Source organism: Labeo rohita, chromosome 17, assembly GCF_022985175.1.
Source record: "Labeo rohita strain BAU-BD-2019 chromosome 17, IGBB_LRoh.1.0, whole genome shotgun sequence".
Taxonomy (NCBI): Eukaryota; Metazoa; Chordata; class Actinopteri; order Cypriniformes; family Cyprinidae; genus Labeo; species Labeo rohita.
In genome coordinates, this window is record NC_066885.1 from 15,140,347 (window position 1) to 15,428,704 (window position 288,358).

At 36.9% G+C, this 288,358-nt stretch overlaps 4 protein-coding genes across 14 annotated transcripts; 3 read left to right on the top strand and 1 right to left on the bottom strand.

Moving 5' to 3' along the window:
* The first annotated feature begins 2,430 nt into the window (after positions 1-2,430).
* b3gnt2b (UDP-GlcNAc:betaGal beta-1,3-N-acetylglucosaminyltransferase 2b) lies at positions 2,431-21,666 on the top strand. Of its 3 annotated transcripts, none has more exons than XM_051133618.1 (3): positions 2,431-2,802; positions 12,846-12,976; positions 17,120-21,666. In XM_051133618.1, exon 3 carries the CDS (start codon positions 17,141-17,143, stop codon positions 18,332-18,334), a length of 1,194 nt encoding a protein of 397 aa, XP_050989575.1. In that variant the 5' UTR covers positions 2,431-2,802; positions 12,846-12,976; positions 17,120-17,140; the 3' UTR covers positions 18,335-21,666. The 3 variants fall into 3 exon arrangements, with proteins under 3 accessions (XP_050989575.1, XP_050989572.1, XP_050989574.1); XM_051133615.1 differs by lacking the exon at positions 2,431-2,802 and adding an exon at positions 2,810-4,029; XM_051133617.1 differs by lacking the exon at positions 2,431-2,802 and adding an exon at positions 4,036-4,189.
* A 17,583-nt stretch (positions 21,667-39,249) lies between these two features.
* On the top strand, positions 39,250-194,389 carry ehbp1 (EH domain binding protein 1). Of its 7 annotated transcripts, none has more exons than XM_051133123.1 (26): positions 39,250-39,606; positions 41,174-41,638; positions 58,257-58,314; positions 59,909-60,004; positions 61,349-61,402; positions 80,532-80,713; positions 84,135-84,274; positions 86,816-86,908; positions 87,625-87,750; positions 88,167-88,437; positions 90,779-91,025; positions 112,945-113,123; positions 115,612-115,660; positions 123,285-124,166; positions 126,288-126,329; positions 126,421-126,561; positions 141,501-141,669; positions 146,337-146,510; positions 151,858-152,009; positions 158,387-158,525; positions 158,896-158,996; positions 163,984-164,110; positions 184,507-184,606; positions 185,571-185,644; positions 193,246-193,360; positions 193,656-194,389. In XM_051133123.1, the coding sequence occupies exons 2-26, from the start codon at positions 41,535-41,537 to the stop codon at positions 193,744-193,746; spliced, it is 3,906 nt and encodes a 1,301-aa protein (XP_050989080.1). In that variant the 5' UTR covers positions 39,250-39,606; positions 41,174-41,534; the 3' UTR covers positions 193,747-194,389. The 7 variants fall into 7 exon arrangements, with proteins under 7 accessions (XP_050989080.1, XP_050989081.1, XP_050989083.1 ...); XM_051133124.1 differs by having other exon boundaries at positions 163,987-164,110; XM_051133126.1 differs by lacking the exon at positions 146,337-146,510.
* A 3,913-nt stretch (positions 194,390-198,302) lies between these two features.
* otx1 (orthodenticle homeobox 1) lies at positions 198,303-203,084 on the top strand. The gene is made up of 4 exons (XM_051132534.1): positions 198,303-198,641; positions 200,419-200,608; positions 201,084-201,235; positions 202,305-203,084. The coding sequence occupies exons 2-4, from the start codon at positions 200,512-200,514 to the stop codon at positions 203,025-203,027; spliced, it is 972 nt and encodes a 323-aa protein (XP_050988491.1). The 5' UTR covers positions 198,303-198,641; positions 200,419-200,511; the 3' UTR covers positions 203,028-203,084.
* Positions 203,085-210,257: 7,173 nt separating this feature from the next.
* wdpcp (WD repeat containing planar cell polarity effector) lies at positions 210,258-288,284 on the bottom strand. 3 transcript variants are annotated; one of them, XM_051134088.1, is made up of 19 exons: positions 287,986-288,284; positions 265,615-265,698; positions 259,323-259,405; positions 258,215-258,259; positions 254,422-254,472; positions 252,332-252,402; positions 251,899-251,958; positions 249,561-249,675; positions 247,043-247,179; positions 242,064-242,255; positions 235,567-236,212; positions 228,891-229,079; positions 228,417-228,540; positions 228,209-228,272; positions 219,399-219,501; positions 215,269-215,371; positions 212,259-212,344; positions 211,532-211,560; positions 210,258-210,436 (listed from the first exon to the last, which is right to left on the bottom strand). In XM_051134088.1, exons 3-19 carry the CDS (start codon positions 259,381-259,383, stop codon positions 210,389-210,391), a joined length of 2,124 nt encoding a protein of 707 aa, XP_050990045.1. In that variant the 5' UTR covers positions 259,384-259,405; positions 265,615-265,698; positions 287,986-288,284; the 3' UTR covers positions 210,258-210,388. The 3 variants fall into 3 exon arrangements, with proteins under 3 accessions (XP_050990045.1, XP_050990044.1, XP_050990046.1); XM_051134087.1 differs by lacking the exon at positions 265,615-265,698; XM_051134089.1 differs by lacking the exons at positions 265,615-265,698; positions 287,986-288,284 and adding an exon at positions 280,350-280,413.
* Positions 288,285-288,358: the final 74 nt, after the last annotated feature.

Here is a 288,358-nt window from a genome sequence, read left to right on the forward strand (position 1 = left end):
AATCACAATTGCAATATAAACTCGCTAATAAAAAAAGTTTATATTACACTATTCTGAGAAAAAAGTCAAAATTGTGAGCTTTCATCGTGCAGTTTTGACATTATAACTCTGATTCTGATAAAAAAGTTAGAACTGTGAGTTTATATCTCGCACTTCTGACTTTATAACTCATAATTGTGAGCTTATATCATGCAATTCTGAAAAAAAGTCAGAAATATGTTTATATCTTGCAATTCTGACTTTGTAACTTGCAATTTTAAGTTTGTATCATGTAATTCTGAGGACAAAAGTCAGAATTGTGAGTTTATATCTGTTACGGAGCAAATGAGTCGTGAAGCAGGCGGATCCAAATGCAAGCTTTTATTGTACTGAGACAGAGACATGGTCATAAACAGGCAGGGTCAACACCAGCAAACGGATATAAACAGGGCAAGACACAAGAGTAATCCAGGGACAGGCGACAGCGAACGTAATCCAAGGGGCGAGGCACACGGGTATTCCAAACAGACAGTCTAAAGTTCAATCGAGGGGTGAACAGAGTCCGAAAGAGTAAGGCAAAGGGTTAATTTACGACGAAAATTTTCACAATTGCGAGTTTATATCCAAATTCAAATTTTTAGAAAGTCAGAATTGCAAGTCTATATCACTCAATTCTGAGAAAAAAGTCAGAAATGTCAGTTTATATCACACAATTCTGACTTTATAACTCGCAATCATAAGTTTATATCACAGTTCTGAGAAAAAGCCGTAATAACCTTTGTACAGTGGCAGAAACAAGCTTTCATATGCCACTGTCACTCAAGATCTGTTTTTATGACTCCACTGATTAAGAAATCCTCTTTTTTTATTGTATATTTCTCTAAAACCAACAGCTTCTGCAGCTAGACATACATTAAAAAAATACAGAAATACATTGCCCTGGTCTGAGAAGCTTCTTCTATGATTTCATATACTTTTCTATCATTTGTAAATCTGCTATACTCATTTTTCACATTCCTTTTTTTTTTTTTTTTTTTGCTGTTTTTGAAATCTCTTTTTACCTGAATTTTGTTGAGCGTTATTCATCTCAGAGTGGGTGGACAAAGAAAACTGAACATTTACTAAGCATAGGCTGTTTATTAATCACACTATCATGTGGTTTGAGGTGGCAGACTTACTGTAAAAAAATTCCCAGCTAACACACAGACTGCACAAGTTACTGTGATAAACTTTTATATACATTGCTCTGGGAAACAATTTCTTTGTTTAATATATTGTAGGATATACTTGATATTCAGAAGGTCTATTAAATGTCAACATCTGTGTTATGACTAAGAGAGCAGTAGAGGCTTGACATTGTACTTAGGCCTATTTAACATACACAGTGTTATCTACGTTTTATTTCTTCAATATGTTGCCATAACATTTGAGTTCCCAAACAACAGGATGTTTGTATACACACACACTAAATATCTGAGCATATCCTTTCACATGACCTCACATACTTGAATATCTGCCTGGATCATATTCCCAAACTGTAAATAAAAGTTATTATTTGTTCGAATAGCCGAACACTATCTTAAAAGCTGTGGGCATTGTGAGGGTCTGTTTATAACCCGCTCTAACTAATCTAATCACCTTAACAGAGCGCTCTTGAGTGCTCATTCTTTTATCACCTGTTAATGAGACATTCAGTTCCTCTCATCTGCCCTTTTAACTATGTCCCAGCAAAGCAGTGCAGTATTGTCTGTGTTTCAATCCTATCTCTATTTTCTCGCAGAGACGGGGTGATCTGTGTGAGTGAGTGATTTGAGCAAAATGTAAACTGGGTCTTTTTATAGATCACTGGCGTGGATGTTTTTAAGTCTGTGATCCCTGTCTGACCTGTGCGCATACCAAATGCTATAATTTCTTCAGTCTTTACATAACTATGGATCTAGAGTTGCTGCTACCATGGCTGGCATGCAAACCAGCCTGAAATGATGCAGCAGACATGACTGAAAGATGTGAGGAGGCTCCCCTAGATTCCATGTCATTCTGTGGTCTAGTGTCTGTATATGGGTGTCTATTTTTAAATCAGAGGGTCTTAAATAGAGGTCTTCGTTTCATGTTCATATAAAGTAGCATCCAAATCAAAATCTAGTTTTGTTTTAGAATAGAAAGTTCAAAAGAAAAGCATTTGAAAAATAAATCTTTACTGTCACTTTTTGTCCATGCATCATTGCTGAATGTTTTTTTTTTTCATTTTCAGTGCAGTATTAGATGTGAAACAAATGTAGCACTCAGTGCTGAGAAAAGTTAGGGTGGAGCAGGAATGCCACAGGATTTAACGAAAGGAATGAGGTAAGAGCTGTTTATACTTCCTCTGCATTGTGATTGGTGGATTCATATGAACATGCTCCTCCTGAAATCTCTGTAAGGAGGGTTAGATCCACAGTTGTGTGTGAAGTCACAGACAAAGCCTCACCTGTCCATTTAGATGAAAACAAAGCATAACCAACAAGGACATACGATCTCACATTTCAAATACACCTATTGTTCCTGATGAGCCGACTGACAGGACAAACTTACTTAATGTTTATATGAACCAACAGACAAAGAAAAATAAAAATGGAGGGAGACTTTTTGTGTGAAGGCAGCGGGATGCAGCAGGAAGAGCTTTGTCTGTACTGAGCAAACAATGGAAACTGAAATTCGTTAACATGACTTATTTCCCCAGTGACGGACCACTGAGAGTCATGCGTAAGTCACGCATCTGACCACACTTCAGTTAAACTGCCAAAGGGAATCCAGCAGAAACCTGTGAATCTCACCACTTCCCTGGTAAAAAGCTAGTTTACTGTTCTTATCTGGTCTTCCAGTCTGGTCAGGCTGGTTTTAGGTCGGTTTATTACTTGTTTAACTCCCTGCTTTAAAATCCAGCTTGTTTTGCTGGACCAAGTCATTTGTTGTTTTTTAAACCAACTGGTAAGCAGTGTTGGGGAAAGTTACTTTTAAAAGTAATACATTACAATATTGCGTTACTCCCTAAAAAAAGTAACTAATTATGTTACTTAATTACTTTTTTGAAAAGTAATATGTTACATTACTTTTGCGTTACTTCTTAAATCTGTATTAAAATTTGTTTTTATTATAAAAAGTTAAATTTTTGGCGAACATAAAAGCCCTTTCACACTTCAGGCTGAATTAACGTCTGTAAAGTAGAACACGAAAAGAAGAAAGTTCACTCTTTAGAAATTAAAAAAGAAGAACAAATGTTAGTTCATCTTGAGTAATTTTTCTTATTAGTATGGATGAATTAGATCGAGGGTCAGTAGTTAATAAAATGGGATTAAATACATAAAGTTAACATTTAATTATGACAGGTTTGCGTCATATTCTGAATAGAATTTCAGTGTTTTTATTTATTTTAAGGAATACTGAATCTGTTTTTTGTAAGTGAGATTAACGCATGTTCACATTTATTCTAGAACCAAAGTAACATTTTTCTCCTGATTTCTCTCACAATCATAGGGACAGGAGAGTAACTGGCGTTATTTATTTAAAAAAAGTAACTCAGCTATTTTCTTGTAAATTAAAAAGTAACGTGTTACTTTACTAGTCAAAAAGTGAGAAAAGTAATCTGATTACGTAACGTGCAATGCGTTACCCCCAACACTGCTGGTAAGTGGTTTATTGCCGGTTTGGACTAGCTAGAAACCTGCTAACATGTTCTAAACACAACTATTATTTTACAGCAGATGCTATTATACCCATTCCTCCTCACATGAATGTTTAGAATGAACTAAAGTATATTTTCTACCTTTCATTAGGGATACATTAGAATTCATCTAAGTACAAAGCACTCTTTTATAAGTCTTTCCAGGTAAAGCAAACACTTTAGTCCGCTGACGAAAGCGGTACAATGTAAACAAAGTGAATGTATGGTAAACTAGTGCGGTACATAGTATTGGAGGATTTATACCCCGCCCAGGGAGGAGTGGATGCATCATGAGCAGATCTGGAGACAGACAGGATGTTAACACGACTTCTCACAGCTGGAGCTGAAAGGTAATAATGAATTTTGCAAAGATAAAAACAGAAGTTTCACTTTAGATCAATTCGGTTCCAGTCGGTGTCCGTTAAGGTTAAAACTAAGAAGTCCGTATGTTTCGACTTTAACTTTCATGTCTTGTGGCGAGGAGAGCGACACGGAGTCGTTCGCGTGTGGGTGAGTTTTGACGTTAGCAGGTCCGCTAAAACAATCCGCAAACACTTCTTTTTTATTTCCTTTACAGCTTTGTTTAAATTAAGGTGTTAACGAGTTCCTTTTACATAGTGTTTCAGCGAAAGTTAATTTGTCTGTGGGTGTCTTTTTGGCATTTTACCGCTTAAAAGTGAAGTTTGTTTGGTTCTCAGTAGCTATTTGGCGTCACCTGGGTGAGAGGTAACTTACAGGCGCAGATTGCCTTAGTTAAAATAGTAAACCGCTTCGGGAAATTCAAGGAACTGCTAAGCTGATTCAGAGAAATAACTAACTTACTCCAAAACAGTCTAAATTTAGTCGCTAACAGGCTTCGTCATTGAAAGCTGTTTATGTTAACGCTTGAGTGTGTATCTAGTGTATACACAATGTCTGTGTTAGGTTTCGTTAGATGAAATAAGTCAAGGATATCACCTGTTCCTCATTTTCACACTCTGTAATTTGAATAAGCCCTTATTAGGTTGTACTTGTGGTCTTCGTCATCAGGTTGTGACCTGCTTGATCATGTCTGTACATGTGATGAATTTACTTTGACAGTTGGTATATGGTGTAAGTAAGCATTAATCATCATTCTTCTTTCCATTTATAAAAGGGAGAATTTACTCTCATAACAAACTCAGTTGTTTTAAAGTTTCATGGTATGTGCTTTGTTGTTTGCATGTAGTTTGCATTATGACTCCTACACAATCAGGTGCAAAGGGAATTTAAAAAGTCAGTTAAATTGATATCACAGTTTTAGGGAATCGAATGACAGCTGTTTAATTAAAATACATTAACTTTAAACGCTTCCAGTTTTGTTCTTCCTCCCTATAAATCCAGCCTGAAAAATAAAATCGTAACAGATTTTTACTCTATGCTACAAGTTCCTTTTTCCCCTAAGTTTTATTTGTTGTTACAGTTGTCAGTTAGAAATTAAATTAAGTGTTTGCTTTCATCAGTGATGCTTTGTAACCTAAATGTATTCAGACTGTTCCCGAAGGGGCTGAAAAGGCAGACGAAGATTAGATCAGTGGCCACTTCCAGGAAAGTTTCTTAAGACCTGTTTGATTCAGAATGCCCTTTCTCAGAGAAGGAGAAAGAGAGCCAGGAAAAAAAGAGAAAGTCATCCTTATGGATTAGCATGAGTACCTGAGTACTTGGAAGTAACAGTAATGCCCCATCATGAAAATGGTGGTTTATGTGTTTTATGTACTTTCCATTTTTTTTATGACTGGTTATGGTGGCATTTTTTTTGCTAATGTTGGGTGAGCATGCCATACTAATGGAAACTGTGTACAGTCATATCTTTAGACTGAGACCATCTGCCAATCTGTTCTATACATTATGAGAGTGCCATTTTTTTTTTTTTTTTTTTCTTCAGATGTTCAGATTCGCCCCAGTACGTTGTTACAGGAAGAGCGCATATATAATGTGGATTTTTTTTTTTTTTTTTTTTTTTTGACAAGAATTGGGTTCATTTAGTCACTAAATGAAAATGTCTTTACGACCACATCAAATAGGAGACTTTTCAGACACGCACTCCAACTTCACTTCAGCGACAGGCGCTAGTCAAACGAGAGGTACAGGTGATGAGAAAGCTTCAGTAGAACAATAGTGAATTGCGTTTAGATGAGATGTTGTTAGGCCAAATGTCAGTAAAAACCTGTCTGTCAGCCATTACACTGTGCTTGTATAACTTCATATTAAAGCACAAGTTAAAAAGCTTAATTAGTTATAAAAAAATAACATGAATAAAATATTTTTAACGCATTTAACGTACTTATATTTCATATGGTTGACTGTTGACAAATATGATGCAGGGCAACGACTCCACAAATGCAGTTATGCCCTAAAATTCAAGATATTGGGGCAAAAAAGGCTCCTGTGTATGTTTTGTCTCATATTTATATACATTACATATCACATGATATCACACGGGCAGCAAGAGCAATATGACACGAGTGCTGATTTTGTCCTGATCAAACACAAGCTTAAATTTGATTTTATACAGCAGTAATTATTTTTATTTTTTTTTTATTTTTTTTTTAATTCTGTCATTTACTCACCCTCATGTCGTTTCGAACCTTTCATTTGTGGAACATTGTTGTTGGTAACAAAACTATTTTGGTTACCAGTTACTTTCATTGTATGAACAAAAAATACTGAGATGTTTCTCAAATTATCTTCAGATTATGTTCCATAGTTTACGTTAGGCCATTACAGCCTGAAAGTTTGTGTAATAAATTCTATGTTGGATCAAATAAAATATTTATTTCTAAAGCTTCGATTTATAATGTCTACTTGACACTTTCTCATTTAACACAAAAATAGCTTTACTTTTTTTTTTTTTTTTTTTTTTTTTTTTTTTTTTTTTGGTTATTTTCAAAATCAAATTTATTTTGTGATTAATTTGATTAATGTAAAAAAAAAGTGGGATTATTATTATTATTATTATTATTATTATTTATTTATTTATTTTTTTTTTGACAGCACTAGTTTTTTTGACAGCACTAGTTTATTCAAATTATTACACCTTTTATCTGTATTATCTAATAGTTTCACACTCATAATATGTGACCCTGGACCACGAAACCAGTCATAAGTAGCACGGGTATATTTGTAGCAATTGCCAACAATACAATAACTACGAGTTGAAATTATAAGTTTTTCCTTTATGCCAAAAATCATTAGGATATTAAGTAAAGATCATGTTCCATTAAGATATTTGGTAAATTTCCTACAGTAAATGTATAAAAACGTAATTTTTGATTAGTAATATGCATTGCTAATAGGGCTGGGCGATTTGCTACAATTTTTACAGATGTTACTAAAAAAAAGTGATACTATTATTATTATTATTATTATTATTATTATTATTATTATTATCATCATTATTATCTTTATCAGACAACCCAAACCTGTTTCTTGATTTGAAACAATATAACTCATTAGAACATGCAGAAATTAATTTTTCTATTTAGATATTTTATTTTAGGTCTGGTTTCTACAACTTTCACTTTAGAGCAGAAATGTGACTTTAAACTTGAAAAAAATAAAGATTTGACATTTATCTTGAAAATTATCGATATCGACTGATATGAGAAAAATTATCGTGATAATTTTTTTGCCCATATCGCCCAGCCCTAACTGCTGAGAACTTCATTTGGCAATTTTTCCTCAATATTTTGATTCCCTCAGATTTAACATTTTCACATAGTTGTATCTTGGCCAAATATTGTCCTAACAAACCATAAATCAATGAAAAGCTTATTTACTCAGCTTTCAGATGATAAATCTGAATATGAAAAAATTGACCCTTATGACTGGTTTTGTAGTCCAGGGTCACGTATGTCCTTTTGTTTGGTGATCACGGAAGCTCTGAGCAAAAGCCTCTTAACTGGAGTTTAAGCAAACATAATTTTAGTTTTTTGGGTGAACTCCATCTATTGAATTGCATGACCCTTCAACATTGGGAGAGACAGCAAACGTTGCTTTAACTTCATTACTGGTAACCATTAACAGCCTGTCCTTCCTTATTAACAAGTGTTTTTCACTAGCGTGTAGAATGTTACCCTGATTACAAAGAGGAATGTACAGTCTTCAAGTATGTGCTTGAGCTTAGCACAACCATCATGCTAGGTTTTTTAGGTTGTGACGGTGCACTGGAAAATGTGAAGTACAGTTTCTTGCATCAGTGATTTTTCTTTGTATATTTAATTTTAAGTCATGAGGAGCACATGTTTTTTTTTTTTTTTTTCTTTCTTCTTGTGCTTCTGAAGTTATTGTGCATGAAAAGCAGGGGTAGGAAGGCCAGGTAGTGCTCGGTGTGCGTCAGTGGGGTTTTTGACTAACTAGGGTAAATCCCTTGGAGGTAGACTCATTGTACATTTCCATGTCTCAAGGAATCCCCTTCAACGTATGCTTGTGCCCCCAAGTTGTTAGTCTTGTTTTACCCATTTAAACGTAAGCATTTTTAAAGTAACCTACAGGATGTTAAAGGTGTACAGGCTTGTCTTTTGAGAAAAACCTGTAAACAACAGCAAGCAGTCAGGCATAGAAGCAGTTTCTTAAGAAGGGTGGGGGCTTCCTGGCTTCCTGGCATGCAGCAGGCATTCTTCTGAAGCGTCCTTTAAGATCTCTCGCATTCTTTCATGTTGCTTTGTTTTGGTCACTTGTGTTCCATTTAGCCGCCACATGGGAAAAACTCCACCTAACTCCACCCAGGCAATTAGTTTCAGTGATAGAGAATTCATCCTCTTCCAGGAAATCTACTCAGTGCCAGAAGAGACTTGAGATGTATTGTACTGTTAAACAGGAAGTGATAAGCTGGTAATGGCCTTGTTTTCGTTTCACGCTGCCAAGCTGTGCATGTGAAAGATGCACTAAAATCATTTTATTCACATTTCTACACTACCACTCAAAAGTTAAATGCATTAAATTGATTAAAAGTGTGTTTGTAAAGCTTTCTGTTCATCAAAAAACTTTTTGCAGTTTCCACAAAATGCTATGTAACATTAATACTACAACTGTTTTCAACACTGATAAGAAGAAATGTTTCCTCCGCATCAAATTAGAATGATTAAATGTTTTAAAATACAGAACAGCTATTTGAAATTGCTAAAATATTTAAAAATATGACTATTTTTGGTCATATAAATGCAGTCTTTAGCAGCATATTAGTCATCTTTTAAAAACATAAAAAAATCTTACTGAACCCAAACTTTTGAGTGGTATCTTTGAATTGGCACATTCTTTGTGTTGAGTAATGCTTTGTCATTTTTCATTTGAGTGAGTGTGTTGGTGATGATTTGAGGGTGTTTGACCTATACAGAGATGAGTTTGTGACCTTCTGAGAGATGCTCTCTTAAAAATGATTTAAATGTCTGAGTTTACTTTCACCATGCACCTGAGCCCAGGTTGTTCACCACAGTGGCCGGCTTGCTTTTTGTTTAACCTCAAACATTATTATTCATACGTGACGCTCATCTCTTACAACAGCAGTGGGCTGGAAATCACACAAAGATTAGCATCAGTGAGTGGGTGAATAGACAGTGCTTTCAATCTTAACTGCTAAATATAGTGTGTCTCATTCATACATGCAGGCAGGCACACATTACATATTGGTTCTGCTTTGTTTTTTGTTCGAATGTAGTGATTCATTAACTAGGACAGTGGTTTTCAACTGGTTGGTCACTGGTCTATTCTAAGGGTTGTGGGCAGTGCATGATTAGTCGCATTTTATCTTTTGTATTATTTACTGTAGCGTAGTTTGAATGGCAAAATAAATGGACATTTTAGGTGTTAAAAGGGTTGATAAGGACATCAGAGGATGTGCATACATACAAACTCTGAGAGTTTTCTATTTCTATCTGAAATTTGACAAATCGGTCAGATGCCAACATGGACAGGCTGCATGACACCTGTTCATGCTTAAAAGCCATTACAGTATTAGTTAACTTCCAGAAGAAAAATTTCTGATAATTTACTCACCCCCATGTCATCTAAGATGTTTATGTCTTTCTTCAGTCGAAAAGAAATTAAGGTTTTTGAGGAAAGATTTTTCTCCGTATGGTGGACTTCAATGGGGATCAATGGGTTGAAGGTCCAAATTGCAGTTTTAATGCAGCTTCAAAGGTCTCTAAGTGATCCCAGCCAAGAAACAAGAGTCTTAGACCCTGTTTACATTAGTGTGTTTTTGTTTTAAAATGAAAACGATCCTCTACACTGGTGTTTTCACTGCGTTTCAGAAATGATCTCCGTCCACACTACACAACCGAAAACGCATGTCACATGACCATTCATGCAGGTACAACCACAGATATGTATAGGTAGATGCCCTAATATTTAGATGGTGGACACGTCTATGTGCATGAAGTGGTCAAATTGGGAATCTACTTAAACATATCTATGGGTACAACAATGAGCGCGATGTTATAGTTTACATCAGACCCGGGCAAACTCGGTCCTGGAGGGCCGGTGTCCCTGCAGAGTTTAGCTCCAACCCTGATAAACCTCACCTGTTTGTAGCTTTCTAGTAAACCTGAAGACACTGATTAGCTTGTTCAGGTGTATTTAATCAGGGTTGGAGCTAAACTCTGCAAGGACACCGGCCCTCCAGGACCGAATTTGCCCAGGCCTGCTTTACATGGTCATCAAGGATGTGCAAAGCGAATGTGGACAGCCACACCATCGTTTTCAAAAGTCTCCGTTTTGGTTCGTTTACACTTAAATGCAACCTTGGAGTTTTTAAACTAAAACAGGGTCTGCAGCGTTTTTAAAATTCTCAGTTTTCGACAGTCAAAAACGCTGGAGTAGTGTAAACGATAGGCTTAACCGTAGCAAAAGTTATGCATTTAGTGTAAACATAGCCTTATCTAGTGAACGTTTTCTAAAGGAAAATTCTTAATTTATACACTTTTTAACCACAAATGCTCGTCTTGCACTAGCTCGACTATTAAGTAGTCACGCTGGAAAGCTCACATGTGACGTAGGCAGAATTATCGACCCAGTGTTTGCGAAGCGAATGTGCAAAGAAAGTCAAGCGCCCTTTACAAAAAAGGTAAAACAACGTTGGGCGATTTTTGAAGTTGGAGGAGAAAATTAGTTTTTCACCCTACCCTACCTTTTTGAATCAAAGTACGTACATGAAGAACTACCTGCGTGTGACCTTTCCAACATGATTATGTAATGCGTGAAGTCTCAGACGTGCATCACAGAGCTAGCAGATGACCATTTGAGGTTAAAAAGTATATCTTTTTTTTTTTTTTTTTTTTTTATATATATATATATATAATTTATATTAGATAGGGGTTTGTCTGCAAACACGGTTTTATATATATAAATCATTGGCCACTGAGAACAAGAAAATAATGCAACTTGAGACATTTACAAAACAAAATTGTTAATTTTCCTATTCATCTTTACATTTTTGCATATTGTTGGACTTATGATTGGAAGGACTTTCTGTTTACTTTTGTTAAGGGCACACCTTTTGTGTGTGTGTGTTTTGGGTCATAAATTGTTCAACCACATATCATAGTAGGTTTACTTTTATCAGTTAAGTGTTTTAATGCCAGTTTTTCATGAGTGAATTAATTGCTTAAATTTAGATTTTCAATTTTTATTTAGAACTTGCCAAAGCAAGTACAGAAATGGCTTCATATCTCATAAAAATATAGTTTTGCATAGTTTAATCTCTGACATTGAGAAAACATAACCATGTGCGCACACCTGTAACCGCATGTCGGTTGAAATTCTGTATTAATGTATTAAGTTGCGATGCTGCTTGGCAACTATAGTCAACTCGGCTGTGCTTTGCATTGCGACTAAAGATAGAACAACAGCTTTTTCCATGTTCTGACTTGTTCTGGACATGAGTCATTACGTTTTCACACACGTGAAAAAATCTTAATCCATCCTGCCTGTTGATATCTGTGTAAAAATACAAATAAATACTCTACACACAAATGTATCTACAGCAGTACAGCAGTAGTGCAAACATCTACCAGCCCATGGTGTATAATCCTATTTAGTTGGTATTGTCTAGTTGCTATGGTTTCTACTTTGGATTTTGCACACAGTTGCTTAAGTTCCTTTCCTAACCAACAGCAAGATGATTAGCCAACAAGATGGTTTGTTTTACAAACCAGGAACATTTCTTTCACAACCATAGATGAGCTGGATCGTGAAAGTGAACAGAGAGTTCAAGTCAGACCTTTTGTATAGGGCTAGTGAAAAGATCACAGTGTGAGTCTTTAGTCTTTTGATGTGAGGTGGAGAGAGATGCAGTCCATTGTTTACACAGCAAATGTAGTGTTAATTATTAATAAGAGACTTCACCTCCTGGGGACCCTTCAGCTACTTAGTGCACTTACAGTTGGAGAGAAGAGGAGCAAATGCACTAAATGTCTATATAGTAGATCTTACATTAGTCATCAGTGCCCTCAAAAGTACTTCATGCCCTAGACACGGCCTTTAACAAAGATGAGTCTTCCATCCATTGAGATCAGTAGCCCTACTTAAAGCCTTATTTCAGTAGTTTGTAATAGTTCGGATTTGTCACAGACTCATTATATTGCACCACAATAGTGTTTACTGTATCTTTACTACACCCCCTGCTCCCCTCGGAAGAATGAGCGAGTGAGATTTTCTTTAAACGTTTTTAACATTTAGATGAGCTAAGTATTGTTTGTTCTTCATGTAGTTTACAGCAATTGCAGCATTTTTTTTTTATTTTTTTTTTTTTACTAAAATGTTGAGTAACATTGAGAGTTTCACTTTGTCAGTTTGTTGGTAATTTGTGTGGTGGATGTGAAGACCTTTGGGTGGAGTCGCCATTAATGTGGGTGGGAAGACAAAAGTGTTTTTTGCTAATCTCAGAATTAGTTCATCTTTAGAGCTTGTTCTGTGTTTGTGAAAAGAAGTACTTGCACCAGATTTTCAGTCATGATAAAAGTGGTGTTTTTCTGCTAGTCATTTCAAGCAAGGCCAACAAATAAGTGCGCTTAGACCACCTGGATTAATTCTCAAGTGTGAACAGACTGTTTACTTTTGCTGTTTCAGGCTCTAATGTTCCCTCAAATCTTCCATGTATCCATTACTGCAGCAGCAGCAAAAAAACATGTTTGTTTTTCTTTCTCCCCAGATCTGGATTTCCTCTCCACATCATCCCTGTTTCTGTGATTCACTCTGTTAGTGTGTCAGAATGGGCTAAAAACAATTGCTAGCACCTGCGCACCATACACCTGGACCCTCCACAGTCTCACCTGTGCACAGGTAAACAGCTGCACACTTTGGCCCTGAGTAATTATTTCAGCTGAGAAAAAACAATTCTGATTAATGACTGATAAAGATTTCATAATGTTTTATTTCTTGTCCACTGCCACTTTTTTTTTTTTTTTTTTTTTTTTTTTGTTTTGTTGTTTTTTTTTTTTTTTTTGAGAGCAAGGTGGGTGGCACATACTGTTAATTATTTTACCAAAATAAGAGGGATCATACAAAATGCATGTTGTTGTTTATTTAGTACTGACCTGAATAAGACGTTTTACATTAAAGATGTTTACATATAGTCTACAAGAGAAAAAAATAGTTGAATTTATAAAAATGACCCTGTTCAAAAGTTTACATCCCTTTGATTCTTAATACTGTGTTCTTACCTGAAAGATCCACAGCTGTGTTGTTGTTGTTGTGTAGTGATAGTTGTTCATAAATCCCTTGTTTGTCCTAAACCGTTAAACTGCCCACTGTTCTTCAGAAAAGTCCTTCAGGTCCCACAAATTCTTTGGATTTTCAGCATTTTTGTGTAATTGAAACCTTTTTAACAATGAGTGAGATCTGTCTTTTGACACTGAGGACAACTGAAGGACTCATATGCAACTATTACAGAAGGTTCAAACGCTCACTGATGCTCCAGAAGGAAAAACCCTGTATGAAGAGCAGGGGGGTGAAAACTTTTTGAAGTTGAAGATCAGGGTAAATTTACCTGGTTTTGTCTTCTGGGAAACGTGTAACTATTTTCTGTAACTGTGCTTCTGAAAGGCAGTACTAAATGGAAAAAAAAAAATGATATTTAGGCAAAATAAGAAAAATCTACACACCTCCATTCTTTTCAAAAGTTTTCACCCCCTAGAAAAAGTTTTCACCAAAGAATTTGTGGGACCTGAAGAATTTTCTGAAGAGTAGCGGGCAGTTTATCTGTTCAGGACAAACAAGGGACTCATGAACAACTATCACTAAAAAAAAAAAAAAAAAAAAAAAAAATCACAGCTGTGGATCATTCAGGTAACAACATAGTATTAAGAATCAAGGGGATGTAAACTTTTGAACGGGGTCATTTTTATAAATTCAACTATTATTTTCTCTTGTGGACTATATATAAACATGTTTTATGTGAAATATCTTATTCGTGTCAGTACTAAATAAACAATAACATGCATTTTGTATGATCCCTCTTATATTGGTAAAGTAATTATTGTTTTTAATGATTCTGAAAGGGGGTGCAAATTTTTGACATCAACCGTATAATGCTGATCATTATTTATAATGTAATTCAGAAATATAAGGCTTTATGCATTTCAAAACAAGTCAAAACAAAATAATGCTGTTTCTTGTTGGAAATCAATGTAGTCTTTAAATCACCACTGGTCCCAGAGGTGAGTTGGCCCATGAGACCACTCTAAATTTAGTCCTTTATTTTGCACCTGTAACACTAGACTACCTCTAAACTCACATACAGCTCTGTTCCATAGGAAATACTAGGCCTTACGCTGGTATCCCTTGGAGAGTTACAGGGAAGGGTGTGGGTTATACAAAGCCTGGAGTGAGCGGAAAGTGAGCTAGGGTAGAGCAGAAAGAGAGAAAGTGAATGGAAAAGTAAGCTAAACTCAAGAATGTGGAGTTGAATAAATAAGAGAAACCATGTGCAACAGAGCAGAGGGGTTGCTGGGAAACAAAAGCAATGAAACGAGAGAAAGAGGGAGGAGTTGCTGAAAGAGAAGCAACAGGTGGATGAGAAAATTACATGTTCAGATAAAAAAAAAAGTAAGTAAGATGGATCGTGAGTAGATGTGAAATGAACGTAATGAAACGCTACTTGTATTATTAGAATTTTGAATGTCAAAAAAGAAATTCCAAGTTCTCCAAAGTGTTCTTTATGAAATTGTGGGTTAACTCTCACATAGGGTTAAACACAAAGATGTTCAAGTAGTTTAATTTTAGCATGCAAGTCTAAAACTGAAACAGCCAAGCTTGAAACGGGGCCATGTCCTTTAAGTAACTGATGTCTTTGTGTCTACTGACAGTTTGGCTTCTCGACTTACAATGTCTTAAGTTGTTATCTATAATTGATATTTTCACTTTTATTAGCATGCAGTATCAAAACATTTCAGTTGCCAAAACAACCCCAAACAAACACACATTGCGTTATTTCTCATCAAACAGGATTTGCTTTGTGGTTTTCTGTGTGACATTTTTTTGGGGCATGTGGTTAAGTAGAAACGTTCAGTGGAACTGTCAGCTAAACTGTTCTGGTGAGAGATGCTTGAAGAATCTATCCTAGGAAATAGAAACTGTGCTGATGAATTACATTTGAAATTGTTTGGACAAATGTAGAGGTGTGTATATGATGGAACAGTTCCTTTTCCTTCAATATTAACAAAAGTGTTAAACCTGCAAGAGGCAAGGCAAGTGAAAACCGAACTGAAACATTGCATCTTTAAAGGCAATCACGTATTTAAAGGGAACCCTGGGTAATAAGACTTGTATGGCTTAATAGAACATAAGTGATGTTTCTTACTGAAACGTAGTAGAAAACCCATGAAAGATTTACATTATTTTAAAAAATCCACATGGTTTTATACATATACATTATTCTGATGATGGCACTCTGTGAGCTACCTGTTACTATTTTTACCGCAACACAACTCTGAATACAAAACTTGGAAAATAAAATACTGATAAGATGCCACGTGTGGCTTTTGGTTGTAATTTTTTTAGTCGAAGGTCAACGAGAAGCGATCCAAGTCTTTATTGCTTTCCTAGCGATAAGAAGAGGAAAAAAGAATGGGAAGATGCCTGTGGATAAATAAACTTCTTTGTTCTCTTTACTTTAGAACTGATGCTTTTGAGGCTTTTAGTAGACCACAGCTACTGAACGAGCTTACAAAGAGACAAGAAATGCTAGATGCCATCCTGGCAGGATGTAAACGTGGAAAAAAATGAATGGTATGGCATTTGGTTTAAACCTACGCTCATGTCCATCGCCACCTGTAAGCTCCTTCCATAGCTGTAGTCATTGTGTAAGTGTTTTTTCTGAGTTGTGTATTCCCAGTTAGCAACAGGTAGTGCCAGTAGCTCACCAAGTGCTACCATTTAATGTCAATGAAATAATAGTGCCCCCCGTAGTCCAAAAGTATGTATAAAACAATGAGGATTTTTTTTAAAATAACGCAAATCTTTCATGGGTTTTCTACTACATGCAGTTAAACTACCTGCTGTTCTCCAGAAAAATCCTTCAGGTTCCACAAATTCTTTGGTTTTGCAGCATTTTTGTGTAGGCAGGTGAAAACTTCTTGAATTCTAATATCCGGGTAATTTTAACTTACTTTGTTTTCTGGGAACATACAAGTATCTTCTATAGCTTCTGAAGGGCAGTACTAAATGAAGAAAAGTATGATATTTAGGCAAAATAAGAAAAATGTACACATCCTCACTCAGTTCAAAAGTTTACACCCCCCGACTCTTAATACGTCGTTTTTCCATCTGAAGCATCAGTAAGCGTTTGAACCTTCTGTAATAGTTGCAGTTGTACTCAGTGTGAAAAGATGGATCTTAAAAGCATACAGTCATTGTTGGAAAGGATTCAAATACACAAAAATGCTGAAAAACCAAAGAGTCTTTGGGACTTGAAGGACTTTTCTGAAGAACAGCGGGCAGTTTAATTGTTCAGGACAAACAAGGGAGTCATGAACAACTATCACTAAACAAAAAAAAAAAACAGCTGTGGATCATTCAGGGTCATTTTTATTAATTCAACTATTATTTTCTCTTGTGGGCTATATGTAAACATTTTAAATATCTTATTCAGGTCAGTACTAAAAAAAAACACATGCATTTTGTATGATCCCTCTTATTTAAGTAAAATTAACATTTTGCAGATTCTGCAAGGTGTATGTAAACTTTTGACTATTTTAGTAAGAGACATCATTTGTTATATTAAGACAGTAATGTCTTTTACTGTCACTTCTGATCAGTTATTCTCAGAATTAATGTATGCTTGCTGAATAAGGTATTACTTTGCATATGCAACAAACACAGTCTTTATTCAGCTCTGTAATTTGTGAACTTAACAGGTCACTTAATGGCTCATAAAGGTTTCATTTTCATGTCCGTATCTCTTTTATCTTTATGTCTGCTGTTTAGGTGGCGAGTCGCGACACCACCATGCCGGCTCCTCGGAGGAAGGTGAAGGTCATGGTGATGATGACGATGGTGTTCATCTTCATAGTGGTGGAGGTTTCTCGCAATGCTGGGAAGGGCGACAGCAACAAAAATAAGCAGCTGGTTCCAACGAACCGTTTCTGGGCAAAAGATGTTCCCAGTAAAGCCTACTGGAATCGCCAGCAGCAGCAGTTGAACTACATCAACAACCGCAACCTTGGAAATCTCAACTTCACGATCGATAAGCTTCCAGACTGGCTAAACGACACAGTCAGTCTGGATTCCTGTGAGCCAGACTTCAGGGTGACCACCCAAGTCAAGGATTATAACTCGCTACCGGATCGCTTCAAGGACTTCCTGCTTTATATGCGATGCAGATCCTATCCCATCGTGATGGACCAGCCAAACATATGCAAAGACCCACCGTTTCTCCTCCTAGCTATTAAATCTTTAGTCCCGCATTTCGATCGACGTCAGGCCATCCGCGAGTCATGGGGCAAAGCTGGTCGCCTTGCAAACAGAACAGTCGTTACGGTGTTTCTTCTTGGAAACGCAGCCACGGAGGATTACTTCCCTGATCTCTCAAAGATGCTCCACCATGAGAGCTCCATACATGGAGATATTCTTCAATGGGACTATAGGGACACCTTTTTCAACCTCACCATCAAGGAAGTGCTTTTCTTGGAATGGCTGAGCACACGTTGTCCTGGAGTAAATTACGTCTTTAAGGGCGATGATGATGTTTTTGTTAACACCATCCGCATTATAGACTTCCTAAGCAATCTGTCTAGCGCCAAAGCCAAGGAACTGTTTGTAGGAGATGTGATTACCAACGCCGGTCCACATCGGGACAAAAAGGTCAAGTATTTTATCCCAGAAAGCATGTTTGTTGGAAGCTACCCTGCTTATGCAGGAGGGGGCGGTTATTTGTTCTCAGGACAGCTGGTCCAGAAACTTCATAATGTCTCGAGGCTGGTGCCCCTCTACCCCATTGATGATGTCTACACAGGTATGTGCCTTAAGAAACTGGGCCTTGCGCCTGAGAAGCACAAAGGCTTCAGGACCTTCGATATCGAGGAGAAATATCGCAATAATGCCTGTGCCTATAAGAGCCTGATGCTGGTCCATCCCAGAAGTCCTCAGCATATGATTAAAATCTGGGCTTGGCTGAATGACCCAGCCTTGAACTGTCAGTGAACTGCTGAATTCAGGATTATGGCTGCTTTAAAGGGATAGTTCACGCAGAAATGCTAATTCTGTCATCATTTACTCACCCTCATGACATCCCAAACCTGTAAGACTGACTTCCTTTGTTTTCTTTCATTAATTTGACCACAAAAACACTGCTTTTTTTTGTTTTGTTTTTTGTTTTGTTTGGGATCCTTTTTTTTTTTTTTTTTTTTTTTTTTTTTTTTTTTTTTTTTTCCTCCTTTTTTTTGGACCCCATTGACTTTCATTAAATGGACATTCTTTTGTATTAAGTTTGGAACAACATAAGAATAAGCAAATTATGACAATATTGTCATTTTGGGGTGAACTAGCTCTTTAACATTTTACGATTGTTCTAATGTGATTTTTATTTAGCGTCTTATTTACTTGATTTCATGTCAAAATAGGGCTGCAAAATGGTTAGTTGCGATTAATCGATTCAAAATAAAAGTTTATGCTTGCATACTATATGTATGTACACGGTGTATATTTATTATGTGTATATATAAATTAGGACTGCATGATAAATCGCATGCTATTATCATGCGCGTTTAATTAAATAATCGCGATTAATCACATCCAAAATAAGTTTTTGTTTATACAATGTGTGCATGCTGTGTATTTATTATGTATATAAATGCACACGCATACAGTATATATTTTGAAAGTATTTACATGTATACATTTATATATAAGTGATATGATATACAAATATTTTTGAGATATAAATTTTTTTCTTAAATATACAAATGCATGTTTGTTTGTTTATATATACATAATAAATGCATTTTGGATGTCATTAATTAATTGCTTGACCGCACTAATACAAATACATTTTAATTATTTAGTACACACACATAGTATGCAAGCATAAACTTTTATTTTGAATCTACTAATCGTGACTAATTGTTTTGCAGTCCTGTGTCAAAGGTCAGGAGCAACAGTGAGGTTTTCAGATGTATATATTTTATACATGGCTCTAAACTGCTACCCACATAGTATTGCCATGGCTTGACTTTTTGTGTCAACAAATTCTGCTGATGATAAGTATTTATACAGTGCCCTCTGGTTGTGAGATTAGCTATGCTGAGGATTGTGGGAAATGTAGTTCAGCTGGTCTGGACATGGCACAGACAATACAAAGCATAATTGTTTATCATTTGGATAAAATATTTTTTTTTCCTATAGGAGAATTATGTTGCATTATGCTGAAGTGAACAGATGTGTTTAAACACTCATACTTGTGTGTTTTTTTTTTTTTTGTTTTTTTTTTTTAAGGATCTATGCAGCCATCACAAGCCTAATCCATATTTGCTGCTTTAATTCTCTGTAATGTGTATAGGAATATATTGCCTTCCTGTTTTGCACACAAGCAGCCTGTGCGCGTCTAGATTAATGAGGAGTTGGCTCTTTTTAGAGCCCTATTTGTGGGGACAGCGGTTTTGGATACAAACTAAATATAGGCTGGCTACTCAAACTTCTATATAAGTACTTTTGACTTCATGCATCACTATCTCTCCTCCTTCTACTGTAGATTATTTATTTTTCCGCAGACGCAAACAATCAGTTGCAAGGCATAATCTTAGTTTTGCATTAACAGATTAGCCAAGACCGGGTCATTGCGTCAAAGAAATGTACAAAATCATTAACTCCTTTGTTAAAGAAAGAAAGAAAAAAAAAAAAAAACCCTCTCAGATCTGATTTAGGATGTGTTTTTTTTTTTTTTTTTAAGTTCTGGTCAAAATCAAGCTTGCAAATCAGTTATGTGGTGTAAAGACGGAGATAAGAAAGTTAAGAGCAAATGAAAGGCTATAGGTTTCAAATCCGGGGATTCCACTATTTAACATCTTGACTAAGTGAATGAAACTACAGCCAATTTTCCAGACCCAAATTAAGCGTGTCGCAATCATGCTGTCGTTGCTTTTTTTTTTCCCTTCCTATGAAGAGGCAAGAAAACAGGGTCTGGCCTGGATGACTTAATGACTTAATTACTTAATTTGACACAAGGGTTTTTAACTATGTTACAGTGACCCCTGCTGGTCTGCCTATGTGTTTTTTGTTTCCTTTTTAAAATAAACACTGGAGCTTTTTATAATCTGCCTTCAGCTTGATATTTAAATAATATCTATGCCAGTCAACTAGTAATTCAAATCTATTTTTCTGTTTATCATTATTGAATCATTATTACTATGTCTCTTATTGAAAAATGAAGACACTTAGGCCTAGTAATTATCATAGGCTGTGCTGACTATGTCCACTCTATAAATATAATGTTAGCCTTCAGTCTGCCTCATTGGTTGCTTGCTGAAGAGTTAAATCAAGCTTGTGTCATGTAGTGTTTATGTAGTGTCACAATTTGTAGTGTTTAATATTAAGTTGTCCACCCAGCTATGAGGAATGAGAGTTGTAAGAATATTTTATGTTGTCTTTCTGCTAATAATAAGACAGGCATACCGTTTAACAGACTGATGTAGTGTTTGGTGGGAGAAACAAAGTGTTTACATGAGTTCATGAACAGTACAAAAAGCTTGTATTTATAAACTACAATTTTATTCATGACAAAGGTAGATTATGCAAGTTTTTATACACTGGTATTTACTGTGCTCCTGTGAGTTGTCTAACTCTTCAGGCCGTTGTTGTTGTTGTTGTTGTTGTTGTTGTTGTTTTTTATCTGTGCATATTGTAGAAAATGAACTCCTGTTCTAGCCTTATGTTGTTCACAAATGTGCTGTTTATGTATTAGAAATTCTTTTAAAAGTAATTTAGTTATTTTTGGTACTGCCTTTAATTCTTTATGTCCATCATGAGATATCCAAATGTTAATATGATGCCTTAATGTGGCTTTAGGTGTGTGTGTGTGTGTGTGTGTGTGTGTGTGTGTGTGTGTGTGTGTGTAGAGGCTGCAGAGTATGATTGTGAAAATCCAGTTTTAAAAAATCAAATTGCTGTCTTTTTAAATGATGCCGTTTGTGTTTTTGAATTATTTCTCAGTCATGTCTATATGGAATTTCTGAAACTATAATTGCTTTCTGGTCTTTTATTCTTGTTCCCCACATTTTTTATTATTTTTTTTTTTTTTAAGAGCAGATTATTTTTTTTGCCACATTTATATGCTGATTATTTTCTGACAAACCTCTTACCAAAAACACATTGTGAACTACATAAACTTGGCGACCAAAATGTGCCTGTTAATATTTCTGATTATGAATTGTCTGTCTTTTGTAATTGAATATGCACAATTATGTTTGTTTTGTCACACTTGTCTCCCTTTCAGATTGAATTCTTATAATAAATAGAATAAACTGTTTTGTACCTCTGTCTTTCCTGTCTGAGCTTGTTGTAGAGTATTATTAATTTTCTATAATTTAATTAATTAATGACATACATCTACACTACCAGTCAAAAATATGTCAACAGTAAGATTTTTAATGTTGTGGGGTTTTTTTTTTTTTTTAAGTCTCTTCTGCTTACCAAGCCTGCATTTATTTGATTCAAAGTAAAATTTTGAAATATTTTTTACTACTTTTACTAAAATGACTGTTTTTTTTTTTAATGTAATTTATTCCTGTGATTTTTTTTTTTTTTTTTTTTTTTTTTTTTTTTTTTTTTTTTTTTTAAAAGCTGAATTTTTAGCATCATTACTCCAGTCACATGATCCTTCAGAAATCATTATAATATTCAGATTTATTCTGATCTCATTTTAAAGGATCTTTGCTAAATAAAAGTATTAAGTTCTATAATTCCTTCTAAAAAAAATGTTTCTTGAACAGCAAATCAGCATATTAGAATGATTTCTGAGGGATCATGTGACACTGAAGACTGGAGTAATGGTGAAAATGTAGCTTTGATGGCAGAAATTACATTTTAAAATGTATTAAAATTGAAAACAGGTATGTAAATAGTAAAAGTAATTTTAAAAATACTGTTTTTGCTGTACTTGGGATCAAATAAATGCAGGTTTGGCGAGCAGAAGAGATTGTAAAAAATGTAATATCTTACTGTTCTGCCCTACTTTTGTAATAACAGTATGGTGTGTGTATAGGTGCATTTTATTTTAGCCAGCAGAGGGCATCTTGGTTCTTTCTGTGTCTTACAGTATCAGTGTGCCTGAGCTCTCCTCCAGTGGATAACTTTTGTCACTCCATTCTGTCCGACACATACATTATCAGTAATTTCTTAAAGCTGGATGTCACCCTCTCTTTGATTTACTAAGGTATTTTATCATGATCAGTTCTGCAAAACTGTGTTGTTCCAACATGCAGTGTAATTTTTGTTCACAAATCATCAGCGGCTGTGTAAGAGCTCTAGAGGTCAGCTAAACACTGAATTTTCATACCTAACTACACTTAGCATGTTCCCTATACTGCAAAAAGCACTAAATCTTATGAACACTTTTTACTTTTCTCTCAGTACATGAGTTGTCATTTCCTACCTGCTGAGATGACATTACCAGTACATGCACTTTCTTGTTGATTGCCTAAAATAAAGGTGATAAACAAAGCTTTAATATTCTGGCCATATTCTAGATCTCTTAAATGGTTAGTTTACTCAAAAATGAAAATTCTGACATTAATTACTCACCCTAATGTCGTTCCAAACCCATAAAACCTTTCTTCATTGAACGCAAATTAAGATATTCTTGATGAAATCCAAGGGTTTTCTGACCCTGCATAGAGTGTTTTCACAACGCGTTGTCAATCGGCCATATTGGTGGCATTGAACGTAAACAATTCCACTGATCCGAACAGAACTTGCAATTTTAGCTGATTATTGCTGCTGAAAATGGTTAATTACTATCATGTTTGGGCTGTACTAATCAGTCTGACCGAAAAAAAACAAACATTTGGAGTATTATAGACTGCCAAAAGTTATAACAAATCCAGGAGAAGAGAACTGAGGAACAAAAGGCATTTGTGATTGGCCAAACTGAACCAGGATTTCCAGGGCAAGAATCTCGACAACATTCATGTTTGTTCTTATCATTTCCGGTCAGGTAGGTCAAATATTAGGCTAATATATTAATTAACACTGCTTATACATTTCTTTCCCACCTATTAACTTTAGTCTGTCAAAATGTTGTGCCCTTTCCTGCTTACCAAGTCATTTTCTATATGATTTAGCAGCTTCCACACCAGGGTTGGGGCCATTCATGAATTGAATTGAGAATGAATGGTAAATTCCAATTCACTTCCTGGAATGGAATTGGAATTGGAATTGCATGCAGCTGACAGGAAATGGAATTGGAATTGAATTGGAATGTCAGGAAACAGAATTGAAATCAAATAAATTCCACTAAATTCCACTTGAGATATTTAGGCCTGAGAGATGCAATCTTAGCGATGCCAAATTTCAGGAAATGATGATAATTCGATGCAATAAAAAGTGAATGAAATACATGAACGTACATGACTCATGTGGTAATCATATATTGAATGTATAGTACATCCAGAAACTTATCACTACTGTCATTCAATTATTAATTCATAATGTACAGTTCTCATTTTTATTTACTTGCATTTGATCAACTCTATTTCATACATTACTTGGTATTTGTAAAGCATCATAAATAAAGTTCAAATGTCTCTAAATGCATTCACAAATAAATGCTTAGAAACAGCAATAAACGGAATTCAGTGGAATTTCCCTGAATTGCATTCCACTTCCTGTAATTCCAATTCAATTCCAACTCTGTTTCCTGTAATTGTTGTTGAATTCCAATTCCAATTCCATTTCCTTCTTTGAATTGGAATTGTTGAGTTCATTCCTGAATGGACCCCAACCCTGTTCCACACGTTTTTGTTTTTTTTTTATCTGTGGTTTAGACAGCATAAATTACCAGAACAACGTACTCAGTTGTACATTAACCATGTACTCAGTGCTGTTGTTAACATCCAAGTATCTCCAATATGGCCGCGTGTCCGGGTAATTGACCAAACCGTGACTTCAGGCCATGTTCAAGTCCCAAAAAGGTATGGAAAAAAAGGTCCTTGTGACATCAGAAGTTCAACCTTAATTTTGAAGCTACGAGAATACTTTTTGTGTCCCAAGAAAATAGTCTTTGACGCGGGTTCAGGAGAGTAAATTAGAACTAAAAAACGCGTTCGGACAGAATGCAGCGAGAGGCGCCTTTTTGAATTGTTTTCTATTGGCAGTGAGCGTTGCGTTTTTTTTATGTTGCTAGGCAACCATCAAATCAGCCGTCCTGTCAATCTAATCAAAGGATTATAGTGCGAGCGCTCTAAAATCTGGTTTTTAGCTGTTAAGTAAACTGTCATATCAGCAAAAAACTTAAAACATACAGCTCCGGGTAACCCGCGATAGACACCAAAAGTTTCTCCTCCATCACTGCAATCTCCGGACTTTTTAAGCGTCGGACTCGGTAAAACTTTCGTCACCACAACAGAAGGCCCGCCTCTCCATTCATTCGATTGGATAATGGAAAAAACCGCGATGACGTCGGGCGCTTTTCTGCTCAGAGTTGTAACGCTCACTGCCTATAGAAAACAATTCAAAAAGGCGCCTCTCGCTGTTTTAAATGTTAAATGACGTTTTTCCTCAAATATGGCTATTTTGAGCGCAAGAGAGAAAGAGAGAGAGACGATGAAGCTGTGAGACAATACATTGTCTTAAAATTAGTCTGGGACGCATGTAGTAATGCATATCGTTATAGTGGGATGTTTTAAGCCAGACATGTCAAAGTGTGTGTTTTGTAAATGAAAAATTGCACTGCCACACCCTTTCCTGACATCTTGTCCCTGAAGGCATAGAGTGAGAGGATGGGTGAGGAGTTGCTATAGAGACTTTCTCTCTAGAGATGGAGTAGTGCTCTTTAAGTAGGGTTAGAATCAGGAGAGGATGAGTGTGAATGTGTGAGCGAGGTATTTTGAATGGTTTCTCAGAGACCAAATGATGGTCCAATCAGGCATGTGTGTTTGTCTGACAAGCTGTTGTATTTCAGCTTTGCTTTACTGTGGTGATCAGGGTAGTGGAGTAACACTGTGTTTTACAATCATATTTCTCATAGCCTCAGGGAACGAGTGAAACTAGTGTGTGTGCAATAGGATACATGCGTTTGTCTAACTAAAAACAATAGCAGATAAAGAACGATGAGGTGTCTGAGCATGTAGGGAGTATAACATCATTACCTTTTACTTTCCCTCTCCTCCGCAGATGCAGAACATGCATTCGCGGCCATGTATGGATATGAGAAAGCAGAAATGAGACATAAAAAAACCCTAGATGATAGAGAAGCATGTGCTGAATTCTATTCAGCTTGGCTGTGGTGAATCCATCCCTGCCAAGTCATTCTCTTATAAGTAGCCAGCGTCATCTTCTCATGTTTTCCTTTTGCTCCTTCATTCCAAATGGTTTCATTTTGAAGGATGTCTCTATATGGAGATTCACACTGTAGTGGACTGTAAAAGAAAAGACAGGTCTGTATTTGATCTTTCTGGCTCTGTGGTGTGATGATCTGACAGGATTCGATGGAAATTTCAGAACAGACAAAGTCTTTTTTATGCACATTTGTTTCTTTGCTTTAGAGTGTTCTTCAGAAGTGCCCACCACCCCCATCCATTTTTCTTGGCATGTAACATGACAGCTAATTTCTTTGGCACTCATTGGACACGTCGGAATTTAGGAGCTGTTTTTTTCACTCTTTCTTCTGCTCATGTCTGGATAGATCGCAAATACATAGAAATATACACCTACTGTATTCACTGGATGTAGATCAAGTCTTAGTGGCCAGTTACACAGAACATGTTTGTTTATGCGTTTTAAAATGCAAGAATCTAATCTCAGTGAATGCCAAAACATACTAAAATCCCTTGGAATTAAAGGGATAGTCCATTTGCGTTGTGTCTGTCTGCTTTTTAGTGTTTAGAAAAAGCATCTTAAAGGGATAGTTTAACCAAAAATAAAAATTACCTCATGATTTCCTCACCCTCAAGCCATCCTATGTTTATATGTGTCACGCTGTTGTGTGCGGGGAATGAGCCGGAGGAGCGAGGAGGTGCAAAACACTGAGTTTATTAGAATAATCCACATAGAAGCAGGAACGGACAGGAAACAGCAGGGAACCAGCAACACAACGTAAACTCACAGAGAAACTAGACATAAAGACAATATAATCACCAACAAACTAACGTGAACACAACCAACCTTAAATACACAGAAGTACCAATCAGGGGGAGACAGGCGAACAATGAAACAGTGACGACATAATTACAAACGGAACAGGAAGTCCAAATAAGGGCAACACAGGGGAAAAACACACAAAAACAGTCCAAACAGTCTGACATTACCCCCCCTCCCATAAGGCGCGACTCGCGCCGTAACAACTACACTGGGAAGGGAGGGTGGGTGCCCTGGAGGCTCGTGTGGGGCTAACACAAGAGGGACAGGAGATACGCCTCCAGGGTGGGTCAGGGAGCTCAGGGAGCCACAGCGGAGTACAGAGTCCATGTGGCCATGGCGGGTCAGGGAGTTCGGGGAGCCATGGCCGAGCACACAGTCTATCAGGCCAAGGCGGGTCGGGGGAGTAGCCCCCCCCCAAAATTTTCTTGGGGAAACTTAGGGCATAGTCGGCCCAGGAGAGCACAGGATGGCCGAGCTTAGGAGACGCAGGCACAGGAGGGCGCTCGGGAGGCGCCGGAGGAGGCACAGGCTCTGGAGGGCGCTCGGGAGGCACCGGAGGAGGCACAGGCTCTGGAGGGTGCGCTGGACGCAGCTCCGGCTCTGGACTTAACTCTGAGTGGTCTGTCGTGATTTGACTTGACTCAGGGAGGTCTGCCGTGGCGTGACTTGACTCGTGAAGAATAACTGTGACTTGGCTTGGCTCAGGGTCAACAGCAGCAACTTGACTTGGCTCATGAAGATCTGCTGTAACTTGGCTTGGCTCATGGAAATCAGCTGTAATGTGACTCGACTCAGGAACAACCGCTGTATCGTGGCTTGACTCAAGGGAAACAGCTGTGACTTGGTTAAACTCAGGAAGCACAGCTGCACCTTGACCTGAGACAGGAACGACAGCGGTAACTGGGCTTGACTCAGGAAACACAGCTGCAACTTGACTCGGCTCCGTAAACGCAGCTGCAACTTGACTTGACTCAGTAAACGCAGCTGCAACTTGACTCCGTAAACGCAGCTGCAACTTGACTTGACTCAGTAAACGCAGCTGCAGCTGCAACTTGACTCTGTAAACGCAGCTGCAACTTGACTCGGCTCCATAAACGCAGCTGCAACTTGACTCAGCTCGGGAAACCTAGCTGCAACTTGACTTGACTCAGTAAACGCAGCTGCAACTTGACTCTGTAAACGCAGCTGCAACTTGATTTGACTCCGGAAACGCAGCTGCAACTGGACTTAACTCAGTTATTGCAGCAGTGTTTTGACGGAGCTTTGTCTTTCCTGCCTTTTTACGAGCCGCAGATGGAGTCCGAGAGCTGGCTGCGGGCGGAGTCCGACGGTCGATCGTGGGCTCTGGGCTGAGGATGAGGGAGGAGCTATGGAGAACGGGGTAGAGCGAGGGAGGACCGGAGGGAGCGAGCTCGTTGGAGCAGCACGTGGAGGACGCTGGCTGGTGGTGAGCTGGAGCGGCCGCGTGTTTGCAGATGGGGGGAAGAGTGGAATCTACCACATCGACAGAGTAATTGGAATTACAAAGGGCAAGGACATAATTGAGGAATTCCACTACAGGTTTGCGGCAATCATCAGGAGTTATGGAACGGAATAATCTGTCATCATTTAGCCCCATCTGAAAACACGCGTTAATGGTAGCGTCGCTCCAACTCACCAAATGAACAACGCTCAGAAATTCCTCCACGTATTGTTCCAACGATCTCTCCGCCTGTTGGATGTTGAAGAGAAATTCCTCAGCCCAGAGCATTTTGTTTGGTCGGTGATTCTGTCACGCTGTTGTGTGCGGGGAATGAGCCGGAGGAGCGAGGAGGTGCAAAACACTGAGTTTATTAGAATAATCCACATAGAAGCAGGAACGGACAGGAAACAGCAGGGAACCAGCAACACAACCTAAACTCACGGAGAAACTAGACATAAAGACAATATAATCACCGACAACCTAATGTGAACACAACCAACCTTAAATACACAGACGTACCAATCAGGGGGAGACAGGTGAACAATGAAACAGTGACGACATAATTACAAACGGAACAGGAAGGGCAACACAGGGGAAAAACACACAAAAACAGTCCAAACAGTCTGACAATATGACTTTCTTCTTTTAGACAAATACAATTGGAGTTATATTTAAAAATGTCCTGGATTGTGAAAGCTTTATAATGACAGTGAATGGCTGTTGAGATTTTGAAGCCCAAAAAGTGCATCTATCCATCATAAAAACTACTCGGCATGGCTCCAGCAGGTTGATAAAGGCCTTCTGAAGCGAATCAATGCGTTTGTGTAAGTAAAGTATCTTTACAAACTTTATAAACTGTAATCTCTAATTTATGCTAACTGTCGTATGCATGTTCACAAAAGAATGACGTTCCAGTGGGTGACGTAGGACGTAGGCGTAGCGTAAGCTCTGGAGAGAATATGCTAGTCTCACAAGTATTGTTTAATACTTAAGCAAAGGAAAACCAATCTCCTCTTGGCTTATATTGAAATCCTCCAACATTTTTCTTTACAAATCCTCATTTTGTACTTCTGATTTTAAGACTAGTGTTATGCTCTCTTTCCAAATTTGTTACTGCGTTCACCTATGCCCTACATCATCCGCTTGAACGCCACTGTCTCTTGAATGCGTGTATGACAGTTAGCTGAAGCTAGATATTGCAGTTCATAAAGTTATAAATATGAATGTTTACAAACACGTCGATTCACTTCAGAAGGCCTTTGGAGGCCCTGGAGCCATGTGGAGTACTTTTTTATGATGAATGAATGCACTTTACTAAACTATTGAATCTCAACAGCCATTCACTGCCATTATAAAGCTTGGAAGAGCCATGACATTTTTAATATTAGTCTGATTGTTTTTGTCTGAAAGAAGAAATTCGTATACACCTAGGATGGCTTGAAGGTGAGGAAATCATAGGGTAATTTTCATTTTTGGGTGAACTATGCCTTTAAAATTTAAACTTTTAAAATGTGTCTCACGACCTTTTGTTCTTTTTGGCACTGTCACACATTTTTAAAACGGCCCCACCTTAGCTACTGCATAGCAAAAGCATGATATTGTGACCTTTTTATAAGTTTGTTATAGAGTGATCAAGATGGTATTGTCACAAATCTGGTCCTGATTGTCAGTCCGCTCACCACCAGAGGTTGCCTTGCTATTTCACATTACACAGACTGTTGCACCACACCATGGACTACATTTCCCATGCTCCACCTCACTGATACACACACAGGTGTATCCAGTCAGGCTTACTATAAATACAAGGCCCTTCCCACTATTCAGGGCGGAGTATTGTATTGCGTTTAGCACTCACCTAGTGTTAGCAACTATACGGAACTACTTCGTTTATCCTGAGTCTAGTTCAGTTGTGTTTCAAGTCTGTTTAATCTAGTCTTGTATTCTAGTCTGGTTATATCGTCTTGTCTGTTTCGCTGCCTGCCCTGGAACTCTGCATGTTTATCGGATTACCCTTTTGCCTAGCCCCCTGGATTACATTCGCCATTGATCGACCCTCGCCAGTTTGTGGATTACTCTTGTGTCTTGCCCTCTGTATACCTGTCTGCCGGTGGTCGACCCTGCCTGTATATGACCATGTCTGTCTCAGTACAATAAGGCTTAGCATATGGATCTGCCCGGTTCTTGCCTCGTTCTCTCCGTAACAGGTAGTACTTATCTAGACTAACTGCTGCAGAGGGACATTTCAACATTTTTTAAAAAATGGGATGATCTATGAATTCTGATTTTCATCACAAGCCCTCAAACTCTTAAAGAATGTGTGTGTTTGAGAGAATTGAATCTCTGGCAAACAGAGACCACCACAGGGAGATATTACACTCTGATCCTTCATCTTTCTGTAAACACACACCTTTGTTTTTTCTGTCATGGTGGGGACTTTCCACTGACTTCTATATTGTTTTTATAGTAAGCTAATGATATTTTTATGCATAGCCCTCTTTTGACACCAACAAACACCCCCCCATCTGCTGTGCTGAACATAGTGGTCCTCCTAGGCAGGAGAAAGAAATCTGTAGTTGCGTTAATGGTCAAACGTGAAGGAAGACATAATCATGCACAGTATACTCATATTTATATGTGACAGATCTAGTCTTTCAACTTTCTTTGAACAGATCTGATGCTTCTCTGCACTTCTCTGTGTTTAGACAGCAGCTGGAGATCTGAGGAGCAGACACGGCTAGAAAAGGTGGAAAAGAGGACAATGTGTCAGCCTCAGGACCTGGATTAACATGAGCTTGAAAAAGCCATTCATCCTCATGTGCTGACATTTCTGGTTAAAATAGAGTAAATGCACACCAAAACATGGTGAAATGTCTATCTGACAACATTTATAGTACCTGACATGATGTATCTGACATGTTTAATGAAGCGTGTGACGTTTAATAAATATCTGAAGTGTCCTGCGTGATTGTGATCTGATTTCTTTTGAGTGATTGAGGTGCCCGTATCAAATCAGCTCTACAGATATTATAGATGGATATTACACATGTTAAAAGAGAAGCCCACTTCCAAAACAAAGATTCACATATAATGTACTCAACCCCTTGTCATCCCAAGATGTTCATGTCTTTCTTTCTTCAGTCATAAAGCCAAATTATGTTTTTTGAGGAAAACATTTTAGCATTTTTCTCCATATAATGAACTGACATGGTGCCCCAATTTTGAACTTCCAAAATGCAGTTTAAATGTGGCTTCAAACGATCCCAAATGCGGTTGTAAATGACATCAGCCAAGAAAGAAGGGTCTTATCTAGCGAAACGATCGGTTGTTTTCATTAAAAAAATACAATTTAAATACTTTTTAATCTCAAATGCTCGTCTTGTCTTGCTCACCCTGAACTCTGTGTATTCTGCTTCAAGACAGTTAGGGTATGTCAAAACATGCAAAGAAGATCAAACACCCTTATCAAAAAAGGTAAAACAGCGATATAGGGCGATTTTGAGGTTGAGTGAGAAAATGAGGTTTTCGACATACCCTAACTGTCATGAACCGGAAAAATTGTTTCGCTAGATAAGACCCTTCTTTCTCGGCTAGGATTGTTTACAACCGCATTTGGGATCGTTTGAAGCTGCATTTAAACTGCATTTTGTAAGTTCGAAATTGGGGCACCATATCAGTCCATTATACGGAGAAAAATGCTGAAATGTTGTCTTCAAAAAATATAATTTCTTTAAGACTGAAGAAAGAAAGACATGAACATCTTGGATGACAATGGGGTGAGTACATTATATGTGTATCTTTGTTTTGGAAGTGGACTTCTCTTTTAAACTCTTATGATGTCTACCCCGTTCCTCTTGATAGATTCTCCAAGAGCTTTATTTCCTAGAGATACAGATGTGATTGTCTGTGCGAATGGAGACGGGACAGAGATTAAAGTGTTAGCAATAAATGGAAAGAGCATGAGAGAGAACATTCATTAGCTTTATTAAATCTTCCAGAGCGACTTTTGTTTGTTCAGAGTAATAAAATAATCAGCCCAAGCTTCCTCTGACGCAGCAGTCCAGTGGAAAAAGAAGCTACAGAATAACACAAATTGTTTCATAACGGATGTTCACATAGCCTAGTAAACACAGTCGGCTCAAACCTAAGCCAATGCAAAGTGGCAAAAGCATGAGCGGACTCAGTTTCGTTCAGGGCCTCTAATGGAAAAGCATTTACTATTTACTCTGTATGATTATTTTGTCTAGAAGATTAAGGTTTTGTAACAGCTTCTATGACCTGCATTTCCACACACATGCTCTCTGTCTGCAGTAATGGCAGTATTCACTCTGAAAGCAGGATTCACTCAGTATTTCCATGTTGCCCGACTGGAAATTGTACAGGACTGGAAAAGTCTCCGTCGTTGGCATTCCCTTGACGAATTGTTTTTCAGAGTATTAATGTTCAGCCAGCACTCCTTTAAAAAATACAACCACTTTCGTACTAAATGCTTTTCTAGCTTTATGCTTTATGTGTAGTCGGTCAGACAAAGACAAAGGGACACTTATAGCAGCTGAGCTTGTGCAAGATGTCGACTGCATTTATTTGATCCAAACTACAGCAAAAACAGTAACATTTTGAAATATTTTTTACTATTTAAAATGTTTTCTATTAGATTTGTTTCGATTTTCTATCAGCTCAGGGTGCATCATTACATCACTAGTACATAGCTAGTCAGCTAGTTTTTTACTATCGATTGATTGAAAATTTATTTTTGCTTTCTGTTAAAATTCAAAAACAAAACATTTTTGATCAAAAAGTACAAATTTATTGTAAGATTGGGCAGCTGTTGGGCAAGGAATTTGTGTTTTGGCTTAATGAATTTACCATATCGCATAAATACATTTGGTGTTTGGTATTTTTTCTGCACCCAAAACACAAAACATTCTGCTATTTTAGATCTATAAAAATGATCATTCTATATGATTGTTTTCCTTATGGAGACCAAAAAAGTCTGGGACAAGGATTTTGGATATTGCCATCTTTGTTGGGACATTTTGTCCCCGTAACGTAGTGTATAGACTACATGAACCGCATACACACACACACACACATCTGATGTGATGAATCCTTTTACTTATGTTTGTGGTTCAATTTTAATGCAGCCAATGTATTTATGAATTGATTTAGCATTTGGTACTTGGATTTAGCACTGAAACCCAAACTGCATAGCAGGAAGTGTGCAAGAAAAAGAGGCTGATTGATGGGAAGCTTTTCAGTTTCTGTGGATTTGCTTCAGGCAGTGAACTTTCTTCACAAGAAAGAATGAGTGTGTGGGTGGACATGTAGCTGCTTTCTCCCCACTTACATGTTCTTCATACTTTAGTGCTGAGTTCCTTTCTCTCTCATACACACACACATACATATTTTTTCACAAGCGCATAAACACCCTTCAGGATCTATGTCAGACGCTTGTCCCAGTTCACGTTTGATACCGATATGGCTAAATAAGCTGACACTGCGTTTCCTCTGCTGTAAGGAGTTCATTTTATCCCCTTAAACTAACCAACTCCAAAGTTCTGACCTAGGCCCTCCGGCAGCTCCAAAGACGCCTTTATTATTTCACCTGCAAGCAATGAGAGTCTAACTACACACAGTATCAGCAGGAAGATCATTTTGCCATCCCCCCCTTTGGTTTTCCTCTCATATCACATGCTATCTTAAAGTCAGCTGCCTAGAAATGAGTAAAAAAATCCTTGTTTTCTTTTTTATTAATCTCCTTCTAACTCTTTTCATTTATGAATCTTAATCTTTTTTAAGTTTTTCAGTGGAGTGTCTGTTTAAAAGACTCTACTGAGGTACACATTTTGCTCTTGCAAAAAAGAGAGAAAAACTTTTTATCTTCACTAATAATTTTAATTTAGCCTATAAGCCTATCCAGTACAAGAGCCAAATCCTGCCTACATCCCTGCACTCCAGAGTAAAAACTCTCTTTATAAATGCTACATGACACTCTCTGTTCACTCCTCTTCAAATTTTCGTCCCAGAATTCCATTCTTCTGCACTTTTGCATGGTGGGCAGAGAAAATCGCCAAAGCTCATTGTATGGCTGTCAGCAAGTATTGGAGCGTATGTGCATGTGTGTGTGTGAGTTGCTCATGGCAGATAACAGCTTGCTCTCCCATCCTGATATACTGGCCACAGATTGAACGCACTACTGCGGAAGATCAAATCAGACAGGCAGTGTAACTATTATAAGGTACCCTGTAGATGAAAGTTGTTTTATATGGGTCACGCATTGACTCCATTCATGTTTTATAAGGCATGAATGAAGCCATACGACCCATAATGATGTTTAATTGCAGACAGTCATTTCTGCACATATTTTATTGGTTAGTGTATGTTGCACATTCCAGAAATTATGCAAACTCATAATGTGATGTTTATGATTTCAGCCACAGAGCAGAGTCTGACTCAGCACACACTATGTGTGTGATGGACTGTTATTTTTTTGTGTACACAATGCAATACACAAGTATTGCTTAGTATAATTTTTATTTTTTTGTTATTGTTCAGGTCAGTTCATGGTCATTTTAAGGAGATAGATCACTTAAAAGATCCCTTATGCCCCCTATGCTGCAGCTCTCATATCCCATTTGCATTTCTACATAATCAGACTTGTGTTGTGAATGTGATTTGTCACATAATATTATTGTCAAACTTGACATTTTGCATAAATTCATTGTATTTGAATAGATGTGTGCAGTGGAATATGAGATTTTAAATGATTAAGATTGAGATGATTATGATTTTATGAAATGATTAAGATTTTATAAAATATATTATTGGTACAAATGGTACAAACCAATCCTCATTTGCTACTATTATATGGAAAAGGCTGGTCAGTGCATTTTTTCAAAATATCTCCTATTGTGTTCCACAGAAGAAAAAAAGATGGAACTCTTGATTTATAAAACTTCACTGCGTTTTGGTTTATAAAACGAAATTAATCTAAAATTAAATGCCAGATCTTCACTTGTTTTCCAGAAACCTTCATTGTCTCTATTGCTAACACTGGTAGACACAACAGATCTGGAATGATGACATTAAATTTGCAGTAATCTAGATTTTGTTAAGTCATGCACTCATGCATCTTAGTATTTTGGGTTGCTTTCTCATCAGAAAGCACAAAAAAGATAAAGCTGCCATGTCTGCTTTGAATTAACAGTCCCATCTGTTGTCCATTATCCAGTGCTAGAGCACAAGAGAGAAAATGTACCACTGAATCAGATCTACAAGGAATCCCAAACGTACTCAACTGTAATCTGCAGCAGGAACTAATACGCATTTTTGTGTGTCCCCCTCCAGAGGTGACCCAGCAGTGTGAAATCTCAGAGGTGCGGTGATGGATTGACCCTTTCAGGCCTTGCCAGCCCCTGTGAGCCACTGGAAACCCTTTGTCGGTGTCAAGAGGCCACTGTGTGATCTGAGGTGCCAAACAGCATGAGGTGGTGTCATACTCTCACCTACTTACACACAGCAAAACATTATGAACGAAATTAATCTGTAGCCAGTGTTAAGGCCAGTTCAGATTCATGGCTAAGATAAAATATTCTATTTTAATTGATAATAATAAAGTACTATTACTATTACTATAAATTCAGTAGAATACAAATATGTCATTATTTGCTTGTGGTGGCATAGCCTTGCATGCATGATCACTATTAATAGAGACGTATTATGCTCCTTTTTACAATATGTAATATAAGTCTCAGGTGTCTGTGTTTCAGCTCAAAATACACCACAGATCATATATCATTTTGAAAATGCCTATTTTGAGTGGAGGCAGAAACATGCTGTTTTCACAAATGTCTCTTTAAATGCAAATGAGCTGCTGCTCCGCCCCTTTTTCCAGAATAAGGTTGTGCATTTACAGCTTCTTACTCAGATATTCTGCCAAAAACGTCTGTTTGGTTTTGATTATCATGTCTATTATGCTGAAATCATGCATTTTGAAGCCACATTGGTTTAAACTGATATACGGTTTTCTGAGCACACATCTAAAGCACGTGCACACGCGCATGTGAGTACTAAACTGATGTTCTCTTTCATGTCTTATTGCGCTTAAACTGTCAAATACACACAAGTTTATGTTAAAAACACACATAAGTTAAAAAAAAAACAGTCGGTTATGTCTGTGAAGGTAAACAACTGGAAAATAAATCACATGTTTACATTAGATCTGTGTGGCAGCAGTGAAATATACAGTAAATAAGTAATAAATCCACTTCTCTTTTGTCTTCTCTGAGGTTAGGATTCTAAATAGTGTTCTGTGCAGCCAACGACAGAACAGTTAACATGCTTTGCTAGAAATTTTGTCATGGTGTTAGAACTTGTACACCGTTGCTTGTGAAAACAAAATGGTGGCGCCGTGGGTAGAAACGTACAGTTTAAGAGTGATAGTATTATAATAAGATCCTCTTCCTATGTCACGTTAGGAGCGAAATCTGAACGGCTGTTTCTTTTCCATAAGGTTGCAGAGAAAGGCTTACCAAAACAAAGTTACTGGGTTGTTCTTTTTCACATTTCTGAGTCAGATTTTCATGATATGTCGCCTTTAAGTGATCCTCCATGAAGTCAAATATCACAAAATTGAGCATTAATTTTATACTTCTAGAGTTCACATATTTTTGCATGTTTATGATTTTTTTCTTGTTTGTTTATGCTCTTCTGTAAATATTGTTGAATAAGCTATAATTTGTTTGTTGAGGTTGCACTCTGTGCTTCCTTGTGTTTATTTCAAAAGGACATTCAGCTGGAGTTATTTACAAAATCTTCAATCCAACAACTTTTCTGTCTTCAACACACACACACACACGCACACAAATGAACACAGTTATATAGTTGAAGTCAAAAGTTTATGTACAACTTGCAGAATCTGCTAAATGTTCATTATTTTACCAAAATAGGAGGGACCGTACAAAATGCATGTTATTTTATATTTAGTACTAACCTGAATAAGATCATGAGTCCCTTGTTTGTCCTGAACTCATATGCAACTATTACAGAAGGTTCAAATGCTCACTGATGCTCCAGATGGAATGCATTAAGACGATGCATTAAGAGCCTTGGTAACAACACAGTATTAAGAATCAAGGGTATGTAAACTTTTGAACAGGGTCATTTTTATAAATTCAGCTATTATTTTCTTCTGTGGACCATATATTTAAACGTCTTTATGTGAAATATCGTATTCAGGTCAGTACTAAAAAAAAAATAACACTCATTTTGTATGATCCCTCTTATTTTGGTAAAATAATTAACATTATATGTAAACAGTGTATGTAAATTTTTTATTTCAATTGTATGTAATACCGACCTGATCAACAGATGTTAACCGTACTGTCAAACTGTCTCATTAAGGACACTGAATCTCATTGTTGAGCATTGATTTCCTCATAATGATGCACACAGGGTTCAGAAGAAACTGCATAGAGCATTAATTAGCCATAATGAGGCGCATTAACATTCTATAGTTTCTTTTGTGATGTCATTGTCTCTTTTAACAGTCTGAGGCTCCAAAGCTTCCATTGTGTGACATCACCGTTCTCTTCTTTCTTTGTCTTCACCCACGGATGTGCCCATGTGTCCGTGCCAGTGCATGAGGGAGTGATTCACTTACAGTAAGCGTGCTTATCTCACTGCCAGCGAACACACTCACATTACCACTGGGACACACACAGGAAGAGAGAGAAAGTAAAGTCGATACACAGACAAACTGCAGACTCACTCCACGCCAAATCTGGCTTTGTAAAGATGTCATTGATTGTTTTATTAAAGAAAGCAGTTTTACTACATCACAGAGGAGCTTCTTAAACATCTTATCTGTTACAAGATGGTGTTGGCAGCTTCTGAGCTTTCAGAGCAGTGGCCTGAGAGGTTTAATGTTGCCTAACACATGTCCTGAAATGTTGGCAGCCCATAAAAAGCAGGATGTGATCTACAGAGTTCTTGAGTCTCTGTCTGACACATGGCAAAGGTGTCTGATTGGCTGTCTTTCCAAGAGCTCTTGGCACTGTGACACTGCAGTCACAATGTTACAAATCTCTGTAGACGCTGTGACGGCCTTCGAGTAGAGATCACACCCTCCTCTATCCCGCGTGCCCACATCTTCACATCTTCCGATACACGCGCACACACCCGCTCACCAGGGAGGAAACTCGTCTCATGCACTCAAAAGATAAGGATTGAGATGTTGGTGAACCGGCAAAAAGAATCCGTGTGAGCCCCTCCCTCCAAATACTCACAGACATATGTGTCTTTCCAAGAATGCTGGCTGCTTCTAAGCATTTTTTGACACGTGGTGTGTCTCTTTGTAATATTAGGGACTGACGTGCAGGCATCAAACGGCTTCTGATAAACAAAGAAATTCAAAGAATATATAGAAGGCAAAAACAGAACATTAATTAAAAAAACAACAACGTAAATTTAACATTTAAATTTAAATAATTAATAATTAATAATTACAAAATGGCCCACCCTGGTGAAAAAAACAGCATATGCTGGTAGGTATGTTTTGATGCTGGAATGCTGGTTAGGTAGGTTTTATTGCTGGTTTAAGATGGTCCTTTGCTGGTTTATGCTGGTCCTTAGCTGGTTTAAGCTGGTCCTTTGCTGGTTTTTGCTGGTGATGTTGCTGGTCAAGGACCAGCATGAACCAGCAAAGGACCAGCTTAAACCAGCATCAAAACCTACCTACCAGCATATGCTGTTTTTTTCACCAGGGCATGTGTTTCTCTTCAGACTTTTCAGACAGAAAAATACTTGCACACTTGCACTCTCTGCAGTTTTTCCTGTTTTTTTCAAAGCACATAACTGACCTGATTGTTTTAGTTTATTTAAAAAAATAAATAAAATTAATATAACATTTAATTAAATTACAAACATACTGGTTTAAAATATCTCTTTCACAAACAGTTTTTGTTTTGTTCTAGTATTTTTACTTATTAACAGTTAACTGAATTGCCTCAGCCTTTCAGATATTTGCAATTTATGAGTCACAACACTCATATTTTATATTCATATTTTATCGTTTTCATACCTGAACAAATATAAGAAGGTTTACTTATGTTTCTACTCAACTCAGTATGCTTGCTCACACGGGCGGGTTAAAGATCTCTGAAAGATGTCTCAATCGACCAATAGGAGCGTTCACTGGTAACAAAAGCGTTAAGAAGTCTCATGAATATGTAAATATTTGCGTCCCGCCAGCCAATGAGAGACGCTTGGGGGCGTTTCTCGGCGGCTCCGCACAGATGTTTGACTGAATGTGGGATTGGGGAGGAAAATGATGGAGGCTTGATACGTTGAGTTTGTGTGTGGATACGAAAACAGCGCTGGAATCTCCTCCCTTTGACCGGGAAAACGACCACTGTTTGTCGGCTTCAAGCTCCTCAGTTTGTCTGTTGCCGGTATACGTTTTGAGTATCCAAGGAATTACGGTTTCGCTGCCGCTCTTTGCCCTGGGATAGCCTGCCTGGCTAAGGTTAGCCTAGGCTGCTAGCGGAGCTCTATGGGAATATTCAGCCAGAGCGGCTCTTTAGCTCGCTAGCGGGCTGAATGCAGCCACGCGCCTCCCGCCGCATCGGGCGCTTTCAGCCGCTACTGCTGCTACATTATTCACACGGTGAGTGCAGGAATGCGACCAGGACCAGGATGTTTGTCAACAATATCTGTGAAAGGATATCACTGTAATTGCAGGGGTTTCGTTATCAATTATTGTGATAATCTCTTAGGCTGTTGCTAGAAAGGTATTTATAAAAACACTGGATCTTTAAGTCTCTAAAGTCAGTTTGACAGCACTGGCAGTTTTTCAGTTTGTAGTATGTGCATGAGGATGTGACTTGTTTGAAAAAGCCTTGGAAGAATTTAAAAATCATCTTGTGAATGTTTTAACAGCAACAGTTGCTAGCATAATTAAAAGAAATGGACGAGTTATTTTAGACAGTCCAAGACAACTTTTGAACCTTTAACGTCAGCTTTGTAAACTTTGACAGCATCGACTAAAGAAATACTTGCAACAAACTGAATGTCAGCCTTCTTGATATTTATTCAATAACACACGAGAGAAAGTGCTGTTATACTGAATATTGGCACAACTGTCAATATAATGAAGGCTAAATGGTGTAACATAGTCCTGTTTAGCCCTGACTACATTCAGTGTCTCAAGTGACACGTTTTTGAAACATTTTTAGGGCTTTCAAACTATTATTTGCGATTAACCCACGTACAAAATAAAAGTTTGAGTTTGCCTAATATATGTGTGTGTACTGTGTGTAGTTATTATGTGTATATATAAATACAGACAAATTAATGTATATTTTAAGAGAAATATATTATGTACAAAATATTAGTATTTTTGTATAATATAAATTATATAAAAATTATAATAAATACATATAAATATTTCTTAAATATATACATAAATGTATTTGTATTTATATATAAATAATAATTACACAGCACACACACATATATTAGGCAAACTCAAACTTTTTTGTATGTGATTAATCACGATTAATCGTTTGACAGCCCTAATTATTATATATATATTATTATATATATATATACATAACATAATTTTTTTTCATTAGTGTTGGTTTCGCAATTATTTTATCCCATAGGGATTAAAAAAAGAAGTCTTTGTTAAAAAGTTGCAATTCAGCTGTGAGGTGAATAACAACATTACAAACTTTGATTTGAAGTTTTCAAACTTTTGCGAGTGGCATAATAAAAAAAAAAATGGGTAAATATAAATCTGAGGATTTAAATGTTTATTATGTGGAGAAACCATTCTTTCTACCATGTTTTTCTTATGTGCAAAATAAAACACAACAAGTACAGTATCAAATGTTTCCAAGTCTTCAGAATTGTTGTAACTGCTCCAGAAGATCTAATCTGATTTACCGGTTTTATAAAATTTGGTTGCACAGATAAACAAAGTCAGCCAAATCTCAGTTTCCTGATACCATCTCTTTCATTTGCCTTGCACAGATAACTGATAGAAAGTTTTCTTTTACTGGTATGAATCATTTCTTAAATTAAGGCTAGTTTTGGCAAAATGATTGAGCTGAAACACACATATTTAATGCAGAAATGTAAAAATCAAAGATTGACTGATGAGCAAATGGATATATTTTTCTACAACAACGTTTATCACTCAGATCTGACCGCCTCCCCTTTTGTTTCTGTAGGTTTACTGACACATGGAAATGAGGAATATTGGATTACCATGCCCTGCTTGCGTTTATTTTGAGGGATTTGTTGTACGGAGTGAGCTCTGTGAGAGCTGTCAGTCACCTCGGTGGATTTAACATGTCGTGCCATCATGCTGATCCTCGATCATCCACACTAATGTTTTGATGACAAGGGATCTACGTGTTTTTTCCTTCCCTCTACCTGATTTTAAACCCCTTAAACATCGATGAATGCACAAAAGCCGATTTTGGACGGATACTTTTGAGAACTTTTCCAAGGAAAGGATTTGCGAAAGGGTGGCGTCAGAACGCAACAGTATATTAAACAAACTGTCAGCTATTTAAAGAGGAAAAAACCATGGCTTCGGTGTGGAAGAGACTGCAGCGTGTTGGGAAACATGCTTCCAAATTCCAGTTCGTCGCCTCCTACCAGGAACTCATGGTGGAATGCACAAAGAAATGGTGAGTTGTCACTGCTTGCATGTCTCGCGCGTGCCGCTACTCATTTCCAGCCCAGTTTGTGTGTGCGTGTGTGTGTGTGTGAGCACCGGCTTCTGGAATGCTGAGTTGGCCCGTGACGTATCTAACGGCGATGATTTATCCGTTCCCCAGGGCGTCCCTGTGTGTAGGGAGAGGCTGGCAATTTGCAGCTATACTTTTCCACATCATTTTGTTTATTTTCTTTTCTCTCTATTTAGGAATTGGAATTACGATGAGTTGTATGAGATTAACTGCAATGAAGCCTGAATTTTCCTTCCCCAATTTTAGCAGATAGGATGTAACTCAAATTAGATGTAGTTAGGGTTAGTTTTTTTTTTTTTTTTTACATATATGCATTTTACATACATACACTTTTTTTGTCCCTGTATTCAGAGCATAATCATTTACATTAGTGCTGTCAAATCATTTATTGCAATTAATTGCATCCAAAATAAACGTTTGTGCTTATGTAATATATGCGTGTACTGTGTATATTTACATGCATATATAAATACACACAAATACATGTTTACGTTCAAGAAATAAATTAAAATGTTTAAGTTTGACAGCACTACTTTACGTGCATGTATTTTTTTCAGTTACTAAAAAAATATTAAATAAATGGCAATAAAATGGTTTACAGTTCTCCAGCTATTGAAATATTCTGGTATGCTTGTAGTCAACATAAACAAGAGTAAAAAGACTGGAGATGAACACCCTTGCCAATTATTTAACATTTTTTTGTACATTTTTCACAGTATTTTTAATAAACTTATTGTTCTAGACAGCAGAACTTAATGAAAAGTTGGTTAATGAGGTGCTTCCACCTCAAAAGTTTTATGTTCACATCTTTTTTGTGGGAAAAAATAGTGAAAAGTCTGTGGATGCCTTTTTTAAAGATCTGTTTTCTAAATTCGTGTAGTTGATCTTACTGTGAGCAATTCATCTGTTTCATTCTTTTTTTCTTTCCTTATTTCTTTCTTTCCTTCTTTTTAAATTTAAGTTTATTTTGATTTTTAAATCAAAATGTCACAACTCGTTCTTCCAGTGAAACAACAGACTTTTCTCTGGTGCCACATTTCTCCAATCATGTTGTCCACAAAAAACCTTTTGTATACTTGACTGCAAGCTGGCATTCAGAACTGCCTCCATCCAAAAAACATCCAGTAGAACCTCCCTACCTTTTTTCCTTTTCAGTAATCCTTTTCATTCTGATGCACATCAGAATACCATAGAAAATATCTGTGGCTGCTTCAGACTTTAAAATTTTACATTTGTCCCAGTCTTGAATATTTGGATGCATCCTTGCTGCAAAGTATTTTCAGAGTGGAATGCTGCTCAGAGGTTAAGGTCAGGTTATGGATTATGCTGTAGTAGGGGTCAAGTACCCAGCAATTTTTCAAGTTTTCTTCAACAATGCTGCCTTAGGAGTGTTTAGAGTTTCTAGTAGCTTTCCAAAATGAGAGTTTAGTTCTGCAGTCATGGCAATTGGCAACACGTTCAGTTCTCCACAAGGAAAACATAACTCATATTTACTCAGTTCGAGTCTGAGGACTTCAGGTGCAGCAGGATTGTTTCTGGGCCCTGGAGGCATGTGTCTAATTGAGTGTTTTACTCTCGGGTTTGACAAACACACACACCTGAGGTGTTTAAGATGTGAATGTTTCAGGTAATGGAAGAAATGCACTAATGTTGGCTGCTAAAGGGCACTGCTGTGAACTAAATGCCTTTCTGTTGAAAAAACAATATTTCTTTATCGGGTTTTAAGACCAGAAAGCATTCCTTCTCTCTCCTTGTATGTGTGTTTTGGATGCACTGTTGTCTGCATGGTGATGTGTGGACCAATGCAGAGTCAGAGCGGCGCTGGAGCTGATGAAAGAGCATTATTCACTTACTGACAAGAAGCTCAAAGGCGTTTATACCAGGGAGACGTTAGTGCCTCTGCTACTTGTGTGTGTGTGACGGCTACGTGATCTCTGTGCTTTGTGCTTCGTCTGTCCAGTGTGCCATTGTTCTAATGGAAAGTTTTCCACATTCAGTCTCAAGTGGAAACAGCTCACTAGGCTTAAGTCAAAACTTCTCTACTTTTTTATGCTGGAAAAACCACAAGTATTTGTTCTGGAATGCAGGGGAGAAGGAAAATGTGTTCATGGGAGGAATGAAAGGATGCGTGAGTCAGCAATCAAATGAAGAATCATTTGAATAAAAAAAAAATAATAATTTTAGAAATTTAAAGATAGCATAACACCGCCACTGGTTATGATCCCATATGAATAATGTGGTTGTAGTGTGAAAGATGAAAATATAGCATTGTGAATGTTTAAAGGAGAAGTTCACTTCCAGAATGAAAATTTCCTGTTAATTTACTCACGCCCATGTCATCCAAGATGTTCATGTCTTTCTTCAGTCGAAAAGAAATTAAGGTTTTTGAGGAAAACTTTCCAGGATTTTTCTCCATATAGTGGACTTCAATGGTGGCCTATGGTTTGAAGGTCCAAATTGCAGTTTCGGTGCAGCTTCAAAGGGATCTACACAGTCCCAGATGAGGAATAAGGGTCTTATCTAGTGAAACGAAACTCCATGAAATTAGTCCCAATGTTGGAAAAATGTTATCAGTTTTGTAACCGATGGGATACCCGCTGTAGAATAGGTCATTCTAGGATGACACACAAGTTTTTAATACTAGGGCATTGTTGAGTACTTTAACACTGTTGCTGCGGGTTGTTTTTGATGTCCGTGGGTTGAACAACCCCAGTAACGTCATATTTAGCCCCTGAAATACGAATTTACCAGGGGAACCCTGACAAAAAAAGTGTATGTAATGCGATTATTTTTATTTATTTATTTTTTTTAAAGTGGGACCCCCTCGAAATGCAGTTGGGCTAGATTTGAGTAGCATTTGGGCAGGTTTTGTAGTGAAAACCTACTATGTTTTATTAGATTGTATTGTTTTTGACTTTGAATTTTTGTTTTTTTCATTCAGTTAATTGTTTTGAAGGGATCCATCACTGTAAAGCCAAATACACTTTTGGAGTTTTTAGCAAAAATAAAAAGAAACACAAACAAACAAACAAATCTAGTCAAACGATTGGTCATTTTCTAAGAAAAATTTGTGCAAGGAAAGTCAAACGCCCTTTATGGAAAAAAAGGATAAAACAACGATGTTAGACGATTTTTGGAAGTTTTTTTTACCCTATCCTACCTTTTTGAGCCAAAGTACATGGATGAAGGACAAACCATGCGTGACTTTTCCAACGTGAAATAATGTATTAAGATGTGCATCACAGAGCTAGTGCAAGACAATCATTTGTGGTTAAAAAGTATATACATTTTTATCTTTTTAAGAAAATGACCCATCGTTTTGCTAGATAAGACCCTTCTTCCTCAGCTGGGATTGTGTAGAGCCCTTTGAAGCTGCGTTGAAACTGCAGTTTGGACCTTCAACCTGCCGGCCACCACTGAAGTCCACTGTATGAAGAAAAATGTATGTAATGTTTTCCTCAAAAACCATTAATTTCATTTCGACTAAAGAAGGAAGACATGAACATCTTGGATGACATGGAGGTGAGCAAATTATCGTTCATTCTGGAAGTGAACTTCTCCTTTAAGTGGAAAGGACTAGGTTCATGTAGGAGGTTTGGCATGGCCATCAGCTCTGATTCCTTTGGCTGAAAGATGAGTCTAGTATTTCAATCATTAACTTCCCCAGTGTTGTGTTTGTGCATGCATATGTTATTAGATCATTGATATCCGGAGACCATCCGGTAGTATGATTTATCTGTAGGCAGATAAGCCGAGCACAACAGCTCCGCCGGACACACACTGCTGGAGCAGCGTCCAGTCAGGCCCCAGCCAACACCTTGGGCAGTGTTCCAGAAGCATGCTGCTAGGATACGGGACACGCCACGGCCTGCTTAGGTATCCCCGCCTGTTGATTCACTGCCTTCTAGAATGTTGTCCTTTGCAGTTTTCTCATCCCTTGGCAACATCAAATGTTTATTAGTTGAATCTTTCAGCGTCTCTTGTGTAAAGTGCTGTTGTGTAATCCTGCCGATTCCCACGCCTGTATAGCATGGCCAGCGTGGTGTTTGATTACTGTATACAATTGCTGCAGTAATGTATAGAATGCTGTAGGCTATTTTAACATTATGGTTTACTTTCTCTGGAGAATTGCTGTAGTAATTCAACAGTTGCAAGTGGAAAAACATTTACTACTGTTCAAAAGTTTAGAAGGGGAAAGACTTTTCTTTTTTAAAGAAATGCTTTTATTAAAGGGACAGTTCACCCAAAAATGAAAATTCTGTCATTAATTACTCACCCTCATGTCGTTTCAAACCTAAAAGAACTTCGTTCATCTTTGGTACACAAATTAGGATATTTTTAAAGAAATCCGAGAGCTTTCTGACCCTGCATAGTCAGCATCAGTGGTTCAGACTTAATTTTATGAAGCTAGGAGAATACTTTTTGTGCGCAAAGTCTAGCTAAAAGTGTGTAGGAAAAAGGTACTATTATGTACTAGTTTGTGAGGTAATATTTTAATACTTTTGGAAACACTGCATTTATAATATCACGTTTTTTTTTCACACAATATAAATGGGTCTTTATATATGAAGATATATAGTTTCCTTTATGTTTAAGAATGGGCCTCCTTCGCAAGTGGTCTGTGGTATCAAAAGAAACCCCTGCTGTGGAGTATTGCAGCAGTAATGTGTGGCAACTTTAGAGTATTTGGCGGGGGCAGCCAGCTGCTTTTGCTTTCAGGCCTGGTGCACGGGTCAGTCTGACTGGAATGAGGAAGGGAATTCCTTCAAAGTGCTACAGTGGCCAAGCCTAAACTCAGAAGTGGGATTTCACTTTAGACACAAAGCTTTAAGCCTAGCGTTAGGCTATATATTTCAGTGCTGCCTAGAATCTCATATTTATTGGTGAATTATATTTGACCCAGGGGCACAGAGTCTGTAATGAACTTAGGTGTAAATCACATAGATGTCCATATGTTCAATTTCAACTTAAAAACATTCGGTCAATGATAGATAAACATCAGACCAAAGACCTTTAGACTTTCTTCACTTCCACACCTTTTTTTCATGCCATTTTCTTCTTTTTTTTTTCTGGAGGGGTTGAGAAAGGAGGAGTTGATTGAAGACAGGGAGAGAGGGAATGTGGTTTAGAGTGTGAAATAGTTTTACATCCTGTCAGCAGAGGAAAAGGCCAGAGGTACATGTATAGGTAGATCCATTGCACCCTTTTGCACTTTCTGATCTGGCCTGATGTGAGTTGAATACTCTCTGTTCAGCTCAAATGTGATCCAGAGTGCTAAACTGGGTTTAGATTATGTGTTACTTTATTAGAGCAAATATGAAACAACACAGAACATCTGTGCTATATTGAATGCTTCTGGGAAAGCTGTTTAGTGAGATGAAGTGCAGACTTGAATATACATGCTTGCTGTTGTCAGTAAAAGCAGATTCTCTTTTTCCAGCTGTGTTGTACATGTATTCATCTATCTGTTAATTATAAGAAATGAGTATTTCTCACCTCTAATTTTCTATCCTGTCGTCTCCTTTTGGTTTCTCCACCTTTAGCAGGGTTTGACAACAAAGACTGTCTGATGGGTCAACAACCTTAAAGTGATAGATACCCAAAAATGAAAATTCTGTGTGTTGGCAGTGTATGTACACATCTGCCTTATAATGATATAGTGATCCATGCAGTGGTTTTTAATTAATCTGTAAAAATAATATCCCATTTTTCAAATCGAGCCATTCTCAGATTCCTGTGGCGTCACACCGACAGAGGCCGCTCCCATGATTGACACGAGCATCTTACCTCAGACCTGCCCTAAATCAGCTGTAACAGTCCGACCTCCATTGTTTTGATGCCGGAGCAGGGATGTAAGTTAGACAAGAATATCTCAGATTGAGCGATTTGAAGTGTTCTGTTGCTGGATATAATAATGAACATAGTGATCGTCATTTACTCCCGACATCTGAGCCTCTGAAGATGCAGTGGATTATGTTTGTTTGTGAAGGGAATGCATCTCCTGATCTACATATATCTGTCTATGTTCGTGCAAATCATTCGTGATCCAGCTTCACTTATAGCAGAATAAGGTATAAGGGTATAAGTGAGTATAAGGGTTTTTTTTTATGAATCTTTGCGATCGCCTTTCCTAATAACGTGTTAGTTAGCAAGTTTAGCGACTAAACGCGGCTAAAGTAAACAGGCTCGTCACTCCACGGAGAGAAGAGAGGGGTGGGGCGAGCAGAGCTCATTTGCATTTAAAGGAGCAATCCATCAGAATGGATTGATTTTTGCAGAGCTCATTTTTACAAGGTAAAAAGGGTGTTGTTTTACACTACCATTGAGAATTTTTAACCAAAGTATATTATAGACTTTTCATTAAGACCCTAAAGAATCATATCAACTTGTGGAAAATTGGCATCCGATGACCCCTTTAATTACTCAACGTTATGTCATTTGCCAACCCATAAGACCTTTGTTCATCTTCAGAATGCAAATTTAGATATTTTTGATGAAATCCAAGAACTTTCTGACCCTCTATAGACAGCAATGAAACTGACACATTTAATGTCCATTAAAGTAGTCCATGTGACATCAGTGGTTCAACCTTAATTGCAAAGTCTTTGTTTTTGTTTTCTTTGCGCACAAAAAGTATTCTTGTAGCTTCATAAAATTAAAGTTGAACCACTGATGTCACATGGACTATTTTAACAATGGCCTTACTGCCTTTCTGGGCCTTGAACGTGTCAGCGTTGCTGTCTATGCAGGGTCAGAAAGCTTCTGGATTTCATCAAAAAATATCTTAATTTGTGTTCCGAAGATGAAGGTCTTATGGGTTTTGAATGACATGAGGGTGAATAAAACAGAAGAACAGAATTTTCCATTTTTCTTTAAATTAAGGCTGTGGTGGTCAAAACTTATTCATTTGAATATAAGGTTGAATGTGTCAAAAAATATATTTTTTATTTTTATTTTCATTTTATTGTTTTAATCATTATATTTTTAAAATTATTTTATGTTGCAAGGCAAGTGAAAATTTTGGGAGGGCGAGTACAATAAAATCTTTAAAAATCATTGGGCCCTGCCTTTGGCCTGAAAAATGGCAATTTAATGCTCACATTGCTGTCTGTCACAATAAATCACCCTCTTGTCCACAACACACACAGATGCCTCACTCCCTGTCACTGTGAATTAAGTCACTCATGGTGAATGAAACAGACCCTCATTTGTCATTTCTCATGTGAATAGATGCTGGCACTTGGAAGGTTGTGTTTGTTTCCGTTTCTTTTTTGTAAAGAAAGCTCAAAACAAGTTAATCGACACACAATGTTGATTATTACAGAAAATCGCAATCAAGGTCAGTTGGTGATTCCGTCACTGTAGTCTCATGCCAGCATGTCTAATTTTAGTATTTGTGCACTTTGAAAATGGCGTGTATATTAATGTGATTGTAAATGGCTTACTGTAATGTTCCTAAATTGTCTTTACAGTAATTTGCATTATGCTTCTTGTGTTGTCGATAGAGCTTAAGTTGTATTGATCCAGAATGTTCCTTTAATCATTTGATTAGTGCCTCACTGCAAGTAATACACCATCCCTGAGCCTTTGCTTCATGTGGATGTGAGGAAATTACTGATGCTGTGTAGGAGGCTGTGAAGATGCAGATCCGTGTGTGTGTGTTTGATTTACACATGCTGAGCAGACCGAAGGTTTAATAAGGTCATGTAAGTGATCAGGAAATCAGAGGGGAGCCATGATGTATAGCTTTGTTTCATTGATCATGGTAGCAATGTTTCCATGCAGTCCAGGTGAGTTTAACTTGTGTGCAGAATTAAAATATCACATAAAACATTTGCTAGTTTTCATCCCTTGCGTTCAAGAGAATAAAATCGCCACTTCCTGAGAAAATGGCGCAAAGTATCAATAATAAAAATGAAAGATGCTGCAACCGAGGAAGCCTGTAGCTTATTTTTTCTACATAATAAATGATTTGTGCGTCAGATCCTGCAGACAACACATGCAATAACAAACGGTGTCATGCTATCTTGCGTTGATGTTATGGGATGTGAGATGGCAGCTATGGGAGGTGATTATAACAAGTCATTTTGCTGATGACGTTTGATTCAGGCATTTCAAAATGATTATTGCAGATTGGTGTGCTGGTTAGTTCGTTTACCTAATCATATGATCTGTTGAGGCAAAGTCATATGACATTGATGAGTTTATTTGATAAATGTGTTTACATCATAGTTTCTTTTTTTGTATGCATTATCCTAAAATTTGCCTGAATAGGTGGATGGATTATTTCTTCTTTTTCCTCTCTCTCTGTGCTTTTGGGTTTGGATTCATGCTGTCAGTTTGAGTTAATGGACTCCCTTTCATGTGCCTCATGACACTGGGTGTGTATGTTTGTGTGCTCTCCAACTCAAATTAAAGCCTTTCTTGCTAGCAGGACTAGATAAGGGGAGATTATTAGCAACTTGAAATAATTAGTTTTGGATTTTATACAGCTCAGTCTGCACTATATGCAGTGTCATGTTCTACACTTTTGCGGTGTGTTATTTTTTTCCCTGAAATCCACAATAATGTTTATCAAAGTTTCTTGCATCAAAAATGTCAATTTTTGTTTTCACAGCTGTTTTCTAACTGCTCTGTATCATGATGATGGGAGGGAGCTTTGTATAATTAACAAGTGTTTTAGATTTTTAAAAGTTAAAAGTCATCCAGTAATGATTGTAATGAAACCGTTTATAGAATCTTCATGATACCAGTTTATTTTGTTCAGGCACATTTTAGTATTTCCTTATAAGGGTACCAGTCAGACTTCTGTTTTTCTCTTTTTCTCTCTGTTTGTGTGTTTGCGCTCACTGGATGATTGCATCACTGATTGCTGTTTTTCAGAATGGCTTCAATAAAATTATTTGTAACTGACTCGTAAACTTAAAGGGATATTTCCATTACGATATAGTGGTGAAGGAAGTGTGTGTGAGTCTGTGTGAAAGATCTGGAGCTCAGTCAGCTATGCTGAATTTAGAAGGGATAACTGTACTTGTGATAAATGATGTCAGATAAATCTGAGTTAAAATGTTTCTCAGGGCTCCAGACAAAAAAATTGAGTAAGGAGCCATTGGCTCCTATAAGAAAAAAGCTTAGGCGCCAGGGTTTTTTTTTTTTTTTTAAGTGCCACAAAATAAACATGTTTTATTTATTTATGTTTTTAACACATTAACATTTCTGTCATACTGTCATGTGTTTACGTCTAATCTTTTCCTGAATTTATCAGCATTTTAATCCAGTAAACCATGTAGATGTCCTGGGAACTAAGGTTCACTTAAAGAAAGAACTAAACATCGTTTTCAACTTAAATCTATATACACTCACAAACGATTGTTTATTACACAGGATCTGTGCCAATATCATGGACCATACGCATTCTTTCCTAATGCATCTTATAAATGTTGTCATATGTCTTTCACACATCCTGTCGTTTGTCTTCATTAGTAAAATGCAGTAGGAGGTGTTGAATTTTTCTCTTTAGCTTCTTGCATTATTTCTTGTAGACAACAGGTTAAGTAAAAACATTAATATGCAATAGCGCATAAATATAGCAAAATGCTCCTCTGTATATTTTTTTTTCTAGCTGACTGATGAGCTTATGGATGCTGAATGATTATTCTGAGGTAAATGTATTATGTGACATTCTTTACAAGCTTTACACAAGCTTTTCCGCAGTTTGAAACACTGAATGAGCGATTACGTTGAAGACATTTCAGTACGTTGTATTGCATGCTCTCTTATAATATAGCCAACTTTTGATGTTAGTTCATGTTCATTTCGTACTATAAAAGTAAAGAGAAGGATATAATGGGTTCACTTGCCGCTTGAACTGAAGCACTAAACTGAGACGCTAAAGGGATCGCTCCTTCCACATTAAAGAGCGCCAAAACTGTGTTTATTTGTTTGAATTTCGTTATGAATTTGCCATAATTTTAAAGCTGATACTTTTATTAAAAGATAGCAAAGCTTATTGCAAATACTGGATGGAAATTGAGCCTATAAAAAGAAGCCATAGTATCGATTATAAACGAGAATTGTTAACGATATTGCCAATATCCACACAGCTGACAGCTTTAGTTGTGCACAAAATTGACACTACTTTGCACGCCCCTGTCATGTTCAATCTATCTCATGCTGCACAACTTGAGCTTCATTTAGCTTGTATGCCGTCAGCGGTGCTGTTTGGCAGAGATGATGACTGTTTGAAAGTCTTTTTTCCACTACAGAACTTTTACATTGTCTTAGTTTAGCATGTGAACATAACACAATATGTGATTGCATAAAAAAAAGGCATTACATGCGATTACGTAATAATCCATAACATTTAAATTATATAGTCGCCAGTGGCGACCTCAGCAAAAACTTCTAAATGCTTCTCTGTCTTAGCCGTATTTTAGTCTCAGTCTGGAGCCCTGTTTCTGAAATATTTCTAAAAACCATAAGGCAGCAGATGGACCTGAAAAAGGATTTATTGCAAGTTGGGGAAGATGTAAATAAATATCTGTTAAATTAAATTCTTCTGTCCAGCTGTTGGTAAATTTACATGTATATTTTTTTTTTTTTTTTTTTTTTTTTTTTTGCCTGAGCATCACCTGAGTCTTCTCCTCCCATTTCTATTAATGATGCTTGATTCAATTTCCCACGCCTACTGCCTGCGCAGATATCAACAGCACAAATGGGTTGTAGGTTGCCAGGTTGAGGTCACAAATGGGTTGAAATTTGAATGGTGTGTCGATTGTGTGACTAGAATGCGTTTCATATAAGATCTGGCAACTGGACAACTTTGGAATAGTATATTGATGTCATTATTTGTAAAACGAAGTTGAGTCCATACAAATTACGGGAGTTTCTTGGGAGAAATAACAAAACGGGAGGTGAGCTGAAAAAATAGGAGTATTGACGGGTATAGATGAATCTGTCGTTTAATTCCCAATTTGCTAATTAAAAGTCTATATAATTTAGGCCATACATTGTGTGCGAAAAAAGTTTTAAAGTCATGATGAAACTGAAGTAGTGACAGAGCTTGTGTTCTGTATTGTGATGTACGTCCAAATGAAATGGATTACTGAAAAATATTGTGTGGGAACTCAATCCTTCGGTTGTTAAATTGGATTTAGAGATGTGAGAGGCAGATTTGAATGCAAACTTGCAGCCAATTGTGAGAAAGGGTTGATGTCGATGTTTGAATTATGATGTAAAAAAAAAAAAAAAGGACATTTCATGGGTGAACGGTTTCTTATCCACCTTATTTTTCCTGTAAGAGCGGGCGCAGCCATTTATAAATTTTATGGGTCTGGCTTCCGGTCTCATCCACGTCCAGCTATTTTTAGTTTTTAGTAACAGCTCATTCTGCTGCTTGATTTTTGTATTGGTGTGTCTTATCATATTATTTAAATGTATTATCTTAAGGATAGGAATGCGGTGAATTTCATGATAATCAGTCAGACATTCTTAATGCTTTCAATGTAATTTTTTTTTCACATGCATACCAGAGACATTTTAAGACATGTTTACTCTCTCTTGCTTTATTCTAATAAATAATTTAAAAACAGGGCTGCACAGATAGCCGAATCAATAACCTTCTCGTCTGCCTTTTCTCTGTCTTAGCCGTATTGTGTGGCAGTACTGTATTGTGTGTTCCTGATCTCCCGTTACAGGCTCTTTAGTGTGTTAATCTTAATATCACTCTGTTCCACTCGCTGCTCTCTCTTTGTCTTGCTCTCTTTCTTCATTCAGACGTTCAGAGATCAAATCAAAGGGGGGGTTTATGATTGACAGCATCGCTGTGTGCGTCTGTCACAAGTGTTCCTTCCTTTTTATTGACAGAGCTGTTCATAGCCTAGAGATGGTTGCGGAAATCTGTATTATTATTGTTTTTCTGTCCATCCGTTCTGAGTCAGGATGTGGTTCAGTCTGTCCACTTCTCCTCTCATGGCGTCTCATCCCTTCCTCTCCCTCCCTTTCCTAGTGGAGTGAGTAACAGAGGCAGTGAGGTCACAGATTATAGGAGAATCGGTCCGTAAATGCCTTTTTATAGTCATGATGTATAAATATCCAACATTTTTTTAGAAAACACATGTCCTCAAGTTAACTATTAGTTATAAAACTGTATTTAAACACCGTCCCTTCTTGTGGTTTGTTTACTAAAAACACAAGGCCTTAATAAAGAAATTGATTTGTAAACAGCGCAAAACTGTGCATACAACAAGCAATGATTTGTGATTTATTTTTAGTCAGACATGACTAAAAGTAATCACGTGGTTAAGTGAGTCAGCAAACACTCTAAACATGGCTCAAGACCGATTCAGTTACAAAGGGACTTGCCTGGTCGTCTAAATGATTCAGTCTGTTTCTGTAGGTTTAGTGTTGGTGTTTGGGGCAGCTGTGCTACTGGTGCCCAGTGAAGGATTTTCCTCCTGGGTTTGCCTGTCTGTGTGTACCCTGCTCCACTTCCTGCTGATATAACTTCTCCTGCTGTGCGATGACCCACTTTGTCACTCCTTTTCTCTTTATTTATTTATGTCAGCACTTCTCAATCTACAGCTTTTGTTTTGCTGTAATCACAATTGTAATAATGAGGTACATGAGGTACTGTGCCTCCCAGAGACGATTAGTCTGCTGCATTGGTGTACACTACCAGTCAAACGTTTTTGAACAGTAAGATTTTTATGTTTAAGTAAGTCTCTTCTGCTCACCAAGCCTGCACTTACTTGATTCAAAATACAGCAAAAGCAGTAATATTGTGACATATATTTTTACTATTGAAAATAACTGCTTTCTATCTGAATATATTTTAAAATGTAATTTATTCCTGTGATCAAAGCTAAATTTTCAGCATCATTACTCAGTATCACAGTCTTCAGTGTCACATGATCCTTTATGTTTTTTGAGCAGCAAATTAGAATATTAGAATGATGTCTGACGAATCATGTGACTGGAGTAATGATGCTAAAAATTCAGCTTTGAAATCACTGGAATAAATTACATTTTAAAATGCATTTAATTAGAAAACATTTTAAATAATAAACATTTTAAATGGTAAAATTATTAAATTTTACTATTATTTTATGTCTATTGGATCAAATAAATGCAAGCTTGGTGAGACTTGAGAGAGACTTCTTTAAAAAACATTAAAAATCTTACTGTTCAAAAACTTTTGACTGATAGTGTATTTTAAAGACTTTTGCCTTCATAGAGAAAGAATGCTTGGGTAATAAGTTTAGATGAGTATAAAACTCTCTCACACACCCACAACATTTTCCACTGTTTTTATGGGGGTTTTTATTGTCTATTAATGAATGTTGTAGATCTACTTTTACTAGCTAGACAGAAAACATTCAGCTCCATTTTAATCCTACAGACAAGCCTAGTTTCCAAATTAAGATCTTTAGAACTGAGCCTATTTTACATCATTACATGTTTCCCTTAAATTCTGGTTCTGCTAATTCCTTTACATCAACATTTTAAAACAGTCTTTAAAAGGGACATATAATCTGACTTTTTCTGTGTTTAAGTGCTGTAATCGGGTCCCCAGTGCATCTACCAACCCAGAAAATGTGAAATAGGATAACCCAGTAACTTTGTTTTGGTAAGCCTTTCTCTGCACTCTTGTGAAAAAATAAGCCACTCAGATTTTGCTCTCCCTGTGACGTTGTAAGGGGAACTTACTATAATATTACCGCCCCTTAATCTGCACATTTCCATCTACGGGGCTGACACTTTGTTTTCACAAGTGACAACAATGTACCAGTTCTACCATTGCAAAAGTTCGAGCAAAGCATGCTAACTGTTCTGTCTTTGGCTGCAAAGAACACTATATAGAGTCCCTACTTATTTACTGTATATTACGCTGCTACCACACGGATCTAATATAAACATGTCACAGACATAACTGAATGTTTTTGTAACTCCTGTGTTTTTAACAGTAAACTTTTGTGTATTTGACAGTTTAAGCGCAATAAGATATTAAAGAGAACTTGGTTTAGTACTAACATGCAGTGTGACAGCTGCATTCTGCGTGCTCAGAAAACCCTATATGAGAAGTTTAAACTAATATGGCTTTAAAACGCATGATTTCAGCACAATAGACATGATAATCAAAACCAAACAGATGCTTTTCGGCAGAGTATCTGAGGTACGAGCTGTTAAGTCAGCCCTATTCTGGAAAAGGGGGCGGGGAGCAGCAGCTCATTTGCATTTGAAATGCAAAAACAGTGTGTACCAGTAGTGTAGTTCATGGGGCCACTTAAATTTACTTAATCACTGTAAATAATAAAAATATCTTTGAGGGCTTGCTTATTCAAAAAACATTTAGATGCCTACAGTTGTACAATCTGTACATCATTAGGCCTAACTAGTGCTGCTAAACACTTAAGTGTTACGTTCAGTTGACTTTTGACTTATTATTTCTTCAAAAAACATTGCATGCTGGGTTAAGAAGTCTTGTGGAGTTCATGTTGTAATAAAAGGTGTGAACACACCTGTCTTAAATTCTCAGAGCAGGGTTTGACAGTCTTGGCTTCATTACTCACACCTCAGATGTTGACAGGTTTCTATCAGCAGGCACCTGCCTGTGTGTCTGATCTACACGGAATACCAGACATGGAAAATTTTCATATTAGGGTTTTTGTAGAGGACGGTAGTTAAGATGGACCTTGAAAGTGCAGTCAAAAGACTCTCTTGCTCTGGCAGGCAAAGTAAATCTTAATGTACATAGAGCTGCATGACCTGCAGCCACAAATCTGAGCTGAAACAACTGAACGACTTTAAGCGTCTGTGTGGTAATGGGTCTGAGAAATGAACTGTACCCTAGGGAACACAGAGTGCACATATGAAATATAAGAAATGAACCATGAAATGAGTTACAGGTGAGGTTTTTGGGTTTCTGGCAGGATGCTGGAGGTATTGCAGCAGGAAACACATTGAAACAACAGCGATACTGTGGTGTAGTGCTGCTGAACATGTACTACTTGTGTTTAGGGTTCAGATGGTTTCAGTGGTTGTGTAGTAATTGTATGTGTATGTGAAACAGGTTGCTGTGATCAAGGTAAAAGGGTTTTGTTTTATAGAACCATTGAGTAATCTTAACCAAAGCGTGTTGAATGATTTCATAAGAATCATACCGACTTGTGGTAAAATGGGCATCCGACGTCTCCTTTCTCATTACGGGAACCTTTATAAGGTCTTTTTTCTAACCTTTTTTAATGTATGTGTCAGTTCAGTTAGAATATTATGCACATTGATAAATGCTGATACAGTGATACATATTATATAATCATATGTTTTGTACTTGACTTTTTAAGAATTAAGAAGTGCAGCATTTATTTGAAATGTCTTTAATAAATAATCTTACTGTCACTTTTGATCAATTGCATCCTTGCTGAACATTGTGACCTATCCAAGAGGAAACATAAAGCCATTATGAAAAACTTTGATAAGATCATGTGAAAAGAGAACTGCAGTGGAGCATGCCAGCTAGCCTAGAGGAAACACTAAGTCCAAGTAGAAATGGAAATAGAGGAGAAGAGAAAGAGAAAGAGTTTTGGTATTTCAGAGCGAGAGATGACTGAAAACAGATTGTCTTCAATGCTCCATGTCAAGCACAGCATGACGCCACAGGGCAGGAGTGTGAGTGTGTGTGTGTGTGTTCTAGAAATGTAGAGAGACACAATGGAGTATCTGTGCATGGTTTCTTGATTCTCTCTTGCTGGTTTCCAGACAAAATTTAAGTCTAGTCGTGGGTTGAAATGCTCTATCAGTGGTGATTCTTCACAGATAATACTTTTTGGGAAGCACTGACGTGTCTCTGTTCCTGGGAAACTGATCCATATGGTAATCTAGAATAATCCAGACATGCAGCAGGAGATACTTCAGGTTTGTCTGCTTTATCATTTTTGGAAAGGTTTAGATGAGGATAGTGATGTTTCTGGAAATGAGACACACAGCACGCATGCATAAACGTACACCTGTCAGATTGCGGTCAAGCCTCTTACTGCTGGTAATCCAATTCAAGATTGTGAGTCCCAGTTCCTGCGTGTGTGTTCTGTCTTTCTCTACCTCAGTCCTTCTCAAATGTCCTGAAACTGTTTTCTCCTTCTAGTTTGGGCTGTCTGTGAGTGTTCACTTGATGTGTATTGTGAATGTTGTACTGTAAGGTGTATTTGTGCTTTAGTGTGAGGGATGAATTGAACTCCCTCAACACATTCATCTAGTGCACACACACTTGCCTCTGAAAAGCAGTGAGTTTGTTTTTACTTCTGAGCTATTGTGTGTGATATGGGTATGAATTGATTTGCAGAATCAGTTGGACTTGGAACTCATTCCTGAGAAGGCTGATCAGCATCTTTCTCATTTCTCATCTGATCTTGTTCTCTGTTGGGCCATGAGTGATTCCAACTCGATTTTTTTTTCACAAGAACTAAAATCTGAAGCTTTCATAGCTTTTCTTTTTGATATTGTTCTTGTTTAATACTTCAGTAGCGCTGATTGTTTAATTTTTTTTTCTCATGTTCATTTTTAGGCAACCGGACAAGCTAGTTGTTGTTTGGACACGTAGGAGCCGAAGGAAATCTTCCAAGGTGGGTAATATTTATTTTTAAATGCTGTTTCAGACATTGCCGTAAATATGCTTGCATGTGCACTAACTAGTGGGGTTTTGCATATCTAAGCTACATTCTTAATAAAATATGATGGATTAAATGCACATCACCTTTTGGAGCAAACACAACGCTGAAGACAATTGTAGCACTGTTGGCATACCCACTGGACAATGTTAAGCTTCCAAGGTTGCATCAATAAATCAATGCATCACAAATCGAGAAATGATTCTGCACAGGGCTGCCCCCGAATAGTTGACTAAACTTTATGAAGAGGCTTGGTCGACCAAAATTTTATTAGTCACAGAAAAAAAAAAAAATACACAGGTAGTGGTGAATAGGTGACCCAGAACAGACTCACCATCAACCTCAAATATGTTTTTTAAAGATGTATGTGGTAGCAACTTTACATGGAAGCTCAATGTAATGTTAACCTAGAATAATGTGTGCTATTGAAGTGTCTGTGTGGAGTGTGGAAGCTGAACATGTAGCATTCTCCCTGCTGGACACAAGGAAGTGCCGGTGCGGTCACTTGCTCTTAAAATACTCTGTCATTTTTGGTCATACCAATAAAAGTAATACACCTTTCGAATCTGTAAAGACGTTTATTTGTGTGCGCTCAGAATAACAACGAAATGTTGCGCTTTTGTAAAATAATTAAAGCAAACAGGATGTGCTCTCTGCCATCTCGGACTCTGATGTTGAGTGTGTCACTCCAAAACTCTGTGTAAACTTGCCTTACAGATATGAAAAATATACATACATGTTGAAGCGAAATACAAGGCTGTGTATAGTGGGCTGTGTTTACATTAATCTCGCCTCATAAAAGCATTCTGAGCAGAGGTGCAATTACGCAAAATTACATGACGCTCTTCAGCGCTCTTCTTCGCAAAAATTAAAAACTAGATTAGAGCGCCACCTGCTGCTAAAAACTAAGCTCAGAATTGATTCCAGAGAGAATCACGATGCATTCGGAAAATCTCCGTATTGATCCACGTGTCGCAGTACACAGATTTATCGTTGCAACCCTATAAGCTACAGTTACATTATCTAGGTCTGTAAGACTGACTTAACAAAACCAGATCGCAGTCTGACAAAAGTGTTTGTGTCATTTTTAGTTTTAGCCCAACTGAAGTGAAACTTTTAATGTGCATATAAATGCTCTTAACGAGTTAGTTAATGATGTGAGTTTGGTATTGCACAGCTCCTTCTGGTGCTGATATTGGCTCAAAAATTACATCAACTTTAATGAATCATTAAGGTTTTATGTAACAACTTATTACTCGAAAATTCACTGCAAAACATTTCTTAATGTTGTTGTCTTGTTTTCCAGTTCAGAAATCTAATTTACATGTAGTAAAATGACTTAATGATACTCTTGTGTTTCATGCTTAAAACAATAAAAATTCTGGTTACTTGGAAAACCAAACAGAAATACAGAGTTAGAGTTTATGTAAGAACAACTAGATAGATTATTGTTTTTTGTTTTATTTTGTATGAGTTAAGCTGTTTTCATGCACCTATTATCTTCATTTTGTGTAACATCTAATGTGTTTTTTGTTTTGTTTGTTTGCAGTCTCATAGCTGGCAGCCTGGCATCAAGAACCCCTATAGAGGAGTGGTGGTATGGCCTGTTCCAGAGAACATAGAGATCACTGTCACACTATTTAAGGTAAACACATGCACTCATATATATAAAAAAAAAACAAAAACACTGTCTTATCTAGAGGCCAAGTAGGTCTAGATGCTATTGGGGCCAGTTGTAGCAGTTGGCTTTTTCCCAGAGGCTGATTGGTTGGGATCTGCAGTTCTGCTGCTGTCTAGACGTCCTGATTCCACTCTAATTGAACTGCCACAGTCCAAATTTTAACCCCCTTCTCAAGTGTGTGTGCAGCAGAAACTGACACGGCAGGAGGAAGTCTGTGCTCGGTATTTTAGTCATTTTGAGATGCCGGTCAGCAGATTTTTACATCTGGCAGGAGAGAAGCGAGACCTTACATCCTGAATTGTTAGACCCAGGTGCAGGAAGTACATCTATTAGATAAAGAGAGAGAGAAGATTGTAGATCTAAAGTTCCTTCTGTTAATGGCTCTATGAAACATTCTTTAAATATGAGTGAGATAAAATTACTCCTTGCTAGGATTCTGATCATATCTCCCATAAACATTTTTGTATATTCTGAAATCACATGCAAATAGCTAACCCCAGTGCAATTATGAACATGTATGATGAAAGTTTGGATTTCATCCATCATTTCCTCAGCTCACAGTGGCAAAGGCACTGACTTTACACCACACACACATGCAAGTTACGAGCTAGCGCTGACAGGCTGACCTGGTGTTGAATATCCTATAACAGTCTCCACATTGTGTTTACAAAGGTTACTCACACAAAGTGCTTGTCCAAACATTTGCCTTATCAGCCCTGTCCTCACCAAACCACACTAAGACCCACTAATCAGTGTCATGTACAACTACATCTCCCAGAGTTCATTGCAGTGGGTCAGTTTGACATGCATGAGTTCATGAATGTTTCATTTGTGTACCGCCAACCTTGCGGTCAGGTGACCGGGACAGTTCCAGAACAACAGAACAGCAGGTCAGGTGAACCTGTATGTATTTGCATCCTCATATGCATATTTACCTGACTAATAAACCTGATCCATTTAAAATAGCCTCACAACACAGATCAGTGTGAGAAAACTGTAACTGTGTGACTTGTATCACTTTGTCTGTGACCTATTGCATTGCAATTGCCCATTATAATACTGATGTAGCCAGATGAAGCTTTGGATGAGTCATTTATGGAAACGTCTCTACATCCTTTGTGTTTTACACTTCATTTCCTTTTTGAAATGCAGAGCTTGCTTCAATCTCTATTGTTGATCAGTAGATGAAGATTGATTTGATCTGTGGAGTTGCTTTTTCCCAGTATCTTTGCACTAAAAACCGGCTGTATTTAATGAGCCTTGTCTCAGTTGTTTGACATTAATTCATTTTCACATTTTGTTTTTCAGGATCCACACGCAGAGGAGTTTGAAGACAAAGAGTGGACCTTTGTCATTGAAAATGTGAGTGCTTTCATTACACTCTTGTGGTTCTGTTTAGTTCTGCTACGTATGTGCAGCCTGACACCTAGTGCTCAAATAGAGTAATCACACTTATATTAAAGACAGGATGAACAATGGCTGGTTTGAAGCAGATGATGTTTGTCAGTAATAGTTGTTGTAAGTGTTCATGTGGTTTGTGATTTAACAGATGATTCACAAGTGATTCTGTAGTTTAACTGAACTGTGATGCTCAGTATTTGGATTAATTTGTTTCACGTCTTGGGTTAAAAGCAGGTTATTTTTCGGAACCTGACCTAGCTGTTTTTGCAGCAGTGCACACTGTTTTAATGCGAATACAACTAATTCACCCTGCCAAGTTGCTTTTGTCTTTTAGAAAATTGCAAGCTTTTTCGCTGTTGTAATGCATTGATTGTTGGAAGTGTTTGTCTTGATGCTGATCTGTGTCTTGGATGCTTTTAAACATCCCTTTGGTGTTTCACAAGACTTTTGTTGTAGATCTTTGCAGTGCGACTGGCTACCTGGAGGACAGTGCTGATCGTAAATACGGCAGTGTTTGGCGTCTGGTTGGCTAATTATCTTGTGGCTTTTTGGACCACACTTTCATGAAAAATGATAATGAGCTCTTTAGGGCCTCTAAACTGCTTTTGACTGCTTATTGCTCCAAAGGAGGAGAAACTTTGCAGTGATTGGAATCTCTCTGCCTGTATTTTTATATCCTCACAGATAGTCACAGGGCAGTAAAAGAAACTCAATTTGAGACTGAAAACTTGGCTATAATATGCGGAGAGAGAATCTGGGGACATATGCCGAACAAAATACATCAATTAGGGATGTTGTCTTTGTATGAAATTGTTGCTTTCCTTATCTTTTAGCAGGACTATAATTAGAAAAGAGTAAACAATACAAGCTGTTCAGTGGTCTTGTCTGAGCTGTGTTTTGTGGTTTCCTTTGCCGCAGAAGAATATCATACGCTAAAAATACACTGGTGACTGATATGATTTGTTTTTATACTTGTCCATCTTCATTTGTCCATCTCATTGTCATCAAAGATGTTCATGTCTTTCTTTCTTCAGTTGTAAAGAAATTGTTTTTTGAGGAAAACATTTCAGGATTTTTCTCCATATTGTGGACTTCTATGGTGCCCCTGAATTTGAACTTCCAAAATGCAGTTTAAATGTAGCTTCAAAGGGCTCTAAACAATCCCAGCCGAGGAATAAGGGTCTTATCTAGCGTAACGATTCTTTTCTAAAAAAAAAAAAATTACAATTTTTTGACCTCAAACGCTCGTCTTGACCTAGGTCTGCGTGAACTGTTTTTTCCGGTTCAAGACAGTTAGGATATGTCGAAAAACTCCCTTCCCTTCTACAGAGTGAACATGCAAAGAAGATAAAACACTCTTTATATATTAAAAAATAAAAAGGTAAAACAGTGATGTTGGATGATTTTGAAAATCGTGATGGGAGTTTTTTGACATACCCTAACTGTATTGAACCGGAAAAAACAGTTCACGCAGACCTAGACAAGATGAGCATTTGAAGTCAAAAAATTTGAAGTCAAAAAATGTAGAACTTAAAATTCTTTTTTTTTTTTAAATAACCGATCGTTTCGCTAGATGACAGCCTTTTTCCTTGGCTGGGAGGAAGTTTCTAAGCATAAGAGACTTTCAAAAACAAAAAACAAAAATGTCTTCCAGACCTAAAACTTTTAAAAGGTTGTCAGAATAATGTAGCACACTACAAGTTTTTTACAATTGCAGACTTATTTTTATTTAAATAGTTATGCCGTTTGCACTACTCTAGTTTTCCATGCTGAATGTGGCATCTGTCTGTGTCTCTGGAGAGAGGCTGTTTGGATCCACAAATATGGGCATCAGTCCAGACAGGGCTGTCCTATCCATCTGTCTGCTCAGCAGATACATGCACAAACATCAACACACAATAATAAACTCCCATCACAGGTCCACTGTAAGTGTATCTGCTGGCAAGCGCTCATTCATGTCTGTCCTCATGAGACAGCGATCAACTGTACACACACTCAAGATGTCTTAATCGGCATCAACACACATGCAGTTCTGTGTGCGATGACTATATTTGTGATGTGAGATAAATAGATGAAATGACATTCCCTTTGTGTTTGTGTTACGTGTACACAGATGGAGAGTGAGAACACAAAGCATAAGATCTGAATTCCTCTTGTCCATACACACCTCACTAATAACAGACTGATCAAAGACACGCCTGTCATCTGACACCAGCATTAAGACGAGAAGAAATCCACACACACCAGGTTCCCACAAACTTACTGAATTCCTCCTGCTACAAACACAAACACTCCCATCTCCTAAAAACTCTCTTTCCTCTCTCTCTCGAACCCAGACACACACACACACACACACACACACACACACATTAACTTGCATTTTTACAGGGTTTTTTGTCTTTTCCCTTTTTTTTTTTCACCATATTCATTCATTTTAGTCCATTTTACTGACATTTTAATGGATGATAATGGTGCAAAATGACAGAAAGAATTATCTCCTACAGACCGAACATTAAACTGCATTTCAAACATTTTGAAAAGTGTTTAAAGAATGAATGGATAGTTCCTCAAAAATTATAAACTGTTCCAAACCTGTATGTATTTCTTTATTCTGTATAGATATTGTGAAGAATGTTTGTAACCAATCAGTTTTTGTTTGGAGATATTTAAAAAAATATTATTTAACTTAATTTCTCAGAATTGTCAGTTTATATCTCGTAATTCTGAGAAAAAAGTCAGAATTGTGAGTTTGTATAACGCAGTTCTAAGAAAAAGTCAATAATTGCGAGTTTATATCTTAAAATTTAACTTAATTTATCAGAATTGCATGTTTATATTTCATAATTCTGAGAAAAAAGTCAGAGTTGTGAGTTTGTGTCAAGCAATTCTGAGAAAAAAGTCAAGAATTGTGAGTTTATATCAGAATTGTGAAGGGTAAAAAGTCATGAATTGGGAGTTTATATCTTAAAATTTAACTTTAATTGATCAGAATTGCAAGTTTATATCTCATAATTTTGAGAAAAAAGTCAGAGTTGTGAGTTTGTATTAAGCAATTCTGAGAAAAAAGTGAAGAATTGCGAGTTTATATCACATAATTCTGAGAAAAAGGGGGAAGAAGTCAGAATTGTGAGGAAAAAAATATCACCATAACCTTTTTCTTTATTTTTTATTCAGTGGTGGAAACAGGCTTCCATAGTTTTAGGGAGTAAATGATGACAGGGTTTTCATTTTGTGGTAAACTTGCTGTTTTAATTAAACTTTTTTTTTTCCACCAAAGATATGACAAATGTATCAGCATGAAATACAGTATAATATTTTCATCAGTAATATGTTTGAAATGACATTGTGTAGTTATCATCATGACTTTTTTTTTTTTTTTCTTTTCTTGAGCATTGACAATCAAAAAAAACAAAAGATTTTTGCTCTACACATTCATTCTGCCCTGTGCTCCTGCCTGCTGTGAGAAACTGTGAGGGAAAACAGAAGAAAGAATGAGAGAGGGATGGAAAGAGAGGAGTATAAAGGCAAGAGTGCATTCCAAGAGAGACCGACATCAAAGCTCCTTGAGCTGCCCTATTTGGCACCACATTTCTCTGTGTGTGTGTGTGTGTCTGACAGAGAACTGTGGCAGCATTTCCAGCCTTTTCAGTCTTCATTCCTCACATCAGAGTCTTGTGTTCTGTTTCACTCTGGGTTTAAACCTGCAGAATTGTATGTCTAGTTTGTTTCTGTAGTTTCCATATGTGGAAATTATTTGTCTTTCGTGCTCCATTTCAAAATTTTGGACTAGTGTGAATGTAGTCTTATCCTGGGCTAATCTGTGGTGTTTCCTTTAAAGTGAATCACAGAAAAATGGAAAATGGAAAAGCTGTACAAGCAATATTACACGGTTGTACAAGGAATATTCCAGAATTCTGTGATCATGTACTTTGTGATCTGTTGCTGTGTGTAAAAGACTTGAAGATTCCTAAAATGATCATTTTGGAATAAGATAAAATTGTGAGTTAATAATGTCAGAATTGACATTTTCAGATTAACTATTTCTTGCTGATTTTCTCCTCCAGCCACTAGAGGGCAGCATGTGACTGGCTACAAATAGGTTGTGTTCACGAGTCTTGGATTAGATACAAGAAATAAGCAAAAATAAAACTGTGTAGAAAATGTATAGACTAAGATTTAAAAAAAAAAAAAAAAAAAAAAAAAAAAGAAAGAAAGAAAGATGCTTTTGTCAAAGCAGAATTATTCACTTCCTGTTGTTCAAACAGTGTTGTTCAAACAGTTTTTTTTTTTTTTTCTTTTTTAAGATTAATCCTAAAAAATACAAAGCCTGAGTCTTCAGGAATGTGCCACTCTAAAACAAGGACACAATTTTGCATGTTTTCCGTTTAGAGTAAGAGAAATTTGCCCAATTCCAGACCAATTCTTGTTTCGGCTCTATCGTTCAATCATTCTTTTTTTTTTTTTTCTTTTCTTTCTCTTTCTCTCTCTCTGTTTTTTTGATGATCTGCTGCCTTTTGTGGACTTCGTCCAAAACATTTAAAGTCATTTCCACATCAGTTCTCCTCTGCCCAGGGGTCCTCGGCGCGGCTGCGTCTGCGTCAGGAGCACATTACGTGGGCTAGTGGTCCACACGCTGCCCCTGGACCCGTGCTTCTCTGGAGACCACACAGAATAATTCAGCCACCCAGCCAGGCATGCTGAGCAAAGCTGGTGTGGAGAATGAAATAGAAAAGTTTGTGTGTGTCTCTCCAGGGATTAATCTGAACTGAATGTAACTGGCTCTCAACTTTTATTGCTGCTTTGCTTTGTGTCATTTTGTCAGATCAGAGCCTCAGACGCACATGGATTTCACTTTAAATGGGATATTAACCTGTGAGCTCTTATAGAGGATTTCAGTTATTATTATTTTAGTTTATTTTTAGCGAATATGTGTCTTTTAGTATGTTTAAGATGGTCTGTAGTTCAAGTTTGAGTTGGATTTTCATTTTGGTCAAATCCAGGGATGCACCAACATTTGTTTTCATGTTGTGGCTGGGAACTAATAAATGGTAAATTTTAAAATGCAGTTCTATATTGTCTACATAAATTAGGAATGAAATTCTTAAAAAATAAATTCAAGCATTACAACATGGATATTCTGAGTTTTAGTAAAGATTACGTTTAACATTTTTATTAGATTATTAGTGCTTTTAAATTCTAATTTTGATATAATGTTAAATGACGGCAAAGGTAATTCAAGTGTAAAATAGGTATGCTAATGGTTCTATTAATATTTCAGTCCTCTTTTTTTCTTATTTTCCATTTTAGCTATAGTGGAAGATGCCATTTATGATGGTTTTCAGAATTCTTTTCAATGCACCCCAGTAAAGACTCATATAGGTTATTGTGTCTTCAAGTTTGCCAATCAATTTATGTGATTTTAAAAGAAAAGTATGATTTTAACAGTTTTCCAGGATTAAGTGGCCATCACTCAGTACCAACATCTTCTGGACCTTTAATGAAAGTCTGCTGGTTTCTTGTTGATGCAGAGTAAAACAGACTTCGTTTATGCAATATAAACAACCTATAGCGACACTAAGAGCATTAGATACAGATATTGATCTGCCGTTTCACGGTATGTGTGTATGTATACAGAGTATTGTGTGTGTCTGTGTATACCATGCTCAAAGTGCTCTAAAAGTTGAAGAGAGGGGATAAGCAAGTTGTATTTTCAGTGTTTTGTATTTTATACACTAATGTTCAAAAGTTTTGGGTCTGTAAGGTTTAATGTTTTTGAAAGAAGTCTCACAAAGCCTGCATTTATTTGATCAAAAGTACATAAAAGTGATATTAAATTCTTTGTTTTCTATTTTAATATGTTTTAAAATGTAATGTGAATTTTCAACAGCCATTATTGTCTCCATTAGTCTTCAGAGCCATGTCTTTCAGAAATCATTCTAATATGCTGATTTGGTGCTCAAGAAGCATTTCTTATTAATATCAATGTTGAAAACAGTGCTGCTTAATTTTTGTGGAAACTTTTTTTATTTTCTTCCCAGGATTCTTTTATGAGAAGTATGTTTAAAAGAACATTTATTTGTAATAGAAATCTTCTGTTACATTAAAAATGTCTTTACTATCAATTTTGATCAATTTAATGCAGCCTTGCTACATACAAGTTTTTGTTACCTGAATGATCCACAGCTGTTTTTTTTTTTTTGTTTTTTTTTGTTTGTTTAAAAATAGTTGTTCACAAGTCCCTTGTTTGTCCTGAACAATTAAACTGCCTGCTGTTCTTCAGAAAAGTCCTTCAGGTCCTGAATTTTTGTGTTTTTGAACACTTTTTGAATTTGAAGATCAGGGTAAATGTAACTTATTTTGTCTCCTGGGAAACATGTAAGTATCTTCTGTAGCTCCTGAAGGGCAGTACTAAATTGAAAAAAATATGATGTTTAGGCAAAATAAGAAAAATGTACACATCTTCATTCTGGTCAAAAGTTTACACCCCTGGATCTTAATGCATCGTGTTTCCTTCTGGAGCATCAGTGAGCATTTGAACCTTCTGTAATAGTTGCATATGAGTCCCTCAGTTGTCCTCAGTGTGAAAAGATGGATCTCAACATCATACAGTCATTATTGGAAAGGGTTCAAATACAGGAAAATGCTGAAAACCAAGGATTTTTCTGAAGAACAGTGGGCAGTTTAACTGTTCAAACAAGGGACTCATAAACATCTTTTTTAAAAAAAAAAAAAAAAAAAAAAAAAAAAAACAGCTGTGGATCATTCAGGTAAAAACACAGTATTAAGAATCAAGCGTATGTAAACTTTTAAACGGGATCATTTTTATAAATTGAACTATTATCTTCTCTTGTGGACTATATGTAAATGTATAAAAAAAAAAAAAAAAAAAAAAATTGTATTCAGTCAGTATTAATAAAAAATAACATGCATTTTTGTGTGATCCCTCTTATTTTGGTAAAATAATTAGCATTTTGCAGATTCTGCAAGGTGTATGCAAACTTATGACCTCAACTGTACCTTTGTTTAATGCCAGTAAATATTTTTAATTCACTCTGCTTCGGGAATTGTGAGAAAGTTTATTTTAAAGTCTGTATGTGTGTGTTTGACAGCCAGATTAACAGGATTCTTAACAGAGTTGGAGATCAAATGTAAGGCAAGGTCAGTTGACTCTAAGCCCACCTCTCACACGCACACAAGCAAAGATATCCAAAACAGAAACACCCTTTGTTTTGCCCCTCTACTGTGAGATGGAAGCAGGAATAAACATGCACACGTGTGTGTTAATCTGTTTCTCAGTTCTGAGGTCACACTGCTGCACACAGACTCTCTCAGGACACTTTGTGTGTGTGTGTGTGTGTGTCTGCTGCATTTCTGTGCTGCTTTGTTATTATTTGGGCTTAGTGGTGTAACATCAGATGACTGAACACACAACACACACACACACTATTCTCCTCAGTGTTTGTGTTTTATATATGTCACTGCTCCTTTATTCTTCTTTGTCTGATGTTTTTCCTCTGTTTTTTTTTTTTTTTTTTAAAGACTTGTCCATCCTTCCTCACCTGCCTGCCTTCACATTTCTTTTTATCTTCTTCCATTCTGCATCTGTCCCTCCCTCTCTATCTCTTTCCCCGCATCTTGGCCGTATTTATTTTTCTGTTTCTTCTTAAGATGGTGCCTGCTGATGGAGACAGATCTGAAAAAATATTCCTCAAAGCCAAATATTTATCCACAAGCTTGACCCAGGTGTTCCCCCTCTCTCTTTCTCCAGATTGCTATCTCAGATTGCACTTACAATACCATCCCCAAAGTTACATATTAACTGTGTAGTTATGGTCAGATACCAGTCAGATTATTAGTATCATTACATGCAATGATCTGAACACTGTAAACATGATGTTAAGGTGGTCTAACACTCCAGATCCAATGTAATCTGCTCTTTTAGGGCTAAAGCACTGGAGTGTTTTGAACATCTGCGTGTGAATCCTGGCTGTTGAAAGTTTCGGTCGATGCGGTTGGAAAAAAAGTGACTTTTTTTGAAAGTGTTAACAAGATACGTGCACACACACACCATTCTAATCCTTCTGTTTTTATTTATTTTCAGCAAGCATTACTTCATCTGTTTTTGTTTTGTTCTGCTTTGCTAGTTTCGGTTCGTGAAAAACGGACGACTAGCATGATAAAGCAAATTAGAGCTGTGGAACAATCGTTCACCTGCAGAAACACTTACAGGAATACAAACACACAGCGCTCATCCAGTATCTTGTATGGACATCTGAAAACAGAAAAATGGGATTAGTAAACGAAAAAACACGAGGAGAAAGAACCTGTAGTCATTCACATGAATGTAGGTGTGTATGAGTCGAATTTGTAATGTCTTCTGAATGTCACACTAATCGCTCTTTATGTCCACATACTATGGATTTTTAGCAGTCAGTAAACTTTTTACAAAGAAATAAAAACTTTTATTCAGCAAAGACACATTAAATTGATCAAAAATAGCCAGTAAAGACTTTTGCCTGGTTTATAAAAAAGAAGCATTATCATTTCCATAAAAATATTAACTTGCTTGGCTTTTCAACATTGCTGACAAGAAATTTTTCTGGCATCAAATCAGCATTCAGATTTCTGAATGATCATGTGACATTAAAGACTGGAGTAATGATGCTGTTTAAAGTTATTTAAAATTGTAATAATATTTCATAATATTACTGTTTTTACTGTATTTTTGTTCAAATAATGCAGCCTTGGTGAGCAGAAGATACTTTAAAAAAACATGAAAAATATCTTACTGAGTTTTGAACAGTAGTGTAGCCTATGTGTAAGAAAAGAAAGGAGGGATGACGTCTGTTTAATTAACTGTCTGTTTGAGCACAATTTGATTCACGCAAGTACTCTGTAAAGTGTTACTAAAACTCTTTTTAAAACCATAGACTCCGTGTGATGGATTAAACCTATTATGTCAGTCTTAAACGGCTTAAAACTCAAGAGCCAACACAGATACGACCCTCAAAGCCTGTGGGACGACACTGCCATAGAACCTGCTTTACGACAGCATGACAGAAGCTCTTACAGCAGCTCTGATCCTGAGATTCCTTCAGAATCTAAATGCTCGTAGATTGATTATTAAATACAGTGGATATTGTGTTAAACAAAACTAAAGGTCCCTTGAAGTTAATTCACTCAGCAGGCCATATTGTGATCTTCCATCTCCTAATCTGACAGTGAGACATCCAGTAAGAACTTTGCTGGTCATGATGAACCCATTGTAAAATGTAACTGTCAATGGGTTTAGTGTTGTGGCAGTTTGCACTTACACATATATCTATAATTCCCCTTATTGACTCTAAAATAGTGTTAGTTCATGGACTAAAGTCTGCAAGTGCTCCACATAAAATAACTGATTATGATTGGTTTCTTCTGTCAAACAGGGTAACTGTCCGCTGTTTCAGAAGACACACATACACACACTCTCAGCGTTTTTCCACCCAGCACTGATAACTGTCTCCTTTGTACCAGTGATGGACTCACTGAGCATTAATTTAAGTTAGTGCTGTCGATATAATTACAGCTGTGTGTGTGTGGTCATGTGAGGTGGAAACTGATGAGTTGGCACCTTTAAAAATGGGATGTTGGGTGTTAATCCAATAAATCTGTCTCTCTGGTGTGTGTATGTGTGCTTACCTGTCTCTCTGGTGTACATTGTGTGTGTACTGGAATGCTGCAGTGTCGGAGGTATTTACGGAGCAGTATTTTATTTGGCCCACAGTTGATAACTGTTGAGAGGATGGACAGAGAAAAAACCCAAAATGTATTATCCTTAATTTTTGGAACCGGATTTCTGACTTTATAATGTGCCATTTTAGCTTATTTTAATTTTGATTTTTATATTTAATGAATTTTTGTAAACATTTATTATTTTTGTTTTTATTTATGTTATGTCTACTATCCTCGCATTCATGGCGTTAGATTATCATTGTCTCAACAAAACAGACATTTAAAGGAACACCACTTTTTTTTGAAAATAGGCTCATTGTCCAACTCCCTTAGAGTTAAACAATTGAGTTTTACTGTTTCTAATCCATTCAGCCGATCTCTGGGTCTGGCAGTAGCACTTTTAGCATAGCTTAGCATAGATCATTGAATCTGATTAGACCGTTAGTATCACGCTCAAAAATGACCATATATAATGACAATATTTTTCCTATTTAAAACTTGACTCTTCTGTAGTTACATTGTATACTAAGACTGACGGAAAATGACAAGTTGCTATTTTCTAGGCTAATATGGCTAGGAACTATACTCTCATTCTGGCGTAATAATCAAGGAACTTTGCTGCGGTAACATGGGTGCAGCAGGTGCAATGATATTACGCAGCACCTGAAAGTGACTGGCACTAAGTTTGTGTAGATGCAGAGTTGCAGCCAGCAGAGTTAACGACTGCGTAATATCATTGCGGCTGCTGCACCCATGTTACGGCAGCAAAGTTCCTTGATTATTACGCCGAAATGAGAGTGTAGTTCCTAGCCATATCAACCTAGAAAATCACAACTTTTCATTTTCCATCCGTCTTTGTACACGATGCAACTACGGAAGAGTCAAGTCTTTGGTCATTTTGAGCGAGATGTTAACGGTCTAATCAGATTCAATGATCTATGCTAAGCTATGCTAAAAGTGCTACCGCCAGACCCGGAGATCGGCTGAATGGATTCAAAAATGGTAAAACTCATGAGGAGTTGGAAAATGAGCCTATTTTCAAAAAAAGTGGAGTGTTTCTTTAAGCACAGGTCACAGGCAAACATGTCTATGATACTCTGGAAAAACTGTTGACAACCCAAACATGCCACGGCACCATTGACATCATCCAGAGCAATGTTTATAATTGTTTGTTAATGTAGAATATCTCGTTTTACAGTTTTTGGGGTTGTATTTTCCAAAAATGGCAAATGTGTTAATTGGAGTTGGTCAAAAAACATTTTAATTGTAAACGGTTGCATTCGACATATGAAGTATGTAGGTTTGTCATTGTGAATTTGTGTATGGAATTATATAAAATTGCAATGTAGGCGTTTAATTGCATATGCAGCAGTTATTTTAGTGTGATTCATATGCTGTCACAGTATTTAGTATTTATTAGTATAATTTTATAGTGTAACAGTATTATATTTTATTTTATTCTTGCTTTTTATTTTTACTTTATTTTATACATTTTATTACGTATTATAATATTCTTATATTGCTTTTTAAAATACTTAATAATTTTAATTCCTTACTTGATTTTAATTGCTTATTTACTCAATTTTCTGTATTTTTACTTTCCTTTTTGCAACTATCTTTACACTTTTGCTTTGCAAATGCAAGTGTAATATTGTCATGCCAATAAAGCACAGAGAGATAAAGAAATAGGCAGGCAGATAAAGTCATCACACACTATTTTTGAACCTCTTAAGATGAATTTACTGATCTTTCAGAGGCCTGGTGTATGTGATGTCTGTGTCTAAGAGTCATTTTGGCAGCGCATGCTTGTCCTTCATCGGAGAGCCTGAAAGAGACTGTAGGTCACGAGGTTTGGTGGGTTGCAGAGAGAGATTTATTTTCTGTTGTCTATTGTTATTGTTTTGTGTGTTTATAGGCACCAAGCGGTGTCCCAGCGTGGGTATGCTGCGGAAACAACATCCCTAGTATTTGAGCACAGCTTTTTGTGATTTCGCTCTCTCTCTCTGTCTCTCTCTGAAGGTATTAAGCTGGCATCTTCTCTTTTCCTCTTTTATAATAGGCTGGTATTGTTTTGGGCTCTTTTATTATTTTGGTGCCTGGTATTATTTTTGATTTCCATAAGTCTTGGTCTGTTGGCTTTGCTCGTCTTTTATGTTCAGCTGGAACAATGGCAATCCCCCAGCCACCGGCCCTACCCTCAATAACAATTCCCACAAATAATGACACTACCCCTAATCTGTGTGTGTGTGAGCGCCACTCAATGACAGTTTGGGGAAATCACATTTGAATCACAACAGATGAGTGATGACAGACAGAAATAGGCCCTGGGTGATGCCAACTGAAAATGTGTCATCTGTCCTCTCCCTCTTTTTCTCTCTTTGTCTCTTCCTTTATATATTTATATTCAGCTCGGCATTCATGCAGAAACTCGCAACTGGCATTTATTGATGGTAAAGCCTATTGTGGCCCATTTCTTTGACAAACACCCTCAATGTTGATACATCTTTTTTTATAGAGCTACATTTATGATCTCCTCAGGGATCATCTCGGGTTGGGAACCGAGAACCGGTTCTGTGAGCCAGTACTTGGGAATGAAACAGCCTAAAGTTCAAAACACTAAACAAATTCTTAACTGAATTGGATTCAGAAGTTGTCCCCTTTTTTTATACCTAGCATCACTCATTCTTCTCGTCCTCTTCCTCTGCTATGAGTGTGTGTGTTAGGAAGGAAACCCCACAGCCCTGACCCGCACCCCCCATACTGGCACCAGCTGTGGATCAATACTGGGACAGCTGGGACTGCCACCCGCCTAAACACGACGTGCATACACACCCTAAAGTGGTTGAAGCTCCCGGTCGCACCCCTTTCTTCCTCGCGCTTCCTGGAAATGTCAGTCAAAGGAAGTTTGAGGTTCACTTTAGGTGTGAGAGCCTGCAGGGGTTTGGTGGTGTTCTCCTCTTACAGGGACACACAAATACTCTACACACACTCATACACACAGATGGGAAATATTATAGGCATCATTTGAAGTATTATGTCTGCTATCCTCTCAATCATGGCGTTAGATTATCATCATGTTATCAAAACAAACTTTTAAGCACAGGTCACAGGCAAACATGTCAATGATACACTGGAAAAACTGTGTACAACCCAAACATGCTACGGCACCATGGACGTCATCCAGAGTAATGTTTTTAATTGCTTATTACTACATAATATCTTGTTTTACATGTATTGGCATTGCATTATTAGAAAATGGTAAACATGTCAACTGAAGTTGGGCAAATTGTTGGCCAAAAAACATTCATGGTTGTACACATTTGCATTCTAAATATCATTTCTGTAGGTTTGCTATTTTGAATATAGAATTGCAATGTACACATTGAATTCCACATATAGTATACATCAGTGTTATTTTAGTATGATTTATATACTGTCATAGTGTTTAGTTGGCCTGAATAAAATATATTGATTTCTAAATTGTTTCTCATTTTTATAAAACTATATTGGTTCTTAAATACCAAGAATCGATTAGTCTAGCCTGTTTTCAGTCAATGAGTGAAACTTTCTACTGCACCTCGCATTCAATAAATAAGCTTCAAATAAGCTTTGTGCTTTGTCTTAGATTTCAAATTCTGTCCATTTTATTATAGTATTCAAACAATAGTTACCATTGTGATGCTGCTTAATGTGGATTGACAGATCGCTGTAGTGCATCAGTTCAAGAGAAGCAGCATTGCAAAGCAACAGTTACAGCATGAAATAAACATGAATGAACATCTGAAGGTATGTTAAAAAATATATATAGTTTACCAAAATTTGTATCCTGTCTCATGTAATCACTCAGTATTTCAACCATGAAAAGATGTCAGTGTAATAGCTTGTAAACAATATGTCAGGTAAAGTCACATGTACCTCCGACAAAACTTAAGTGACCAAAAACAAGGGGTGTGTGATGTATATAATCTACGATAATGTCATAATTGTTGTTAAAATATGCAATTTGACAATTATTGAGTATATCACTAAAGAAAAAGAAAAAAAAAGAGAGAGTCCATGCATACGCTGAGCTGTGGGGTTAGACTACTGCACATTATGACTTTTATATTTATATCATCTGATACAGTTGCTATCACACAAAGAGTGATGTTTTTCTCCAAAAATCAGCCACCTACTGGCAATTTTAGGTTTATATTTAAAGTGTATTTCCCCCTTTTCCCCTTAAAATTATTTCAAATGTGACTATTAAATAAAATACCAGCACAATAACATGCTCAGCCACATTTTGTCTAATTATTATTATCGACAAAATTCCAGAAAATACAGAGATTTCTTTTTTTTTTGTCATTATCGCACACCCCTACCATAAACTCATTATTCAGCTAGAAAAATGAAATGTAGAGAGGAGCATTTTGCAAAATATATGCTCCAAATAACATTCATTGTAATTTTTACTGTTCTTCAATGTTTAGTATGTTTGAATAAATCAGTCATGTTTTTATGACAACCACCTTTTAAATGTTTATTTAAAAAAAAATAATAATTTGAGTAGAAATATAATTATGTAGCTGTAACTCTATTATAAAAACTTCATTGAGTGTAATTTAGGTGTTTGTATATAAATCTGGTAATTTTAACCTTCAAGTTAATGTACAAGTAATTTAGTACCAGCAGACTCTCAGTTAAATTTTGCAGCATTAGTTGTTGTTTTTTTTCCTTCGGCATGTACTGTACCAGATATATATTCAAAATAATCAATTTTGAATTAGTATTTTTGTATATTCAAAATAATCAATTTTGAATTGAATTGGAAATCAAATTGAATCGAATTTGTGTAAAAACCAAGCTCCAACCAAGCTGTGTTTAGTATGTATTAATATAGCATTATAGTATTTATTAATATTTTTACATTTTTTTTAATTTGATTTTGTTTAAATTTTAGTATTTTTGTAATTTAATGTAAATTTATCTGTTTTTGTTTATTATTTTATTTAGCATTCTTTTAAAAACATTTTTATTTAAATTTTAGTGTTTTTTTTTAATTTCCCTTTTTAATATTGCCAAGGCAATATTTCTAGTTTCTACTTTTATTTCAGTTACTGAGAACAATTAATACTAGTTTTAGATTTAGCTAACAATGACTACTACAATTACCTAACTTTAGTTAACTAATGCAGTGCTTTAACACTTTGGTTTAAATATTTCTGCTTTGGGATTAAGTGGTGACAGTGGTATAAAGATATTTTGCAGGATATACACAAAACTTGAATAAAACCCAAATTTAGCTTTTTCCACAATATGTAGTCAGAATGGCATATACTGTTATGAATTAGAAAAAATGTTCTTGTGGACACATTGATTAAGCCAGAGTTTTTTTTTTTTTTTAAATATATCTGCTCACTGATGTTTAATGCATTTTTAGTTTTTAAACACTAATATTCTTTCAGAAGAAGTGTCTGTGCTGATGTGTCTTTATAGGGTGATATGCTTCTTAAGGGAGCAGCAGGGGGCAGCAGTCAGCCACCCTGGCACCTTCATCTCCCCTCTCCGCCAGGTATTTAGCAATTCTGTGGGTACAATAGCTGCGTATTGATAGTCATATCCCTGTGATAAATTAAAAGTGTCTTATTGTCTCTTTTCATTTTACACATTGTCATAACCCTGGACGGTAATCTGGGGTTCTGATTGACACCGGCAGCCAGGGAAAAGAACACCCTCATTGTTTGCGCTCGTCAAATCTGTTAAACCTAATTCTTCCCCGCATATTTGCATATTCTTAAGTATTTTTTCGGAGAAGGACTAAATCCTTCTTAAGTGTTTGATGCATTTTGAAATTCATTCATAAAGGACCTACATGCACTATTAGCTCGGTATAATGCCAGTGCATAATCTCAGCGATAAGACACGCTTTGGAGCGCTGGATTCTTCAGGGATGACATGCTGTATTTCCGACCGATTCAACAGGGGCTCAAATGTCAACACAAATGTCAAGTGGCTTCGTCGCCGAGCGGTTTTGAATCTTAGACGCAGGTTTTTTCTCCCTTTTATCGTTTTCATTTACTGAAGGAGTCGCTGAGGACCATCTCCCGTCCCAGCTGGAGTGGGGGATTGTGGGTAATTTGTCTGGGTGCGAGATTGGCAGGCGGCACTGTTGTTTTGATCAGGTCAGCGCTCGAACGATTTACGTCTCTGTCTGTGTTTCAGCCACCGCCACGTGGTGTGTTCTTCATGGCACCTCCGACGCTACCGTTCGGTCAAATTAATCACCTTCAGCAAAGTGTTAATGCACGCTGCCCGTGTGAGTTAGTGGATTCTTATGTGTGTGTGTGTGTGTGTAGAGCGGTATCGAGGCGAAAAAATAGTCGCTCTTCAGCTCTCTGCGTCTCAATCTTCCTGAGACTGCTCTGATAAGGGCTCGTCTTTACCTACGGGACCACTGATACATGCAAACACACACTCGTGCGCCTGCGAGTGAGATTTCTATCTGGAGATCTATATGTAGTCGCTCCACATATGCACACAGGCAGGTGTATGAATGCAGGCTCTTTGAGATGTTATTCACTGGGTCTTCATTTCTCTGTCTGCTCATTTTGTTTTGGATTACTCTGCGCAACAGGCCTGATGAGATAAAAGTGAAAAGAGCATAAAAGACCAAAAAATAGGCCTGTGTGGCCTATATCTCACCCATAGAGAAAGCTCGAAAGGAAACGTGTTTGTTGAAAAGAAGGCAGAATAATGGCTTACAGCGAGAGAAGAAATTTGTAGGAAGCATAAATGTGTAAAAAAATTAATTAGATGGAGAAAAAAAAGAAATGGAGATGAGTCAGTTTCAGTGTTCAACGTGACAGTTTAGGTGATTTTGATTCTTTAACCAGGTCGTGATTCTGACTCGTCATCACTCAAATATGTTCATAAAACACTGCACTATATTTAACATTAATCGCGATTAATCACGTCCAAAATAAAAGTTTGTTTACCTAATGTGTGTGTGTGCTGAGTATTTATATGTATATATAAATCCACATAAATGTGTATATTTAAGAAATATATAATATATATGATTATTCATGTAGAATATAAATGTGACCCTGGACCACAAAACCAGTCATAAGTGTAAATTTTGCGAAATGGAGATTTATACATCACCTAAAAGCTGAATAAATAACGTTTGTTAGGATAGGACGAGATACAGCAATACGAAATCTGAAATCTGAGGGTGCAAAAAAATCTAAATACTGAGAAAATCGCCTTTAAAGTTGTCCAAATGAAGTTCATAGCAATGCATATTGCTAATCAAAAAATACATTTTGATACATTTACGGTGGAAAATTTACAAAACATCTTCATGGAACATGATCTTTACTTAATATCCTAATGATTTTTGGCATAAAAGGAAAATCGATAAATTTGACCCATCCAATGTATTTTTGGCTATTGCTACAAATATAGCCGTGCAACATAAGACTGGTTTTATGGTCCAGGGTCACAAATCATATATAAATATGAATCTCTCTTTATGTAAATATTTGTTAAATATATACATGTATGTGTGTGCATTTATATATACATATAAATATACACAGTACACACATATATTATGTAAGCTCAAATAATTTGGATGCAGTTAATCTAAATTAATCGATTTGACAGCACTAGTATATATTAATTAAATGACTAAATTATGCTAAATAATGAATTAATAAATTAAAATGAAATAATTTTATATAATTATGATAAATTATTAAATTAGGTTTCTGTTGAATTAGAAATGTCTCTTTAAATAGTTTATTAATTTATATTAATGTATATTTTTATTTAGATTTTAACATTTAGATATAGTAATATCAAACAATTTGTTGATTAATATTGCAACATTTTTATGTATTAATATGTGTTAATACTGCTGAAATTGACTGGGAAACTGATTATCTTTTACAGTATCTTATTTCTTGCATTAATCATATTATATCTACTGGCTGTTTGGATTACATGTTCCTCTAATTTAAAAAAATAATTTAAGCTATATTTCAGCACATAAACATTAATTTAGACATTTAAAAAAAAATAAGGGGAAAATATGTTTTACCACAAGCAGTGAAATGCCTAAATGAAAGAAAGCATTTATTATTTTTTATTATTATTTATTTAACTATTTATTGCTACTGTATGTTGTATTGTTTTCTATGTAAAACACGTGTTGAAACCCACTGAAACAATTTACCCAAGGGGATAATAAAAGGTGCTACTACTATTAGTATCATCAAAGGGCTGAAGATATTGAGATATCTTTACTCTGTTTTTCTATATTGTTTATCCTCATGTGATGGTGTTGAAACATGTTTCACAGGTTGTGCGTGGTACTTTCATCCATGAGGAAATTGCTGACACTTAGTCAGCTAGCTGAGAAAATGCCTTAAGAACAAAGACTAAAATGTGATGATATTTTGTTGGCTTTGTTACATAAGAAGAGGCAGGTCAGGAAATGTCTCCAACTGTGTTTCCGGCCTACCTGGCAAATGGAAGGTGTGCAGGTGGCCGAGTGTTTTGTTTTGTTCCGTTTTTATTAGACGTTGTCGCCCTAAAGTCATTCTGGCACATGGCTGGTGTCAAACCCTTTTCCTCTCATTACTTTTTATTATTGTTTTTTTAAAACACCGTCTGATTTCGTAACCGGACATATCATGTTTACCCGTTGTCAGAGCAAAATCAGGGCCTGTTCAGGTTTCCTTGTCATTCCCTTTGGAATATTCCAGTCCTTTTACCTACAGGGGGCGCCATTGACTATTATGAAGGGGCATGTTTACTCTGCTGGTGTCAGAGGTGACGAACTAATACTGAGTTTGGTTATTTAAATTATTTAGGCAAATGAATACCTTTTAGTTCCAATATGACCTTTCTTTGTCTGAAAAGTCGTTTGAAGTTTGACATGATTTACGCCTGTAAACGGCTTCAAAGTTAAGCTTTATCTCACCATAGACAATTCGGTGTGATTAGAATATTAGCATTCTGTTTAGAGTTAGTACTCCATTCAGACGGTCTACATAAACTTGTATGCACATGTTCCTGGAGTGCTGGTTTCCCCTGTTGTGTGTGGGCTTTGTACATGTTAAAACAGGTGATGATTTTACCTGTAAGTGTGAGGATTAACAACTTTCATTCATTCAATTTGATTGTTTTCTTTTCTTAGAAAAGCACCACAGGGCAGTTTTGTCATATGCATTTTATAGAAACTGTTAAAAACATATTGATGCCAGTTTATATGATTTTTTTTTTTCAATGAAGTGTTGGTAGCAATTGTAATAAATAAGTTAATTTTTATTTTTGCAGCTTAAGAAGTATTTTAACTGTCTCTCTTTTTTTGTGTGTGTTATTTTAGGAATCTCCGTCGGGTCGTCGGAAAGCGCTGGCCACCAGCTGCATTAACATGAAGCAGTACGCCAGTGCCATGCCCACACAGACAGACGTCAAGCTCAAGTTCAAGCCGCTGTCCAAGAAAGTGGTTTCAGCAACACTACAGTTCTCCTTGTCCTGCATCTTTCTGCGAGAGGGCAAAGCCACGTAAGAGCAGACCAATACCCCATCCACACCTCTAAAACCAGCTGACTACACCCACGCTGAAGGAATGCTGCCACTTCAAATTACATTCCTGTGTATTTCCTTCTGTTTTTTTGCCTCAGTGACAGGGAGTGACAATACCTGACATTCCCAACATTCCTTTCCCTGGATCTCTCCCCCTCTCATCCCTCTTTCCAGCCCTTCCTCTTTGAAAGTGACTGTATGAGCTGGGCTTCATACATCGCTATACTATTGACAACAGACAGTCGGCCTTTTTGACTATGATATTTTGGCAAAATTTGCTAAACCAAACTTTAATACACAATATTTGTTTTTATTTAAATATTATATGATTCAGCGATTGACACGTTGAGTGATTTGTTTATTACTTTGTCATTAAAAATCAGTGGTCAGAAGTAATAGTGACAATCAAAGTTCTATTACTATTAATTACTATTTATTTATTTTAAGGCTATATTGATTTATTGATTTGAATTGAATCTCATTTTAATGAAACGGAACATAGTGCACCTCCCATCAAATAAATCTCAATAAGATTTGTGATTTGTTGGTTTTGATATGAAACAAAGTCTCATATTTCAAATCCTGTCAGTTTTATTAGAGTATTCAAACAATAAATACCGTTTTTGCGCTGTGTAATGTGTCTGAGTGACAGATCGCTATAACATCCAAATGCATGTTAAAAGAAATAGCAAAACTTACCGAAATCCATATCGTGTCTCATGTAATCGCTCAGTCAGTGTTTCAACCGCTGAAAGTCGTCAGTATAACAGCTTGTAAACAATAGCTCCTTTCACACATACAGTCTTTACTGGTAAATTACTGATAAATTACCATTGAGATTGTGTGTGAACATGACATTTTCAAAAATACTGGTAAATTCATTCTGGCAATTTACCAGTTAGAGAGATTGTGACATTACCAGTAAATTACTGGTATTATGCTGTGTGAACGCAGAATGAAGGTTGTTGGCATTGGCAATGAATTCAGAACACAGAACACGCTGATGTAAGTCGTCTACTGTAGGCTACAAGTGCTGCATGAATGTGAATGTTTGACACAAAAATAAAAACATCAACAATAACACTGACCTCATTTACTCCTCTGTGTTTACAGACACAACACCGGGAGATGTAGTCGTTTAGAGGTCATTTCTGGTTAATGATGTCACAGGATTTACCAGTATTTTGAAATGGATGTGTGAATGGTACTTTACCGGTAAAGAGACTGTAAAGTTGTTCTGGTAATTTTGCTGCAATTTACTGGTATTACTGTGTGAAAGAGGCTAATAATGTCATGTAACGTCACGTTTACCTCAGAAAAAAACATATTCAATGACTATAAATTTATTAGTCAGCTAGAAAAATGAACTCTAGAGATGAACATTTTGCTAAATATACTACTAATTTTACTATTTAAAATAACTGCTTTCAATTTGAATATATTTTAAATTGTCATTTATTCCTGTGATCAAAGCCAAATTCACGTCTTCAGTGTCACATGATCCTTCAGAAATCATTCTGATATGCTGATTTGCTGTTTAAGGAACATTTGTTATTATTATTATTATCAATAATTAAAACAGTTGAGTACTTTTTTTTTCAGGATTCTTTAAATAGAAAAATCCAAAGATCAGCATTTATCTGAAATAAAAAGCTTTTGTAACATTATACACTATACCATTCAAAAGCTTATTATTATTTATTTTTTACTTTTTATTTACTTTTATTAGTAAGGATGCTTTAATTTGATTAAAAAGTGATGGTAAAGACAATTTAATGTTACAAAAGATTTCTGTTTCAGATAAATGCAGTTGTTCTGAACTTTCTATTCATCAAAGGAATAAATTGTATTTTAAAATATATTCTAATAGAAAACAGTTATTTTAATTAGCAAAAATATTTCAAAATTGTACTGTTTTTGCTGTACTTTGGATTAAATAAATGCAGGCTTGGTGAGCAGAAGAGAAAAAAAACATTACAAATCTTTAAATGTTTATGTTTAAAGAAAACAGTTGGAGTAGAAATATAATAATGTAATTTTAAGTTAAAGTTACTATTATTAACTTTAATATTATAGAAAGTGTTTGTGTACAAATCAGCTAATTTTAACCTTCAATATTATAGTAATGTAGTACCAACTGACTCTCTACATTTTACAGCATTAGATTAGAGATTTTTTTTTCCCTTGAGTACTATACCTGATATATATCCAAAATAATTGATATTGAGTCGAATCAGAATCGAATTGCAAGCTTGTGAAGCATAATCAAATCAGGATATTTGTGTCAAAACCTAGCCCTAATTTCTATTATTGTAGAAAAATAGAACAGAATATATAAATAGAATTATTTCTGTTTGAATGCTTACCAAAGTGCAGATTTTGTACCCTGGGTACTGTTTTCAAAAAATATCAGAAAACACACATTTAAGACTGTGCCTCACATTTTCCTGGCTTACACTAAAAGAAATCAAATCCTGTTGGAGAAGTTCGCCCCAGACGTGAGCTGTTGCTTTTTGACATGCGCGTCACAACAAACAGAAGTCAGATGGAATATTTCCAGCCACTGGCCTTGAGAGTGTAAATATCTTTCCTTCACTCGTCTCGCAATATCCACGTTTCCCTCTTCTTTTTTTTTTTCTTTCTGAGCTCGTCTGCCTCCAAATAAAGGAAGCAAGAAGCGTGTATGAGTGTATGCGATTTCACCCTTGCGCTCTATGAGATACGTGTGTGTTTGTGTGGCTTTTGTGGCATGTGTGTGACAGAGGTTACGAGGCGGAAGTGTAACCGCTCTTAACCCATGGGAATGATGTCAACAGCACACAAATAAACCCCATTACATAAGTTCAAATAAGCTCCATGCCTGCCAAAGAAAGACTGGACCGCATTCATAAAGAAGTGTGAGATAGACAGAGAGAACGAGAAGACGGGGACATTGGGAGGGAGAGAGGGAGTTAATCCTGGAGCGTTATCTCGCCGTGCTTGTGAATGCCCTGGCTGGAATGCATGTCCGTATTGCACTGCCTCTTATGAGCAGGACCATGAAGGGCATTCCGTTTACACGTTCATCTTTTGCTCACTCTCTCTGTCAACCAGGCTTTCTTCTCTTCTTCCGTCCATCTCCTTCAACGTAACAATGGTTTTTACACAAAGCACAGTGAATGGAAGGCCAGATTCACACTTTACTAACACTTGCCAGTGTTTTATTCAAATCTGGTTATCAAAAAAATAAGTGAACAGTTCTCTGTCCATTCTCAATTTTTTAAAATACATTTCAAATCCTTTTTGCTTTAAAATGAGCACATAATATGGAGAAAATGACTGCTGTGTGCTATGCGTCTCATCTATGAATGATTTCATCAGATTTATATTATGCTTTTGTGTCTTGTCTTTCTGTGTGTAGTGATGAAGATATGCAGAGTCTGGCCAGTCTGATGAGCATGAAGCAGGCCGATATTGGTAATCTGGATGATTTTGAGGAAGAGAATGAGGAAGATGAGGAGAACAGAGTGAATCAGGAGGAAAAGGCAGCCAAAATCACAGGTGAGGCTTGTTTGAATTCATCTGAAGACCCTTTGCAGGTGAATCTGATATTACATACATAAGACCACTATAGGGCTGTTTGTGCAGCCACACACTGCAGTCTAGTTGCAGTGAAATGCAAGCTTTTTTTAAAAAAAAAACAAAGAAGTTTGTTTTTTGTTTCTTGATCTGTTCTGTTTTATTCTATTATTTTGTTATTTTCTATTCTGTTTCTTGATTGGTTCTATTTTATTAAGATTTTTCCATTTATTCTTCTGTTTTTTTTTATTAATTCTAATATATTTTCATATTAGTTATTCCCTTTTTTTTTTCTTTTTCATTTTATTCATTTTATTTTATTTGTTTTGTTTTGTTTCTTTTTTTTCTGTTCTGTTTCATGATGTATTCTTTTCTTATTCTTTATTTCTTTTGTTCTTTTTCTTATTTTATTTTGTTCTGTTCTATTCTAGTCTATTTTTTTTTTCTAGAGTTTAGTTTCTAGATGGTTTCTGGTCTGTTCTGTTTTATTCCGTTTTCTCCTTTTTTGTTTCTTTTTCTTTTTTCGTCATTATTCTGTTCTATTCTTTTGTTATTTTCTGTTCTTTTTCTTGATTGGTTCTGTTTTATATATATATTTTCCCATTTATTCTTTTCTTTTTTTATTCATTCTATTATATTTTACATTCTATTATATTATTATTCCATTTTTGTATTTTTCAGTTTTATTTAATTCTGTTCTATTTGTTTTGTTTCATATTTTATTTCTGTTCTGTTTCATTATCTTTTCTTTTATTTGTCTATTATTTGTTTCATTCTGTTTTTTGTTCTGATTCATTTTTTCCCGTTCTTTTTTGGTTCTTATTCTGTTCTGTTCTGTTCTGTTCTATTCTATTTTTTTCTGGAGTTTTGTTCCTAGATGGTTTTGGATCTTTTCTGTTATTCTGTTTTCTCCATTATTTTTCTTTTTCTTTTTCTTTTTCCAGAGTTATAAATTTTTTTTTTTTGTTTGTTATTTTCTGTTCTGTTTCTTGATTTGGTTTTATTTTATTACATATTTCCCTTTATTATTTTGTTACTGTTATTGTTTTTTATTAACTCTATTATATTTTACTATTCTATTTTCTTTTGTAATTTATTTTATTCTATTCCATTTTTGTTCTACATTCTTATTTTACTTTAGTTCTGTTTCATGATCTGTTTTTTTCTTATTGTTTGTTTCATTCTTTTTTCTTTCGGTCTTATTTTGGGTTTTGTATTTTGTTTTTCTTGTTCATATTCTATTCTATTCTATTGTATTTTATTCTATTCTAATCTATTATGTTAATTTTGTTGAGTTTAGTTTTTAGATTGTTTCTGATCTGTTTTGTTTTATCCTGTTTGCTCCATTATTTTTTTTCTTTTTCCATAGTTATTCTTTTCTATTATTTTATTTTCTGTTCTGTTTCTTGATTTTATTACATATTTTCCATTATTCTTTTGTTTCTTTTTTTATTAATTCTAATTTTTCCCCTTCAATTTTATTTGTTTTATTCTATTCTATTCTATTCTATTCTATTTGTTTTGTTCCTTTTTTTTCTTATTTCTTATCTGTTCTTTTCTTATTGCTTGTTTCATTCTATTTTCTTCCATTCCTTTTTTTCCCCTTATTCTATTGTGTCTGTTCTTTTTCTTATTCTAGTTCTATGCTGTTCTGTTCTGTTCTGTTGTATTCATTTTTTTTTTTTTTTTCTAGAGTTTAGTTTCTAGACAGTTTCTGAGGACTGCATGATACATTTGTGTGTAGTGTATAAGCCAGATATTTATGTCTAGATTGTTAAAGAAGAACAAGAATAAATGTGTATGGATTTTTGGTCTCTTGTAAATTTTAGCATGTCATAGTTTGGTCCGTGCTCTCTTCAGGATTTCTGTCTAGTCTCAGTTCAGTTTCATTTGAGTGACAGTTATCTTTTCTTTGTGGTTTATTTTCTGCCTGTATGTGCACGTGTGTGCATTTACTTGTGCCTATTGAGGCTTATTACTATGCTTTACATTTTGTTCTGTTTTTGGTCCTAGTTTATTAGCTGCTTTTTCTAGGCTTTCATACACAATGCACCACTTGATCTCCGTGTATGATAAGGAATGTCCGCCCAATCCAGTGCATATTTGTGTTTGCATGTGCATATATGCCTATGTGTGCGTGATTTTGTGTGTGTCTGTGAGACATTGTGATATAATCCAGCCTCCCGTTACCTCCCAGATGGTGGAGTCTTAACATTAAGCCCATGTGCTTTTATCCCTTTATAAATGTATGGCGCTCCTATGGAAATGCTTGAGTTGTTTATTCATCGTATGGGTTTAGGAATCTCTTTGTTGCCATAGAGATGACGTCCGATCTGTTTTTCACAGTTTGTTAGAGCGAAGACACAATTCGGGCTCTTTTCAGAGAGACACACCTCAAAACACACACACACACACACAGATATTGTCTGTATGTATTGCATACCTCTCTTTTCATTATACAGGTTAGCGTGTGTGCGAGCTTGTGTGTGTGTGTGTATTGATTGTATGTTGTGCTGTTTGCAGAGATTGTGAGGCAGCTGAATGCTCTCAGCTCTATAGATGGAGATCCAGATGACTGCCTAAAGCAAGCAAATAAACCTGCCTCCTCTTCTGAAGGTCTTTCAGCTTTCACCTTCTTTCATTCTTTTATTCACTCTCTCTCTCATCTCACTCTCACTTTCATTCACTATCTCTGTCTTTCTCCTTTTTTTCCATTCCTGTCGTTGTGCTGTGTGTTACAGAGCATCTGTTCATTGATCTTATTTTTTTTCCACATGCTGTATGTTTTTTCTTATTTAGCATTTTTCATTTGTGATTCTTCATTTGTGCCCTCGTTCCACCTTCTGCAGTTTGTAGTGAACCCAATTACCCTCCGAAAAGCTTTGTTTCTGTAACTATGGAGTTGATGATCCTGGAACACGTCACTGGTCATGTGATTGACTGCTCTCATGGCCTAATATGGGTCAGGGTGGCATGGTGGTGGAGCGAACAGAGACGTCACACCTTTCTTATCACCTCAGAGAGCACTTCACACTGTTTTTTTTTGGGCCCACTGGCTCATGTTGTGAGTAGTAGTTCAGAATGAAGCCCTGCATCAGCTCTTCTGGAACATACGGCTCTTTGGACCTGAAGGATCTTGGTGTGGTTCACTTCAAAATGCAGATGTCAACAATTGATTTATTGATTGTTTTTGCCACAGTTTTGTTTTCATTCAGAGTTTCACCTGTTAATTCAACGGTTGTCCTCGCTAATTGTTTTGGGCTGATGAGTGACGTTCTCTTTTCTCTTCCTTCCTCTTCTGTTATCATCGTGGATGGATGTTGATGGTTTAGAGCTGATTAGTAAGTTGAACTTCCTGGATCAGGAGGACCAAGACCAGAGCAACATGAGCTCTAACCCCTTCGATGAACCTAATGACCCGGTTGACCTTAACCCCTTTGGTGACCCGGATGAGGACGGTAAGGAGGGACCTTTGACCCTTTGTATGACCTTTTTGCCCTTTTATCAGCAGGACGGGTTGTACTCATTAACAATCTGAGATGCATGATGATGTATTAAGTGAAAGGGAAATGTTTACTGCAGCTGGATTTTAGAAAATCATTCATAATTAAGATTATGTAAATCCATTTGATAGTAGGGATGCCTAAAACGCTTTTAAAAATGCAACTAGTGCAAAAGCTGGCATGAAATGAAAATCTGTTTCTAAATGCATGTTATAACATTTGACCCATGTAATTTACTACAGAAGCTATGACTGAAGCTATGATTTCAATTATAGTTTCTTTTCATGTTTATAAGATTAATAGTACTGTAATGGTGGGTTTAATTAGTATAATACCAGTAGAGATGTTACGCATTGTTTGTGTATTTCCAGAACCATCTCCAAAGCCTCATGTGCGGTCCACTATCAAAGATCAGGAGCCTGTATATGATCAGAACACCTCTTATTCCTCCAACCCGTTTGATGAGGCTGACGTAGATATGGATTCTTCTCAACACGGGAACCCGTTTGACGAACCTGAACCCGAACCCCAGCCTAAAGCATCTCCACCCAGAAGCAGCAAGAGGAAGAACGTCCGGCCGGTGGACATGAGCAAATACCTGTACGCCAACACAACCAGGACAGAGGAGGAGGAGCTAGATGAGTGAGTCTGGGATACACAGAGGGGCTGGGGGTTACAGCAGAATATTTTAAATGATTTTTTGAGTTATCAAAACAGTTCTGGAACACACAAAAGCTCTGTTTGGTCTTCTACTGTTCATTAGCAGTGCATGAGTGTGTGTGTGTGTGTGTGTGTGTGTGTGTGTGTGTGTGTGTGTCTGAGCGAAGAAGAAAAGCACTTGTCGGAGGAGAAGAAAGTGGTGAGCGAGTTCTTTCAGCAGGAACAAGGCTTCTGTTGTTCCATGCATTCTTTGGCCTTGTCTGTTCATCTCTGCACTCACTCACAGTGCTCCAGCAGGGACACACGCTTCCAAACCTGACGTTATGTAGAGAACATGAGAGCGGAGGAGGATAGCTTTTTAAAGCTGAGGTGTTTCTTAAGTGTTTCATTTTTCCAATGTTAAAATACTGTCACTTCCTGCTGCAGCACCTGACAATAAGGATTTTGTGCTGACCTGTCAGTCCAGTAGTGTCAAATTTTCACTGGCACCACCAGTGAAAAATGATTTATTTTTAGCAGTAAGAAAAGGTTCTATTTAAATATAACTCCAGTGTCACATGATCCTTCAGGAATCATTCTAATATGTTGATTTGCTGCTCATTTCTTCTTATTATTAATGTTAAATAGGGCTGCAACAATTCCTGGATTCTATTTGAGTATTCAATTTATAAAAAAAAAATAGATTGCATTTTGCCCATGTTGAATAATCAGCAAAATACTGGAAGTGGAGAATTCCACATGTTAAAACAATTAAAAATCATAATAAAGCATAATGCTATTAAGAATTCACAAATGCTACGATTAAATAAAAAAATATGTGTGATGCACATTTAATATATGTGCTTTAATTATTTACATGTGTGTAGGTTTTGTATGTGCATCTCAGAGCGGCTCCGTTCATAGTAAATGCTGCTCCACACAAACTCTTTTCATTTACATGTGTGGAGCATCTCAAACGCCATCTATACATATTGTAGTGAGTTTGTGTTTATTATAACATTCATCTGGGAATGTAAACCTATTCAAACACAGGCGAATACATCATCTTTCTCAATTATGCTAAGTGTTCATCACGATTTCAGAATAAAAGTTTAAACCCTCACTCTGGGTTTAAATGTTTTGATGTCCATATATTCAAGAAATTACAATGTCTATAGCTTTTCTATCATAAAGAAATGGGCAAAGATTAAAGATTAAGATTATTAAAGATTAAATGTCACTAACAATTAAATAATTGCCCTAATGTTAAACAGTTGGGCTGCTTAATATTTTCATGGAAACTGTAATGCATTTTCAGAATTCTTTGATGAATAGAAAGTTCAAAAGTTCAGCTTTTGTTTAAAACATTCTGTAACATTCCAAATGTAAATTCTAAATTTTTTTAAAAACTGAGTTTGGTGAGCTTAAACTTTTGAATTATACAGTATATTTATAGTAAATAATTTGAACTGTATTTTTATATGTAACAAAAGTTTTGAATGTGTTTTTTAAATGTGTTTAACTAAAGTACTTAACTAAAGTAATGTAGAAATTACCCTTTTAAAATGATCATTATTTTTCAATTATCAATTTTGTTTAGTCCAACAGTTAGCCTAAGGATGTTGTACATGATGCATATTAAAAAAAATGCCTCCTCCTCAAATCCATCTAATACCTTATCTTTCCTCTTCCCTTTCGCTCTGTCTCTCGTCCTCTCCTTCACCTCCATTTGTTTTGACTGCACTTTCCACTTCTTTCTTTTCTTAACTTGTTTGCATTGCTGTCCGCTCTTTCCTCCCTCCTTTCTCACTCTCTCTCTCTCTTGCTCTCTCACTCTCTGTCTTTGTCCGTAAGCTTGGGAGCTTGGGATACTTTGTGTCTTTAACCTTGTCTTTCAGCTAAATACCTGCTCAGTCTTTTCTCAGTTCTGTCTCCTCATTGTGTGTGTGTGTATTCATGTACATGTGTGTGTGCCTGTGATGAGTGATGGCTCTTTACACAGCAGTGTGTATTGATGCCAGCGGACGTCTGTGTCCACCTGTCAGCGAGCTCTCAGACGAGGCCACAGGTTAAAGTTCATGAGGTGTGACCTCTGGAGCACCTGGTCCTTCTCATAGTCAGCAGAGCGTTTTATTGGCTGATAATGTTCAATGATGTTTCCTTTACCTGAGGCAACAACACACACACATTTGTCAGGGTAATATACAGACAATTGGAAAGGTGCCGAAAATCTAAATGTATGCTAAATTGACAATTACCTGAAGAGTGAACAAAAACACATTTGTCCCATTTCTGCTGTGATTCACCAATTTGCTGATAGAGGACTTTGTTCTTTCACTCTCAGATCAAACCCGTTCTATGAGCCCAGATCCTCTGATGCAGCCACATCCACCGCAGACAGCAGCACCTTAGAAAAGAGCACCAAACGCCAGGCCCCTCAGCCTCCGAGTGCTGGACCCAACCCTGCTGTGGCCCCTGGAGGCCCTGCACCAAAGACTTCAGCTCCTGAAGGAACGTCCACTCCGCCTGCTCCAGCACCGTTAGCTGTCTCTGCTGTGATAGGGAGAGAGTTGGCCTCATCCTCACCCAAGGTAAGTCCTCGTCACCACATTATGTCTCCATCTTATGTTTCCAATAGAGTATAATGTTAGTGTGTTGTTGTGTTGACAAAAATGCTCTAATTGACCCTTCGCAAAGACCCGCCCCCCCTTTGTTGCTATGTCCAACAAGCCGTGGCATTCTTATGCCACACATCATGTTGTCACGCAGTGAAAAATACACCACGGAGCGATGAGAAAACTGACAACATGCCGACAGACAAGACAGAGCATGTTACTTTAGGGATGAAACGATGTCTCTTTCAAATCTTATAATTTTTTTTTGGTTAAAATGTGTTGTCACGGATCACTGTAGCACCTCAGTTCAGGCGACACGTGAACTGTTCATCTTTTTCTTATTATTAGTTATAGCACAAAATAAACATGAATGAACATCGGAAGGTATCGTTTTAAACACGGAAAGATGTAAATACACACTATTTTTCAAGTTCAAGTCCACCAGTCTTAATCGACTCTCCTGTCTGGTTTGGTTTGAAAATGGAAGATTCTGCGTTATGATTGGTCAGATCTCCTGTCAATCAAACTCCAAGAAAAACTGCAAAGGGTTAATTTGCGTGAAAACAAAATATACTAAAATAGTCAGTTTTTCTATCTTTCTCCAGAGTCTTTTCTTTAGACTTTTGGTATTGAATGTAGTATTTGGTATTTTTTTACCTCATTAGGGCCCAAGCACCGATGGTGCAAGGACCCTGTTGGAATTGCTCAGATTCTTCTTCTTCTCCAAAATGAATCTCATTTTTGAGGGCCTAAACATGCTCAAACTCACGAAACTTTGCACACACGCCAAAAGTGGTGAAAATTTACATCTGATATGGGTTTCAGAAGTGGGTGTGGCAAAACGGCTCGGTGGCACCACCTATAAAATTTCGATAAAGTGCCCCTCGAGCTGTGTTTCACATACATGTACAAAATTCGGTAGACACATGTAACTCACCAATACCTACAAAAAAGTCTCTTGGTACGAAGTATGAAACCCAACAGGAAGTCAGTAATTTTGATTTTTTTCAGCATGTTTTGTGCCATGCAATTTTCAGGCATTGTGTTTAAACAAACTTCTTCTAGAGATTTAAACAGATCATTACCAAATTTTGTCAGTGTAATCTTAAGCCCTTTGTAATGTTAAAGGAGAAGTCCACTTCCAAAACAAAGAGTCACATATTCACATACTCACCCCCTTGTCACCAAAGATGTTCATGTCTTTCTTTCTTCAGTCGTAAAGAAATTATGTTCTTTGAGGAAAACATTCAAGTATTTTTTTTTCCATATAATGGACTGATATGGTGCCCCGATTATGAACTGCCAAAATGCAGTTGAAATGCAGCTTCAAACGATTCCAAATGCAGTTGTAAACGATCCCAGCCGAGGAAAAAGGGTCTTATCTAGCGAAACAATTGGTTATTTTCATAAAAATAATACAGTTTATATACTTTGTAATGTCACACGCTCGTCTTGTCTTTCTCTGCCTGGACTGTTTTTTTCTGGTTCATGACAGTTAGGGTATGTCGAATTTCATTTTCTCCCTCCACTTCAAAATCATCCTATATTGCTGTTTTACCTTTTTTGTTAAGGTTTGATGATCTTTGCATGTTTACTGTGCAAAGACAGGGTCGGTACTTCTGCAGTGATGTAGGATGATTTTGAAATGATTTTTGAAGTTGAAGAAAATACGATTGGAGTACCCAATCCCTAACTGTCTTGAGTCAGAATACACAGAGTTCAGGCAGAGCAAGACAAGTCGAGCGTTTGAGATTGAAAAGTATTAAAATGTATTTAAAATGTATTTTTTTTATGAAAATAACAGATCGTTTCGCTAGTTAAGACCCTTTTTCCTCGGCAGGGATCGTTTACAACCGCATTTGGGATTGTTTGAAGCTGCATTTAAACTGCATTTTGGAAGTTCAAAATTGGGGCACCATAGCAGTCCATTATATGGAGAAAAACATGCCCATGACCATATTTAGTTATAGCCATAGCACCACCTGCTGGCATCAGGATGTGGCATGTTTTACACTCTAATGAACAACTCATAGAGATTTAATGACAGGCCAATATTCAGTTGTAATCATAGCGCCACCCGCTGGCAACAGGATACATGATGCTTTGGACTCAAACGTTTTTTTTGTTTAGTGAAACAAAAAACATGTTCAATCTGCACCAATCTTCATATGTAAAAGTGCTGGCCTGAAGACATCTAGCTGTCAATATCCAGTTCCAGTCATAGTGCCACCACCTGGTAGCAAAAAGTTTGGCACATATAAATGATTTTGACACATTCCTTCTATATTTACCACTTTAAATGCATGTTTCCCACCGAGCCCGGGTGCGAGGGACCTTTCAGCACTGCTTGCAACTTTAATTGGCTATCTTTGTGGAGTTTTTACTATGCAATGCATTCTGGGATTATGATGCAATGCAGCCTTAGATTTTTGTCAAATGGATAGTTCTTTTGTTAAAGGCTTTGTGTTGGAAATTAAGTAACCTATGATGCATTAATGTGCTGTTCAAGTACGCAGCTCACTATGTTTGGCACACAGCTACAGAATGCACTGATCTTTCATTGGTAGGTGAATATAGTTTATAGTTTGCCTGTATTTTTGTAAACTTTATACTTGTTACTAGTGATGCACTGAGTAATACTAAATTTCTCAGCCGATACACCGATAGCTTATTATTTATAATAACATCTGCCAATGCCAGAAATTAGCTTTTCTTAAGGAAGAAAATCTCTCCTCTCATTTGATACAATACTAAAATATTAGAGGTTATAATAACAAGAGAGCCCAAACTATTATAATCAACTGCTATTAATAATCTTCAACTGCTAATAATCACACTCAAAAAAATATTTTTTTGTATACAACAAGCTAGTTAGGGTTAAAAAAAATTACATAAGGTAGTTTGAAAAAAAAAATCATCAATGTGTGCTGCTTTATATTTTTAGTTTATTTTGTGCTGCTTAATATTTTTGTTCACTGTCATCTTTACAGGGTCTTTATTTCAGCCACACATTTTTCTAACAGTGCTACATTCTCATTTTCCCCTTTACCTTCTCTTTTTTGACATCAGGACCACTCACTCCATCCCTCTCATCTGCTTTCTGTCCTCTTCCTGCACGCTTCACTCCGAGCATTTGAATACAGGCATGTATTAGCTGCTCTGTAGGATCGTTATATATGCATTATGATTCTCTTCACTCAATGCTTTAGTGAGTCTAATTAACTGGCTCTGCGTTCCCACACTGGCTGAGGGTGTGGGGCATAGGGTGCAGGGGGCGAAGGGAAGCCCAACGAGTGTGAATGAGAGCAAGGCGTCGGGCCGCTGCGGAGGGGCTTATACATGGCCAGATTAAATCCCTACAGGCCGAGTGTTTTTATTTACGCCTGCGAGTGTGTGCGTTTTAATGTAGTCCATATTTAATTATAGCGAGGGGTTTATCACAGCACACCACTTGTGTGTGTATGTCCGCGCCTGAGAAGTCCTGCCCAACTTAAACATTTAATTACCCAAATTCAGTGGCCTGTGAGGACACACACACACACATACAGAGAGGGAGAGAGAGATCAGGCAAATAAGCAAATTTCCTCAGAAACAGGAAGTGGTGTCCAAGCTTTAGCTCATGGATACATGGATATGTGCTCCGAATTGCCCAGTGAGTACACTGCTGGACTCACACCAGACCTGTCCGTGATTTGTCCGTCAGAATGATTCAGTATTCAGTTTTTGATTGAAGATGTCATGTTTCCAGCAGAACCCTATTTATTTTGATCATTTGCTTCCGCGATCTTTATCCCACACGCACTCTGTACGGATTACGATTTCATTCTCTCGCTGTATGCGGAGGTTGTTTCCTCTGAGTGTGATGACCTTAGCATGAATAAAGTCAAATGAGATTAGCTGGAGACACACATGTACTATGGCTTCACGTTCAGAGTGAAGATATGGGGAAGCCCAAAGGCCTTGTTTATGACTTTTCTATGTGTGTTTATGTTGTTCCTAGAGGAACCCCCTCGCACGCTCGCAGACCTGAGGTGAGGCGGAATGTGCAGGTTGAAAAACAAATGAATAGGACGCTGTGGTAATCTCCAAACACACAAAAGCAATGAAAATGTTGAAATTGCCATAGTTTATGGATTAGAGCAGCCCTGAAGACACATGCATTCACAGAGTGAATCTGTGGGGTGCTTGGTAATGTCATCATGGTCTTGTAAACACAATCTGGAATAGTTTTGAATATTTTCTAAAGGGCGCGCTCCCTTTGGTTTATCTTCATTCTGCTAACACAGCCTGATCTTTGAGCTTTGTCACTGAGAAGTATGCTTAAAATGGCTGCTGTAGTATTAAAGATGCATTCCTACACGTTTTTTCTCTAAAATTTCACTTGATCTTTAATTACATTTGTTATGTATTTAACAAAATGTTTTTAACATGACATAATTTTGCCTTGTGTTAAAGAGATAGTTTGCACATAAATGAAAATTCTGTCATTAATTACTCGTTCCAGACCTGTAACACCTTTGTTTATCTTCGGAACACAAATTAAAGGAGAAGTTCACTTCCAGAACAAAAATTTACAGATAATGTACTCACCCCCTTGTCATCCAAGATGTTCATGTCTTTCTTTCTTCAGTCATAAAGAAATTGTTTTTTGAGGAAAACATTTCAGGATTTTTCTCCATGTAATGGACTTCTATGGTGCCCAGAGTTTGAACTTCCAAAATGCAGTCGGTTATTTTAATAATAAAAAAAACAATTGAAATACTTTTTAACCTCAAATGCCTGTCTTGTCTTGCTCTGCCTGAACTCTGTGTATTCTGGTTCAAGACAGTTAGGGTATGTCAAAAAACTCCTGTCGTATTTTCTACTTCAACTTCAAAAATAATTTCAAAATCATCCTACATCACTGCAGAAGTACCGACCTAGTCTTTGGAGAGTGAACATGCAAAGATCATCAAACGCCCTTAACAAAAAAGGTAAAACAGCGATGTAGAACGATTTTGAAGTTGAGGGAGAACATGAGATAGGAGTTTTTCGACATATCGTAACTGTTGAACCGGAAAAAAACAGAGTTCAGGCAAAGCAAGACAAGATGAGCAAATTGACATTAAAAAGTATATAAATTGTTTTTTTGTTTTTTGTTTTTTAGTGGAAATAACCAATCGTTTTGCTAGATAAGACTCTTATTCCTCAGCTGGGATCATTTACAACAGCATTTGGGATCATTTGAAGCCACATTTAAACTGCATTTTGGAAGTTCAAACTTGGGGCACCATTGAATTCCACTATATGAAGAAAAATGCTGAAATGTTTTCCTCAAAAAACATAATTTCTTTACGACTGAGGACAGAAAGACATGAATACATAGGATGACAAGGGGGTGAGTACATTATCTGTAATTTTTTGTTCTGGAAGTGAACTTCTCCTTTAAGATATTTTTGATGAAATCCAAGAGCTTTCTGACCTTGCATAGGCAGCAATGCATCTACCACTTTCAAGGGCCAGAAAGGTAGTAAAGACATTGTTAAAATAGTCCATGTGACATCAGTGGTTCAACCATAATATTATGAAACTATGGGAATATTTTTTTTGTGTGCAAAGAAAACAAAAACAACAGTTTTATTCAACAATTTCTTCTCTTCCATCTGAGTCTTCAACGCATGTTCGCAAGAGTTTGTATTTATCTGAATCCAGATTTATATAGCTGACCTTCAGATTATTTTGTCTCATAGCTGGCTCTACATGTAAAATTGTCAGTAAGCTTTAGTAATTTTCACATTTGATTTTCAGGGATAGAAAATCTAGATGAACACACTTGGCTCTTGAGAACTTTGATATATTAGCATTTGAGGATGCTGTTTTTGAAATGGGTGAAGAATTAATCTGGACGAATCAAGGAAGAGTGGAATGGGATGTCTTGGGCTGCGAAAGTCGAAAGGGATGTTCTGATTCAGTAGTACATCTTTTTCTCCTCCTCTTTTTATCTCCCTCGTTCCTCTGTCATCGTTTGTCTTTTCCAGCGAAGCGATTTTACACCTCCCTGCTCACCCCTCTCTCCTCTCTGTCGTTTAACAGCAGTCTTCCACACAGGGACGCACTGATCTGAGGATTTTCATCAGTTCACGCTTCATAAATTATGGTCTGTATTTTAATATAAAGAAACGGCAAACGCAGTCACCGCAAAGCTCTTTAGATTTACATAAAGCCCTCCGGAGTGAGGCGGTGCCGTCTTTAGGGCTAGTTCCCTCACAACCCAAACTAAAAACTCAACAAAGTTTTGAGGAAGATGTTAGCAACTTTGTGCAATCATGTTCACTTTCACTTGGGTTTTACTTTATCTCCCTTTTCCACCATAGAAATCGTGACTAAATAATTTAGCTCAGTAACCTTCCGTTTTCTGTTTTTATAAGTTTATGAAAAGGTTTTGAGTTGGTAGAACTAATCACAAGGCCAAATTAAATGATGGGGTTCATGACCTGAGAGCTCACAGTGGGAGTGGGAGGGACAGGGCCAGGTTACACTCTTTCATTACACTTCTTTGTTTTCCACTCTCTCCGTCTGATTCAGACTGCAACATAGATAAATTGAAATTAAAGTAAATTAACATTATTTAATTGAGTTCGCAGATGGCAGTGCCGTTTTTTAATTAGTTGGTGTGAACACTGGTGGGTTTTGACTCCACATGGTCATTTCAGTGCTTCTGGTTTTTTTTCTCAAATGTACTGTAGCATCCCTTGTTTCAGTGTTTCAAAGAGGGATGAGACGTTAACGAGAAGAAGCACTTTTTTTGTTGACTTTAATTCTATATTCTATATTTTCCATATGTGTATATATATATATATATATATATATATACATACACACACACACACACACACACACACACACACACATTATATATATATATATATATGTGTGTGTGTGTGTATATATATATACACATTATATAACTACATTTTATATATATGTAGTATAATGCGTATAAACATTAAAATGCAATGTGAAGTACATTTTGTACATTATGTTTTCACAAATCTATACATTTAATATAAAAACACAATTTTTATATATGTGACGCATCATGAATGCATGCATATACACGTATACAAAAAGATTCATTGTGATTAATCAAACTCAAAATAAATGTTTGTTCACATAATGTGTCTACACTATGTCTATTATATATATTGTATATCAGATGTATATACACTGACCAAAATTATAAACTGAACACTTTTGTTTTTGCCCCCATTTTTCATGAGCTGAACTCAAAGATCTAAGACTTTTTCTATGTACACAAAAGGCCTATTTCTCTCAAATATTGTTCACAAATCTGTCTAAATCTGTGTTAGTGACCATTTCTCCTTTGCCGAGATAATCCATCTACCTCACAGGTGTAACATATCAAAATGCTGATTAGACAGCATGATTATTGCACAGGGAGCTTGCAATTGGCATGCTGACTGCAGGAATGTTCACCAGAGCTGTTGCCCGTGAATTGATTGTTTATTTCTCTACCATAAGCCGTTTCCAAAGGCGTTTCAGAGAATTTGGCAGTACGTCCAACCGGCCTCACAACCGCAGACAACGTGTAACCACACCAGCCCAGGACCTCCACATCCAACATCTTCTCCAAGATCGTCTTAGACCAACCACCTGGACAGCTGCTGCAACAATCGGTTTGCATAACCAAAGAATTTCTGCACAAACTGTCAGAAACCGTCTCAGGGAAGCTTATCTGCATGCTCGTCGTCCTCATCGAGGTCTCGACCTGACTGCAGTTCGTCGTCGTAACCGACTTAGAGTGGGAAAATGCTCACATTCAATGGCGTCTGGCACTTTGGAGAGGTGTTCTCTTCACAGATGAATCCCGGTTTTCACTGTACAGGGCAGACGGCGTGTATGGCGTTGTATGGGTGAGCGGTTTGCTGATGTCAACGTTGTGGATCGAGTGGCCCATGGTGGCGCTGGGGTTATGGTATTGGCAGGCGTATGTTTTGGACAAGGAACACTGGTGTATTTTATTGATGGCATTTTGAATGCACAGAGATACCGTGATGAGATCCTGAGGCCCATTGTTGTGCCATTCATCCACAACCATCACCTCGTGTTGCAGGATGATAATGCACGGCCCCATGTTGTAAGGATCTGTACACAATTCCTGGAAGCTGAAAACATCTCAGTTCTTGCTTGGCTAGTATACTCACTGGACATGTCACCCACTGAGCATGTTTGTGATGCTCTGGATTGGCGTATACGACAGCGTGTTCCAGTTCCTGCCAATAGCCAGCAGCTACGCACAGCCAATGAAGAGGAGTGGATCAAAATTCCACAGGCCACAATCAACAACCTGATCAGCTCTATGTGAAGGAGGTGTGTTGCACTGCATGAGGCAAATGGTGGTCACACCAGATACTGAATGTTTTTTGGACCCCCCCCCCAGACCCCCCCATAATTTATACATAATGTATAGTGTTTTTAATTTTATTTTTTTTACAGCTTTTTTTTTTTCTCCTTCATGTTCATGTGAACTAACTACTTTTTCCTCTGCCTTTACTGTAAATGACACCACTTTTCTTACTTGTTTCAAAAAGGTGGCTTCAACTTACAAAAAACCTCACCAAGCTTGTTTTTCCTGCTCCCTATTTCACCCTGGTCCAGTTACCCCTCTGAACCCTGGGCCAAGGCCGGGGGAGCACAGTTAAGCTCAGCTTGAGGCCTGGTTCCGCTCCTGCGCATGGACCGCCCGTCTTCTCAGAGAGGCCATGAAACCCCTACTGACAGAGGGGCAGTAAGACCCCAATAGTGCCCTCATAATCTGTGAAACTCTACCAGAATAATCTCCCTCAGCCGGCCCTCTACCGCTGAGTGATGCAGGACAGAACCTGAGAATCTGAGACGCTTTAAGACCTTAAGGCCTCAGGACCAAGAGAGAGAGAGAAAGTCTTAGAGCTTTTATCTGTGAAATCTTTCCATCTGATGAAAATATAAATAAAGTGAGGGCTATTTGGGCAGAGAAGGAGCGAGAGAGTTCATCTTCCTCCTCAAAGCATCTGTGAAGGATGTTTGTGCTCTAAGAATGTCACAAGCATCAGTGTACTGGCTTTACCTCAAGAAAACTTTGCCCAGGTGTGTGTTTTGGCTCAATGTCCCTATCCAGATCAGATTCTGGGCAAACGTAGAACTTGTTCCCGATCCAGAAGGTTTTGGACGGACCTCATTTACCTCTTAAACGGCCTCCGCGTCCCCATCATCGGATCTGTAGCAGTTCACAGCACGGCAGTTAGCGTTTCACTGCTTAGAGAGTCCTCGAGCCGTCGGGCCAGGTGTGTGTGAGTGTTTTGAGCCTGTTACTGTAATACCACTATCATTATCCTCCTCTCCTGCGTGTGTGTGTGTGTGTATGTGTGTGAGCTCAGTTCATGAGTTAAGCACTTGAAGAGCTCTCCAATACCCACGTTGACTTGCTACACACAGGCTACAAAGCTCTCGGTAATCTTCCTGTTGTAAGTCCTTAGTTTTATCTGCCAGGGATTACACTTCTGGCTTCAGAGAAAGAGAGAGGGAGCACGAGAGGGAGAGAACGAGAAAAAAGGCTGCGGAGAAATGAAAACAAATCTTTAGTGTAATCTCTAGAAAGAATACCTGTTTGAGTGGGGAAGTTGGCCGGCCGCAGATTGGCCAAATCGCCTTATTCTGCATGTTTGATGTGAACGAGGCAGGTGTGTGCACGTTTGATGATTGTATGTGTATGGGAGAGAGTTTGTGTGTTCGTTTGTGTACACGAGGATCAGGAGTGTGTGTGTATATGTGTGTGAGCTGATGAAGCCTGCGTGTGTGTGCGCAAGTGAGAGGTTTTAGGGCCGAGGGCAGTTTGAATGACATGGTGGAGATGGAGAGAGTAACTTTAGATTAATCTTCTCCTGGTCTCTCCTCTCCTGAAGGTGTGTGGCCTTAAACCCGTTTCAACTGGGAGAACCTTTTACCTACAGTCCTCTGCATACCACCCAGCACTGATCAATAACGGCCCCTGATTACTGGCCCCCACTACCCCTCAACCTCTGCCTTTCAACCCCTTAACCTCTGTCATCAAACACATACATTATTATACCCCTTATTTTAATGTAGATGGAATGTGGAGCTCTTAAAGGGGCTAAACATTGTGCCATGTTGTTTTCATTTTATTTTTTTGTTTGTTTCAGTCCATTCATAATGTCAAGGTTGGTTTAGCATCATAATTTAGTTTTATTTTCCACACTTTGTCTGAACTGTAGACTTGCATACACCGCCGTTCAAATGTTTGATTAGATTATTAATGTTTTTTTTTAAGAAGTATCTTATGCTCGAGTTCCATTTATTTGATGAAAAATAAAGAAAAAAGTAATATTATGACATACTATTGCACAATTAAAATTTTCTGTTTTAATATACTTTAAAATATAAATGATTTTTCATGCTTAATTTTTAGCATCATTACTCCAGTCTTCAGAGTCACATGATCGTTCAGAAATCATTCTAATATGCTGATTTATCATCACTGTTTTTTGGAACCTGTGATTCACTTTCAGGATTCTTAGATGAATAAAAAGTTTAAAAAGTACAGCCTTTCTTCAAAATAGAAATCTTTTCTAACAGTATGTATTTATTGTCACTTTTTATTAGTTTAACACATCCTTGCAGAATAGAAGTATTAATTTCTTTCAAAGAAGAAAAAAAAAGAAAACATTTACTGACCCCAAACTTTGAACGGTAGTGAAGCGGTAAATAAATGTTCTTCTTAACCTTTTAATTTATCAAATGTTCCTGAAAAAAATTATCACAGTTCCAAACAAAAATAAAAATATTAGACAGCACAGCTATTTCCAATATTGATAATAAATCAGTATATTACAATGGTTTCTGATGAATCATGTGACACTAAAAACAGGAGTAATGATGCTGATAATTCAGCTTTGCATCATAGGAATAAATGTATTTTAAAGTATATATAAATGGAAAACCACTATTTTAAATTGCAATAATGTTTTACGATATTACTGTTATTTTTTCTGTATTTTTACTCAAATAAATACTTTACTTTTGTGTGTGTGTAATGGACAAGTTTATAATCTAATTCATAAATATTAAAAGCATATACTGAGTGACTGATACCATCTTTGTTATGCAATATGCTTTACAAGAGTTTTAACGCACGTTTGCTTTAATTTATTTTAAGATCTGAGGTAAACTGTCTATTGTTGCTTTTAGTATGGCTATAAAGATCATGCAAAATGATATTCAAACTCACAGTAGACACTTGTGACACTTTGAATAAAGCACATAATCAGTACCTGAGATTATCATTGTCACAGTTTGTATGCTGTTGGTCCAGAAATAGAAACCTTTTCTAAAACAGAGACCATCGTGGCTGGTTAGGACAAAAACTCTGATTAACATGAAAAGGATATCTTTTATGTTATGTTGCAGCGTTGCGTTGCATTGCGTGTAGTTACGACACGGTGTAATGGTAAAGACTTACACTGTTACAAAACGTTGGTAGTTCAAATAAATGTTCTTTTGAACTTTCTATTAATCAAAGGAAATGTATCACTGTTTGCACAAAAACATTAAAGGATTAGTTCACTTCCAGAACAAACATTTACAGATAATTTACTCACCCCCTTGTCATCCAAGATGTTCTTGTCTTTCTGTCTTCAGTCGTAAAGAAATAGTTTTTTTGAGGAAAACATTCCAGGATTTTTCTCCATATAGTGGGCTTCAATAGTGGCCACGTGTTTGAACTTCCAAAATGCAGTTTAAATGCAGCTTCAAAGGGCTCTAAACGATCCCAGCCAAGGAAGAAGGGTGTTATCTAGTGAAACAAAAAAATGACAATTTATACACTTTATAGTTACCAGTTAGGGTATGTCGGAAAACTCCCATCTCTTATGTGTTTCCTCCAACTTCAACATCACTGTTTTACCTTTTTCTGTAAAGGGCATTTTAACTTCTTTGCATGTTCACTTTGTAAACGCTGGATTGGTACTTTTGCAGCGATGTAGGACGATTGAAGTTGGAGGAGAAAATGAGATGGAAGTTTTTCATCCTACCCTAACCGTATTGAACCAGAGTTGCACAGAATACTTGCAAAGTTAGACAAGATGAGCATTTGAGGTTAAAAAAAATATATAAATTGTACTTTCTTTTAGAAAATCCTGGAATGTTTTCCTCAAAAGTCATAATTTCTTTACGACTGAAGAAAGACATGAACAGCTTGGATGAAAAGGGGGAGTAAATTATCTCTACATTTTTGTGTAAACTGCTCCTTTAAGCAGCACAACTGTTTTTGACATTGATAATAATACAAAACGTTTCTTTTAATGCAAAATCAGCACATTTAAATCACCGAAGACTTTGCTGTCACATTATTTTTTAAAATGTATTAAAATAGAAAATAGTTTTTTAAAATTGTAATAATATTTCACAATATTACAGTTTTTACTGTTTTTTGATCAAATAAATGCAGCCTTGCTGAGCGTAAGACACTTCTTTTGAAAATGCAAAAAAATCATATGGACTTGCAGGTATTGATTGTTAATGAATTTATGGTTCTGATATTACAAAACACAAGAAGCAGGTATTTTAAACAATATTGGTAACCGAACATTCATTGTTTGGACAAAACAGCACAATCTTTAAAATAACTTCTTTAGTGTTTTAAAGGAAAAAAAGAAAGTTATATAAGCGATATATAAGTGAATCATGTCAGAATTAGAATTCAACTATCTTGGCTACGTTGCGCACTTATTTTTTTCATTCATAAACAGGACTATAAAAGAGTGAAGGCATTACTCATTAATTATTTTAATTAATTTTATGGGTTCAAACTCTTTCCAAGTACCTCCAGTTGCTGGTTGCTTTTTTCTGTCTTTCATTAGCTTAAGTGTGCGTCTCGTCTCATCTCTCATGCGTGATGCCATTTGATGGTGTGAAACATGCCACGGTAAAAGCCTTCCTTCCTGACTCCATCGATCCCGCTTCACACTCCGGCCGACGTATTGACGTGGGCGTGTTTTGATCAAGGCCTCGTTCAGATAGGGGTGACTTTGTAATTATATTCTTTTTAATTGCTTTCGCTTATCAGGGCTCTCATCTGCCAACGAGACCGTACCGCCGCGGACAACGATCTGACGGCGGAGCGGAGCAGAGCACACCTGATGTTTCCCTCTCTTCCTCTCTTCATCCCTCTCTTCTTCTCGCAGTATTACCGCTGCTCTGCTCTTAATGAGTTTCCGTGTGCATTGCGGATTCATTGATAAATGACAGCTTTATCAGAGCAGATCGCTGAACTTCGCCTCCTGTAATTTGTTTGTAGAAGAGTGTTGTCTAAAGCAGATTAGCGCTGTATAGATTTAGTTTTTCCTGCTCTACACACCCTCTCATCCCTGCTTTAACTAACAACAGCGCTTTTTTATGTGTTTGTTTGCCTTTTTTTCCTCATGTCTACATTCGCCTTAGTAAATCACAGTTTTTTTAGGGTTTGTTTAGCGTGTCGGTAATTTGAAGGTTGTTGTTAAGTTTACTGTGCTTTGCCAGAAATGCTCACATGTTGATGATGTTTAGCGTTACAGCGATTTGAGTCGTTTGGTATGTTTCATGAATGCCTGCCTCCCTCCATCAAAGAGCTAACAGCGTGCCAGTCGCCTTTTTTGCTTTTCAATTCAGTTTTTTTGTGTGCGTGTGTGCAGGCCTCACTAGATAAAGCTCATTTACACAGTTCAGAGTTTTGGGCTATGCCTCTTCGGCAGTGTTTTCACCGCCTCTGACGTTAGATTACACCACATTACACATGTATAGCACATAGGCGCGTGCGGGAGATTTGCTCTCGCTCGTATCCTCCCAAATTTCCTTATGTTTTAGCGAGTGCTGTTGTGTTTAAATTTTTAAAGCCGTGTAGCTTAGCATGGGAAACAGGCCCCGGAAATGTGATTTAGTCATGCTCGCATGTTTCGTGGTTTTGTACAAGGCCCAAAAAACTCCCCCTCAGCCTCAAGCTTAGGCAAATGAACTTCGCTCATTTCTGTAAGAAAACTTGGTAAGTTTGCAATGTGAAATGATGAAATTCATATGAAAGTGTGGTTGTTTGAATAGAGGTGAAAACATCCTTCTTTGTCTTTAAGGAAGCAGAAGATATGAACTCTTTTAAAGTTACAATCTTTTTTTCTTTTTTGCTAAATTCGTACATTTCTGATCTGAAAGATCGTATTGTGTTGACGATATCCTGAATCCTTCCTTTTACTGATCTTCGTCAGATAGGACAATCTCTTCCACTTCAAAACGTTGCATATTGGAGACGCTGCTGCTTTGTGATTGAATTTTCATGCTGGTTTTAGCGTTTGCAGTTTTAAAATTACACTTCATTATTATAATAGTTTGATATTACTTTAATGTCTATAATATGCGTTCCCGTGGCATCATGTTCCATATGAGTTCTCATTTTTATAATTGAGCTTTTGGTCCAAAGCAGGTGGAACAGATTGGAGCTTTTGGAACAGATCTTTCACAACTGAATGTCCAAGATAATTAGAAACAAAAGTAAAGCAAGACACAGAGATGCACATTTATGGACAATGTAGTCATTAGATGTAAGGTGCAGTTGAGTAACTGAAAAGCTAATACACAAAGCAAACAATAGTACGCTACCAGTCAAAAGTTTTTGATTTTTAATGTTTTTAAAAAAAAGTGTCTTCTGTTCACTAAGCCTGCATTTATTTGATCCAAAGTACAGCAAAAACAGTACAATTTTGAAATATTTTTACTATTTAAAATAAAATATTCATACTAACTCCAAGCTTTTGAACAGTATGGTGTATGATGTTGCAACAGCTTTTATTTCAAATAAATGCTGATCTTTGGATCTTTCTGTTTATCAAAGAACCTGAAAAAATGTGCTTAAATGTTTTAAATAAAGATATTACAAATAAAAAATGTTTCTTGAACAGCAAATCAGCATATTAGAATGATTTCTGAACGATCATGTGACTGGAGTAATGATGCTGAAAATTTAGTTTGATCACAGGAATACATTTAAAAAAAATTAAATAGTAAAAATAGTTCAAAATATTACTGGTTTTGCTGTAGTTTGGATCAAATAAATGCAGGCTTGGTGAGTAGAAATGATTTCTTCAAAAAAAACAACAACAAAAAACTTAGTGTTCAAAAACTTTTGACTGGTAGTGTAGACACTAAATAAATTAACTAATTGAAACGCCACTTGACAAATCGCATAACCATGCCAAATCTGAACTGGTGCAGTGGGTCAACTCTTTACGACCGTAGTATGCTACGTGTTTAAGAGAGTTCAGAGAGTGCTGACCTTGTGAATGTGTGTACACACACAAACCATAAATGGATGTTGCCACAGGCATCTTAAGTGGATTACAACTTTTTGTGATTTGAAGCTTCTGCTGTTTTGGTGCCTGTGTGTGTGTGTGTGTGTGTGTGTGTGTGTGTGTGTGTGTGTGTGAGAGATTGCATCAGGCTGTTTTTTTCTTTGCATTTCTGTAGATTTTTCACAGAATATGTTTGGGCCCTAGAGGTCTCTAGGTTAAATTGTTTAGTGTGACGGCAGGAAAATGTCATTTTAAGAGCATATTAATGGAATGTGCAATGAATGAGCTGGATCACGCTCTCAGATCATCGGTTTTGAGCATAAGACTGCCATTCTGATCACGTGACTTCTCTTTCCTCTGCCAAACTCTTTCTCTCCATCTTCTCTCCCACCCTTCATCTTTCCTACTCTCATTCAACACAGATTAAGTTTTCCCCCTCCTCATCTCTTTTTACCTTCTCCTCCCTCCTCGCCCCGTCCTCCACCATGTGTCAGGTGTGTGTGTACGTTCGCTGCCATCATGAATAATGAATATCTTTTCTGTCTCCGTCTTATTTTTGGCAGATGTTGAAATGTGCTGCATGACTTTTTTTTTTGCTGTTTTGTTTTTTCCTTCCTTTTTGTGTGTGTGTGTGTGTGTGTGTGTGTTGGATAGCGATGAATGCAGCTTCATTTTAATATGTTCTGTTTGTGGGAAGAAACGGCACTGTAATCCTGTCCTCCAGCACAGAAACACGCCGCTGCCAATCGTTTATTTTTCTCCTCCTATCCCCACACCCCCTTCCCCCCGCGACCGCTGCTCAGGGCAAGACAGCGCAGCGTTTGATAAGTACACGCGCTCTATGTGACACCAGAATCCCCGTCAGTGTTGTTTCAGTAGATACATGCAGTTTAGTAAGAACGTACACTCAGTGCCGTGAGCTCGCGAATGGAGGCAGAACTTTTTCCACAGAACTGTTTTTTGTTCAGTTTGAACAATGAAGTACAGCTTCATCTTACCGAAATCACTGCTATTTTGGGAATGTACTGTTATTTTTATTTATGGCAGTGGGTTTAGACACCAAGTTTGAAAAAAAAAAAAATATATATATATATATATAGAGTGATCATTTTGTATTTTACTCAATTTTTTGCAATTTTGATGTTTTGTTGTGGAAGAGTTCAGTGATGGACAGGAGAAGTGTCAGTAGTTTACATCTGAATCCTTTGTTTTATAGTTCATCAGTTTACATTTGAACTGTATAGTTAATATTAGAACAGTTTAGCAGTTTACTTTCGAAAAAAATATTCACATATGCTGTATGTAAAGGACGCATTGTATTAGCTCTACAGTTGCAGCATGACAATATTTAAACCTATTACTATTAACATTTTACGTAACATTTATGTATTTTATGCCACAATTCTGACTTTTTTCTCACAAATGCAAGTTTATATCTGCTAGTTCTGACTTTTTATAACAATTTAACTTAATAGTGAGTTTGTCAGTTCTCAGAGGAAAAAAAGCCAAAGCCGAGGGGAAAAGAGAGAATGACGAGTTGTTTTTTCTTATCAGAATTTTGAGATTTAATTTAGAAATTGTGAGGAAAATGTCAAAATTTTGAAATATAAACTCAAATTTACTGTTTTGTGTTCTTTTATTCCATGGCTCCATAGACTGCTACTTGAAAACCATAATTTTCTTTAACCAGATAAGCTCTGCCCACGAAAAAAAACGTCATCACTGTTTTGCACACACTGAATTGGTCTATACTGTACATATATTAATTACCAGTGTTGGGAAGATTACTTTGGAAATGTCATTACAGATTACCCTATTTAAAATGCAATAAGTAGTGTAACTATTTCAATTACTTTATTAAAATAATGTAACTGATTGTATTTGATTACTTTTTGGTTACTTGTCTCATTTTCTAATGACTGTTTTCAACTGTTAGTTCAGTTTATATTTAAACAATACAGTAGTTTATATTTAAACAGTAGTTTACATCAGAACAGTTTAGAAGTTTACCTTAAAAAAACCAAGAAGTTTTTGAAATGGTTTACAACAGTACAGTTCAGCAGTTTGGTAAAGGGGTCCTATTATGCTCTTTTACAAAGTCTTGGTTTTGTTTTTGGGGTGTATTAGAACATGCTTTCATGCTTGATGGTTTGAAAAATGCATAATTTTTAAACAAAATTTTACATTATTACAATACATTTCTCCCAGCCTGGCACATAAGGCTCAATTAGTTCTGGGTTTAATGAAGGCCTGCCTTCCAAAAAACGAATGTGCTGTGATTTTTTTTTTTTTTTTTTCATTTTGCGATTGGCGAACAGCTTAGACGGTGTTTCAGTACTGCCACGCCCCTTGTCAAAGAAGCAAGTTCCGTGTACAACTGTTAGTGCAAGCTAGATTAAAGTGATTCTTAAGTTGTGAATTTATGTATATTTTTCTTACAAAAACGCATTGATTCGCTACAGGAGGCCTTTATTAACCCCCCCTGAGCCGTGTGAGGCACTTTTTTATTATGGATGGATGCATATTATTGGACTTGTTTTGGCCTGATGAGGAGAAACACCCGTCTATGCCGTTCTAAAGCTTGGGAGTGCCACGATAAATTTTAATATAACTCCGATTGCATTCATCTGAAAGAAGGAAGTCATATACACCTAGGATGCATGGAGGGTGAGTAAATAATATGTTACAGTAGTGTTGGGTCCTATCATCAGCTTGCGAGATCACCACTACATGATATTATCATGCTAATGTATTTAATTATTTACATACTTAATTTCATTGCCCAATACCAGCTCCAGCATAAGGCTAAAAGCAGCCTAACATTATCAGAGAACATCATCACTGATTAGCCTAGCCTATTCTAGTGCAAGTTTATGCATTTAAAAAAAACCCATTTGTGTTATAAGTGAAGCTATCTACACTGATGAATAAATCTCTTACCACACACTGCACACATCTGCGACGCGTTATGGCTCCGACGCAGCAACCGGAGTAGATCGTAGCTTCGGCATGTGTTTCGACCCCCTGTACTGCACACATCTGTGGCGCGTTGCTGCTTTGAAGCGGCCACTCTAGTCAATGTTTGTGTTTATACCCCGCCGCGCTGTGGCTCGTTGAAGCGGCTCTCCATGCTGCATCGCTAAATTTAGGCTAATCCCTCACCTCGTCCCTACCTTCCCTCCAACAATTTGAATTTCCATGGGCAGGATTTATTTTAATGATATTCTAATGGACCGCGTTGTGACATCATTGCATGCGGAAAACAAACGTTGTAGTTTAAAGGAGCCGTTCGTTGTAGTTCTTAAAAAGGGCTAACCCTGCCTGCTTTAAATGTTTGAAAATTATTAACAATTGAAAACATTCTTTAGAAATTTAGAAAAGTAATCAAAAAGTAAACAAAAGTAATTTGATACATTAATAAAATAATTGAAATAGTTACAGTACTTATTACATTTTAAATAGGGTAACTTGTAATCTGTAACCTATTACATTTCTAATTAATATATGAACTGTATTCACTTGTTAAGTGATGACGTGATGCGTCCAACAAATGCACCAACGAATGTTGTTTCTGGATCCAAGCCTCAACTTATTTCACTTGAGAATACTATCTCAACAGCCGTTTATGAGCACTGTTTATTCATATTAAACATTTAAGCTAAACATTTTCAAACTTATGGTGTACACTACAGTCTCTGTGCTCATAGCATCCCAAACACAAATTAATTAATTATTTATTTATTTATATGTATATTATACTGAATCTGAAACATTCTGTTTTCACTTTAATAAGTTTGCAGTGAGTCCTTCATTTATATGTTTATCAGTTGCAACGCAACAGTTCAGTATATCTAAACAGAACAGTTCAGCAGTTTATAATTGAACATGACAATTTGCTGTGGAACAGTTCAGTAGAATACATAGGAACAATTTAGTAATTTACAGGAGAACAGTTCACTAGTTTTCAGTGAATACTTTAGCAAGTGTGGCATTTTAACAAATTGAACAGTGAGACATCAGTGTTTTTAATGGGTCGTTTCAGTCACTGACAATAAAACAGGTAGACACTTTAGAATCAACCCACCTCACAGAGGTGGAGAATGAATTAAATAACAGCAGTGGTTCCTGGGAGTTTAAACGTGTCTTGGTGTGTCAGTGTTACTGTTTTCTTCCAGCCGTAAAGGTGCCACAGGGTACTGTTAGCCTAAAGAGCCGAGTGCTCCTAAACGGCTGTTGTCTTCTAATTGCTTTAATAGCACCTGGCCGGTAATCCCAGGTAATTATTGAGCTGAAATTAGACAGCTACTTCAAACATCTCTTAAAAGGAGCAAAGACTGCCTCAGGAACTTACAGCTCTCTTATCATGCATGCCGGAAAAGTGACATGGAAAAGTGGTTGCGGGTTTTGCATTCGTGTGGAGCTTAACGTGTTCCTCCCCACCCCCGTGTAGCATGTCAGTGTATGCAGGAAATGCTTGTGCAGTCCGTTCAGTTCTGGGTAAATCACTGTTGTTGATCTCTGATTGAATATGAGAACCTTTAATAAGGGGAACTGGCTTTTCATAATTAGATGATTAAAGCAAGACACTTGAATTCTAGTTGGTGGATTGTGCCAGTCACAAGAAGAATGACAGAATAAAACAAAATAAGCTTTGCTCATTTGCTCTAAATGAGTTTCAGACTGTGTGAATGTACATGACGATGTAAAAACAAATTGTACAACTACTGTCCTTCATTTTTTGTGTTTACTGTTGCAGCGGCATCCTGAGCATTGTTATTAGTTTGTTTGTGTGTGTGTACATGTCTCTCTCTAGAATAGAAAGGCTCTCGGAGCCCCAAGGGCCCTTCACTTGACTTTTCCCTCCTGCTCTTTAAAGACAACCTTAACCTTTCAAATTGTGCAGGCAGACGTATAAACGCACAAATAACACACTTGCCCTCAGTGGCATTCGTTCGGATCTTAGCATTTAATTATGATAATCTAAGAGGCAAGCATTCGAAGAATTTAAAGGAAGTTACAGCTTCAGCGTGTGGCCAATCTACTCAGACCACACCTTTAGGATGTCACGGTTCCCTTTATAAAATCATTGTTCTTTTTTATTTTTTTTTTGAGTTTTGGTCTAATTTACATAAGTCTGCTTTGGGCCCCTCACAAGCAAGTCTGCGTCCTTGAATCCTCCTGCGGTAGCAGGTTGTGTCCAAAAGGGGGCGTTGTTAAGCTGCCTACATGCTTGAAATGTTGAGCGGCTGATGTATAGCACTCTTATCAGGGGGATGGCAGCGTCTCTCTTCCTTTGCACACACAGATCCATACAGATACCTGTCCTATGATAATGTATTTCTGCAGGATGAGCACTCTTTTATAACATGTTAGATTTGTATTTAGATGTGGAATCTATCAGGGCTGCATTCATCAGATAGCTGCAAGTTTTGTCTCAGGCTATTTGATTATCGTTATTAAAAAGTTATTGTGAGGGGGGAAAAATGCGAGCGCATGCACGCCAGAATATGAATTCGGAGCGATAGCATATCCGTAACGCGACGGCTCCATTTTTAACGGGATTATGTCCGAAAGTGGCCAGACTCCCGGTGCGAAGGGGTTCTGCCGCTTTGTGTTTCTGGATTTGTGGGATTAGAATTCTCGTTCCTCCGTTTAGTTGGACTCTTAATCCAGACTGATACAGCTTCAAAGGCTGGTCTTTATTAATCATGTGTTTACATTATCCATGGTCATACACTCCTTACAGACCAAAGCTCTCATTAGAACGAGCATGTAAGTCTTTTGTGTGCATTTTTCCTCTGTGTGTGTGTGTGTGTGTGTGTGTGTGTGTGTTTGTTCAAATTAGACAGAGGATTTCAACAGAGGCGACTTTTAACAAAGCTGAGCTTACAAAGCTAATTGGAGAGAGATGGGTTGGATCTGATGTTCTTGATTGGAATTTAAGGACTTTCGAAGAAAAGACAGACAATGAGAGGGTTGTATGTGTGTGTGTGGGACAGAGAAAATTAGTGTTTGTTTGAAAAATGGTCAAGGCTTGGGCTAAATGAGTTGTGTGTAATTTTGTGTACAGTTCAAGTTTCCGTATAATTACAGGAAGTTGTTTGTCTAGGTCATTTTTCTTTTCTGCATACGTTATGCAACACATTCCCATTGTGCATAATGAAAATGAAAAGAAGTTTCTTTCTTTTTTGTTTTCTTTTTTTTTTGTTTGTTTGTCTGGTGGAATACTGACAAAACATTTGAACAATTTAGGCTAGTAAATGCAGTTTTGAGTCAGTTTTTCTTTCGTGCTCATGAATATTAATTAGGTTACTTTCGTTATTTGAATATGTTTACTATGTTTTAGAACATATTTCTATTAGTGTTTTGCTAAATACATAGTCTGTGAGATGTATTGATCCAGACATCGAAGTATGTTCATTTCCAAGTCAAAGCTGACTTGGAAAATATTTAAACAATAATTTTAATGTCAATAGCACATATTAATCTCTCATTTTCTACACCCTTTCCTTTCTCCTTCTTTATAGCCCAGTCCGATTCCAAGTCCCATTCTTGGTGGGAGGCCAAATGCAAGTCAGTCCCTGTTGGCCTGGTGCCGAGAGGTCACGAAAAACTACAGAGGCGTCAAAATCACCAACTTCACCACTTCCTGGAGGAACGGACTGGCTTTCTGTGCCCTGTTACACCATTTCAGACCCGACTTAATGTAAGCCATGCATCTTTATGGAAATACACACTTTTATAAAAGCCTCAACACACAAGAAGCGCTTCTTGAGATGGTTCAGTCAGCAGTAATTGTGTTTAGCGCATGAGGTGCTGACACAACTTACCCCACGTTAAAGGTATAGCGCTTCCAAAAATGAAAATTGTAATATTGTGTTTTGTGTTTCACATAAGAAAGAAAGTCATAGAGGTTTGGAACTACATGAGGGTGAGTAAATGAGAGAATTTGTAATTTTGGGTAAACATGTCAAGGAATAATTGGGCTATTGGTTGACAAAAACAATTTAGCCTGCAGCTATCATTGGGAAAATGCTTCATTTCATGATTCAAGAGTAATCTATAGCCACAAATATAAATTGTTTTATATACTGCCACTAAAATGCATAATATATACTACTAAAAGTTTTTGAACAGTAAGATTTTTAATGTTTTTAAAGAAGTCTCTCCTGCTCACCAAGCCTGCATTTATTTGATCCAAAGTACAGCAAAAACTGTTATATTTTTAAGTATTTTTACTGTTTAAAATAACTCTTTTCTATTTGAATATATTTTAAAATATAATTTATTCCTGTGATTTCAAAGCTGAATTTTTTTTATCATCATTACTCCAGTCACATGATCCTTCAGAAATCATTCTAATATCCTGATTCGCTGCTCAAAAAACATTTATTATTATTATGATTATGATTTTTTTTGATGAATAGAAAGTTCAGAAGAACAGCATTTATCTGAAATAGAAATCTTTTGTAACATTATAAATGTCTTTATCATCACTTTTGATCAATTTAAAGCATCCTTGCTAAATAAAAGTATTAATTTCTAGAACTTCTTTCACAAAATAAATAAATAAATAACATTTGACCTACTCTAAGCTTTTGAATGTTTTAGTGTATAATGTTGCAAAAGCTTTTTGTTTCAAATAAATGGTGATATTCAGTGGTGAATCCTGAAAAAATGTGCTCAACTGTTTTAAATATTGATAATAATAATATTAATAATAAATGTTTCTTGAACAGGAAATCTCCATATTAGAATGATTTCTGAAGGATCATGTGACACTGAAGACTTGAATAATGATGCTGAAAATTTAGCTTTAATAGCAGGAATAAATTACATTTTAAAATATATTCAAATAAAAAGCAGTTCTTTTAAGTGGTAAAATATATCAGGTATAATCAAGGTAATCAAATAAATGCAGTTTTGGTGAGCAGAAGAGAATTCTTTAAAAAAAAAAAAACATTTAAAGTCTTACTGTTCAAAAACTTTTGACTCGTATTGTATATTTTTAATCTTGGGTAAATTTCCTTTGACATAAAACAAATTTTACCTGCAGAAAGTAGAAAATTCACTTTGACAAGCAGAAGCATTAAAAATCACAAAAAATACATTTTAAAAAATCAAATACAAAAAAAAATGACACTGGATGTGCATTTTATTGTTAAGCCATTTTCAGTTGTTGCCTTTGATCAAAATAATCATCAGATGACTCAGTAACCTCTATATAATTAATACCGACAGGCCTAAACTCTATGTATACACAACTCACTTAATTCACCTCTCTCTCTCTCCCCCTCTGTGAGAATCTCACTTTGTGTGGGGGGTCTAATATGGTTTATGATGGAGAGTTTTTAATCCCTCTGTCTTATTTCTGAACATTTCTGTGTCTGGTCTCATCAGGAATGACTCAAATCCTCCTTAATTACTACACTTACAGCAGATTCATCACAGTGCTGACAGCGCCACAGCCAACCACCCTCTGGGTTTAGCATACGCTAAAGTACCAGGAATCTGGCCGCCGTCTGTTTAAGGAAGATATTGACTGATTTATTATGTTTGATACTCTAATGAAGCATTCATTGACATGTATAAAGAGAATGGTTTTTCAACACTTTTGACTCGCACTATTCACACAGCCTGAGAGACAACCTGCTGTTTGCTTCATGCTGAATGATCAGTGGCCATCATTCCAAAAAAAATCTTCATCTCTGCAATGAATTTGCAGTTGGTGTAACCACAACTAAAAATATGGCTTGTTACAGAAGTTAAGTGTGTTTATTAATGCTATTTCATCTGGAGAAAGTCCTCAGAGGGCTTTTAAAGTGCACTGTGCCTCAGGGGACAGTACACAGCCCACATCAAGGTTTGACTGACATGTAATGAATGCTGAGGCTTATGATATAAGCAAAATGCAGGATATTGTCCATTTTTAGAGTAGCCCACTACCGTTTTCCCTGCTGAAGAGGAAAGACCCCAGGCACACAGTGGGTAGGGTGAAGAACGAGAGATGAAACGTTTAATGTGTTGAGTGGTTGAGTAAAAGCTGTGTGTGTGTGTGTCTAATTTTGCTTGCACTCACACACACTCTATTAGTTGTGTTGATTGCAGAGCTGTGAAATTGCATGTTACAGCCATTACATGAGACGCATATTTAAAGCTAACTCTCTCTCTCGCTGTTCTTTCCTCCCTCCTAGTGACTACAAGGCTCTCAATCCTCAAGATATTAAAGAAAACAACAAAAAGGTAAATGCTACACACTCTCTTCCTCTCTTCGTTTGTTTGTGCATCAGTAATCCTCCTCATAGGTGATTTATTTTGTTATAACTCTGATTCACTCCCACCCAGCGTTCTCTAATTGCCACTTTCAGAATGCGGCTCCCCTGCCGACACTGATGGAAAGAGTGTGTGTGTGTGTGTGTGTGTGTGTGTTTGCTTGCATTTGTGTGGATGGAGTAAGTCACCTGGGAGTCGTAAGATAGCATCATAATTCATAAACATGCTATAAATAAACTTTACAGGCTTCTCCACAGAGAGAAAAGGAAAGAGAGGGAGGGAAAGAAGAGGAATAAAGGGATGTTAATCACACACTTGCAGGACCAAGGAGGTTCAAACAGTAGATACACACACACAAACTTGTAAACATACTTGTGAAGACCTCCATTAAAATGAAAATTCTGTTATTAATTACTCACCGTCATGTCGTTCCAAACCTTCGTTCATCTTCGGAACACAAATTAAGATATTTTTGATGAAATCAAGAAATTTCTGACCCTCCATAGATGGGGTCCTACTGTAACTCGGGAGAAAAATTTGTTGAATAAATTTATTTTGTTTTTTCACTTAGACTATTTTGTTGATGTTCTTGCTAACTTTCTGGGCCTTGAACGTGGTAGGAACCTTTCTGTCTATGGAGGGTCAGAAAGCTCTCGGTTTTCATTAAAAATATCTTAATTTGTGTTCCGAAGATGAATGAAGGTCTGATGGGTTTGGAACGACATGAGGGAGAGTAATTAATGACAGAATTTTCATTTTAGGGTGAACTATTCCTTTACTCTCTGTTGTTTTTAAATTAAGCAGTTATAGAGTATAATCACTACACCCAACCCAAGTCCTTAAAGACATTTTAAATATTATTACTTTATTGCGCTACTGTAAATAAAACTACGAAATCGCTCGTAACTCCTAAACCATCAGTCGCAGGCTGAAGTGCCTTATGTGACGTGAAATATTTGGGCATTTTTTGAAAAACATACTTTTACGAACTAGTCCCAGGTTTTTGGCCTGATCGGAACCAAACCAAAGCAGAAAGATTCTCTCAATAGTGAATATCAATAATTATCAAAAAAAGTTGAACTTTGACTCACCGTCACAAAGGGACACCAGAACGTTTGAAAGGGGCAGGGCCACTTTTAGTAAAATATAACTCCTGAACAGAATGAGGTATCTTGGCCAAACTCAGAACACTTGCGTAAGAGCTCAATTTGAGGTCACAGAAAAAAGTAAATTGCCACGCTTGGCCACTTTGTGGCGCTATTAGGGGAAAAACATAAAAATTGCTATAACTGTGCCATTTATCCTTTCAACATGGAAATCGGTGTGTGCGGTCTTGGTCCAAAGTACCGCAAGTGTCTATAAGGACATTTGCGTATCTCAAAAACATGGCTACCACTAACCGAAGTTTGAGCACCTGTCAGACAAGGTTAACCGAGGCCAATTGGAACAAAACTTGGCGGGCATGTTCGACTCACAGCCCCAAAGGTCTGATTGTACGTCACGCTGTTTTTCGCACATATGCACAATATTCGTATTATACGACAGAACTCCTCATTCTGGACAACCTTGCCTCTAGAACCACTGCTGTCAATCAAATAGTTTGTTAAATATTTGACAAGATGTCAAAAAACTTTTGCGAACGAGTCCTAGGTTTTTTGCTCAATCTGAAAAAAACACTCTCTAGGTCAATAATTATTAAAAAATGTTTAAATTTACTCTTTGGGAGGCTATAACGGGTTTGTTTAGAAAAGGGTCCTGTCCAAATTTACCCAAAATCCTATATAGTCTAAAGAAAAAATCTAAACTTCACGAAACCTGGTGAGCACATGCGACAGGTGATTCTAAACAAGCATGCAACTTTTTAAGGAAATTGGACCACAGCTGGCACTATAACAATCATAAACGTAAATATTTATAAACGTAATATATTTCTAAACGTAAATATTTCTATGGCAAATTTGCCAAAAATGCTCATGGATTTAGGTGGTTACAGACTTGCTAAACAATGTATTTTTTCATATTTGCTTAAATGCCTTAAAGCGTTTGAAACCCAGTAATCGCTGCTTGCAGCTGTATTTATTTTATTTTTTTATTTTTTTACAATAGTTTATATGAACACAGTAATTGCACTTTGATTTGCACTAAATCAGCTTACTAGAATGGTTTCTGTAGGATCATGTGATGCTGAAGACTGGAGTAATGGCTGCTGATAATTCAGATTTGTCATCACAGGAATAAATTACATTTTAAAATATATTAAACATATTCAAATTGCAATTCAGTTGAGCTCAAGATCTGAGTTTATCTGCTTTAGGTAGATCTCCATCAGCTTCCCATTCCACACTTTCTTTTAGTCACTTTCTCTTTCTTTCTCTCATTATTGTTTTACATTACACCTTGTTCCATCCGTTCAGGAATTTTCAGTGGGATGTGCACGACGAATGAGCTTTGAGAGAGAGCGAGGAAGGTGTGGATATTGCTGTCAGCTCTCAAATGCCTGTTTAAATAAACCGCCAGGTGGCTGTGCCAACAAGGATTACTCCAAGCATCTCTCTTCCTCTCTCTCAAAGCACGCACACACAATGCACAGCAGCGCACGATACGAAATGTATATTTGCTGAAGAGTTGCTTCCTGGATTTGTTTGGAATCTATTTGGATTTGTGGATGTATAAAACTTAATTCCTCTGTAATTCCGCTCCATTGAACGATCACTGTATTCTGGAGCGCTGCAGATTAACTCTTATTTCAGCCCTCAGATTAACTCCATTTAGACTTTATTAGGTGTATTTAATGTGCTCCTCGCTCTCTCCTTTCCCTCCGTTCCTTTCATCTGTCATCACTTTATCCCTACACTCAATACCTGCAGTCCTGAGTTCATTTCCTGCTCTCTCTCGTTCTGGGACTATCACATACGCCGTTTTTCTCTCTCCAACACAGCGAAAAGTGCATCCTCTCGCTCTCTTTCAACGATAAACGACTATCCCAAGCTGAGGAGGTTAAGAGCACTTTCTATACAGCCCCAAACACACGCATTTATATAAACTGCATTCATTTCCATTTGATAGAATCAGCGCGACCCTCTCTGGCCCAGCCGTGATTGCAATAATCTCTATTGAAATATGACAGATAAGAGCAATCAATAGCAGAGGGGAGAGGAGAGGACGGTTTGGTCATACAGGCAGTGAAAAGAATTATTTTCTCTGTGTGTGTCTAGAGAGCGACTAGCAGTAATTTCCCATGATATCTGATCTGTGCGTGCGCGTGTGCGCGTGCGTGTATGTGTTCCTGTGTTCCTCGATAAATGTGCGGACAGGGGGGAAAAAGCCCCTCTGGCTGTGTTTGTGACTGACAGCGATGGATACCTGTCAATCATTCAGCGATGTCATTCACAAAACAAAACGCTTTTCATTGTGCGTTTAGCGTGGGGGAGGGGCTGACAGACCGGAGCAGGAAGGGAAAGTCTTAAACACACAATTGCACAGTTCACACGGGTTATTAGTGCCGCTGCATCATTTATACACAGATCCAGAGCAAACAGCACATTTCTGTTAGTTGAATAAATGGCTTTGTAGTTAATAACGCAGTACATAAGAAGCGTGTTTTGGGGCTTAAATCATCTGGAAGTGTTTGGTCACATACACTTGCTGTTTACATGGTGTATTTGTTTTAATCAAGCATGATTTGTTGTTTTGAAGACTACAGCAATGAGACAGAGAGACACCTTTCATGTTTGCCTTTTTTCCTCTCCCAGGCACCTTAATGCAGTCTGTAAATAGACATTGATACATACACTATTTATAATATATATTTATATATTTTTTTTTATTTAGTAAAAATGCTTTAAATTGATCAAAGCTGACAGTAAAGACATTTACACTACCATTCAAAAGTTTGGGGTTAGTAGGTTTTTAAAAAAAATAAATGAATGGTTTTATTCAGTAAAGATGCGTCAAACTGATCAAAGCTGACAGTAAAGACATTTAATGTCTCTTTCAAATTAATACTTTTCTTTTGAATATTTTATATATATATAATTTTTTTTTTCATTCTTTATTAATATTATATATTTTTATTCACTACAGTTCAAAATTTTGTGGTCAGTATTTTTTTTTATGATTTAATTGTCTTATTCAATAAAGATGCATTAAATTCAAAATTGACAGTAAAGACATTTAATGTCTCTTCCAAATAAATACTTAACATATAATTTTATTATTTTTATTCACTAGATATTTTTTCTTATTGTTTATTATTATTATACATTTTTATACACTACCATTTAAAAGTTAAGTAGTGTTTGTTTTATTCCGTAAACATGCATTACATTGATCAAAGTTGACAGTAAAGGCAGTAATGTCTCTATTTCAAATAAATACACTTCTTTTGAACGTGGTATTCATCAAAATATCCTGGAAGCAGTCACAAATTTCTGTTTTCAACATTGATAGTACGAAATGCTGCCAAATCTTCAGAGAATAATTTCTGAAGGATCATGTGACACTGACCACAGGAAGAATTGCTGCTGAAAATTCAGCTTTGTCATCACAGGAATAAATTACATTTTTAAAATATATTAAAAAAGAAAATGTGATTCTAAATTGTAATAACAAATTTATAGTTTTACTGTTTTTACTGTATTTTTTAATAATAACTTAATGTAATAACTTTAATAGTAAATATTGTTATATATAAGTTTATTATTTTTATTCACTAAATATTTTTCTAATCCTTTATTATTACTATTATATATGTTTTTTACACTACCATTCAAAAGTTTGGGTCACTAGGGTTTTTTATATATATAAATTATTGTTTTTATTTAGTAAAAATGCATTAATTGATCAAAGTGTAGAAAGTAAAGAAAGTAAAGAAATGTCTCTGTGTCAAATAAATACTGTTCTTTTGAACTTGTTATTCATCAAACTATCCTGGAAAAAGTTTCTCACAAATTTCTGTTTTCAACATTGATAGTAAGAAGGAATGTTTCTTCAGCACCAAATCTTCAGAGAATAATTTCTGAAGGATCATGTGACACTGATGACTGGAGTAATGGCTGCTGAAAATTCAGCTTTGTCAACACTGGAATAAATTGCATTTTTAAAATATATTAAAATAAAGAAAAAGGCAGTCTTGTTGAGCATATGAGACTACTTTCATGTTTTGTTTTTAAACCAGTCTATACTGTCTTGTCAAAAACTGATTTTTCTTTCACATGTAAAAGAGACCTTTTAGAATTGGCCTCATTTAGCTGTGGTGTGAATGTAGCTGAAGTTTAAAAAATCTCCATCAGACACTTTAGTTTCGTTCATTCCTGCAATTATTCACTCTTTCTTTCGAGCTGATGCCCAAACAACACATACCTGCAGACTCTTTTTGTTTTCCCACCCGTATTCGTTCTCCTTTTTCCTATTCAGCTGTCTCTACCTTACATTTCCCTCGCTCTGCAAAGCTCTGCATCGCCATCGCTATTGTTAGCCTCCAGCAAACAGGAAAAAGAGAAGGCACGAGAGAAAGAAAGATGTGATTAATTGTAAATTGAGAATCGGCTTACCTTTGATTATCCCACCCCTCCCTTTCTCTTTCTTTCTCTCTCCCTCTCACTCAGGCCAGTAAAGGGGACAAACCTGATAAAGTCAGTAGATGGGTAAGCAGCAGAGGTTGAGACAATAGTCAACACTCGTCAACAGGGTGAAATTCTCTCGGCCGTCGGCTCGGCTCTGATAGCAGCTCAGATAAAGCGAATCGGGGGGAGGCCGAGACAGAAGGCTAATTTGTAGGCTTTTCTTTATACTGTTGTATTCTCAAATTCTTAAGAGAAAGAGAAAGTAACTTTTCTTTCATTCGTTCGGTGGATTACCGCGATAATGTCAGCCAGTTTACTTTCACTTCTTCCTTCCGTTTCTCTCTCTCTCCCTCTATCTCCCGATCAGGGATTGAGTTTGGCTGTTTGATTATCTGCCTGTTCTCCTCAACCGGACAAATCAGTGCAATTATACTCACTGCAGAGAGAGAGAGAGAGTGACGGAAAGGGGGAGAAAGAGAGAGAGAGAAAGTGAGAGAGATGGAAGGAGGGCGAGTGGGAGATGTATGCGATAAGACTGAGGCAGGATTAGTTTAGTGTTTCTTGGTATCGTGCTCTCTTATCATGGAGAACCATCCTTGACATTAGCTGTCACCGCCTGCCGCATCCTACTGATCCCAGCTTGTCTTATCCCAAATCTAATTCCTGCATGCACCCTACACCCTAACTGTCTCTCCCTCCCATCACCCTACAAACCCTCTTCTTCCCTTTCACCTTTTACCCTGTCGTTCCCTTTTTTCTTCATCCCATACCTTGGTCTTCCTCACGATAAAGCACCTTATTACACCCTATAGTTTACACTTTTACCCTACACCCAACCATTCATTTTCACTCCTCAGCCTCCACCCTGTTTGTCCCTTTCACCATTTCACCTTCATTTCAACCAATACGCTACCCATTCTACCTGGGTTTAAATTGAACCTGTTTACTTTAAATTTTTTTTAAATGATAGTCTATTTAATTTAATGAATGATTTGCTGGACAAGTTTTATTTTATTTTAAAAATATATTTTTTATCTATCATACTATCTATTGCTCATTCTGTCATATGTTCTATCATATATTCTATTGTTTATTCATTTATTGATCATTTGTTAATTATTTATTATTTAATCTATATAACAATTGTCAGATTCAGATAATTATTATTATTTAAAAAGTATTATTTAAATTTATTATAATTTAATTATTTTTAAAATTATAATTTATTTTTTGTTTATTTTTAATTTAGAAGAATTATTGTCTGACCCAGACTTATTTTATTTATTTTGAAGAATGGTTTGGTTGACAGATTTACTGTAGTTTAGTTTAGAATTTGAAGTACATTTTGCAATTTTCCTATATTCACCTATTTACTTTTAAGTTATAGAGTTGTTTTAGCGTTTTATAAAGGAATGACACAACTGAAATGAAATCAGTCTTTTTTTTTTTCCTTCAATCAATACTTCTTTTTTTTTTTTTTTTTTTTTAGTCTACTAGTTCTTGTTTATTTACTTCATTAGGGGTTCAAGCGTGTAGTACTCGCACCGCCTACAATGTTATCAAGGCTCACCCCAATCGGCCTGACAGGTGCGGTTCAGTGATCAATCGAAAGATTCTCACCCCTAGTCAATATATTCACGCATACACTATATTTTCATATTGAATGATCAGTTTTCTTATCTGAACAACTTTGCCTCTAGGACCATATTTAAATATTTGAATTTGAATTTAAATATTAAATATTTGACATTATTTTAAAAAAACTTCTCCAATCTGACCATAGGTGGCACTATAACAGTCATAAAAGTTAAAAATCATTATATTTCTATGGTAAATTACCTGGATTTGCCAAAAATGCTTTTGTTTAAGGTAGTTACAGGCTTGCTAAATCATATGTAATGTCTTTTTCATAAGTGCTTAAATGCCTTAAAGCGCTTAAACCCGATAATCGCTCCTTGCAGCTATGTTTTAATATTGTCTTTTATTTTCTGTGCTGTAATTTAAACATGATCTGTTTTTTGTGTATGCAGGCATATGATGGTTTTGCCAGTCTGGGCATCTCTCGCCTTCTGGAGCCATCTGACATGGTTCTGCTTGCGATCCCGGATAAGCTGACGGTGATGACGTACCTGTATCAGATCCGGGCACATTTCAGCGGCGAGGAACTCAATGTTGTGCAGATCGAAGCCAACAGCAGTCGTAGCACATACAAAGTTGGAGACTTTGAAACAGACACAAACAGTTCCATCGACCAAGACAAGTTCTACGCCGAACTTAACGACGTTCACCATGAGCCCACTAACCAGGATGCTGCAGCAACCAATGGTGGGCATGGTGTTAAAGAAGAGCAGGAAGTAAAGTCAGTCATGACAGGCGGAGGATCTGGTTCCCTATCCGCCTCACAAGGGGAAGTTCTAAAAGACGTAGCTCCTTCTTTACGGGCGTCCATGGCAGACCGTGACTCTCCAGCAACTCCAGCGGTCACTGAACCTCACCCACAACCCGCCCAAAGCACCAGAACCAGCCTGGAGCCCTCCATCAGCCAACCTCCTGTTGCAGAACAGAAAAAAATCCTCAAAGCTGATACACTGGACATGGGTGATCTGTCTCACAGGCTGGAGAGAGAAAAGGAGAAAGGGCAGTCGGGTGGGGTGACCGCCACTGACACCAGACACTCCAAGGAGCAGCACGAGACCCCACAGCCTAGTGAAAGACTAACTGAGTCTGGGTCGCCCTTGTGGCAGACTGGGTCTTCTCTAACAAACACGCACAAACTGGGCTTCACGTATAACAGGGACACTGATCTTATCAAGAAGAAGAGAGCGAGTTTGCGCCATGCTGAATCTGACAGTACATCAGACAGCAGTGCGCCTCAGACCAACCATACACACACTCCCGCTAAACACATACAGGTAAATGTCAACACACAAGCATGCTTACATATGCATGTACATCTGAGCAAAATCTCACTGTGGCTTTATCGTTCTTTTCGTCATTCTGTTTCTTTCTTTCCCCAAGCTCTATAAACCCTCTGTCTGTTGTTCATTCATTCCGTTTTTTGTATATTGTTCTGTCATTCTATCTATCTATCTATCTATCCATCTATCTGTCTGTCTGTCTGTCTGTCTGTCTGTCTGTCATTCTTTCGTTCTATCTTTCTCTCCCCCTTAGGTGTTTTATCTATCCGTCTGTCTGTCTGTCATTCTGTCTGTCATTCTATCTGTTGTTCTGTCTGTCTGTTTGTCATCCTTTCTTTCATTCTATCTTTCTCTCTCCCTTAGGTGTTTTGTCTGTCTGTTTGTCTGTCTGTCATTCTTTCTCTCTCTCTAACGTGGTCTGTCCATATGTCTATCTATCTATCTATCTATCTATCTATCTGTCTAACATTCTGTCTGTTGTTCCGTCCATCTTTCTGTCTGTCGTTCTGTCTGTTGTTCTGTCTGTAATTCATTCTTTCATTCCATCTCTCCCTTAGGTGTTTTATCTGTCTGTCTGTCTGTCGGTTGTTCTGTCTGTTATTCCATCTGTCAGTCCGTCTGTCCATCTGTCTGTCTTTTTTGTCTGTCGTTCTGTCTGTCATTCTTTCATTCCATCTTTCTCTCTCCCTAAGGTGTTTTGTCTGTTCTTAAAACCTCTGAGCCTTTTCCCAAAAATGTTTAATATTTTTCTGTTTAAAAATCACATTATATGGTGTCATACGAATTTCTTTTCATTTTAGTTCAATGTAATTTTACTTTAAATGAAATTGTAATTATGCATCCTGTTTGCTACATCAATGTAATTTTGCAATGCTTTCATTTTCTCAAAATATGCATATGCAAAATATGCATGCCAGCCAACATAGAACATAGGCGGGCATTATGCAAATGTGTTACCCCATGACATGTAGCCGTCACAGAAGTGGGATTCGAATTATTAACGACTCGTTGAACAAGGACACTTTTTTTTTTTTATCGTGCAGTTTCGGTTTTACAACTTTGCAGATTGTTTACATTCACATACAGCTACATTGTACGCTGTATGAAAGGCAATATTTGAAATGGCATAATAGGGGCACTTTAATAATGACACTTTCTGTGAGTCATGCAGTCATCACGAAGACTGGAAAAATCATGGTAACATTATGAAGATTCATTGCTCAGAAAGTGCATGAAACCTTTTGAGCAGTCAAAATGACCAAACCGCACACGACTGATGGTCCAACACAAGCAAGCAAACAACATCCGACATAAATACACAGATACACAAATATAGGTAATAAACACAGGTAGATACACATGCATGTTAACTGAATAATGCCCTGAACACTCCCAACAGAAAAGCAGTTGCAAAATGGGAAAAGCTGCCATATAAAATCAAAGCACATAAAACAGTTTGAAGCTTTTTACATGTTTGATATTTTTGCCATTTTGTGAGACGCCTGATCGGCACAGACAGCAGCCGCATGTCACTCGGAGTGGCATGTCATTATGTACGGGCCGTCCCGCCTGCAGCTCTAATACTGACACGGGTTATAGCGTGTTCCGCATGAGAGCCTCTCCTCATCTATACAGCATGTACACACACACATACACACACACTCTTGCAGGTATTGCAGCACAACCAAGTTTTATCACACTCTCACCATGTATCACTGTCATTTCTTCCACTGAATAACTTTCCAGCTTAGATTTGTCCTGATTTTATTTTGACATGTCATCAAGGCCTCAGCTGTGACATGAGAGCTGCGTTACCATGGTGATAGTTACTTGGCACCACCTTAAGTTTGTTGGCGCTTCATTTGGTTGTTTTAGTGATTGTATTGCATCACTATTTCACCAGTGATGTTAACAGTAATCAGGAGCAAACATAACTCTATCTCCTCTCAGATGTCAGAATCACCACCATACCAATCAGCCAATCATCTGCTTGCTGGAGCTTGTAATAAGAGTGCGAAGCTGATATAGATGCTAATCTGACTTAAACAACATATAGGATGATAGCACATCCACAGATTTGTTCTTATGTTATGTTTTGTTTGTTGTTTTTTTCAGGAAGTCGTACCTACTCCAGTGTCTAACACCAGTGAAGAGAAGGTGAAACGGATCATGGTTATATAAAGTGGCTATACAAAGTCAAACTTTGTTACACTCAAAATTGAATGAAACCTCTTTCTCTGGATTACAGAAGGTCCTGTCTCGTCAAGAGGAGCTGAAGGAGAGGGCCAGGCTGCTATTGGAACAGGCCCGTAGAGATGCTGCCATGAAGGCTGGAAACAAAAGCACTACTAATGCACAGTCACCTACACACACTCCACAGATTATTGATGTGAGTACACACAGACACACACACACGCACACGTTTGCTTAGATATCGACATTGACTTCTGTTGTTTATACACTACTGTTCAAAAGTTTGGGGCCGGTAATATTTTCTTGTATTTTTTTTTGTCAAAAAAAAAATATATATATATTATTGTTATAAAATGTTTTGATATTTGTTATGAAAAACTATTTTCTATTGTTCAAAAGTTTGGGATCAGTGAGTTTTTTAATGTTTTTTTTTTTAAGTGAGTCCCTTAAGTTTATCAAAGTTCCAAAATACAGAAAAATATATACTTTAAAATATATACTTTAAAACATACTTTTTTTCTGTGATGCAAAACTGATTTTTTTATCAGCCATTACTCCAGTCTTCAGTGTCACACGATCCTTCAGAAATCATTCTAATATGCTGATTTATTATCAATGTTGGAAATAGTTATGCTGCTTAATAGTTTTTTGGAACCTGTGATACTTTTTTCAGGATTATTTGATAAATAAAATGTTAATAGGAAAAGCATTTATTCAAAATATAAATCTTTTCTAACAATATGTCTTTACTGTCACTTTTTATCAGTTTAACAGATCCTTGCTAAATAGTATTAATTTCTTTCAAAAAAAAGAAAGAAAAAAATACTGACTCAAAACTATAAACGATAGTGTATATTAATAATAACAATAACAATATTAATAAGAAATCAGCATATTAGTCAACATATTCATTTTAGCTAGTGTTAATTTTAACATTTACTAATGCAGTATTAAAATCAGAAGTTGTACAGTATTATTCAAACTGAGCTAACATGAATTAACAACGAACAGTTGTATTTTTATTAATTAATGTTATCAGAAATTAAAAAATACTGTTTGAAATGCATTTCTCATTCTTAATGCATTCATGTTAACTAATGGAACCTTATTGGTTAATGGTTACCCATTTCTTATTTTTATCAATGTTGTAAACAGTATTTTTGTAAAAAATTAATGAATAGAATGTTTAAAAAACAGCATTTAGAGATCTTAGAAATCTTTTGTAACATTATAAAATACATTACTTGCATACTTTAATTACTTGCATCAATTTAATTGATTAATTGATTCAATTTAATTCAATTCTTTGCTAAAAAAAGTATTAATTAACCTTCTGAACGTGTAGTGTATATACAGGCAATTATAGTTATGACTAAAACTCAAACTCTCCCGTAAACGTTAACCTTTTAGTGTTCTTAAATTTATTTATTTATTTATTTATTTATTTATATTTTTTAATTGTGGATTTTCCCAAAAGACTTTTGTTCATCTATGTACTTAATTTTATAGAATAATAGAACAATTGTCTGATTCAGAGTATTATTATTATTTATTTATTTTTTAATAATTATTTTATATTTTTATAATTATTTTTAGCAATTATAGTTGAGACTAAAACTATAAGCTATAAGCATTAGTATTTTTATTTATTTATTTATTTTTTCCAAATTGTGGATTTTCACAAAATTCCCATTTTTTTCATTTATTTGTTTTTTGTTTGTTTGTTTGTTTGTTTTTTCAAATTTAACAATTCCTGTGACAAGCTTTTTCATAAACGTATTGCGTAGTAAGTCCTTACTACTATTCCCAGCTCCTCTTAGGATGCTCCTTTGTCCCATCAGACAGGAAGTAATAGAATAATATTATTCTGTAGCCAAGAGCCTGCATGCTAAAGCCTCTCATTTCACACAGGACAAGTCTTTAAGGGTTACTCAAGGACTCCAGGTAGTGATGTAGGAAGTGACCAGTCAGAGAACATCAAACGCTAAATAAACATGCTCTACTGAGCTCAGTGCTGCAGGTCGCCTGACACTTGACGTCGAAAAGCTCAGGCCACATCCGAATAACATTTCAGTTCTCTTGACATCCTGTTTTAGAGGAAGAATAGTGTGAAACGCAGTGGCATAAACATACAGAACCACAAGGGAGGGGGGTTTTCAGGACATGATGAAATATCTGGCGTGTGGCGGATTTATTCAGACGTTTTGCTGTATGAATTTTAAAAGGAAATGAGATGCCCTTGAATGAAATGCATAAGAAAGCAAAGAGCAGGAACAAGAAGCCACCTCACTGTGATGCCGCTGCTGTCATAAATTAAGTGTTGTGTTTTTTTTGTTTTGTTTTTTAAAGAAAAATATTTTTTTCTCTCCAGCAAAAGTCCTCTGCGCTCTGATGAAGGGGAGATGGTCCTCGTCCCGTAAATTAACCACGAATTAGCGTCTGTGTGTGCGTTCGCAACGCCTCCATCCCAAGGACGATGTGCTAATGAGGCTTCAGTGCATTAGCGTGCCGGAATATTGAATTGTTTCACTTTTTAATAGAAAACATTGATCAAAAGGGAGCGTGGCTTGGCACGCTGGTAATTGTTAGTGATTTAGATTAGATTAGTTGATGTCTTGTTTTGATTAGTAGGCCCTGTTATCTTATCACTGGCCTCTGCATGAAGCTCCTCCACTAAGAAGAGACTTTACGCTTTAGCATGCAGAGGGAATATTTTAATTAAATTAAGACTTGCTCCATTCTTTCAAAGCGGAGATAGAGATGGAGGGGTGAAAGTGAGGATGGATGAGAAAGAGAGAGAGAGGGAAGTCATTGGGGTGTAGTGAGCTTTTCACTTGCGCACTTTAGCATGGGCCGAAATACTGTGTGCTTTCTTTTACTGATAAATAACCCTGACATTCAGATGAAATTTGAAAAACATGGAAGATTTGAATTGTCTTTGTGTTTACAATATAGTTAGCAGTTAGCAGGCCAGTCATTGTCCTCAGTCAGTGGTGTGTTTCAGTGGGCCCATCAGTGAGCCCACCCCTCTCATCAGAACTGCTCTCTGTGTGTGTGTTTCTCTTGTTCTTTTACATGCCATGTTAATTGTGCTCCATTGTGCGACATTGGCTCTTTTGCTTTGATCTTTGCCACCACTGTCAATCTCCTGCTTTTTTTTTCTCTCTGCTTCACTTTCTGTCTCCTTGCTCTCGTACTCTTTGCTAACTCTGTTTATATGTGTGTGTTTATACCTTTGATAGTAAAATAACGGTATAAATTGTTTAGTAGTGGTCATTGTACTATGGGTAGGTGGCCTTCACAATCCATTAAGGCCAAACCTCTGAGTCGCTCTCATGTTCTTCACCTCCTGGTGAGAGCGAATCGCTAATTAACGAACAATTAGAAAAGGCACAGCGGCACAACACCCCCTTCATGCTAGTATACACATACATACTTTCTTAAAGGAATATTCCATGTTTAAGTTAAGCGCTGTTAACAATGTTTGTGGTATTGTGTTGACTGCAGCAAAATAATTTAATCACTAACGCACTTAGTGATTCCAGAAGAGTTTTTTTCTTTAAATAAAAGCACGTGTAATTTCATTTTTAGCTTTAAAATCATAGTCTTTTTTTTACATTTTATATTAGCTAATATAAAATATATTATAAAAAAATATAAAATATATTAGCTATGTTAGCTAACATGAACAAACAATAAACAATATATTTTTATTTTATTTTATTTATATTTTTGATAATTTTAGTTAGTAAAAATACAGTCATTCACTGTTAGTTTGTTAGTTCACAGTGCATTAACTAATGTTAATAAGCACAACTTGTGATTTTAGTAAAGCATTAGTAAATGCTGAAATTAACATTAACTAAGAGTAATAAATGCTGTAGAAGTATTGTTCATTCTTAGTATGCTAATACTAATGTATTTAGTGCTTTTAACTAATGAAACCTTATGGTAAAGTGTTACCTTATTTATTAATATTTCAAATTGGTTTTGTTTTTAACTTTAGTTTAAGTTTTAATAATTTTTTCTTGTTTTTTGTAAATATTTTGATAACACTTTATTATAAGGTTCTTTTAGTTAATGTTAGTTAATGTATTAACTAACATGGTAAAACAATGAACAATACATTTATTACAGTATGTTAGCAGTTAGTATGTTAGTTAATGAAAATGCAGTCATGCATTATTCATGTTAATTCACAGTGCATGAACTAATGGTAACAAGTGCAACTTGTGATTTTAATAATGCATTAGTAAATGCTGAAATTAACATTAATTAAGATTAATAAATGCTGTAGAAGTATTGTACATTCTTAGTATTTAGTGCTTTTAACTAATAATTAGTTTAAGTTTTAATAATTCTTTCTTGTTGTATTTTTTTGTAAATATTTTGGCAACTCTTTACTATAAGGTTCCTTTAGATGATGTTAGTTAATGTATTAACTAATGTATAAATGGTGAGGCAGTGTTTCTCATTTTTATTATTAATATTATTATTATTATTTTTAAATTTATCTGATATTTATATTTTAGATTATTTCAACTTTATTTCAATTACTGAAGTTTTTTCATTAATTTAACTTTTAGTTTTAAGTTAATAATATCAAAACTGGTTTGCACAATGCAAAAGTCCTGCCTGGATTACTGACATTATGTCATCACCACAAACAGTGGAAAGATCGGATGTAATTTTAGATTTTAGAGTAGTTTTTTCTGTCATACTAGTCTTGTTTTATCGCAAAAAAATTATTTTAGATTTTACTGCCTGCTGCCGTGTTGTGCATTTTTAGCTTTTATGCCACAGTTGCTCTTGACAGATCTTAACTTAAACTGAACCCTAAACGTTCCTCCCCCAATTAATTTCACTCTTTTATAGTCAAGACCTTTAAAATAAAGTGAAGAGAATCTCCCCCGTTTCCTTTCCTGTTTTTCAGTCCTCGATAAAGAGAAAGCGGGGGAGAGGGAGCGATAGTGAGGGGAAATAATTTTTATTTATGTAGTCCCTTAAATCATAAAAAGGGAGGGAGGGAGGCAGAAAAAGGGGACAGTGCGTTTCTTCAGATTTTCTCAAGCATTAGTTGATCAGTGCAGTAATTTCACAGCGCTTTGGCCAGGGTAATTATGGAGGGTACGGCGAGAGAGAGAGAAAGAGAGCGGGAGAGGGGGAGGAAAAAGAGAGGGAAAAGATTCCAGGTGAGCTTCCTCGTGTTCACTGGCTCGTTATGATTAGTTTAATTGGACTGTGTTTGATTTTTACCGACGAGGCCCTGCTTCACCCTCCTGACTCTCTTCTCCGTCCTCAGCCCTCCCTCCCACTCTGTGTGACAGTGCGGTGACTTTTCAGAGCCGCCTGTGACCCTCCCTCTCAGAGAGAGACGGAGCAAACCTTTGAACTCGTGGCGGCCTCCCTGTGCGCTTGTGCGTGTGTGTTTTCAGGCACATCGCCGCCTCTATCATGTTCTCTTTTCAGCCTCGTTTAACTGCGACGTCGGACGTGAAATCAACACGTAATCAAATATGTTGCTTTTTCTATGCAAATCTGTTGTCGGAACAAACACAACACGTTTAGCAGCGATCTCTCCCTCTCTTTCTCTCTGTAGTCCACAGTCGTTAGCGTCGGCCCGCCTCTGATGCATGAGAGTCAGTGGGAAGGCCCGGGGAAGACCAATTGTCCCAGCAAGCACCAGAGACTCGGAGTTAATTGGGCCAATTAGGCCACAGTCGTCCTCCTGTTCTCTGTTCTTTGGGTCTGACGCCCTCAAACGATTCCCTCAGACTTTCAAAGGAACCGTGGCTGCGCCTTCCATATGCATTTTAACATGCTGACGTGACTACACAGGCTCTCTCGCGCCGCATTCCGATTGTCTTTTTAGTTTGGAAACCTTTCTTTTTCCGGTGGATTCTCGTCTAATGAAACAGAATGGATAGAAGGTAGTTGAAGGGCTGTGTGTGTGGAGATCAAAGCGGTTGGTTGGAACAGAGAAACTGTTAGACGGGGAGAGAGGGAGAGAGAGAGACGCCCCTCCAATCTCTTCATGAGTTGTGATCAAGCCACTGCTCTCTCCGGCATTACGCACACACAGTCATTTCTCAGTGGGGCTGTCTCCTCTTTTTTTCTCCCTTGTCTCTCTCTTTTTCTCTCTCTCGCTCTCTTTCCACCACAACAACCTCTCTTTCTTCTCTTCCCTCATTCCTTTCTCTTTTCTACCGCCCTTCAGTTTTTAACCTCATTCATAAGTCGGTCTCCTATGAATAAAATATGAAGGATAAAAGCATAAAGTATAAGTTCATTTTGATATGAAATTGCAATTGTTTAATCCAGTTATTTCAGTCGGACTGAAAAGTGTTTGTTTAGAGAGAGAAGGAGAGAGAGAGAGAGCAAGTGCTAAGAGCGTTTGTGTGTCTGTCTGAACACTTTAATTAAAGAAAGTAAGTACAAGCATTAGTACAACGCTTTTCAATAACTTGTTGATTTTCTGTTGCATTAATACATTTTTAATGGTCATGCTCCAAGTCTTGCTAAACACTGAAAGAGATCAAACATTTTAAAGTTGATATTAAATTTAAAATTGACCTTATTTACTTTCTTTAATGTGCATTGCTGTTCACAACCCATTTACCGTCTGTGATCTGATGTGTTTCTGAACAGAAACCGGGCTTGATTTTGTTTATTTAGAAATTGATTGGATGGTGAAAAGTGGGCATTACATACCAGAATGGAGCCACTTGAATACAAGTTGGCTAAAACAATACCTTGTTAGTTAACTGTTTGGTTAACATTAAAGGAGAAGTTCATGCCTGAATGAAAATTTCCTGATATTTTACTCACCCCATGTCATCTAAGATGTTCATGTCTTTCTGTCGCAAAGAAATTAAGGTTTTTGAGGAAAACATTCTCTATTTTTTCCATATTGTGGAGTTAAATGGTGGTTGAAGGTCCAAATTGCAGTTTCAAAGCAGCTTCAAAGGGCTCTACATGAGGGTCCAGCCGAGGAATGAGGGTCTTGTCTAAAGAAACGATTGGTCATTTTCTGAAAAATACAAATTTATATACTTTTTAACTACAAATGCTCATCTTGCACTAGCTCTGTGATTCACTTGCGCGTCTCCACGCATTATGTAATCATGTTGGAAAAGTCATGCACGATTAGTTCTTCTTCTGTGTACTTCGGTTCAAAAAGGTAGGGTAGGGCAAAAAACTCATCTCCAACTTCAAAACCCTACGTTTTTTTTTATAAACATTGGGTCGGTACTTCTGGCTACATCACGTGATCTTTCCAATGCAATGCATAAGGTCAGGCTGGTGCAAAATGAGCATTTGTGGTTAAAAAAATATATATATTTTATTGTTTTAAGAAAATTACAGATTGTTTTGCTAGATAAGACCCTTATTCCTCAGCTGGGACCGTATAGAGCCCTTTAAAGCTGCACTGAAACTGCTATTTGGACCTTCAACCTGTTGATCCCCATTGAAGTCCACTATATGGAGAAAAATCCTGGAATGTTTTCCTCAAAAACCTTAATTTTTTTGCGACTGAAGAAAGAAACACATGAATATCTTGGATGACATGGGGTGAGTAAATTATCAGGAATGTTTCATTCTGAAAGTGAACTGCTACACTAACAAAATTCGAAAGTTTGGGGTCAGTACGTTTTTTCATTCATGAAGGATGCATTCTATTGTAATTCTTTTACATTTTTAACATTCTATTTAAATGCTGTTCTTTTGAACTTTCTAGTCATCAAAGAATTGTGAAAAAATTGAGTTTCAGCTAAAAATATTTCTTGCGCACCTAATCAGTATATTAGAATATGTTTTAAAATATATTAAATCAGAACATGTTTTTTTTTTTTTTAAATTGTAATATTTCACAATATTACTTGAACAAACATGAACAAATCTTCAAAGTTGAACGGCAGTGTAAATTATGTCAGCAGAAAAAATAAAAGTAATTTTAGAGGAAGAGTAGGTTAATAAATTTTGATTATAGGTTACAGAGACACTTTTTTGGAATAAGAAAAAAAGAAAATTCAGAGGAGGAGCAATTTATTACATTTTGATTGCTTTTTTTATGTGCACAGATGAATTGCCCACAATAATGCCGGAAACATGCAGTAGGAAAGTACCTTTTGTACCTGTTCCTGTTGTTATTGTGAATGGTTCATAGGTGATCATTAAAGCTGTAATAAATTCCTTGTTCTTTCAACAGCATTTGGCCTGACATAACCAAATAATGTTATTTTTCACACCCCACCCACACCTTGTCTCTCAATCCAACCAATTCCTGATCAGCCTGATCTTTTTTTTTCTATTTAAATATCTCGTTTCACTCGGAAATACGTCAAATTGCGGAAGCGACCTGGCTTTTATGTTGACTGAAGCAGGTGTGTGTTGTTTGTACTCTGTAAAGAACAGCTTGCAGTGAATGGCTCTTTCCGCCGGGCAATTATGTTGTCATGTAAAGGACGAAGTTTTCTTCCCACTCGCACACAAGCCGCCTGCTCAACCTGTTCATCTACTACTCTTTCACCCGCATCAGGGGGTTTGTCTTTCCAGCTACCCAAATTGAGCAGTGTGTGTGTGAATAGTATTGACACACAGCTCTCCCTCCATCTCTGTAACCCTCTTGCCTCTGGCTCTCTGCAGTCGTATATTGAAATTAGCATGTTTTGTCCTGTTTTCTTTGGTAGTAATCCTGCGGTTGACATTGTTATTTTTGTTCATGCCCACCTTAAGTGTGATGGGAATGTCTAAGATGCCCTCATGAGTTGTGCGTATGCTTATACGTTAAATGCCAGATGTCTTTCTGAGGGACAAACCTGGCCAACAGCCTTTATCCTTCCATCCTCCGAAATGGGTTGGTAACTGTTTGACAGGGTTTTTTTTGTGTGTGAGCCGGGTGCTAAGGGCAGGCTGTGTAGCCCGCAAGACATCTATCTCTATCTCTCTATTTATCTGTTCGCCCTCGCACCGCACCAGTATCATCTACACACATGCAGAAGCATAATTATGCCATGTACAACGGCCTTTGATAGCATGTACAGTTTTCTTCTTAATTCTTTATCAAATGCATTGATCGTGGTGTATGTGCATTGATCCAGGAACCACATCTGCAGCCCAGCGATAAGGCCACGGTGGCATCTCTCTCTCGCGCTTGCTCTCTCTTGCTCTCTCTCGCTCTCGTTTGGCTGGGGGCTAAAGCAGGCTGCTGTAGGATTAGCTGATGCTCAACTACTTGCATTTTAAGTTGACACCTCAACACCAAGCAGAGGCCACATTACAGAGGAAAAGCTGCCCCGTCCGTCCACCCAACGCTTCCCCTTCCTCTCTTTCTCCCTCTCTCTCTCTCTCTCGACTACATATAATTGGATTTGTGAACGGGAGCAGCCGAATGCTTCCTTTAGAATGGCCGGGGACACAAGGTGAAGTTTTCTCATTACAGACCACGAAGCCAAGGGACAGATCATAGACGATCTGTATTTTCCATTTAAAGAGGACAGAAATGGGAGAGAAGGAAGAATAAAAGAGAGGAGGGTTTGATAGACAGTGCGGAGAGAGGGAGGTGAAGAGGACAAGGAAGTCTCTTTATATCACAGGTCACTTTCTAAAGGACGAGAGAGAGAGGGTTGATGAGCCAGAGACGTGGCAATGTTTTCATTTTCTTGAACGTGTCTCAAACATTGCGTTCATATTTGATTGCTTTTGGAACGCACTGAATATTTGGGTTTGATTAGTTCATCGGAAAGGCAAGTAAGGTTGGGAATCAAAAACCGGTTTGTAATTATAACTGGTGATGTTGTCACAACCTTGTTGTCTTATTTTCTGTCAGCCATCAACTTTCAAGTGAATCATTGAAATTTGAAAAGTCTGCAAACGCACCTGTTAACGTGATTTTTCTATATTACAGTGTAATTTATGTATATATTGTATTTTAAATATATACTTATTAGGGCTGCCGCTAATAATCAACTAACTGTTAGTCAGTTGGAAGCTGAATAGTAGCGCGCTTGCTGCGTGACAGATGGAGGCGCTGGTGCAGTCACTTGCCCTTAAAATACTCCGTCATTTTTGGTCAGACAGATAAAAGTAATACATCTTTCGAATCTGTAAAGACTCTACATTTATTTATGTGCACTCAGAATAACAAAACGTTGCACTTTTGTAAAATAATGAAAGCAAACAGGATGCACTTTCTGCTGTCTTGGTCTCTGTGAACTTGAGCACGAAGCTTCGAAACTCTGTGTATACTCACCTTACAGACATGAAAAATATATCTATGATATTAATTAAATGTCTACTTTCAAATAAACCAACTCAAATGGAAAACAAATATTCTCAGATTATGTAATCCGTATGAAACATACAGGCGCATCGCTGCGCACATCTGACTTCATCTCTTAAGATGAAAACAACGCACTAGTTTATCAATAAATTATTAAAACATTAATGCATTCGTAATCATTACTTCTGCTGGTGTGCTGTGGCAAGCTTTTTTGAGTGTGCTGGAGCGCTTATTAGGGTATGTAGGCAATTAAAGGCTTATTATTATGATTTAAGTGGTTTATTAATAAACATGCAACTAATAGTCGACTAATGCTTAAAATAATGACTACTGGTCGGCCACTAAAATCTTTAGTCAAGGGCAGCCCTAATTTTTATAGAGAGAGAGAGAGTATTATTTTAAAAAATCAATAGATTATTTATATAAATATGAAGCAATTAAATAAATATAAAGCAAATAAATAGTGTTGAAAGACACATAAATAGAAGAGAGGCTAATTATATTTTTATATATTATTAATTATAATATTAATATATTATTATTGTTGTTGTAATTATTATTATTATATATTAATGATATGTATATATATTTTTAAAGGCCGTTAGAGAAATGGCTGATATAAAAAAAACTATACTATGTTCTTTAAATCAATTTAAAATGAACACTTAAAATTTAAATCTGTCATTTTAAATGCTATATGTGAATTTAGACATCACAACATTATAATGTAAACAAAATTTTTAGATTTGCTAAAATGTTTGTTTTTAAAGATTGAAGTGAGATAACAGCAAAGGAACTCTAAACGTAAAAATAGGGGAAATTAAACAGTTAGATGTGCAATACAGAAAGAGACCAATATATGAAAAAAATATCAGCCAACAGTGATGTTGATATGGTACCAATATCTACTAATAGCATTTTTTCCCTCCTAAGAATTTGTTATGTTCTGTTATCTGAAATCTAAAATGATCTCATTATTTGACCTAACAGGTTGCTGAGGGCAAGAACAATTTTCCTCCAATCATATTCTGTTCTTTTTCCCTCAAAATTAGGATAAGAATCGTTGAAATCATTAATGAAATTAGAACCAAAATTGATGAATTACAAATGATTCCCATCCGTACACACATTTGTGTGTGTGGCTTTTGGATGGGGCTAAAGATCCAAACTCTCTCTTCTTCTGCACTGCTTGCTTGCGCTATGTGTGTGTGTGCGCGTGGCCCTCCCCTTCTCTGCACACTCAGTGTGTCATGACAAATATATCTGTTTGTGCTTCACTGGCTGGCACCGTCTCTGGCTGGCTGGCACGGCTGTGTTAGCGCCAGGGCCCTGAGCCTGTGTGTGTGCCCAGCCGAGCGACTCCTTCCATGGCTCGCTGCACCCTCGCAGCCCCCACCCACCCTCCAGCCCCCTCCAAAAGAGCAGCCAGACTGGGGCAGCCACCCGGACCCCATGCCCACTGTGAGTGCTTCTGTCTGGGGCTCAGCTCTGCCGCCCACCCCCTCTCTCCCTGGATCTCCTGTCCAGAATGAGGGCGACAGCCCTCCATTATCTGCTTTTGCGCCTCTCTCCCTCCCAAAAGTCTTCCCACACACCATGCTTTCTTCTCCACCTTTAACTATGACTTTGTCATCGTTTCAGCCACCCCCGATGTTCGTCTTTCTTTTTCTTCACTCGTTCTTGTGGATCCCCTCATTATCCTTGGAGATCTGCAGCTGGGAGGTTGGATGGGCCACTGATCTCTCTCTCCCCTCTCTTCCTCTTCCTTTTTCTCCCTCTTTCTCTCACTCCAAGTGTAGCCCAGTTGGAGAGTCCAGACTGAACGGTCAAGCTTCAGTGTAGCTGAAGAAGAGCCACTTGAAGTCCATTTGAAGAGAGAGTCATTAAAGAAATCTCTTCATAAGAGGAGAGACAGTTTCACACCTCATTGCTGCTGTAGAAATGGATCGTTCCACAGTGGTTATTCTGCACAGTGTGCAAGGCTCATTCATTTGGGGAGTCCATTTGTACCTCTCAATGATTGTTTTCGTCCATGCATTTTGACTTCGCACTTTCATAACTGTCCCTTTCAGAGTCTCAGATTTTCAATGCTTTATCAGCATTGAGTTTTTAAAAGCATGAATACAAATCACAGTAAATAATGACAGAGCAAAAACATTTTAATGTTATGTTGTAATCAGTTTTATAATCTATTTTCAGTTCTTTGATTTTTAAGATTGTTACAGCACTTATTACTCTAGCTCAAAGTTATTTATACATTTCAATTTTAAAAACTATAGTAGAAATAATCAAGATTAGTAATAATAAAGATTAGTAGCTTATTGTTATTTTATGTTATTTCAATAATTAATATATGTCTAGAACTATATTGTAAAGTTTAAAAAAAAAAAAAGTAAAATGAAATGAAATTAGTTTTTGTGTGTGTGTGTGAAAAAGTTCCCATAGTCATGATAAATCTGGAAATATGATGAAAGTACAGGCCTGAAAATTTCAGTATTTGTATTTAGAAAGAAGTAAATGTTTCTGTTTAAGAAAAAAAAATTACAGAGCTGCATTAAAATGCCTTTTTCACCATCAGTGTTATCCATTTAGCGTGAATCAGCATTTATTCCAGATGTACCATGCATTTTTAACTTCATAAAGCGTCTGTCTGCCCCTTTACAGATTTGCCCAATTCAAGCTCCTGTTAAATGTTCCAGCACGGTCTATGTGGATTGACGCGTCTTTCCTTTCCTCAGTCTGCTGCTGTTCTTCATCTCTTGTTAATTTTCCTTGACTACAGTATTACAGAACATTTCCAGAGTTGCCTAAAAGCAGTTTACACTGGGCCTGGTGGTAATCCTGCCCTTTGGGCACACACACACAAGAAATCTCATTTTCTGTGCTAATGGCTAGCCTAGCCCTGAATCACTGTATGTAAAACAGTGTGTCGAAGGTTGTGTGTGATGATACCTGCAAGGTTGAGCAGATCATTTGGCGTTTCAGACTTTGGCTGCAGAAAGAATGACAATTATATTACGTTAAATTGTATGAGGAGTAGAGGGCAAAAGCCTCACAGCTCAAATGAAACATACAGCATTATACAGTAGAGGAAGATGTTGCCATTCGCACAGACACACGTGGTTTTGTTTGTTTTTGTTGATTGCTTAATTTATTCGCATCCATATCATTAGAGCGTCCTCCAATTAAAGCAGATGTATTCATTTTGTGAACATAGTGGACACACACTCATACTAAACGTGCCCAATTCAGCTTTGGCAGGAGCGCTCCTGTGTTTTCAGGTGTAACCTGGCCTTAGCTTTGTCTTGCATGTTTAAATTACCCTGAGACTCAAGGGCCCTCAGGCTGGACCCCTGAAAAGTGCTCCTGGGATTCCCTCATCTGCATCTCTCTGCTTATTGTCCTTCTGAACAATGGCTTCAGACAAACAGTGTCTACAAAAACAGGCGAAATGGGGTTAATTAACTTAACACTTTTGTAACCAGTTGGGTTAATTCACTCTGCTCTTTTGCTCCAGAAACCTGTTACCACCTTGAAAATATGTGCATGTGTGTATGTTAATGTGGCTGTCTGTTGGGCCAGGCTACCCATCATCTTGAGCAGGCCTGTCTAAATGTTATAGTGTGTGATAGTGGTTCTACAACTTTGTGAATATTACTTAAAAGGCACCTATTATGCAAAATTCACTTTTACATGTTGTTTGGATGAAAATGCGTGTTGGCAGTGTGTGTACACAGCCACCCTATAATGATAAATTTAAATTTGTTTTACATAACATTTTACATAACATTTACCTGTTTTATCTCATAATTCTGATTTTTTTTTTTCGCGCAAATGCATGTTTATATATCCTAGTTTGGATTTTATAACTCGATTTAACTTAACTGCGAGTTTGTTAATTCTGAGGAAAAGAGGTGTGTGCTATAACTCATGATTCTGAGCCGAGGATAAAAGAGAGAATGGCGAGATTTTTTAAAGATTTTTCTTACCAGAATTGTGAGATATAATCTCGGAACTGTGAGAAAAAAGTCAGAATTTTGAAATATAAACTTAAAATTGCCTTTTTATTCTTTCATTCCATGGCTTCCATAGACTGCTACTTTAAAACTGTCATTTTTTTGCCACCTGATAGGCTCCGCCCACAAAAAACATCATCGCTGTTTGCAAACACCGAAATTCTGTCTTTACCAAAATAGCTGAACATCTTAATGTTTCTCGAAATAATATTCTAACGAACATTTGCGAACAGCATCGCAAAGTTGTGTCGTTGGAACTACAGTTCTCAATCTGTTGGTTAGAAGCATAGTTTCTTCTTAGTATGGCATGTGGACTTAAATAGATCATGCTCTTGAACAAAATGAGGAGCAAATCCAGTATGGCAAACTGTTATTAAAAATGTTTTGGCCCTTAGTCTACCGGTTAGATGTTCCTAATAAACGTAATGCAAGTTTGGATCCAGTGGCATTTCCCAATCACCTGCTTCTCTCTTTTCCTTTCTTTTCATGTCTAAGTAGTTGCTGCATACATTTCTGTTCTTACTTCTTGTTGATCCACACAAAACACTCATAAACATCAGGCCAAAAAATTGACACTCCAGAGAATATCTCAGGTTTATTATGTCTGGACCTATACAGAATCAATGACAAATAAACCATGCAGTGAATCTCTCTCGCTCTCTCCCTCTGTGCCAGAGACCCTCCATCCTGACTAGTAAAAAAAGCTGCTATCAGTCTGATCTGATGGGAGAGAGAGGAGTGAAAATGGCATTTCTGTCAATTACTTGAGATGGCACCCGTTCAATAACCCCCCTCTCCCTCTGCTTCTGTCTGTGTGTGTGTGTGTGTGTGTGTCAGGAGCGTGATGAAGAACGGCGCAGGCAGCTGCGAGAGAGAGCCAGGCAGCTGATAGCGGAGGCTCGATCTGGAGTAAAGATGGCTGAACTGCCTCTCTATACTGACTCCACCTCTATTGCCTGTAGTGCAGCTGGGAACAACTTAAAAGGAAGGTCAAAGACAGCTGGAGGTGAGTGCAGGGGGGCTTTTATAGGCCGAACACGCACATACACTCACAATGCATAAACGCATGCATGCATGCATGCACATTTTCTCATAAGCATGCAAACGCACGCGCAAATCTACATGCGTTCACTTTGAAATACCACATACGTAAGCTCTATATCATAACCTAGTGAGATCCCAAATCTTAGTTTACCCAAAAATGAAAATTCATAATTTCATGTTGTTCCAAAGCTGACTTTATTTATCAAGAATCACAATAGAAGATATTTTGAAAAATGTTTCAGCTGTTACCTCTACAATGAAAGTAAATGGGGTCCAAAACAACAGCCCATTTGGACCTTTATATATATGTGACCCTGGACCACAAAACCAGTCATAAGGGTAAATTTTTCAAAATTGAGATTTATACAACATCTAAAAGCTGAATAAATAAGCAACTTAAATAATGTATGGTTTGTTAGGATAGGACAGTATTTGGCTGAGATACAACTATTTGAATATCTGGAATCTGAGGGTGCCAAAAAATCTAAATAAAGTTCTTAATGATGTATATTACTAATCAAATTTTTTTTTATATATTCAAAAGTTTTTCAAAAGTTTTGATATATTTACAGTAGGAATATTTGCAAAATATCGTAATGGATCTTTATTTAATTTGCTAATGATTTTTGGCATAAAAGAAAAATCTGTAATTTTGACCCATACAATGTATTTTTGGCTATTGCTACAAATATACCCCAGCGACTTAAGACTGGTTTAGTGGTCCAGGGTCACATATGGGCCATTCTACAGAATTTGTGCGGACTGCTTTCCCCCAACCACAAGAGCACATTTAAAAACCATTTAAGTATTCAAATCTTAGATGTTTATTAAGATCCTTCTATTATCTACTGAAACCCACATTAGTATTTAAAATATTAGTAAGCTTAATATATATATACCCAATAAATGTTGACTTATCATAATTTTGAAATAATTTATGTATTTGTCCATTGTTGTGTCTTTTTGATTATTTTAAAAAGTGAAGTTCAAAAAAAATTATTTTATATTTTCTTTGTAAATTCTGAAACTTTATGTAAAAAAGTTAAAAATGTGTCCAGCATTTTAAATGTCACTTCACTACCGAATCAGTGTATATTTTAGCCTATTGGCGGAGACTGATTTTAACTACACCACTAAATTTATGATCAGGTAGATGGGTCTCATCATTAAATGTGCTCAAAAGTCTGATCTTTGTTTAACTTTAAGAAACGTCACTACCAAACACCGTTTTTCTGCAATTAAGCACAATTTGTTGGTAGTTATTCCATAACATTTAGTTTTTATATGTATACCACTGTTCAGAACTTTGCTAGCTAACCATGTGCTGATTAGCATCTTTGAGCTAGGTTCGAAAGTATCTAAAATTATCACTACCAAAACATTTGGAGTTTCAGTAGAATTGTGACTACAGAAACATGTTGTTATTGTTTCGTTAGTGCCAAAAGGGAATCCATAATCCTCATATTTGGGGGAACTAAAGCATTACTGTCACTACCAAAAATGTGCAGTCGCGACTAAAACATGGGATGTTTTGTCAAAAATGAAGTATACTGAATTATCAACTAAGATGTTATGATAGTGCTTGGTTCAATGTATATTCAAACTAATCAATCCTTAACTTTGAAATCAGTTTGATCAATTTTTTGCCTTTTGCAAAGAAAAATTGGATTCAAAATACAACAGATCTCATAAATTACACTTGAAATATTGTTAAAAATGTATTTATGGATTTACCTCTGAAAAAAATGTATAAAGTAGCAAAAAAATATATTTACAATCTAGATGTAAGCAAAATCCTAATAGGTCAATATAACCCTTCTAATTAAATTATTAGTGCTGTGTTTCGGCAGTAATATACCAAAAATTTCTGAAAGTACAATTTGAGAATTAACTGCACAATTACTGACTTTGGACCAATTCTGTAGAATTGCCCATATATATATATATATATATATATAACGTTGAACAGAATTTTAATTTTTGGTGAACTAACCCTTGAATAGAGTATTGCATTGTTAACCTAGCATTTTCAGTCATTGTTATTTCAGGCTCCCCAAGAACATTGTGAAAATGTTCAGAATGTTAAGGCCGAATGCTAATTTGCTCATGAAGCTTCAGAGTGTGTGTGTGTCCATTAAGAGCAGGCCGTACATTTGTGTGTGTGTCCATTAGTGGCTTTCAGCCCTTAAAAAGCGATTTTGTTGCTCACTTCATAATGGCAACCAACACATCTGCTTTCAAGGCCCAAAGGAGCATTACATTAAGAAACACACCAACACACCCACGTAGTCTGAACTCTAATTTGAGGTGTTCACAGAGGGCTTCACTTCCATTTGTTCAGGCAGTCGCTTCCCACATAATCCTTCGGAAATACATCAGGAAAACTCTGGCGACAGCCAATGTTGCCCTATGCCCCAACACACACACATACACACCAGTCCACATGGCCCAAATCATCATCACCGTCATTATAACACACACATACCGGGTAATCAGCGTCTCATTGTCCATGGGGGACTCCTATGGACCGCGTCTCCTTCAGCTCGGCTTTCCCGCCGCGTCCAGCGTTATCATCAGCCACCATTGCTCCTTTTATTTCACATTACAGGACAATGAGACGACACGTTAGTGTAGCGATAACCGCTGGGAGGCCCGTGCGGAAACAGTGGGGCATTAGCATAGCGGGCAGCTGTGGCGTGTTATTAAACGTGTTTACGCCAAGGGGTGTTAGCGATGTGGCTAGCCGCTGCGTATAATTAAAAGCGCGCGTGCACGCCGAGCGAGAGGGGTGTTAGTGGCGCGTCGAGGTTTTGTTTAATACGCGAGGTGTTAACATAGCGGGCTAGCCGCTGTGCCTAATTCTGTGCCGGCTCATGTCCGTGTGTACCATTTCACAGCTCAAGGGGAGACACAATATTCCTCTCCTTTTATCTCTTTCATCTCGCACTCTTTGACGCCCTCCATTTTCTCTTCATCCTCTCCCTGTCCGCCTAATAGTGTTCCCTCCTCTGCAATCACGCGTTTACCGTGGCTCAGAAATGCTGCAGAACACCTCTTGCGGCCCGCAGAGACGGACAAACCCATGTACGGACGGAGCGAAGGAAAAACGGGTCAGAGGGAGGGAGAGGAAGAAAGACAGTAAAAAAACAGTTTATTTGGCCTTTCGGGCTGTTGAACTCTGCTAATTGTAGAACTCATTAAAAATCAGGTTGGAGGGAAATGCTATAGGCTTGATGCACAAGGCCTATCGTGCAGAACGCATAATCCCACCAACACACACACATACACACACTTGCACACACAAACACTCTCCTCTAATTCTGAGAGAGCTCGAGCTGAGTAGAGCAAAACATTCGCCAGCAAAACTTTCACCAACTCCAGCAGCGTGCGTTCTGTTAATTAGCTTAGCACTGCCACGTGTGTGTGTGTGTGTCACCGTATCATGGAAAGTAAACTAAAAAAGCATAAAAGTAAGGAAAAAAAGAAACACACTGTCTCTTTCTTTCACTCTTTTTCTCTCTTAGAGTGTTTCTCTAGGAACATAATGTAGTGATTTCCTACAGGGCTGCATGAGTAATCAAAATAAACTGAAATGCGTTTTTCAAATTGCAAAATTACATAAATATATGCACTGAGTGAAGCACAGCTGTGCTGTTTTATATGCAAACAGCTTATATAGCATGCATATAGACCTTAATCAGGTCAGACGCCATGTTTAATTTACCACAGATGAAAACAAGAATATGAGGGATAGATGACATGCACTGTACAAAGGTCCTACATCATGTAATTTTCACAATTCACAACTAATTAAACTCTTTTATTGGGTAAAAGTTGAAAATGTTAAAAATTAAGAAATTAAATAGTATAGCATGTAATACAATACAGTAATAACATTGCTTTTCTTAAATTATTGTGAATTTTATTGTGAAAAATTGTAGTAGTAATATATCTTAGTTTAATATTTTTAATATATAATAATACAATTATTATTGTTATCAGTATTATTTTATAGTCATATTGATATGTAATCACACAATTTTAGACAAAAAAAAGCAAACCTAGAGTTTTTATTGCATTTTAAATGGCACAATATTTTTTTTTACATTTATCAGAAAAATTGCTATTAGATTTTTCCTTTCCTCTTTGTTTTGTCTCTTATTTAAGTTCGAACTGCCACGTGTGTGTGCGGCTCTGCTCTGGTTACCATATAACTGAATGAGATCGATGTGTTTGGATTGAGTGTGTATTGTCAAGGGCTCTGTGGGATTCAGATCTGTGGATGCGGAAGAGGAACTCTGGAGGAGATTTTGCCGTCAAGGCCAAATCTGCCATGCAACACACACACACATAAAGCTCAGCTCTCTGCCAGACACTCTCAGCCATCTGCCTGATTTCTCTCAGCTCAAACACACACACACCCCAATGTGACAGCAGCAAACTTTTTGTTAAGGAAATACAGTTTGAACGTTTAAATGGGTCTAAACAAATGCTTTTCTGACTCTGTACTAACATGCAAAGTTTCCTTTCCCGCTGGAATACCGAACTAACGCTCAACGCTTCACTAACCTCTTCTGTCTCTTTCCTTTTCTATTTTTTGGGCGTCCCTGTTTGTTTGTTTGCTCGCAGACGTGGTGGATGGGGTGAGTGTGGAGGGTGAGGATGAGCAGGGCAGGAGTGATATTGAGGCGGCGGGCTTTCACGATGATGATGTCACTCATACTAACCCTGAGGAGGAGCTGTCGTCTTCTTGTCTAATGGAGGATGATTTTACTAACTCTGCCAGTGACCTGGCCGCGCTGGGTAACCCAACACTGCATGTCTTCTGCATGTGTGTGAACGTGTGAGCACAGTAATGTTAGATGCCTGAGTTTTTTTTGGTTAACCTATGACCTTTTATCATATCATGAGACCCTTAATTTAGTAGGGTTGCATGATTGATCAAAATGAAAACAAAATCACAAATTGGTGTAGTACGATTATCAAATACATTGCTTTTCTACTCATAAGCTGTTCAAAATCTAGTGTTTTCTGTGTGTTTGAGTGGCTCAGTTCATAGTAAATGTCACTCCATGTAAACTCATTTCTGCATTGGTTTTGCTTATAACTAGTGCTGTCAAAATTAGAATGTTAACGTAGGCGACTAATTTTTCCAGTTTAGCGGCTCAAAAATGGGGCTAGGGTTTGCCACTCCACTCAACTTCTTGTTTTTGAAAAGAAGTGCATTTTAGTCGCAGAACATCTTTACGACCACATCAAACGGGAGACGTGCAGTCCAACTTCACTTCAGTGCCAAGTGCTAGTCAAATGAGCGTGGGAAAGGTACAGGTGATGAGGAAGCTTCAGTAGAACATTGGTGAACTGCGGTCAGATGAGATGCTGTCAGACCTTATGACAGTAAAAACGAATTTTCCTGTCCTGTCAGCTGTTATACCGTGCTTGTAGCATACGCACTTCACTTGCATGCACAAATGCAGAGATGCACTGTAGCCTGTATCATGTTAAAGCATGAATGAAACTACGAGCATGTGTGTCAGATCCAGGGTTGCCAGGTTATCACGCCAAAACCCACCCAATTGCTACTCAAAACTAGCCCAATTGCGTTTTGAGGGGGGAACCCCGGTAAAAATCACGTTCCAGGGGGTAAAATACACCTTTTTTTGTGTGCGGGGTTCCCTTGGTACAGTATGCATTCCAGGGGCTAAATATAACGTTATTGGGGTCGCCTCAACCCGCAGACATGAAAAACAACCCACGGCAACAGTGCTGAAGTAGCCCAATTCCACAGGAAAACTGTGGACTTGGCAACACTGCTCAGATCTGCGTCACGTTTAGCAGCGGTAGCTCTTAAAGTAATAGCAGCGAAATTATTAAGCTAAAAGAAAAAGCAAGAAAAAAGAGGAAATCAATAACTTTTGTAGCTTTAAGGATTCATCTATATTTAATTTAGCGTTTAGTGCTTGATAACTTAATTCAATTTCTGTATAATTCTTACTTGCTGAAGTGCACAGGTAATTAATGGGTTTATGTGAAGATTGTTTTAAGTTCACTTAAAGTTATTTTTTAAAGCCTAATAAATGTTTACATTTGTAGCTCTTAATTGTACTGTAAAGTTGAATGGCTTTAGTCAGTGGTTAAATATTAGGAAAAAAGAATTTTCTAAAGACATCAGTAATATTGGTATCAACGATACTTGCCTTCAGTCATAAAAAAATTGATAAATATTAAAAATATACTGTCTTATATAGATTGAATGTGCAATTGCAATATAAAATATATTTAAAAACATTAATGTTAGGTGAGATTAATCACAGTTAATCATGATTAATTAGTTTAGTTTAGTTTAGTTAATTAGTTTTATCAATCAACAGTACTACTTATAATGTTTTGGGAACAAATGCACAAAAAATCTTCATAAACTCGTAATGAAAAGTGCTTATAAACCATCACTGTAAAAAATGCTGGGTTAAAAACAACCCAGTGCTGGGTGAAATATGGACAAATCCAGCAATTAGGTTGTTTTGACCTGGTGGTTGGGTGAAAGAGTTAAATGGTTAACCCAATCTTCTGAGTAGTTTTATTTAACTCAACTGTTGCTTAAAAAGTACTATATTTCTTGCTTAAAATTAACCCCAAATAGGTTGGAAATTAACATATATTAATATGTTCAATAAATTAACATTAATATTAATAAGTTATAATTAGTGAATAATAATTAAATAATAAACATTTTTTAATGTTTTTTAATAAATGTTCACCTTTTGATTATTGCTGATGCCTCTAATAATTGTTCATTTTAAGCCAGCCATATAGTGATTTCTAAACACTAGTTAAGTTAAATAAAACTACACAGAAGGTTGGGTTAAACAAAACAACCCAGTGTCTGGATTTGTCCATATTTCACCCAGCATTGTGTTTAACCCAGTATTGTTTAAAGTGACAGCGCTTAAAAGTACTGGTATTGTAATTTTACAGTGAAATAATGAAATTGTAATGAAGTTACAATAGTAATACTAATTGGTAATTATAATAATAAGATTATTATTGTTGTTGTTGTTGTTTCCATATTAATATATAATCACAAAAGTTTGACCAAATTGTGCGTACCTATAAACAAGCACACCAAATGTGTTTTTTTGTTTGTTTGTTTGTTTTTTTTAAATCAGAAAAATTGAAAGAAGATTTTAATTTTTTTTTTTTTTTTTTACCAAAATCATGCAGCCCTTTAATTGTGTATTCCTTCCATGTCTAAAGTGGCATTACTTCCTATTTTAAACACCTTTCAGAATTAATTTATCTTTTAATTCACAATTACATAAAAAAGCTCATCTGTTTTTTAGAGAGGTTTTTAGGGAGGTTTGTGCCTGTTAATAACATTTCATTTCTGTCAGGGATTTTTTATTTATTTATTTTATTTATTTATTTTTGATGTTTTTAATGTTTTGTTCCTTACTTTAATTAAAAAGTATTTGAACATACTCTTAAGACAAACACAATTATATCTCCAGAAGAGATGTGAAGTTTTTAATAATTAGTTTTTTGTCTTGTTGAGTAAGTCATATGAGATATATCTGGAGGAAACCTGAATTATTCTTTCTCTTTGTTTACTTGTGTGTCGTATCTGTGTTGTTTGTTTCATTGTTTGGTTTGTGTTTTCGTCCTTTGTTGTGAAAAGAACTTCTATGTATTTTCACAGAGAAAATCCCGTTCTCTAACATAATGAAAAATGAAATGTGTCGTAATGAAAGAGGAGGAGCTTTTCAGCACATTTCAGCTCTCAGATCATCATACTTTTTTCCATGGGACAGTTGGACTTTTGTTAATGTTTCTAATAACAAAATAGACTACAGGGGAAAGAACAAACTGATCTGAACACAAAAGATCATATAGATAACCATCATAGTGCACACTTTAATTAGCTGAGGATGTGGTTCTTGTGTTTGGGCAAACTGTTGGTCAATACACACACACCTGCACCTTTATCCAGGTTGTGCTGAGGCCTGATAAATAACTCCTGTGGTGTTTTTTTAGGGAGAGAGAGGGATGCTGGGAGACGAGAACAGGACCCACATGAAAAGCTTCCTCACCTCACTTTCATCTCTAGCCCAGATGAGAGAGAGAGAGTGAGAGAGAGAGGGCAAGGCTAAACCTGCTAGTGAAAGGTTATTACAGAAAAACAGACTTGGAAAACATGAAGGCGGGCACCAACACATTTGAAAGACAGGTTTTCATGTGGACAGAGAAAATTAGAAGGCATTGTTTATTTAAAGAGAAAGAGATTTTATGAGTTGTTGCTCACAGTTCCCTTTAAGCATGTGTGGTTCTGACATTGTTCTGTCAGAGAAGTCAGAAATCAGATGGGGAAGAGCTAAAGAAGATTCTTGAATTAGAGCTAAATGAATGGACAGAGGTTCAACAAGAGTCTATCTGAGTGTCCACTGAATTAGAACTAAATGAATGGAAAGTTTATACTCGAGTCCTTCTGAGTGTACATTGATTTTTTTTTTTTTTTTTTTTTTTTTTCAGTATGCAGCTGAAGCTGTGAGAAATCTTGTGTGGAAATACACAGCACTGATTAATTCCCGAGAGGATTAATTCACAAACAGTACAGTACAAACTTCATTGTGGCACATACGGAAGCTCACAAAGGCCATGCATTATTATTATTTTTTGTCTTTTTAGGGTTTTTCCTATTTTCTTTTTTAAAAAAAGAACAACTGAAAAATAATAATTATGCTCTTTAGACATTATAATGTTACATTTAATAGTAATTATATATCATTTTAAAATTATTTAATCATTTTTACATAATTTGTAAATAAATAATAAATATATTATGAGTGTCAATACTCATTTATTGATAAATTGTTTTAATTTGTATGGTTTATTTATTTAGTTATTAGTAAAATACTTAAAATAATGGAATATGCATAAAATAACAGAAACGTTTATAATGAATAAACGTACACACTGCTGTTCAAAAGTTTGGGATCAGTAAAAAAAAATATATATATATATATATATATATATATATTTTTTTTTTTTTTTTTTTTTTTTTTTTTAAAGAATTTATGCTCATCAGTGCTGCATTATATGATCAAAATCCAGAAAAAATGTAATGTGGAATTTTATTTCAATGTAAAATAATTGTGTTCTATGTGAATGTTTTAAAATGTAATTTATTCCTTAAATGCAAACCTGACTTTTCAGCAATCTTTTTTAACAATATAAGCTCTCCATTTAAACGTTTGTGGTCAGTTTGTTTGTTTGTTTTTTGTTTTTGTGATGGCAAAGATTTATATTGTTAGAAAAAAAGAATATTTTGAATAAATGCTGTTCTTTTTAACTTTTTTTTCCTCAAAAACTCCTGAAAAATTAATCACAGGTTCTTAAAAAATATTAAGCAGCACAACTGTTTCCAACATTGATAATGAAAATAATAAATCAGCGTATTTTAATTGATTTGTGAAGGATCATGTGACACTGAGGACTGCAGTAATGGCTGATTAAAATTCAGCTTTGCATCACAGGAATAAATTACATTTTAAAATATATTAAAATAGCCTTCATGAACATAAAAGAATTCTTTAAAAAACATTACTTTTGAATGGCAGAGCATATGTTATACATTACCTTTCAAAAGTTTGTAAGATTTCAGTAAGAAGTCAGTAAGATTTTTTTTTTTTAACATGGAGTCCTTTTTCTACAGCAAGGGCACACATTGATGAAACATGACATTTATATTTTAACAAACTGTAACATTTGTTTTATTTTAATCAAATAAATACAGGCTTAGTGAGCGTAGGGGACTTAGTTTATATTATATACTTCAATATAGTGCTGCCAATATAAGTGGTATTTGCTCAGCAAGCAAAAATCCAAGGGAGCACTGGGAACAACCAACTCATTATAGGCCTTTAATTCACATTATGTGTATGTGAGCATCAAGGGAGACATTCCAGGTGTGTCAGGCTCTCAGCGTCTTGCTATCTCTCCCAGTGTGTGTGTATATGTGAGTTTGTATGAGGTTGAGAGGGCTGGTTCGCTTAAGGGCAAACATTGTCATGTCCTCTGCTTATCTGTGTATTGGAGACGAGTGGCCTATACTGCATATAACACTTCCTCTCTTCCCTTCTCTCTCTCTCTGTAGGTGTGATGAACAGCAGGCATGTGGACCTGAAGCTCAAGAAGCTCACAGAGATTCGGCCACAGGGTGGCAGCTCTCCTTCCTCTTCATCATCTTCCTCATCACTGACAGCATCCAGTACTTCACCCCTCAGCCCTGAATCAGGCAGCATGCAGGTAGCCATATATACAACCATCAGCTCTGGTAGTCTTTAAAGGGATAGTTCACCTAAAAATGAAATTTCTGTCATTAAGTAGTCACTGTCATGTCGGTCACCCTGCATAAACAGCAATGCAACTAAACCGTTCAATGCCCAGAAATTGTTAAAATAGTCCATGTGACATCAGTGGTTCGACCTTAATGTTATGAAGCCACGAGAATACTTTTTGTGCACAATAGTGCAAAAAATTGTTTAATTTCATTAAACAATTTCTTTTCTTCCGTGTCAGTCTTCGACATGTGTTTGTAGTTACATTGTAGTTGCATTGCTGTCTATGCAGGCTCAGAAAGCTCTCGGATTTCATCAAAAATATCTTCATTTTTGTCCTGAAGATGAACAAAGATCTTGCGGGTTTGGAACGACATGAGGGTGAGTAATTAAAAGAGAAGTCCACTTCCAGAACAAAAATTTACAGATAATTTACTCACCCCCTTGTCATCCAAAATGTTCATGTCTGTCTTTCTTCAGTCGTAAAGAAATAGTTTTTTTGAGGAAAACATTTCAGGATTTTTCTCCATATAGTGGACTTCTATGGTGCCCCGAGTTTGAACTTTAAAATGCAGTTTAAATGCGGCTTCAAACTATCCCAAATGTGATTGTAAATGATCCCAGCCGAGGAAGAAGGGTCTTATCTAGCGAAACCATCAGTTATTTTCATCAAAATAATACAATTTATATAGTTTTAATGTCAAATGTTCGTCTTGTCTTGCTCTGCCTGAACCCTGTTTTTTACCCGGTTCATGACAGTTAGGGTATGTCGAAAAACTCCCATCTCATGTTCTCCCTCAACTTCGAAATCGTCCTATGTCGCTGTTTTACCTTTTTTGTTAAAGATGTTTGATCTTCTTTGCATGTTTACTTTGCAAAGACTGGGTCGGGGTTTGCAGTGATGTAGGATGATTTTGAAATGATTTTTGAAGTTGAGGGAGAAAATACAATTGGAGTTTTTCGACATACCCTAACTGTCTTGAGCCAGTATACATAGAGCTCAGGCAGAGTAAAACAAGATGAGCATTTGAGATTAAAAGTATTTAAATTGTATTTTTTTTTAATGAAAATAACCGATCGTTTCGCTAGATAAGACCCTTCTTTCTCGGCTAGGAACCACATTTGGGATTGTTTGAAGCCGCATTTAAACTGCATTTTGAAAGTTTAAACTCTGGGCACCATAGTAGTCCTTTATATGAGGGGGGACTGTTTACTTGTGTTTGCTAAGCAAACATCACTGTTATAACTGATTCATTGTGAACAAACTCAACCATATCTTTTAAACTGTGAAATGAGTGTTACTTCAAGTTGTGTGGATTGTAGCTTGAAAGACCTACAATTTAAAATAAAACAAGCAAAAACTCCCATAGCTCTACATTAAAGTAGGGCCCCAAGCCTTATTCAGAGAACAGAATATTATAGACATGTGTCTTTCAAACAACCACACAGAACACTTTAGTAAAGCCCTACCAACCACAAAGAAGTGTGCTGAAAGACACTCAAAAACTATTAGCATTGTGGTGTATGTTTTTTTGCACAGTAAGCACCAAGTACAAATGATTTATTATTTACTGTCTCTTGTTATTATTCGCCTGAGGAACATCATGTGTTTTTATATATATAAAGCCAGAACAAATGAACAAGTCAGAACGACATTATAGTCATTACCTTATATAACACCTGACCTTTTCTGTCAGAGAAGAAAGCTTTGGAAGTATCGACAGCAGCGTGTGGCTCACGACGCTGACATGCATTGGATTGATTTGCCGTGTTTATTAAATACCAGCGTTGTGTGTGTAAGAACATGCATACCTGTGTACCACTGACTGCTTAGTGTTTATACGTGTGTGATGACCTACTATCTGGCTGTTGTATTCAGAGCCCCCAGGTGGTGACTGCAGGGCATGTTCAGAGACGGTGGCGACTACCTTCCCCCACCTGTTCGCCTCTTTCTCCCTCTCTCTCTTTCTCTCTGCTGACAGAGGGGATTTCCTGCGAGCAGATGTTAGCAGGGTCTTTGATGCACAATAACTGCAGTGATGTGTTCGTTTGGGTCGACAGGCCTCATTCAGTGCACTGCAGCAGGTGTGAAATGATTGGTTGAGATTTCCCAAGGACTGGCCACAAATGGGTTAGATTCCAGAGACTGATTTACCGACCTGATGGTGATGCAAAACTGTTACTCATTCGGACTGTTATCGGTTTAAAAATATTTAAAAATGTAATTTATTCCTGTGATTTCAAAGCTGAAATTTAGCGTCATTACTCCAGTCACATGATCCTTTAGAAATCATTCTAATATTCTGATTTGCTGCTCCAAAAACACTTATTATTATTATTATTATTATTATTATTATTATTATTATGCTGGAAACTGACAGCTGAGTAGTTTTTTTTTTTTTTTTTTTTTTTTTTTTTTTTTTTTAAGCTTTCATTGATGAATAAAAAGTTCAGAAGATAATGTTACAAACAAAAGCTTTTTTATTTCATGTAAATGTTGATCTTTGGATTTGTCTATTCATCAGAGAATCTTGAAAAAATGTACTAAACCATTTTAAATATTGATAATAATAATAATAATAAATGTTTCTTGAACCGCAAATCAGCATATTTGAATGATTTCTTAAGGATCATGTGACACTAAAGACTGGAGTAATGATGCTGAAAATGTAGCTTTGATCACAGGAATAAATTACATTTTAAAACTATATTACAAATAGAAAGCAGTTATTTTAAATAGTAAAAATATTTCTCAGTTTTACTGCTTTTGCTGTATTTTGGATCATATAAATGCAGGCTTGGTGAGCAGAAGAGAGTTTTCTTTAAAAAAAACATTAGAATCTTACTGTTCAAAAACTTTTGACTGATAGTATATGGTACTGTTTGAAACTTTGTGGTCAATACATTTTATTAAAGTCGGTCATTGAAAAGTCTCTTATGCTTACTAAGGCTGGATTTATTTGATAGAAAATACCATAAAAACAGTAATATTGTGAAATATTATTACAATTTAATATAACAATGTTTTTCTTTAAATAGATTTTGAAATGTAATTTATTCCTGTGATGCAAAGCTGAATTTTCAGCAGCCATTACTCCAGTCTTCAGTGTCACATGATCCTGCAGAAAGAAGTTTAATATGATGGTATATCTTATTGTCAGTGTTGAAAACAGTTGTGCTGCTGAATATTTTTGTTTAAACCCTAACAGTTTTTTTCCCTCAAATTTTGATGAATAGAAAGTTTAAAAGAACAGCATTTATTTGCAATACAAATCTTTTGTAATGTTATAAATGCTATTACCCATTAATTTAATTCACCTTTGCTGAATCTTACTGACCTTAAACTTTTGAATGGTTATGTATGACACTAGTTTAAAAAAAAAAAAATAAAATAAAATAAAATACAATAAAAGAACACATAAACGTATTTGTCAAGAGCTGGCAGTTGTTTTTGAGTGACACTACAACTGCATTTAAGTAATTATAAAGTGAGCTGATTATTTAACCGTAATTTATAGTACACCTTTATTATGAAATGGCTTTAGTGATGAGGGTCTGGTTCTCTCTCTGTATAAACAGTCCAGCACCTGCTGCAGACCTGCAGGCCTGCACAACAGGCCAAAGCCCAGGGGAGGATCAGCAGGGTTACGAGCACTGCAGCTCTGAGCCCCAGTAGTTAGTAGGGTTTTAAAGAAAGAGCAGTTCTCGCTCTCTCGTCTCTTTTCCCATCTTCACCCTCTTCTCCAATGCAGCTTGTATGCATGAAGAAGTTTGAGTATCTCGAGGCCTGATGTTGTGGTACCATCTTTTCGCTCTTACCAAATCTGAATCAACCGCTCCATCTTTGGAGGATTCTCCCATCCCACAACTCCTCGAGGCCGTAGTAGAACGATGCGGGACAGAGTGGCCCCCCTCTGCTCCAGCACACACATTGCAGTCCCCCAGTGCTCCCGGTTGTGTCTCATTAGCAATTGTCTCTATGCACTGTGAGCCTGCTGCCATGGTGGCACACGATAACCGCTTGCAATGAGCAGCAGACCGCAACATTAGTCACGCATCCCAGAAACACACACACACCTCTGCCAAAATAATACCCACCGCCACAGTAATGATCGGGACGATAACAGATGAAAAAGCGCCGATCGCAATGCCGGGATAGCCCTGATATCTGCCCCAGCCAGGGTACCGAGGGGCCGTGGGGGCAGGTGTTTCAAGGAAAGGGTTGTTAGCGAGGGTTGGAGGCCTCAGGTCCTCCGGGAAACGAGGATTCTAGCGGGGCTTTGGGTTTGAATCCTGTTTGTTTTCTTTGGACTTTAACATGAGAGGAATCAGACGGGGTTAAAGGGCTTTGTTGAGCTGTCTCTAGAGATCCAGGCTGTTGAATGTGTCGTTTTAACACGTAACACGCTCACGCCTTTGGTTTTTTTTGTCATAACTGCAGTGCGTGCTCCACTTATGGGCGGATTTGAGGTGAAATTACATTTTTCACCCTCAGAATAAGTCAGAATCAGTGAGTTATTGCTCATTTTTTTTGTTTTTTTCCTCCCTTATATCCTATCTATTAATTAATTAATTAGTTTTTTTTTTTTAATGTGTACATGTATTACCTTGAATAGTCTTATTTTATGATTAGCATGTTTTAAAATTAGGGTCCCCTTTTATATTAGGTGGCCTAATATAAAAAACTGCTACAGTATGTACAGTACTTACATTTAAATGAATCAGTTGATACAGTGCACTTATTGTGTACATACATCTTTTTACATTGTACTTATATTTAAAAAAAATAAATAATTGCATGTAATTGCATCTTTAAGTAATTTCTAGTTACACCACCTTAATCCACCTTAACCCACTCTTAAACCTACCCATAGCACCAATCCTGTCCTTAACCTTACCTGTATCCCACCTCAATAGCAGCAAACGTATTTTGCAATACAGTATGAACACAATAAGTACATTGTACTTATTTTTTGATGCAAGTATATGTGACCCTGGACCACAAGGCCAGTCATAAGGGTCATTTTTTTTTAATTGAGTTTTATACCCCATCTGAAGGCTGATACATGCTTTGCATTGATGTATGGTTTATTAGGATAGGACAATATTTGGACAAGATACAACTATTTGAAAATCAGCAATCTGAGGGTGTAAAAAAAAAAAAAAGAAAAAATCTAAATATTGAGAAAATCACCTTTAAAGTTGTCCAAATGACGTTCTTAGCAATGCATATTACTAAAATATTATTAAGTTTTGATATATTTACAGTAGAAAATGTACAAAATATCTTGATAGAACATGGTCTTTACTTAATATCCTAATGATTTTTAATTTTGACCAATACATTGTATTGTGCTACATATGACATATTTCATACGTTCACGTTTCTTTATCGTTTAAACTTTAATATGTCATGACCCAAGTACAGGTATGTGTTAAGAATCTCATCCAGCCTGTAGGCACACTGAAAGTTAAGTCACAATCTGTCAGGATGAAGAGGAGCTACAAATTAGGGCTTTTGACAGCTGATATTGTTCCTTTAAACATGTCAGATCGGTTGGATAAACAGCTATAACCGTTAATATTCACACATGCAGACGCTGAACGTCTCTGAGATCAGGCTAAATTTGTTTCTCTCCGGGGACCCGCTAATTGCAGCTTTGTTTTCAAAAGTTATAATTTAAGAATAAACAGGCCAAAGGCGGTATGTGTGTCTGTTTGTACGTGCTTGTCTTTATTAGCTGTGCGGTTTTCGTACACACACCAGTGAGCTAGCGTCTGCACTAACAATGTTTCTCCCTCTCAGTCTCAAGCAGTGGAACGTGTTCGCTAATTGCGAACTTTATTAGACGTTTCCTATTATTATTGACGTTGCAAATGTTATTCTGAACGCTGCCGTTTCGCTTTCCAGTCTGCTTGGCTTATTGGGCCCAGCACATAATAACACATTTCAATATTGAGGTGATTGGAAGCCGCAGTGAGAAGCTGCTAACACGTGTTCGCTTCCAAGACAATAGTGCTTTTAATTTGCATAATCTGAATACATTTTCTGGCTCAGGTTTTGTTGAAAGTAGACTTAATTGCCTTATTTCCTTTGTGCTTGTGAGTTAATGTGGGACTCGGAGATGTACCAAATGCTGCAGAACCTTTCCTCGGCCGTTCTTCGGGCGCGCCGCTCCATCGTTAAACATTTCTTGGCCATGTGTGTCTAATTTGTTCTTTTCTTTAATGTCGACCGGCATCAGAAGCAACTTTTATTCAAATGACTCTGCTCTACTTTCAAGTTAACTGCTCTTTTACTCTTCCCCCCCACCCCGTCTCTCCCTCTTTTTAATGTTTTTATAGAATAATGTTGATGAATTGCACGCAGAGCGTCTCCGCAGGGCAACGGAGCGTCTGCGCAGTCCCGTCGTCTTCCACAAGGAGTCTGCGGTCAGGAAAACACAGCTCAAATCATTCAGCCAATACGTAGAGACCAGGCCAGGTGAGGTCCTTTACTTTTGCTGATGTCACTTCCTCCATTTGACTGCATGAACAGTTTGAGCTTATGAAGGATTTTACATTGTGGAACAGTTCAGTAATCATTAAATTGCATGAAGATGTCCATTGCACTTCGGCTTGTTTTTCAGGCCTGCTCATTAGGCTTAATGTGAAAATAGTACTGAAGTGTCTCAACAGTTAATAACAAGGTGTTTCTATAAACTTAGTGATTTCTTTAATGGAGACGTCAGATCTGTCTGTTTGGTTTAAAAGTTCATCTGATAAGGAAAAAGTGTCTTCATTTTTTTTATCTATAGTCATTTTGTGATTGTGAGAATGAACTCTATCAACTTTTAATATCTCTCTCGTTTCAGAGGTTAAAAGGCAGAGATCAGTGCCTGAAGATTTAAAGAGGGCGGCCGAGGAGAGAGGAGCTCTGACAGAGACGGAAGGACGAAAGCCAACTGAAGATGAAGTACTTAAATGCATATTTAAATTCTCCGTCAGAGCTGTTCTTTCTGATGTAGTCTGTGACACCAGGTCATAGTTGGACGTCAAACCTGCACACAGTGACTCACATCTGTCTGAGGGCCAGAGAGGTTTTTTTTTAGGCTGATGTCAATCTGTTCTTCCCTAAAGCCGAAGAGACCAGCCAAATTAGACTGCTGTTCCCTGATAATTGTAAGATTAGGTAAAAAGGAAGTGGACAGAGTTGTGGATATACCTTTTTCAGTCCTCTATGTCCTTTTCTCTGAAGCTAAATATTTAAATGTTACTTTTTTAAATAGCTAAAATATTTATAATGTTTTTTTGAGGAAAACATTTCAGGATTTCTTTCCATATAGTGGACTTCAATGGTGCCTGTGAGTTTGAACTTACAAAATGCAATTTAAATGCAGCTTCAAAGGGCTCTAAACGATCCCAGCCGAGGAAGAAGGGTTTTATCTAGCGAAACATTTGGTTATTTATTTTTTTTAAATTACGATTTATATTCTTTTTAACCTCAAAAGCTCGTCTTGTCTAGCTCTGCATGTACTCTGTGTATTCTGGTTCGAGACAGTTAGGGTATGTCAAAAAACTCCCATCTTATTTTTTCATCCAACTTCAAAATCGCTGCAGAAGTACCGACCCAGTGAACTTTGTTGGGGAAAGTTACTTTTAAAAATAATGCATTGCAATTTTGTGTTACTCCCTGAAAAAGTAACTAATTGCGTGACTTAGTTACTTTTTATGGAAGTAAGCATAGGGCAAGGCTTGCTTCTTTGTTTTTAATATAAAACAATTCTAATGTAAAAACCCTTTTACACCAAAAGTGAAATAAATTCACCTTAGGCTGAAAGAAAGGTACAGTTATGCAGGAGATCACAAAAAATGAAGAAAAAAAAAACACACAATGTTAGTTTATCTGAAGTAATTTTTGCTTATTAGTATTGTTAAATTGCATCATTGAAGCTCAGCAGCAAAGACACTGGTTAATAAAATGGGATTCAATACATAAAGGATAATTGTTTTATTTAACATATTTAATTGTTGCAGGGTTGTGTCATATTCTGAGTTTCACTGTTTTTATTCATTTTGAGGAATACTGAATCTGTTTTTTGTGAGTGAGATGAATTAATGCATGTTCACATTTAGTCTAGAATACAGTAACATCATGTTTACTCCCAATTTCCTGACAGGACACTTGTCAGTCAATAAATGGGGAATAAAGTAACTGGCCTTACTTACTTGAAAAAGTAACTCAGATATTTTCTTAGAAATTCAAAACTAATGCGTTACTTTACTAGTTGCTTGAAAAAAGTAGTATTATTACGTAACTCGCGTTACTTGTGATGCGTTACCCCCAAAACTGCCAGTGAACATGCAAAGAAGGTCAAGCGGCTTTTACAAAAAAAAAAAAGGTAAAACGGCGATGTAGAACGATTTTGAATTTGGAGGAGAAAATGCGATGGGAGTTTTTCAACATACCCTAACTGTCTTAAACCAGAATACACAGAGTTCACGGACAGCTAGACAAGATGAGCATTTGAGGTTAAAAAGTATATAAATTGTAATTTTTTTTTTTTTTAGAAAATGACAGATCGTTTCATTAGATCAGACCCTTCTTCCTTGGCTGGGATTGTTTAGAACCTTTTGAAGCTGCATTTAAACTACATTTTGCAAGTTCAAACTCTCAAGCACCATTGAAGTCCACTATATGAAGAGAAATCCTAAAATGTTTTCCTCAAAAAACATAATTTCTTTACGAAGAAATAGAAAGAAAGTAAGTCATGAACATCTTAAATGGCAAGCGGGTGAGTAAATTGTATGTAAATTTTTGTTCTGGAAGTGAACTTCTCCTTTAAGTATTATTTAGACATAGCCAAGTGGTTATATCAAAGTGTGCAAGTTGTCAACTTACTTTTTTAAATTAGTCTTCTTATTAACGCCATTATATTGTTCATTCAGACTGTTTTGCGAATGTGCGCAAACACAAGAGGCGGGATATATTGCATGAACCAATCACAGCCATCATGATGGAGACATTGCTTCCTCTCACATGACGTCCCCCATTCATTCTCCATTACCCTTTGCCAAACTCATCGCGCACGCTTTAGGGGGTCTGTTAAAACTCAGTGGGCTCAGGGGAAGTGAGAGAAACACCGACTCCCGCTGTAACTTCACCCACTGGTGTCACTGTTGGACAATGCTTCTTTAGAAAACAAGTGATTTATACAGTTTCTAACCTTATATTTTGTAATATTGCCGTTGTTTTATTTTAAAATGTTAAAATCTATATATTAAAATATATAATAGTTCAGAATTATATAGTTATCTTCTTGTCCCATCTTCGTTCGTTCTCTCCATGTAGGCCGATCTAATGAAATTTAAATTTTTGCAGTAGCATATATATAGGGCCAAAGCATAGAGAAGCATACCCTGGGAAGAGTGAGATAGATATAGACACAGAGAGAGAGAGAGAGAGAGAGGGAAGGTCAGTAGAGACCAGCTTTGCCCCTCTCTGTGTAGGGGTTAATGGGTGTTGAACTTGCCCATTACCCAGCTCAAGCTGAATTACCCAGCGAATGATGTTTGCATTAATATAATATATATGGAAATTTCAACACTTAATTATGGCAGAGAGGCGAGAGCAGAGGGGAGGGGGCTGATCATGTGTAAAATTGATTTGTGGGAGAAGTATTTGATAGAGCAGCGAGGAAGAGGAAGGTGGAGTTTGATGGACAGCAGGAGGACTCAGGCAGAAAAAGTGCTGTCTTGGATGGAAAAAAACTTTCTCCCCCATTTCCCTCCATCCTATTATGAAATAAGGTGCATCAGCACTAAAAATATATATTTTTTTTCCAACAATCTTTAGGATGTGAATTTAAATTAGCGCTCTTTTTTTTTTTTTTTTTTTTTTTTTTTTCCCTCCCCCTCTATCTCGGAATAGTAGGAAGGATGGAAGGAGGAGAGGACAGAGGAGGGCGATAAACGAGTGGAATAAAGAGGGGGTGGGAGTGCTTGTCACTATCACACACTCAGAAATAAGCGTGCAGTTTAATTACTCTATTTCTCCCTAATCACTGTCTCATCCCTCACTCCAGTGTTTCCCACGAGCCAGAGGGTGCTGCTGCCACCAGGGCCACGTGTGAGAGAGAAAGGGAGCGTGTTTCCAAATGTGTACATGAGTGAATCTGAGCACACGCGTGTGCTGCGTAGATCTCTTAGATCCCTGCTGATAGGCCCTTAGGCACTGACCCACCTCTCCCGTATATTTCAATTTGGTCTCTCTGTGTGTCAGTCTCCAGACTGCTGTAATACTGGATTCTCTCTGAGGTCATTTAGCGTGTTTATATTGGTGTGTAAGTGCACCCTCCTGCCTGAGGCTTTACGTATGAAGTCAGACCTTAGCATTTAAAGCTACAGTACGTAACTGTGGAAAAGCATTTTGAATGCCAGGAATTATAAAAGACAGTAAATAAATAAATGGAAAAATCTTAGTCAAAAAAACAAACGTCAAAAAAACAAACGTTATTTGTGTTATTTCACAGTTGTATTTCAGTTTGTTTTACATTTTATTTATGTATGTAATACATAATGCATGCAGTCAAACCTCAGCATTTAATACTACAGTTATTAAATACAGAAACACATATTATTACACTAGGAAGGCAATAAAAAAAATCAAATAAATAAATACATCTTGAAACATAATCAGAAAAATGATCAATTATTATACAGTAGCATGCATATTTTTAATGTAATTCATGCATGTAGTCATACCTCTGCATTTAAAGTCCATAACTGCAGAAACAGATATTATGATGCCAGAAATTAAGACAATAAATAAAATAAAATAAACAAATCTTTAAGCAGAGTTAGAAAAAAATGGTACAGTAGCTCTGAGTATTTTTTTTTTTAAATACATGTAACACACCAATAACACAATACTTTTATTTTACGTTAATATATCAAATTTATTTATTTATTTACTTTCTTTCATTTACTTAAACTTGTTAAAATCTTATTTTTTTTTTATTTTATTTTATTTTTTTAAGAATATTTTTTAATACATGTAACACACCAATTACACAATACTTTTATTTTATGTTAATATATACATTTATTTATTTATTTATTTAATTTCTTTTATTTATTTATTTTTAGGAATTTAGGAATCTTTGTCAGTTTATAACTTTTAAAATGTGTACACCAATAATGTACACCAATAACACAATCCTTTTTTTAATGTGAATATATCAAATTTATTTATTTATTTTTGTCATTTTATTTTAAACTCTGAGTAGTTTTTTTTAAATACATGTAACACAATATGTTAATGTATCAAATGTATTTATTTATTTACTTTCTTTAATTTATTTCAACTTTTAAATTTTTTTTTTTTTTTTTTTTTTTTTTTTTTTGGAATAGCTTTTTTTAAATATGTGTGACACACCAATAACACAATACTTTTATTTTATGTTAAGATAGCAATTTATTTATAACTTTTTCTATTTTCATTTATATATATCATTTAAATATATAATTTTTAATATATACCTCATCTTAGCCTAATGTAGAAATGTTTGAATGTCATTTTATCACTTTTTAAAATTGTACACCAGTAATGTACATCAATAACACAATACTTTTATTTTATGTTTATTATTTATTTATTTATTTATTTTCTTTTCATTTATTGAAAGTTTTTTAAATCTTTTTTCTTAACCTCATCTTAGTAATGCTAATTTGGGGATGATTATGTCATTTTATCACTTTTAAAAATTGACAGCAGTACGTCATTTCCAAAGAAAGCAAAAAAAAAAAAAACATTTCATTTGCTTAATTAATTATAGCTACATTCACCAGTCATCATTATGACCACTGTTCCCCTGGTATTAAAAAGCTATATAAACCCAGGATGTGATGCTTCATTTCTAACCTCTCATCACTCCCCCTTCCTCTCGTTTGTTCTTGCCCAGCAGAAAGCGTTCAAAGACACCAGTCAGTACGTGGTGGGAGAACTGGCGGCGCTGGAGAGCGAGCAGAGGCAGATCGACACGCGGGCCTCGCGTGTGGAGAAGCGTCTGCGCTATCTCATGGACACAGGTACGCCGCCCAATTACACTGTAAACAGTTTTGGCAAATTGAGCGTTCACAAACTCTTATGGAGTTTGGGAAGTGTGAATCTTTGAAGCCGGGATGTTGGGGCGGCAGTGGGGATATGAAAAGGGGCGGTGAGGATGCAGGGAGGCTCTCTGGGCCGCCGTGATAAGAGAGCCTTCATGGGAGCTGATAACTAGTGCTGATAGCGTCCGCCAGCCAGCCACTATTGAACAGTACCGTGCAGCCATGCGCAACAGAACCCCATATCTGGCCTTCAATGATATGCTGTAGAAGAGAGAGAGAGAGAGAAGGAGGGAGAGGGGGGATACGGCAGAGGGGTAAAGGGTGAAGAGGGGAGGAAGACAAATGGGGAGGGCTGCTGTTTGGGGGCTGGACCGAAAAGGAAATGTTGAAATAATGAAAGACACATATTAATAGATACATGCACTTGCTCTCCTCCCTCTCCCTCTCTCTCTCTCTCTCTATCGCTCTCTCTTCTCCTCGCATATACACATATGAAAGGATGTGGGGCGATCTTTCAGGTGTGTATAGCAGGGAAAAAGGGCTGCCGAGCCTTTGTTAAAACACGGAGCTCCGTTCTGAGACTCCAGCGCCTCAGTAACTAAAATTTAAGAAAAGCTTCCTTCCATCCAGATGCTGATACAAAACAATCATTTCCCACAAGGGCAGCGGAAAGGAGGGGAAAGGCGATGGTTGAATTTTTATGCTTCCCCATCACATTGAGGACGATATCATGACTATCACAGTTTTGTGTTTGCCCAACCTTCCATCCATCCCTCTCTCTCGCTCTCTCTCTTCACACTCACCTGGACCCTGTTGAAGTCAAAGCCGCTGTGTCCGTTTGAAGGGTTTTTTTTTCTCGCTCTGAATGATAAATGGCTTGAATGCCCTAGCAGGTGGAGAACCAAACCAGACATTTCGGCAAGATTTACACACTCACACACAGAAATAAGAGGCGCAGTTACACACCAGACCCCATGTACGAGTCTCACCTTAATGTGCTTACCTGTCTGAGCAAGTGCACGCATTTCAGCACCGCAAACAGGTGAATTCACACCGCTGTCAGGTTCACAGACAACAGCCTCTATAGCAAAATATACACTAAATAAATGTCATGTGTTATGCCTAGAATACACATAATGAATATAATCATGCTAAGCTGTGTTGCACTGAATTAGTACAAATATTATAAATTAGTATTATAATATATTGTAATTTTATAGGGATGATATGCATAATTGTTATATGTGCCCTTAACCACAAAAACAGCCATAAGGGTCAATTTGTTTTAATTTGTTAGGATTTGGCCAAGATACAGGAAAATCTGGAATCTGAGGGTGCAAAAAAAATCTAAATATTGAGAAAATCGCCTTTAAAGTTGTCCACATGAAATTCTTAGCAATGCATATTACTAATCAAAAATTAAGTTTTGATATATTTACGGTAGGAAATTTACAAAATATCTTCATGGAACATGATATTTACTTAAAATCCTAATGATTTTTGGCACAAAAGAAAAATCGATCATGTTGACCCATGCAATGTTTTTTTTTTTTTTTTTTTTTTTTTTTTTCTACAAATATATCCGTGCTACTTAAGACTGGTTTTGTGGTCCAGGGTCACATATATGTTGTATATAATGTAGGGCTGTCAAACGATTAGTTGCGATAAATCGCATGCAAAATAAAGGTTTGAGTTTGCCTAATAAGTGTTTGTAGTGTGTGTAATTATGATGTATATATAAATCCAAACACATTCATGTATATATTTAAGAGAAATATGTTATTTATGTAAAAAAAAAATGTATTTATATATAATATAAATTATATAAAAATTATAATAAATACATATACTTAAAAATATTTCTTAAATATATACATGAATGTGTTTGTATTTATATATACATAATACATAATAATTACACACAGTAAACACACATATTAGGCAAACTAAAACTTTTATTTTGTATGTGATTAAATGTGAATAATCATTTGACATCCCTAATGTTATTACAATTTTACACACACACACACACACACACACACATATATATATATATATATATATATATATACATAGACAGAGAGAATAGATATGTGTCCGTGGACCACAAAACTAGTCATAAGGGTCCATTTTTAAAATTGAGATTAATATGAATTAATAAGCTTTCCATTAATGTATTCTTAGGACATTTGGCCAGGGTACAACTATTTGAAAATCTAAGGGTGCAAAAAAAAAAACAGAATATTAAGAAAATCCCTTTAAAGTTGTCTAAATTCTTAGCAATGCATATTACTAATCAAAAAAATTTTTTTGAAACAAAGTTTCTTAATGGAACATGATCTTTACTTAATATTCTAATGATTTTTGGCATAAATAAAAAATGTAAAATTTTGACCCATACAATGTATTTTTTGGCTATTGCTACAAATATACCCATGCTATTTATGACTGGTTTTGTTGTCCAGGGTCACATATTTAGAATGTATATTCAGTACATGCATACATTGACTGCAAATAAATAATCAAAAGTTAAATAAACATGCGTATGCATATCTGTATGTATGCACCCATATAAAATTATATTTCTATACATATAAAAACTGTATTAAGAACTACTCGTGATTCCTGATACCCCCCTCCCCCTCTCATTATACGCTCTGCCTTAGTCTGCTGGTTTTTTGCGTTTGTTTCCCAGATGAATTCACAGTAATTGGGCTGGTTAATTTATTTACTGTGTGCAGTTCACAGCACATTAAAGAATGAAGATAATTGAACACGAATTGTCAAGTGTCTTCTGATATCAGGCGTATTACAGAAGGGAATGCGTATAAAACTCTATTTCCATGCAACCATTGTTTATGGTAATTAAGTACACAGATGTATTCCTTGGTTGCCTTCCAAGCTTATGGCGACTGCCATTGTTGTCTTCTATTAATATGTAATCAGTAAATAGTTTAATTTTCTAATCTGCAGTTGGAGAATTCACTTTCTAACAGCTCTTAATTATGGCAGAGCCCTAATGATGCAGCCGCTGATGGGCTAGGAGGCCGTAAACGGAACGCAGAGCGCTCGGGGGAACGCAGAGGCCTGCGGTGGCTCCTGCCTAATGAACTTGTTATTCCCACACCAGAGGGAGCAGTGTCCTTCACACACACACACGCACTCGCCAGCAGCTCAACCATTACCTCAGTTAGCCACATCCCCAGAATTACGTCTAAATACGTTATTGTCACCCGATTTTCTAAACATATCAATTTTGAACGTTTGGCGAAATCAAAAGCGAGAGAGGAGAGCTATTCGCGCACTCGCCATTCTGTCCGAGCACAATACCGTCCCGAATCACATTGAAATTTTTTCAGCGCGCAGCATTGAAATGTGTGTAAATGTTATCTGCACGGCTTTTGATATTCAGCAACCCTCTGAATGCATCTCCCTGACATCTGCTCAGCATGCATTTATGCACACATATGATTTTCAAATTGCTTTATAACCTGCAACAATGAACGCAATTATGAAAATAATGGCATTTAAAGGCGCTCTAAAACCCACACACCTACAGAGTTCTCGATAAGAGATTTTCGAAAAAAGCACAGAGGAAAAGAATGAGTTTTAGGTGAGATTAACATATGTTTAAAAATTGCACTTGAGTCTGATAAGATTGACACAGGTTTTATTGCATGCTAATCCGTTCTCTTTTTCTCCGCCGCGGTCACAGAAATTCATACAAGACGGATATCATCAGCTTAATGCAGTTTACAGACAAGCCATCACAGTCTGCGGCGGAAAAAAACAGACGTGCGGCGATGTCGGAAGAGTCCCGTCTTGTTTGTTTTATTTTTAGGGGACGTGGCCGTCCTCTTCCGGGCTTTTTGACGGATGTGCACCTTTTTATATTTTAGTTTCAAAACGTCAGTAGGTTTTTTTTGTTGTTTGTCGAATTTTTTTTTTTTTTTTTTTTTCCTCAGTTTTCCCACATTAATTCTCCGTGCCCACATTCCAAGGCAGTGTTGGCCATGCAGAAATAATTGCTTGAGTGTCTGCGTTTATAGATCTCAGCTCCGCCAAGACCGAAATGGAATTGCTTGTGTGGCTAAGGCAACATGCTTGTAACCAGCCCCTTAGTTTGACTAAAGATTTAAGCTTGGCTACGTGAGTCGCATGGGGAAATGGTCTCGGAGCTCAGACAACAGCTAACAGCTAACACAGCTTTAAGTATATTATCAGGCAAGTTCTTTCAGAAACGTATTGCTAAAGAAGCTTAACATTAATTATTGTAACTTTGGGAAGATTACATCCACAGCATGCTTGTAAGCGGTGGCATAGTCCTCTTGACCTCCTATGCAAGAGCTTAAAGACACTAGAATGGCATTTCAGCTGCATTAATAGGATAACCAGTATAATCTTTCCGCAGTAAGAGAAGGAAAAGTGTTTAGAGCATAATACTCGCCCCGGTTCTGGGGACGAGACGGGTTTTGTGATGTCTCTCGCAATCGGCACGCACCGGCTTCTATCGGCGTAATCGGCAAACTCTTTTTCTCTCCCTCTCTGCTGTTCTCTTTCTTCTGTTGTCTCTCTTTCAGTTCTCTTTTTTTCCCCCTTTTCTCCCTCTGTCCTATTCTTTCTCCTCCATGGGATTTGCATGCTAGTTCGCTAGCTTGTCCACTCTAATTTTAAAGACCAAAGACCTCGTTTAGCCTTCCTGCTAAGCGTGCGCCGTGAGTAGCGGAAAAGTAAGCCTGGAGACAAACGCAGGAATTCGGCTCATAAGGATGGCTTTTATCGGCACGACCAAAGGCCAGCGCTGGATCAGGAGGTGACCGCCTATTCAGGTTTAGCGCTGGACTATGTGCTCGACTTCAAGAGCTGGTTAACATCAGAATGGTCCATTTTCAGCTGCTGGCTTTTGCGGCCTTTGTTCTTCCCGCTGGTTTTAATTCTCACCGGACCGTTACGCGCGCAGCGTAGGCCGCCTTTGTGAAGTCATGTATTCTCGCTACCTAATATAAACAGGTTAGACCTTTAGCCTCGATTAATGCATGTTGTAAGACATTAGCGCCACTCCTTTCATTTCTCATTTCTCCTTGAGGAAGACAAAAACGCATTTGTCCGGTTTATCGCGATGGACGCCGTAAGCAAATCAGCTCTTTTTTTGGAATGTTCGAGAGCCAAAAACAATTTAATTAGTTAAGTTGCATTGACTTTGCATTCAAACCCCCAACCAGCAAGCCCTCCCTCCGAAAGCTTTTCCCAGATGTGAAGAGGGTTTTTTTTTGGTCTGGTGTCAGGCTTTCAAACATTCTTTAACAGTTGAATGAAAGGGGATTTTAAGGAAGATTAGAGAAGGGGATCCTCCAGGCATTGTCTGAGAATCTTAAGATAAAACGCACGGGGTGGATAGTGTCTGCGGAGGGGGGTGTCGGGGGGGAAGGGTTTGTTGGTTGCGGGAGATACGGCCTGCATCGAGAGACGTGTAATTTAGATTTTTATAACAAGGCAGAAATTACGACGAGTCGCCGTTGTAGCGCTCCCTCTCCGTCCCTGTTTGTTTTCCCTTTCCCTCTATTCTTTCATCCCCCCCATGTGTTTTGCAGTGGCCTTGCTGTCCTCTAAATTGTTGGTGTGAAGTTAAGTTAAACGCTGCTACATGTGGCATTGCAGGCAGGCAGTGATATGCCTGATTAACATTTTCAAAAGGGGCACAATGATGGCGCTTATTATAATCTCCCCTTTATTGAAGCATCTTGAGGCCTTTTCATCTTCTCCCCCCCCCTTTGACTGCCATTCCAGTAAGACCCAGCCAAAAGCAGCTAGTGCCGTGCCACTGCGGCTCCATACGCGCAGAATAACAGAGGGCCGCTCTCCACAACGCCAGCCAAGACCTCAATGATCTGCTGGGCGTTTTTTTTAGTTTAGTTTTTGTTGTGTGTTTTGTGGCACTGGTGTGCGTGACTGTCTTTTTTCATTTTTATGGGATTTTGTCTATAATGTGGAGGACAGTAGGAAAGAGACGGGAATGGATTTGTTTCAATCTGACTTGCATCCCATGAGCGCAACACCCCACTTTTTATTTTAAATGACAATTTCTTTGACACATAAATTTAATGCCCGTTGTTAAATTTGTTTTTAATTTTATTCAATTCAATTCTTCCTAGAGATCTCTACTAGAAAAAGGCTTAGCAAAACAGTTTGGGTGCGCGGGACTCTGTTTGCATAATTGATCATTATTTGGTTTACAAATTGTCTCCTGACAACATAATTGAATTTCAGTCATGCACTTAATTAATAGACCTTTTCATATGGAAACTGATTAAGACACACTTTACAATTAAGTGTAATGACGCGGGGTTGGCCTGTAATTAGGGGCATTCACGTGCTAACAGCCCTGCTATGCTAGCTCAGTTGTTGTTCATTTCCCTTTGTATGGGCCTCTCTAGGCTACACATTCCTCTAACGTACTACCTGAACCTTATCAGCGCACGGCCGCTCTCCCCAGCCCACCTTTAGCATGCTAAAACACGCTAACGACACCCAAAACAGCTCATTTGAGCTAATGGAAATGACCATTTAAATGCTATTGTTCTGCTGTTAGCCGCTTAGTAGAGATGGAAAGATAGCGAGGGAAGCGACTTTTTATAGTTACTGTAGGGAGGAGACTCATTATCAATTTGTCCTTAAGCAAACCTGAGGAGAGGGGGGAAAAATGGGAGGGTAAGAAGGGGGGAGAAAAGAAAACGCCAGAATCCACAATGCAGATGTGTGGAGGGCGGCTAATAGTGTTAGCACATCCATTACTCTCCTCAGCTTAATTCATTAAGCAAATTGGGCGGGAACCGTATTGGCCTTGTTGAAATACGTGCAATATGACACTGCTCAAATTTGTTCTAACACATGGCCCGGGGAGACGAGCCGACCGCTCTAATGGGGGAGGAGGGGCAAATTATGCAAAGGCACACTGCAGGAGGGAAATGACTACAACGCAGAGGGAGTAGCACCTCCGCACTCAACTAGCCCATTTTCCTTCATTCCAAGCCTTACCACATTCTTCTCTCCTTGTACCTTTTGGCCTTAAAGGAATAGTTCATCCAAAAATGAAAATGTTTTTTCAAACCTACATGATTTGCTGTATTCTGTGGAAGATGTCTTCAAAATATCTTCTTTTGCATTGTGCTAACAGCAACTTTTAAATGCTTTTGACGGTGATCTGAAAGGCAGAAAATCTCGGAGGCCAGCAGATGGGTTTCACCCTCCGCAATCGTTTGCTCAGACGTTTACTTGTAAAACGGATTAAGCAAATAAAAGCAAATCATATATTAGTAAGAAAAACATTCTGCAGGTGTTGACGGGACCTTGCTGCTTGTGCTAATTTGTCGTCTCTACAGGTAGCCATTTCAGCATCTCTCAATGGAGTGTTGCTCAAGCTCTGATAACCCCCCAGAATTTCACACCTCTAGTATGTAAACAGAGAGGTGGAGCGGGTCCTAAGTAGATGAGATAACATAGATACTCCTAAATGGCTACAACCTGTTCTTAACACACACTAATGTATTACCAAAATGGCTTGCGTTTAAAATAGGTGGTGGCAGGACTGCCACGTTTTGTTAATGCTATATAAATATCTCATATTTAATGGTAGCTTGTTATTGTAACTGCAAATGATTGACACCTACTGGCCCACAAGATTTGCAGCCTTTCAAATGACTGTCAAAAGCATCTACTGTACAAAGTCCTAATTAGCATTGTTTAGTAGACATGTTCATGCTACATAATATTATTAGGGTTAATTCACCCTAAAATGAACATTTTCTATCTTCTGTCAAAGTTAAAAGTCAATATCTATATATTTTGTGTTCCACAGAAGAAAGTCGTACAGGTTTGGGACAATATGAAGATGATTTAATGGTGACATCATTTTCATTTTTGTGTTATCTAAATGTCTTTTTACCTAAATGCCTAAAAATGATCATTTTTGTGAGGTCCATTTGTGTCCATTTTAGTAGTTAAATCTGGTGCAGTTGATGCCGTTAGTTTTGGTTTGAGAGCGAGAGATGGGGGCAGGAATCCAAGCAGCCCTTTTCCATTTGGCTGTGTGGAGATTTTGAGAAGCTTCATGCAATCACAGATACATATGTATGTGCTCACTGCTCCCTCCTGGAAGGCACCTTTTTACATGTACATGTCTACTGGGGTCCCCCCACCCTTGCAAACAGGCCTCCCCTCTGTCAGCTAATCAGTACCTCAGCTAGATGCATTGTGACACTATGCAAATCTATTTACATTGGAATAGGGGAATCAGGGGATCCTAAACTCAGGCATCGAAGTTGAAGAAAGAGAATACCCAAGGCCAACAAATAAATGAAAGTTTGCTCAAATCCGTGAGATAATGGGGTCTGTGTTCAGACTTACCACAGTGGAGAGATAAACACAGGGATTACTTGGGGGTTTTGCATCAGTTGCTTTCTGCTGGGTGGCCTTACTTGTCAAAAAGGGGGAAAAAGGGGAGAGAGAGAGAGAGAGAAAGAGAATAGGAAAAAAAAACGTTTAACGCAAGGACATTCACATGGCACATTGAGAAAAGAAGTACCGCTAATTCCATCAAAGCCAGAGAAATCAGCCATTAATTTATGCTGCTCTCTCCCTCCCCCTGTAGCCATTGTTGCTTTGGTTGTTGATCATTTCGGTAACATCTGGTCCTGGGCTCTTTTTGGAGGCCAGCTAGTGTCAACCAGACGACCCCCGACAACATGGCCAAAAAATCACTCTGGTGTCTCATGGTGTTGCTGTCGTCCTGTTGGTAGGAACAGAAAATGCAGGGCGTGGGTGAATGTGTTGGTTAGAAATTATTTAAATATTAGAACCAATCACAAGTAAGCATTTCGAGTAGGTGAAAACTTCTAATCATTTTTAATTTATACATTTCATCAGCATTTCCTGAAAATTGAACCTGTGACCTTGGTGTTGCTAGCACCATGCTTTAAGCTACAATCAAAGTGGTCTGACCTTCTCAAGTCAGTTAATTTAACTACAATATAAAGGCATGAAATAAAAGACAATTCTGTCAAATTGAAAGCCGGACTATTTAGTACCAAACATTTCCTTCTCAGAACTTACAAGGAGTGTTATGGGTGCGCAGTAGTGGACGATTCCTGTTAATATATATTTGAAAAGATGGAGAGATTCGGCATTTGAATCGAGGGCTTTGCGGAGGAGCAGATTATGACTTCCATGGTGACTCCTTCCAGCTTTGGGGAAATGAGCTGTTGACATTCTTCAGGGTCATCATCCAAGATAGCAGGCCAACCAGCAGGATTTACCCGATAAACCCATCCAACTAGACCTTTATCCATTTCACTACGACTCGGGAAGGCAGGGGTGAGATGGAAACGGGTTAGAAGTGATGTTTCCCTATTTCCATCAAAACGTGAGGCGTTTAGTCAGTCAGTATGGATGCTGTCATCATGACCAAATAAATATTCTTTTTAACATTTCTGCATAACTATTGCACTATTGATTTTATGAGAACACTGTTGGTCTGTAGGGTCTTTTTTTCCCCCAGACTGCGAGTTCAATGAGAATGTGATGGAGACTTTGAAGAATTATCAGTTACACCTTCTCTGCCGTCTCGCCAAGAACATCATCTTTGCACGCGAAGCATACGTCTGACAATGTCTGAGTCCTCTCCACCTTGGTCAAAATAATTTTTTCCCATAATTCCCTTGTGTAACCTGGGGCTAGCGTTGCTCCCCGCTGTGAGGTAGACCCGGAGGAAAGACAAAAGCACAATGAAACAGGGAGCTTACCACCAACCGCTCTCACTGGAGCTCTGGAGTAGGGCCCACTATACACCGCTGCCTCTCCAGTTCTGTCCCAATGCTAATGAGCCGGCTCTGATCTTTCCTCTGCTTCCCGTGTTTTCAACATCTTCAAGGACCACATGGCGCTAGCAAAATAAAGACAACCAAATGAGAATTTTTAACGCTTTTTGTGTCAGCGACTCAGCGCCTTTCAGCCGGCTCACTCATTTAATATTCCCCCCGAGAAAGAAAGGACAGAGGAAAGAAGAAAAGAAAAAAGGTAAAATGTGCAACAAGGAGTTGGAGGTGCCGGAGGGAAAGGGGGGAGGTGTCACTAGCATTCCTCGTCCGAGTTATCGCCGAGAATCGAACGATATCTAAATCGCGAAGCAGAAATGACGTGACTTCCGTGTTAAAACAAGACAGTGTTTTTGACAAACGGCGGCAACGATTTCCTCCAGCTTCATGATATCACTGACAGCTCCCGAATGAGAGGGGACAGATAAAGGGTGAAAGAGGGCCCGGGTCTGACGGAGTCTCCTGCCGGCTGTTCACACACTCCTTTTTAATAGCTGAGTTCTCTATACAGAGGCACAGGGCAGTACCTCGCATTAGCGCTGGAGACCACTAGTTAATAGGATGATGTCTTTTAGCTTTTGTTATGAGATTATTAACCGGGATAGGTTTCTGCTCTCATCCGAGCCTCTGCTCTGAGGGCCTGTTGAGCACAAGTGGTAAAATACGGCGTCCCCACATTGTGCCGTGCTTGTATGGTAAAAGGCTTTTAATGAAACACCTTTTCGGAGGGCTTCACCAGGTGATCTTTTTTTTACCGCTCTCGTCTGCCACTCACCCAGCTTTAATTACCTGAAGTACTCAGCTTTTTCCAAAGGCCCTTGATTCTGCCCCTGTGTTCAGCGCTCCCAAAAGCAGGCTTAAAGTGGGTGATAGAGTGAAATGATAGTATTTGTCAAAATAAGAAAGAAAAGAGGAAAGGACCTCTGGCTCCAGGGTTTCACCCTGAAGGTCATATAATAAAATCGGTTTTATGGTTCACGGTTGCGTTTTAGGGTTAACTTGGTTGGTGAAACTTAAAAATTTTATTTTATTATGTCTATTTTATTAATAATTCTGTTCTGTAGCATAATTTGCTCTGTAAATATATATGTGTGACCCTGGAACACAAAACCAGTCTTAAGTAGCATGGGTATATTTGTAGTAATAGTCAGCATTGTATGGGTCAGAATGATTGATTTTTCTTAAAGTAAAGATCATGTTCCATGAAGATATTTTGTACATTTTCTACCATAAATATGTCAAAATTAAATTTTTATTAGTAATATGCATTGCTAAGAACTTCATTCGGACAACTTTAAAGGCAGTTTTCTCAATATTTTTATTTTATTTTTTTGCACCAGATATTCAAATAGTTGTATCTCAGCCAAATATTGTCCTAACGAACAATACATCAATGGAAAGCTTATTTATTCAGATTTCAGATAATGTATAAATCTCAATTTCAGAAAATTGACCCTTATAACTTTATAAGTATATATTTATATACATTATTAATTGATTTTTAACTGTGTTGTATATTGTTGATTTATTCTATGAATAATACTATTCTGTAACTATATTTGCTATATATGTCAAACGATTAATCACGATTCATCCAAAATATATATATATTTTTTTACATAATATATGTATGTGTACTGTGTATATTTACACGTATATAGATTAATATATTTACGTTCTTATATTTTATATATTTAATATATATGTGTTCGTATTCACGTACACATACATTTGTTATAGAAACAAAAACATTTATTTTGGATGCGATTAATTGCAACACAACTATATATATATATATATATATATATATATATATATATATATATATATATATATATATATATATATATATATATAATATTATTTTATTTTATTTTATTTTACTTTTTATTGTATTTATTTATTTTATTTTTCTATTGAATTTTAATGATATTATTGTAGAGCAATTGCAAAATCTTGGGTTTCATTCCCAGGAACTTGATAAATGTGTAAGTGCAGTGTACAATACTTTGGATAAAAGTATCTACCAAATGCACAAATGTAAAAACTCAAACTGTTTTTAAAAAAGTCAAACTGTATCAGTCAAACTGTTTTATCCATCGAGCGTCTTTTCATCTGTTTTCCAACCTTCTGTCATTTTGCATTATTATTTGTCACGAGTGCTGTTGTGAAGAGGGCTGTAATTGTTGTTTTGTAATGTAAACTGCCTGTCTTGGCTGTTACGCTCATCGTGAAGCTGCGATAGTGGACAGGCGGCCCAGGGATTAAGGAGCAAGAAACGGCCAACACTAGCTGATAGTCTGTCAGTCTGTGATAATGTTTATTGATTAAAAAGAAGGGGGGGAATACAAACACAGTTTAATAGAGTAGGGGGTACGGACAGAGATGGACATATTTGTGATTCCCGGTGCTTAACTCAGACAGCCAGGCTAAAATTCATATACTGTTACTCCCCATGTCAATAATTTGTAGCAACAGAAGCATATTTGTGAGAATGCAAATTCGCTGAAAGTAAGGTAAAAGGAGCACATTCCAATTTGTATTTATGACCAAAAAAAAGAAAAAAAATCTATTATCTGTCATATGTTTGTTTTGCCCCTGCCAAACTCGGCATAAAGTGCGAGGTGTCTGCTATTAGCTGGGGGACTGCAGTGTTTGCAGAGGAGTTGTTTGTGTTAACAGCGCTGAGGGGCGGGTGAGAGACGAGTATTAAGGTACAGCCTATCTTCTGTCAGCCCCTCACTGAACGTTCAAACAATTACATGAAAGGATGTATGATAACGGTGTATGTATAGCCAAGACTTTTCTGTCATTAAGGGCGACTTAAGCGATCCTGTTTTCCTCCTGCCATTCTTCTATCCTCGATGTAAGGCCGCTTCGCTTATGAATCCCTCCTCATAAGCTGCAGAGCAAGCAACTGAAGGTCAATAATACCAGCGGCAATTGAAAACCTAGTGTCGGGATGCTTTGAGAGGAATTAAATTGAACATGGCTGCTCTTGTTCTATTAGTGTTGGTTTGTGATCATATGATCATAAATGATAATGTTTTCTTTTTTAGATACTGTGATAAAATTTTAGTGATTTAGGTTTAATGTCAAATTAATTAACCTTTGCTTCGGTAGAGTAAATGTAAGCTTTTGAAGATTTTCTATATGCCTCTTCTTGCGTTTTCAGCGTATTGGCCACCTAAAGAGGCCAATCCCCAGATAAATAGCAAACAGGGGAAAAGGTTAGCGGTTAACTAGGTTGGCTTAAACAAGAGAAAATGTGTTCGGTCCATTTTGAAACTAGTGATAGGCGTCTTAAAGCACAATGGCTGGGGCTTTATCCTGAGATTAGGTATTGTGGTTGAAGCTAAACTACCTTCCATCAGAGCGGCGCAAGGCGAGCGCGGCCCTTTCAGCCCACGCTAACAAGACTTCTCCACATTGCAGACCCACTCAAAGTAATTAAATCAATCCTTTTGTACTCACCGCTCTCTCCTTCAGTGACGAGTGAAGATCTGATTATTGCCTTCATGCATATTCAAAAAGACTCCCTGACTGGGCCTTAATGAGCTTCCTCTCAGTCGCACAAAACCTTGTTCATCTTGTTCTCCCCCCCACCCCACCTTTTTTTTTTTTTTTTTACGTATTTATTTTTTATTTGTCTCTCCCTCTCTTTTTCATGCATTTTAACTCCCGACAACAAAAAAAGAGCGAAACGGCAGTCAGACGCACAGAATGAACGAGTGAGTAGAGTCAGCCCACTTAAAATAAATCGTAAATGTTCAAAAAGTGACTGAGTGGCAGAGGAGTGGAGATCTTCCCCTTCAAACTCCGATAGACAAATTGGATTACTGGGTATTGGATTAAACAGAAAACGGGTGGATAAGAAATGAGAAGAGCTTGCTGTGATCACAGGGTTTAATATATTTCTTTTCTTTTTCTTTTCTTTATGGCCTCTTCTCTCCACCCCCAGCCTGTTTTTTTTTTTTTTTTTTTTTCTTCTTTTCCCTTCAGTAAAGACACCCAGCTCTTAGCAGGACTCAGGATTAATTTGTAATTGTTCTGGTTTCTTAATGCTTTAGAAAGATTTTTATCTAAATCAAATGAGGGGGAATTTTGTAATTAAACAAAATGCCAAGCAAAACAATCCCCCTGTTGCGGTGGTTTACTTCAGAGTTATTTGGTTTTTATCATTCCGTAAATATCTAAATAAGGTTCTATTTTTTTCTTAAATTCACATAATTAATTTGCTATTCACAGCGTTTGGCCTAATTACATGCCTTCAAAATGAAAAACAATCTTATTTAGACATTCTAGCAACTTTTGGAAAGATCTTGTACACTCATTTTTTCCAAATATCAAGGTGTCGTTTTTATTGCAGATATTTAATAGATATTTTGGAATCAGAGCAGTCATGTCTGGATGCTGTTTGGGTGTATTTAAAATTTAACAGGTGTATATACATCTAACTTGAAAATATTCACATTGGGTATCTATGTGTGTGTGCTGCAGAAGTAAATAATCAGTAAAGGTTAGAAGGAAAGAGGGGCAGATTGTGAAATGTGTGAGGATTTCATTAATGCTATCTGTTTTGAATGCAACAGTGGCTGAGATGACTATCTTAATCTGATTCAGCTACTGAGGCCAGATCACCCTGCCATGGACACAGGCCCTCGGGCCTACCAGACAAGCCTGGCCCCTTGCGCTCGTGTATGTGTGGACTACAGGGTGTGTGGCGGTCTATCTTGAGTTTTTTTGCTACCTTTCTTCATTCCAAAGTGAATGCTATTGGGAATGATCAGCCAGGCTAGAGAAGCAGGTTGTTTTATTTTAAATTAGATTTTATGGTAGCACTTTACAATAGTGTTCATTACTTAACTACGTTAGTTATCATGAGCTAAGAAGGAACAATACTTCTACAGCATTTAGTAATCTTAGTTTAAATTAATTGCAGCATTTACTAATGCATTATTATAATCACAAGTTGTGATTGTTAACATTTGTTAACCCACTGTAAACTAACATGAACAAACAGTGAACGACTGTATTTTTATTAACTAACATTAACAAAGATTAATAAATAGTGTAATAAATGTATTGTTCATTGTTTGTTCATTTTAATACATTAACTGGTATTAGTAAATTACACCATATTGTAAAGTGTTACCGATTTTATTCCGTGCTCGGAAGACAATAAATCATGTTAAAATTATGTGAAAAAAAAATATGAATAAAGTTAATGAAATGTTTAAGATAAATTATTAGAATTGTTTATATAATTTACAAAAAAATTATATATTTTATTATTATTTGTATTTTACAAATGGCAATATTCTTTGCAATATAAATGTTTTCTAGTTATATAGATCTTTCTAACATTTTAATTTATCTTAACTTACAACGTACAAAAATATCCAGAACTAAAACTGGAATGAAATTACTAAACTATACAGACATCTATATAAAAAAACTACTGAAAATGACAAAAACACAACAAAATTGCTAAAAGTTAACCCTTTAACTGTCACACCCATTTTTGAACATAGATGTGAAAGTACCATTTCCATGGTAATGCAATGTCAGATTTTAAAATGTGTTTCAAAGGATGAATTTTGAGGTTTTAAACTTTCAATTGTTATATAATTTATGATCATTTCTAAAACATGATAGGGAAAAAGGCAACGAAAAATGTGGATGTTTGAAGTGCACTCTTGTAATAAATTAATCTGTTACTGTTCCTACATAATTTGTAACAAAAAACAGTGGTGAAATATCAATTTAGGAGTCTTAGACCTTTCCAACGATATATAGTTTGTCATGATTAGATTAGGATTTAATTATAATATAGTGAAGTAAAATTAGGCGTCCCTCTGAGGGTACGCGTGACAGTTAAAAGGTTAAAAATTAAAATGAAGATGGAACATTCAATTTTTTTGGGTCGTCCCCAGCAAAGACCGTAGATTAAGTGTTGGCACTGTCGAACGTGTGTGTTTGTGTTGCGTGTTATTTGTTTTAGTGGTAAAGCGAGGACTTCTTTCATGCTGTCAGGGCACTGTCAGTGTTGAAGCTCAGGCATTGGCCTCCGGGATGCGGCTGCTAATCCGTCATTCCCTTACAATGTCACACAAGCTTAATATTACCATTTATTATTTGCTTGTTTCATTTGACTGTGCGTCGCTACAATGACCTGTCACTGCACACTTTATCCCTTCCGAGCTGCACTATTTAAAAGTTGACTACAATAATCCAGGCTTGATTCCTAAATCCCGGACCCCCTCTCTTTTTTCCCTCCTCCCTTCTACTCCGCGTTGTCGTCAAATACAAAATTTCACACATCTGGCACTGGCAGACATGAGAGCGGCTCCCCTGGTGGAGGGCCGGGGAGTTTTGGTGGGGGTGAGTGACAGGGCCGTCATCCCACCGGGGGCTGCCGCTGGCTTTGTTGTGGCTAGCGGATTTGTCTCTCTCACATGACCAGCGTCACAGTCACATGGTGCCAAGCAACAGCATGATGGAAAAAAGATCCGAGGCGCAAGTTCCCACATCAGACTCTTATTGAAGATCCGCCCTTTGTCACCCCCACCTCGTCCTCGAAATGGCTCTGTGCACACAGACAGACGCACACACTGTCATACTGCTCATTTTTGAAACAGATCTAGTCCTGGCTTCTGATTGGTCAGTGCAGCATTCTAGTTGTGCTGAAATCCACAGTGTAGTAATATGCAATTAAACACTTAAGGTCAAGCTGTAATTGAATATAGTAATGACTGAAGAAGTTGCTGCACTTCTCATCATACCTTTTTGGATTAATAACATAATTTGACAGTATAACATAACTGTACATATTAAGTGATATTGTCTTTGTGTTTGACTTTTATCTGAAGAAAGACATTTAAAGGCATATTAAGGGCATACAAGATCATTCAGATGTTTTTATTTAATGATGTGACAGTGTATTTCTCATCTTAAGATCTACAAAAGTTCTTAAAGTCGTCACGTTTGTAAAAAGAGTGAGCGTGTTTGTGTACAGATGCTAATTCTGTTGTTGATGCTGTCAGGAACAGACAGGTATCACAGGAGCATAGAGTAGGTGATGTGATTACATAAGCTTAAGGGATCTTTCATCTTTTCTCCTCTTTCATCCCTCTTCAAAGACATAATTAGTGTCACAAAAATGCTCAGAATACTGACATCGGAGTCATTCTTCCTGAACCCACTTAACCGGTTTGCCCACGGCCCAAACTACCAAACCCTATAGTGTCTGCTTTCCATGGATACGTTTTGAGGTCAAGTAAAGTTTTGAATTGAGATGCCATCTCTTGTTTAGACAAAACCAGCAAAACGTGAAATATTTGTCTCTTGTGACATTAACTTTCTGCCATACTTTTCAAATGTTTTGGGTCGTCTTGATTTTTCATAGGTCGGGCTCTGTGATTTCCACAATGCGGAATCCAGTAATAAAAATGGAATTTACTGTACAGTACGGAATGTCACAGAATTTGCCAATTTTTGGGTGAATAAATCAAAAGTAGGTTAGTACATTTAAATGAAAACGCAATATTGACTAGTGTCTGTGAATATTAAGCTGCAAAAATACTAATTAAATATGAGTCCTGCATGTTCTGCGCGTCTGTTTGAATGAATGGCACATATTTGAGTGCGTGAACACTTAACCATAATCTCTAAAATTGCTGTGAGAGTCACTTCATGAGCATTTTACTGTTTCTTTCGAGAATAATTATAATGATGTCATATACAAACAGAAACTTGTCACAGCGACCCATCAAAATAAAAGTTTGGTTTAACTTAAAAAAAACTGTGACAGAAATATTTTATTTGATGTAATAATAGTACTATTACTAATAAAACTATTATTAAAACATTATTTTGTAATGTTTACCAGAAAAATTATTTCTCAGAAAAATGTAAATACAAAATAGAGTATTTCTGGGGGGAAAACAGAAATAAAATAATAATAAATAATTTTTGTATAAAATCAATTAATTAGACATACTTTTGATTATTAAAATTGAATGAAACCAAGAACCAGAAAGTAAAACAGAATTCAAATAGCTATAAAAATTTAATTTTTGTTAATAAGACATGCTTTTTAATGTATGTTTTTTTTTTTTTTTTTAACTTTTACCATTTGGGAATACAGAAAAATAATGGAAAACAGCATTTGGTAAAAATAAAACTGATTTTGACAAAAAGAAAGTAAAACAGATTTCATAGGGCCTTAAATTTTTTGTTAATTTAGAAAAAAAAATAATTTAACCATTAAAATAGAGTAAAATTAAAAAAAAAAATTTAATGGAATCCAGTAAAACTGAAACAGTAAATATATATATACATATTTGGGGACAAGTAAAACAAAATTTGGGAACAAATAAAACAGGTTTTATAGAAATCATACGAATGCCTTGGATTGGTGTTAAGGAAGCATTTGTATTATCAGTGTTAAAAACATTAATAATTTTTTTGTGGAAACGATACATATTTGAAATAGAAAGTTCAAAACAACAGCATTTATTTAAAATAGATTTTTGTAAGTTAAAATTCTTTGCTGTCACATTTGATCAATTTATTGCATCCCTGCTGAATAAAAGTATTAATTTCTTTAAAAAATAAATAAATAAATAAATAAATCTTGTGATGCCTGATCCCAAATTTTCAAACGTTAGTGTGCTTGCACTCTAGATATGCAGATACATATGCGACCCTGGACCACAAAACCAGTCATAATGGTCAATTTTTTGAAATTGAGATTTCTACATCATCTGAAAGCTGAATAAATAGGCTAATATTTGGCCGAGATACAACTATTTGAAAATCTGGAATCTGTGGGTGCAAAAGATATCTCAGATACTGAAGTTCTTAGCAATGCATATTACTAATCAAAAATTAATCTATAATTAATAAATATCTTCATAGAACATGATCTTTAGTTAATATCCTAATGATTTTTGACATAAAAGAAAAGAAATTGATAATTTTGACCAATACAGTGTATTTTGGCTATTGCTACAAGAATACCCGTGCTACTTAGGACTGGTTTTATGATCCAGGGTAACATATACACTCCCTCCTGAGTCATTGAATTTAAACAGCTAATTTTTGCCATGAACATTATAAAGAGTAATTGAGTTCCTTGAGCTTTCACACATCCGGCCCTTGAGCAATGGGCGGGCCCCCACCTGTAGTTTCCGCCTATGTAAGTTCGGCATCCGCACATGTAGGCCTCGGGCACAGGACATGTGCTTTTGGATGTACGTCGGATCTGAAGCTCTGAGGCTTCACAAAGACCCTGAGTCTTTAATCCCAGTCAGCGGAGGAAAAAGTAACCAGCCTGCATTAATCCTGCTCTAATCCAGAGGCATCTCTGTTTTACTGACAATGGCAGTACCTTGTGAAGTGTCTAATATGTAGGTAGCGAACACACATCTGGATGGCTTCCTAACGTGCGTGTCAGTCGGCGCTGTTGAGAAAAGCCTGTCAGATAATCTCATTTGATGCACTTTATACTCGTTGGAGGTGTGAGAAAAGTGCTTAACTTAGCCGTGCCAGAGAAAGTCGGTCAAAAGTCTGTGTGTGTATGTGTGTCTCTGTTAAGATGCCTGTTTAAAGGCCGGGCTGAGACTTTGGGAATTAAATTGTTTTATTGAGGTTTAACTGGCAGGAACTTGAATGCTTGGCTAATTATTATCTGCAGACATCTAGTGTATCTGGGTAATTAGTGGGAATGTTTAATAAACAAATATAATTTGTGGTTTAAGCTCATTATTTCCACTTTTTAGAAAGCTGAATGAAATTGTAACATTGTTAAATTCAGTACTTTTATTTTTTTTAATTTCTTTTTTCATTTTATTTTAAGATAATTATTTTATTTTTTATTATTTTATTTTATTTTATTTTATTTTATTTTATTTTATTTTATTTTATTTTATTTTATATATTTTTTATTTGTGATCCTGGACCACAAAATCAGTCTTAAGTAGCATGAGTATATTTGTAGCAATAGCTAAAAATACATTGTATGGGTCAAAATGATCGATAGATCATGAAGATATTTTGTAAATTTCCTGCCGTCAATGTCAAAACTTAATTTTTGATTAGTAATATACATTGCTAAGAACATTTGTACAACTTTGAAAGCAATTTTCTCAATATTTAGATTTTTTTGCACCCTTAGATTTACGATTTTCAAATAGTTGTATCTTGGCCAAATATTCTCTTATACTAACAAACCATACGTCAATTGAAGGCTTATTTATTAATCTTTCAGATGATGTATAATTCTCAATATAAAAAAAGGACCCTTATGGTTTTGTTTTGTTTTGTTTTATTTTATTTTATTTTATTTTATTTTATTCAGGTGTTATAACACCCACTTATGGCACACTGTGGGTCCCCAGAACTAGTTCGAAATCCCGGCATCACATCAGTGTTTTTTAATATGACAAGACTGTTATAATAAAGTTGTACCTGCTAAGGTTTTCTGTGTTTGTGTGTCTTCAGGGAATAATAAGGAAGAGGAAGAGTCCATGATGCAGGAATGGTTCACGCTGGTCAACAAGAAGAATGCTCTGATCCGTCGACAGAACCAGCTCTCTCTGCTGTGAGTTGCTGTTTACCCTTTTTCTCTTTCTCTGACCCTTACCAATAGAAGCGTTGGTTTGTGAGCACACACCTATATTATGTTGAGACCCACACTTGAAATGATTTTCCCAAGAGACCTGAGCCCAGTCAGAAGGTCGGGCCCCTCATTCACTTCCACCCCTCCCCCGGCGGCCCTCCACCTCAAAGCGGACAAAACGGCATATCAGTACGGACGCGTCTGCAATAATGTGATTTCAAAGACTGTATTATTCCGCCCATTATGAGAATTGGATCGACCAAAAAAAAAAAAAGAACTGAAAAAATGACTTCATTCGCCTAGAAAAGAAAGCCATTATGACAATAACCCACATATTTACCCTCTTTTTTACTTTCGCAGTTATTTTTTTGCCTCGAAAGATGATAATGTTCATTTTTTGAACCTTTCATCCTTTTCTTTAAAAGTGAGAGTGAGACGTACAGAAATCTGGGCGGCTGTTCATTCTGCATAAAGAGCGAGAGGGAGAGAGAGAGAGAGGAGGAGAAGAAAGAGACAGAGTTTCAAAGCTCTCACAAATGACAGATTGAAGTATTCTAATCACATTATATCACTGGAAAAGGGCTTTTTAAGTGCTCAATTAAAAGGGCCTTGATAATTTCTCTTTCTTTCATTTCTTTTTAGTCACTGAACAGGCTGTGAAGGACAAATTCTATTAGGGACAGAGTTAGCTCATTTCCAATACATTTGAAAGTGGCAAAATTTAATTTGCCGCACGATACTCCGCCCGCCCGCCTTTCCCCCCCCCGCCGCCGTTCCGCCGCTCTCGGCCCCCTCTGTTCCTGTTTGTGTATCGCTTATTTGCAGTAGATTAATGTGAGGTAGGGAAGGTGTTGGCGAGTTCACGAATCAATGTTTATTAAAGGTTTCTTTAAGTGTTTAATGATTTAGTAATTAACATATTGATGAACTTTTACAACTTGCCCAGGGAGAAGGAACACGATCTGGAGAGACGCTTTGAGCTGCTGAACCGAGAATTAAGGGCAATGCTGGCGATTGAAGGTAAGAGGGAGTGAAAGAGAAAGATTTTGGGGGGTGAATTCGAAAGGCGCAATGTTAAAGACAAAGATCCTCTCCTGCTTAATTAAGCTTGCTTTTTGACACCTCAGATGTGGCTCCGCCCACCCTGCCCTGAGCTCCTTTTGCTTACAAATTCACCCTTGGATTGGACACACTATATATGATTTGTTCTCAAAACCGCAAGCATTGCAGCCAAAAGTGCAGATGTCACTTCCACATCAATATTAAATCTCTGTGATGTGCCTCAGGGCGTCAAAGAACGCACTCGCCTTTCTAAGCTTTTTGAGTGTGTGTTATACAGACAGGTAAGGAAAGTAAAAAAAAAAATAAAGCCTATTGTGCGGTATCAAAGTTGTCTGGTTAAGTTTAATCCCTTTGACTGTGTCCTCTTTCGCAAAATGAACCTTTTACAATCAATGCAAATTGATTTTACAATTCGATGGTGACCCTCTCACCCCTTGGCTAGCCATGGTAATTTCTTTCTGCACCTGATAAGCTAGCTGATCCATCATAAATCAATTCTAATTAGTTCGGAGAGGTTGACAGTGGACATGAATAGCCAAGCAGAGAGCATAGCTCCCCCTGTATTGTGACGGTGCCGTTCGCCACACGCTTTCTCACCTCCAGGCAGATCGACATGGTTCATCTCAATATTTTGACATGCTTCTGTCTTGTTTCTGAAAGATTCCTCCCCGGCATGATACTGACCGCTAAATTCCAAGGCCGATAACACGAATTTAAGCTAATAACGTTCAGATGTTGAAGTGCCTCAGCCTTGTGTCCGCTTATCAGCGAACATGGAGTGAGTTCCAAATATTGGTCTGGATGTGCAAGGGTGACGGGGTCCGTCCGCGGCAGTGGTAATTCAGTCCCTGCTGCTTGTAACAACCCTATCAGTCCACACACTGCTACCTGTTGAATTATCACTCGCAGTTATTTTCTCTCTCTCTCTTTCTCACTTTATCTCCCTCTCTCTCTCTTTCTCCCATGAGGCTCAGCACTTGGCATTCAGAGTCAGGGTGTTTCTGAAGCGAGTCAGAGATAGTTCTGAGCTGCTGGTGAGGAGGTTCGTGCATCAGTTTCTTATTTGGAGCCCCGACGGGCTCTCGCACCCAGCCAATGCAGACAGGTAATTGCTGATTTGCTTGGTCAGCTGATGACATTGGAAGTGTAGCGGCTGAGGCGTTCAGACAGGCGCACACACACACACTTTCTCTCGTATCAGCGCACACTCTCTCGCTGATAGAGAAAAATACTCACCCTCCTCGACCCCACGACTGTGCAGAGGAGAATCTACAGTCGGTGTGACCTGGAGATGGGTAATACTGAAGTCTCGAGTAGATGTCATGGAGAGGTTTGAATAGAGCATTTTACATGTCTCTTTTTTAACAAAATGTCAAGAACTATTTGATGTCTCCATTCTAGTGTTCTGAATTGTTTTCATGGTGACTGCTGTAATAAGTGCACAGCAGCTGAGATGGCAAACAGGATGCAGAGTGTAAAGTACAATTCAAATGAGCTAAAATACATAACTAATTTTGAACTAGAAAGGCAAACTTTGAATATTAGTTCAGCAAAGCTTGTTTTATTTTTTTTAAAGCATTTGAAGGTCTGATAGATAGATAATAGATAGATAGATAGAGTTGAGGTCAAAAGTTTACATACACCTTGCAGTATCTGCAAAATGTTAATTATTTTACCAAAATAAGAGGGATCATACAAAATGCATGTTATTTTTATTTAGTACTGACCTGAATAAGATATTTCAAATAAGATGTTTACATATAGTGCACAAGAGAAAATAATAGCTGAATTTATAAAAAATGACCCAGTTCAAGTGTTTACATACACTTGATTCTTAATACTCTTTTGTTACCTAAATGATCCACAGCAGTGTTTTTTTGTTTAGTGATGGTTGCCCATGAGTCCCTTGTTTGTCCTAAACAATTAAACTGTTTTGTTTTTGTTTGTTTTTTTTTGTTTTTTTAGAATTTTTGTATATTTGACCCCTTTCCAGCAGTGACTGTATGATTTTGAGAGCCATCTTTTCACACTGAGGACAACTGAGGGACTCATATGCAACTAATACAGAAGGTTCAAATGCTCACTGATGCTTCAGAAGGAAAAACAATGTATTAAGAGCTAGGGGTAAAAACTTTTGAACATAATAAAGATGTGTACATTTTTCTTATTTTGCCTAAATATCATATTTCTTCAGAAGCTACAGATTGTTTTCCAGGAGACAAAATAAGTTACATTTACCCTGATCTTCAAATTCAAAAAGTTTTCACCCCCAGCTCTTAATGCACTGTTTCCTTCTGAGGCATCAGTGAGCGTTTGAACCTTCTGTAATAGTTGCGTATGAGTCCCTCAGTTGTCCTCAGTGTGAAAAGATGGATCTCAAAGTCATACAGTCATTGTTGGAAAGGGTTCAAATACACAAAAATGCTAAAAAACCAAAGAATTTGTGGGACCTGAAGAATTTTTCTGAACAACAGCGGGCAGTTTAACTGTTTAAGACAAACAAGGGACTCATGAACAGCTATCATTAAAAAAAAGCAAAAAAAAAAAAAACATAAACAGCTGTGGATCATTCAGGTAACAACAAAGTATTAACAATCAAGCATATGTAAACTTTTTGTATGTAAATGCAGTTATTTATTGAAGTCAACCATTTTTTTCTCTTGTGTACTATATGTAAACTTTTTTTTATGTGAAATATCTTATTCAGGTCAATATTAAATAAATAAATAAAAAAACACATTTTTGGCAAAATAATTAACATTTTGCAGATTCTGCAAGGTGTATGTAAACTTCTGACCTCAACTGTAGATTGATTAAAAAAAAAAAATGTTTTTGTTTTTTTATTTGAAACTGGGTAAATTGATCTTCCTGTCATTCAAATTCCATTTCTGCTTCCTGTGAGGTCACACTTTCGAATTTTGAAATTTAAATCTGAATTAGCCCATCCCTGACTACCATACCATATTGAACAACCTTTGTTCAGTTTTTTTATTACTTTCAGGGGGGGTTTTGTTATTTTTTTTTTTTTGTTACTTTTTGTCACCTGGGATGGGCTGGCTTAGTTGTTTTTTAATATCAAAAAACCCAACAGTTATGTTTTTGCCAACTGTAAGGGCCCTTTCACACCAAAAGTGAAATTAATAAACCTCGGACTGAAGGAAGTACCTTTGCCTCTTTACTTAGCTGTCAGTGAATAAATGAGAAAAAAAAAGTGTTATATTTGAATAAATAATGTGTTACATATTAGTTTCTTGAAAAAAGTAATCTGATTACGTAACTTGCATTACCTGTAATGTTTTACCTTCAACACAGTATAGATATCATTACTCACTGACTTAAATTCAGGTACACTTGTTGCCTGTTGCATTACACGCTATAAGATCTGAACCCTGCGGACACCAGAAAAGGAAAGAAAATATTTAAAAAATTCTAAAGGCAGGTTGAAAAGACAGAAAGGATTCGGTTAAAGGTGTAGAGCAAACAGGGTGAGTGTTAATGTCAGCTAAACGATAACCCCTTCAGTCTGCGCTCCGCTGTGGGGAGGCAAAGAAAAGTGGCAAGGCCTTCCACAATATGCCATGACTCCTATTTCTCTGCCTCTAAATTGATCCTTTTTGCCCTTTTTATCTGCCTGCCATGCACACACGCTTTCTCTCAAATTCGTCTTTTTTTCCCCTCCCCTCTCCCTATTTCTTTCTTTCCTCAAATGCGGTGCACTCCGGGGCGTTATATTTGAAAGTGGACGCTCCTTTTTGCCGAGGGATTTCTGCATAGGTCCCCCAGTTTTGTTGTTACGGTTTTATATGATAAGCTTTTTTATATGTTTAAAATCAATATGTAATCCTGTGCAAGGGCTTATCCCCCTACAACCCCATTTGTAAATCTATTTGAGCTTTGTTACATGTCTGGGCTGCCGTATTCCTCAGATTGATTGGGTGCAGTGTGAGAATCCTATCAAATGGCCGCCTTTGATGATGTTGCAAACTCTTTCAAGATTGCTAGTTGACTGGAACTGGAGATAAGGCGAGACGACACTTTCTCATTCTACACTATTCACTGAAATCTGTGTTCATTTCCATTTAGCCCTTGCTTTCTGCATTTGACTCTCAATGTCCACTTTTATACAACTGCACCTAATAGATGTTTGTGTTTGTGTAGTCGGCTGTGTTTCACGCATTTAGAAAAGACACCACAATCACTTTAGATTTAATTTAAGTGATAACATTCTGTAGTCGCCAGCTGATATCACTGCTATCGTCCTGTATAATTTTACTGAAATGATTTTCCCCTTTCTCAAAAACCAGATTAGTTACATCACTCAAATGCATGCAGAAAAACACAAGATGCAGATTAGCGATTCAAACGTTTATTCAAAGACATTGTGTATTTAGTTTGTTTTTGCTAGGCACTTTATTTGTATCTGATATAGCAGATGGGAGATGTGGTTTGGGAATAGCGTGGTAAGAATCCAGGGACTGTTGTCCCGTCATCCTCCTTGTCATGGTTTTCCATGTTGGTCTTTGTCTCATTCCCAGCTGGCTCCTCTCCAGCTCCATCTTACGCCGGAGCTCCCAGCCTGCCCAGCGCTCGCCCAAATCTGCTGTAATAAGATCATGCGTTTTTTTTTTTTTTTTCCTGGATTCCTCCAACCCTACTTATTTCCTGCTATTTTCTCCAAAAAAAAAAAAAAAAAAAAAAAAAAAAAAAAAAAAGTTCTCTGTTCGCTCCGAAAGTTTGCTTGGTGTGTCCATTCGCTAAAGCGAGTAGAGCGTGTGTGTGAAGTTAGCGTTTAGTGATCTTTCAGCAGAACTCTCAGAAGAAGCTCTGTGCCTCCTGAAGCTGCCGAGCAGGTTGCACTCTTGAATAAATTTTGCTGTGGAGGAGGGTCATGGGGATTTGAACCAGCGCATTCTTCTGTGGGTTGTGAGTGCTCACATGGTTACCATTGGTGTGCATTGTTAGGGTTATCTGAATAAGCACCAACCATGTGAGTTTTAACGTGATTGCCCAGGGCGATGAGAGAGAGAGAAAGAGGGGAGTAATCCAAAAAGGATTGAACCCCCCCCCCCAACCACCACCACCACACCACCATCTCCAAATAGTCTTCCATCGAGGAAAAGAGAGAAGAAGGAGGCAGCAGCTTCCATTAATGTTTTTTGGCGAGTCGCGGTAGCTCGTTTACTCTGCCGTGTCCCTCTGCGTCCGTATTCATTGTTTACCTTCTTAATGAGGGGGGCGGTGCCGCTCCCGCTTGATTGACAGCTGCATGCGGCCTCTGCCGGAGGTGCAGGGGAGGATCTGTGGCTTTTTGGCTGAGAATGCTGAAGGGGAACAGGAGGAGGAGGTAAAGAGTCGAGGGGCTTTTTCTCTCTCTCCCTCTACCTCTTTGGGACACGCAGGAGAAGTTTTTGTTGGTCATAGCCTTCCCTCCAGGCAGGTCTTTGTGAAGTAGGCATTGTCGTTTTTGATGGAGGGGTAGCAGAAACGACAGAGCGAATTAAAGAGGAGGGTCGTGAAAGACAGAGAACGTATGGAGAGCGATGCAGGATAAACAGTCCGGCCTGTAGGATGTTAAGCGCTGTGGGGAACGACCGGCCCTGCATAACAGAAAATTAAACTTCATATTTGTTTGTTTTTCACAAGCAACATCCCCTTTTTTCGCTTTCCTTTTGTGCAAATTCTGCAAGTTCGTTAAAGCTGAGCCAAATCCTCTCAAATATTTAGCTTTAGCCCCTCTGAAGCCTAATGTCAGAACACCAAAGGCTTTCATTTAGCTGCTGGGGGCCAAATAACTTTCAAATATTGGAACTGTGTTCATTTTGCCACTGCGCTTCACTTCAAAGGCGCAGAGGTTAAACGAGAGCAAGGAGCAGACCTTTCGGGACCAACGGCGCTCGGCGCTGATTTCACACAACCTCAGCTGAAACATTTTTAATGAAGTACACTTATTTTAAGCATGTGCATTTGTGCATTTCTGGCCAAAATCAGTCAAAAGAAGTTGATTTTGTGTGTGTTTTTGTGCATGAGGGAGCGCTAATAAAGCAGTGTAAAGACACTGGTACAGTCTGTTCTTACAGCGGCCTGAAGAATAGGCCCGGTAAGATAACTTCCCCTTGGCTGTGAGCAGGGCCCTAATCTGCACTGGTATCAGTAAGGCCTGATCTCGTCTGCCTGGCTGATATTTCAGACCCATAGTTGGCAGGGGGACAGGAGCAGGTCACCTCACAGAGGCCTTCACTATAGTCACACACTTTATAAACATACAATTTATAACATGTAAGTCCTTTTTTTTTTTCCATTTTATGGAACTCTGTGTTTAAGTGAAAAAATCTTCATTGAAAATTCAAATGTTTTGCGACTCAGTCTTAGAAATGGGAGCATTTTGAGGTGTCTGAAAGCAGTTAGTGTACTCAATGTACTGTCCTCGCAGGAACCTGTGGATGCCCTGATACAATTTCACAATAACTGTATAGACTGTTTTCTTTTTTCTGAATATTTTATCATAGGACAGTGATGTCTTTCTCAATAAACCCAGTATATTATATGTCTTTAAAGGGATAGTTCAACCAAAAATGGCAATTCTGCCATTGTTTACTCACCCTCATGTCATTCCAAACTTGTCTATCTTTTGTGGAACACAAAAGATATTTTAAAGGTCAGTTGTCTCAAAACAACAATCAAGCCCCATGGGTGTTTAAAAATATATATATATATATATATATATTTTTCAAAATTCATATATTTAGTCTCTCGGCTCCAATAGCCTTGTGAGTAGCGCACCAACATATAGTACCGTTGCACTTCGGGTGTCCCAAGTTCGAGTTCCGGCTCGTCCACCTTTCCTGATCCCGTCCCCCTTCTCTCTCCCACTTCACTTCCTGTCTGAATATGGTCCTATTGGAATAAAAGGCAAAAACGTCCCGAGAGAGATATAGAAAAAAATTTCATATATGTAACCCTGGACCACAAAACCAGTTTTAAGCAGCACAGGTATATTTGTAGCAATAGCCAAAAATACATTGTATGGGTCAAAATTATCAAGTTTTCTTTTATGTCAGAAATCATTAGGATGTTAAGTAAAGATCATGTTCCATGAAGACACTTTCTAAATTGCTTATCGTAAATGTATCAAAACGTAATTTTTGATTAGTAATATGCATTGCGAAGAACTTTTGATCAACTTTAAAGGCGTTTTTTTTTTTTTTTTTTTTTTTTTGGCGTCCTCAGATTCCAGATTTTCAGATAGTTGTATCTCGGCCAAATATTGTCCTATACAGCAATGGAAAGCATATTTATTCAGCTTTGAGCTGATGTATAAATCTCAATTTAAAAAATTTGACCCTTATGACTGGTTTTGTGGTCCAGGGTCACGTATTTACTTTCTGATAGTTATGCAGGTTTGGAATGATATGAGGGGTGAGAAAATAATAAAAGAACTGTCCTTTTCGTTGAACTATCCCCTTAAGTCTTGTTTTATGTTGGAAGGTTCTCTAAGGTGATTAATAATCATCCTGGGCTTTTTCTCTAACTTTCTTCCATGTTTCCGTTCCACCTTCCAGACTGGCAGAAGACGGAGGCGCAAAAGCGCCGAGAGCAGCTGCTCTTGGATGAGCTGGTCATACTGGTCAACAAACGTGACGCGCTAGTCCGAGACCTGGACGCCCAGGAGAAAGAGTAAGTCCTTCTGCTGCAAGGCATCGTGGGATTGTCAGAGCCAGGATTAGTCGTCCAGGCCTGGTTCAGAGAGGGTTTTAGAGGCCAAAGTTTGCAGTCACCCACGTTCTCTTTTGCCACCAAGTGTGTTCAGGTGTTTTGTAAGGGAGGGTGGAATCAGGTAGAGGCTTTGTGAATATTTCAAGAGCCAAAATGACTAAAAGACAGCATGCAGGCCATAGGTGGTGGAGGTGCAGGTGGCAATTTCCTGCGTCCATGTCCGTGACCTTTGATCTTGTGTGTCCTGTGTCGGCAGGGCTGAGGAGGAAGACGAGCACCTGGAAAGAACCCTGGAACAGAACAAAGGCAAGATGGCAAAGAAAGAGGAGAAGTGCGTTCTTCAGTGACCGTCATTTCCCAAGGAACAAGATGTACACTACACAGTCTTGAAATGTATTTGTGTCATAGAGACCACATCCTACACTTTAATATTGTTGTTTTAAATCTTTATATGTAGATCTTTTTGTTATCATTAAGGGCTTAAGAACTGCCCTGAGATGCATTCTGTTTTAGTAATACCTGAGAGATTTATTATTTCACATACGCAAATACAAAAACGTTCTTGTTGTTATTAGGTTTGGTTTGTTGGATTTCACAAACAAGGTACTTGAGGAACTAATATTTGAGGAGATACAAAGCTGTACAATTTTGAAAACTTTCTAAGTAACTCAGATTAATCTGAACACTAAGGCATTTGCAGCTTTCAGACTGTTTCTTTTTTTTCTTACAGGAAATTATCAACTCAAAGTTTCGGTACAGCATATAAACTGGGGACTTTTTTTGTTTGTGAATAGGATTGGGTTTCAAAATCATATCACGTTTCAGTTTTAAGCAAATCTATCAACATGTTCTCCTCTAACAAGAGCTGAAATACTTAATTGCTCAACTTTCTACGTGTAGAATATTTGAGAAGGCGGACTTGTTGCATTTAAAAATATCTTTTGTGTTTTTTATGTTTACCAAACATTTTAGGGCTTGCTTTAGTGAGAAGAGTGAAATACCGCGAGTGCATATAGAAGAATAAACGGTCATGTTGTACATTTCATTTCACTTGTTGGAGGCTTGGAAAAAAGTTTATTTTCAAAAGCAGTCACGATCAGTGTAATTTATTACTGTTTGCTTTTATTACTGTTTGAGACGTTTTTAAAGTAACCATCTTCACGATCCTGTACATTTGCTTAAGGACTTTAATATTTATTGTATAGTTAGAAGGGAGGCTTTTCTTGTCCGCATATTTCCGTATCACGTCTTTATTGTATGAGCATCACCGGTTTATTTATTCCACTGTACTATAAATATCACTGTTCAATAAAATTCAAATGATTTCATACTCGAATCAAACAGCAGTTCGTGTGGTTCTGGGTGTTGCTAATGGATCTGGCCTTGTGTTCCTACAGCAAATTGTGTGTACCATCTTTATTCAGCTGATACTGAATAAACTTTAAAATGTCATTTTTAAAACGCATGTATTTAATTCTGTCGTTAATGTTCGTTTTCATTTACACTGTCCGAATAATTGCATATTTTCTTCTGCCATTGTTACGTTTACCTGTCTGTATTATTTTTGATCTACTGATTTAATAATCACTCGAACTGACGTTTTTCTCAAGTTCTGACTGGACTGACAGTTGTTTCTTTAAATAGAACCTTGTGAAGTCGCACTATGACGAAACACTACAGACGTTCGTTTTTTTTTTTTTTTTCAATTAATAAAAACAATTTACAGGCACTCAAGAGGGACTGCGAAAATTCCCCTGCGTTTTACGGCTATTTCTAAATGAATGTTTGCGTTTTGTTTTGTTTGAGGTCGTTCCTCAGAGGGAGATTAAGGCAGAATCACTCTGTCCAAAGCATCTGTTTTCCCTCAGACACTTCATTCTCAGCCAAACAGCCATCACCGCAGCCTCGCATCCTCCATTTAACGAGCAAAATAAGTTTTGACAGCTGACGTCCTCCCTTAGTCCTTCTAATACTTTCACATTAATTTGCAGACGGTTGAGTCCGACTGTACCTCGGTTTCTCCCCCGGGCGTTTGGGTTTTGTTTTATTATTTAGCAGTTATCACAGATGACTGTAATCTTCTGAACAGGAGACACTTATTGGCGCTCACAAACCATTACACGGCGGCGGAAGGACGTTTGTTTGTTGCCTTTGCTAATCGGAGAGTTTGAGCCTGTGAGTCGCATGAAACGCATGTCATAATTTTATGCATTAGACCTGTGGCGAGGTCCGTGTAATCCCGATGAGACGGTAGCGTGGTGTTCATATCTAAATGACCGCTTTGAACTGTTTTGCAGTCCATTCAGATGCCTAATTTAACACAAGATGTGTTTCTACACATCTGATTTTTCCCGGTAAAACGTGGGACGGAATATTAATATTTTACTTTTGAAATATTTATTGCACTTTGTACGAATATAAAGGCGCTTAAACTTGTATTTTTTTGTAAAATAAATAAATGAATAAATGTCTAAATATATAAATTCTATTTCATGACGAAAGTATTTCATGCATATGTTTTTTTTTTTACATCATCTATTAGAACTCATTTAATGTTGTTTCAAATATGTCAAACTGTGAGAAAGTTTAGATACCTCTGACCTTAGATATTTTCTCTGCATTTCACCAACACAAACAAATACAGAGATTAGAAACCAAAAAATTAAACACGAAATCTGGGTCGTTCTAATATTGTCAAAATGCACAATTAATTCCCTTACCTGATTGTTGTCCATTTGCCAACTATCGTTTTCGGGCTCAAACCAACAGTGCACAAATATTTAAATTTTAAAAAGCTTTAAAAAACAGATATTCTTATACCGGCAAAAAAAAGAGCTCTCCAAAACGGCATATCGAAAAGCAAAGCATCTATAGATGAGCGAGTCCCAGAGCGCGATGTGTGGATCCAGCTGCTTTGAAGTCCACGGCCTGACTTCAGGTGTTGAGCTGTTGGACTTGACGAAGCCCCTCGACCGCCGAAAATCCTTCCCTCGTCCTAAAATACACCGGGGGAATCGGTACCGAGCCTTCTGCACGAGCTTCAATATCGTATTTTATGCATCATCGTTTTAATAAGGACCGACAACATCGCCGTCCCGCTCCCATCCTGCCGGCTAAAGAAACCAAACTTTTCCCCCTCTCCTCTTCTCGCCTCCTCTAATCCCGAGATTTACGAGCTCAGCATTTAGAAAATTCGACTGCAATTTGGGATTAGACAAAATACTCTTATTACAAAAGCTTCTTGCAACCTGATAACTTGATACTTGTTCTGGGTTTATCACGGGGTCTTAGCAACATCAGGGCCGAGAGAATAAACTAGCAAACGGACAAAATGCAGGAATTGTGTAGCCTATTTCTATTGTGCGCGTTTGAGGATCACATTTTGTTGTTATTATTATCCGGGGGAAATAGTTTAAGGGCAGGTGGAATCTGCCTTTTTGGGGGGCCCGGAGCTAACACTTGTGCAGTATAAACATTTAATATGCGCATTCCCGGTCACCGTACTTCTAAGCAGCGTCCAATAACTTTCCCTTTAGTTTTTCCGCATCCATTGACTGCAGCATCTCTGTTACTCCCGAGAGTACTTTTGTCGATGAATTTGTTGATCTATAGAGGAACGTGTAAAGCCGCTGGCCGGCCTTTGATTGGATGCCCCATATAGTAAAAATGTAATTTCGTTCCTCCGGCGGTCACTTGCTTTGAACATTAGGTCGCTTTCAGCTCAGGCCTCAATTAGAATGAGTTGATTTTGTGAGATCAACAAAAGGACCGAGCGAAGCCTTATTAAGATCTTCTGAGCCTTTCAGAAACAGTTAAGGAAACACCGCGCCCTCCGTGATATTCTGTTACCGTATTTTATTGGCATTTCTTTGGGAAAGTGAGGCTTGAAAGGTGCTTTCTTTGATTCTCTGAGGCTCAGACTCTCTCTATGTGCTGATTTCGTTTCTTTTCTGGAAGGGCCGAGTTTTTCTTCACTCCCTTTCACGTTTCCTCTCCGTCTGCCTATTAAACTTTACGCACACTATTCTGAAATGTAATTCTAAGTGGGGATTAGCCACTCATTAATATTCATGAGGCGGGGTAACAATAAAAATGAAAATAGATAAAGTGGATAAATTAAACTTTTTTTGCTGCATTTTTACACCGCTTCGAATCGATGGACTACATGAATCAATCGCTTAAGGGAGTCTTAAATTCTGTATCAAACGGTACTTTGTGAATTTGCGGTGGGTTTTTTTGCGTCAGGTCAGACATTTCAGTAAAGGCCTTGATGTCTTTTGCTGCTTGGATATTGGATAGCTTTAATTATATTACTGTCTTTAATACACGTTGATTAATTTTGCCTTTAGATGAATTAATAAATTAATACTATTTAAAGATGAGACAACGTCTCCGATTTTTTCTAGACATGGACTATACCTCTAAATAGCCTAAAATACATTTCAAGACGCAAAACGGTCATACTTGAAATTAAGCATTTAGCCAAATATTTTGTTTAGATTTGACACGACTTCCTAATTAAATGTCTCTGTCTACATGAAGTCTTTCGGTAAAACAATATGGTTGAAATATTTTTAGCCTAATCCATTGCCTACTTTAATTTTAAAACGACTTTTGTATGTGAAGCCCATATTCTGGTCTATTTTCCAGCTGTCTTCTAATTTAAGAAATGTTTAACTGTATTGTCTACACTTTTCTTTATATTTTAGGTCTTCTCGAAATTCTAAAGATTTATTTGTGCGGTGCATGTTCTTGATGTCTTTAGTCAGCGCGGGGTGGGGCTTCGAAGATGTTCTTCTCATGGACTGGCTGGTACAGTTGTCAATCAACCAGAGTATGCGCAGCGATTGGCTGGTGTGGGCGGATCTGCAGGTGTCCTACGCTCTTAGAGAGGCAGGGTTAGGAGAAGGTGATCAATCTCCATCCGTCTACATTAGCAATCACCTTAAACTAGTGACAGACACGAACGAGAAAGCCAAAGCAAATGAGTTTAATGTATTTGGTTTTAAACCCCGGGAACACACTCTGAATAGACTACAAGAAGTCCAGCTAAAGGCCGGACACGTGCGCCATATCAACATTGCTGCGTATCTGCAGTTTTGAGGAGAGTTTTAGACGACATTTATTTGGTGAGGTTCCTCGGTCGATTCGTCTTCCTCAACTCTTCCATTGGTGGATATTTTTTATCGGCTGGTCAGACTACAAAAAATCAGGAGGAGAAGGACGGAGGGTTCTGAAAAAGGTAAACACAAATGCGCCTTTCAATTTAGATTTTTTTTCTAATTCTATTGTTAGCGTTAAACACTTTCACAAAACGGAACTAATACAAGTTTCAGTGTCTTTTTTTTTTGTTTGTTTTGTTTTGTTTTGTTTTTTATTAGTAGTAGCCAACAGCATTTGTTTTTCTATGTAAATAAATGTGGTCCTCTAGAAAAGGAGAATGCAAAAGTTTTATTCTTATTATAACAATAATAATTGTTTCGTCCTAGTCTCTACCGATGTCAGTGTTGTTTTTAAGCTACGCAGTAAACCGTCTGGTAATTGTCATAAGCGCTTAGAAGCAAATGTTTTAAAATTAATTAAATCTAAAAACAGCGACACGTATGTTTTGAAACGAACACGAGTAGTTTTGCAAAGATCAACTCATCACCGCAGTGTAAACCAGCTCACTTGGAGAGTAATTGGAGAGGCGTGTTTTGGTTTTTGTTAATTTATTTTGGTGATAAGACCAAGAAATGAAGGTGTTTCCCCAGAGGTCTAATCTGCATTGTAATTGAGTTAATTTGCACGTAGATGTGTTCTTTCTAACTAGTCTTTACAGAGTAAAGAATAAGCAAGGAATAAATTGGAATACACAGAACTCTAAGCGGTTCGGTTCTCTCAGCACGGGGCCCATCCACATTCATTTCCCCTAGGTAACCAGTCAGCTCCCTAATTTGGTTAAAAATCGAATGACCAACAAAACAAATACAACGCTTTAATAAAGGTTCATGTTTTTTATTATTATTTGTGTGCGTAATAATGATTTTCTAGAAGTAACCTAACTAAAATTGACCTTATATCTGTTCTGAGAGATGGCAATTATTTAAAATAGTTTTGTTGAACATTACAGAAAATAAAAATTTAGTTTATTTCAATTACATTTTTACACAAAGCTAAATTCAGTGTGACCCTGGAGACCATGTTTATTAGGCCTGCAAGTTTTGTAATTCTTTTGATAAGTAGCCTATTTTGCTTTCAAACCGCACAGATTCGGTCTTAAATGCCCCGTTAAGACAGACAAGCTCCGCAGAGCCGTGTTTAACATTTTAGAAATTTAAATCAGAGCTTTAAAAATAATGCAAAATAAATCTAACCAACGTTTGCAAAATGTGTGAAAAATATTTTATGTATTACATGTTTACATATCATGTTTTTATATGTATATATATATATATATATATATATATATATATATATATATATATAAAATATGATAGGAACTGTCAGAAAGTTAAGAATATTCAAACTTTGAAATTTATCTGAAATACAATTAAAAGTATACAACTATAGACATGCACAATTCTAGAAATATTTAGGAATACAATTATAATACAATATATATAATATTGTATATTATAATATACAATATATTCTAATTTAAGGCATACTAGAATGCAGTTTTCACCATTTTGGCATAATAATAATAGTAATAATAATAATAATAATAATAATTATTATTATTATTATTATTTTTTTGTTTAGAAAAGGGGAATAAGATTCGTTGTCATTTTTATTAATTATTATAATTATTATTATCGAAAAAGGTAATAGAGACATCCTTAAAGTTATTTATTTGGTTGTCTGTCACTTATTTACACTTTCTCGTCTCTGATAATTTTTCAGAGAACTGCATAGTTAACTACTTAATTTTTTTTTTTAACTCATTTAATTTACTTAGCATTTCTGTAGTCTTTCTTTTCCTGTGCTTACGCATATCAGCTGTTAATATTATTTGTATTATTGCAATCGCATTTCAGTAACTTAAATTGGGTCCGTCCTTCGTCAAACTGCAACATCGGGGGAAATCGAACTATTGGCAAGATCTGGGGGGACCCGTGACTGCCTCTAGCATGATGTCATACCTCAAACAGCCCCCCTACGCCATGAACGGCCTGGGGCTGAGCGGCGCAGCCATGGACCTACTGCACCCGTCCGTCGGATACCCAGGTACATACAGCACACGGTGTTCGTGCATGATAACCCAGCGTTATATGCGAGCATAAATCCCATCTTTACTTTTTTTTTTTTTTTTTTTTTTTTTTTTTGTTTGTTGTTTTTTTTTTTTTTATAAAGTTGTTATAAACTCTTTCAGGCGCTTTAGTCAAGGGGAAAAGATTCTTGGCATATTGTCTATTTTTTTTCTCTCTCTCGATGTTTAAGCATTATTTATTGGGCCTAACATGCTCATTGCATCGTTGCGACATGTTTTTTTTAAAAAGATAATCCACAAAAGCTATAATTTTAAAACCGCTTTGAGGTTAGAAATGAAAATCATTTCCAAAAATAGTGCTTTAAAATGTCCTGAAGCTATTTGCTATTTCACATCCAAAGAGATTTTATTTTCATTCACATTTCTATAAAGCGTAATATTGCTGTGGTGTGTACTCTTTATGACCTTTTTTCTTGTTTTTATAATTTGCAGCAACGCCCAGAAAGCAGCGGCGGGAAAGAACGACATTTACGCGCTCACAGCTTGACATTCTCGAAGCGCTCTTTGCCAAAACTCGTTACCCGGACATTTTTATGAGAGAGGAGGTGGCGCTGAAGATCAACCTTCCCGAGTCCAGAGTTCAGGTACATGTAACCACTGAATGTTTAAAAAAATAAAAATTCAAAATGTACATTTTTCTCTCTCTCTAAAGAAACTATTTAGTCTAAGTATGAAATCTTTACAAAAACGTTCGCTAATGTCCGTTATGCTCAGCTGCTCCCCCTACTGATTTTTGTAAAGTTCGTAGTAGTTTGTAATAATTTTTTACAATTGTTGCAATTATTATTATTATAGACACCTAGGTGACTCCTAGGTTGTCAGCCTAGTTATACAGCCATTACATAACTAGGGTTAATTGCTGGGTAATTTCTGCTGCTGTCTGACTTTTTTTTTTTATTTTTTATTTTTTTACTTTTTTGGTGACACCTTTAAATTGTGGAGCATGACAGAATTTAATATTTATGTTAGAATAATTTGTACTCTCCAAACCAAAATGCTGATTAATGCATTTGTGCATATTAAACTAATTTAACTGCACTGAGGAAATGTGGCTGTTTAGCCAAAATATATAAAGACAAGGTGATTAAAAGGCTCACTCTACCTTGAAGTTGATGTAAATATCAGTGATGAGGAAATGTTAAATTCCCACAGTCCGCTGTGGATTTTTCATGCAAATAATGCTTTTTCTGAAGTGATCTGAGGCCTAAAGGAGCAACCCTCTGTCAATTTCCCAAGCAATTTTATTTGCTCTTAATAAGCACATGAAACAAAACGCTTTACACGGTCAGACCCTCCTTCCACTATTGAATTACCATCTCTGCGGAGAAACTCAATAGGCTGCTATCACCCAGCCGTCTACAAGCACTGAAATTAGATCCACACAGTAAAGCAGAAAGGCCCTGCATGCAAATTAAAGCCAGGAACTGCTAATAACTAGCTATTTTCCACTCTGATATTGCACAATGGCTCTCCAACGTGTCCTTCAGACATGCACGGAAGGTCTCCGTAATCATTTAATGGAGCTCTGTGTGCATGCGTGTTTGTGCTGGGTGTAATGGACTCTGTATGCGTCTTTTTATTATTTTTTTTTAAGTGTTGTTCAACCAGATTTTTTTTTTTAAAGTGTTTGTTTCCTCTCTCTGTGTCTTGCAGGTGTGGTTTAAGAATCGTCGCGCTAAATGTCGTCAGCAGCAGCAGAGTGGCAGCAGCACTAAAGCTCGGCCCGCAAAGAAGAAATCCTCACCCACCCGGGAGAGCACGGGCTCGGAGAGCAGCGGCCAGTTCACCCCTCCCGCAGTCTCCAGCGCTGGCTCTTCCTCCTCCTCCTCTTCCTCGACCAATAACACAGGCATCAGTAGCACCTCTACCTCTATCAGTACTGTCTCCTCAATCTGGAGCCCTGCCATTTCTCCAGGCTCCGCACCCCCGTCCGTCTCCCTGCCGGAGCCCGTGGCTCCCTCAAACGCCTCCTGCATGCAGCGTTCCGTCTCAGGCACGGCCGGCTCCTCCTACCCCATGCCCTACAACCAGACCACGGGCTACAGCCAGGGCTACCCGACTCCTTCCGGTTCGTACTTCAGCGGAGTGGACTGTGGCTCCTATCTGGCCCCCATGCACTCTCACCACCACCCTCATCAGCTCAGCCCCATGACGGCGTCGTCCATGCCCACGCACCCCCACCACCACATCAGTCAGTCCTCAGGACATCACCACCACCATCATCACCAGGCCTACAGTGGCACCGGCCTGGCCTTCAATTCTTCTGACTGCCTGGATTACAAGGAGCAAACGGCCTCCTCCTGGAAGCTCAACTTCAACACTACAGACTGTTTGGACTACAAAGACCAAGCGTCCTGGAGGTTCCAAGTCTTGTGATCTGATTTTTTTTTTAATGCCCTCCATTTTCACCATCTCTCTCTCTCTCTCTCTGTTTTAATAGTGTGCTGAGTTTAAGGAAAAAATATATATGGACTTGCAGATTTTAACAAAATAGTTAGATGTTCGTCACATTTTTAAAAGTGAGCCCCCCCCCCCCTCTTTTTTTTTTTTTTTAGAGAGAAAAGAAAGGGGGGAAAACGGAAAAGTTGTGGAAGCAAATGAAAGCTAGTTTTCCCCTTTTTGTTGTCCTGAAGAGACTTAATTAGATTTACTCGACGACCCAGAATTCTGGTTCTGACTCGCGTCACTCTCCTGCCTGATCTGGATTACCGTTTTTCTACACGGGACACTGAACGCTCAGCGACCGTTTTACCTCCACCTCTCAAACCCTGTACAGCTGTTTCGTTTTCTAAATATGGTTATTTTTTAGGATGACAGATTCTAGTCAGCTTAACGGAGCTGAATTGTGTACATATGTATTTGGGTCAGTTACATTGACCATATTTAGTTGGTGTTACTGGATTTCAAATGGTTTAATAAGACTTTGAAACGACTTTATGTAAATCTTTTTCTCAAATAATCCAAAGATCAAGAATTGGCCGCTGGACTTATTTGATATACTGAAAACCAATTTTTGTTACCCTGAAAAAAAATAAATAAATAGGATTTTATATTGAGAACACCATGTGGGGAAAAAAAATCAAATTTTGGGAAAAAAAAAAAAAAGAAACTTAATTATACGTTGGACATTTTTAGAGCGGGGGGGATATTTGGCTGTGATATTCCATTAGGTAAACTAGCATTTGATGATTTGTTGCGGTGAAAGAGCACGGGCATGACTCAAATTGTTGGATGCATTTAACAGCACTTGACTTAATTGCTCTAACCGAAAAAAAATCATGTGGATGACGAAATGTGGTTTAAGGAAGAATTCCCAAATGCCAGTGAAATGCTGAATGTACTGCAGGCGCAGATCATTACATTCATGTCCGTAATAAAGATCAGTTAACTACCAAAATTTCACATGACTTCTGACTGAGCACCCAAAATTTACTTTCGTGTTGCAAATGTTTTCAACTCTCAACGAACGAATAAATAAGTTAAAAATGCAATAAACGCACCTCGATTTATTTGGTGAGATGCTGCAAAGTTTGGTTTTAGAACGAATTTTACATGCATACTTTTTCTTTTTCAACCTGTGCACCGTATCGAGAACTGAATGATTATCTGCACTAAAACTTAAGGCAATTCACTGATTTATTTCCATCGGACTGTGAGGATTTTAAAGGGCGTGTGTGAAATCGCACGCCACCGACTGAATTTTTCATTATGTGGAAAGGATTACGTTTTTGCTCCTCCTTAATAAACCGGTTATTTGCTATGGATATGGATGCTGTAAATGCGTGCGTGCAGGGGTGTAAAAACTGATTAAAACTCAAACCGTGGACCTGAGCTATATTCATTTGGTGTTTCGAAAATGTAAACTCGTTTGAAGGTCTTTTTTGTGCAAACTGTTAAAGGCCACGGCACCGCAAAATTTCTTAAATATTTATTAACGCATTTGATCAGGTCGTAATTGAATGCGCTGGCGATAATTGCTTCCCAGCAGAATCTCCGTGCGCTCTGGAGCACAAGAGCGTTTCGCCAAAATAACCCGGAGCGATATCGCCTCTTCTGATTCGGTAATGACGTGGGTGGGTCTGGGTTAATGGGTCAAAAGCGGGAGGGAGGCAGCCGTCAGGCACCGGGCCATTAAAGAAATAGCTGGAGAAAAAAAAACAAGGGCTCGGCAAAGCTGTTTAGATGAACGTGTTCGAACAGAAAAAGTTTCCTTTTGGTCGATTAAGCAGCGGATAGAAAGAATGTGCACAGGTAAATTGTTTACACGCGTGTCGACACACAGGAAGGCCTGTATTATTTCACGTCCTAGCTTATGACAAACCTGTTATTTTTTCTATTCATTTTTAGTACAAACTTCAAATATTTGTCATATGACAAATGCATGCGCATTGGACTATATTCTTCGACTTGTCCAAGTTACTATGAATGTCACATTCTGCATGTTTTCACAACAATATCATCGACGGCATATTGCTAATATGAAAATAACAAGCTATTCGCACGAATTTAATCAGCTTCAGTGTTTTTGTGTGCTAATTATTGCTGTGTTGGCCCGGCAGCTGAATCAACACCTCGCTCAGGAGAACATTGCGCGTATTTGTTTTATGTGCTCGCATTGAGACGCCACCGCAGCTCGGCGACACTACATAAACATGAATGGATTTGTACGATTTGCATCAAACAAACATTTGCGTCCTGTCTTCCTGGGGAATAATTTGAGGAGCTCGGACACGCCCTCGCGTGGAGCACCTGCTCAAGCCCGAGGGGTGAGAGAGAGAAAACATTAGGGCCTGGTCGCTCTAACACTTTCAACTGTCTGAAGCTGGCACAATTCTGGCGAGGTGAATCCATATGTCTATTAACTAATTTTATATTTTTATTAATAGGCAGCCAACATTTTTTTGTTGCTGTTGTTGGATGGAATGCTACCGGAATAATTCACGCTCCAGACTTAAAACATTACAGATATTTCGTCCTTATATGTGAGCCTGGCCATAAGGGTCTATTTTTTTTTAATTGAGATTTATACATAATCTGATAGCTGAATAAAAAAACTTTCCATTGATGTATGGTTTAAAAATATTTGGCCGAGAGACAACAATTTGAAAAGCTTGAATCTGAGGGTGCCAAAAAATCAAAATATTGAGTAAATCGCTTGTAAAGTTGTCCAAATGAAGTTCTTAGCAATGCATATTACCAATAAAAAAAATGTTTTAATATATTTACGGTTGAAAAGTCGATCCATACAATGTATTTTTGACTATTGCTACAAATATATCCGTGCTACTTCTGACACATATAGCTTAAACTTGTTGGCAGGGCTGAAGACGGGATGTCCGGGTAATAGGCTACATATTTTAATAACAGACTGTTACGTCATCAGTGCCAATGTTTATCAAGTTTAATTCTTATTTTAAAACAGAATGATTTTCGATAAGCTATTTAAAGACTGGCATGTACATAATTTATTTTAAATTAAAGTCTAGTTGAATATTAGGGATAGGCCTACAAGTAGCCTAAGAGGTTCGTTCTTCTCATAGTTTAGCTTAAACTTTGTAAAATGTAAAAAATAAAATTAAATAAGTATAGAGTAGGCCTACACATAACGATGAAGAAGATTAAACTGTCTCACTTCACCTGTACTGGTCCGATATTTCGCGTAGCCTATATTTCATGTCCCAGACAAGCCACCCTTTCAAGTTTCAGTTCTGAAAACTCCCTCCGTTATTATATTGTCATTTACTCAACCAGATGATATTGTTTAATCAGTATTCACCTGGAGGGCATCTGCCTTTGACAGGAGTTTGAGTTATAGGCTAGCCTATTGCCACAACTCAAATACAATTTACTGGAAAAGCCTCACGTTAGTTTTAGCTTGCACTTTTCAAATATGTATTATTATTATAATAGGCTATTTAAATAAAAACGGTGTTAAATGATTCAAACTAACTAAATAAAATAATTTAAACTAAAAGGAAGTGAACTAGCCTACAGCAAAAAAAACGTGAGAAGCCAACTTCCCTCAGTCAAGATTTTTTTTTTTTTTTTTTTGATGGACTTGTCCTCCAAACGTAGAATTTTCTCTCAGTTCATAAGGCGGATAGGACGCTTCCATTACTGCTGTATGAGGCAATCCACTCTTGCCTTGCTGATATGCTCATATGTCCAAATGTCACCCGAGTGGGACGGCTCGTCCACAATTGGCACCATATTATTACATGTGAAAACTGTAAAAGAGATTACCGACCTAAACCATTAATGGGAAAACGGAAGTGTGATGAGCGAAGGGTTTGCTGAGATGGTGAGATGCTGACTTCAGGCCTCTGCGAGTTACAGAAACGCTGAGGGTGGGAAAAACCACCAGAGGGATTTATTCCTACAGTATTGACGCTGAGGTCTTAGGAACAGATGACAGACGGCATTATGGCTGTCAGGATGGACACTTGCTGAGCTCATATATAGCTTTATCTTTAACTCAGTAGCTGACCATACATGCACAGTTTAGGTAGGGTACAGATTGTAACCTTTTACGTTATTTGGATCAACGTGTTAACGAATTCTGGGTTTGTTGTATTAGGGAAAGTATTCGTTTAAAATACAAATCAGTCACATGAATACAGCTCTTCTAAAATGAACGTTTTCGTTTATTATTTACTTATTGATTTATTATTTCATTGATTGCCTGTGGTGTCTAAAGCCATAAATGTCCAAGCAGTGTAACTATGCGTGGATAAATATAAAATATTTAATTAAAAGGATAAAATTATTTTTTTAAAAAAAGAACATACTTTTTAATAAAATCAGCAGTTAATAATTGTATAACTATAATTGCCATTTTTAAATATTTTGACCTTTAAGTGAACGGCATGTTTTGCTAGGTTCAAATGGAGTAATAGCTTAGGCCACCAAGTAAACATTTTGCTGTTTATTGCAGAAAAATGACGATATTTGAAGGAAAAAAAATCTTATACACTCGCAAGTATTAAGATGCAAAGTAAATACTTGATTTTACTACTTATTTTTAGTCAGTTAAAAAAAAGGACGAAAATAAATGAGAAAATTGTGACAATGATTTTCTTTATGTGAGTAAAAACTACAGACACAAAGTTTTAATGTGACAGAGACAGGAACATGATCGCTCCGTTAATGTATACCTATTTACCACTCAAGTGTTAGTTGACAAAACAGCGCAATCTAATCTGAGTGGCGACAAAATTGTTCTTAATCGCAGCAATTAAAATTGGAACAGTTAATTAACTCTTAATTGAGCTGGGAACAGTTTGTCAAGTTCATTTTTCTCCTATCAGGTGACCAGAGTGTGACATCACCACCTCACCGTCTGAAAGATGGCGGCCTCGCGGAGGCTGGTGATCCGACAGGCTCTGCTTACACAACCAGCCAGGAAATGAACACTAACAGTGGATGGCTGTTTGTATGTGCAGATTTGATCAGCATATGTGGTGGAGTATGACAGCTGCTTGAATTAGATGTCAAGATCGCTGATGAACCGTGAAGAGCACCAGAGTCATGAGCATGAGTAAACTTTTACTTGCCACAGCAGAAGAAAGACGCATGCACCGGTAGCATTTTTAACATTAAAAGAGAAGCATAAAGCTCATAAGACTGTAATACTGCAAAATACACGAACATGATCAGATCATCTAAGCTCCCTCATCAAAACTCGTGAAAAGAAGCTAACAATGCTTCTGGATGTTATGAAAGAAGCTCATCATCTATCAAACCCAATTATGTGCCAATCAAATCTCAGCATTTTTGCCAAAAAGACTGTTTGATCCAAAACATTTTTTTTAGTTTGACTCAACACAGGATTACAAGGTTGTCATTCACAGAAAAACTGTGATCTCTCCAATAATCCTGTGTGATTATAAGTTTCTAAGCTTTAGTCTGAGCTGTTGAAAATGGTTCCTGGCACAGAATCAGTGACTGGAGGCCAGACTAATTAAAAAACAATATGAATATAATTCAAATAAGACAGATGCCTCTTGAAAATTGCTAGATAATCAGATTAATGCATTAATAATGGTGAGTTGTCTGATCAATTATCATAATTGATGCACAAATCAAATCTATATATATATATTTAAACATATTTTTTTTTAAATAAAAGTTACAAAAGGCGGTTTGCACAGTGATGCCATAAAAGAACCTTTCTGTGAACACTTCATTAAAAAAAAAATCTTAGTGAGAAGAACATTTAAATGAACATTTTGTGCAATGAAAAGGATCTGTAGATGTTACCAGAGGTTCTTCATGGAACCACAGACATCAATAATGAACCTTTATTTTTAAGAGAGTACAATATATATATGTGACCCTGGACCCTGGCCTTAAGTAGCACAGGTAAATTTGCAGCAATAGCTGAAAATACATTGTATGGGTCAAAATTATTGATTTTTCTTTTATGCCAAAAATGATTAGACTATTAAGTATAGATCATGTTCCATGAAGATATTTTGCAAAATTCCTACTGTACATATATCAAAACTTAATTTTTCATTAGTATTATGCATCGCTAAGATTTTCATTTGGACAACTTTAAAGGTGATTTTCTCAATATTTAGATTTTTTTTTTTTTTTTTGTACTCTCAGATTCCAGATTTTCAAATCGTTGTATCTCAGCCAAATATCGAGGCTTGTTTTATTCAGCTTTCAGATGATGTATAAATCTCAGTTTAAAAACACTGACCATTATGACTGGTTTTGTGGTCCAGGGTCACATATTACAATAGACAATAATATGTAAAGCAATGTTTAAAATATGCATTAAAATGATACGGTGACAACACCAACTTGACTGATTTTTCCTTAAAAGGTGCAAAGAATAGGCAATAGACGGGCATAAAAACAGAGGTGACAACACAAAAGCTTCCTCTCCTGACCCTTCCTCCATTTCCAGCATCAATTCATATTTATATATCTTGTATATATACTTTTTTTAAAAAAGAAAATCCTCTTAGAATGCAGAGTAAATAGATTACGATACAGTGAGGGATTATGGATGGCTGGGTGCTGTCAGATTAAGTTCGGAGAGCAGGCCGGCGACAGTTCTGACACGGCCGCTGTGTATGAAGACTGTGGGGGGAAAACGGCAGCCTCCTCTTTAGAGACACGCGCTGCGTATCCCTCTGCATTTCTTCTGCATGTAATCTCATACACCAAACAGGTGGAGAATTAAACCCGGCCCACAAGCCGCACCACTGATCCTGTGATCAAGCACAGGGATACTAGTGTGGCCTCTGTGCCACCATTCTCAAAGAAAGTGAAGTGTTACTAAAATAAAAAAAAAAAAAAAAAAAAAGAAGCTGTTTGCACAGACTCTCAAACATCCATTCTGATAGTCTGATAGTGACAGGCACGAGCTGGAATGGTTAGGCAATATATGTAACAGAAAGAGGAAGAACCGTGGAAAAGTAGGTTAGAACATTTTTTTTTTACTCAACAAGAGTGTGCAGTACTGGCCATAAACAGGATTTTACGACCCATTTTCCAAGATAGAGTGTGACAAATTATGCGACATGAAATTCTTTAACAAACACTGTGCATAAAGCCAAAAAAGTAATCAAAACAGAATGAAAAGAATTGCAAAAATATGTTTTATTAAAATAGTAGTTTTTATAGTTTAAGCACATTTAATCTGTAACTGGATCTTTTAGTAAAAAAAAAATCTATTGTAAAAAAATACTCAAACCGATTAACTGTACAAAAAAAAAGTCTAGTTATACTAAACCAAAATGAATAACTTTCAGTTTCCCCTCCTCAGGCACCTAAAAATGACAAAATATGGATAACATTATTACAGTTATCAGCAGTAACTGCAGTAATAGATATTAAATATTTCATTCAATTATTTAATAAAATAATTAAATACTTTAAAAGTGAAAATATGAGCAAAAGGTATTTATATACTGTATACCAGTCAAACATTTTTGGAGAGTAAGATTTTTAATTATTTTAAAGAAGTCTCTTCTGCTCACCAAGCCTGCATTATTTGATCCAAAATGCAGCATAAACAGTAATATTGTGAAATATACTTACTATTTAAAACATTTGCTTTCTCTTTGAACATATTTTAAAATGTAATTTATTCCTGTGATCAAAGCTACATTTTCAGCATCATTACTCCAGTCTTCAGAAATCATTCTAAGATGCTGATTTGCTGTTCAAGAAACATTTATTATTATTATTATCAATATTAAAAACAGTTAAGTACTTTTTATGATTCTTTGGTAAACAGAAACATCCAAAGATCAGCATTTATCTGAAATGAAAAGCTTTTGTAACATTATACACTATATCATTCAAAAGCTTGGAGTCAGTGTGATTTATTTATTAGAAATTATAGAAATTAATACTTTTATTTAGCAAGGATGCTTTCAGTTGATCAAAAAGTGATGATAAAGACATTTATAATGTTACAAAAGATTTCTATTTCAGATAAATGCTGTTCTTATGAACTTTCTATCCATCAAAGAAACCTGAAAAAAAATCTACTCAGCTGTTTTCAACATCATAATAATAATAAAAAATGTTTTCTGAGCAGCAACTTAGAATATTAAAATGATTTTCATGTGACTGGAGTAATGATGCTAAAAATTCAGCTTTAAAACCACAGGAATAAATTACATTTTAAAATATATTCAAATAGAAAACAGTTATTTTAAATAGTAAAAATGTTTTTGTTGTACTTTGGATCAAATAAGTGCAGGCTTGGTGAGCAGAAGAGACTTATTTAAAAAGTTTTAGATATAATACCTGGCAGAACTGATTTGTCTACAAACATCAATTAAAGAACAGTAAACAGAGTGTATCATTATAAAGTAAGAAATATATCATACCACTGTAGAAATGTAAAACATTACCTGGGCGTTCTGGTCAACAAGGTTGATTTCTAAAAGGGAAAAAAGTGGAAATCACATAAAAGTGTCTTAAAAAGTTTTGAGATTGACCTAAGCACATCTGATTGGATGTCACAGCACCATCTTTCTATCACCACACCTGAATCAGGTGATCAGACGAGCGCCAGTCGCTCAGTAATCTTGCGTAAATGTACTGTATGTACGAGTGGGTGGAAGTGTTGGGTTCAAGCATCCTCTGCAGCTCAACTGGAGGAGGGTTTCTCCATGGTAAATTATGACTGTGCCATTAGCATTCAGGATTATGCATGTATTAAAATTCTGATGTAAATGTCTGTAATAGCCTACAGTCTGTACTGTCCAATAAATATGTATGGGAAAAAGTTTAATTATTCTGTGGACAGAAAAGAATAAAACATTCATGTTTTAGGATGATTAGCTAAGTACAATACAAGCAGAAAAAAAGGCAGTCAACTTGAACCTATTTTTGAGAGGGCAAAACAGAGGGGAAGATATCACTCTCAGGGCATTAACGAGGGAATTATCAACGGCGGTAGAGCTCTGTGTAAAACACACAGTCAATATAAATTATAACCATAAAGCTCGACGTGAAAAACAAGCTGTACGCCTCGATCCAAATACGGAGAACAATGTAGTCATTCAACCCTGTTACTTTTGTATCCACTTTGAGAACTATATTTACTCAAACGGACTAGTATTCAAAAGAACACACCTGTGTGTTTCCAAGGCCAGGTGCGATGACTTGTCAGGGTGTTGGAGAGGTCATCCGTAGCCTCAGAGGTTGACGTTTCTCCAGCCCTGTTGCAGACAAAAAGAGACTGGAATCATGTTTTTAATATATGACTGACTAAAGAAAGCTCTCTAACTCCATACGGCAGTTTTAAATGCGCACTGCTACCTGTCAATGCCGTATGGAAATATTCTGGTCTTCTGCATTCAGAGAGATGGAGGTATGAACGCTTTACAGGATCCAGCGTTACTATTCTGTTCACACTAATATCAATGTGCACTAGCATTCACAGCAGACGGACCTGGATCTCTTTCACACATACACGCACATCAGTTTCGACCCTCTACGTGTGGGAGTCAGGCCTTTCCCAAGGATTCGTGGGTATTCCAAAAACTGCTGCCGCCGTACGGCGTGCCGTCAAATCCAGCAAGCGTGTAAGAACGCGTGAATGTTATCAGTCGTATTGTGGGCTGTGCGATTTGGGTTTTTCCGCGGCGACTGGCGATGGAGACGGGGTCCAATTTCTCTGCTTTTTCTATTTCCTTTAGTGATGCACGCCGCTTACAAGGAATCGAGGGAGGAGGAGAAAAAGAGGCCTACGGGGCGCAGCCCACACCATACAAACAGGCGAACAAACACATACACATCGCTACACATGTACAGATGCACTCGGATGCAAAAAGTGTCACGAGTCCAAGAGCTGGAGCGCGTCTCTCTGAGTGCGCCGTGTGTGTGTGAGAGAATGAAAGGATACGTCAACAGATGTGTGTCGGGATGTTTTCCAGATATCCGCATCTTTGCCTCTCTCCCTGCGCAGGGCTGGATTTAGTACAACCGACGGTGATGCCACCAAGTCATTGTACTCCTTCTCTCGCTCACTCTGCCGATCTTTTTTTTCTTTGCCAGCGCAACGCAGGCATGAAGCTCGAATCAGTGTCTCTAAGCCTTATTGGCTCGGCATAAGAAACAATAAAACTTCATCAGAGACCAGATTAGTCTGGTTAAATAGAATAAAAAAAAAAACTCCAAAAAACAAACACAAAAAGGGAAATATGAGAAGAGGATTTCCGCTCTCTCTCTCGACTGCTATTTATCTGGGTGGGAGCATCTCCCTCTGATGTCTTGTATGTGGCCGTGTAGCAGTACAGGCCTGGAAACTGGGATTCAGGCTGCCAAATTACCCAAAACTCCTTATTTTGTGTTTTAAAAACCCTTTAATCCCACCCCATCCTCTTTGGGCCGTCCGCTCGGAATTGGCTGATGGGAAAGGGAGGATTTGAAGGAGCTTAAGTGGGAGAGAAAGAATGAGAGTCAGCATAGAGTCAATGGTCCCTCCATCAACAGCAATGGAAGCAGAGAGAGAGGAGAAGACAATAGGATGACACTCATACAACACACACATTCACTCTACACACTCATTGTGATGCTCCAGGCCAAACTTGAAATTAGTATGGGTGTTTTCTCAAAATATTCTGTCATTAATTACTCACCCTCATGTTGTTTCAAACGCAGACCTTCGTTCATCTTTGGAACACAAATTAGGATATTTTTGATAAAATCCGAGAGCTTTCTGATCCTGTATAGACAGCAACGCAACTGACACGTTCAAGGGCCAGAAAGGTAGTAAGGACATTGTTAAAATAGTTCATGTGACATCAGTGGTTCAACCTTAAATTTTATGAAGCTACAAGAATACTTTTTGTACATAAAGAACAAAAATAACGACTTTGATCAACAATTTCTTTTCTGTGTCAGTCTTTGAGGAGTTGGCAAAAAGTATTCTCATAGCTTCATAAAATTAAGGTTGAAACATTGATGTAACATGGACTATTTTAAAAATGTCCTTTCCTGCTGTTCTTCAGAAAAATCCTTCAGGTCCCATAAATTCTTTGGTTTTTCAGCATTTTTCTGTATTTGAACCCTTTCCGACAATGACTCAGATCCATCTTTTCACAACTGAGGGACTCATATGCAGCTATTACAGAAGGTTCAAATTCTCACTGATACTTCCGAAGGAAACACGATGCATTAAGAGCCGGGGGGTGTAAACTTTTTGAATTTGAAGATCTTAAACTTATTTTGTCTTCTGGGAAACATGCAAGTATCTTCTGTAGCTTCTGAATGGTAGTACTAAATGAAAAAATATGATATTTAGTCAAAGTAAGAAAAATACACATCTTCATTCTGTTCAAAAGTTTACACCCCCAGCTCTTAATGCATTGTGTTTCCTTCTGGATCATCAGTGAGCGTTTGAACCTTCTGTAATAGTTGCATACGAGTCCCTCAGTTGTCCTCAGTGTGAAAAGATGGATCTCAAACACATTCAGTCATTGTTGGAAAGGGTTCAAATACACAAAAATGTTGAAAAACCCAAGAATGTGGTGGACCTGAAGGATTTTTCTGAAAAACAGTGGGCAGTTTAACTGCTCAGGACAAACAAGGGACTCATGAACAACTACCCTTAAAAAAAAAAAAAAAAAAACAGCTGTGGAAAATTCAGGTAACAACAGTATTAAGAATCGAGCGCATGTAAACTTTTAAACAGGGTCATTTTTATAAATTCTAAAAACTATTATTTTCTCTTGTGGACTATATGTAAACTTTTATGTGGAATATCTTATTCAGCTCAGTACTAAATAAAAAATAACATGCATTTTGTATGATCCCTCTTATTTTGGTAAAATAACAGTTTTCAGATTCTGCAAGGTGTATGTAAACTTTTGACTTCAGCTGAACATGTTGCATTGCTGTCTATGCAGGGTCAGAAAGCATTTCATTAAAAATGTCTTAATTTGTTTTCGAAGAAGAACGAAAGTCTTACGGGTTTGGACGACATAAGGGTGAGTAATTAATGACAGAATTTTCATTTTTGCGTAACTATCCCTTTAAGAAATGCACCCTCATAAATGCTGCCAGACCAGTTTATGTCATTTCTAATGTGTCAGCTAACAATTTGATCTAAATATGAATAATGAGTTAAACACACACACACCTTGATGCAGTGCTCCAGTGTTTGGGGTCGTGAACATGCCTCTCGTTGATGGTTGATGGTAGTTTGACTCCACTCTGCCCTTCGTACGCTGACTGACACTCATCTGAAAATCACACACAAAATCCCACCATGCCCCGAGGGAAACAGTTTAACATGTAGAATCTTTGAAATGTAGAAGCCCTTCTGTACGAAGCAGAGAGAGAGCGAGAGACAGAACATGACATATTGTGTAATACATGGGCGTCTTGTACACGACTCTCCCAGACAGAGACAGTGAAGGTTACATATAACAAGAGACGCTAAGTAAGACTTGATCTCAGGGAACACCCTACAGCACAGCAGTGTGTGCGTCTGCGTCTCGTGAGCTATAAGATGATCCCTCTCATACGCTCTTCTCAGAGTCCTTCTTTACAATTGGCTCTCTCACCAAATCAACACACTCCTCAATGAGAAAGCGAACACTGATCCTCTTCTGTGACAACAAAGCGACGGTGGAAGGATGGAAAGACAGACAGAGAAAGAGAGAGACTACATAAAGTCTATGCAGGGAGATCTAAAAAAAATAGGGAAAAAGTAAGGAAAAATACATTTTAATGATTAGGGATGTTCAGTAAATTCATTCATTGAGTATAAATAGGTATAAGGAGAATTACTTCAAAAATGTAATTTAATTTAATTTAATTAATTTAATTTAATGTTCATTCTCCTTGACTCTTGGAGATACTTTTAAAAATAATGTTTTTTGATTTATATAAAAAAGGAAACTTAAAATGAATAATATATTTATAAATATACAAGCACACACTCTACAGTTTAAAAGTCAGGGGTCAGTTTTTTTTTTTAAAGAAATTAATACTTTTATTCATCAAGGGTGCATGAAATTGCACCAGTATAACAGTAAAAGGCATTTATCATGTTACAAAATAAATTTTATTTAAAATAAATGCTGTTCTTCTGAACTATAATAATCAAATAATCTTGAAAGAAAATGTATCACTGTTTTCACAAAAATATTAAGCAGCAACATTTGCAACATTTAAATAATAATGTTACCTGAGCACCAGGTTATTATATCAGAATGATTTCTGAAGGATCATGTGACACTGACACTGCAGTAATCGTTGCCAAAAATTCAGCGTTGCATCACAGAAATAAATAAAATTTTAAAATATATTAAAACAGAAAACAGTTATTTTAAATTGTAATAATATTTCACAATATTACAGTTTTTTTCTGTACTTTTGATCAAATAAATGCAACCTTGATGAATATAAGACTTTTTTCAAAAACAGTAAAAAGTCATACTGACCTTTTGAATGGTAATGTATATGCAAAAAAAAAAAAAAAAATATATATATATATATATATATATATTGTTTTTTTTTTTAATAGTTATTTCAAAATATTTGACAAAAAACACCAATTACTTAAAGAAAAACAAATAATTATCTATTAAAAACTTTATATTTATTTTATATATTAAAGTGCAGACAGACAGACTGAATGAACTGCAGAATATATTGCTAAATTGTTAAAAAGTGCAAAATTGATTTTTCGTTACATAAAATTATTTGTGAATAATTATTTCATCAGTGTATCATGTAATTAATTTGATCACATTAATTATATTAGTTTTAGAGACTACATGGACAACATTTCTAAACTGTCAGTTAAATAGTCATCCAGAAGCAGCTACAGCAGATCAATACCCTCAAAGCTGTTTTACACTTTGAGCTTTGTTTTATTTATGAGAATGGCCATATAATGTGTGAATATTAAGTCACTTTTGAATTTCTGGCGTGTGTGCGCGTATCCTTTAAAGTCATGGTTGGCTGACAGTGTGAGACATTTGCTTCAGGCTGGCCAAATGTAAACAAGACACCTTGTCTTTTAATGCACAGCACAATGCCGAATCCTAGCGCTCTCATTCCCTATTTATGATCCCCCACACTGCCCTACAGAATTTCCTCTAAATATTCCTCTATTCCACAAATAATCCCTGTACACAAACACACAATATCAGCACCTCAAAGAAGCTATTGACCCGAAAATGTACACAGAGTTCACAGGAAAAAAGAGAGACTGTCTTGGACTACAAAAAAAACTCAGGCAATGACTTATAATTGCAACATTTTAACTATTAACAGCGGTAAAATGCCCCCAAACAGACTATTTTGCCCATCTGTTCCTTTCACATTCGCACTCTTAAGCACTTCCTTCCAAGGCTAAGGTCTGCTCGGGGTGAGAGAGCAGGGAAATCATCAAGGACATAATTAAGAGGCTTATGGGCAGACAGGGTGGGAAACACACACACACCCTCAAGTTTTCACCCCCTTATTAGAAGCTAAACACCTCCCTTGTCTCATCTGTACACCTGTTAGCCGAACCACTTCTGTCCGTCCCTCATCCCCCTCTCGCTTTCCCTTTCTTTCTACTGCCCTCTTTCATTTGTACGTATGCCCATCCTGCTGGCCGAGGAAGTGTACGTTGAACATCGCTGATGAACAGCACGTAGGACGTCCTCATCAGGTCAGCAGGAAACAGAATATCAGAGCTGAGGTCAATGCACTTTAAACCGGTCCTATTCAGCCAATTAATGACGTGAATGAATCAAACTCGCTCTGTATCTGCACACAGCGCTCTGAAAAAACCCTTCAAATAGTCAAATATAATTACATAAGAGATTAAAAATGACGAAACCTAATGACTTTTTTTAATTTCCCAGTGGTGCTACTGCCAGAGTCACATGCACCTTACGTCATATCATGAAAGACTGAATGAAATTACCAGTGTACGTGTTTTTTCAGAGCTAGAATAAATTCTACTGCGACACGCCACATGTAGATGGAAAAATTGACCGTTTCAAACAATTCAAAGCTGAAAAAAGTCATTGTACCTGCAACGCTGTTCAAAAGTTTGGGATCTGTATGATTTTTAATGTTTCAAATCTGTATTCATTTGATTAGAAATACAGAAAAAACAGTGATATCGTGATATTATTGCAATTTATAATATTGGTTTCCTATTATAATATACTTTAAAATATAATTAATTTCTGTGATGCAGCGCAGATTTTTCATCATTTTGTTTGTCTTCCATTGTACAAACAAACATAATAAGCTATGATATACACTGACAATCAAAAGTTTGGGATCAGTAAGATTTTGAATGTCTTTTGTGCTCATCAAGTCTGTATTTATTTGATCAAAAATATTATTGCAATTTCTAATATTGGTTTCCTATTTTAATATACTTTCAATATAATTTCTTTCTATGATGCAGCACTGAATTTTAATCAGCCATTACTCCAGTCTTCAGTGTCACATGATCCTTCAGAAATCATTCTAATATGCTGATTTATTATCAATGTTGGAAACAGTTGTGCTGCTTAATATTTTTTGGGACCTGTGATACTTTTTTCAGGATTTTTGTGTTGCAAAATACACTACTATTCTTCTTTTTTTTTTTAAATACTTTTATATGTTAAATGGATAAAAAGTGAAAGTAAAGACTTACATTATTAGAAAACATTTATATTTTGAATACATTCTGTTCCTTTTAACTTGTAATTCATCAAAGAATTCTAAAAAAAAAAAAAAAAAGCATCACAGGTTCCAAAAAAATATTAAGCAGCACAACGGTTTTCAAAATTGATAATAAATCAGCATATTAAAATCATTTCTGAAGGATCATGTGACACTGAAGACTGGAGTAATAGCTGATAAAAATTCAGTGCTGCGTCACAGAAATAAATTATATTTTAAAAGTATATTAAAATATGAAACCAATATTAGAAATTGCATTTTTTTCTGTATTTTTGACCAAATACATACAGCCTCGATGAGCTTAAGAGACTCAATTAAAAAACAAAAATTGTACTGATCCCAAACTTTTGAATGGCAGTGTATATCATAGATTATTGTGTTTGTCCATACAATGGAAGACAAAGAGAATGTGGCCAGGAAAACCTGTTTGAAAACAGTCAATATTGTTGCAATTTTTAAAGAGTAAATGAAAACATGCAGATAATGAGAGTTTATGAGTGATCATTTTGCACTAATCATCACACATCAGTAAGACATTTTGGAGTGTTTTTATTGTAACTAACATTATGTGAACAATTCTCTCACCTGGTGCTGATGTTTGTGCCTCTGCGTCTATTTCATTAGCCTTCTTCTTGGCTACAGCTGCTAACACCACCTCACCCTTATCTGCTGCCACGTAATGGAGGTCCTTTGAAGGTAAAGCAGAACAGCAGAGCAATCTAAAATTAATCTCAGCTCACATGACAATACTTCAGTTTTTTCCCTTTTTCATTTTTGCGCTCTGCTCGAAGAGAGAGAAGGAGCGAAGAGAGGCTGCAGGAGAAAGAGAGAGAGAGAGAATAGATTAAATAACCTGTTTGAAGTTTCAGAGGGAGGAAAAAACAGATAAAAGTATCAAACTTTCAAAAATCAGTCTTGCTCATTTGTTCAGTCGCCTTTATGTTGTCCTCCCTCCTTTTCTCTTTCTCCCTGAACTCTGACCGGATGCAATCATACTGGTTTCAAAAAGCACAAAGATGTGGGGAAAGGCATGTGTCATCTTTTTAAAAAGCAGGAGCGATGCTCTTCATGTCGGAATAGAGTTTAAACTATTGTCATTACGAGCAGGTGGGTGTGTGACGCACACACATCCGCACACTCGCTCTTGCTCTTTCTCTCTCTTAAATATGAGCCCTCTCATCTCAGAGAATAGACCATAATATATCTATTATAGAGCCTCATGCAGTCAGGAGACCTCCATTAACCCACAAACATGTTTTTAAATGTCACACCATTAGTCCCAGCAAAATGGATGCCGGATTGAGACGTACAACAGAGATAAAGCACATCCGACTGCTCAGAGAACGTCTATGTGCGAACAATGACACTAGACGTGACCGAAATCTTTGGTGTAATAAACTAAAAGTCTTTTAAACAAGGTTTAACAAGTAGTTAATTCCAGAATAAACTAAAGAGAACTCCTACCAACATAATGGTAAATTTACTATAGAAAGGCTTGCTGCTTACACAAAATGGGACAACAGCAAATATGTTAAAATATGTTGACAAATAACTGCATTACAGTAACAAATAAAATAGTACTGCCTAGTAACAGTTCACCCATCAGATCCAGGAGAGTAATAACTCCCTGAAAATAAAATAAAATAATTTTGCTATGCTTGAAACTGGTATACTGTCTGCTTAAGATAATTAATGTTTGGTTACATTTTCATGTATACCATTCATTTCACCCATCAGTTCCAGGAGAGTAATACCTCAGTAAAATAAAATAAAATAAAATAAAATAAAATTAAAATAAATTAAATTAAATTAATGTTTGGTTACATTTTTATGTATACCATTAATTTCACCCATCAGTTCCAGGAGAGTAATATCTCAGTAAAATAAAATAAAATAAAGTTTGGTTACATTTTCATGTATACCATTAATTTCACCCATCAGTTCCAGGAGAGTAATACCTCAGTAAAATAAAATAAAATAAAATAATATTAAATTACATTAAATTAATGTTTGGTTACATTTTCATGTATACCATTCATTTCACCCATCAGTTCCAGGAGAGTAATACCTCAGTAAAATAAAATAAAATAAAATAAAATTAAATTAAATAAAATTAAATTAATGTTTGGTTACATTTTTATGTATACCATTAATTTCACCCATCAGTTCCAGGAGAGTAATATCTCAGTAAAATAAAATAAAATAAAATAAAATAAAATAAAGTTTGGTTACATTTTCATGTATACCATTAATTTCACCCATCAGTTCCAGGAGAGTAATACCTCAGTAAAATAAAATAAAATAAAATTAAATTAAATTAAATTAATGTTTGGTTACATTTTTTATGTATACCATTCATTTCACCCATCAGTTCCAGGAGAGTAATATCTCAGTAAAATAAAATAAAATAAAATAAAATAAAATAAAATAAAATAAAATAAAATAAAATAAAATAAAGTTTGGTTACATTTTCATGTATACCATTAATTTCACCCATCAGTTCCAGGAGAGTAATACCTCAGTAAAATAAAATAAAATAAAATAAAATAAAATAAAATAAAATTAAATTAATGTTTGATTACATTTTTTATGTATACCATTAATTTCACCCATCAGTTCCAGGAGAGTAATACCTCAGTAAAATAAAATAAAATAAAATAAAATAAAATAAAATACAATTGTAATATATTAAATTAAATTAATGTTTGGTTACATTTTCATGTATACCATTAATTTCACCCATCAGTTCCAGGAGAGTAATATCTCAGTAAAATAAAATAAAATAAAATAAAAAGTTTGGTTACATTTTTTATGTATACCATTAATTTCACCTATCAGTTCCAGGAGAGTAATAGCTCAGTAAAATAAAATAAAATAAAATAAAATACAATTATATTATATTAAATTAAGTTAATGTTTGGTTACATTTTCATGTATACCATTAATTTCACCCATCAGTTCCCGGAGAGTAATACCTCAGTAAAATAAAATAAAATAAAATTAAATAAAATTAAATTAAATAAAATTAAATAAAATTAAATAAAATTAAATTAATGTTTGATTACATTTTTTATGTATACCGTTAATTTCACCCATCAGTTCCAGGAGAGTAATATCTCAGTAAAATAAAATAAAATAAAATTAAGTTTGGTTACATTTTTTATGTATACCATTAATTTCATCCATCAGTTCCAGGAGAGTAATACCTCAGTAAAATAAAATAAAATAAAAATAAACACTAATTCAAACCTCACTCATCCAATTAAATTTAGGAGCCAGAGCTATATGAAACAAATCTGATGTATACCATTAATTTCAATCATTAAAACATCACTTATCCAATCAAATTTAGGAGCTTTTAGTACAGTTAAAACTTTCTCAGTGAGCAGAATATCCTTATGTATCAGTAGAAAAGATCCTCAGATGTTCAGACATGGTGGAAGAACTTATAATAATGTAACTGACAGACTACATTTGACCATCTTTGAGGCACCCATTCATGGGTAAATTAAAGTGAAAGTTGGGAGAGGAGCTCAGTGCTGACTCCGAACTAATAAGATCCTCTCTCTTTCTGTCCGTTTAAACGCTAAACCCATCCTTCCGCTTCAGGGACATCAGTCAGAGCTGCAGCGAGATGCAGGGAGGGTGAATGCAGCACAGTCAGACCTGCAGAGCACTAATGCCTGTATTGTCAACCAGCCTCTGCAAGTCTGATCAAATGAGGGGAGGGGGATAAGAGTGACTTACAAACATCAAACAGGACTTGATTTAGCTCTTCACAGGCTCAGGGATGAGAGCCAATAACTTCACCATTCAAACAACGAATCTTCATTTTAAACAAAACAATCACAGGCTACCAGACCTTTAAAAAGTCTAAATTAACATTTAGGAGCCAAACAGCCTTTTTACTTGAGAAAATACAGCATCGCTCAATAAAGATGGTATAATATTTTTACCTCTTTAAAAAAAAAAGTCAAAAATAAAACAAATTTATCTTCCAATCAATTGAAAGTTACAAGCTCAGCTCTTTATGCTAAACAAAATTACAACTAAACTCTGTTGTGAATATGTACAGTTGAGGTCAAAAATGTACATACACCTTGCAGAATCTGCAAAATGTTAATTATTTTACCAGAATATGAGGGATCATACAAAATGCATGTTATTTTTTATTTAGTACTGACCTGAATAAGATATTTCACATAGAAGACGTTTACATACAGTCCGCAAGAAAAACGAATAGTTGAATTTATAAAAATGACCCTGTTCAAAAGTTTACATACACTTGTTTCTTAATACTGTGTTGTTACCTGAATGATCCACAGCTGTGTTTTTTGTTTAGCAATAGTTGTTCATGAGTCCCTTGTTTGTCCTGAACAGTTAAACCGCCTGCTGTTCTTCAGAAAAATCCTTTAGGTCCCAAAAATTCTTTGGTTTTTCAGCATTTTTGTGTATTTGAATCCTTTCCAACAATGACTGTATAATTTTGAGATCCATTGTTTCACACTAAGGACAACTGCAACTATTACAGAAGGTTCAAACGGCAGAAATGCTTCTGATGCTTCAGAAGGAAAAACGATGCATTAAGAGGCGGGGGTGTAAACTTTTGAACAGAATGAAGATGTGTACATTTTTCTTATTTTGCCTAAATATCATATTTTTCCATTTAGTACTGCCCTTCAGAAGATACTTACATGTTTCCCAGAAGACCAAATCAGTTAAATGTTCCCTGATCTTCAAATTCAAAAGTTTTCACCCCCCATTTTCACATGCATTTTGTATGATCCCTCTTATTTTGGTAAAATAATTAACATTTTGCAGATTCTGCAAGATGTATTTAAATTTTTGACCTCAACTGTATATGTGACCCTGGACCACAAGAAGCTACTCGCTAGGGTCGCTAGGGTATATTTGTAGGAATAGCCAAAAACACATTGTATGGGTCAAAATTATTGATTTTTCTTTTATGCCAAAAATCATTAGGAAATTAAGTAAAATTCCTACTGTAAAGATATCAAAACTTAATTTTCAATTAGTAATATGCATTATTAAGAACTTCATTTGGACAACTTTAAAAAAATCAATATTTTGATTTTTTGCACCATTAGATTCCAGATGTTCATATAGCTGTATCTCAGCCAAATATTGTCCTTTCATAACCAACCATACATCAATGGGAAACTTGTTTATTCAGCTTTTAGATTATGTATAAATCTCAATTTCGAAAAATTGACCCTTATGACTGGTTTTGTGGTCCAGGGTCACATATTTACTTTTCAAGTAATGATTCTCTTGAATTGGATGTATCTGAAAAGGTATAAAAGGAAAAATCAGATGCAACAATAAACAGAGAGAGCATTCTAAGGGCATCACGCTTTAAGACCAAGAATTACAAGGGAAAAGGAACAGGTGCCAATCACTGGATATTAACATTGCATCTGAAGACCTCTATTTCAGCTCAGCAAAACATAGCGCTTTCTGAGGCAGAAAGACAGACAGATCGAAAAAGAGAGGAAGGCCAAGAAACAGAGAGACAGACAGAGAAAAGCGAGCGAATCCAGACATCTAAGAGGGATGACAATAATTCTGTACATAAATCAGATATTATACCTCTTATTCACCACAGCTTACACAGGACACAGGATCTGGCCTAATCTTATTTATTTAAGAGCTTTAAGAGCTCAAACGCGGATAAACTGCCTTTTAGTGTTATTTTTGACTGAAGAGGCATATGGAGACAGGATAAACAGCTGGTCCAGCGATGATGCTTGATATTCGTGCGACGTCAGAAAAGAGTTTAAAATTAACATGGACCAGTGGAGCAGAGCAAGAGGGAGAACCATTACATGAGCAATTGCACATTTACGCTCAGACTCATAAACGTGCGAAGACAATCCTGGAGGATCACACCTGTAATCCACGTGAGTGTATGAGGAAGGTGTTTATCAGATACGCGAGAGGGTCTTACGGTGTTCATTATCCATCTCAACACAGAAAGCAGCCAATATCAGCTCAGTGCCGCACATCACGTCTAATCGTTGATATTAACACCGGCCCCCTCCGTTTCCAGCAAACACGCGCACATGCACATGCCCCATTAACCAACAAAGCAAGCATACGATCACAATTATGATCTAATTAATTAATCGGCAGATCAAAAAAAAAAAGCACAGGAAGGAGAAAAGTCAGCGAAATGCAGCTAAACGAATTAGCGCAGACGCTATCGGGGTTCACATCAGAGGATAATTACAAGTATAGAATGTTACAATTATGCAAAACACTCGAGCGAACGAGTCGAGGGGCAACCCTGCCCTCCCTCTGTCTTCCTCTCTACCCCTTTGGGTGACTCCGACCCCTCCAATTTCTTCCAACACCAAAGTGCTTCACTTCACAAAAGGCTTCTTACAAAAGAAAAGAAAGAGAAATTCTTTCGGTGCTCCATTGTTGGTTCGGAGACAATGGAGACTCGAGCCCGGCTCATACTGGGGGCTCTTACGTGGGGCTCTGTCCGTTTTGTTTCAGCTGACCTTTGTGACACGGAGGGGACCAGATCAGATGGAGCAAGGACCCCCGCTCGTTCTCTGCCTTTCTCTTGCTTTCTTTCTCTCCCTCTCTCCTGTGGGTGGTTTAATTTAACTTCTGTGGCTAATTAGCCAAGAGCCAAAACGGCGGGGTGAAACGCCACTGCCTTTAGCTCGCTCTCTCTCTGCTTCTCTCCCGTTAGCTCGCTCTCTCTCTGCTCTTTGTTGATTCACAAGGACTGATATTCATGGGCCATTCATAATTTGCCACTTTCGTCTCTCTCATCCTTTCTCTTTTTGGTTTTCCCAGTGCATGTCCCAAGAATAACAGATCCAGGTTTCCTTTGCCCTTCTCTCTCCCTCCCTCCCTCTCTTCTCTGCCCTTTCAGGCTTGTGTGGCTCGAGCTCCACCTTTTCAATTGGGGCCCTCAGCAGCAGCACTTAGTGGGGAATGAATTGGAACGAGTGCGATCGGCGTGAAAGAAGGAGGGAGAGAGAGGAACTGCGTGAAAAAAGGACAGAGAGAAAGAGAGAGACAGCGGCCGGTGTGAACGCTAATAGGGAAGGTGTCACTCGGGCATGGAGAGAGGAGGCCTAGAAAAGGGGTCACACACACAAGACCATTTAAAGGAGTGAGAAAGGAGAGGGAGAGAAAAGATAGTGTACCAGCCACGAGAGCTGTGAAAGACAGGCTCCCTCGCTCTTTTTCTTACGCACCCCCTCCCTCTTTCTCTTAGCAACTGTTGCTCTCTGGAGTCTCTGGGATTCTTGTTTTGGTAGGAGAGAGGGGACGTGACATGGCCAGGGGCCTCAAGCCCCGAGCTGCACCTGCCCAGAGCCTCTCAGTCCAAAACTGAACCAACGTAAAGCTCTCTGCATGCGTAACCCACCCATAACTAAACTATTGTCATAGACAATAGCAACACATTTTTAGTTCTTTTTTTTTCTGGCATTTTAAAATACATTTTTAATTTATATCTAAATTAATTATATTACATTATTGAGTCTTAATACTTATCACAGATTAATGCATTTTTAAGTAAAAGTTGTGATTATGGTAACTTATAAAGACTTAATTAGATTCAATTAAAACATGCTTTCTGCTTGCAGTTTAACGTTTTTTATATGCACAAAATGTACAAAGTTTGGGTTGGTAAGATTTTTTTATAAAACGTTTTCCAGATAGGTCTCTTATGTTCACCAAGACTGCATTGATTTGATCAAAAACATAATATAAATAAATAAAAATAATATTCTGAAATATGATTACAATTTAAAATTACTGTTTTCTATTTCAATATATTTTCAAAAGTAATTTATTCTTGTAATGCAAATCTGAATTTTCAGCAGCCATTACTCATATCTTCAGCATAACATGATCCTTCAAAAATCATTTTAATATGCTGATTTGGTGCTCAAGTAACTAATCTTATAATTATCAACGTTTAAAACAGTTGTCTCTCAATATTTTGATGATCCATTTGATCCATTTGTTTTAGGATTCTTTAATGAATAAAATGTGTAACATTTCTTAAAAAAATGTTAGAATAATTTTTGGAACATTATAAATGTCTTTACTGTAACTTAATTTAATGTTTTCTTGTTTAATAAAACATTTCTTTAAAACAAAATCTGACCCCACACTTTTGAAGGTAACCCCTGGGGGTTTGTGAACTGAGGGGTTTCTAAAGGGGAACTGCAGAGAGTTTGCAAATTGATAAAAATCTAATGATTAAATAATGTAAAATTAAAATGAATAATTTTTAAACGGGAAAAAACTAAAGGGAACCCCAGGTATTAAGACTTGTATGGCTTAATATAATATAAATAATGTCTCACTGAAATAATTAGTAGAAAACCCATGAAAGATTTACAGTATTTTAAAAAATCCACATCATTTCATACATATTTTATTTATACATTATTTCGATGACATGAAACGGTTGTACTTGGTGAGCTACTGGCGCTACCTGTTTATCACAGCACAACTAGGAAAATAAAGTAGTGATATGATGACCACAGCTACTAAAAGAGCTTACAGGTGGTGAGGGATATAAGCGTAGGCCTAAACCAAATGCCATACCATCGATTTTTCCACAGAAGGAGTCTAAACGCCTCCAGATATTGAGTAAAATCCACGCTGAGAAATTCCTTCAGTGGCTGCAGCATCATGACAAGCATCGGCATGTTTACATCCTGCCAGGATGGCATCTAGCATTTCTTGTCTCCGCCATTTGTAAACTCTTTCAGTAGCTGTGGCCTACTAAAATCCTCAAAGGCATTAGGGCTTAAGCGGAGAGAACAAAGTCTGTGTGAAGTGTTTTTTTGTGAAGCATCTTCCTATTCTTTTCTCATCTCGCTAGTAAAGCTCTGAAACTTACATCGCTTCTCTTGTTGCCCAAAAGCCACACAACATGGCATCGTATCAGTATTTTATTTTCTGAGTTGTGTATTCTAGTTGTGTTGCAGTAAAAATAGCAATAGGTAGTGCCAGTAGCTCAGAGTGCAACGATTTCATGTCATCGAAATAATGGCGCTGCCCATAGTCCAAAATATGTATAAAATGATGTGGATTTTTTAAATAATGTAAATCTTTCTTGGGTTTCTATTACATATTTTAGTAAGAGCCATAATTTACAATAGATTAAGATATACAAGTCTGGGTTCCTTTTAAAATAAAACTAAAAACACTTACCAAAAAGATAAAACATTGAAAAATTTGTTTACCTGCATGTCATGTAACCATTACCTGACATCAGAGAAACATGAACATGCAAATGTGTTTTTAAGGTTTTTGGAAAATCAACTAGATTGAGATATTAGTTGTATTGTTTTGTTGCCGTTGTATGTGCATGTCTGTAAGTATATGCTCACCATAAACAGATCTCTCGCACCAATGTCTACAGCCAGCAAGAAGGCTTTTTCAAACCTCTGGTGTCTGGAAGAGAAAATTCAGAAGTATTGCATAGAAATTTTTGAACACCTGACTGCTGATTTTGATTTACTTATTGTTTAAAGAGGAATCAATCAGTTGCAGGAGGTGGTGTGTACTGTACGTAGAGTGTGTGTTATGTGCGTGTACCTGAGCAGGTGATGGAAGAATCGACGGGCGTATCTGCTGATGGGGTCTCTGTATTCCAGTATGACAGTGTTTGAGAGGGGTCTGCAGGGGGCATAAAACATGCCCAACGCTGCTTCCAGCTGACCTGCAATCACAGACAACAGAATCAAATATGTACAAGCACTGGCCCCAAACAGTTTTCATTGCACTGGATACGAAATATCAAACAAAGTGCAAACAAATTATACTAGAGCATTTCTCTAAACTACTTTTTACTTTAATTCTGAACCATACATACGTTTTATTATGCTCCATGGTTCTATTAGCTATTGCTCTCAGCACCAGAGCACTTAACAAGATTTAAATACTGTTATTTTACATGGTAAAGATCTATTTGATTCTAAGCTGAGTTTACCGTGCACTTTCCCTGACACTAATTAAGTTTAGGTTTAGTCTCTGTTCAGAAATCAAAGCCTGCAGGTCTGGAGTCTTTACCTTCAGTTTGCTGGTCCAGTGGTTTCCTCAGCAGGTGATCAGTGATGGAGATGAGTGACCTGTAACACTCTGCTCCCATCATGGCCCAATCCATATTACCCAGAATTCCCAGTGCTGCATCCACCTCCTCACAGCGCAAACGGTGCTGTACCAGATCACCCGGGCCTAGTTGAGCGCCACTGAAAACACCTGCTCATAGAATAAATACATGTGTTACTAAGTGGCTGCACGGTGACAAAAGCAAACTTCAAAGATGCAAATAGTGCTATAAAGTCCAAAAGTTACAGTAAGCCCATTTACATTAAAAACTAAGTTTCTCAATCCGTTTTTCTTTATTGTCTAATCTATTTCATGTCCTCTCTTTGTTATATTAAAAACAAAAAGTGCAAAAGTAATCAAAATATTTGAAATTTTCACAATTGCACAGAAGTGAGAAAGCGAGAAGGTTGTGGAAGCTCTGGATCGTATGAGGCAGGAGATCTTTAGAGGCGACGCTCTGTAAGATTGCCATTGACATTTGGATCGATCTTCAGTCTGTGCTCTCTCCCTGTAGCACTGTTGAGAGGTGTGTGTGTGAGAGAGCACTGAACTGTGACACACACAGCAAATGCAGTCGATTCAGGTTAAACATACTTCTTGGTGTGGATACTGCTGACAGTTTAGTAAATTACCTTTAAGAGTAATGGTGGATGCTTTAAATCAGTCAGAGTAGGATGAGCAGTTGAATGGACATTGAGCTAATGATAGATGTACTTTCTGCTGCTTACAAATCTTCTCAAATGTGCATTTACCTATAAGACAATCACGCATTATTTTAACTACAAAGGGATCATAAAGTTGAGTTTTCTTCAAACTGATCTGAATGTATAAATTTAGTGGTTGACTGATATGGATTTTTTTAACAGCTGAAACTAATACAGTTGTCTAGAGAGCAAGGTGTTAGATGGCAAATATCAGACCATTTTATGATAAAATACAATTTTTGTAGGCAAATGAGATGAGAAGGACAATAAACAATAATTTTACAACTTGTTTATATACAGTTGGCATCAAAAGTTTACAGAATCTGCAAAATGTTAATTATTTTACCGAAATAAGAGCGATCATTCAAAATGCATGTTATTTTTTATTTAGTACTGACCTGAATAAAATATTTCACATAAAAAACAAAACATTTACATATAGTCCACAAGAGAAAATAATATGACGCTGTTTAAAAGTTTACATACACTTGATTCTTAATACAGTGTTGTTACCTGAATGATCCACAGCTGTGCTTTTGATTAGTGATAGTTGTTCACAAGTCCCTTGTTTGTCCTGAACAGTTAAACTGCCTGCTGAACATCAGAAAATTCCTTTAGGTCCCACATATTATTTGGTTTTTCAGCATTTTTGTGTTTTGAATCCTTTCCAGCAATGACTGTATGATTTTGAGATCCATCTTTTCAAACTGAGGACAACTAAGAGACTCATATGCAGCTATTACAGAAGGTTCAAACTCTCACTGATGCTCCAGAAGGGAAAACAATGCTTTAAGAGCCAGGGGTGTAAACTTCTGAACAGAATGAAGATGTGTATATTTTTCTTGTTTTGCCTAAATATCATATTTTTAATCACATTTTTTAATTTAGTAGTGCCCTCCAGAAGCTATAGAAGATACATGTTTCCCAGAAGACAAAATAAGTTAAATTTACCTTGAACTTCAAATTCAAAAAGTTTTCACCCCCCTTAATGCATCATGTTTCCTTCTAAAGTATCAGTGAGCATTTGAACCATCTGTAATAGTTGCAGATGAGTCCCTCAATTGTTCTTAGTGTCAAAAGACGGATCTCAAAATCATACAGTCATTGTTGGAAAGGGCTCAAATACACAAAAATGCTGAAAAACCAAACAATTTGTGGGACCTGAAGGATTTTTCTGAAGAACAGCAGGAAGTTTAACTGTTCGGGATAAACAAGGGACTCATGAACAACTATCACTTAAAAAAACAAAAAAAAACAAAAAAAAAACAAAACAGCTGTGGATGATCAAGTAACAACACAGTATTAAGAATCAAGTGTATGTAAACTTTTGAATTGGGTAATTTTTATAAATTCAACTATTATTTTCTCTTGTGGACTATATGTAAACGTCTTTTATGTGAAATCTCTTATTCAGGTCAGTATTAAATAAAAAGTAAGATGCTTTTTGTATGATTCCTCTTATTTTGGTAAAATAATTAACATTTTGCAGATTGTGAAAGGTATACGTAGACTTTTGACTTCAACTGTACTTTGATATGCATTACCGTTCAAACATTACCGTTATTCTCAACAAGGCTGCAATCATTTGATCAAAAATACAGTAAAAACAGTATAATTGTGGAATATTATCACAATTTCAGAAAACATTTTAAAATGCAATTTATTTCTGTGATGGCAAAGTGACTTTTTTTTTAGCAGCCATTATGTTTTTTTTTTAAAAAAAAAAAGTATTTATAATACTGGTTTATAAAATCTGTATTGTTACAGGCCATGCATGGTAGATTTTGTTACTGTTGTTACTTATTATCTTAAATAACTTAAGCTTAGAGCTAATTCAGATTTCACAGTGCGTCAAGAGCATTTCAGATATTTAACTACTAAAACTTTCTCTTGCATCACACACACACTCATACTTCTGTATCCGCTGCCCTCTCTCTTTTCCTTTTATTCCTGTTATTTTTTTCCTTTCTCTCTCAGACACATCTTTCCATTTCTAACTCTCATTTGTCTGTTCTCTTGCTAACTTTCTGTGAACGTTAGCACGTCTGTGATCACAATGAGCCGTAATCACCTGAGGCAGTTGACACCCGTAAAGGCGCCTTTAATAATGTAACAGAGCTTAATCCAGCCATACTGGATCTGCTTCTGAACGGCACACTCAATCGCAGCTACGCTTAACCTTGCTCACTTCACAACAGGAGACCATTAGCACAGCCACAAAAGCCACACACACCTTAATATTATTGACAAACATCATAACAAACACAGAAATACATTGCCTATGAAAAAAACAACCCCTAAGGACCTTCTGTATTCATGATTCCTGTAGCCTTACACATGAAGGAACCTGCGCATAAAGCAAATGACCCATGTTTGTTACCTCTTTCTGTTGCAAAACCAATGTGAACTCCCCTCTCGGACAGAAATCATCTCCTGCGGATGTTGGGAGCAGAAGGAGGCGCCATTTTGCGACAAATGAAATGACAGCCACCATTTTTTTTGTAAGTGAATTTGGAAAGGAGGTCGGGTAGGTCCAATTAAAACTGCATGTGGGAAATTAACAGGCCGCCTCCCACAAACCCCTGAAGAGCAACTAATGTGACTAATAACAGTGTAGAGAGAAATGACAGACGTCAGCACAGACACAGAAAAGCTGCAGCGCTGCACACAATGATGCTGTTTATGCCACATATAAACACCAAAGTAATGTACACAGCACTTATCTTTTGATGTAAGTACATAGTAGTTAAGCCCACCTAATATAAAGTGGGACCAAAAAAACAAAACAAAAGACACTTAGGATGAGAAGTGCACAGGTTAACAGTTTTTTGTAGTCAGATTTTTTACACATATGTGACCCTGGACCACAAAACTATCTGAAATCATCTGAAAGCTTTCCATAAATTAATAAATAAACTTTCTTTCCATTGATGTATGATTTGTTAAGATATGACAATATTTGGCTGAAATACAACTATTTGAAAATCTGGAATCTGAAAAAAAAAAATCTAAATATTGAGAAAATCACCTTTAAAGTTGTCCAAATTAAGTATAAAAATTATGTTTGATATATTTATGGTAGAAAATTTTAAAAATATCTTCATGAAACATCTTAATATCCTAATGATTTTTGGCATAAAAGAAAAATCGATAATTTTGACCTATACAATGTATTTTTGGCTATTGCTACAAATATACCTGTGCTACTTATGACTGGGTTTGTGGTCCAGGTTCAAAAATATATAAAAACATTTTTAAATAAATACACATAAAATTTAATTGTTAACATTTTCAAATAAAAAAGCACAAAAAAAAAAAAAAATACATTTACCAGTTCTGTCCAGTAAAAGGCTTTAAAGAACAGTTAGGTGAAAAGTTATAAATTACATTAAAATAATTGTTGTGATTAAAAAAATTAATCAAAAATCATTTGTACTCCAATGGAGTACAAAGTTAATTAGAGAACAAAACTGAACTGGAGTACAAAATTTTACTGTTACTTAAAAAAATATAAAATACAAAATTCTACAATACAAAAGTTAACAAATAAAATACAAAATTTAACAGTTCTGTCCAGTGAAAAAGCTTGACAGTTAGATGACCTTCATTTATGAGAAGTCTTATAATTGTGATAGAATTGCGGTCTTAATTGCAGTAAGTGGTATAAAAAAAGACCCCCATATTTATTTATTTGAAATATTATATATATATATATATATATATATATATATATAGGCATAATCTGACACAACCAAAACAAACAGGGTGTCCTATGTGATGCAACCAAAGGGCTCCAAACTGCAATGCTGTGCAATTTCTTCTCCTTTAAATTAATCTTGTTTCCCCCTCACTCTCTTTTTTTCCCACTTTCTCAGAGTGTGCCGGCCAGCTGCCCCCCGTATCCACTCCGTACAGCAGCTCTCCTGTGCCGAGCGCGTGCCCAGATGAGATAACTCAGGGAGGAGAGGAAAAAAAGAAGGGAGGGTGAGCGAAAGAAAAAGAAAGAGCTGCTTCCTTGGGAAGACTGGAGGTCTGCCAAGTCTTTCATCCTCTACGCGTCCGATTCACTCACTTCATCATGTAGCAGTTCTAGAGATATAAGTCAATAAATATGGGCACGTGAGCAAGACAAGCCCAACGAACACGTTCACAAACAAACAAATAGACAAACGGGCAAACAAGCGCTGCTCAATAGCCGCTCCGAATTATCAGTCGGAAAGGATGTGCCTTTGCTTTCTTCATCAAAACCTTGGCACGCGATCAGAGGAGAGGGAACTGCTGTCGCTGTCTCTCCCTTCCACCCTCCCTTGCTTTCTACCTCTCTCTCTCGCGGAAAACTCTTTCTCTTGCTGACGCTCTCCATTTAAAACTTTGACAGAGTCGCTGGGAGTCACATTCACTTCCAAAGTCAAAATTAAACTCTAGGCATGGGCAGGTTTTGATTGGCAAACTTTATCTGGTGCCCTGAGGGACCGTAAGCCACTGTAAATGATTTATCGGAGAAACGCATCCCAGAATGCACCTGGAGGTGGCAGCCCAAGGGTGAGTATTGAGTGACCTCAGAAGACTTGGCCCCGGCCTCCGCCATTCCCTCAAATGTCTGTGCGCTTCTACAGTTCTACAATGAACGCAATCTCAGATGACACATTCACACTCCGAAGTATATAACCCACAATGACACCACACACTCTTGATCGGACAAGCTCTAATCTGATTGGCTGGCCTTATGCGTGTCCTTTACAAGATAGAGGGCTGCTACAATGATTACCTTTGGAAAGACTAATCACTGGATTTGCCAAATTGTGCAAGGATTGTGACATCAAATCTTTTATTTTGGGCACTTAGTAGCAAGAAATTTAGATGTTGGATACTGTTTCCTTGCAACTAGGAAGAAGAGGGGAATCAGGTAATGGGCCAAATTCAAAAGATTCAAAAGTTTTGTATTTCCGTAGTAGAAAATAAACTAAATATTTGATATCAGACCTCTGTAATGTTATATGTTATCTCGTATTTTATATTCAATACCCATTCCATAATTTGGGGTAAGATTTTTAAAATGTTTTTGAAAGAAGTCTCTTCAAGGTTGCATTTATTTGATCAAAAGTACAGGAAAAAATTTTTTTTACAATTTAAATTATTTTCTATTTAATATGCTTTAAAATGTAATTTATTCCTGTGATGGTAAAGCTATTTTCAGCATCCATTACTCCAGTTTTCAGTGTCCAGTCCAGTATCAATGTTGAAAACAGCTGTGCTGCTTAATATTTTTGTTGAAACCTTGATACAGTTTGTTTAGGATTTTTTTGATGAATAGTTAAAAAATATATATTTAAAACAGAATTTTTTTTTTTTGTCATCATAAATTTATTGTCATGTATGTTTAACTGAATTAATCCTTGCTGAATATAAGCATTTTTTTTTAATCTGACCCCAAACTTTTGAATGGTAATGTAAGTGAGTAGTGTAAATTCTCTCTTCAAGAGTGTTTTGTGTTTGTTTTATGTTTCCCAGCTATATGTGACCCTGGACCACAAAACCAGTTCTAAGTAGCACGGGTATATTTGTAGCGATAGCCAATACATTGTATGGGTCAAAATTATTGATTTTTCTTTTACGATAAAAAATCATTAGGATATTAAGCAAAGATCATGTTGATCATGATTAGTAATATGCATTGCTAAGAACGTCATTAGGACAACTTTAAAGGTGATTTTCTCAATATTTTGATTTTTTTGCATCCTCAGATTCCATATCTCGGCCAAATATTGTCCTATCCTAATAAGCCATACATCAATGGAAGATAAGGTATAAATCTCAATAAAAAAAATTGACACTTATGACTGGTTTCGTGGTCCAGGGTCACATAAATACAGTCATGTTCAATACTTTAACTCTGATTTCAATGAAGTTGGCTACACAAAGGTCCCACGAACCTAGTCTTAGCCTCAGCGTGGCAAGCGGCCCTCCATGAAATCGAAGCAGCAGTAAGTCATGTGCTTCCAGACCCTCATTTCCATGGGATATCGGACAGTAGGCCCACTGGATCCCCTCTAGACCCTCAGAGGTTTTTATGTGACGAGAGAGCTGCAGGCTGGGGCCTACAGAGCCAGGAGCCGGTTCTTCACTCACTAACTGCAGAGGGAGAGGTGAGAGCCCCATATCAAAGCACTGGAGCTCGCCTTGACCTCCGCCCACCATCAGCAGAGCTCCTGAAGGATGCCATGCTAGCACTGCCGGGACCATGGAGCAGGAGGCCCACTGGGAATGGCCTGTCTGTGGGTCAAAAAGAACCACTGAGCAGTCCTTAAGCCCCAGGAGAACCCAGCGCTCCAGTGGGTCACGACAGCAGGTTATGGGTTTGGATGTTACGGGTAGAGGAGAACCGGACAGACGTTGGAGACGTCCACGAGCGCATTCATACACACAGGTTTGGACTTCAGGAGGCTGGGCCTCTTCATACAGCTCAGATGTGGAGTGTTTGGCCTGTTGGTGCAGCTCCACAGTCAGGACATGGTAGGGTTGGGTCAAGCTGAATCTGCAGTCTATAGGGTTCCCATCAGTTCGGATAGAGCTCAAAACCTACACAGAGAGAAACAGAAGGCAAAACATTATTTTTTCAAAAAAAGTATGTGAACCCTTGCATTAACCAGTTTAGTTTAATTATAAATTGGTTGTGCATGAATTTTTTTTTTTTAAAAGTCAAAATTTAAGTTTTTTGGCTGTTAGTATGAATATAAATATGTCAGTGTGTCAAATAGGGGTCGACCGATGTGTTTTTCAGAGCAGATGCCGATACTGGTTATCACAGATTAAGTAGACCGATGACTGATATTTTGAACGGATATACACGTCTATTGTAAAAATGAAAATTAATGTCAAAATGTAAAATTTAAGGTTTGAAATCTTTAAATGGTTTTGAATTATTTTATCAGCAAATCGGTTTTGAAAATAACCGATAACCATTAAAATGCTTAAAGGGACAGTTCACCCAGAAATGTAATTCCAAAACTGTTATTCCAAGACCTTTGTTCATCTTCAGAACACAAATTAAGATTTTTGAGGAAATCCGAGAGCTTTCTGACCCTACAAAGACAGCAAGGGTCCTTTCACGCTCCAGTCCAAAAAGGTACCAAAAAGGTACCAAGAACATCAGCAAAATATTACATATGACAGTCCAATATGGTACTAGGGTGACACAGAGGAGAAGAATTGTTGAATAAAGTCGTTATTTTTAAGCACACAAAAAGTATTCTTGTAGCTTCATAAAATTAATGGCTGAACCCCTGATTTCACATTGACTACTGTGTCGATGTTTTTAGTACCTTTTCTGGACCTTGAACGTGAAAGGACCCTTGCTGTCTATGGAGGGTCAGAGGACATCAAAAATATCTTAATTTGTGTTCCGAAGATGAACGTTTGGAACAACATGAGGGTGAGTAATTAATAACAGAATTTTTATTTTTGGGTGAACTATTCCTTTAGTATCACCACAAATAATAGGCCAGGCCGATAATCGGTCAACCCCTAGTGTTAACGCATCTGCTGTGCTACAACACAGCTCTTAGAAAATGGGTGACTAAACTGGATTTTGCAATTACATATACAAAAAGTAACAACCCATTGCGAGGTAAAATAGAAATGGAGAAAGACACAAGTGGTCTTGAAGAACCACAGCTAAAGCAAAAGTTAGAAACATTTTGCAAAAGTAAATATTCAGCATGGGCACCTCCATCCCTGAGACAGTAGAAATCACAGGCCCAACACACATGTTGAGCAAATTTGTTTGGAGATTTTACCTCGAAATGTGCACACAAACAGCTTAAAAAGTGTCCTATCAGACGGCAGCACGCAGGAAGTTTGGGTTTACCTGTAGTATGTGTGTTTCTGGTGCAGATGGTGCAGTGAGAGAGAGACTGAGAGCGATGGGCTGGCACAGAAGCGTGGCGTGTGCGCCAGCGTAGGAGACTGAGTTAAGCGGGTTGCCGATGGTTTCTGTGAAAGCAGGGGATGAGTTTTTTGTCTTTTTTTTTTTTTTTTTTTTTTAGCTGTAATCCCCCCTGGGCCGACTCCCGCTGCACCCCAGGGGGTGAGAGGGGTTTAGTGAGAGGGCGGGAGAGGAGTTGCTGACAGCACAGAGGGGAGATCCGGAACAGTGCCAGATCTCCACAGAGCCAGGCCCCGCTGAGACACACCTGCCCCAGCCACAGAGGCCCCCATTCTGGGCCTGTCCACAGCTGGGCCCGGGCTCAGAACCAACACCCCACTGACCACGCTAGCAAAAGACCAACGCCCCAACTGCTTTGGCTAATACTACGATAATGTTGACCCCGCTAGCACTAAGCTAGTAAAAAACTAGCTAGGGCTAGGCTGAACACCATTTCAGGCCATTTTAAGGTCAGGCCTGAAGAGGCTAATGCTTTGCTAACACCATGTTAGGTAGTGCTACAGATACTATTCTGGCAAAAAATGCACACCTTGAATAACGCTGTGCTTCACTGTGAGTGTAAAATCGCAGACTAGAAGTGCCATAAGGAACTAGCGAGAAATTGCACAATCCTCACACTTGTTTATCCGGTTTAGTAGTAACGGATAGCCATAGAGAGAAAGCGCTAAGCTCTTTGCCACGGTAACACTAAACAAAAACAAAAAGGTGAAGAAATAAAGGAGAGCCGGTTGAGAGGCAGTATGTTTGCCTCAGCACTGGGGGACATTTCGAGTGTCTTTCTCCCACCCGCCACAAAGGTTTTAACATCTTCACAGAGTGATCCTGCTTAAGACCTGCATTCACACACACGCACACACAAACATCGCAAATCCCACAGCTGCTGCTGAAACAATGACAGATTCAATTTCACAAAGACAAACGGCATCTTGGTGAGTTGGGGAGGTTTTGGGAGGGGGGGTGCAAAGGAGAGCGAGAAAGAGAGAGAGAGAGAGAGGGAACAGTGGTAAGTGAGTCTCTGTTAGTTATTGGTTTCAGTCACTGGTCAAAACTATTCTTTTCTTTTCTTCTCTTCTCCGGACTTTCTTTTGCAGCTTGAAAGATAAACCCAAAGAGGTCCAGCTGAGCAGCAGGCCTTGTTCACAGCAGTAGAGCTCTTTGAGCCAATTTTCCAGCTCAGAGAGCAAACAGTGAGAGAGAGCGAGAGAGAGGGGGACAGTGAGAGAGGGAGAGAGAAAGGGAGATGATGATGAAGGCAATCTATGAAAGTTCTTGCTGCTGAGTCTCCGCTCTTCTGGTGTGTGTAAATGTGTGCGTGCGTGTGTGTGTGTGTGCGTGCTACTCAGATGCTTGTCAGGCCGCTGTGGCATGAAATCAACACAGAAGCATTCGCTCTACTGCACCTGCACATGCCCAAGAATTTAACCCGAGAAATCACATTCCACTCGGACCTTTTCTCTTCATATATAACATGGCCTGGAATCATAACAGCAGCCATGCGCAGAAAAATGACAGAGATTGAAACCATTCCACATGAGCCTTCGAAAATCAAATCAACACTGACCGAGAGCCACTGAGTAAGGAATACATTCAAAAAAATGAGGGGAATACATTTAGCAAAAGGACAAATACCTCAGTCAAAAAAGGTGTTTGTGTCAAAAAAAATGTCTGGGGTCTGCCAGATATATAAAAAAAAAAAAAGTAAATAAAACTTTCATTCAGCAAGGATGTGGCAAATTAAACAAAAGTGACTGCAAAGACTTGTATAATGTAACAAAAGATTTCACTCAATATGATATTAAGTAAAGATCATGTTCCATGAAGATATTTTGTAAGTTTCCTACCATAAATATATAAAAGCTTAATTTTTTATTAGTAATATGCATTGCTAAGAACTTCAGATTCCATGATACTTTTTTATTTAAGGAATCTTTGAATTGAAAGTTCCAAAAAATAGCGTTCATTTGGAACTTTCAATTCAAAGATTCCTTAAATAAAAAAGTATCATAGTTTTCTCAAAAATTTGAAGCAGCACAACTGTTTTCAACATTAAAAATAATAAAAAGAAATGCTTGCGAATCAAAAAAAGTAAACATAGCAACATTAGACATTATAAGTGCATTTGTTAGTATGTGTGACCCTGGACCCCAAAACCAGTCATGAGGATACATTTTTTGAAATAGAGATTTATATATACCTGAACGCTGAATAAATAAGCTTTCCATTGATGTATGGTTTGACAGGACAGGACCATATTTGGCTGAAATACAACTATTTGAAAATCTGTGCAAAAAAGTCCAAATACTGAGAAAATCACCTTTAAAGTTGTCCAAATGAAGTTCTTAGCGATGCACATTACTAATCAAAAATTAAGCTTTTATATATATTAACGGTAGTAAACTTACAACATATCTTCATGGAACGTGATCTTAATATCGTATCGAGTTTTGGCATAAAAGAAATAATTAATTTTGACCCATACAATGTATTTTTGGCTATTGCTACAATTATACCTGCGCTGCTTGTGGTCCAGGGTCACATATAGTTTGACAATTTAGGTCGTGCGAGACCATTTGTGGCTGTAACATTGCTCAAGAACACTGCAAAAAAGTCTCATTTTTTTTTTTTTTTATTTAAGTTTAAGAATTGTTTAGATATATTGACTAGAAACAAGACAAAACACTAAGTAAAATAAGCCTTTTTTTGCAGTTCCTTTAAAAAAAAACGTGGACGTCCCTGAAAGTTACTGACTCCATGGTTCATGTGTGATGTCTGGAGAAATTTTTGAAATTTTAGGCACAGGCCTAAAAACTGTCAAACCGTTTCTCATTCCACACTGAGTAAACAGGATGTGTTTGGTTGAAGACACAAGAAATGTGGCAATTTGTAAATAAAGTACAGATGCCTGGTAAATATGCCAGATCAAACGAATGAAAAGAGAAGTGTTCTGAGAGAGATAACAGGATATTCAACAACATCTAATGCGCACGGAAAACATAACAACAACCACCCCAATATGCAAAACAACTACCAAAAAAAAAAGAAAGAAAAGAAAAACGAGAATATCATCAAATTCTTACTGAAAACATAACCACCTCAACATGCAAAATAAGTGTGTATGTATAAAAATGTTTTTTATTAAAATCATTAAATTCTAGGAACAGGGGAATTGATTATAAATGTTAAACGTTTGCATAAATAAGTGTGTGTGCACGAGTGTTTTTCCCCGTGTGTCTCTTGGCAGTGCTTATCTGCGAGGGGTAAGAATTAAGACCACATAGGGAAAGAAAGCGTACTTTTTAAATGCTGAAGACTAAGCAGAAAATGGGTTTAGCATGCAGATAGCAAACTTAACAAAGGGAACATATATATGAGGCAGAATTGATTGAAGTGTGTGTCTGTGCGCCGAGCGAACCGTTTGATTCACCGCTCGCGTCTTACATAAACTGCTAGCTTGATTTCACACCACGGATCTGAAAATGACAACAAACACTTTAATTAGAAACGATGAAGGCGAGAGACACTTTAATGTTTTTTAACCGTAGAAAAATGAGAGAGAGAGAGAGAGAGAGAGGGGAACAGAGAGACAAAGAGAGAGAGGAAAATAAATAGGTGAAGGCCCAAGATAAATCCAGGGTTCATTTCCAACCAGAGCAATCCAGCGTCGCTCCACGCTGCCCCCTTTTTATTTTTTTATTTAGCAGTTTTCTACCCCTTGTTTGTTTTCATTTGGCGCATTCGCGATTGGAAACGCAGCTCCGTTTACTCGTCTCTCTCATCCCCTGCTCTGCGAGTGAAGATTTTGCATATGTTTAAAACCACAGTGCAACGTTGGGAGCTTAAGCATTGCTTGCTGATTTTTGAATCGTCGCCATTCGACATTAAACAGTGCTGAGAGGGACTGGAATGTACAGTAGAGAGGGAAAAAGGACAGAAATGGAGCTTTTTTCCTCGTTTAAAAAAAGGAATAGTACCTTATCAGTCTCCTAATAAAAGTGGTTTTAATTTAAGTTCTATTTCTGTTTTATTATGTTTCACTGCATGGGGTCGTCATGTTCTAATCATATAACTAGTTGGAGAGCCGAAAACATACTACAATGAAAGAGTGTCAGCTAAAGAGGAAAGGGGTTGAAAGGTCAAAGGTTGGCTGTTGACGTAAAGAAAAAGTTCAAGTGAACAGTCTGCGAGTTACAGCAGCTCATTGAGAAACACAATGGTGATTGGTAAAGCATGACAAAAGAAAAAAATGAAAGGTAAAAGACTGGGACGAAAAAGGGATTGACAATCTTTCCGAAACCTTGAGCAGTGGAGCATTGCGAGGGCATTATTAAAAGTATTTATATTATTTAGGAGGTCACACCCTGGTTATTATCTGACCTTCAAGTTCTCAAAATCTCACTCTCACATCATTCAATTTCATCACTCAAAAAAACATTAGTTCAGACAGGATAAAAGGCCAACCCTGAAGGAACGTCAGCATCTGCTTACCGTAAGCCCTGGTGTATCCGAGCAGGCGAGCAGCACCAGGTTGGCCCTGTCCACTGCACTAGGGATGGGAGACCAAGGCCTAACCTCCTCGTTACAGAGGGGCCACCAGCACACGACCACATCCTGAGTCCGGTTCAGCCCCACGCGGCGCTCCGCTCGCCGTCCTCCACCAGGTAAGTCCACCACTGAAACCTGTGGAAGAACAGCAGCCGTAAAGGAATCAGACCACAAAACATCTATAAAACATGATCTTAACTCTTCTGCATAACGCAATACAGCTGCATGCTGCTTTATTAATGTGGCTTGAGCTGCTCCAGGTAGCAGGGCATTGTTATTTTTTTGTTGGGGCTTTTATTAAATTCATTTGAAATAGCCACATTTGGTCTGCACTTGGTGAGGTGTTTGATAGTAACAAGGTATTTGTGTTACTGCTAATAAGATCTCTAGATGCTTTTACTTTGGTAAACCTCAGAAAATAAATTAATAAATAAAATATTACTCTCCTCCCATAAATTTTGTATCCGGAAGGGAAACACCTACAAATGCATATTCAATAAGGTCAGGCGTAAAAATAACTGTCCACACCTTTTCAGCGCTAATTCTTCACTGCACGTCTTCAGTAAATCCTGACAGTACTTTTCTAACGCCAAAAGATGGTTTGTGCTGGCGCAAGCTGTTGGTAAAACTGGCACTATATCTCACAGTGTGACTGTATTAGGGATCGACCAATTATCGCCTGGCTGATTATCGGTGCTGATATTAAGCATTTTTTTTAGTTAGCGATTTCAGTCATTTTCGAAACCGGTTTGCCGATAAAATAATTTAAAAGCATTTAAAAAGGTTTTGTCAGAGCCCTTGTTATCCTTAATTTTTACATTCATTTTCATTTTTACACCAGACTTATATATTAGGGGTGTAATGATCATGTATTTGGGGTGGAACATGTATTTGTACTGAACTGTTCAGCACAAGGGTTTCGGTTCGGTACGCATTACAAACTGAACGATCCGTTGGTCTATTCATATTACATTTGGAAAATAAAAGAGCTTAAAATATGTGAAATATAATGTACTCTAGTAGGGCTGTGACAGTGTGCTTTCCCTCTTTTCTTCGCTTTTAAATAGCTTGTAAATGCCTCTGTGCATTTTACTTTCACTTTCAAATTAGCAGCATTTCTGCGTCAATTAATTGAATCGACAACAACAAAACAGTACGACAAACTCAATTAAACATTTAAATGTTTAGATACATTAAACATAGAATATTTAATTTATTAACAAAATTACAAATACAAATACACCATGCTATAGGTCTAATATATAATTAACAAATAACTTACACAAAGTTTAAATATAAAACACTGAAAATCAGCAAACACGGTGGAACCAAATAAATTAAACAAATTTCTAAAAACAAATATTAAATTTTTTTAAAAATCATCTTACATAAACAGCAAAAGTCAAAAGTTATACTTTGTGATGTTAGTTTTTAATAAATAAAAAAATAAATAAAAATTAAGGAAATTTCTCTGCCATTTCTTTGTTTTTGCTGTATCGAAAACGTACCGAACTGTGACACCACTGTCGTACTGAACCGAACGTGAATTTTGTAAACCGTTACACTCCTTATATATATTAATATATATATATATATTAAATTTGCAGCACAGATCAGTCCCAAACCACCCAAATTTACAGGTATCTAATAAAGGCCAGTGTTTTGATGCTGACTAAGTCTGACTACCAAATTTCATTAAAATGAGCCGCACCTGATTGAGACACACCTGTCATTTGGCTGATGCACAAACAGCTTTAATCAAGACTGTCTAGCCTTAATGTAGACACAATAATTGAGGTATTCAAAACTAGTTCCTTTGAAGGGAAGTTAAATCCACTATCTGTTTATGGGCCTGCAATAATAGTTCAGTAAGGAGCGATATTTTCTCCTACACCGCACCACTGTCTCATACCGCCGCATTAAACTCTATCTCACATCTGCGGCGGCTCATCATGTGCTATTTCAGCAGTTCTGGGCTGAGGTTTTAAAGCAGGCCAGGGTTTTTTTTCCAAGACCCTTAATGCTGCACATAGTACGAATAAATGGCATGAAAATACGATATGGCTCTTATAGAGTCAGTGCCTATTCATGCAACATAATAGCAGTCATTTCCATATACTTCATTCTGAAAGGCCTTATCAAAAGAGCAAACACGGAGTCTCTCTTTATGTCAACAACTCTATCTGTGCACAATAGGGAGGACTAGAAATGTACCACAGTCTGTCCGTGGCAACAAAAACTGTTCATCATTTAACCTTGACCTTCACAGACTGTGCCCGTACAGACTAATCGTGCATGTTAAGTATCATCTTGCATGACAATGATTTATATAAGATTAATTAACAAACAAAAAACAAAGTAAACCAGTACAGACTGTGGGAAAATAACATTCATCTCTCTCTGTCTCTGTCTGTCTGCCCTCCCCCAAAACTTGATTCCCCATCTCGCCTGTGCTTGCTGGTCAGCAATAATCAGACCCTCTTTCTGGAGGATTAGGCTCAAAGCTTAGTCCAGTGGAGCAGGCAGTGGATGGGGCCGGCCGGGCTGGGATGAGGGGGGGGTGTGGTGGGCGGGGGTGGTGTCGGGAGGGAGGGCAGGGTTTGTGGGGGGGTGCATACGGTTCCCCCTTATCAGAGCCATGCTGCTGGAGCCAGCCACACCGCAGGAGAGATTGCTTTCATACTCAGGCTGCCGTCGCAACAAAGCGCTCCAGTAATGCGATAATGTTCGGGTGCGGAGGGTGTTAAGAGCCTGATGTATTTATGTATTGTGTTTAGTCCATAATCAGACCCATCCAAATTGTGATCTCCGCACACTTGGTCTCCGGCCCATTAAAATGAGGTTAATGCTTTCAAAAAGAAAACGAATAAAGATTTTTTTTTCTCTTAAATTCCGTTATGAATTTTTTTTTAGACAAGTTGCTTTGGAAAGCCAGTGAATGAATGGGACGGAGAATAAAGAATGGAGTGATCACCTTCGTTTCCTCTGAAGAGGAGGAGATGGACTTGACCTCACCCTCCAACCCATACACCACTGCTCTTCCAGCGACAAACTGCATAGCCGTGACCAATTTTACAGAGCGGTAATAATTCACATCTTACAATATAGATAGTATATCTTCTGTTCTTCTGGCTCAAACAGTAGAGCATGGTGCTAGCAACGGCAAGGTCATGGGTCTGATTGCCAGGAAATCCAAGAACTAATTAAATATATAAAATACCTTTTTTATATACAATACATTTTTTTAAATGTTCTTTGAAATATAAAAATATAAAATTTCAAAAAATAAATATGCTTAGCAAGGCTTATCAAAAATACTGTAAAAACAGTATGATTGTGAAGTATTATTAAAAATAAAAATAACGGTTTTCTGTTTTAAAATATTTTAAAACGACTGTTCAGAAATCATTCTAATATGCTGATTTGGTGCTCAAAAACATTTTTTAATAATATGTTGAAAGCAGTTGTGCTGCTTAATATCCTGTTTGGAAACCGTGATACATTTGTGACCCTGGACCACAAAACCAGTCATAAGGGTCATTTTTTGATTACTGAGTATTATGCATTCTGGAAGCTGAATAAATACGCTTTCCATTGATGTATGGTTTGTCAGAATAGGACAATTTTTGGCTTTTGAGATACAACTATTTGAAAATCTGCAATCTGAGGGTGCAAAAAAATCAAAATATTGAGAAAATCACCTTTAAAGTTGTCCAAATGAAGTTCTTTGCAATGCATATTACTAATCAAAAATTAAGTTTTAATATATTTCCAGTAGGAGATTAACAAAATATCTTCATGGAACATGACATGATCTTTATTTAATATCCTAATGATTTTTGTCATAAAAGAAAAATGGATCATTTTGACCCATTCAATGTATTTTTGGCTACTGCTACAAATATACCCGTATGACTTAAGACTGGTTTTGTGGTCCAGTGTCACATTTTAGGATTCTTTGATAAATACGAAGTTCAAAATACAGTATTTATGTAAAAATTGAAATCTTTTGTAACAACGTCTTTACTGTCACTTTGTCTTTTTACTGCCATTTATGTGTTACTGACCCCAAACTTCTAAATGGTAGTGTGCCTTGAGGGAAATGTAATGTAAATTAATTAAATATAAAACAGATATTTAAATATTTGACCTTTTTAAATAAAAGCATCTGTCAGTGCAGAAATAAATCCCAATGCAAATGCAGAAATAAATGCATAATGCAAATCTTTACTTTCAAATTTCATTTATCTCAAAACAAAGAAACGATTTTAGTTCCTTCTCTTCAGGTTATAACAAGACCTTTGATGTGGGAATGCAGTGTGTAATGTGCACACTAAAAACTGCTTTGTGCAGTTAAGGCTTCTCAAATTTCAAATGATACTGTGTTTTCAAAAAAGCATTTTTTTCTTTTTTACATTTACTGGATGAATAACAACTACAGTACTACAGCAATTACACAACGATATCCAACTGCCTGCGCTTTTTAAATAACAAATTCAAATTTTTGCAGGTTTCTCTAATTTAATTAACAAAAATAGAGACGGGAAGAACATTTGTCAGGCACATAGAGATGTACTGTCATAAAGGATGTGATCTCTCTATAAAGAGAGGAGTGCTGTGTGTTTGGACCTGATGTTCCCCACAGGTGTGCATTAGAGAGGAGCTCCAGTAATCACAGTGTTACCTGTCCCAGCGGTAAAAGAAAGCAAGTAAAGCCAGGCAATTATTAGAGCTAAAAGCCCTGTGGAAAGAGCCAGACCAGCCTCATTAAAGCTTTTTAATTGAAAGCAGGAGAGGCTGTGCTGCCTTTCCTCCTAAAATGTGCTAATGCGTGTGCATTGAAGAGCGTGCGCGTGTATGTCTTTGGGCAAGCGCTCAATAGATGCGTGTATAAAAGGTATGTGCATGTGTGCGTGTGTTACCTTAATCTCCGCAGCTGTGAGTTTCTCCATGTGTCGTGCTAACTCAGGTGAGCTCTGGTTCTTCCTGTTCAGGTAAACCTGACACACCTGACTCTTCTCCATCAGCGAGAACAGCAGGAAGCGATCGCCGATCACCGCTGAAAATCACAGAGTTAAAGGTCAAAACTCAGATGATCTTGTGAGACTACAGACTGACTCAAATGCTAATTTACCCTTTGGTGGGTACTTTTCTTTGACTTATACTGTTTATATACAAACCTAATGACATTTATTGTCTGTCTAAACCAGTACCGACTGTTGGCTAGTTCAAGTAATGCTGTGATTTCAGGTTTTACTTAGTGAGGATATTTGGTCCCCACAACATAGGTAAAGTCTGACCAACGTACACAGAAATGCAAAAAATGAATAATATTCGTAAGTGTTTAATTCAGGGCAGTAGTTTAAGAGACTAATAAGGAGTCACAGAAGAGGGAGAGAGAAAGAGAGAGACTGTAAAGCCTGTAGGGTACGCAGCTTTCATGTTAAAGAGAGACATTTGCAGTGAAACTGTTGACAAGCTCTCCACACTGTGATTAGCAATTAACCTTCCCTTCCTAAAAAATTAATCTGTTTATGAAACCAATTAAACGGCAGAAAAATTAATACAAGCCATTCAGAGAATCAGGTTTAGTTGAGGATGATATTCAGGGCTGGAATTTCCAACCTTAACAGCAATTAGAGACGGAATATCAGCGCTTCTGCAGTAATTATGAATCATCTCACATTCAAGCATAAAAAGGGAGCTCATTTCAAAGGAATAGCGTGTTAAATGCAGTAATTCTACCTTCGTTTTACCAAGTTTTACTTTAGCAAGTCTTCAATAACAAAGAAAACATGCACATTTGCAAAACATATTGAAAAACGAAACTTAAAATGCTGTTAATGTGTTAAGAAATGTCATATATTTTTTGAAAACTGAAAGAATGATTTTTGCTTAAACCAAAGTTTTTAGTGTAGCCACTCTAAGAGGCTCAAGAGTGATTTGGAAAAGCTAAATGTAAACAATACACTCTATCAAATTAAAAGTGATTATTTAAATGATGTATTTTCCCTTTGGAAAAGAAAAACATGGAATACTCAGCATGCTTTTAAAAGATTACAAACATTCCAGAAAACATTCTGACGTATTAGCGTTCAGTAATCATGGCCAAATTAAGGAGAAGATTCCATGATAATCCTTTAAAAAAAAATGTAAAATTTGTGTCCAGGGGCTAGTAAACAGGTTTTGGAACATGTAAGCAGCGGGTTAAATCTCAATAAATCAATAAATTCCTCTAAATCTGCTTAGTTAGTTAATACTCCATTCCTTTAAAACATGTTTACAGCGTTGTCTAAAACGCTTACGAGCAGTGAAATTAATTTCTAGAAAAATATAATACAATATTTGATGATGTTTTGGTTATTCAACTGTAGGTCATTATGCTTTGGGTATCTCTAATGGACTTGATACCATTTTTTTTTAAAAAACAACCGATCGTTTTTGCTAGATGGGATCTGGCTGGGATCGTTTAGAAGCTTCATTTAAACTGCATTTTGGAAGTTTAAACTCGTGGGCACCATAGAAGTATAGCACATGGAGAAAAATCCTGGAATGTTTTCCTCAAAAAACATAAATTTCTTTATGACTGAAGAAAGAAAGACATGCACATCTTGGATGACAAGGGGGTGAGTAAATTTTGGAAGTGAACTAATCCTTTAACCTGAGACTGTACTAACAAAACAGTTATAGATGAGGTACAGATAATTTGTGGGTCAGAAATGTGTGTTCTTCACAATCACAGGCCAATAAAAGTTTTTGATGTCTCTCTTTGTACTACAGCACTCACAAAGTAACTTCATCAAGGCCAGAACAGGTCTGACTGCGTGTGTGAAACTAACTGAATAAGTGACAGATGTAGAAGCCCTCCTGGCACCCCCACTCTTACACTCTCTCTCTCTCTCACACACACACACACACACACACACATAATTACTCTGGTAATTAGGGGCTCTAGGGGCCTGAATGGCACTCTATGGGGGGCTACTAGGAAAAGGGAAGGGGTGGGCTGACAGAGTGAGAGAGAGAAAAAGAGCGAGAGAGGTTTGTCAGGTATCTAGAGACCTGGCACAGAGAGCATTAGCCATATAAGCTCTAAACAATACATGATATGAGAAAATAATTAGCTGATTTGGGATAGTGTCCAATTTCACAAACCAAAAGTAAGACAAGGAGCCATGTCTGATTCCCCTGAGATTCAAGAGGAACCTTAATGTGTACATGGTGTGTGTGTGTGTGTGTGTGCATGTGTCCGTGCCTTTCGAACTTCCTTTGGGAGTAACGGAAGAGGGAGAAACAGAAGGGACTGGCGTTCGTGACCTGTGGGTGTGCATGCCGCCCAGGCCCATGCTGGGAAAATGAGCAGTGAGCGAAACTGCAAGAGAGGAGAGAAAGAAAAGAAAAGAGAGAGGAAGGGTAGCGTGCAAGAGTGCATTTACTCACCATCGCTGATGGTGTCAGCAGGTAGTCGCCCCACTAGCGTTCTGTCAATGGCCACCCGTTCAACCTGAGCTCCGCCCAGGATAAGGGTCACCAACACACCTGATCTCAACAGCAGCTACACACACAGTAACGAACAATGACACATGCTTCGGAAATTATGACTGTAAATCAGAGTACAACACAAGTACATTCAAATTGTTCCCACAGACTACTGAATACTGAATCATATTCTGTTAAAACTTTCTTTTGCAGAGCACAAAATAAGGAAGTTTCAGCTGTTGGAATCAATATTATGAAAATCAAAACTTTCAAGCTCTAAATCAAAACACTGATGAACACATGCACACAAAAGTATATCAAATGTGGTGATACAAACTATAGGAACTAATAAGGTTTGACATTAGTTGTGCTTTAGAAATTTGTGACACCATCTTTGATGTAGTGTGTGAATGTGTTTATCAATGCTTTGATATGGAGTGAATAAAGAGTGGAATAAAGTATTAATATGTTCATCATACAATGTGATCGTATCACATCAAAACTGTTTGATCAAATCATTGGAGCTGTATGGATTACTATAGGTTTGGTGAAATAAGACTTAACTTCCATGATTAATATTTGCTGTTTAACGCAGAAAAAACATTAACATAATTGTTTTTTCAATTACTGAAGTAAATATGCTAAAGTCTCTTCCTCACATCCATTGGTTAGTGTGACAGTTTTAGCTTCATTTTTAATTAAAAGTTGTTTAAAAGTTTAAATATTTTAATGTTCTGTAATTATATCTATAAAAAATAAACAATCTTTAGTCCTGGTTTTCAATATTTTAAATACCGTTCCATAAAATAATGTTAAAACATTTTAATGATTACAAATTTTATTGTTAGGTGGGATTAATTGTGAATTGTGTAATTATACACTGTAAAAAAAAAAAGTGTTTCAACTTAAAAAAAATAAGTGTTCGTGCTGCCTTAAAATTTTAAGTTTAATCAACATGAAATGTTAAGTTGTACTACATGAAAACGTGGATATTTGAATTGAGTAAACTTAAAATTTTGAAGGCAACACAAAAACACTTACTTTTTTGTTGAAATAACTTTTTTTTTTTTACAGTGTAGACCAATTTGAAGTAGACGTCACAGTTACATCACCTGCAGCTGCATACACATTGTGGTGGCAGAAAAATACTCGTAACAAGTGGGGGGAAATGAGTAAAATCCATGGAATAAGAGAAAAAATTTGAAGCATAAAATTGATTTAAAGAATTTGTCTACATAATATTCACACATGCAGTTCATCGGGGGCATATTGTATTAGCCCTACAGTTACAGCATGAAATACTGTTTAAAACTATAACATTTTACATATCATTTACCTATTTTATCTCACATTTCCGACTTTTTTCTCGCAAATGCAAGTTTAAATCTACTACTTTTGACTTTATAACTTGATTTAACTCACTAATAGCAAGTTTGTCAATTTTGAGGGAAAACCCCCCCAGAAGTGTGGGATATAAATCATAATTCTGAGCCGTGGGGAAAAGAAAGAATGACTAGGTGATTTTTCTTATCAGAATTGAGATATAATCTTGGAATTGTGGGGGGAAAAAAAATCAGAATTTTGAAATATAAACTTACCTTTTTTATTATTTTATTCCATGGCTTCCATATACTGCTACATTAAAACTTATTTTCTGCCATCAGATAAGCTCCGCCCACAAAAAACATCATCACTGTTTGCAAACATGCAATTAATCATTTTTAAATGATTAGAGCACTACTTTTAATGTCCCATTGGTACTTTTAATGGTCCCATTAACTTTCCATAATATCGACAAAAACAGCTGAAACATCCTTCAAAATATCTTCTTTTGTGTCAGACAGGTTTGGAAAGTACATGCTTTAAGAATATGACAAAAATCTCTAAAAATTGCTTGCTGAAATAAGGGGGAACTTAATCTCTATATCATGTCAACAGGTGATAAAGGTCACCGCGTCCAATCAGGCCCTGCTGCTGTGCAGAAAAAAACATGTCTGACGACAAAAAAATGAACAAGGTTTGGTCTCCCTGACCTTTTAAAACGGCCAAAATCAAGCACTTTAGGTGCTGAAAATGTGTGCACATGTGGCTGAAGAATTCATCCACACTGAATGAAAAACCGCTGGGCTAGAGTGATGTGCTTGGAGAGGGAATCTTTTTGATCCCAGAGATAAATTCCCCAAGAGTATTTGACACAAACAGTCTGCATATGCTCATTGCTTGACCTCTGCTACACGAGCCAACTCATGCCAAGAAGGCCTGATGCCTGCTGGGTACTGGTGCATGCTGGGTAAGGTACCTGACAGCACTGTTTGCTTCTCCATCTGACACTCATGACCGGGCATGACTGCAGCAGCTCCTGAGAGAAAGAGAGACAGAGAATGTATAGTAGGAATGAGTAGATGCCGTCTGAGCATTTTCAGGGTCAGGTTTAGAAGGATGTTTCCAGTTTCAGATATGGAGAGGCAGCAAAAATGAGCCTGAGTCGGACTGAACAAAGCTAGGTTTGTGTGAGAGAGCCAGAGGCAGAGAGAGAGAGCCAGCTCACAGTCCCAATCATCCCCCTCAAATATCCCCCACGATGACAGAGAGGCACCCACACAGGTGCTGAGAGAGAGCGAGCGAGTGAGCGAGAGAGGTCGGGGGGATTTTCTCCTTCCTTATGAAAAGAGAGAGAGAGACAGAGAATGCTCCTATTTGTTAATCGGACTGCAGGAAATGTAAACAAATACCTCTAGTTCCTTTAGGGCATCACGCAGCTTCTCCGGGCGACGGTTACTAAGGAACCACGGATAACCCCGACCTGAGTGATGGAAAGAGAGGGAGAGGACGCAGGTATGAAATGCAACGTCATCGGAGGCAATAAAAGACAGCCAAAAGAATGTGTTTTTGTGTTTGTAAGAGCGAAGAGGATTGACCCTGAAATACAGCTCCACCTGAGGTCACCCTACAAATGAATCTGAGCTGACAGCTCAAGAATTAAATCCACTCATTTCCATCCTGATGATGATTTGGGTACAAACACATGGGACGCATACAAACAGGAATGAACAGGAAAATAAATGATTGTTAAAAAAGTTAAGAAAGTCTCTCCCTTTTTGGCTTCAAGCTGAAGGACTGTTCTAACTAATCATTTCCAAATGTATTTATAGGTTTATCTTATATAAATTTAAATAATAATAATTAATAATAAGGTATATTTAACATTAAAATATAATAAGTAAAAATATTTTATGGTGGCTTTATATATTTTAAGACTTAATTAATATTAATAATTTATTAACATTGTTAAAACTTATATTTACGTGAGTTTTAAAAAGTAAAGAAAGGAAAAAAAAAAAAAAAAAAAAAAATCACATTTGGATTCAGGCTTTATGCTAAATCTAGTCTTTTTAAAAAGCAGATTCTACATTGTTCTGTATTTCTTCCACATAAAACTCTAAAACACTAAAAAACACAAAATTAACATTTTCCCTGAATCTACAAATGCAAAGTGTAGTTAATAAACTGCCTCTTTCTTTTAATGTTTAAAACATTTCTCAATTTTCATTAGCTAAGATATTTATTTTCATGATTTCTCTCATGTTGTAGACAGAAGGGATTTAAAAGCGAAATATTAACTAATAGCGCAACAGAGGCTAAATTCAGTGTAACGTCGCAGTCTCATTCAATCAGCGCTCCCTGAGTTAGCACAGTCACCCGAGGGGAGAACTCAAAGTTACCATAACATATTAAACACATTAAATACGCCACTCCAAAATGCCTCGTTCCGCTCACAAAGCCCCCCAAATTTCCGCTTAGATCTCAGTCCCTGTTTCCCTCTGGAGCAAACCAGCGAAGGGAGAAAAAAAGAGAAAGAAACGTTAATAGAATTCTCGGCTGAGTTCAATCTGTGAGTATGCGTTTGCATTTATGCATTAATACGTTCATCCGGGACAGGGACCCACGGAAATGGAGGAGGTCTGTTATTTGTTTTCTTAAAGATTCCGCAATCAAATCCAATCAGGGTTTTTTATTATTATTTCTACACCATTAAGAAACGTCTCCTGCCTTTTAGGAGTAAGAGGATGCAGAAATAAATGAATGCAAATGAAGGAGAGAGGGTGGGAGACGAGCAGGATGGGGGCGAGAGGGGGACGGGTCTGTGTCTCCTGATAAGGGTGTTTGTGTTTCTCTCGAGGGCGACGGGAGTTACCCCACCAGCAGGGTGAGCGGGTAGGAGGTAACTGGGCATTACAGTGGGAAGACACTGGCCATACTGCCAGTGAACATCTGACAACATCATAACTCAACTCCTATAATAAACTATTAAAAGGGACAGAATGAAGCTGTACTTGTTGTAAAACAAATACAAAAACTAAAAAGCAAAGAAAAAAGCTGCAATGGTTAAATGTGAAGCTGAAAGGAACGGCCCAGTCAAAAAATTAAACAAAAGCACCAAAACAAAAAAAAAAAAAAAACATGTTGCAACTTTATAACTCGTTTTTCCTGTTGAAAATTTCTATAAATTCACAATTCCTGTGCAAAAGATTGATAAATCACCATGGAATTGTCCATCAACGTGACTTTTTTCATTCCATTCTTCATTATTAATGTTGTGTCATGCTCATGAGGGTTAAAGAAGTGGAGGGAAAATGGAGTGATGTTTAATATTTGTCAGATTTGCACTAATGGGGCACTTCATTTCCCAAGCATCTGAAGCACAATTTAAATTAGGAACGGAATGAGTGTTGCTTCAGTAACATGCAAATCAATGTTCTTAAATAATGAGCTAATATGATCATTGACACGAAGGTTAATTGTTTGATGATGGATTACTTACTGTCTGCAAACTGCTGTTTCTCATTGTAGTAATGCTGATCTGTAGAAGCGGCTGCACAGAGAAAACACAGAAGAAAAAAAAAAAATTTATGATTTTTAAAATCTTTAGATAGGACACGAAACGTAGGTGTTTTGTCCCTGAGGAAAAAGCAAACTCAATTAAAAGACACTTTTCACATGCTAACCAGTTTACTTTGTCTATAATAACAATATCCAACAATGAAAACTCATGAAATCAAGCACTGCATTTATAGCTTTCTGTGATGGAAATGACATTTTAAATATTTTTGCAAAAAAAAAGCAGACAGCTTTGTCCTGCTAATGCCAATTTTTATAGCTGAAATACTAAATTACACACAATTAAATAATGTTTTCATACTTTTTGCATAATTTGACAAAATAACACCATTACTGGAAACAACACACAATTAAAGTACTGTTAAATCACATTTTCCTTAATAGCTCTTTATTGCTCTCAACTGACACTTTTGTCTACTTGGTAACCAAGAACACACGTTTTTAATAAAACTTTAGTGGTAGAACAGTTCGTTATGATGAAAATTATATAATAATTGCAGGACAGTTGTAATATCTGCAAAACTAAATTTGAGATAAATCATTTTCACACAATATTAAAATCGTGTGTGTGTGTGTATTTCACTCTTTGTTTAGATTATTACAGAGTTTAACATGTAATAATATATTTTACTATGAATTTTCATTGTTTAAGATTGAAAGTCTGTCTCTGGGTTAGGTTAAAACTATAAAATTTATAAATAAAAAATACTTGAAAAGTAGCAAAACACCTGATGTAACCTTCAAATATATATATATATATATATATATATATATATATATATATATATATATATATGTATTACGTATATATATATATATATATATATATATATATATGTATTACGTATATATATATATATATATATATATATATATATATATATATATATATATATATAAAATTCAATCTCTGGCATATATGGGCACTTTTATAGCAACACCCGTGTGTGTAAACACACCCTCAAGTGTCTTTCACAGCATATGGTCACTCAGTTGTCATCTTGCTCCAATGTGTGTGTTTGTCAGAAAGAGAAAAACACTGACTCATACAGTGAGAGGGACAGGTATGCCGACAGACGGAAATGACTGAGGGCAAGACCAAACTCCTGCTTTGTCAGCACGCTCTCTCTCCACTGTGCTGTAGTACCATACCTTAAGCCCCATCTCACCCCAGAGTCCCAGATCTCCAGCCCTCAGCGGCCCAGCCAGACGGCCCCCTTCCCTGCCTTGCTCTACAGGAGCACTGCCTCTCTCTGCTGGAGGCCTGGACCTGCTGGACAGCTCCAGGATTACTGCTGCTAATCAGATAAGGGCCATTCTGCCCCTGCCTGCCCCAGACACACACATCTGCTACGGGATAGAGGGGTGGAAAGAGCCCCCTTCCTCATGGAAGCATGGGTCTCCTTCGCCCTCTGCTGGAGGCCGTGAGAAACAGCAGGTACCACAACCAAACACAAACTCAATTTCTGAAAACATTCAAATTTATAGTGTGACTCTATAATGTATAAATGACGCACTACATCTTAAAGTCATAAATCAGTTGAGTTATTAATTATAAATCAATTGTTATAATGTTATGATTTCATTACGATACAGAAATCGTCACACACAAACTCACCATATAATTTTTTAAATGATGTTTGTGCTGTTTTTACAGATTTAACATTAAGACTTTGATCTTTATTATTAATAAACAGTAGGTATGGTAAATAAACCAACACTGCATTATTGTATTCCCCCTAAATTCTTGATTTTTTAAATCAATGAGACTTTAACCATCTGAAAGCCTTTATAACATGAAAGCATTTGTGTTTTTTCAGATAATAAGACTTTATCATAGATAAAACAACAGAACAAACAAAACCTTTCAAGTCTCAAGTCTGAAGTATTAAAAATGAATAACATAATTTTGTTATTGTTTAAATCAATAAGCTTTTCAGGTTTCAGAGCCAGCTGTGTCCTCTCATGAGGGGTCTGGATTATTAAATGTTTAATCTGCGACATGTTAAGAAACTTCATCAAGAAACCTGGTGGCACTTCATTTGCCCAGAAGCATTTAGAGAACATCTGTAACAGTGATGAGCAGGCACACACATGATCTGCAGACTTTTGCTAAGCTTATTTTAGGGGCACATCTTAAAATATTCAGAATATTCAAATGTAGCTAATAGCATTGCATGCTTTTTGGTAGCTCAAAGTATAATTAAATTAAATACCCAATTTTAAAAAATGATTAAAAGGGCGGGGAGATTTGTAGGACTTTGTGAATGATGGGTGTTACAATTCTGTGGAAATCTGCAGAGCTCTGTGAGTGAAGATTCAATGTGTCAACACGAGTCAAATACACTGAAGTAGGGGTGATCTGACCATCTGAATTGCAATTCTACTAATTTTGAGATGTTCTGAGAATATCCAGACTGGACTTATCTATTTGCTCAATTGAAAAAAAAAAAACACAGTGTTGCATTAAAACCTAAGTTAAAGTTTAAAACACTGCATCACTGTATGAATTAAATATACATTGTTTCTTATTAAAGTTATAAAGTGATTTATTCAAGAGCAGTGAGTGATTTTCTGTCTTTTTTTGTTTGTTTGAATAACATTAATGACACAGACAGCAGTTGGTTTATTAGGCTGCTGTCTCTTTAACACCGAATGCATGGATCTAGTATACTGACAAGCATCCGATTTCCTTTCCAGCTGACTGCCTTTATAAATACTTGCCAAGACAGACACATTTGACATATTTTGTGTGTATATTTGACTGTTTATGCACGCACCTGAAACCTCAAATATACTTTGCTCATCAGCTCATGTTGAAGTGTTTTCAGATATACCAGCACGCATGACAAAATACATAATAAAGACACAGGATATCATTTGGCAAGTCACAGTTATCTAGTAGGCAGTTACTGCTGTAGTTTTAACATTTTTACGAAGATGTAAAAGATCACAATCTCTGTGATTCACTTTAAAAGTAGACTGTCGACATCTTCAAGATCGATCACAATATAAAATCATCAGAACACACAACCCTAAAGTGTCCTTTAGTGAATTTCAATTAAGAATTCAAGAGAAATTTATACAGAAATACTGTGGTTCAGACAGGAAGACTGAAGTAAAAATATTTTTTTCTTCTTTTCTCATTTTCATTGCAGTCTAAGGAAAATGTTTCTGTTTCCCGACTAAGGTCTATATTAAAAATTATAATCAAACTTTGAAAATAAAAAAATGGTATTTAAGCCCATTTCCACCACTGAAATAAAAAATTAAGCTAACTGGGACTTTTTATCTCACAGTTTAGACTTTTTTCTACAAACTTGCAATTCTGACTTTTTTCTCAGAATTTTGAGATCTAAACTCCCAATTTTGAGAAGCAAAGTCAGAACTGTAAAATACAAACTCGCATTTGCAAGAAAAAAGTCAGAATATTTATATCCCATTATTCTGAGAAAAAAAGTCAGAATTATCTCACAATTCTGATTTTATTTCTTGCAATTGTGAGTTTATATCTCACATTTCTAAGGAAAAAAGTCAGAATTTATATCACGCAATTCAGAAAAATACAAAGAATAATGAAATGTAAAAAAGTCAGAATTGTGAGATTGAAACATGTAATTATTATTTTTTTTGTATTTTTTAGTGGCGGAAAGGGGCTTCCATAGAAATGTGAATGATTTAATTATGTATTTAATAAGACACAAGAAGATGCATACCTGGTTCTCCTTTTTCATAGAGTTGGTATGTACCAATATCTGTATCTGTGAAAAGGCAAATCAAAAGAGGGAATGAAATATCTTTGTTTCATCCGAATACAAAATTAAACACTGACTTTGTTAGCAAAAAACACCTAGAATGAGCACTGTCTAATACAAAAAATAAGTGAGGAGGAGGTTTGCACTTTTGGCTGTGGTAGATGAAATTTGATGTCCTTTAAGCAATGTCAAAGGAAACTGGATTTCTAAGAGAGCTGCAAGCACCTGGAATGTTTAACATTGCATTAGATTTACAGTTGGACTCTTCATGGACTGTGCACAAGTAAAGATGGACTACATCATTTCCATCCACCCATGCATCTATGTTGATGCATCATTTTTAAAGTTTTTATTCACTTCATTCGCTCACTCTCTCTCTGTCACTCAATAAACAGGTCAGGAGGGCTGGCTACAGGCGATAGAGCTTCAATCACATACAAATACTCGCACACAGATTGCAGAACACAACATAACGCATGTACACAAACATGCATGCATATAATCCACAACAACATGTTATCATGGGATTTTCCAAATAACTGATAACTGGACTCGTCTGTGAGAAAAAGAAAATACAAATTGCTCTTACACACACTTATAAGTACACCAGAACAGCCAAGAAGAAAAATCAAAGGGTGAAGAAGGAACAAACGTGCAAAGGTTACGAAAGGAACAGAGGATGCGAGGATTTTAACAATGAAGCATTATTAAAGAACAAAAGGAACGGCACGACAAATTGAAATGCTGTGCATTATGAAGTATTTATCACAAACTGCCTCTTAAAAGCTATAATTAAGGGAGCCATAAATTTAATTATAGGCCACGGAGCGTCTCTACTAAAAAGACTAACTGCTCTGGTGTAATAATAACCACCATAAGTGTGTGACACAGCAGTTTAACCGGCTCTGAAACAACTAATATTCGTTATTACGCTAGACAAAGCCAGACAGAGGCGTACGTGTGCATTTAATGAAGAAAAAAAGAAGACAGAAATGGGGAGATAGAAGAAATATACATACAAGAGGCAACCAAATGTGTGAAAGAGAGACTTTCGGTGTGTTTTAATTACCTGGGACTTGCAGGCTGTTCCTAAAGGACCACAAGTGCAGCTCCGCCAGGCAGAACGACATCTGATCGAACTCAAACAGGAGTCTGTCCAAACAGGGAGAGAGCCAGTGAGAAAAAGGAAGGGCAGACAAAACAATAGCGGAGATATGCAACAAGAGCCCTGCACTGTGTCTTTCATATCACCACAGAGACCTCGGAGAGCGGCAGAGATAGGGAGGATTGTTTTCAGACTATAACTAGTTTTTGGCACCTTTGGTCCACACTAAAAAAAAGAGCAGCGATTTGAGTTCATACACATGCAAAAAAACACATTAACTTAAAGGAAACGAAAAAGGATGAATCCACTACACAGATAAACATATGCATCTCAAGGGTGCTTACTGACACAACATGCTGGCACACACACCAGACTATGACACCACTCACACACTCTCTGTTTTCCTCAAACACACACACACACACACTCGCTCCTGCTGTGAGTCTGGGTTTGAGCCAGAGCTCTGTGCCAGGTGTCAGCACAGTGTGGAACACCTCTGCACGTCTCAACAAGGTGAACACACCTCTGTCTCCTCCACACACACACACACACTGTGACAACTCCCTGGACTAGTGGGGTACAACACTCTTTCTTTCTCAGACAGATGACATTAAAAAAAGATCTGTATATTCATTCCTACACAAACATTATGAGCCAGTCAACTACAGATGGTGTGAAAGCAAGCTGCAGAGTTTTTTTTTTCTTATTTTAGGAAGCTTCAGACTTTTGTAGGTAGTGGCTCCATCTTATGTTGCATCCATTTTAAATACTAATTTTGAATAACATTTATGCATTTTGCAGACACTTTTATCTTGGGAGGTATAATATATTGATACCACATCAGTTCTCTGCTCATATTAGGATTTTTTTAAGCATTGCATTTTACATTGATTATTTAATTGTGCATGCTTATTTTCTCTGTTTTTACATTTAGATTAACTTTGCTATCATCTAATGCTCACTTAAACTTAATCTTTAAAAACACTAATAATTTAATAACAGTTACATGTAATCTTTTGCAAATCTCATGATCTCATGATAATTTTTCATACTGTACAATATGAACATTGTGAGCTCTATATTATTTAAATGGAACATTATTTTACCATCAAAAAGATTTAAAGCAACATGGGGACCTCTCTTAAACTATTTGGAGGTAATGTAATGATTGTATATCGTGTAACCCTATTTTTTCCTGTAGATTTATTTTCCTCTACTTTAAAAATGATCTGGTTTATAAAGCAATGCTGAATATTGTCTATTTAATTATTTCAATAATTGCTCTGTATACATCACTGAGGCAGTTCAGCTGTTTTTGTATGCTTTTAATGTTTTCTTTTTTTTTTCTTTTTTATGTACAGATCCATCTTTTTATACTGAGGACAACTGAGGGACTCATATGCAAATATTACAGAAGGTTCAAAGGCTCACTGATGCTCTAGACAGAAACTAAATGCATTAAGAGCCGGGGGTGAAAATGCTTTAAATTTGGTACATTTAACATTTAACTTACATCAATTAGGGTACATTTAACTTATTTTGTCTTCTGGGAAACATGTGAGTATCTTCTGTAGCTTCTGAAGGGCAGTAATAAATGAAAAAATATGATATTTAGGCAAAATGAGAAAAATGTACACATCTTTATTCTGTTCAAAAGTTTACACCCCTGGCGCATTAATGCATCGTTAATCCTACTGGAGCATCAGTGAGCATCAGTTGTCTTCAGTGTGAATAGATGGATCTCAAAATCATACAGTCATTGTTGGAAAGGGTTCAAATACACAAAAATGCTGAAAAAACAAAGAATTTGTGGAACCTGAAGGATTTTTCTGAAGAACAGTGGACAAAGGAGAACTCCACTTCCAGAACAACAATTTACAAATAATTAATTCACCCCCTTGTCATCCAAGATGTTCATGTCGGTCTTTCTTCAGTCGTAAAGAAATTATGTTTTTTGAGGAAAATATTTCTGCATTTTTCTCCATATAATGGACTGACATGGTGCCCGATTTTGAACTTCCAAAATGCAGTTTAAATGTGGGATTGTTTGAAGCCGTATTTAAACTGCCTTTTGGAAGTTCAAAATCGGGGCACCATAGCAGTTCATTATATGGAGAAAAAATGCTGAAATGTTTTCCTCAAAAAACATAATTTCTGTACGACTGAAGGAAGAAAGACATGAACATCTTGGATGACAAGGGGGTGAGTACATTATATGTGAATCTTTGTTTTGGAAGTGGACTTCTTTAACTGTTTGGGACAAACAAGGGACTCATGAACAACTATCACTAAACAAAAAACACACCTGTAGATAGGGGATGTAAACTTTTGAACAGAGTCTTTTTTTTTAATGAGTTCAACTATTATTTTCTCTTGTGGGCTATATGTAAAGTCTTTTATGTGAAATATCTTATTCAGGACAGTACTAAATAAACAATAACATGCATTTTGTATGATCCCCCTTTTTTTGGTAAAATAATGAACATCTTGCAGATTCTTAAAGGGGGATGTAAACTTTTGACCTCAACTGTAGGCCATTTACCAGTGAAATGAATATTATTATGGTTTATAAGTTTCAGATAAAATTTTAATACTGGTACATTCAAACTTCTATCCAAAGGAAAAAAGTAGCCTAAATTAGCTTTTAGGCGAATACTAAACTTTTTTTAGTTGTTACAAAAATGCTAAGAAATGTGAGGACGGGGCAGTGTTCAAATCCTAAAAGTTAACTGTAAATACTGAATTAAAGGCAATAATTTAACTAGGTACGTTACAAACAGTATATGACAGAGTGGTATGAAATATCACAAATGTTAATTAAATTATTTCTTTTTGTATCAAAATAATCACTTTCAGCAATCAGTCATAGGAAATAGGGCATGTTGCAGGCCAGACACAATCCTGCAACACCCATACGAGCACTGTAGTGCTTGTGAACTGAAAGCTATGGCGCAGCTTCAGCAGAAACATGGAGTTTGACTGAGACCGAACAACTTTCAAATATCCTTGGTCCAGACGTCTATCCATCCATGTGACCTGTTTGGATGGCTAAAGGTTGCAGAAAAAATTAAATCTAATGTCATATTGAAGGAAGAGCAGCATCTCTGCTTTCTGTCTGTGTCACAGGGTTAGCGCTGAGCATGCCAAGTCTTATCTCGAGGCCTGGGCTAACAGAGGGGGAGAGGGAGAAAGAGAAAGAGAGAGGGGCAAAAAATTCTGCCACTTTCCGAAATAAATAAATAAATAAAATTTACCACAAACATAAAATAACGCTAAACCAAAAAAAAAAAAAAAGTGTTGGGAAAACGCTGTCCCCAGCACAGCCTCTTAACAAGTTTACTGACATAAGAGGATTCTTTCATCTTCTCGCTAGCTTTTAGAGCGAGTCAGCTCTTTCTCTCTCTCCCGACAGAAACCCAATTTCTCCACAGAGGGAGGAAGCTTCAATTCACACTTTGAGATGGACAGTCAGGCGGAAGACTCATTTTTGATGACCCTGTCTCAAAACGGCCACGATAAGCTAGAAAATGAGACAGAATTGCATCTTTATTTTTTGACACCGGGGTGACGCAAGGCTGCGATTCCCAGCACAGGCCGCAGAAGCACTTAGAGTGAAACAAAAAGAGACAATTGGTCTCATTGTTCCACCCAAATTAAGACATGAGAACGACCTGAATAGCAAATTAGTGAAACTGCTTATCAAAACACAGCGCACACTCCCTTCCTGGCACTCACCGGAGACACAGCGTTCCCCGTGCGCTCATTCGCAGTGTCAGCGGGCACGTCCCAGAATGCCGCGCTGCAGATGCCACAGTATCGTGAACACAGCAGCGCCGGCCGGCCGTGGCAAGCTGCTGAAGTGGCCGCACATTTGCATGCGTTAATAGGCTTTTATTGTGCTGTGTCACGAGCAAATTAAGAAGCAGTATTTACTGATCTGGGGAAGAACAAAAGAGAGGTCAGCCAGTGGGACAAACACAACCCCTCTACCCCACACACTGAAGCACAGCTTCAATTTGTTCAGCACTGAGTGTTTTTGAAATGGCTTTTTGAGAAATTGTGATTGATTGTTTAATAGACTATCTAGGAGTTCCTTGTAATTGTTTTACTGTTTTGTTTCAGGTGAATGTATGTAGAGAACATCAGTTGTTTGTGGAGAAAGGGCCACTTTTTGTGCAGTGCATGACTGAAATCTGCATTTGCAATTGTGGTTCTCCTTTTTCGCCATGCCGAGGTCATCTCATTGAGACCGGCCAGCTTAGAGAAAAGAGAGAAAAGTGTAAACATTTTTTTTTTTAATGTGTGAAAAACACTTAAGTATTCCTTTGAGAAATCTGACAAGTGCATCATCTGCCTGTGACAGGCCTCTTCTGTGTCTATGGTGAGTATATGAGGCAAAGGCAACCAGTTTATGAATAATCCAAAGAAACAAAAATAAATAGTCTATCTTCCTTTTTTTGGGCAGCATCACAAAATCTCCACAAGTAGGCCTGTCACGATAACAACTTTCTGTTGTGTGACATATTGCCCCAGAAATAATTGCGATAAGCAATATTATTGTCATTTTAAGACCATTTTATGCCACTGAATATATAATCACAACATAAGAGCATAATAATGCAACAAGGCCTACACACTTTCAAATGACAACAAGCTTTTAATTCTTACAAATATTTCAAATCATGGAAATTAAGCATCAAAATACTAGATACCTTAAAAAAAACCTTGAATAAATAGTAAATAAACATTTTCTAACAAAAAGTGCAAAGTTACAAGTAGAAGAAAAATATACAAAGAACTTGTATGGAGATTTTCCAACTACAGATTTTTCCATGACTGCATGACTACACCATGTACGAGAAGCTGCAAAAGACACATGCAAAACATAGTGACATTAATTTACATTTACGGACAATATATTGCATCACCAAAAATGACTGAGGTTATGTATTTAAATTGTGCGATATGTCGATATATTGATCCACAAGAGAAGAAATGGTTAAATAAAGTTGTTATTTTTGTTTTCTCGTAGCTTCATAAAATTACGGTTAAACTACTTATGTCATATGAACTATTTTTTTTGTCCTTACTACCTTTTAGGGCTTTGAATGTGTCAGTTGCGTTTCTGTCTATGGAGAGTCAGAAAGCTCTCCGATTTTATCTAAAATATCTTAACCTACGTTAACCTGTGAAGATGAACATAGGTCTTACTGGTTTGGAACGATATTATGGTAGGGATTGATTGATACCATCATTTTGGCTTCGGTACAATACTAGAACGTAATACCTCAGTATCGATACTAAATTGATACCATAGGTGACAAATAACCAACGAATTGAAAAGTCTTATTAAAAAAAATAATAATAATAAAAACAGATTAATTATCTTAATACCTTTGTATCAAACTGTAACAAAAAACCTACAGGCAAATGTTGCTTTATTGTAACATGTTATTCTAACAGTCAAAGTAATATTAAAAATCATGTTATTATTTCTCTCTCTCTCAGATTGTTTTCAGATTTCAGACTTGGATAGCCAAAGAAAAAGCATTAAATACAAATCTCACCCTCTCGTTCTCTCGGCTGCTTCATATTAGCGTTCAGCAGCGCGGCAGAAACATTCCCTTCATATTATTGATACTAAAATTAATAGAAAGAGTTAGCAAAACTCTTGCTTAATTCAAATCTAATTAATATTTGATTGCATGAAATGCAAGTGGATATATTATCTTATTTAAGCTTTCGTTGTTAGTGTATCACATCTTATGTATGCGTGTTGATCAGTTGTGAATAAAAGTAAAAATTAAATCTGAATTTATGAATGATGAATGATGCACTCACTTGTCGTTCTCTTAATTCTCTGAAAAGATCAGGATGAGCAAGAGAAAAATAGCAAGATTTCATGTGTTGCCTCCTGTGGCAGCACATTATTTATAGCAACACTTGCATGTAGGTGCAGTAAGGTCACTTTACATGTATCATCCTTTTTGTATGCAAAGTAATGGTATATTTCACTTCTACTGTTCTGTTTATTTACTAATTAATTTTGGGCGCGCTGATGGATCAAAAAGATGAAACTCCATTGAACACATTTGTACCAAGCAATCAGATGTTTAGGATAATTTCATACTTAGTAAGTTCCTGTAAGAGAGAGTCATGTCTGTAGCTGTTCCTGCAAATAGAAACAAACAGGAACCACACTGAGCTGCTGTCAAACTATCTATAATCTTGATCCCGGGGCCAACATGTTCCCTACCTCCTCTAGCCGTATCTGCCCCTCAGGTGGACATCTCCAACTGCCTGTCTAAACGCTGGGCTGAGCAGTCAGTCTACCTGAGATCTGTTCAAAGGAAAGACAGCAGTTGAGACTTTGACCTTGGTCGAACAGCCAAACCAACCAAACGTGCATCACTATAAACAAGTTATGATGTATAAAGGGCTATTTCTATAAAGATCTGCCCTATAGCTACTTGCTATTGTTGTTTGTGCTATTAGAGTGATCAGATAGGAAACTGGATTGTATGTGGACATCATTTCCATCGCTGACCAACTCCAAATGAGCTTTCATTTATCAGAAACCAGTCCCAATGTGTCTTGGGTATATGTACACTTGGGTTTTAATATGATCAAGTGTGATACAATCACTGAAAAACCATGTTATTGCCAGATGTTAAGGAAGCTATGAAAAGCACTGTGCACTTGTATGTTTGCCGTTAAGTCTCTAAATTACACATTAGATTTGTCAAAGCAGGTGAACATTAAAGTCAAACAGTACTGAGAATGTTTTACAACAAGGACAGGGAGCATCTGGCCCTGCGGTCCTGCTCAGATTTAAAAGGCAACATAATTAAATCCCTGGGAAAACGAATCTTTATCAACGTCTTATCGGTGCTCTCTCGCTCTCTTTCTCTCTCTCTCACACACACATATTCACATTAATATTCAACCTGAGCAAAGGATGAGTCCATCAGGCAATCTTTCTGTTTGCCCAGTGGTCGACCCCAAAGAGACGTTGTTCCTCTTTTCGCTTATTTAATCAGGCCCAGATTAAATTTATCATTCCTCATTTATGGCACTCTCGCTTTAACTGTACCTTTAGTTCTGCCCTTCATAGTCAATTATCACCCACACCGCCAGCCTTCGATTTATTTAATGCAATCAAGCAACTCTACATTTTTTTATTCTATTTCATTTGACTTTTTTCAAAGCAACAGGACCTTAGCGACGTACGAGAACACAGGGCAAATTGAATAATAAAAAATGTCAGAAGAAATTAAAAAGGTCAGACCGGTGAATTCACGTGCAGAGCACAGATAACCACCGCAGAGTTTAGCTGACTGCAGCGGAAAGACGGAAAGAAAATCATCAGCGAGTGATTGACCCCTGGCGACCCTGTGCCCCTATTCAGGGTCGTAACGGAGAGTGAAGAGAGATGCACCTGCTGATTTCAGGAGATGAGTGAGGGAAAAGCAGACGTGTCCTCTCTTGACTTTCTCTCTCTCTCTCTCTCTCTCTCTTTCTCACTTCAGAACTCTCTTCAGTCACAGACACAAGTAAAAGTGTCCCATCTAACCTGGACTGACAGCTGAAATTACAGACAACGGAAACTGCCACAGGTGAAGAACTGCAGCCCCCTAAACACCCCTCAAAAAGGCATTTTAATTTCATCTTCACCCTTCACCTCTCACTTTTCCTCTTGCAGAAATCATAACAACCTTTTCCTAACACTTACTGTGTTTTTAGGACACGTTATTAGGTTTCACACACCACATGCATACACAGCAGGCTTATGCTGAGCTTTTAGCACTGACAACATTTGTCTATTTACCTTATTTTTTCAAAAAGACTGGGCAGGGCCATTTGTAAATTTTATGGGTCTGGCTTCCGGTCTAATCTGCATTCAGCTATTTTTAGCTGTACAAAAACTGTGCAAATTGGTGTGTCTAACCATATTATTTTAATGTATTATCTTAATTATGAACACACTGGTTTGCAGTGCAAACAGTTTTACTGTTTACCGCACGTTGTCATTTTTTTCGTTATTTTCCTATAGCGGCTAATGAACCGAAAGTTTCACCCATAGGCGAGATAAGGTGGATAGTAGTGTTGAGCGATATGCTCCATATCGCCCTATTGTTAGCCTGTGAGATTGCCGATGAGCAATATTATCAATTTAATTTATTATTTACTTACTTAGATTCATAGCTGGAGAGTGAATCAACTTCAGTGTAGAGAAGAAGCCTAATGTTAGTATAAACTATTACCTACACATTATGATTACATTTCCTCAGTCATTCAAACAGCAGCTACAGAAAATGAGCAACGAACATTTACATTATTAAATAATCAAAAAATATCAAAATTGTAAAAGGTGTGCATTATACTTGACATCTACATGAACATTTTATAATTGGTTTCATTCTCCTCAAATGCTGTTGAACTTTAAATTGGCATATTTTGCATTTGAGTCCATTTGGTAGAGAAAAAAAATTGCATTTTTCATTTTTTAATAAGATTTACATATTATTTTAATAAATATTAAAAATCTAAAAGGTGTGCATCATACTTGACACCTAGATTAACATTTTATAGTTGGTTTTGTGACTGTAAGTGATTCTCCTCAGATGCTATTGAGCTTTAAATGATGGCCTATTTTTCATTTGAGCCCATTCGGTAGTGAAATAATTGCATTTTTTAAAAATGATTTACGGTTTATTTTAATAAATATCAAAAATTTAAAAGGTAGTTGAAACCTAGATGAACATTTTATAGTTTTATGACTGTAAGTGATTCTCCTCAAATGCTAGTGAGGTTAGAAAAGTGTATACCAATACCGTATGTAACTTTAGAGACGGTCCCTAAATTTGCTTATATAAAAAAGTATATATTAAAGTATAAACATAATATAATTCTGTGGTACTTCTTTTTGTGTCGACTCCATTTCAGCATTGCCACCTCTGTTTTACCTTTCTCTCTCTCCTTTGTATCTCAACCTGAAGCTACTGAAGTGAAAATATAAAACAGTACGACCAAAAGAAAACAGAAATGGCAGCAGCTCTTATCAGAGTCCTCTAGGGCACAGCCTAGCCACGGCCATCAGCATGAACATTAAAGAGACACAAAACAATGGAAAACACTTTGGGAGAGAGAAACGAAAAAGGGAACGTGGAAGTCAAACATACAAGTAGATGTGCTGACAAAATGGTGTCACAGATTACAGAAGGGCATGATGGGATACTGGAGGATGCCCGAGAGTGCTGTAGGGAGGGTGATAAGACAGGAGAATGAAGATGATGTGGAGAGAGAGGGGAAGTGATCTCCATAAGAGTGATAAGTAGCCCAATAAACAGAGAGGAGGAGAACGAGAGAGAAAGCAAAAGGGTGGGAGTAAAGTCTGTCATAACATTCAAAAGACAGTCTGACTGGAACAATAAACTCTAGGAGAAGCTTGCTAAACCTTGCTAGCTTTTGGTTTCTTGTTGGTCATTTATGGTTACAAGCTGTTCTAGATGGCTGATCACTTTCACTATGAGCAGGTTGGACCAAGTTCTATTGCATAGATATTTTTGCTTCTTTCTGCATCGCTGCAGAAGTACCCACCGAATGCCGACCCAGTGTTTACAAAGTGAATGTCCAAATGAGATCAAACGCTGACGCCGACCAAATAGCGATGTAAATGATTTTGAAGTTGGAGGAGAAAATGGAGAGTTTGAAGTTGGAAATGAAAATGAGAAAATGAGAGTTCTTTGAGAGTTCTTTGACATGAACCGGAATACACAGAGTACATGCAGAACTAGACAAGACAAGCATTTGAGGTTAAAAAGTATATAAACTGTATTTTTTTTTTTTTAAGAAAATAACCAATTGGTTCGCTAGATAAGACCCTTCTTCCTCGTCTGGGATCGTTTAGAGCCCTTTGATGCTGCATTTAAACTGCTCACAGGCACAACAGAAGTTCACTATATGGAGAACAGTCCTGAAATGTTTTTCTCAAACGAGTATGACTAAAGAAAGAAAGACATGAACATCTTGGATGACAACGGGGTGAGTAAATTATATGTACATTTTTGTTCTGGAAGTGAACTTCTCTTTTAAGACTGGTAGACCAACTCAGACCACGAAAAAACAGCTTCATGTTCAAAACAACAGCTTGACCACCTTAAGTTGGTATGATGTCCCCATCATTTGGGTAATGACAAAGTTAATTTTCCAGCAGCCATTACTTAAGTCTTCAGTTTCAAATGATCCAATAGAAATCATTATAATATGCTGACTTTTTTTTCAGTGTTGAGAACAGTTGTGCTGCTTATTATTGTTGCAGAAACCATAAAACAGCATCTATTTGAAATAGAAATCATTTGTAACATTACGTTTTACTGTCACATTTGATCAATTTAATGCATCCTTTGTAAATAAAAGTATTATATTCTTTCAAAATAAAAAATCTGACCCCAAACATTCAAATGGTAGTGTAGATTTTCAATAATTTTACTACTATGGTGTGAACAAATTTTTCCATTTTCTAGGCTGCACACACATCTAAAAGGAAAACCGCCAAATATAAATACAGTATAAAAAATACAGGTGTCCTATTTTGTCCTTTGAGTAATCATAACAAAATCCAAAAATCTTAATTCTTTTTAAACTTAAAAATTCACTCAATAAATATTTCTTTAAACGAAAGTCAAGTTCTTAATGAAAAGATCCTTCAAAAAGTGACATTTCTGTTAAAAATACAACAATACACATGATAGTTAGTACTAGTTAATGCATTTTATGTTTTGTGGTATTAGTTGGTTTTCTCACTCCAAAACTTTCTATCCTATTCAATAAAATGACAGAAATCAGCATTAATTAACATTTTGAAAGATCATACAATCCTGGCATCAATCCTGGCTCATATTCTTGGCATTGTATAAATAACCAAGCAATAATTAATAAAGTTTAATTACCTTGGCCAGAGCATATTTTGAAAGTCTACTATAGCCTTTTACAGAAATACTTGCTTAAATTTACATTTCAAAAAGTACTGCATAACAGGAAAGACCCAGCTGGCTTTCCAAGTAGGGATATTTTAGACATTTCCATTAAAAAGACCTTGACTCAAAAGGCAACACACCAGAAAAACCATATGCAAGCAGAGAAAAGAACTGAATTAGTCTATATATTCCCATCTGTCAGTTGAAATACCATGGCTTCATACAATTTATATTGTATCATATCAGCTTACTTATCTATTTCTTTTCTCTACTTTCTCAGGTCCTCATAACAGGAGAGACAAGTCAAGTGTGACAGACAATATGTGGCTATTGCTACGTAACATGAAGGTGCCATTGAAGAGACACAAGGACAGAGTGGCGCCATGGCACACACACACATACACACAGAGCCTGAGTATCTCAGAAAGGCCTCTATTCACATTCAGCAGGCAAATAATAGCGACTGACAGACAAGCAGCTCAAAATGAGGTAAATCTAATACTATTCATGTGAGAAGACATCTACAGTATGTCTGTGCGAGCGCGTGTGTAAGAAGTGTCAATCAGGGCCGTAAATGAAGTTGGCCAGCGTGAGTGACGTGGCCGGGGGGCAGGTCTGTCTGTCTGTCAAACGAGAGGAGAAAGGAATGAACAAGTGTGAAAAACGAAGAGATCCCGACGGGATGAAAAGGAAGAATCTACTCCAATTGTTGTCAGAAAGCAGGAGAGCGAGGCCATCAAGAGTTCAAGAGTTGAAAAGTTCAGACTGAGGAGGAAAAAAGGGTTTGAGACAGAGAAGATCGGCACGAACATGTACAGGAGCTGCCGGCGCTCTTAATCTCGAACATGAGTTTGCAGCATTAACCAAGACTAGCCAAGTATTTACTAGCCTATCTTTAAGAAGAGGTGGGTTAAAAAGAGGAGGAGAATAGTAAAGAGGGAGGGAGGGAGAGAAAGAAAGCACATGTCAGCAGGTTTGGATTGGATAGAAGGTTTCTGATTCTGTGCCATGCTCTTGTAGAGCTGACCGAGCAGCACACACACACGTGCATACACACAATGCCATCGCCACCAGTCATCTTATCTACTCAGTGCTGCATGGTCATTCTTCCACTTCATTCCTCCCTTGCTCTCTCTATCTTTTTCTCTCTCTCTCCCTCCCTCTTTCAAATTCCTTGGAGGTTTTATTACTATAAATAGCTTCAATTACTTCATATATATATATATATATATATATATATATATATAAAGAACTTCCAAATAACATTAAGCAGCACAACTGTTTTCAGCATTGATAATAAGAAAATGTCCTGAGCACCAAATCAGCATATTAGAATGATTTCTGAATTACCATGTGACTAATGGCTTCTAAAAAACAGAAACCAATTACATGTCAAAGCACATTAATATACAAAACAGTTTTTTTGGGGGGCTTTTTTCCATTTTTCTTTGATAGGACAGTGGAGGTGAGACAGGAAGTGAGTGGGAGAGAGGTGGGGGGTGGTATCGGGAAAGGTTCACAAGGCAGGATTCGAACTCAGGACACCCGAGGCGCAACTGCACCATATGTCAGCACACTGTTCACAAGGCTACCGGTGCAGACAGAAAAAAGTTATTTTTAAACTGTTATCATATTTTACAGTATTACTGTTTTTACTGTATATTTGATCAAATAAATGTAGCCTTGGTGAGAATTTGGAAGAAATTTTTTGTGTGTATGTGCGCACATTAGTGGTAGTGATTTTTAGTGAATTTTGAACAGTTTTTTACCTTTTTAAAGGAGAAGTCCACTTCCAAAAAAAAGATTCACATATAATACTCACCCCCTTGTCATCCAAGATGTTCATGTCTTTCTTTCTTTAATCGTAAAGAAATTATGTTTTTTGAGGAAAACATTTCGGCATTTTCCTCCATATAATGGACTGATATGGTGCCCATATGGTGCTCAGAATACACAGAGTTCAGGGAGTGCAAGGCAAGACCAACTTTTGAGATTAAAAAGTATTTAAATTATGCTTTTAATGAAAATAACCAATTGTTTCGCTAGATAAGACCCTCTTTCTCGGCTGGGATCATTTACAACTGCATTTGGGATCATCTGAAGCCGCATTTAAACTGCCTTTTGGAAGTTCAAAATCGGGGCACCATACCAGTCCGTTATATGGAGAAAAAAGCAGAAATGTTTTCTTCAAAAAACATAATTTCTTCACGACTGAAGAAAGAAAGACATGAACATCTTGGATGACAAGGGGGTAAGTACATTATATGTGAATCTTTGTTTTGGAAGTGGACTTCTCCTTTAAGCATATTGTTATGCCAGTAGGCAACAACTGACATTATAAGTGAGTTGTTGACTCATTGATTTAGCTTAATTTAAAAAACTGATTCATTCAGGAATATAAAGCCCAGCATCCCAATTTGCATGCGATTTGCCCTAAATACTACTTACAATTAGTGATCTTGAATACTATGTAGGGTGGATGATATGCAAACTGGTTGCAGGTCTTTATAAATGAGTCACTGGCCACGTACACATTGCAGCTAAATTCGGTTGTTACTTTACCTTTTATTCCTTAATCGCTTTCTGTACACACATAATTCACTAAAATATGGGAGTGACAACCACATTCAATAACCACAAGAAATGTACAGAAATTCTATGCAGTGTGTACGGAACCAAACTGAACGACTAGTTGTTAATGATGTATTTAAATGCGCATCAGACATGCATCTTTGTCTGTATGTGAGATGCAAGAAAATAACAGTGAAAGAAGTTTTAACCTTGTTGCATCTCATATCCGCAACACATTACTTTATTAACTCTATAAAGTGCCTAGCTTTATGAGCTAAAACAACATCCCTAAAAGTGCATAAATATGAGGACACAGCAAAAAACAGTGACAAGTGTACTACTGGCTGAAGGCAGAAATATGCTAATACGGGACAGTCTGTCAATGGCCATGGGCGGGGCCTGAACAATATGACATAATACTGCTGCTCTGTTTAGGTTTTTGGGGATTAAAAAAAGGAGTGAATGGAGTTTTATGATTGTAGTGTGGCAGTGTCCACACAAAACAAGTGAATTTTGCATCCAATGTTCCCTTTACAGTGGGTTTGACGCAAAGTTGAGCCATATATATATGGCTCAACTGTGGGGGATTTTTTAGAAGGTTGTGGGTGTTGAATGATACAAACACACACACACCTGCGGTCCCCACAATGTTAAAAAATGATTAAAAATAGTAAATGATGTTTATCTGAAAGTGTAACGATGCAAACATGTTTTCTGTGAGGGCTAGGTTTAGGGTTAGGGTTGGGTTAGGGGATAGACAATATCGTTTGGTCAGTACAAAATCTATAGAAGTCTATGGAAAGTCCCCACAATTCACAAAAACAAACATGTGTGTGTGTGTGTGTGTGTGTGTGTGTGTGTGTTTTGTATCATTCAGCACCTGCAACCTTCTATGATTGCACTTCTGAGAGTTTAAAATTGAATGTCTAGGCTGGCTGTCTTACTAAACACTTAGATAAAAGACAGCTTTGCGTGAGCTTTGATTTGAATTCTTCTATCCTGACAGGCCAAGCGTAATGCGATTCTTGTTAGCATAGCCGTAAACATGGGTGGTAATAACCTGAGACTAAAACACTCACGAGGAGGTCTAAGTACATCTGTAAACGTCATTAGAGCAAAATGATCAGGAGAAAGAGATCCACGAAAAGAACAGAGGAGAGTAAAAAGGGAGCGATGCCTTTTAAGCAGGTGTTTACCCAAAGACTTGGAGCAGAAAGCCAAACAGTGGGGGCGCAAGGCTGGGTCACACTTCTCAGAGCTGAGGAATTTTTTGTCATTTAAGAAATGGTGGGGATCTTTTTTTTGTCTGAATACTGTGGGGGATTTTTTCTGTGACTTTCAAACACAGGCTAGAGTTTGTTTGCGAAATAAATTCTGGTGACCAAAGGTGGGTAAACGTCAACGTCAACAAAGGCCAAAACCGCAAGGAGCCGCTAAACGACGGGAGAGCAGTTCTAGGAGTCTGTCTATCAGTGTCCAGTGTGGTTGTTGGTGAGACAGGTGCGAGCGAGACAGGTGTCAGTGTGTCCGTGTCTTTGTTTTTGTTGTTGGATTTACTTTCTTTAATGTCCCTGCCAGCGTTCATCCCCTGACGTTTTGCGGTTTGGCCCTTTGACAAGGATGCGTGGAAGGAGAAGACCTCGGAACGTTGCGAGCCGCCGAAAGGTCAGGAGAATGTTGCGGACTTCACAGCAGCTCATTACGGATAGTCTGCAGGATGCTGTCACAAAAAAATGACAACCTGTCAGTCCAGAAAGGCAAACGTTGACATGGTGGCCGCTACACAGCACACACCTGCCCTTCCTCTCCCTCTTTTTCCCCTCACTCTCTTCTTTTCTTCAGGGTGACATCCAGAATGATTGACCTCGTTTAGACCTTTCAGAGTTACTTCTGCATCAGACCACACAGAGGACAAAAATCACAGAGATATTTTTATAAATCTAAAAAGACTATTTATCGGAAAAAAAATGTCTTAGTAAATTATTTGTGAATTTTAGTAAAATTTTAAGTAAATCCTACCAAAAACATATTATTTTCCCAGTGTAATAACAAATTATATATATTATTATATAATATTTTACAATAATATAATAATTTATGCACCAATTCAAAATAAAAGTTTATGTTAACATACTTTACGTGTGTGTGTACTGTGGATATTTATTATGTATATATAAATACACACACATACATGTATATATTTAAGGAAAAATATGTTAGATTTATATGTAAAATATATATATTTATATACAATATAAATTATATACAAGTGTTTACATACAATACATACATTTTTTTTTCAAATATATACATGTGTGTATTTATATATACATAAAAAATATACACAGTACACACACATCTAGTATGTAAACAAAATTTTATTTTAAATCGATTAATAGCAACTAATCGTTTTGCAGCTCTATTATATGTTATAATAGAATAGAATAGAATAGAATAGAATAGAATAGAATATATGCACCTCTTTGAACACCAAAAAAAACCGCACAGAAGACAAAAAGACATTCTATTATATTGCCATCTAACAAATTAGGCAAAAAAAAAAAAGTATATTTATTTCTATATTTATATGTATTTAGGCAAACATATAAACATACTTTTGTCATGCAAAAATATATTATATTATATTATATCATATAATATATTATATTATATTACACGGTTTATTATAATCAAAACATGTCACATATCATTTCTGCCACCGAAAAGAACTGAGGAAAAACTAATTTTTAAGCAGGTTTTCTGAACGTGCCATTCATCAAACGAAAAGATAGTCCCACCCCAAACTTAGGCTATTGGTGGAGCAAATGTTGCTGTGTCAGGCTGGTCGGAATGTGTAAAAAATGGAAAAAAACCACCTTTAAATACAGCTTGTTTGATTAGTACCAATGCACAATTCACACAGACTATGCTGACAATCGAAATATTACTTGTAATGAAATGTTATCTTTTTCTCCAGGTGTTTTTGGCATTCTGGATAAGAGTCTTGCCCTCTCTCTGACCCCTAAAGCTGTCACCGCTGACAGAGACGAGACACAAAGTTATTTTCAATTTAAAATAAAGGTCGGCTTTTCCTGTGTGACCTCTGACCTTTGAGTTTGAGCATCATCATGTGAGTCTGTGAGTGGGTGAGGAAGAACAGAGAGAGAGAGCAGGCGGAACAGGAATGCTGGGCTGAATCGGGAATGCTGAATTCCTCGGCACTTGGAGGAGCTCCATCCGACAAGCAGCCGCAGTGATCAGCCATGCATGCACAAAACACACCCACCCAAGTGCCCCTCTACAAGCACAATGACTTTGATTCTAATGGGATGCCCACTCAATGTTAAACCTATCACACACACACTCCCTGCTATTCTATCTACGGCTCCTGCATGTTGTATTTGACTGATGATAGTCAACACATACACATGTTTCCCCTCTTCCTCTTTATATGGGGAAATCCTCAAATGCAGGCGGCTGGCCGCAGGTAAGTGGACACAATAGTGGGGAAGTGCATTGCTGTGTCAAGCCCTGTCTTGTCAGATCCTATATCAGCTTACCCAAGTAGGGGCCCGCAGGGCCGGGACCAGAGCTCAGAGTTTTCAGCGGTGGTTAAAGTATTAAAATGGTTCTGAGAGCTCTCGGATTTCAGACATCATATCTCCTGACAAACTAAACAAGGCGGTCCTCACCAATCAGTTGTGTGACTAAGAGCCAGTGCTTGTGACGTGGACCGAGTCTTACTTGAGAATGTGTCAAGCCTCTGCCGCAAATTACAGCATTCTGGTGGCCTAAAATGCTTCTATTGAGACCTTTTTTTTTTTTTTTTTTCAAAGAACAGTATAATTGCTAATGTCTGTAAGTTTCGTAGTGATGCCACAAAACTATTTATTCCCAGGAAACAACTGCAAAGTGCAGAGTGTCCTTTTTCCTAGTAATTATATCTAAACATCTTAATTATATCTAAACATCTTAAAACAAGGTAAATTTGTCCGACAAGTACTACTGACGTCAGTTTTTTCTTTTTATTTACATAAACATATAATTTAAACATTTTTAAAATATTTTTGTAAGAAGTCTCATGCTCACAAAGGCTGCATTGTTTTAAATCCAAAATACAATAAAAACAGTAATATAAGTGTGCGCCATATGACCAAAATCTTATATCATGATATGTGTAATTTTACTTCATGGTAACGATCTAAATCACAATATAGTTATTTTTGCTTTAAATAAGGTCTTTATGATATAATTTTTTGATAAATTTCATAATTCTTGTCACCAGTGTCAATATCACCAAAAAAATAATACTGCCTAAAAATAAATAAATAAACTTAAGCTCACCGAAGACAAGTAAAATGTCAGCGATTAAATAAGAATAAGAAACTAATGACGAAACAGGATAAGAAAAAGTAGAACAAATAAATAAGAAATGCTACATTCATTGTATAAAGTAATCAAGTGTATAAAAACACTGCATGTTCTTCACTGTGTAAATTAAATTTATATTTCTTCTTATTAAAGTTATTTAGCCAAGAGCAATTAGTGATTTTCTCTTTTGTTGTTTGATTAACATGAATGACAGACAGCAGGAATATCAGACTGCTGTTACTTTAAGAGCTGCCCGAATCCTATAAACTGTTACACGTGTTTTCTTTTGAACTGTTTGCTTTCACTTAAAGAGCAGGCCATATGGGTTTTCAAAAAATGTATTTTTTGCAGTTCGTAACGTAGCTATTCTTAAATGTAAACAGTCTGCAAAGTTGTTAATCAAGAGTGCATGATAAATAAAGATATTGTCTCTCAAAAGAGTCGATTCTGAATCGCCTTAACGAGTCGTCATAATTTCGAATCTTCTGTCTATTACCGATCTATTTCACTAGGTAACATATTAGCATAATCCCTGCCTGCCCACGCAATACGTACAGTTCCACTAGTTAGTGTGTTTACATCATGTCAAGACGCCGCCGAATTGTGCGCTGTGAAGTTTGTTTTTGCTTTCATTGCCCGAAAGATGATGATGTGAAGAATCAGTAGTTAAAAATTTTTTTTCCAATGATATACAGCAATACAATTCGAACCTTTTGTTGTGTGCTTGTCATTTTACAACAGACTGCTTCTCTAATCTTGGAGAGTTCAATGCCAGATTCACTAAATGTTTGTCCACGAAAGACAAGTCTGTACCTTCTTTATTTTGACCAACAAGTGTCTCCAAGCCACAACCTGTAAGTACGATTAATACGTTATGTGTACATTTTCAATTAAGTTCTTAAAATACAATTTTTTTTTTGTGCTAGTATGTGATGTATATCAAGTGCAGCTTTAGGTTTTCAGGTAAACCACAATATTAATTACTGTCTTACTGAAATAGTTCTGATAATTTGCTACATCCTAAGAATGTTTCAATTTATGTAGATTGTTGTTCTAATTACTTTGTTTAATAAAGAATGTAGTGAAGTGCACTTTATAATCATTGTGAAATTGCGGTTTATTTTGCTGCATTGGCAGTTGTAGGGTTAATGCGGGGAGTAAAAGACTGGTGTGCCTGTGATACAGCTGTTCTGCATTCTAATTTTACGGTTTAGCAGCTAAACTTTAGCTGTGGGCACGATTCGCTTGCATTGTATACGGAACGACAAATTACAACAGACTTGGCCAGCTAACCAATCAGAGCAGAGTAGGCTTATGGAAGGGAGGGTTCTACAAACCTCAAGCTCAGAATGGAATCAGAACAAACCGTTTCGAAATCATTGAGAAGTGACTCTAATATTAAATGTACATTCTGAGAAAATTACAATGTTTTCTGACCTTAGATGCATTTAAACCTGTTGTAGGGGACTCCAGCACATTATTAGGACACTTTAAAATACCATATGACCTGCTCTTTAAGGCCTAAATTACTGTTTACATGGATACTTGCAAAGATGGGCATTTTGAGAACATACATACACTCTTAAAAATAAAGGTGCTTCACAATGCCATAGAAGTCTTTTGTTTAAATGGTTCTATAAAGAACCTTTAACAACTGAAGAACCTTTCTGTTTCACAAAAGGTTCTTTGTGGCAAAAGAATGTTCTTTAGATCATAAAAAGGTAAGAAAGAGATGGTTCTTTAATGAACCACTGACTGGATGGTTCTTTGTGGAACCAAAAATAGTTCTTCTATGGCATCACTGTGAAGAACCTTCTAAAGCACCTTTATTTTTAAGAGTGCATGTGTGTATTCAACTGTTCAAGGCCTATCAAGCGGCAAAAATAACTCTGTAAGCACTGTATACAGGTGTGTGCGCCTCTCTGACAGCGCTCAGAAAGTCTCTCAGACATTGCGCACATAAGGTTAAGTGTTCTCATTTGCTGCTGATTGCATTTCAGCAGTCTAAAATCACTTGTTTTTAAACTGAAATGCCTAAAAATTTGTGCAAATGATACATTTTCGTGACCATGTGAGCATGTAACTGCGATAGAGACGATAGTTCAAAATCTCCAGTTGACAAATTTCTACCGGTTAAACATGTCTACTGGTATTTCGCCCACCCCTACAGAAATATTGTGAAATATTATAAAAATTTTTTTTAGCAGACATTACCCCAGTCTTCAGTCACCAGTAATCACTCTGATATGCTGATTTTATTATTATTTCCTACTTAATATTTTTATGGAAATCTAGATATCTAATAAAAACTTCAGAATTTTTTTATTAATAGAAAGCCTTTATTAAAATATTATTAATTTAATGCATCCTTGCAGAATAAAATTATTAATTTTCTTTTTGAACAGTGTGTGACGAAAATTAAGTTTCATGTAAAACACAGTATTTGATACACACATAAAAGTCATTCAAAAAATAGTTATTCATCAGATTTGTGGTTTTGTGATCGGTTAAAATTTTGTCATGGCAAGCCAAATCCTTACGAAAAATAAATCCCTCAAGCATTATGTTACTTTTCAAGGTCTGGTTTAAGAGTTTCCACAAAGGCAAACAGACCATTGTGCTGTAGCTTAAACCTATCAACTCCCATACAGCCAGGCACTGTCTATGCAAACACATAAAGACCTATTTAAACAAAAAAAGAGCCGTTTAAGCTGAACATTTCAACACTGCAAAATCAGTATATACTTCGACGACTATATTTTTTAGCACTTAAAGAGAGAAAACGTAACAAGCAAACACAGATGACTAAAAGTGTCTGAACTATTTGTACTTGACTATCATGTACCTTTTTTGTCTGACAAATGACACTGGACTCATCCCAAACCACATACACACCTGCATACACGCAAGCGTGCTTTTTTGGAGCACCCGACTACCCCGTCAGTCCAGACAGGAGGATTGCTGGCATGACAATGCTATCCCAGCTAACATCTGTACGATAACTTAGGGTGCGACAACTACAGGCCAAATCCCTACACAGACTGAGAGAGACATGAACAGAAAAACAAACCTTAAACTCAGGAGCTGGTCCAGGATGCTCACTGTCTCTCTGTTTCTCCATTTCTCACCATTGTGCAAGAGAGTGTGAAGGCCAGGGCTGCCCATCCAGTTTAAGGGATTTGAATTAATGCAACATGTTTTGATTGCTGGACAGCTACAATCAAACACAAAGGCCGACTTGAACAGCACTCTTATCCCCAAGGAAATTATTCACTCTTTAGATGAGTGCAGTGGATGTGTAGGACTATAAGAAGAGCATTGTTGAAGCAAGCAACAAAACAACAACAACAAAAAAGGAGCCAGAGACAACACAACATTGATGTGGGTCATGTGTGGCCCATCAGCACCCTCCACTGCAATGAAGAGGGAACTACAATATTCGAGATTCATTTCGTCAAGTGCCAGTTCACCAGTCTTATGAGTTAATCACAATGTGATCCAGATGAAAACTTATTATTATATATCATTATTAAAATATACCACAGATATTGAAATGTATAATTATTGTTTGAATAATTATTAAAATTGTCATATAGTGGAACTAACATTTAAGATGTCAATTACCTTTTTTTAATTAAAAAAATAAACATTTTAGGCTAAAATTAACATATGTGACCCAGGATCACAAAACCAGTCATAAGTAGCACAGGTATATTTGTAGCAATTGCCAAAAATACATTGTATAGGTCAAAATTAACTTTCTTTTTTTTCTTTAAATGCCAAAAACCATTAGGATATTACGTAAAGATTATGTTCCAAGAAGATATTTTGTACATTTCCTACCATAAGTATACCAAAACTTAAATTTTGATTAGTAATATGCATTGCTAAGAACTTCATTTGTACAAATTTAAAGGTGATTTTTCTTTTTTTTTTTTTTTTTTTTGCACCATCAGATTCCAGATTTTCAAATAGTTGTATTATGGCCAACTACTTTCCTATCCTAACAAACCATACATTAATGAAAATTTATTTAGCTTTCAGATGATGTATAAAAGCATATGATTGCCTTTGTGGACATGGGTCACATATGTTTCAGATAGAGTGCACATTTAGGGTAATTTAAAAAGTGTCAATTCGCGGAATTACATTTACATTCGCTCAAACTGCATCAGATGTGCATACACGCTATTTTGTGCATTGTTGAGCCTTGTAACCAATCGAACGCGTTTCAGGTGAATTTAGGCATGCACCGGCCAATCAGAGGCGCTTAGATTAGTCAGCGCTGAAAATGCCTGAGCTGTGTTGATTTGCGCACGATCGCGAATTTCCTCATCATAAACAACACAGTGCATATACGATGTAAATAAAATATTATTTTCGTAGCTTTAGTAATCATAACTGGAGTTTTTGCATAACTTGTGCAGAGACTAACCGTGTTTGTCAATGAAGCCAAAATGTGACGTCCCCAAAACGAAACAAAGACGTTTTACTGTTTTCTATATCTATATTAATAATCATTACAATATAAAGAGCAAAAGTCTACAATAATTATTTTTGTCATAATATTGCAGCCCTATGATGTATGATTTAGATACAATTTTAAACAGTCTATTGTTAATAAGTAATTTAATTTAAGTAATTTAACTATTTCACACTAATTGACAACATGTTTTTTAATAATAAGGAAATGCCCCTTAATGCAAAAGTTGATTTCTGACCCTGACACACATATATAAACAAAACTTAATAATATAACAAACTACATGTACATGTATCATATACTGCATGTAAAGAATATTTTAATCATTGTATTATATTTTATCTCATTTCATTTTACATTACTGTTGCGTAAGAAACATATGTACCCTTACGCTAAGGAAAAGGCAAATTATATGGGCTGTCAAATTAAGTTAACACCAATATCTCAGCTCTTTGATTTCAAAATGGATTTTATGGCGTGTTTACGAGACACGGGAAAAGAAAGACGGGGTGATTGACAGGTGGAGGGCGGGGCTGCTTTATAAGCAGGTGAAGTGTGTGCTTCACTTTGATCAGAGCGTGTGTGTGTGTGGCTGCCAGGCATGGGAAAGTTTAAGGCTGACAGAGTGTGTAGTTGACAGGCATGGGGAAGTCTGAGGTTGAAAAAGCATTCTTGAGTAAATACTCCTGAGGGCTTTGTTGTTTGAAGCTAAATCAAAGAGCACTTAGAATGATCACGAGCCAGGAGAACCCAGCTGTACATTTGTGAAACAATGTGACAACTTGAAATCTGCCTGTCTTTAAAACCCCTACAGGAGGAGAAACTAAATAACACTCACTCAATTGCTTCAAGGGCTTGGAACTACATGTAGTGCCTTCAAAAGTCCAAACAAGTGCAGGTTAAAAATGACAGCAGTTCAAATGAAGCCATTCATTGATTTGTGGAATATAAATGTTCAAACTTTTTTAGGTGCTTCTTGTTTATTATTTGCTTGTTATTGCAATTCCGCTAAAAAAAACTAGTGCTACACTGACACCTAATGTTCATAAGGCAGTACTGCAGTTTAAACTTTAGGCATCTAAAATCATGCCAAGATATAAGCTCATGAGAATGCAAGTAAACATCTAAAGGATGGACATCACCGTTCTCACGTAACCCCATTGAAAGGCATTTAATCAAGATGGATTTTGCTAACAGACTATGGAAAAGACATAATAGTAGTCTGGTAAAAGGTTGTGGTGAGTCACCGGCTGACAGTACCAGACCACCATCAGATACAGCCGCCTTTGAATAAAGCAGATCACTGTGATAGAGATTATAAAAAGGATTTATAATCACAAAAATAAGGGTATGCGAATCTTAATCCAATCAACGTGGATTATAAAACGTCTACGTACACATAATACTTGGCACTTTCATAGTGCTATAGTGCCAGTTCTGTCATTTCTACTATGGGAGAATAACAGTGGTTTCAGTTAAAAACAAAACAAACACCAACATCTGTGGAGCAGTGATACCACAATACAATAAAATTACATGCCATGACCTAGGGCCGCACAATTGTGTGTGTTTCTTTCCATAGGTTATCTTAAGGGGTTTTTCCATTGTTTTACTTTTAGTTTTGGCATAACATTATAATAATAGAATCACAATTTTAATTTCAAGGAATAATCGACAATTATGTTTTTTATCATAATCGTACAGCCCTACCATAACCTTGCTGAATTCGACTGTAATAGGTAAAAACAGCACTGCACTGAGGAAAAATATAGCTACGGATATTAGAAAAATGCAGCCAAAAATAGCCCATAGTTTTCTTTCATGTTTTACGTAGACTAACATTCAAAGCTTTTAGATCGATAACATTTTTCTTTTTTTAAGGCCCAAGCACCAATGGTATTGGAATTGCTCAGATTCTCCAAAATGAATTGCATTTTTGAAATCTCATGTAACTGCGCACACGCCAAAAGTGGTGAACATTTACTTCTGATATGGGTTTCAGAAGTGGGATGTCAAAATAGCTTGATACCGCCAGCTATAAAATTTCAACGAAGTGCCCCTCGAGCTGTGTTACACATACATGTATGAAATTCGTTACACGCACGTAACACACCAACACCTATAAAAAAAAAGTCCCCGGAACAATGTTCGAAAACCCAACAGGAAGTCTGTTATTTTGAATTTTCTCAGCAAGTTTTGTGCTGTTTTCGCCATTTTCAGGTGTAGATTTAAACAGACCAACGCCAAATTTGGTGAGTTTAATCTGAAGGCCTTTGTGACATTAAATTGAGAAGATCTTGAGTTTTCGTTGAAGGGCATGTCTGTGGCGCCCTGACAAACTTTGATTTTTCACCATGAAAAAGGAAGTTGTTATAATTCAGGCATACAATATCTGATCCGCACAAAAATTCACATGTTTGATATTCAGTTATAGCCAAAGCGCCACCTACTGACAACAGGAAGTGGCATGTTTTACGCTGTAACAAACTCCTCATAGATATTTAATGATATCAATATTATATGTGGTCAGTCTACTTTAAAGGCCTTTGTAATGTTAAATTGTGAAAATCTTGAGTTTTCATTAAAGGGCGCATCTGTGGTGGCCTGACAAAATTCAATGTTTCGCCATGGGAACAGAAGGTGTTGTAGCTCAGCCATACAATGTCCAATCTGGCCCAAACTTTCAACACACTTGTTCGATAAGAGTCCTGGCCTGAAGATATCTAAAGGCCTTTATTCGGTTATAATCATAGCACCACCTGTTGACAACAGGATACATCATGCTTTGCACTAACCCAAACATACCATGTTAAATCTGCACTAAACTTTACATGTTTTATAAAAGTGCTGGCCTTAAGACATCTACATGCCAATATCCAGTTATAGTCATAATGCCACCACCTGGTAGCAGGAAGTTTGGCACCTATAAATGACTTTGACATATTCCTTCTATATTTAACACTTTAAATGCATATTGACCTCCGTTCGCTGTTTTCCTAAAGCCAGTCCGGGTGCGAGGGCCCTTTCAACGCTGCTTGCAGCTTTATTTTTCTTTTTTTTAATGTCTTCTATGCACACCAAGGCTGCATGTATTTGATTAAAAGTACAGTAAATACAGCAAAACTCTGTGTCACATGGTATTTCAGAAATCATATTATGCTGAGCTGATCAAGAAACATTTATTATTATCAATGCAAAAATATCAGTGGTTGGTCTGACCTCAGGTTATAAGAAAGAGTTTACACCCTCTCAAATGAACCCACAATATTTTTCCTCCTTCACCCTGTTCTTAGCTCACTCAGGCACTGAAATGATAACACATCCCACAGTGCATCTCTTTACTCAAGGCATAGTTGGATGAGGTCACAGAGTGCAGATGTTCTTAAATCCCACACGTATTGTTTTGATTTTCCCCTTTCTGCACAGACCATGAATATCCTCATGTCACCAGGTACAGCGTGTGCATTAGACACAATAACAAACATTCCCACTGACATGACAAGAACAATGCAGGTTCACAAAATCTGTGAAAAACAGCACATTTAAAAAAAATGGCACAAACCAGTTAAAGTCACTAGAGCATGAGTTGATAGAGGTGCAGTGAATCAGGAATAGCATCTGAAACATGAAAGCTGAGATATGACTTTTTAATCCATGAAGAGATCCCTGAAATCAGCCAACTTATTATTTATCTGAACTAAGAGTACTGAATAACCTTTGGCTCTCTCACAACTGCTTGATAATAATTAGTGCTTTATACAAATAAAAGTCCCCTGCTATTTATGAGGTGCAAAACAAATATACAGGCAGTTGATCAGACTGTTGCTTCATCTGTTATTAATCATTTAACTTGACTGATTATAGTTTTATTTTCAATAGTTTGACATGGAAAGAGTTGACTAATGTCTAGCACAGATTAAGAAACGGGGGCCTGTTGAAGCAGGTCTGGATTATTCTAGAATTTCAGTCTTTACCGTGTGCAATCTGATACTGCGCTATTAAAATATTTCAAAACTGTATTTACTGCTGTGACAATCCTGTCATGGTTAAGAGCAAAGGTTATGTGATTTAAAGGTTAAATAGATTTTCTAAAGAGGTCTGATACGTAAATAGCAAAATGGAACAACAGCTCGCTTAAAAAAAAGCTAAAAGATCATGCACAAAAATCACTTAGATTTCACAGAACAACCTGACAAGAACAAAAGCCTAAAGTGTTATAAACAAAAAGGATCAATCCATCTTTAAACCTTTACACCTGTCATAGACTTTCAAATATTTAATTAACATGAGTTAATTACATTTATATTAATTGCACATCATTTATGAATGTCAGTATGTCAATAACCTTATTTAATTATTGCTAATTATTATGTAACCAGCCTTGTGGTTAGTGCGCTGACATATAACAAGTTCGATTCCTGTCTCTAGGCTCTTTGCCGATCCTGCTCCCCTCTCTCTACCTAATACTTTCCTGTCATCTCTCCACTGTCCTATCTGAATAATAAAGTAACAAAAAGCCCAAAAATATAACTAATATATGTGACCCTGGACCATAAAACCAGTCTTATGTTCCATGGGTATGTTTGTAGCAATAGCCAAAAATGCATTGTATGGGTCAAATTTATCAATTTTTCTTTTATGCCAAAAATCATTAAGATATTAAGTAAAGATCATGTTCCATTAAGGTATTTTGTAAATTTCCTATCGTAAATATATTAAAACTTAATTTTTGATTAGTAAAATGCATTGCCATGAACTTCATTTGGACAAATTTAAAATAAATTTAAAATTTATTTTGATTTTTTTGCACCATCAGACTCCAGATTTTCAAATAGCTGTATCTGGGCCATATATTGTCCTATCGTAACAAACCATACATCAATGGAAAGTTTATTTATTCAGCTTTCAGATGGTGTATAACTCTCAATTTCTAGAAATTTACACTTATGACTGGTTTTGTGGTCCTGGGTCACATATATATATAAAAAAAACATATTTTTTTAAAACAGTGGTATCTCTATCAAATCAGCATAATGTTAAAGTTAAACTGAAACATTCTTATTGTAGTATCTGACCAAAACAATTTATTTCAGAATAAAACATATGCATTAAATAGTGTTATGCAGGTGTAGCACTCTTGATTTTGCACAAAAAACTGGAGGTGTTATTAAACCCCAGTCTCAAAATACACAGTGTGAATGAAAGAGCCTGAGGGAAAGAAAGAGAGGGAGAACGAGAATATAAGACAAGGAAGTAGGAAAGCTCAGACATTTTAAAGAATATCTTATACAATATTCTGAATATGACATTCTATTCCAAATAAAACTGAGCGGTCAAAACTATATCCAGTAATCCGACTGTAATTGTTAAACAGAATTAAAAAGCACTCATAAACTGAAAGCTTGCCATCTCTGTTTTGGAGAAGAGTGTTTGGTGTTGTTCTCTACGTGGACATTACATGAAGAAGCAACATTATCCTCAGCTCCTTTGTTAGGCGGTTTGTAATGAGCCTGTAATGAGTTCATGTAAAATGCAGAAGGGAGATCATCTATCTCACCCAGAGCAGGGGTCCTCACAGCACTGAACTGATACAGAGGCCCTGTATCACCCTCTCAACATAGGAGGGAGCAGAAAACATCTACTGTGTCAATGACATGGCTGACAGAATCAAGCTTGCAAATCAGTTTTATAAATGACTTTGTTAGTACTACAATAAACTGACAATTCTCCTTACTAACTGAAAATATATATTTTTTCAGAATGGGGAAATATGGTTCATAAATCTGTATAAAGAGTTTAAGTGGGGATATACGATTTTCTTTTTTATATGTCACATTTATTAAGTCATTGTCCATGTTAGTCTCAAACTTGTTACTTAGAATGCGACTAATAATGATACAAATACAGTCCAACTAATGACACAAATATCCACTAATACTAATATATTTCACAATCATCTTCACAAGCCAGTATAGAAGTACAAGCCGACAACAGTGAACCCAATCCGGTCAGCTGAACCAGTCCGATGGGTCCGAAACAGCTGACGCCGGAAATTTTAGATTTTTTTCAGGTGATAAGAGAAAAAGATTACTTAATCAAATATTGTTTTCGCTGTACAACGTCTTATACAAATACATTTAATTTATTACATACATATATGATTCAGCACTGAAATACTCGTGTGCACAGGATACTCTGACTCTAACATCATTCATGCACTTACCGGTTAGTTCACAAATAATCTGTTGATCTCCAGTTGACTGAATTGATGCCGCTGGAGCTGTGTGTGTTTGTTGCCAGACGACTAACGACGCAAATTAATATAACTTTAGAAGAACAATACAAGCTAAAATAAAACTGTCGCTGTTAAACGCGATCTCCTTCACTTATGTAACTTTTCAACATGTCACACGATATTTTAGGGATTGTTAGCTGTTGCTAACCATTGACATGTTCATGATTTCAAGAGTGTCTAAGCAACGGACGCAACTCTCCATCACTGTTTACTTTTCTCCCGCGTTGTTTTCCAAACATTACGGTACTCTAATATCTTCCGGGTTGTTCCTTTAGCCAGGATCAGGATTTAGTTCCCATTT

Excerpts from the sequence above, each read along its gene's own strand:
- b3gnt2b (XM_051133618.1), top strand. The coding sequence starts at position 17,141 with ATGCCGGCTCCTCGGAGGAAGGTGAAGGTCATGGTGATGATGACGATG.
- ehbp1 (XM_051133123.1), top strand. The coding sequence starts at position 41,535 with ATGGCTTCGGTGTGGAAGAGACTGCAGCGTGTTGGGAAACATGCTTCC. Across the intron at positions 115,661-123,284 it reads TTAAAGAAAACAACAAAAAG|GCATATGATGGTTTTGCCAG; the intron begins GTAAATGCTACA and ends TTGTGTATGCAG. Across the intron at positions 126,330-126,420 it reads CTAACACCAGTGAAGAGAAG|AAGGTCCTGTCTCGTCAAGA; the intron begins GTGAAACGGATC and ends TCTGGATTACAG.
- otx1 (XM_051132534.1), top strand. The coding sequence starts at position 200,512 with ATGATGTCATACCTCAAACAGCCCCCCTACGCCATGAACGGCCTGGGG. Across the intron at positions 200,609-201,083 it reads CCCGTCCGTCGGATACCCAG|CAACGCCCAGAAAGCAGCGG; the intron begins GTACATACAGCA and ends TATAATTTGCAG. Across the intron at positions 201,236-202,304 it reads TTCCCGAGTCCAGAGTTCAG|GTGTGGTTTAAGAATCGTCG; the intron begins GTACATGTAACC and ends TGTGTCTTGCAG.
- wdpcp (XM_051134087.1), bottom strand. The coding sequence starts at position 259,383 with ATGTCGTTCTGCCTGGCGGAGCTGCACTTGTGGTCCTTTAGGAACAGC. Across the intron at positions 249,676-251,898 it reads GAAGCAAACAGTGCTGTCAG|CTGCTGTTGAGATCAGGTGT; the intron begins GTACCTTACCCA and ends CTGTGTGTGTAG. Across the intron at positions 215,372-219,398 it reads GGCACAAACATCAGCACCAG|ATGAGTGTCAGTCAGCGTAC; the intron begins GTGAGAGAATTG and ends TGTGATTTTCAG.